The sequence below is a fragment of the Ananas comosus genome, linkage group 21, assembly GCF_001540865.1.
Source record: "Ananas comosus cultivar F153 linkage group 21, ASM154086v1, whole genome shotgun sequence".
NCBI classification, from domain to species: Eukaryota; Viridiplantae; Streptophyta; class Magnoliopsida; order Poales; family Bromeliaceae; genus Ananas; species Ananas comosus.
In genome coordinates, this window is record NC_033641.1 from 9,829,284 (window position 1) to 10,075,227 (window position 245,944).

A 245,944-nucleotide genomic window follows, 5' to 3' on the forward strand; every position below is an offset into this window, starting at 1 on the left:
AGAAATTGATTACTCCATTGAACCCATTTCGGTTTTGAAGTAACTTAGCCACAACATACGACTATACAAGCGAAAAGTGTAATTATTATTTATATAAATCTGCAACTTTTCAGATAATTTCAAAATAGTTTCTACCAATTTTTCTACTTATTCAAAGTAATAGATTGAAATGTGAATTAATTAGACTTCAAACATGAGATCTCAACTATCAATCATTAACAAACTGTGCTAGATATGGTTTGCTAGAAGAGAGATTTTTTTTTTTTTTTTGAAGTCAAAATTTAGGGGCATATAAACACTAAACTTTAGCGGACTTTTTGCTGAAATAATCTGAAACGTTAGGGGCTTGCATAAAAGTATCCTTTTACATTTGAGTCCGGTCCAAATTGATTAGACCGGGCCGAGTTAGGCCTTTTAGACCACAATTGGGTCGAAGGGGGCCCAAAGGCCCATTAATCGCCCTTTCACTCCTCGTCCCAAACCCGATGACTCACCTCTCTCTCTCTATACTCCTTTTACTCCCTTCTCCATCTCCTCCTCTCCCTCTTCTCCCCCACCGTCACCGGCGCCGGCGCTGACGATCTGGCGCCATTTCCGGCGAAGCTCCGGCGATAGCCATCATACTTCATCATCTATTCGCTCTTCTACCTCCTCCGATCGCAGAACCGTAAACCCTCGCTTCGCGTTGCATTAGATCGCGCCCATCTACGCCCAATCTGAGGAGAAGATCCGGTAAGCGAGATCCCTAATCTATCTTCTCTGATTGTACGTTATTGGGGGTCGTTTTGATGATGAAGCTCTAATTTTGTTATCTGTATTTAAAGGAAGCGTCGTAATCGATCTACCATATCGAAGCATGGATAAATTGGTGGAGTTTGGGAGAAAAGCTTGGTTCATTGTTAGGGTTCTATCCGGGTACGAAGAGAGGAGAATCAGATCTTACAGGTTGCTGCTTCAGAAGCGGATCGAACAGGTTGTTCTTATATCTACTTGATGCAAAATTGTTTCGTTTAGAGCTATTTCGGGGTGAGAAGAAATAGAAAATCCTAAGATGTCATATATCTTTACTCCCATATTCTGAAATTGCTGTGCTTAAGTAGCATTTTGAAATGTAGTGCTTATTTTCTGAGTACAATGTGTTGTGCTTTAAATGGTTTACTGATAATCATGTGTAAGTGTGCTTTCCCGCATGGTTCTGAATTCTGAAACAACTTCTCTACTTGAGAAGATTTTCAGATGGTGGGCTACAAAAAACTCTTGTAGTTCCGGTGGAAAGAAATTGAGAGGATTTAATGGAAAATCATTATGGTTTCTCAACCTACTGTATCTGAATAACACCTCTGCAAAAGTTCCGATCACACCAAATAAGATGCAAATAAGCCCATTGGTAAAAATGATTGTCACACTGGCATCAGTGTGAACCTCTTAAAAAGACATCGACATTGCATTATAACACTTCCCAACGACTTCCATTTTGGTGCGTACACCGCTTATGAACTCCATGTTCTATAAACATGGTTCTGGAATTGGCATATGCTGATTTCTTAACGCTTGCTTATGACAGTGACACAATTTCTGCCACTGGATAATTTAAACGTTCTACATAATGTATGATAGTACAAAATAAAACAATTTACAACGTATTACAATACAAATTCAACGAGTTCTTTGAGATGCTCTATTTTATTATTTATCTTTTTGATGCATTACCTTTTCTTTTGTGTCATATTCTTTCATATTTATAATGTTTGGATTGCATTTGACTCGCTTGCATATGTATCAGCATATGGACCTGTTAGATACTGCATAGTTTCTATATGATTTCCCAATGATTTGCATACTATGGCTGCTTTTAGGATGTTGGCATTTTTAACTTTTCTACCTTTAACATGTATACATTTATCCGAGCTTTACGTATGCTATGTATTGGTTTTATACCTTATTTTAGATTGTATAGCGCCATGTATGGAGCAGCATACCAGTTAGGCATTATAAGATGGCTTGACCATCTGTAATCTACTTGGCACCTCGTAAACTCATTGTGAAGGATGGCCAACCTTCATTATCTGGCCCACCAGGAACCTATGAGCTAAACTATTGCAAGAAAATCTAACAAATGCCTCTCTACTTGGTCATCTGAAAGATAGGAATATGCGAAATTCTATCCGAATGTCTTATAGAGGGGTATAGATTAGCAAATCCATGTAAAATTAATCCTCTAGGCTGAAAGTTTACAGGCTTCAGAAAGATGGTATTAGGGTGGATATGATATTTGAGATGGTCTCAAGACTGAAAAATAGGTGGTTGGTAGCAAGATGCTTTTCGGTAATGAATATGCTCCGAGAAGTACATAGATAACCTTCTTGATTCTGGGTTTAAAAGTTTCAAAAAGATGGGATAAGGGGGGGATATGATATTTTGAGTAGTCCTCAGGACCGGAAAATAGGAAATGGGTAGCAAGGTGCTTTCGGTAATAAATATGCTTCAAGAAGGATGACGAAAAATTAAGGAGATGCAGTAACCAAGAGAATGAACAGAGCAGGTACCCTGGGTTGAAAGTTCTTGAAGTTCTTCTAATCAGTAAACAGTAGCATGCATGATTATAAATGGAGTATGTCAGAATTGTTTGCATATATCATATGCAATGAGCTGGACCTAATAAAACTAACCCAGTCCGCACTTATTTGATACGTAAATTCGTCGATCGTTGTACACTAGGGTTCAAATGACTATTTTTCATTGTGTTTTTGTCCATCGTTTTTTCTTATGTCTTTTCAATCTGGAGTGTTCTATCAACTATTCTCTTGCTCGATTGTTTTGGAATGTAAAATAGGAAGAGATTATGTTGCCTGAGGAGAAACAGATGAATATGTACTAACAGCAAGTTTTATTGCACATTGTTCAAAATATTTGCAATCTTAATATATAGGTAAGTACCTAATGTTATAAACAATCTTATCGTTTTAGTTGTTCAGTTATAATCTGATGTCATTCCATGCTTTTCATTCCTTCATTGTGCTCATATTTCTGGTTTAAAATTAATTATTTGTATCATCTGTTCAGTCACAAACTAGGAAACAAGAATTGAGGAGGATACCGGAACAGGCTATTTTATCAGAGGTTCGTCGCATGGTCGAGGAGATGCAAGCATTAAACCGTCAGCTTGATGAAACAGTAAGTTATCCTTTCACAACATACATCATTTTATGTATTTGGTTCTTCTATTCTCTATTGCTTTTGTTTTCTTACTGAAATTGTAAAGAGAAGGATAATTTAGTAACTTTAGTATACCTATTTAAAACTTGGAAATTTGGCCTTATAATATTCTTTGCCGCTCTATTGCTCAATTTTCAAATGTGGAAGGCCAAATAGATTATTTGGGTTTTTTGTGAAAATAATCAATCTTTTTGTGATATTGCATCTCTATTCATTTCTTTTTTTCGTTTTGTAGCTTTGGGTTAAATGTTCTTTTGTAAACTGAAATGCCTTTACCGGTATGATAAATACTTGCACTTTGAGTTATAGCCAGGGAAATTTTGGTCCATTTGAAGCTACTTCGATCCAATATCATAGAAACGAAAAAAAGTGAGCGAAAATTAGGGGGAAAAAAACAAAAAATGGATTATTTTTCACTATTCTTATTTCACGAAATCATGAAAATGAAAAGGAAAAAAAAAAAAATCAGTGGTTGCTTCTGTCAGTTGAATGTCAGTGGCATTACTTTGTGGTAACATTTCCCTTCCACAGGAAGCTGCAATCGAAGAATACTTCAAACCGATCGATAAGCACGCGCAGGTAATAATGAATATGCAACTCGAGAAAGAGGAAAAGCAAATGAAGGAGATGGTAAAAGCCATGCAAGAGCAAATGATGGCACAACGAGAGATGGTGATCAAGCAAATGGAAGCTGCTAATCTTACTTCGAACCACCCCGATCGAAGTACACCCTCGACACATTCGAACCAAGAACAAGTCAAATAATCCTTCACCAAACTTTGTTGTATTTATCCTTTATGGAGGAATGTATGTGTATCCACTCTTTGCGCGCGATCTGGTTAGCAATAATAAGGTATAACAATTTGTATCAGAAATCTCGTCCTCTTTTATCGAGAAAGTGCGAGTTTCTTGACATTTTTGTCATACCCTTGCTCTTTGAAGGTGATTTTTGTTTTGATGGTAGTAGCATATTGTATTTGAGAGATCATATGTTCCGAGCTTTTTTGAAATAGCTTTACTTAAACAACATTTCCGTAGAAAGTCAGCAAGCTTTCTGAATTTGCTAATGCAGGGATTGGGTTTTGCTATGATGACTTTATTTTATCCCTCTGTTTAAAATAATCCGGTTAAAATGCTTAAAAATATAAAGTTGTTGCTCAATTATTGAATACACGTCACATCGGTAGTTGACCTTTCCTATTTTGTCAACGCACACAAAATTGAACGGTGACCGTTATCTCGTGGGATGCATGTGGGAACAAATAAAACATGTCATATCTAAAGTGCCTCGTGTTACTTATGGGCCCTTGGATCTTTTATGTACGATTTAGGGTGTGTTTGTTTCATCTAATCTCAGAGTGCCAAATTACGTATTCTAATACTTTACATGCATGACTTTTGGGTGATGATAGAAGAGGCTAGAGATCAACCCTAATGTTCTGACCATATACATTGTTTTTTTTTTTTTTGTTTTTTTTTAGAAATAGATAGCACGTTACTCGCTTCGTTTATTTCATTTAGAAATAAATTTAGCTGGAAATGTGAATCAACTAGAATTCGAACTTGGGTCTCGGATACCAACCACTAAGCCCAACTAGGATTCGAACTTGGATCTTTTATGTACGATTTAGGGTGTGTTTCTTTCACCTGATCTCAAAGTGCAAAATTATGTATTCTAATACTTTACACGCATGACTTTTGGGTGATAATAGAAGAGGCTAGAGATCAGCCCGTATGTTCTGACCATATACATTGTGTTCAGTGTGAAGTATCCACTATATTTTCTATTATAACAAAAATTGAATCAACATATATCAAAAGCTAGTGATTTTCACGGTTTATGCGACCTTAGCAAAATCAGCAGGCCACGGATAATCGAATGTTTGTTTCAATCTAAATTGGAGAAAACTTTTGTTGCATTTTAACAGGGGAAGCAAACAATTTGTCCAATCTAAGGCAAAAACGGACTACAAACTGTTCGGTCCATGGTCCACGTGGTACTCATGGTGCTCCCAATAAGCCATCGACCCAAAACCCACTCATGTCCCAAAGCTTTTGCAGCCCCATGAGTCAGTATCAATCGCAATTTTAGTATCCCCAATTGTTTCTCTCTCTCTCTCTCCTCTTAACTCCCTCCAAAACGTCTCTCTCTCTCTCTCTCTCTCTCTCTCTCTCTCTCCACCGCCATTATTCAAATCGTAGCCGTTGAAATCCCTGCCTCTGAATCTCTCTCTCTCTCTCTCTCTCGCACGCTCGCATACCCTTTCAATTTCAAATCTCCAATTATTTTACTGAGGGGGGTGGTGGGGATTTTAAAAGCTACGGCGGAAACCAAACGCAGGATAGAGAGAGGCGACGACGATTTCACATTTCTCACCTTAAAAAAAAAAAAAAAAAAAAAAAGAGAAAGAAAAATTCCTCTTCTCCTCTCTTTCGATTCCTAGGGTTTCCGCTCCGATTCCCTCCCCGCCACCTTCACCTTCACCCTAACCCTAAGCCCCGATTTCGGATACGAGAGGGATGAGCTCCCATGCGGTTCCCCACCAGAGAAGGATCAGCCACTCCGCACGCCGCGCTCCGGCGCCTGCGGCGGCTGCGCGGAAGCTCGAAGCTGGCGCCGATGGCGGCGGCGCCGGAGGCGGAGGCGTCGCCAACGGGAAGAGCTCCAAGCCCACGTCGCCTTCGAATCAACCCTCGTAAGATCCCTAGCTGCAGCTCCTTTGTTCTTGTGGGTTGTTCATAGTTTTGGGCGGTTGCTGTAGGGGGGAGAGAACGGTTAAGAAGCTGAGGCTTTCGAAGGCGCTTACCATCCCCGAGGGCACGACGGTCTCCGATGCGTGCCGGAGGATGGCGGCGAGGAGGGTGGATTCGGTGCTGCTCACTGATGCTAATGGGCTCCTCTCCGGGATCGTCACTGATAAGGTTTTGATTCACCGAATCCATTTTTGGCGTGTTTGGTGTGATGATAATTGTGAAATAGTTACTTAATTCGAGCTATTTAATAAAATTGATAGGATATATCCACAAGAGTGATAGCGGAGGGATTGAGACCCGAGCAGACGATCGTGTCCAAGATCATGACGAGGAATCCAGTGTTTGTCATGTCCGATGCGCTCGCGATGGAGGCGCTGCAGAAGATGCTTCAAGGTTTGCCTAGTTAGAAGATTGGTCCTTTTGATATATTTTTGTTAGTTGCTTCTTTGTTCTTCCGCTGCTGTGGTTTTGATGTTATTTGGAAGCAACACTTGATTATGTTGGGGTTCGTGAAGAGGAACAGTAAAGGTACTACTTTTGTTTAATGGAGAGTTATTGTTGAGGAGGAGCTCTATTGGTAATTATTTCATGCTGGAGAACTCTGTTTATGATTATGGTTAGCTTTCTCTTTGCCGATAAATTTTTGGGTTAGGTGGAGAAATTAAAGTAGGAAAAGAACAAGTTTTAGATGTAAAAGCCCGTCTGAATTGGGAAAGGAACATTTGCAGTTTCTTCGAGTGCTAGCCTGTCACAGTGTCACCAGCAAAACTGTCCTTCTGCTTAACTAAGAAGTGAAGATTTTTATTTGATTCTTCTTTTTGTGGCTACCCATAACCATTTTCTTATGGCTGGAGAGTATATAGAAAAGTGCTTTATGATAGGTAGTGATATTTGTTTGTATCACTGCAAGTTATTCATGTTGCTAACAAAACGTAGTTTTCCTTGGATGTCAAAGGCAAATTTAGGCACCTTCCTGTGGTAGAAAATGGTGAAGTTGTTGCCATGCTCGACATCACAAAGTGCCTTTATGATGCAATATCAAGAATGGAAAAGGCTGCAGAACAAGGCAGTGCGCTAGCAGCTGCTGTCGAAGAGGTTGAACGCCAGTACGGCAGCAATTTTTCAGGTGCGTTGTAATTTCACTTATGTTGCTTCACCCTCATTTTTTATATTAATTATGTAAATTTGTCTGTTTAACTGCTTTGCCTCCTGTTTAATGCATTGATTCTTTATTTTCCTGGCTGCAGCTCCTTATGCTTTCATAGAAACCCTGCGAGAAAGAATGTTTAAACCTTCTTTGTCAACCGTGATCACTGAGAACTCAAAGTACGTTTGGAACTTTATACAAACACTTTCGTCCTTAAGGATATCTCCAACAGTAATTTATCTTGAAGAAATCGGAAATAGTTGAAGTTTGATAAGTATTTCTATATGCAGGGTTGCAATAGTATTCCCTTCAGATCCTGTCTATGTTGCCACAAAAAAGATGCGCGATAATCGTATTAATTCTGTGATCGTCATGACTGGAAGCGCAGTTCAAGGAATTCTAACGTATGTTTTTTGCTTTGTTGAGTAATGCTTTGACAGTAGTTTGCTGAAGATTTACTGGCTTTGTTGTTTCCACTTATTTTATATTTTGAAGTACACATTTAAGGTGTTCATCAATACATGCTTTGTTGCAATTTTCTGCAGTTCTAAGGATGTGCTTATGCGAGTAGTAGCACAGCATCTTTCGCCTGAGTTGACTTTGGTAGAAAAGGTTTGTTATGTCAAGTTCCTTTTGCAAAACTCAACTAGATTTTCTAAATACGTATTCTCTCTTTTTTGTCGCACTTGCTACTATATGATTGTGAGTGTCTAATTAAAGCTCTCTTGGTGCTTTTTTTATCCTGCTTTTGCAAGAATGGTATACTTAATTATAGTCTTAGCTGTGATCTTTGTAATTGCATCTCTTAGTTGGATTTTTGGATTCTGTGACTTTTTATCCGGGAACTGGATATATTAAACTTTTTCAGAATATATCATACCAATGCTTGTCATTGGTTATTCAAATTTTCCCACTTCTTTGCTAACTTGTTTGGCTATTCGCAAATTTACCTAGTGGTGTGGTTGCTCCATTACAATTCGAACCTTATTAATTGTTTGAATTCATCTCTGTTCTTATAATATTTTAGTTGCTTCACTACCTTGGATTTATTATTATTATTATTATTTTCCTGTTGCTAAGTGTTTAGCACCAATTTTCTGTTAAGCTCTGAAGTATCTTACTTTAATACTTTCTATTATTACTACTGAAGGTAATGACTCCGAACCCTGAATGTGCTACTTTGGACACAACAATTCTTGAGGCGCTCCATATAATGCATGATGGAAAATTCTTGCATATTCCTGTGCTCGATAGAGGTAACAATTTATTATAGAAGACATCTTGTTTTTTTGTTAATTTATATCTGTAACTGGCAAACATCTTTTTGCTTCTACTTATGTAATGTAACTACTTGAACAGATGGCAATATCACTGCTTGTTTGGATGTTCTGCAAATCACTCATGCAGCCCTTTCGATGGTAAGGATAATGACTATTAATATGCCTTTTGCTTGAACCATAAATTGCCTCTCTTTTGATTAGCTACATCTATGTGTACTGAAGGATTTATAAACTGCAGTTTTACGAGTTTTTTGCACATACACCTGGCCATTATGTAAATTTGCATAAATAGTCCTGCAAAGTTGGTGCCTGCATGCATTCCTAAACACTATATATTTGTAAGGGATAAGGTGATTGCATGCATTCCCAAACGTAGTATTTACTTGTGAGGTATATTAGAGTAACAATTTTTGCTTTGATTCCTCCAGCAACGTCATATGTGCAAGTAACATATGCAAAAAAAGGAAAAAGGAAAAAGGAAAAATAAGAAAAATAGGAGACAAGTTCTATAGTCTATAACACTAGCCATATTGCTTCTGCTGCTGTTTATCTACTTCTTATATATATATATATATACACACACACGCACAGGTTGAGGGAGGATCAGAAGCTGTAAATGGCATGGCAAACACAATGATGCAGAAGTTTTGGGATTCTGCCCTTAATCTGGAGCCACCAGATGATGAGCTTGATAGCCGCAGGTTTTTCGCATTTCAAACCCCTTCTCCCAAAAGTTTTTTCTTTAAAGTAATTTTCTTTTTCTCGTTTGTCTGCAGTGATGTTTCAATGTTGATGGCATCAGAATGTGCAGAAGGGAAGTATACAAATCCTCCTTCTGTTGGTCACTCATTTGCCTTCAAGCTTGAAGACCGAAAAGGGCGTGTGCATAGATTCAACAGTGGTGAGTGTGCAATCGTTTTTCTGTCCTTCAATGCTGGCCTGCTTGGCCATGCTTCTGATGCGCGCTGAATCACTTTGTGCAAAGTGGAAGTGATTTAGCATCTTGGTTCTTGTGAATGCAGAAATATGCCCATCAGAATCACAAGCAATAATCTGAGGATTCTTGTGAAAGCGATCCTGCAATGAGGTCTTCCAGCAGGTGATTCCACGTGCATCTGGGCCAATACCTGTTAATTGTCATATTTAAGGTTCCGTATATGACACTTCATGTTTTTTTACTTCTCATTGCAGGTACAGAGAACTTAACTGAGCTTGTTACTGCTGTGAAGCAGAGAATAGGGATCAACGATGAGGAGAAAATTCAACTTCTGGTGGGTTTTTTAATTGTTATGTCAAAAAGTATAATCATGTCAATGGTTTGGTTTCAGAGTTCTACGAATTTGGTTTTTGAGCCAAAAAAATTTGCTCCCTTGGGCTCCCCACCGTTCTTAGAAACTATTGATCCTTTCTAATGCAGTATGAAGATGAGGAAGGTGACAAAGTTCTCCTAACTACTGATGGCGACCTTACCGCTGCAGTGTATGTCGCGAGATCAGCTGGATGGAAGGTTAGTGTTTCTCTTGAGGATTTAATTCATGTAGTTATAAAGATTGAAACCAATATACAATTTGCCGCCTTTTTCTTGGGGGGGATGCATTGGATATCATTATGCAAGGAAAAGTTGATTGAGATACCCATCTGTTACTTCTAGGTCATTCTAGATAGAATTTTTGATAGCGGAGTAGGTTTAATTTTATTTCTCCAAATCATCTATTCACGTATTCAATAAACCTATGTTGACTTTCCAATTGTTTTACTTATTTCAGGTTCTGAGGCTTCACGTTGATGATGTTAATGCTGAGAAGGAAACGGCAAAGCCATCGTCGAAACTAGCGACTGCCCAAAAAAGTCGGTGGACACCAATACAAGTCGGGTTTGTTACAGGTGCAGTGGCTCTTACAACTATTGGTGTTGTGGCTTACTTGAAACGCTCAAATGTGTGATATCCTCTGAAAAGCAGGACAGAGTAATCTTAGTGGGCAATTATGCAGCTAACTATTGAAGCTCTCCTGATCATATAGGAGATAAAATGCAGTTAAGTTATTTCAAAATCTCCATTAGAGAGAGAGAGAGAGAGAGAGAGAGAGAGAGTTAATAGTTTTATGGGGAGGGTGATTGAAAATTTGAGGCATTATGGGTATAAAAGTCATAAAGGGAATGGATGATACCAATACGTCACAAAAACCAATACATTGCTTTTACCAAAAGGGTGATACCAATACGTCACAAAAACCAATACATTGCTTTTACCGAATAGGAAAAAGCTTGTATTTTAATGCTATATGTCTCTGCTCTTTTCCTGCATCTGTTACATTAATTTCTCTTCATCTTGTTTGAAATTTTGCTCGTCATCGTATTTGCAAAAATAATTGTATGGATCTACACCTGAATAAGATGACAAGCATCATCCACAGAATGTGAAAGCTTTGGTGTGTTGTCCACAATGTAAAGTAATGCAATTATTGCGTGTTGTTATTAATCGAACTGATCTTGGTGTGAACAGATAGATTCGTTGAATTTCGGCGTTATGTACGTGATTGAACATTTGGCAAATTTGATTTGTGTATTTATGTAGATATTAAAAGCTTGTTGTGGGCCCTGTTTCTTCACCATCTAGGCTGGCTCAGAAATTGTAGAGACCCTCTTTTGGGCCAAAGCCACGTGAAATAACTTCTTTTACAAGAAAAAAATTGCGTGCCTGTTCTCTTGTATGATCTTGATGTGGCCTACAAAATTTCAATTCATCTTTGAACATCACTTACTTTTCAAAACTGATTATTACTTCACAATGTTGAAGATGCTTACATTTATTCTCTCTTTTTGGGCTCAGAGAACATGCACTAGAAATGAAGAAAACAGCCCCACAATTTCTTTTTTTTTTTTTCTTTTGGTTAAGTTTTTGTGAGTCTTCGATAAAGCCAATAATTGTATTGTTCCACATGCTCATCGGCTCATGTGAATTTGAAGCCATTTGATGTTGATGATGATGTTATATAACACCCGCCACAAACACCAAAATGCTTCATGCAGGCTAAGTAGCATACATATCCATTTGTTTTGAACATAAAAAGTGAAGTCCCTTTTTCTCCATTCCTCGTTGTCTTTTCCTATGAATTTGTGTAACCTTTTTTTTTTATATATCTTGTCCTATGAAATTATCACCTTGTGCTCCACCAAGCTATTCTCTTTCTCTCTCTCTCTCTCTCTATAAGTCACGGGCCTTCATATTTTTTTTGGTTATTTGGGCTCTATTTCTCATATAAATCTCACTTGATTTCTTGTATAAATGATCAGTATTATGATTTGTATCCAATACGAGGCTAATATTCTGAACAATTATTATTACAAACTATACATTATATTATCTTCCTAATGTGCTATTATTATCGATCATTCATCTGTTTGAGGTTTATCAAGGAAACATGTTACATGAGCTATATATTCGCCATTGACGAGTTTTAGCTATATTTAAACTGTTAAAGAGCTCAGATCCAACCCACAAGATTAAACTGATAGGTTCATCGCATTATATGAAAGTTTAGACCTTAAGCCTCCGTTTGGTTCGGGGTTAAGGAAAAAGTAGCTATTCCAGAGATAAGAGTTAAGTTCAGGGTTAAAGTGGGGTTAAAATTTTTTTGTGTTTGGTTGGGGGTTGGAGTTAGTCTAGAATAATAAAAAATAGTGTTTGGTTGGAGTAGATGGAATAAGAAGATAATGATTGATAAAGAAGGATAATGATTGGTTGGAGTAGATAGGATAAGAAAGATAGTGAGTTATTATGAATAGAAAATAATGTTTGGTTGGAGTTTGGTGGGGTTAGGTGGGGTTAGCTAATTCGGGATAATTTATTTGAGGTGTGGTTAGCTAACCCGGGGTTAAAGGATTATTCCACCCCTTAACCCCCAACCAAACAAGGGTTTAATATTCAATGTGAAACTAAAATTTGGAACCAAGTAAAAGAATTTTTTAGAATATCAAACGCTCGGTATGTGTCTTAGTGCCGGAGATATGCTCGCTTAGGCACACAAGGATTTATTTTTCTAGTTTTTTTTTTTTTTTTTTCTTTTCTGTTTTTGCTATGGAGGCCTTTTCAGTTCATCCTTCTAATAAATAAAGCGGTAGCATGCTACCTTATTCTAAACAAAAAAAAAAAAATCACGGATTTTAGTGTGTTTGGACAGCCGACGAAATTACTTTTCTACCCTTGTAATTTGGGAACAGAACACCACTACAAGCATTATTTCGACCTAAAAAGGCATGTGATTGTGAATCTCTAAAACTTATGGTTGGTTATCTTTTGTTAGTTAATTTCTCCTTTGGCTTCTCAAAAGAATGAAAAGGTTGTTTAAAAAGAATAGCAACATGAGCAATATGTTCTTTAAATTATTTATTCTATATATTGTGACAAACACCACTTTAGTGATAAATAACAACAAATTAGGGCTTACTTTTCCTTCTATTTTTAATGAAAAGTCAAAATAATGCACTTGGCAAATAACAAAAAACTTAAAAGATTTTATTGCAGGAAAAGCTGTTGAAAAAATTTTAATATAATATTATAGTACTATTTAGATAATACTTTGTCATACTGCACCTCAGAGCACATACATTATATTTAATCATATTTTGAACCTTTTTGCTATGACAATAATAAATATCGCTTTGATAATATTGATTTCCTATTGTAAGGCTGCGTAGAGGCTCAAAAATATGATTAACACAATTGTGTTAGCTTAAATGAACCTACATTCTACCTATGGGGGGAGGTCAGATTGGGCCTGAGTCATATTCAAAATGATGAGAGGTTGGGTTAAACCAAGTCATGTTTTTTTTTTTTTTTTTTGAGAGAGATAGGTAGCATGTTACCCGCTTCGTTTATAGCTAGAAATGTGAATCAATTAGGATTCGAATTTGGGTCTCGAGTACCAACCACCAAGCCTTTTGCCACTTGCTCTAGGGACAGTCGGTTTAAACCAAGTCATGTTGAAAATGGAATGAGGCTGATTGGACCGAATCAAAATCGAAATTCATGGACGTTGTGCCTGTACACAATGAATTAATTATATGTTTTTAATAATTTGAACTTTTGAGGTTAATAGTTAGCGCCAACGATCCAAAAGTTAGACACAACCAAATTGCTCCTAAAAATATCCTCATAACAATTATACAAAACAAGAGAGAGAGAGAGAGAGAGAGAGAGAGAGCCAAGTGGTGGGTCCATTGATGGAGCAAATTTTCCTGAGGCTTGGCTTAGGAGCTACCCCTTCTAAAGCGACTGGTAGTAATAGGCACAGGGATAAGGAAAAGCGATGCAACAACCACCACCACATACATAGTTGGATGGAGATACACACAACCTTTATTGGATGGAGAGAATGATTAAGTACTACTCTCCCTATTACTGCTTTCCATGCAATGCTCCGCAATCCTTTTTCTGTTAATGTAATGTGCCTGGCACATGATGAGTTTGGTGGTATCATGAGTGAGCTGGATATTATTTTTATCTTATTGGCCTGTTTGCTTTCGCTTTTGCTTCTGCATTTAATGGTGCCAATCTCATCAAAGTGTTTGATTTAAAGCTTATGTTGCATTTGATAATGAAAATAAGAATTTTGAGCCTCTAAAATGGAACTTCAAAATGATACTTCTGATTCTATTGCAGAAAAATCCTTAGGGCCATATTAATAAATCAAAACTTATGTTTAAGAAGCTCAAAATGTAGATTAATTTATCTTGCTATCAGAGTAATTCAGCTGTAAATTAACTTTCGGTACATAAAACATTTAGCATATCCTCTTTGAAGTGGAAAAGTCATTTCAAAACGAGCGAAAGTAAACGTAATTTTTCAACCCAATCATCTAAATGTAATTTTTCTTATCCCTCGCAATATCTTGATTTTGGTCTAATTTCTATTTATTTCAAAAGTTATATTTATTATAAGAATATAAGTAAGAATAATTTGTTCTCGAATCAAATGGTGCCAAAGAATATGCAGAGTCTTCGATACAAATGAGTTGCAAGGCAAAAGATAACTATCAAATTTAGGTGGCCTTTTTATGTCATCTTTAAGGTGAGGATAGATTTTGTGATAGATACTTAAGACATTAAATTTATGGTTAAAATGGCTGAGGATTTCAAATCTAATAGTCACATTTCTAAATTATCATCATTAAAAAAAAGGTACAATGGGCCCTCCCAGCTTTTCTCAAGGGATTAACTTTTCCAGGGGTTAATCATTCCTATTTCTTTTCATATTTATGAACCTTGTCTAGATCTTGAAACACACACACACACACAAAATTCATATTTTGCTAACCTTTCTCTTTAAAAAATATATATTTCTCTAATTTTACTAATTATTATATATTATTAATGTAATTACATTGATTAATGCAAACGAGGAATCCAAAACATTTTCCTTGTTGTTAATTAATGCTGAAAAAGTTCCTTTTTTTTATTTTTTGTTATTAATTATCTGATTGTTACTGGTGACAAAAATGATAAAATATATCCATTTTTTTCAAAAATTAACAAAATGAGGTTTTTGAGATTCTAAAATCTATACTACTTTGTGAAAAACTATTGGAAAAAAAAAATTGGTGGGTTTATGAGCCACAATTCACTGTGCATTTCTGAAAATTAAGATAATATTTTAAGAAAAATGAAAATCATTTTAGTCAACTCAATAAATAGGAGAGGCACATCAGAGTCAAAAATATGTTGCCCTAGTGGGCCCCAAAACCACAGTACCTTTTCCTTCTTTCCCAGTATCTGAAACCTTTCTCTTTTTTTTTTAATTATTATTATAAGCTACCTCTGTAATCCCCAATTTAAAAAATTACTAAAAAGGTGACCAATCTCTGTTATACCATGTACTTTTAATTACTAAACTTACTAAACTTAAGCTAATCTCTATTTATATATAAATCATTAAAGAAAAGGACAAACAAACAAAAATAGAGAGAGAGAGAGAGAGAGCCTTTCTCTGTGCAATCAGAGAATGAAATTAAAAAAATTGGAAACATTACTTGTTTTATATTAAAAATTACTAAAAAAAAGGTAACCAATCTTTGTTACCCCCTCTTTAATACTAAAAGCTAATCTCTATTAATCTAAACCATAAATAACAACACACACACACACACACACACACACACACACACACACACACAGCTTTTTTTTTTTTCCATCGTAATTTTTAGTTCTAAAAATTTGGAGGAGAAGAAGAGAGAGGAGAGGAGGAAAAAAGAAAAAAAAAAAAGAGTAAGAAACCCAATGGCGGGAATAAGGTCAACTCCGTTTTGAAATAAGCAAAGGAAAAAATAAAAGAATTTGAAATGAGAAATTTAAAGTTTTGAAGAGGCCAAAAAGGAAAAAAGCTACGAAGTGTTGGCCAAAGCAGTGCCTTTTTCTCCTTCGTATGACACTCCACATGCGTTCTCTTCTCCGGGGAGGTGAGATAAAAAAAAAAAAAAAAAGAGAGAGGGAAAAAAGGGGAAAAAAAAGCACTTCTTTGTTTATTTAGTGGTTGGTTTAAAAATTTGAATTTTGAAACAAAAATTTGAATTTAAAATTGGGGATCGCTCCACCGCCGATCTTTAAATCCGCGGACATTCCTCACGAGTATACTTTTTTGAGGTATTAATGCTCTCCTTTGACCGGGTTTTTCTTTTTTTTTTTATTTTAATTTGTATAGATAAATGTTTTAATTTTGGCTAGGGTTTTTTTTTTATTTTTTCTTTTTGTATTGTTCTTAGGAGTTCTCCTTCCTTGTGGATTCTACTGTTTTGTGTCGGCAAGGTGGGATTTTGGGAGCGGGATTAGGTGTTCTTTAGGGTTCTTCGAAATGGGTACTCGTCAAAATTTGATCTTTGTGATGCTTTTTTATGGGTTTGAAGTTTTTTTTTTTTTTATAATTTGGGGCGTTTTTGCTGTGAATTGATTTGATGTTTTGGGGCATTTGATAGTGGTGATCTGGGGGAGAAATGCAGGGGAAATTGGAAGGAAATGGGAACTAGTTTTGTGATCTATTGCATGATTGAGATTGTGTGGTGAAATGCAGGGGGGATTGGGAGGAAATGGGAATTAGGGTTGTGATCTATTAGAAGATTGGGATTGCGCCATGGATCGCCGGAGTTGGCTTTGGAGGCGCAAGTCGTCGGAGAAGAGTCCCGGAGAAAGCGAGAGCTCGGGATCGGTGTCGTCGCACTCGGAGAGATACTCTGATGATCAGGTTTGTGTACATTGCATTTTAGAGATTTTATTTTGTTACAATGCTTTTGAATCTAGCACTTGCATGCAAATTTAGTTAGCATTTTAAGTTGTTTTAGGCTCAATCTTAGATTGATATGAGGAGAATTTTGGTTTCTCTACATCCATTGCCTTACTTTTGAAACTATCTACTTATGCTGTTGACTAGAACTTCATGTTTACGCCTTTTTCGCTTCTTCGTCTCACCAATCCATTTTTGCTCGCTTTGGATCCCGCAAAAAATGAAGCCGAGGTGCAAAAATGTTATCTTTGATTGCGTCGGAGATTAAGGGAAATTTTCGAAGGAGCAGTGGAGAATTTTTTTTTTTTTTTTTGAATTTGTGGATCAGGATGTTTAATACTAGATGAGAATACTGAAACAACAAATAATAATAATAAAAAGATGATAAACCAGAAACTTAAAAGTTACAGATGAAGATCTCAAATTGTATCAAGGTTAAAAAACTAATATGTAGCTACTCCATCTTTTGTTTCTTGTCACTAGTAAACCACTTGGTTTAAGATAAAGGGTGGTGATGATTATTATTTGACAAATGAGATACTTTTTTTTTTTCCCCTCGGGTTAGTAATTCTAATCACTCTTCAGATGTTCTTGGTCTCCGAAGTAGTTAGAAAGGGCCTACAAACTTAAATATTTCTATTTTTGTGATGGTTTCCATTTTCTACAAGTCTATTGGTGAGCTACACTCCACAAGGACCAGCTTTTGTTGAACATTTCCTAATTTTTATCCTACCGTCATTAAGTAAATGGTATTTAAGCATATATTGGACAAATTTGAAAAAAATAAAAAATAAAAATTCCACTATATTTCATGCTGAGATGAGCATTTGCCCATTTACTCAAGTTTGTGATTCTGTAATAGACGCATCCATGTGCTTTTGAACAAAGTTTCTTTATATAATTTCTCTTTTGAATTTTATTTGTTCATTTCATCTGCTTCAATTGTTATTGGCATGTAAGTTTTCTCCTTCCCATCATATTCTTCAATTGGTATTTCTTCTTGCCAACAAAGTTAATAATTACTCGAAGCAGCTGAAAAATTACATGTGTGGTAACTTTTGTATTGTATACGATCTTTGACCATAATTTTGTGGATTCTAGTTACGCGACATACCATTAAATATCGAGAGGGAGAGATAGTGATAGATTCTTTTAGAGAGAGAGAGAGAGAGGGAGAGATCTTTCACTATCATTTTTTGGATTATAGTTACACAAGACACCATTAAAAATCGACAAGGAGAGGTAGTGATGGAGTCTTTTAGAGAAAGAACGAGCAAGAGAGAGATCTATGACCATAATTTTCTGGGTTCTAGTTAGACAATATAACATTACATATCGCGCGCGCGCGCGCGCGCGAGAGAGAGAGAGAGAGAGAGAGAGAGAGAGATAACTACAATGAAAATAAAAATGGGTAGACTAAAAAGACGTACTTAACATTTTTCTACGTAAAGATGCTCCCCCAAGCTTGAAAAGCAAATGCTTTGAGACAAAGCTAACTTCAGCTGTTGCTTTGCTAAGTGTGCTATTGGAAAACAGGAGGTGTTGAGGGTTCAGTCGGATACTGCTTCCCCAAGTCACGCCCAGTCACAAGAGGTTACTTCGAACAATGGAGATAATAATGATGTCCAAGAGACTGTGAAGACTTTGACCGAGAAGCTATCTGCTGCTCTTTTGAGCATCAGCGCAAAAGAGGAGCTGGTCAAGCAGCACGCAAAAGTCGCTGAAGAAGCTGTTTCAGGTATTGCTTTTCCCAATATTATTCTCAATATAAAACTAGAAGGTAAAACTAATTTCCTTATTCGTAGTTTTCCTTATCCTTTTTCATGTTGCATGTACACGGAAATTGATGTGTAATAATAGTTCATGCGAATATGTTTAGGAGAAGATATATATCAACCATCATACACTGATTGTTTTTCGTTTATGTGCATTGTTGAAAATGTAACACAATTTTTGTAATGATCATATGTAATTTAATCTCACTGTAGCAAAGCAATTTGCACTTGGATGTTTGTCATAGCTCCGCGTTGTGCTCAAGCAAGTAGCAACTACTTTTTTAGGTGGATTATAAATCTCTCTCTCTCTCTCTCTCTCTCTCTCTCTCTCTCGCTATGAAGAACCAGTTATCATTTTCTTATTTGTTGACGAGATTTAAGGAGCATATGTAGGGTGTCCATCATAATTTTTCAGATACAGTCGGTTACTTTTGATCTGGTACAGATTCAAGTTCATGCACGGAATAAATTCAACAAATGCTGCAACTTTTTTTTTTTTCCACCATTAACCAAACTTCCGTATCCTTGCAGGGTGGGAACAAGCTGAAACCGAACTAGCGTCTCTCAAGCAGCAGCTTGAAATCGCTTTCCAGAAGAACTCTGCTCTCGAGGATCGAATCAACCACCTTGATGGGGCCCTCAAGGAATGCGTGCGGCAGCTCCGTCAATCCCGAGAAGAGCAAGAAGAGAGAACCCATGATGCGATATCCAAAAGGGCTCGTGAGTGGGAATCGAGCAAGTCCGAGCTCGAGAATCAGATTCTTGATCTCAAGAAACAGCTGGAAACTGCTGCATCAGAAGCTGCTCCTTCCCCCCTTCAGCTTAATCTGCAAGAAAAGCTCGAAGTTATCGAGAGAGAGAACACGGACCTCAAAGCTGAGCTTCTCGCTCAAGCCGAGGATATTAGGGTTCTAGCACTTGAAAGAGAGCTTAGCAACCGAGTTGCAGAAACGGCTAGCAAACAGCACCTGGAGAGCGTGAAAAAAGCGGCCAAGTTAGAAGCTGAATGCAGGAGATTGCGGGCTTTCTCGCGTAAAAAAGCACCAATTATTGACCACAGACCAATTCCTCAATCAGTTTGTGTGGAATCTCTCACTGATAGCTTATCAGATATGGATAATGAACCGGAATGCTCGGATTCGTGGGCATCGGCTTTAATCGCAGAGCTTGATCAGTTCAAAAATGGAAAAGCTGGTTCTAGAAATCTAAAAACTGCTTCTGTGGAGATTGACCTAATGGATGATTTTCTTGAGATGGAGAGGCTTGTGGCTTTGCCCGAGGCTGATCGCAGAAGCTCTAGCTTCGAGCTAGAAACTGATTCTGAAAAAGCTCTTTTGAAGGACTGCTTTTCGAAGGTTGAAATTGAATCTCTGCGGGATGAATTAGTAGAGTTACAGGCAAAGGTCAAGAAGATCGAAAGTGAGAAGAAAGAACTGGAAATGGCTTTGGCTGATTCTAAAAGCCATTATGAGATCACACATGATAAGCTAAAACTAGCTGACGATGAATTGGTGCAGCTGCACAAGCAGTTAGAATTGGCTTATGAGCTGAAACTTGCATCGGAAAACGAAGTAATGAATGTGGAGGCAAAGAGAAAGGAGTTGCATTATCAACTAGAATCAGCAAATGTGGAAGTTGGAAAACAACGTGAGAAGGTGAGATTCTTAGAACAAGATCTTAAGGCTGAGAGGGACCTTTCTGTGAAATATGCGACTAAGGTCGAGGCTCTGGAGTCCACTAAGAATGCCTTAGAGATTCAGCTTGAAACGGTTAACTCGGAAGTCGGAAGACTAAGAGAGTTGGTGGGTGTGTTAGAAGGCAAAATCAAGGAAGAGAAGGGCTTATCTGCAAAATTCTCAATTAAAATAGAGGCTTCGGAGGCAGCGAGAAAGGCTTTAGAATCTGAGGTCGAGTCCGCGCGTAAAGAAGTTCGGAAATTAAAGGAAAAGGTGGCTTTTGTAGAAGCTGAAGCAGAGAAGGAGAGGGTTATATCTGCAAAATATGCAGCTGAGGTAGAAACAGCAAATCTTGTACTCGGGAACCTTCGTGAAGAAATCGGCTTGCTGGAAGAGCAGATTGAAAAGGAAAAAGCAATTTCTGAAGAATTCGCAGCTAAGTGCGAGAAGTTGGAGGCTCAGCTTTCGAGGCACCACCGAGAAGCCGAGCTTCGCCTAATTGCAAATGCAAATGGAGAACTGAAGATGAAGCAGGTAAAATGCTTATTTTCCGGTCGCAATAATCTTAATAGCTCAGGTCACCTTTTCCTTCTTTCTTTTTTTTTTTCATAATACTCTCTATTAGTATCATGACTAGTTCGTGGCCGCTTCCATTGCATGGCATAAGCTTCTGGACAATGCTCCGTTTCTTTATTGTGGACAATGCTCCGTTTCTTTATTGTGCTAAACGCCTGGCTTCTGCTTCTTAAATAGAGAAGCTGTTTGGAAGTTGTTTCTGGCAATTGCAGAAGCTTCGGACTTCATAATTTACCAATCACTTTTTTTAGAGGTGACTGCTGCTAGAAGCAGAAGCTAGGCTGAACATGCAACAAATCTCTCATTTTGATGCTCTATTTTTTTTTTTTTCTCTATGGTGCAGGAGAAAGAGCTCGCGGTGGCTGCTGAAAAGCTGGCAGATTGTCAGAAGACAATAGCTTCTCTCGGCCAACAGCTCAAATCCTTAACAGATTTAGATGATATCATGCTCGAGGCGGAAATACCTCAACTTATCCAAAGCTTTGGAGATCACGAAAATGGCGATGACGATACACTACACTGTTACGAAAGTTCACGTAATCTACATGGATTTACTCTCCCAAATGGCAAAGAGAAGGGCTCTTTCCCCTTCTCTTCTATCTCTTCGTCGGCCTCGGCCTCGGCCTCGACCGTTTCTGGGCTTTCGAGATTGTTATCGTATAGTAGGAGCAATAGTGCTATAGAAAAATAGTGAAGTAATTAATGAATTGGTGTTATATTGGAAATGTACATTTAAAGGAAGTGCTTTTATTGGAGATTTGGTGGTTGTTAATGGCTAACATCATGAGTCTTGTGTTAACTGTTGAAGCCCTGAACTTTTTTTATTTAATGAAGAAAAAGATCCAGAGAGCTGGATTTCAGTGTGCTTCTTGCAAAATCAGTTTGTCCATGGTGAAATTGTTGAATCATTCAAATAATTTTAGTTTTTTGGACTCTCTCATGATGGTATGATTTGTTGTTCATGGTGAAATTGATGTGATTTCCCCAATTTGTTTTTTGGACAAATTTCTTTTTAAAAGCATAACCTACTTGGAACCCGGAAGCTCTAAATTAGAGCTTCTATTTTGAAACCTTTAAAATCATATTTCTGCCGCTCGTTAGGGTAAAATTTTTATTTTTTTTTTAGAAAAAAGTAATATGCTATTCATTTCGTTCAATTTTTTTTAAAATGAACTTAGTTGAAAATGTGAAATAATTAGGCTTCGAATTTAGAACCTTGAATGCTAATCACTAAATCTTTTATCACTTGTGTTAGAATAAAAATTTTATTTTTATATCCCGTCATAAATAACTAACTATAGTTGAAAATTTAAGTGAAAGCAATTTTGGGCCCCCAGGAAATGGTGAAAATTTATTTTTCAGAAAAAAAAGATGTTTTCATAGGAAACATCATTTTTCATAATTTTTTATTTTTCGGGTAAAAATTTGGAAAATGAAAATGAGACCTTCCCATAAAATCCGAATTTTTTTAATAAAAAAACTACTAATCCTTTTATAAAAATCAAACCGACGGAAAATACTTTTCGGGTCATAACACTATTTTAAACCCCCCAAAAATTACGGAAAATTATTTTCAGGAAAAAAATTTGTCATAATTTTTTTTTTCATGACTTTTTTCCTGAATAAAAAACCCCAGAAAACTAAAAGAAGACTCTTTTTTTTTCAGAATTTGACAATAGATTCTTTTTTTAAAAAAAAAATTATTATTTCGGATTTAACTAAACGAACCGAATATACTTTTGCAGAAAAAATAAAAAACTATTTTCTGAGGAGAGAGAGAGAGAGAGAGAGAGAGAGAGAGAGTAAAGGTGTCCAAAATATCCGATATCCCATACCCGATCCGGACCCTACCCAGACCCGAACCGGACCCGAACCGGACCCGATAAAAAATAAATAGTATACGGATAAAAAAAATTACCCATTAAAATTTCGAGTATAGATCCGGATATTTTATACCCATACCCGATTTGGACCCGACCCGAACCTAACTTTTAAATGGGTAGGGTCCGGAATAGTTTTCAAATCCGGACCCGGACCCGGACCCGCTGAAATATTCGATAGTAAATAAAAAAAAATAAACTTTTGAAGTTGAAGGATCAATTTTAATATGACTTATAGATGATGAGTCACTATGTATTTTCATCCTAATGAAACCCTAGCCGTCTCTTTTACTCATTACTTTTTTCTAATTTTTTTACTCTTTGTTTTCTACTCTTTTTTTTCATTTCATTTCCGCCAACAATATTTCATTGTCAATAATATAGTTTGTTTATTGACTATTTAATAAAGTTTGTAAAAAAATATATTTATACGGATATCCGTACCCGATTTAGACCCGATCCATATCCGATTTTGAACGGGTAGTATACGGGTAGTCACTACCCAGACCCGCTCAAATAGACCCGATGGGTATATTAGAAACTTTAGTACTCAGACCCGGACCCGACCCGAAGTTAAATGGGTAGGGTATATATATTTTTTTGTAACCATTTCTTTTTAGGGTATGGGTACAGTATATTAATTACCCAGACCCGACCCGGTCCACGGACATCTTTAAGAGAGAGGAGTATAAAAGAAAAACAGGGGAGAGGATATCGGAGTGGTGGATTCGGTCCAAAATGGCTACAACGTTCTCCACCAACCACACCCTCTCCTTCGTCCGCTCTCGCCCCCTCCCCGTCCCGAAACCCCTCAAAACCCTAACCCTAACCCTAACCCTAACCCTCCCAATCCCTCCAAACCCTAGCGCGAGGCACGCGATTAAGCTCTTCTCCTCCGCCCAATTCCCTCGCAGATACTCCGCCGCCGTAAGAGTCGCCGAAACCGATCCAAAGGTGGTTTTTTTTTTTCCCTCTCGTTTCGATTCATGTTTTTTAATAAAATTTGCTTAAATTTTGCTTAGTTCACTAATTTGTGATTAGGAGCGTGTGTGGAGCAATGCGCTTGATTCATCCATTAAAATTTATTTGTCGAAGTACAAATTTTTATATTTTTTAAATTAAGCAGTGCCATAAAAAGGGAAATTTTGTTTGCTTCATTGGTAAAAATATGTGGAACACTAATTAGATTATACCCCATTTGGGAATAAATATTTGGAAGTTTTGATTTAGATATCTGACCTTTTTCTTTCTTTTTTTTTTTTTTTTTGAAATATTGCTAGCTCTGAATCAGAATCAACACTGTTGATAGCTTTCTCATGAAATATTTCGTGTTCTGTTGTTTGTCGCTATATTTTATAACTTACTTTTTGATTAAACCGATAAGTTTTGACCCAATATGATGATGCAGTGGTGTTGAAATGAAAAACAATTAAGTGTTAAAATCGAAACTCTCAATTAGGTACCATTTCAAAATGCGCCGCTGTTAACCTATAATTCAGGTATGTTCTGACATTTTTTTGGATGGATTATTTGAGGAATCATGTTTTGTCAAATGGAGTATCGTATGCGTCAAAGAGAGTGTAGCTTTTTGTACAAACTTATGAATCTATGTATCTAGTGGAACAATGATTGCTAAGCGTGTCCAGCTTTGTTCAGACGATCGATGGGGATGAAGAGAACAGGACCTTAGAGAACAAATCGGACGCCAAAGTAGATCGAAATGATATTCCTCCTATGAAAAACCTCATACAATCCTACAAAAGAGCCCTTCTAGATGGAGATGAAAAGATCCTTTATGAAACGGAGGCACTAATTTGTGCTGTGGAGAGTGAGACGAACGATTTGTCCGCGAAATTCACAAATATAACCTCCGAAATAACTTCTGGGAAGGACGAGTTCCTTCGACTAAAGGCTGATTTTGACAATTTTCGGAAGCAATTTGAGAAGTATCGTCTTTCTTTTACATCGGATATACAAGTAGAAGTAGTCGAGAGTTTGTTGCCTATCGTCGATAGTTTTGAGAAGGCCAAGCTGCAGATAACACCAGAAACGGAGAAAGAGAAAAAGCTCGACACAAGTTATCAAGGCATATACAAGCAACTTGTGGAAATATTGAGAAGCTTGGGTGTTGGTGTTGTGGAGACAGTTGGCAAGCCATTCGATCCTTTTGTAAGTTTATTGCTTTTTATATTCTCTGATCTTGTTAAAAAAGAAATTCTTTCATTTCAAGCTAAATATCTATTTACCTTTTGAATTTGTTGGTCACCTGTTCGAATTTTCATTTTGAAGCATGTGATTAGAATTGTTTGCATTGTTTAGAAATAAATTTAATGAGCATCCTTAAACATGATAAGCAATATCTATTTCAGTGGCAGATGTGAAACCATAAAGTAATATTACCTAATTGCTGTTGTTATTTTGCTAAATATGGTTTATGTTGAATCCTTTATTTTTCACCCGAGAATCAAGCTCTACTGATGTCAGTTTTGTTCTATTTAACAGTAAACCTTCCCTAGGCAACAAAATGTTATTTGTAGTTCTCATCGGTTTTCTCATAATTTACATGTTTTCTTATAATTTATAACATCTTTGGACGCATATACTGAGGAAAGCATGGATAAAGCAAATAAACCTTGTGTTATGTATTAATAGTTCTTACTGCTACCTTTCCTCAAAAAAAAAAAGTTCTTACTGCTACCTGGTGCTCAGCTCGCAAAAAGTATAAATACTGTGATAGCTAAGCCTCTAGCTATCATGTAGGAATAGCTAACTTTTTTTTACTAGGGATTTTCGCATTGAGAGGACAACTTAAACTGCGAATTATCAATACCATGAGCGAAGTATTAGATGAGTGAAGAGAAATGCAGGAACCGAGAGCAAATGACCCCCTTTTTTTGGCCTTTACATTGAACTACATTATATACCCACCACAATTCAGCTATCAAGGAAAGAAGAATTTTGAGATACTTGATATTGAAGTATATACTGATTAGAAGCTCAGGGTAATAGAATCTAAGCCAGTGGGTTGATGTTATGAACACCACTGCACTTATCTGTGTGCAGCTTCTCCGTTGTATTTATATTTTATTTTATTTTTTTGATTTCTCATTCTTGTTTTCTCCTCTGCATCATAAAGTTATTGTTTCAGTAGTTTATTTATTCACTCTTATAAATTTTTAACACTTTGTCATTTACTTTACTCTCCCTTTTATTTTTTTTTGGGTGATTGACGAAGATTCACGAGGCGGTAGCAAGAGAGGAGTCCCAGCAGTTCAAGGCAGGTATTGTTTCGCACGAGATCCGGCGAGGGTTTGTTCTCAAGGATCGGCTTCTCAGACCAGCCAAAGTGAAAGTTTCCACCGGCCTCGCGCAAGCAAAATCCGATTCGGTTTCTGAGAAATCTGCAGATCAGCCCGAAGCTGCATCAGATTCTGGCGGGAGTTCGTCCGCCGCACCCAACAGTTTCTAGTACTGCCTGCAATTCTACATTCTTCGGCATTCCGTTTAAAGATGAGTTTTTTCTTTTCTAGTCAAAAACCAATTCGAAAGATCTTACCAGGTTTTGTACAACCTAATTGAGCTTTATAAGATAAATTTCTCTCTTAAAAAATTACCTTTATTGAAATGTTGTTTTTGTTGTTTATGTACTGGACTTATGAGAAGCTACCACACCATACTAAGATTATTATTATTATTATTATTATTATTATTGTTTTGAGTTTGATAACACATAGGCCCAAAATTCGCTCCTGTGCGAGGAGTGTGGCCTCGGGATCAAAATAGCCTACAGCGTATTTGGAATGGAGAGAGCCCACGGGTGCATGAGGTGTACGGATACACCGGGTGCACGCTACGTAACTTTGTCCCCCCGTGCACCGCTATGCTATAAACCGATCCCAGTGTTCAAAAGTTAGCTCCGTTCCCTCCACCCTCCTTTTAAACCAACCACCTCAAGAAGAAAAGGAAAAAAAGAGAAAAAGAAAAACCCAAGAAACTAAACAAAAATCCCAAACAACCCTCACAAGCATGACCATCTTGATCCCAAGAACCACCACCACCACAACCATCCTCTTCTTCTTCTTCTTCTTATTCTTCTATGGTGGTGGCGGGGAAGGCACCGGCGAAGGCGGCGGGGAGTGGCGGTTGCTGCACGAGAGCATCGGCATCTCAGCGATGCACATGCAGCTCCTCCCGGGGGACAAAGTGGTGATGTTCGACCGCACCGACTTCGGCCCCTCCAACATCTCCCTCCCCGACGGCCGCGTCGTCATCCTCGGCGGCCGCCGCCAATTCAACTACGAGTTCTTCCCCCGCGCGTCCGACCGCGAGCTCTACGAATTCCCCTTCCTCGAGGAGACCCGCGACGCCGATGACGAGAACAACCTCTACCCGTTCCTCCACCTCCTCCCCGACGGCGGCCTCTTCGTCTTCGCCAACAACCGCTCCGTCGTCTTCGACCCCTTCCTCCGCCGCCCGCCGCGCCGGCTCCCGGACCTGCCGGGAGGCGCGCCGCGGAACTACCCGAGCTCGGGCTCGTCGGCGCTGCTGCCGCTGCGCCCGGAGTCGCCGGCGCGCGGGGAGGTGCTGGTCTGCGGCGGCGCGCCGCGCGGGGCGTACGCGTGGGCGCGGCGCGGGGCGGCGTTCCTGCCCGCGGAGCGGACGTGCGGGCGCATCGCGGCGACGGAGGCGGGGGCGGCGTGGAGCGTGGAGGCGATGCCGGGGCCGCGGGTGATGGGCGACATGGTGCTGCTCCCCACGGGGGACGTGCTCGTCGTGAACGGCGCCGCCGCGGGGACGGCCGGGTGGGAGAGCGCGCGCGACCCGGTGCTGAGACCGGCGCTGTACCGGCCCGAGCGGGAGCTCGGGGCGAGGTTCGAGGAGATGGCGCGGGCCGGGAGGGCGCGGCTCTACCACGCGGCGGCGACGCTCGACTCGTACGGGCGGGTGCTCGTGGGCGGGGGGAACCCGCACGCCGGGTACGTGTTCGACGGGGTCGAGTACCCCACGGAGCTCAGCCTCGAGGCGTTCCTGCCCCCCTACCTCCACCCGGGGCGCGACGGGGCGCGGCCGCGCGCGGCGGCGGTGGTAGCGCGCGGCGGCGGAGCGGCGGCGGCGGCGGCGGTGGGAGGGGTCGGGTACGGGGAGGTGGTGGGGGTGAGGTTTAGGGTTGGGGTTGGGGATGGGGACGGAGGGGCGGAGATGGAGGAGGGGGAGGAGGTGAGGGTGGTGGCGGTGGCGCCGGGGTTCGCGACGCACGCGGTGGGGATGAACCAGAGGGTGGTGGGGATGGGGGTGGGGAGGGTCGAGAGGATCTCCCCGCCGGCGCCGGCGCCGGCGGAGTACGAGGCGTCTTCGGCGGCGCCGCCGTCGCCGGAGGTGGCGCCGCCCGGGTACTACCTCTGGTTCGTCGTCCACGCCGGGGTCCCCAGCGACCGAGGCGTCTGGGTCCGCATCGGCTACCCCGGGGACCTCTCGTAACCCTAACCCTTCTCTCTCTCTCTCTCTCTCTCTCTCTCTCCTTGGTTCTTTTCTGGGGGGCGGCGAATGAGAATATAGGGAGGTAGAGGGACTGGAATGCAAATTTTATGTTACTTCTCGTTACTCTGGATATTATGTTTCTGAAGAGTTTTCTATCCGGGAGATTTTTGATCGACAAATGTTGTTGTTTAGATACTACTGTATGATTGGTTATTGGTAACGTTTTTTTTTTTTTTTTTTTTTTTTTTTTTTTTTGGTGTGGAGACCCTACACTCGAATGAGAAATGACAATTTTTCATTTTGTAATACTTGAACTTTTTTTGTCATTTTCGTTTCGTATTCGCGGGTGATGATATTCCTGATCTGGTCAAATCACTAGTTCGTGAATTACTAATCACATTCGAAAACACAAACATGAGCCATAAAGATACTCAGATCGCTCATTGCTCGAGCTTATTTTAGTTTTTTTTAAAAAAAAATGAAAAATGCCCAGCTTGCACTGGAATCATCAATGCTATAAATAAACAAAGTGCAAGCCAATCCCCACCCACCCAGCCATAAAAGAAAAAAAAATTAAAAAAAACCGTGGCTATTTACAAATAAAAGAGACTTAGGAATATGGCCATTTTGAATAAAAATAATCTTGAGACCATTAAAGCAACTGATGCACTACTACTTTGCGATGTCACAGTAGATGAGGAAGGAGATGGTACGTTCCCAGCTTGAGGAGGAGCCTCGCACGTGCCAAAAGTGCCATTTACCTGCTTCATGAAAAGCACTTAACATTGTCATAAATGGATGGAATTAACACAAATTGCCCGGATCACTCTCCTTCTCCCACTCTAATAATCACATGCTTATGTAAACCTTTAACTTTTTACAAAAGCAGAAGATCTAGATTAGATCCATTTACTTTCACGTCCCCGAAACTCATTAAATTTATAAAAATCTAGCTTTGGGTCATATTTTTTTTCCAAGCTAAATGAAGTATATAGCTAGGTAAAATGAGTATTATTACCTTACAATTTACTATGCTGTTGCATCCACAAACCAGGTGCCCATTAGCTATATCTGTAGCTTCTGGGGAACCACCTCCATCACTTCTCTGCAATCAACACCCAGAAAAGAATTTATACCAAACTAAAAAAAACAAAAACCAAAACAAAAGACTTAAAAGAAAACTATGTTTATTTACCATTCAATAGTTTACATACTGTTTTACCTTGTAGAAATCTACAGCTATGAAGTTGGGCCATCGGTTCGCCGACGCATTATGGCAGGTGTTCAGCATGTCCACGAGGGGCGCCGAGTTGTGCTTGCAAGCGGTCGCGAAATCCGGAGCGTCGGGGAAGTAGTTCATCAGAACGAGCGATCGAGACATCGTGTTCATAGCGGCCGACTCCGCTCGGTTAGGGCACTGCCCTGCTTGCATCCCTCCATTTCCATCTGCAGTTGCAGTTTGATCAGTATGTATGCACAATGATCAACAAAATATGGGCGAATTTACTAACCTAATCCCCCTTGGATTGTCGCAATTCGATCCATAACCTTTGCATTCGGTTTCAACTTTCAAACAAGATGCAAAGGTTTGAGGATGAAACTGGAAAATTGTAAATGGTTTGAACGAAATATTCTTCTTCGTACATTGATTTTCAACGACGTATCTCCACTCGTACGCGATGCCCTCGGAAGCCTCTTTGGCGGATTTTGAGGTGAACACGAGCAGGCGGTGGTTCTTGCTTATCATATCACGAAGCAAAGGCCAATCGCCTCCGTTCTTCGGCATTGAGGATACGGGGAACCAGTATTTCATGAGGCCCGAGGCAGTGAACACCTTGGTGAGACCCATCGGGGACGTAACGTAGTCTTCGATGAATATCGTGACGACTTCCGAAGGGTTTGCTTCGAGGAACGATTGGATCTCTTTGAGAACATTGATCGCGGGTTGCTGAAAATGATTAGATGATTCGTTCATTTCGTTATACTAGAGTGTTAAAAATTGGGTGAATTTTGCGAAATATGTTACATCAGAAGCTTACGAATGCCGTGATGTTGTAGCATTTGCCGCCAAAGGAGTGGCACAACCAGACATCGTTTTCAAAATCGTACATGTCGAGCATTAGTCCTCGCACTCCGTTCTGCGCTCATCAAATTAGTTATAATTAGAAAAAAAAAATTTATATATATATATATGCAGAAAGAAGAGGAAAAATAGAGAAAAGAGAACAATATACGGTGACCTATATAATTAACACACAATTGCTCAAACAGTGAAATTATATATGCAGCAGCGGTGGATTACATGATTCACACAAAGAGAAAGTCCAATTTTACATGCATCAGCAACTCCATGGTTCCNTATATATATATATATATATATATATATATATATATATATATATATATATATATATATATATATATAAATTACAGCCAATTTTAACAGTAAAAAGTTTCTCTTTTCATTTTGTGTGTGAAATCCACAACAAAGTGCACTGGAAAGTGAAGCAACATTAGCAACTAGACTTATTCCTCTTAATTTCATTTCCAAAAATCTCACAACCCTTTTAGCACGTGCTAGAATATCTTGAATAAGTACTATAATGAATCAAATTGGGAGTTCTTATGCCATCTCATGTTAACTACTACATCAAATTGCGAGTGATTTTCAAGTTGAAAATAACTTTTAATTCAACGGAAGTTCAAGTGAATTTTTTTTTTCCCCAGTTCTGTTCATTTGATAGAAACTTAACGGCTTTGGAATTGTAATTATTCTATTTTTTTATTTTACTAAACTTTGGAATTGTAATTATTCTATTTTTTATTTTACTAAAAATGTTTAACCTAGCACATATAAGAGGATTAAAAAAACATCAGTTAATATTTTATTATTATCATTTTTTATTTTTCTTTCATAATTAATTTCCATGAAACATGCAGCGCGAGAAATCAATTAAGATAATATAAAAAAGTAAAGTTACAAGTAAATTTAATTTAGAACGAACTAAATAATAAAAGTGAGTATTTTTAGGTGAAAATAACTTTACCCTCTCAACTTTCCACAAAGAGTGTGTTTATTTTTCCGAAAGCGGAGAGAGATGAAATAGTTTTCGACCATAAATGCCCACTCTTCAAAATATCATAATCGACTTCGACCTATTCTATACCGCATGAACTTTTACGTTATATATTTTCTATAAAATAAACAGCAAAATTGAAATAAAGGAACTCTCATTCCACGGCTATACATACAAATAGCCAAATAATAATAATAATAATAATAATAATGAATAAAAAAAGCAGTGGGATTACGTACGTACGTTGAGCTGATCGGTGATGGAGTCCTGTTGATTGGTGGGGGCGAGAATGATGGAGCCGGTTTGGGACCTCACCCCGAGCCTCGCGAACGAGTTGTGCGTCGTCAGCCACGCGTACCTGTTGAACGCCAACCCCGTCCCCTGCAACGCGAGGAATTCTACACTGTCACACTTGCACCACATCATCAATAACAAGTCAATTACATTTTTTTTTTTCAAACAAAAGTATAATAAAAATATTTTTTTATAACCATGATGGAACATATATTATTAAAAGAATTAATTTGATTTGCTTGTTACACCACGTCACTAATATACCCGTTGCATTTTAGAATTTTTCCTGCAACGCACCACGCAGATCATATCATCATCATATATCCATCCCCACATTAATTACTGCACCATAATAACATCCCAAACTTTGAAAAAAATTTAAAATGCACCAATCATGTTATTGACGCGACGTATTTAATTAATAAAATTATTCTTTTTTAATTTTCACTAGTCCCATCATGACTAATAAAAAAATATAACTGACTCATTACTGATGGGATGGTATGAATATGACACCGTAGACTTTCTTCCTAACCAATAATACCGCCACGACCCATCACCAAGTAATACTTTTATTTTTATTTAAAAATTATAATTTTTATTTTAAAATTTTAAATATTTTTAAAATTTTGGTATTATATTAAAAAATTTAACAAAATATTATATAAAAAATAAAATTAATACGTGACGACAGATGTTGAACCCCCCCCTCCCCCGCCAAAAAAAAAAAAAAAAAAAAAAAAAAAAAAATCCCCCTTCTAACTAGCAAGTTGAAAGTTGACGAAGAACACCCTCAACTCTCCACAGCTTTATCCATCTTTTTTTAACTTACATTTTATATTGAGATATTTTATTAATAACAAATAAATTGACTTTTTATTAAATTAAAAAATAAAAAAATAATTTAATTTATTTATTAGCGATTCCATCAAATTTAATAAACTTGAATAATCTAAATAAAAAAATAAAAATTGAGAAACTGTTCATTAAAAAATATAAAAATCAGGAGTTTATTTTTAAATTGGCTATAGCTAGAATGTCCTAGCATATTTTTTAGCTTCCCCCTTTCACAGGACACTTCCTCAACTTCTATTTTTTTAAAAAAATTCAAATTATCAAGTAACTTAATTCAATTTTTTTGTTTCAAATTATTTCTAAAAATAAATTAAGTTTACTAAATTCAATAAAACTATCAAATAAATCAATAAAATTTTCAATTAGACTGACTATAATTATCCAATAAAAAATTAAAAGCTGAAAAAAAATTATTTAAAAAATAATTAAAGTTGAGATGGCCTTTTCAAAACGGCTTATATATGTAGTTTGATTGGTCACCATACACTTTAAAAAAGACAAACTAAAATAAAATAAAGAATAAAATAAGATAAGACATAAAATCAATCTCTGACCGTTGATTTCGGATCGGACGGTTTGATCCGGGTGCATCTGGGCCGCACGTTCCCATCCGCTATACACGTCTCGCAGTGCAACCCCGCGTCGCAGTTCCGATCCGCCACGCACGTCGCCCCGAGCTACGCAGTTCAAACGTGAACAACAACGACGATTCCTCGAATAAGATCACAATTTATGCGAATAAGTAGCGGAATAAGGCGAATAACAACTCACCTGCGAAGCAAAAGCGATTGGAACAGCGATTCCGAAGAGGAATGAGATCAGTAGCAGCAGCAACAGAGGCTTCGATCGACGACTCTGCGTTGCGGAATGAGTGAGATGGGGATAAGAATTAGGGTTTATGGGAGAAGGGGAAGGGGTGGGGATTGGGGATGAGAATTAGTACCTGCATCGTCGCTAGGGTTTCGAATGGATTGGGGGTTTTTCGAGAGGGGATTGGGGGATAAGATTACGTGGAAATGGGGAATAAAGTGGGGATTGAGAGGTTTATTCCTGGGAATAGTGTGTGGGAGTGTTGTGTTTTGCAATAATGGAGGTGGTTGGGTGTACGGCAACGAAGGTATTGGTGCGATCAAAATGGCGTGATGGGTACGGCTGTGATCGATCGGCAATTGCCGTGGATAAGGCGTGACGAAAATGAACTAGTTTAATATTGGAAAAACTTTTCATTTTAGCATACCAAAGTGTATTAATTTAGTATTTTATATATATATATATATATATATATATATATTTTCTTATCATCTATTTTACTATTTTTTTTATTAAATTAATAATAAAGTAAAAACTAAAAAATATTAAAGTGAATATTCGATAAATCTAGACGGAATATGTGAAGTTTTTTTGTATATATTTTAACGAAATATTAACAAAGAAGCGGACGAAAAGAGAAAAATAAAATTATAGAGTACTAACTTGATATACTTTAAACCATAAAATAGTAAAGTGAAAAAGTGCGAAACCACATGGATGGTATTTAAAGTTTACTCTTTAATATTTTGTTTGGTTGTTCCTTAATAAGGGAAAAAAAAAGCTAAGTTAAATTTTTGGTCCTTTCAACTGCGACAGGTGATAATTTAGTACTAAAATTTTATTTTATTACAATACGATACTTTAGTTCTTATGTATTAATTTATTTTTTATTTCATTTACGGTTTAAATTATTATAATTAAGTTTAGTTCATAGATTGTTACTATAGGAGTAATATATGACCTCTCTTAATTATTATTATTACACTAATACTAGAACGCATTATCATTAATTTAAAAAGACTAATTAATTAGCTAGACTGTTAGATTTAATTATATATAATAGATATTAATGACAAGTACTCTCTAAATTGTGAATCATAGTTGCATGCAACAATAACATATGATAATGTAATTTGCTTTCAAATTTCACCAAATATTAATATAAAGTGTGATTATAATATGAGCATGGAAGATGGAAAAGAACAACTCATGTGCAAGTTAGTATATATATATATATATATATATTAATTGCATTAATTTTTTGATTAGTAAATGCACATTTATCCTTTTTTTTTTTTGGGTAATATATATTTCAGTATTATGATCATGCATGACATTAAAATTATCCCAATTTTATTTTCATGCACGTGAGCAATGCATATATAGTGGATGATGCATTCACATGATCGAGGCGTGGGAATTGTTTAACTTAACTTTAATTAATTAAATGATTTAAGACAAATGATAGTCCATGTGCAAGTAATTAAAAGTAATTAAAAACTACTTAGAAGCTGTTGGGAGACCGGGTCCAATGGAAGTTTTCACATTACTTTGTTTATTTTATTTTTTAAAAATTAATTTATTATTCGAAAGAATCTACTGTCGCTGTTGTTGTCATTATCAATATCTTGTGCTTAGCAGCATTATTATTTGTTATACTCTTACTACAGTACCGTTACAAATATCTTACAATATTATTTTTATATATAATTAAGTATTAATAAATTCATGTAATAAATCAGAATCTATGCATAAACTAATCACAATTCATCACAGTATTAGTGTCAATATATATCAACAACATATACAGGCAACATAGCGATGAACCCAAAGCATGCAACTTTAGCACTCGATATCATTTGTTTTCATCATCATCATCACCATTGACATTTATTATAATTACTAGAAACTCTACCATTCCATTTCATTTATACTCTTCATAACCAGTACCACAGTTGTTACCATTCAAAAATTATTATATCTTTTATAATACTATTACGTCATTTTTAATCTTATATTTTCTTTTTAAGTTGTATCCATGTACCACTTATCACCCCAAAAATTGCTAAGAACTTAATAGTAATTAACCTCCATCTTGCACAAGCAGTATTCATGATTTATTTTTTATTATCACTTGATACTAGTTTTTGTACTATAATTTGTATTAATACTTAAGTTGCAATGATGATGAAACATTAAAATTGGACAGTGAATGAAGTTGAATCTTTTGCACTAAACAAAATTTTTAGTCCTTAAAGGAAAAACTTCAAATACCACTCGTGTGGTTTCACACTTTCTTACTTTAGTATCCTGTGATTTAAAATAGAGAAAACTTCAAAAACCCCCTCTGTGGTTTTGTAGTTTCTCACTTTGCCCCCCTGTGGTTTGAAATGTATCAATTTGCCCACCCGTGGTATCTTTTTTCTCTTTTTCTTATCAATTTCATTATTTTTTTTTCTTAAATCAGTGAAAAAGGTAAAATTAAAGGGTGCTAAAGTGAATATTTGATAAATCTAGATGGGTATCTGAAGTTTTTTGTATATAATTTAATGAAATATTAACGAAAAAGCCACCGAAAAGATAAAAACGAAACCACAGAGGGGCAATTTGATACATTTTAAACCACAGGGGGGCAAAGTGAGAAACTACGAAACCACAGGGGTGGTTTTTGAAGTTTTTCCTTTAAAGTATATCAATTTAGTACCATGTAGTTTCATTTTTATCTTTTTATTATCAATTCCATTAATATTTTTTGTTAAATCAATGACAAAGTTAAAACTAAAAGGTACTAAAGTAAATATTCGATAAATCTAGGTGAAGTATTTGAATTTTTTTGTATATAATTTAATGAAATATTAACGGAGAAGCTGACGAAAAGATAAAAATAAAATCACTGGACACTAACTTGATTCACTTTAAACCATAGAGTACTAAAGTGAAAAAGTGCAAAACTACAGAGGTGGTATTTGAAGTTTACCATACTTTAAATCAAGCCTTGAACTTTCACTACAAATGTCTAAAACATGAAGGACCAAATTGCGAATATCTCATCTATATCTAATTAGGACAAATTTGTTAAGGTTGTCTTAAAAAGGTACGTACCATGGCTCTTCGTTCACAACCGGAGGAGTTCCCACATAACAGCTAACAACAACAACGCGACAAAGTGCTCTGACACAGACATGTGGGACCCACCGTAAATAAAAACAAAATATATTGTACCGTACTATGGACTGTTAATTGTGACCCTCTAAAATGAACTGCGACACGTCATTATGGTGCCACGTGGACAATTTGTAGGTAGAGCACGTGAGCTTATGCTACAATAATAGCTCTCCTCTCGATCACGATAAAGTTTAAAAAAGAAAAAAATTATATGAATATAATGTTCAAATTAGTATTTTTGAGGATGCTTTGGATAGGTGCCATGTGGCTCCCAGGAGTCCATTCCATCATCTCTTTTTTTTTCTCTATTTTTTTTCTTTTTCTAAAAAAAAATTATAATTTTTTTTTTTTAAAAATAATGAGATGAATGTCTGTGAGCCACGTGGCGTCCATCCGAAGCATCCTTAAAAAATATTAATTTGGACGCTACGTCCATACAATTTTTGCCAAAAAAATGGCACCAACTTTACAGTTGGGCCCCACCAACCCCACGTGTCCTGCTCACTCGAGAGCCAATAAGGTTCCATTTTTAAAGCACGTTGGCCCCACCATAATGTAGACTAATGGGCCCGGACTACGTGAGCCCAATTTAGGCCCAGTTACATTATTGCTCTCTCCCTTCACGGGCCCGACAAGTTGTAGACCACAGCTGTGATTCTGACATGTGGGTCCCACTGACGTATGCGTTACACTGAAAACCAGATCGGAGTCTCGGACTCTCGGACGCAGGAAAAAAACAAAAATCCTCTGGTGTAACGGTAATGTACGCTCTTGTGAGACTGACATGTGGAGCCCACATATCGGGTCCACGTGTCGTGCGGAGGAGTAGCAAAGTGGGAGGTAAGCTTACCGCTCACCCTAACTTCATCCGCTTCCTCCCGGTGAGCTTACCGCTACCTTCACGTTCACACTCTTCACCTCCTCACTCTACTCCTCTCCTCTCTCTCTCTCTCTCTCTCTCTCTCTTTCTCTCTCTCTCTCTCTCTCTCTCTATCTAATGCCGAGTCTCCTTGTCGGATTCTTTGCGGCGGCGGTGGCGGCGGCGTTGTTTCTGCAACCTTCGCTTCTTCGGGTGATCGCGGGAGGTAGTTGCTTGCTAGGGTTTTGGTTTTTCGAACCCTTTTCCAACTTTTCGAAGCTTTTTCCTCTACTTCGCTTGTCTCGTAACCATGGATTGATCCCATCGATCCCTCGTCTCCGTCATTTTGCTTTAATTTTAAGTAGATTTTGTATCGGCAAATGGTGATTTTCGATTTTAATTTGATCGGATACCTAATTCATGTTTGCTATTGCTTTGGATGATCTGTTGTTCCCTTAGTTGGTTAAAGTTGTGGAGTTAAACTGATCGTATTACATTGAATTGGTGATTTTGATGTAATAGTATTTGATTAGATGTTGTGTAATTTGACCCTTTAGGGTATGGATTTTAATGGTATCTGCCTCATTAGATTGCGATTATTGAGGAGATGATAACGATAGGTGGGGAAAGAGACATTTTTGGCTTCAATTGTACGAATATCTTACATTAGTAATTGCGTTTGTCTCGTTTTGGTTTTGGACATTGACCTATTAATATTGCTGTTTGTATGTAAGGTGTTTTAGTACTTGCTTACGTCTTAACTCGGTCAAAATGTAGCCATAAATGCTAATAGCTTTATTTCTATATGATGGGCTAGTGGTTGGTCCCTTCTCTTCTTTCACTGTTAGAGATCGTATTTTCAAGTCCTGGGAATTTAGTCTTGCAAATTGCAACTATTTTAATTAGCAAAAATCATACTTGAGATGGCATCAAGGAGCAAATTCAGAATTTAATCACAACCATCCATTTCGGCACTAATGTAGCGGCTACAGATCCAGGATGTGACTACAATTTGAATGCATGCTAATTTAATGCTTAAGGAAGTAAATTGTCATTTTTTGAGATCGTTCTTTATTATCTTGCAGACTGCCCGCTGGACTTGAACTGGTTGAATTATACTTTGATAGCTTCTTCGTGTTCGGACCAAAATGAGCGAACCAAGTGTTGCCGTTACATGAATGCCCTCGTGGCGGTCTCAGTTGCTCGTTATGCAAATACAACCGGCATGCTCGGTGTTCCACCTGCATTCTCTGATACCTGCGTTAGTACTATCTCGGACACCCTAATAGCAAATGGAGTTCCCCAAACCGCCACCTCATTCTGCGGATTGGGAGTGAAAATTCAGGTTTTTTATCAATGTGAAGGGAGAAATACTATACTGGAAATGCTCCAGTCTCCCAACTTTGATGATGTCACGAGAAGCTGTAATACACCACTTTCAGTGGATGGTAATTGCAAGATATGCTTAAACTCTGGACTTTCGTATCTTCGCCATCTGATAGGGGTTCAAGATAACGTCACGTTGAATACCTGCCGCAATGCTGCTTTTGTTGCACTTGCCAATCAAGGGAATAACTTATCAGCTGTTGAAGCTGCCGCCTGTTTCTTTAGTGTACAGGGGCTTAGCATTCTTCCAGGTTTGCATGTTTATTAGTTTAGAATTTTTATTTTATGCAGTTATAGTAAACTTGACTCATGGTTGCTTGTTGTTATGCATTTTAAGTACATAACATAAGCTACAATTTCTGAACTGGTTTTTTTTTTCCCCAGGTAGGACAAGCATCCCTCTTGTGTTGGTGTAGATGTGGTTGTTATATTATTAACCTGGAGATGTCAATATTAATTGGGGTAATATTTGCCAATCGCAGATAGAATCACGCATAGTTGCAAGGGTGCATATAGAATGTAACTAGAAAAGTTAGAAAGCACTATGTATTAGTTCATCTAGAGTCTTTTCTGTGCTTTTAAAGTAGATCTGTTAAGAATCGATTTCAAAATATGTTAACATTGTAACATGCAAAGAAGGCATTCAGGTAATTGCTTTCATTGTTGTGTGTGTATCAAAATAACGTTATTTTTTTCCTCTTGCCTCATTTGTAATGTTGTCATAAACTTTGATTATTAAAATTTTAAATTTCAGTTAATTCTTCGGAGCCATTTTCTCCCTCGTTCGCCCCAGCTACTTCTCCAAGTCCATTTACTGTGCAAGCTCCCGCACAGCATCTAATTGCGGTACCACTCAAGGATCAACATAGCCACCATTTTATGTTGATTGCTGGAATTGGAGTCACGATTGCTGGGCTTGCAGTTTTATTGCTGCTAATTCTAATTATACTTATCCGGAGAAAAGTTAGAGAATTGAAGGACACCGAGATCACTCATTCTGAGCCACGGAATGGTTTCTCGTCCTTGCATGTCCAGAAGTGTCAAGAAGGTAAGCTTATTTTACTTCTTTCTTTAATATATACCAGTGAAAGAAGTATATTGGGGTTACCTTGCAATGTTTTAATCAAGAAGATCTACGACATCAAACATAATTTTTTTTGGTGTATTTTAATCGTATCCCATCCCTCAAAATTTTTAAAATATCATATTTACACATCAAAAGTTTGAAATATCATGTATCCCCCCTGTAGAATACACATTCTTTTAGAAATTCCCTCTTTGGAAGGTCCTTTTGAATATCAGATGCACATTTCAAGGACATTTTTCATTTTAATAAGAAGTTTTTTGAGAATTTCCATAAAATATAGAGGGTCATTATGAATTTTCAACTTTTATCGGACATATATATTCATTGATCTTTTGAGGGGTATGTATGTAATTTTGATTTTCTGCTTTGTCTATTTGAACAATTCCATTTTATCAATGCGAAACTAAATGTCAAAAAGGAATTCTACGCATTCTAATATTCACTCTGACAAGTTGCTTGTGAAATCTTAGTGTGCAAGCATATAGCTCCTTAAATATTTAGTTAAGTAAATTTAGTTGTGACGACTCAATTGGTATTGAATAAATCTGCCTTCAAGTCCACTTATGAAGATCTATCAGACACTTCTTAGTCAATCTTGATTCTTACAGAGATATTTTGCAGGTTCAACTGCTATTTTTCAGATATTTACTTACAAGGAACTGAAGAAGGCAACTGGCAACTTCAGCACAATCTTGGGAAGAGATGAATGTGGCATCATGTACAGAGCTCAGTTTATTGATGGTTCAGTTGCTGCTGTGAAACAAATAGACAATGTAATGAAACAACGACTGGAGGAGTTTTGCCGCGAAGTAGAGCTACTTAGCAGGCTGCATCATCGTCATCTTGTTGCATTAAAAGGCTTTTGTTCCACAAAAAGTGAGAGGTAGATAACTTCTTAAATTTAAGATGTATATACATATATATTACTGCACTTTTACCTATTTACATGTATATACATGCAAACTTATCTCGTCAAAAATGACATTTAGAAACATAATTTCTTACATATATACCAAATGCCCAAGAGAATTATTCTCGTGAATTAAATTACTGCCCATTCCCCAACATAAGGGGATTTTTTGTATAATCTGTACTTAGAGATATTTATATGAATATTCAAATTTCACAGGGGCATATATTCAAATAGACAATTCTATATGGATGAACTTTTACTAAAGCACCTATATTTAAATTTTTAGATGGCTCTAGATGTTGCTAAAATGTTGTTATTCTCTATTTTGTCTTCAGGTTCTTGGTATATGAATACATGGAGAATGGAAGCCTAAAAGATCATCTTCATTGTAAGGCTTCGTTTTTCTCTCCTTTTCTCATTATTCCTTCCTATCTATTAGTTTCACTTCTTTAGTTGTTAGGCTGAGAAGAAACCTTTTCTTCCTTCACAGCATCAGAGAGACCACCATTGGCATGGCAAACCAGAATCAGAATCGCCATTGATGTGGCCAATGCTCTGGTAAGTTTCAGTGATGGTTCTCTCTTTATGATGGTATGTTCTTAATTTATGTATGTCTCCTCAAATTTCTCCCAAAAGTTATTTTAAACCCGGGCCCACTCCTTTTACTAGGAAAAAGTGTCTCTAAATCCCTTGTCTTTTTCTCAATCAGATTCTATTTCTCTGTGTATTTTTATCTTTTAGATTCAGATAATACATATATCTCCTTGGAAAAGCTGACTTTTTGTACATCCTTCAAAACGTAGTTGATGCCATTATACTTACAAAAAGCTCCACCGAAAAAAACTTTTTTGCCATGGATTTGACAGCTAGCTAACTCCTAACTTAAGATAGAATATATTGTACTTGAACTTTGAGGGGTATATATGAGAATTTTGACTTTCGAGAAGTAAAAAATGGAACTAGATGAGTTTGCCGGGATATGTATGTAAAAGCTCCTTTCGGTTTCTTTTTATCTGCATTCATTGAAGACCGATCAATTTTGACATGCAGGAGTACCTTCATTTCTATTGCGACCCCCCTCTTTTCCACGGTGATATAACTTCGAGTAATATCCTTTTGGACAGGAATTTCCTCGCGAAGGTACTCATTGTGAGAAATTGTATGCTAAGAACGATAATGCTCAGTCGGGCTAATTAAATTCCTTATTTATACAGGTTGCTGATTTTGGTCTTGTACATTATTCACGAAATGGCAATACCGGCTTTCTACCTGTGAACACAAAGATCCGAGGAGCTCCAGGTAAGATCCTTCATACTAACATCATTCCTTCTTTTGGGGTAAACTGCACCAGTGGTCCTCATTCTTTCGAGGTTAATTCTGTTTGCTCCGAACCTTTCAACTGTTACAATTGGGTCCCTGTACTATACTTTCTTTTCCAGTCTTAACATTTGACTCAACTCCACAAATTAAGCTGCTGAGTCCAAGTAAACACTTTGGAACTTCTATGTAAGCGACTTGAGAGCCATCGTTAGTTAGAAGGTAGTTTTATTACAATTGTCGTTAGGGGGAGTTATGTGACACTGATGGGACATTTCATCCAACTTATTAGAGGAATTTAGGAGTGAGATTGCAATAGAAAGTGAAGTCTATGTACAGCATTATAACGATTCAAAGGTTCGGGACCAAAATGATTTAGGATAATATAACCTATGACTGATCTTCCTAAGATAAATTTCTAGAAATATCTAGGTACTCAAACCTTTAACTCTTACAGGTGTTGTGGATTCCGAATATGCGGTGACTCAGGAAATGACTTCCAAAATCGATGTGTACAACTACGGTATAATGTTATTAGAACTTGTGACCGGGAAACCCGCTATGTATGATAAGGAAAATCCGGTTGACTGGTCTCAGAAATTCACATCAACTGAATACTATTCGCTACAGAAATTGGTCGACCCAACAATTTCCGATTCAATCGATTTGGACGAGCTCGAAATGGTGGTCGAGCTCATAGATCTGTGCACTCAAAAGGAATCTAGAGAACGGCCATCAATGAAGCAAGTACTGAGGATCCTCTACGAGAGGTTCGACCCTGCGCATAGGGAGTTTGTGAAGATCATCGAGGAAGAGGAAGATTATTGTAATGGAGAGAGGAAAGTTAGAGGAAAAGAACAACAGTTCGGAGAACTGATTCCTTTTAGCAGCGATGCGAGGGGCCTTCTTCAATCCTCTTCTAGCACGTCAAGATCATATTGTAGTCGGAGCGTGTTGCTCGAGAACAATTCGCCGGAATCTCCCCACGGTACTTTTTCTGCTTGAGCCCCTTGATCTTGGTCTTAGATAGATGGATTTATTTGCGTGTGATTTCTAGGATTTTTGTCTAACTTAGCCCTTAGTTGTTGGTTTTAGGATTTTTTAGGATTTGAATGTAAATGAAAAGCTCTTTATTTTTCTTCTCATTTGGTTCTCTTTCTCCTCTTTTAGAAGCCTTGAGAAGTTGCAGCTGCAACTGGTCTTATGAATCTCAACAGGAAATTTAGTCGATGCATTTATTCATTCAACATCTTATGTATGATTTTAGGCTCGCGAAAAATTGACAGGATAGATACATTGAATTTAATCAAGTATACTTTGTGAATAATGATCAAATAGAAATCGTAAGTGTGGTGGCGATGGTAACGATGATGACGGCGATGATGATGGCAAGGCTGATGACGGTGATGATGGCGATGCGTAATTAATTTTATTAAGTGCATTATAATAGTGATATAATAGTGACTATACTCATATCAACTATCCTGAGCAAGTGGTAAAGGGTTTGGTGGTTGGTACTCGAGACCCAAGTTCGAATCCTAGTTGATTCACATTTTTAGCTAATTTTACTTTTAAATGAAATAAACGAAGCGGGTATATCTTTCACAAAAAAAAAAAAAAAAAAAAAAAAAAAAAAAAAAAAAAAAAAAAAAAAAAAAAAAAAACTATCCTGAGAAGGAACGCTAGTTTTTTTTTTTTTGAGAAAAAGAAGGAACGTTAGTTAAGGGTTCAATTAATGGACCCTTCTAAACAACGATAGTACCGCATCTTTGCCTTCTAGTTGAGATTCCCCTATCTAAGACAACAAAATAATTCATTCTTAGGATTTGATTTAACAACAATTAGTAAAGCACTTCTTAAACTAAATATGGTGGTCCTGTTGATGATGAAGCCCTTTGCGTGTTCTTTTCGTTTTAGCCCGCACGGATCAAAAGATAGTGTTTATTATTTGAGGAGCAAAATTTCCCTCAAGGTCCCATTTAGGTGACCATCGTAAAGAAAATGGCCAATTTATGCAAATTCAAATTTTAAAATTCCAAGTTAAATTGTCGTTTTGAAACTTAAAGAAGTGTATTTGATATAAAGATGAAGACGTCTTGAATTTATTATAAGTCTCTGAATATAGGGGTCTGTTTGTCTTTGTGGGTTTCGAATATTGAATTTATATCTTCGAGAAAGTTGCAAGCATCGGTATTTATTTTGACAGCGAAATCGTGAGATCATCTGAACTCTTATTCATAATTATATGAAGATCAATTTTTTTACTTTGACGGGGTGGAGGGCGAAGTCGAGTTCGCGAAACTCAGGAGTGCCTCGCTCTCCGACTTTTTGCTTCTAATCGGCCTCTAAGTGGGAATGCTAAAGAAGTTTATTTTTCATATAGGTCCGCTGCAATAATAAAAGCTAAGGTCTTAAATACATCATCACTTGTTTCCCAAGTTGAATTCAACAACATTAAATGAGCAAAACTTTCATGTCACTCAACATGATCAAATTGATTAATCCCAAAAATTAAAATGTCTCTTATTTTCCCCTTGATGATGACACCCACAAAGTTATCTCCCCTTCATCTTATAAGAACATTCCACTTTATGCCCACACCCCCAGTGGAATCCAATATCCCATACCCTAACCCAATCATCTCCCATATATGTGTAACCCTATTGTAGCCACCCACACATCTATATATCCACAGTACTTAGTAACTCCATTCCTATATATACTCACCTCAAAACCTCATTTTCCCACAATTACTACTACACCCATTAACAATGAATCTTAGTTTCCCTCCAAGCCTGTGCTCTCTCATGATCATCCTTTTATCATTCGAGCTAGTGTTCTCGTCGGAAACCAACGATCGACGGCCGTACATCGTCCACATGGACGTGTCGGCGATGCCGGCACCCTTTGCGACCCACGAGAGCTGGTACTTGTCGATGCTCTCGTCCCTCCCGACTCCGTCGGGCGGGCGCGCTCCGACTCATCTCTACACTTACACTCACGTTATGCACGGCTTTAGCGCCGTGCTTACTCCTGCGCAGCTCCGACGGCTAGAACGGATGGAAGGCCACCTCGCGACGTACCCCGAATCGTACGCGCGTCTGCACACCACCGACTCCCCGCAATTTCTCGGCCTGAACCCCAGCATGGGCATTTGGCCTGCGTCGAACTACGGGGCCGACGTGATCGTCGGGATTATCGACACGGGCATTTGGCCCGAGAGCAAGAGCTTTCGCGACGAAGGCATGCCTCCGGTGCCTGCTCGGTGGAAGGGGAAATGCGAGACGGGGGACGCCTTCAATGCGTCGCTCTGCAATCGAAAGCTCGTCGGTGCTCGGTCCTTCAGCAAGGGGTTGAAGCACAGCGGTATAAGTATATCGAGCGACGACGACTACGACTCACCGAGGGACTTCTATGGACATGGCTCGCACACGTCGTCCACCGCAGCCGGGAGCCGGGTCCCCGGCGCAAGCTACTTCGGGTAGCGTGAAACAGCTGTTATCCTCTAAAAGTTTGAATTCGAAAACAAACGTGAGAAAAGAAAACTAAGTACTTGTGTTTTTATCGTTTATACTCAACAGGTACGCGCCGGGCACCGCGACCGGGATTGCGCCCCTGGCTAGGGTGGCCATGTACAAGGCCATATTCGCGGACGACGATTTGAACTCCGCAGCCACCGACGTTTTGGCCGCCATGGAGCAAGCGATCGTCGATGGCGTGGACGTAATGTCCTTATCGCTCGGCTTTCCCGAAAGCGCTTACTACTTGGACGTCATGGCAATCGGAGCCTTCGCGGCAATGGAGAAGGGAGTTTTCGTCGTGTGCTCGGCGGGGAACAGCGGTCCCGAAGCTTACAGCATCTTCAATGGCGCGCCTTGGATCACGACGGTCGGAGCGGGGACGATCGACAGGGACTACTATGCGAACATAACTCTAGGAAGCGGCGTAAAGAGCCTCCGCGGCCAATCCATCTACCCGAAGAGCACCCCACTGTCGAATCTCGCGATATACTACGGCAGCAGCAGCAAACAAAGGAAGTGCAACTCCGACAGCCTCGACAAGAAACGCGTGGCTGGTAAGATCGTCTTCTGCTCCGCCGGAGTCGACGGTGCAAGAGCTCAACTGAGTGAGGTGCAGAGCAGCGGAGCTCTCGGGGCGGTGATCACGACCGACGAAGGAGAGCAACTCGATACCAGTGACTTTTACATGCCGTTCGCGACCGTAGGGTTGTCGGACGGGGAAGTGATCAGGAAGTTCATCGCGGGAACGAAGGCGCCCAGAATGAGTGTTCGGTTCGGGGCGACGCAGTTGGGACCAACTATACCCGCTCCCCAGGTGGCCTACTTCTCCTCCCGAGGGCCGAGCCCGGCCAGCTCAAGTATCTTGAAACCTGACATACTAGCCCCAGGCGTGGACATCTTGGCGGCGTGGGTGCCAAATAGACCGTTTGTCGAAGTCGGAGACGACAACCTCTACACCGACTACGCGTTAGCTTCCGGAACCTCTATGTCCTCGCCGCACATCGCTGGCGTGGCAGCGATGCTGCGCTCAATTCACAAGGATTGGAGCCCCGCAGCCATCCGATCGGCCATGATGACTACCGCCGACCTAGTGGACAACACCGGGCGCCCGATCACCGACATGGTGGGGGGATCGGCGGCGAGTCCTCTAGATTTCGGTGCAGGGCACTTGAACCCGAACCGAGCCATGGACCCGGGCCTAGTTTATGACTCAGGCTCTGAGGACTACATCGAGTTCCTCTGCGGCCTCGGCTACACGAACCAGCAGATAAAAGTGATCACGAAAAGGCGCGATTTCGCGTGTTCGAAAGCGAATCTTGATCTGAACTATCCATCCTTCATGGTGATCCTCAACAAAACTACGAACTCCGCGACTAGAACATTTAAGAGGGTTCTGACAAGCGTCGGTGGCTCATCACCGTCGAGATATAAGGCGGTGGTGAATGCTCCGACCGGCATGAAGGTGGCGGTGGCGCCGGCGGTGCTGGTTTTCGGAAACAATGGCAGCAAACAGCAGTTCGCATTGACGGTCCAGATCAACTTAGAATACAAAGCAAATGAAAATCACTTGGGGAATTATGGGTTTTTAAGCTGGAATGAGGATGGAGGGAACCATGTGGTAACAAGCCCAATAGTTTCAGCTTATGCATCTGATTAGATTAGTAAATAATTCTATATATATATATATATATAAAATAAGAATCTCCAAATATAGGAGAAAATGTCAGTGTATATTTGAATCAGTAATGTAGCAATAAAGATCAGATGCCATGAAGATGACAAGAAGATGAAGCAGCTACAAGATCTTACACTCAGTATTTTGTCTTCTTTGAAAACTCTGTTATTCACTTAATCCTTAACACCAATTTGAACCACTTTTCTAGTATTATTAATCATGAACACTGATTAATATGAATATATTGTGCCAAAAAATTGATCAAAAATATTGAGAGAAACCATGTGTTAAATTGATAAGCGCCTTTTCACTGTTGTGGCTCATGAAACATCTCCTTCAATCAGAGAGTAGTAGTTGTTAGAAGTTTAGCAAATAAAAATTAAGAAGTTCTAACTGTAATGGAAATTAAGGTAAAATAAACTGATGGGTTTTAAAAGCAAAAGGCTGTAACAAAAAATATGAAGCTAAAAAGAAGCACTATTTTTGGTTATTAAATGAAGCACTTATATATATATTATATTATTCCAATTTGAATATATATATATTATATATATATTATATTATTCCAATTTGAAGAGTTGGGACAATTTTATAAACTCACTATCAATCCGATTTTTCCTATTCTCCGAATCCATATAACACCGATCTTATCAAGGTTTTATCTATTCGAGGACTCTTCGTACCACACTGTCANTATATATATATATATATGACAATTTCAAATTACAGGGTTGTTATATCCTTTCCTTCTTTAATAAGTTGAAGTAGATTTCGGTTAAAACTATGTCTCCCCTGCTAGTCATTTACATAGCTATGAAAGTGAAGTTTTTTCAACTCTATTGTTTGTTTGGCAGAAAGCAAATTATTTAAAACTATAATTTATATATAAATAATAAATAACTTAATAAAAAGTAAATTATATTATCATAAATAAAAATAATATGATTATATTCCTACATGATTAATAAAATTAATCTAAAATAACTGAATTATTTTTTATATATATAAATTATAATAATACAATAATAAAATTATAAAGTAAAAAAAAACTTAACTAATTAATTTTTATTATATTTTAAATGTACAAACTAAATGAAGAAAATATTAATACTTAACTAATCAATTTTTATCATACTTTAAATATGCAAATTAAATAAAGAGTAATTAGTGCCATAATTAAATATATTTATATATAACTAGCATTATTCATTGTATTATTTTATTATTTTTTTCTTCACCTCTTTTCACCGTAATTGACTTCGGCCCGGGGTGGGCCGAAGTCAATAACGCTATTTTCGGAAAACTCAAATTTCGACTATATCTTTATTACGACGAACCAAAAAGCAAAAGTGATCGTTTACAGTCGAAAACGACTTCACTTCTCTCTACTTCTCCAGACAAACAAGCCTTAAGCGATGTGAGACTAGTCTCACTAGTCTTATCATTCAGACCTTAACTTAGCTTGTTATGCAAACCATGAGGAAGTATTAATTAGCCCTAATACCAATTATGATGCTCTACTTCTTAAAGGGTTACCAATTCTAAAACTACTCTAGTCTAACACACTTGACCCTTTTAACCTTTTGAATCTGGCAACTACCTAAAATGTTATAGTCAGGTTAATAGTTTAACCCTATTATATCTCACATATAAAAATATTCTAAACAGTTAAGAGCATGAGTCTTTTGTTGACTCATAAAAAAAAAAAGGAAAATACCAAGTCTTCCATTGACTCAGAAAGTAAAAAAGGATAGATGTATTTGCTCTTGCCCTCTCCACCATTCATGTATCTTTTTATCCTAAACTCCAACTTTAACTCCACTCATCTTTGTTCCAAACACATGCATTTTAATTTTCTGCGGTTTTGGCAATGACCGTTCCATTCCAAGTGCACTCAATTGCCTCTGCACTACTTTCATGTAGTGGACTAAACCATAAAAAAGGATGTGGACACAATGGACTATATCATTTAATTGCATAACTTAATTGAGTAATAAGATGTTCGTGCACGCAAATAAAGTTTTAGAACCTTCTCAGCCACACTACGTCACAGTGCTTTTCGCGTGCTGAGTTAGCCTAAAAACCATAATCTACTAGGAATTAAGTGGTAGCACATGGCCTTAATTATTTGGTATTTGTTATTTTTTTATTTGTATGATGGATATATTCTTGTCACAATTAGCTTAATTTATCCTTTCCTAATAGAAAAAAAAAAATCTGAGTGGATGCATTTGAATCAAGTTTTAAAACTCGGTTTAAAACCAAAAAATTCAGCGAGAAAGTGTTTATAAATTAACCATACGGTTTTTTTTTTTTAAGAACTTGTCTCTTGAGAATGCGGTTGTTTCGCAATGGTATAGATATCCCGAGTTTGAAATTTAAATGGAAATCACAACCTAGTCAATTCAAACTCTTCAAATGGCCTAAAAAATTTGCCAAACCCAGTAACGCAAAGGTAGAGCACGCTTCTCTTTTTTTTAAAAAAAAAAATCAATACAACATTGTGATACCTACTTAATTTGCCATGCCCCGGATTACAGTGAAAGTCTTGGTTACGTCAACAGACCCGCCGCATGCATAAGAATACATACGAAGCGTCAATAAACCCGTCCAATCAAATTAAGTAAAATCTAACAACAATAGGTATCAGAGTAAAATAAAAACTATATACTATAATAACACTGTAAAGATATACAATCATCACCACATCAGTCCTCAAAATGATATAATATCTCTAACCACTCCAAACTTCAAAGCACTGTACAGACTACTATATACACTGATAAGTGATCCAACTATACATACAAAAAGGATAAAAAATGCTAACTACCCGCAATCTTCTACCCTCTTTATTAATATTTTATTTTAGAACCTTTAGCACCAGCGACTTACTATGCCATTGACTAAATTTTGGAAAATGCATCATTACTTTGCTATAAATACCTTCGTATAATTACGTGTAATATCTGTGCGACTTAAGAGGTGCTGTGAGATTTGCACAGATAAGATTAAATGACGTAGGTCACACATTATCATAGCAAATGAAAAACTTCTCAATTCGACGTAAGCGTACGATTCGGAAGGCATAGCATTTTTCTTTCATACAAATATACTATCTGAGCTTTCAATAACTGTTCTACACTTACAGGATCGAAACCGAAATGAATACATCAACAACTTGTCATTCATTTCGAATGTTTCAGAATCCAATTAGTAAAATACAAGGGGGGAAAATCATATACAAAAATAAATATCCAGTAAAGTTCAATTTTACCTTCAATATTTTCCAAGCCCGGCTAGGATAATGATTTCTCGATCGCTTTTACATACACAGATTTGGGAAGGGTGCCGGTTATGCTTCCGACCTTCTCCCCATCCTTGAACAGCAAAACCGTCGGGATACGCTCGACGCTGTAAGAAGTTGCGATTTGCGGATAATCGTCAGTGTCAAGCGTATAACACATCACTTTTCCCGAATATTCTTGAGAAATCTCATTGAAAACGCGGTGGGTCATTTTACAAGGCCCACACCATGAGGCCCAAAACTCCACGAGAACTGGGACGTCGCTGCAGAGAACGTATTTGTTCCAGTTGCATGCAGTAATTGCTTCAGCTGCATAAAAATAGGGACAGCATTGCTTTCATATAAATATGATTATGAGAAGTGACAAAGTTGGAGTACTCAAAAGTAAACAGATTATGATGAAATTATGATGGCATAGATTACATATTTATGCATTGTGAGAACTTGTCTATACAACTTAATCAATGGAAAAGTGCAAAAGAAAGGAAATAAAGGAACCAAGAAGAATCAACTAGAGCTTTCTAGATTAAATGAGTATATTATCCAGACATCACATTCTTCAGAAAATCTATTGTGGCTTTAATTTCTCAAATGCTACCAACAAGCAGAAGTGTACTTGGAATTCCTCCTAATTCTATCAGATCGAACTAATGTACATATAATACTCGCATTGATCATTTCTTAGAAAAATATACTTTTGGGGCTCCAAAATGGTTTTGTAATTTAAGGACAAAAAGTAAGGGAATCAAGATCAAGGAAAACAAAGATCATAGTTGAACCTAATAAAAGCCCAAAACTACCAGAAAAATCAAGGTATAAAAAATCCTGAGGATGCCACCGATTAAAAGAGATGTACAATTCTCGGATTGCACTAAACTTTTGATCAGAAAAAAGGGAAAGCGAAATGAAAAGAAACAAAAAGAACACGATAGGGGAATGCTGTACAAGCCCATGGAAATTGAAGGGGTCACCCAAAGTATAAAGCAAAGGGGCAACACCTGGAAACAATACAGCAACTTTGACAGTTCAAACAACCCTTATAAACCAAAAGAAATCATGTTAATGAACGATCATCATATTCCCAAAAAGGTTTTAAAAAGCAAACACAACTTTGCAAAATCTCGACAGGTGATGCTAATTTTTGTACTCTTCGCCAGAAAAGAGAAGGATCGCTATGATAGTTACGAGACTGAGAAGTGACATGAACAAAAGTCTAATCAATCAGATGGAGATAATTTTGAGCTTGAACTAGGCGCTGATAATTTTTAATATTTGTTAAAAGTTTAAACTAACAGGTTAAAGTTTAATACAATAATTATGAGTTTGAACTAGGTGTTGATTATTTAAAAGAAAAAAACCATACTTTCCTCATAAACTTGAGTACAAGAAAATGGCCAATCAGATAGTTAAATTAACCACTATTTAAAGAACATGCTTGAATTTTCCTTTTTTTCATTGTTAAGTACATGATTGTAGCTAATACGATCTATATACACAATATCTAGCAAAAAAAAATAAATGTAGGGGGAGTGCAAGAGTACGTTACTAAGTTACTATTGCTGAATATTGAAAATAGTGGAATTGTTAAGACATTGAGAACTAGGAACTGCTATCTCGTTTTCAGATCACAGGAATTTATGTAATTAACTAAGTGCAGCAAGAAAAGCACCCAACCATAACAGCAGATACATGAATAAACTACCATGAAGATACAGGGTCGCCTAATATCATTACACTCCCAAGCACATTGGTCCCTAGAAAGGAACCAAAGAACATTCCGTCATTAAATAGGAAGAGGCCCTTTAATATTTTGATTTCTGAAAGGATTGACCATCTGAAACATGAAATAAGGAGCAACATTTAAGTACATGTCTGTCCTGGCTTCTAAAAGTAAGCCACATCAGCAGCAGGTAGACACTTGGGGAGCAAAACGACTAGAGATTTTGTTTTGTGTTCCACCAGGGCTGAAAAACCTCGATTGTTCTACTACAGCCGTAAGCTGACGGGGTTAGTTTTCCTTCGTGCACCTCTACCCGAATAGCACTATGCCGGACCAAACACGACCTAAAACATGCCCTTCAAACTTTTAATTTCTTTGTAAGGAATTCATTCATCGCTCTCATTTTCACCTAATATGTTCAGTTTTTTCTCGAGATAGATCGATAAAATCACATCCTTCGGCTCTTTTATATGATCGTCTTAACATGATTGAACTTCTTCAAAACCTCCAAACTTAAAACCATCTTTGTATCAGCAGCAAGTTATTGGCATTTAACTTATTCTTTCATTACATATGAAAAGGGGCCAAATTTGGCTTCGCTTCTGATTTTGCTTTCAATTGCAGGAACTCCTAAGTTCTAACAGAGCATTTTGGCTGGCGGGAAATTCTGGAACTTTTGCCATGGTAGTTTCTGAGTCCAAAATTCAAGCTGTTAGGGATGATTCTTAAAAAGTGCTTCTCCTAATAGCACAACTCAACAGTACAATAATCTAAAGCAACACCACATAGGCCCTAAAAAGGAATCAGAAGCAAACAAAAGGCCATTACCAATCTCTCAAAGCAACTAATCAACAAATAATTAGATGAATCATGAATTAGAAGGTAGTTTATGAACGCGAAGATCATCGGAATCATCATTTAACAAATCAAATCATCATTATAAGACCGGAAAAAAGGACAAAAGCGATTCGTGTCCAAAAGCGCTTACGCCCATCGGAGAAGACGCAGAGGAACCTCCCATTCCCCGCGATTTGCCTCCGCCTCCGCCGCCTCCTCGCGAGGGAGAGCGAGGAGAGGGTCGAGCGCGATCGCGCGCACCACCGATCGGATCCACGGGAGCAGAAGAGGAAGGGGTTATGGAGATGGAGATGGAGGTGAGCTTCGACGCGGAGGCGAAGGGGAGGGGCGACGAGGTGCGTCGCCATGGGAGAGGCGCACGATAAGCAGAGCGGCGCACGATAAGCAGCGTCCATTTTGGGAACGACGACGATTCGGCGAACGCGCCCGTGCGCGTGCTTAAATAATAATCGGGTCCGAGTTTCGGCGCACCAAACATCGGAGAAACTATTGAGTAGACCGCGACTACCACATCATCGGTGGACAACATTTGGTGAAAGTTTGTGTGAACCTGGTGTACCACGTCATCCACGGACCTGCAACTCCACCTCCGACCCAATAACGAGCCCAAATTTTAAAAACGTGGGCCCATATCTCGGCCTAGTTTCATCTAACCTTTTTTTTTTATTATTATTATTATTTTTAAGCTTTATGCCCTTGCCCCCTTCTTCTTCTTCGTCTTCGTCTTCGTCCTCTCTCTCTCTCTCTCTCGCTCTCTCTCTCTCTCTCTCTCTCTCTCCTCTGCGATCGCCCCAACCCTAACTCTATGGCGAGTGGCGGTAATGGCGGAGGCGGCGCAAGTGGTGGGAAGGTCTCGTTTAAGATCACCCTCACCTCCGATCCGAAGCTCCCCTTCAAAGTGTAGGGCTCTCTCTCTCTCTCTCTCTCTCTCTCTCTCTCTCTCTCTCTCTGTGGGGTTTCTACGGTTTCTCATCGTCTAATACATGGTTCTGTGTCGCAGCTTTAGCGTTCCAGAAGGGGCGCCCTTCACCGCCGTGCTAAAGTTCGCCGCGGAGGAGTTCAAGGTCCCGCCGCAAACCAGCGCCATCATCACCAACGGTGTGTATCTCGTTCGATCTCCCTACTCGTTCTTCTCGATTCCGATCTATCCATTTAGGTTTTGGATCTCGGAATTTCTGGATCTCAGAATTTTGTTAGGTTGTTGCTAGATTGGCATTAGAACTGTTCGATTTAGGAACTTCTTAGAGGTTAATTAGGAAATGAGAAACGGAATTGGGAACGATTCAGTGAGTTGGTTGGTCAGATCTGCTTTATTTGATTTGGATCGTAACTGTTTTGATTGGATGGCAATCACAAGATGCGTATTTAGGGAAAGGATTCAATATTATTGTCTCTTTTTTCCCCCCTTTTTTTCTAGTGTGTGTCTATGTACTTGCATGTGTATAAGTATATTTTTTGTAATGCAAATCGCCCATTCAATTTGCCCATTCTGTAGTATACATATAGAGTTGATACCAGTTTTAGGGAATTTGTGGATATAGAGTTGATCCCAGATGATAGAACATAGATGCTTCTGTCTATAACTATGCTGAAACTGCAAAATTTTGCTTCGGTCAAGTTTAACTAGAGCTGTTTATATTAGCATGCCATGGCTGACACCAGTTGCTTGTTTTTTTCCCCCATGCAGATGGTGTGGGCATCAACCCACAGCAAAGTGCAGGTAACATTATAAAGAAGTACTCATGTTGTTAATATTCTCATATTTTTCTTAGATCATTGGTGTTGCGTTTTAATAAGGGTGCAAAATTTGTTGGGGCTTTGTGAACTTGCTTATCCATCATCTAGGTTCAAGTGATACTGGGTTTTCCTTGCATCTATTATATACATAGGTATTTAATTGGTAAATTACACCGTTTCTTACATGGAAAATTCTATACGTATTACCTAAGTTGTTACATTAGTAGTTGAAGTATGTGAAAGTGGCGGATGCTGAGTAGAGTCCCTTGGCGATCATCTAGTATGCAGCAATATCTAATCTTGTTCTTTGAAGGTAGCGTTTTATTCTAAACTTACATGTCTGAATTAGCAAAAAATTAAATCTTCTTCTGATCATACATCATTTATCTGAACCACTTCAGCTAGAATGATCTTCCTCAGATGATGACAATAGATAAATAGAGAAGTTTGTTATTTTGACTAGATATATACCAAGCTTTGGTTGTAAAGGTGAGGAAAGATTTTTCTTCATGCATATATGTGTAAGGTTAGTTCCATATCTTCTGATTAGATATCCTACATATACCTTTGTGTCAAAAGAGATATTTTAAAGCAACTGTATATCGCTTTGGACATGCATTATTTTAAAGCAACTGCAACTGTATGGTGAGTGATTGAAGATAGTTTATGTATCCGTGGATCGGAACGAAAAGAAATGTTTTTCTTTTTTATTTTTTCTGTGGAGAGGGAACGAAAAGTAAAAAATTCTTTATTTGTGGGTGCTTTGAGTTGATATCGTAGTACTACAAGCATTTTTATCCATTTGGATATTTTAGGCCCAGTTAAGATGGGTGTTTTGGAGCACCCAAAGCGAGCTTTTTATGAAGCAAGTTTATGATGTCCGATGCTTCTGTTGCAAGTTTTACTGAAATGCCAAATGCACAGCATAGTCGTCTACATGAAACGGCGAACACATTGGATTAAATTTGGCAATATTCTAACTGCAGTTCTACTTGCCTCTCAAATATTGCTTTTTTGAAGATGGCATTTGGAAGAATTGTTACATTTTTGTTCTCGACTGAAGAATTAGATCAGTTTTTTTACGATCTCATTCAGAGAGTATTCAATCATGTTCATTTGTTTAATCCTTTATGAGTTAGCCCTTCTTGTCCTAGCTAAGCATTTGCCCGTGCATCTGGTGGTTGCTGGGCAAAGATCTAGGCTGTTTAAGCGCCAAGACAAATTTGTGCTGCCTTATTAGTTGGCACCTAGACTATCTGCCTAGTTGCGAAGGCAATGCTTTTGACTCCTGGAACATTTCCTTTTTGATCAATTTGTGGGTTACATGGTATTAGCGCAAGTCTTTAACTTCCATGAGCTTGTCTGTTCAAATCCCCTACATTGTGGGTCTTTTCCTATCAGATTGATATTTTGGTTAATATTGACAACCTTGGATTTTACTTGTCATGGCTTTCAGATTATGTCGAGTCTATGTCGCTTCATGTTCATGTCGTTTTGATTTGGGTCATTGACTTTTTGAATCAACTTAGTTCCTCGACTTCGTCAATTTTTGACGACTCTAACTACAATTCTGATTTTTGTCTCTGATCTCTCTTTATCATAACAATGATTTCTTATATAAATCTATTTATTAGTTGATTGTGATTTAGTTTGTGTTTGTAACTGTCTTTGAGCTCCTTTACTTACACAGGTAATGTGTTCTTGAAACATGGATCGGAGCTGCGTCTTATACCTCGTGACCGAGTAGGATCTTCCGCTGCAACTTCTTAGATGTCATTGTTATAATCTCAAAGAATATAAAGTCACCTTCTCAACATCGGTGTCAATATATTGTGCTGAAATTATTGTTGGATGTGGATGGGATCTTCTCCCAATATTTAAGAGCAGGCAAGCAATAATCATATGATATTTATCATTTATTATATGCTGTGATCTTTTGATATACTAGTCGGTAACTTTATGCATATGGTTCATGCAATATTGGAACCCTATGATCTTCTCTGGTTATTGTGTAAGTATATTTTCAGATTCAATATATATAAATGCTGCACAGTAATTGAAACCCTCTCTCTCTCTCTCTCTCTCTCTCTTTTGGAGTGAATTTTCTACATTCCAGTGTACAGAATTTTGTTGCATGCTGACTAATCCGATTGTCCATCGAAAGATAGGAAGAAATCTCGACCGCTTGATCGTGACCACCTTGTCTGGTTCGTGTTTTGGATGGACGATAGAATTAGTGCGTGTGCTGTGCAGGAAAATTAACTGTGCATAAAGTTGTGGAGATTTTGCCTCTCACCACCCTTTGTCTTTAAAAGTTCCCTTCCTTTATTTTATGAATTCTAGAATTTCTAAATGCTTTAATTAATCATTATTTGATAAGACTCTTTTAACACATTTTTCTAGCATTTAAATGTATCTGTTATCAAATTTTTTCCTGAATGTAATTTAAGCTTAAATTGCTTGTACAAAGGAAGATGTTGTCGATGGTTTTTTCTCTTTTTTTTCTCTTTTTTTTGGATGCGATAGAGAGTCGAAAGCTTGTCTAAGTAATACTGGGGATTCTATGGATGAGAAAGGAAAAAAAAATCTAAGTCCACGACATTTTCTCCAAATGCTTACATATACTTTTCTTTTTTTAAAAAAAAAGGAGAGAAAAAGAAGAGCATATTTATCCAATTAATACACGTTGCCTTATTCCCTCCCAAATGAACTAAAAATATTCAAGTGGTTATGCTAAAGAGTGAAAAAAAAACATCCAAACTAACTCAAAAAAAAAGAAAAAAAAAAAGAAAAAGGAGAGAGTGTATGGGAAAGTACAGCTCTCTGAATTTTGTCATTTTGGACTTGAACCCTCCTCACCTCCCACCTCATTTGATTTTAAAACCTTTGGTCAAAATTTAGCACTCTTTGTATTATTTTTGACGAAATATTCTAAAATTTGACAAGATGGAGCATTCTACATTTTTTTTTTTTAGAAGATAACGTTAAAATCCCTCCGCACCTTATTTTAAATCGTATAATATATTAGTTGGAGACTCAAGTGGAAAATAAAAAAAAAAAAAGAAAAAAGTTTAGGACCATGTTTAAAAAATCACATATATTTGGAGGATTCTCCAAACGTTCTAGCCTCAAAAGAGAAAACATAAAAAATGATATACGTTTGCGCGTGCTTTGAAAAATAAGAAGTTAATTGGAGCGAATTTAGGGAGGTTTACTTTTTTGGAATTTAAATCCATCCACACTATTTAAAAAATTTCGGGGCTTGAAAAAGCCATAATAAGCTCACGAAATTTAGAAGCTTTATGGGGTTTCGCTTTAGATATTATCACGTGGAGCTGTGGAGGATAAAAGAGTGATTTACTAAATAATCATGAGATAATATCCTATCATTCACCCAATTGATTTAGCGGAATATTCATCAATTAAACTAAAATTTGAATTGTTCAACGCAGTTGCTTATTAACACTTTTTGATTTTAAAATCATCAACACAATATATCAATACGAATAATTTTAATCTTTATCGAGATAACAGAAGAGTATTAACTTAGTTTTTGTTAAAAATTGTAGAGCTTTACAAGCGAGAAAAGTAATTTTCATTGTAGCTATATATTTTTTTTCCACCACCATAGCCAATGCATATTAAAAAAAAACGATTTTAGCCGTTTAAGAGATGGCCACAATGATGGGAATTTGGTTTTCCTTTTTAGGCGTGATGATGATTCAGTGGAGGATAAAGCATTTGATTTGACTAAATTTTTGACCGCAACGTTACACGATAATAGTGGAATTTGAGGCCCACGTAATTACAAATTAGTGGTGGGTTTAATGATTTTCCTCCTTTTAAAGCCGTTAATAGCGGCAAAGCGGCGGGAAAAATGCATATAAAATCACCCAAAGCCACGCAGTGTTTAGTGTGGGGGAAAAAAAGAAAAAAATCTGGTCCGTTGGATCGCTCCTCGTGATTCAAAGTTCGTGAATCTCAAAGCGCACTGCGGAATGGGTACCGTTTTACTCTGTTTTTTTGTGTATATCAACAACACAATAATCTCACCGCATCGCACTAGCTCGATCATAATCTAATAATTAGTATTTCTTACAATACGAAATATTAGCACTTGAGTGTTTCTATTAATTAATTTGCATTATTTATGTATTACTACAGGGTAAAAGGAACAGATAGTTCATAAATTTTATGCAACTGGATTTTCTATAACTGTAAAATTAAAGTTTCTTTAGTTCTGCTGTTTATTTGAAAAAAAAATAAATATCATAAGAATTAAACGTGTGGGAGATGAATTAATATTTTATTTTTATTTTTTTATAAAAATAAAGTTGCGAACAATCTAACAAAGAAAGTGGATATTTACTTACTCTTTTCCCCCTCTCAAATCTCAACCTCACCAAATGTACTTTTTTTCCCCTCTCAATCTCACCAATTAAAAAAAAAAAAAAAAAAAAAAAAAACCTACAACCCCACAATCCATTATAGGGCATTTTTTGCAAATAGCCCCCTGACAAATTTTATTTACAAAAATAGCCCCGTCTAAAAATTATTTGTAAAAATGGCCGTCCCTGCCACGCCAGCACCACGTCAGCGCCACGCGGGCAGGGCGGGCCCAGGTGTTTAAGTTAAACACGACGAACCATTCACCGTGTTCAATACAAAATTTTTTTGTATTGGACACGGTGAATGGTTCACCGTGTCCAATACAAATACCCCAACAATGACTAAGTTGGAGGTATTTGTATTAGACACGGAGAACCATTCACCGTGTCCAATTATTTGTATTGGACACGGTGAATGGTTCACCGTGTCCAATACAAATATTTCGACCTTAACTATTTTGTATTGGATACGGTGAATCATTCACCGTGTCCAATACAAAAACTTTGTATTGAACACGGTGAATGATTCACCGTGTTCAACTTAACCATCTGGCCCAGCCCCGCCCGCGTGGCGCTGACGTGGCGCTTGCATGGCGGGACCGGGGCCATTTTTGCAAATAAATTTTTAACAGGGCCAATTTTAAAAAAAATTTTTATAAGGGGGCTATTTACAAAAAAAAAAGCCCTCCATTATATCTTCCTCTACAGTAAGCAAATCATTAGATTCCCCATCTAAAGTTTGAATCCCCTCTTCTTCAACACCCCTTCTCCAAAAAATGGGAGAAGCAACAAAGTCCTATAAACCCAACAACAATGGTGAGAAACAAACCCATGAGAGAACACACAAGGCCCCTTCATGGGTTGTTCTCAAGATACTCTCTCCATGTAGATATTGCCATGTTTCAGAAGGTAAGAAAGAGGAGGAGAAGAAGAAGGATATAGAGGAGAAAAAGGATAATTTGGGGGCTAAGATGATGGTTAAGGGGCCAGGAACAAATTGTTCCAATAGATATTTGAAGGGCCCTTGTGATGAGGCCATAAACAATGGAGGTGCTTCCACTTGCTCTTCATTTAACTCATCATCTGCTTCTGCTTCTGCTTCTGCTTCTGTGACAAGTGCTTCTTCTTCTTCTCTCTGTTCATCTTTCTCCTCACTTGGTGGGTCTTTTAGAGGAGTGCATATGAAGAAGTTATCTGGGTGTTATGAGTGCCATTTAGAGGCTGATACTTTCAATTGTGTCTCCAAAGATCATGCTAAGATTACCACTATTTGTTCCTGCAATGAGTGTGGAGAAGTTTTTATCAATCCTGAGGATTTGGAGATTCACCAGGCAAATAATCATGCAGGTTACTCTGCTCTCTCTCTCTCTCTCTCTCTCTCTCTCTCTCTCTCATAATTTTACACCTATTTTTAAGTTGATTTGTTTTTGGGCATTGGCCATATTAGGCCTTTTCCCTGCATTTTTCTGAGAAAGTTCTGAAACTTGTATGGAGATAACATATTTGTGACACCATTTTATGAGAATAAAATGATGATTTGGTTAGTTTACTATTCATGGCTTTTTCTTTTGTAATTTTGTCATGCTTATAATCTGTATCAATACTGAGTCCTGTAAACAATAGTAGAAGAACAGAAGATTCTTTTTTTCAATTGTATGAAAAAAAAAATGTTAATAATTTGAGTGTGCTATTGTTCATGAATAAATTTATCTAACCTTTGTTTTGTTTTTGTTTTTCTTTTTCTTTTAATGATCAGTATCAGAACTTGGTCCTGAGGACAGTAGCAGAAGCATAGTGGAAATCATTTTCCAATCAAGTTGGCTTAATACTCAGCATCCAATGTGCAAAATAGATAGGATACTAAAGGTGAACAACTCCCCAAAGACCACAGTAAAATTTGAGGAATATAGGAACAATATAAAAGGCCAAGCCATCAAACTATCTGAGAAGTATCCAAGATTTGCAGCTGATGGAAATGAGCTCCTAAGGTTCCACTGCACCACCTTAGCATGCTCACTCGGCCTCGACGGATCGACCAATCTATGTCATTCAATCGACCGCTGCGATGTTTGTGAAATTATTCGCTACGGGTTCAGATTCGATGAGCTTGGAAGGATCACTCTTAGTAGTAGGGCACGCGAAATAAGTCCGATCTCGTGCGGTGGTGAAGCGAAGAGGGCGATGTTCGTGTGCAGGGTGATTGCAGGGAGAGTTAAGAAGAGCAATTGTTCTACAGTGTGGGAATGTGAGTCTATTATTACTTCTCCTGAGGATTTTGATTCAATGGTTGGTTCAAATTCAGAAGAGCTCATTGTGTTCAATCCTAGAGCTATATTGCCTTGCTTTGTTGTGATATACAGTTTTTGTTAATGTAATCTTCTTTAACATCTCTAATTAAACTTATATTTCCTTTGCGAATTTGTGAGGTAACATTGAAATTGAGTTTTGGTTCTTGTATGTGTTTCATAACCTCAATTTTTTGGTTCCTCTTCTGTTATGCTATGAACCAATCCATCCAACAAGATAAAGAGAGAAATGCAAACTCTATGGGCATCGGATTCTTGTATATTCAACTGCATGATTGATAATGATGAGATAATTTTTTGTATTTTTGTGTAGATAGAATCAGGCAAAGAATGTGTGTGTGTGTGAAAGAGAGAAATTAACAGTATTACAAAGGGCTTTTTGGAATCCAAGAATGGTTCAATTAGATACTATCTAATCCAAAACTCTTCCACGGATTTCGCTCGGCAAATAGAAGATTTGCTTATTATTATTTGTCAGAAACTTTGCAATATTTGTATGATAGCCTCGCGGTTGAATTACACAAGGAATCATTTTCTATCTTATGGTATTTTGGTTGTTTATAATTACCTGTTTATTACTGCTCATGAGTTTAAAACTAATGTTTTTATCACTTGGTTTATGATTGTGCCTCAACAGCATTGCTACAAATCAAGAATATCTGGCATTAAAACCTGATAAAGGAAATTGATTATAGTAATTAGTAATAATCCCATTTCTCTCAAAAAGAATAATAATTCCCTTACACTAATTGTTTTTGTGGTTGTAATTAATACTTATCACTGCCACACATCTAGTGATAGAGGAACCATCCTGATCCAGTCTCCTGAAACCAACAAGCATTTTTTTCTGCTTCTTAGGAAAGGAAACTTGACAATGGTGGGGAGAGAGAGAGAGAGAGATGGGGCATCTGAAACACTACTATTTAGGCTGGTTGGTCAGGGGTCTCTTCTCAGAGATAGCTCAGCAACAGCAGGAGACAAGGTAACATGAGCATCAGCAAATTGGTTCCACTCATCAGGCTCATTGCTTTACTACTGTTGACACAAATTCAGGACCATTTTTGCAAAAAAAAAAAAAAAAAAAACAAAAACAAAAACAAAAAAGAAAAGTTGTGAAATAGTGATCAGACCATTCAGTAGTAGGGACCAAATTTTGGCCTGACAGCTGGTGATGTCCCATAGGGTTCAGAGATTAGTAAGGTACTGATGATACTGCTGACAGAATTTTAACACCAGTTTAAATTTTAAATTAATTTAAATTGGCCTAAGAACTTAGATTTGGCTTCTGCAGCAGCTTTTTCTATTGTAATGAGAAGTTGCAGAGGAGCCTAAAAAAAGCTGTTAGTGCTTAAATATTGATTAGCGAGAGATGATGAAGCAAGATTTTTCATATGTATAGTACAGGAGAACAATAATATGAATGAAAATGCTTTTCATCTTCAAGCAAAACTTTGTGTCACATTTTCAAGAAGTTACTCTGCCTTGTACTCGCATATCGGTCACCGGCAGAGTCAGTCAAGTACAATACAAACAAGCAACAAACAAATGCCATCATTTTGTGAATTCCTAAAAATGACTGTATTATTTTTGAGCCCACCTCAATTGTACTTGTATGGTGTTGGTTCATCCGAACAAGTCGTCTCGATGTACCGTGCAACAGCAATATTAATAACCATCTTCAGCTGTCTTTAACTGTACAACAGTGGCCAGTGTATAATTAGCGGAATCGCCAGAGTAGAAAATCCACCTCAATTACCATCAATATAGGAGTTTGGCGTTCATTTCAACTGCAGCTACATCGAATCAGAGGAGCCCAACATTAGGTTGAACATGTCATCCGGGGTTAGAAGAGTCGTGCCGCTGAGAATTAACTCAACATCCGGTCTACTGTTTTCGGAGATCGCCTCCATAGCTTCCCGAACCTTCCAAAACAAACATGTTGAATAAACATTTAACGATAAGCTCGTCTCACAAAGCATAAGGAACACGATATGAAAGAGAGATTAAACTACCAAGTGATAAATTCATCACTGTCCAAATATTGCTATTATCAATTGCTTTGATCTTCTATAATGACAACATATAGTGGCATTCATAATTGAGGTTTGCGTGATCAACTCAATAGTAGCAGTTAAATCATGTTGAGAAAAAAAAAAAAAAAAGCATGAAAATAAGGGGCATAGGGTATCAAACCTCAAGGCTGTTGATGCCTCCTACAACGAAAATGAAAAGGACACTTTGATCCCCAAAACTCGGCTTAGCCTGGAAAGTGTGAATACAAATTATCGGGACTAAACAGAAAAAACATAAAAGCATATAAAGACTGGAAGAAGCAAACCAACCTGCCCAAGGCCAAATCGACCAAACCCAGTTTTGAAAAACCGCCCAACTGCTGAAGAGTGATATTCTAATCCGGGTATGTCATACTTCGCCAGAAGAGCAGATAAAAGTTTGTAAAGTAAACCTTTTCTACTATAGGTATCACTTCCTAACTTGCTTAAGGCTGTGAGCCCTTCTTTTAGAACTGGATTCCTCCACTTCAAACTAGATAACTTACAAAAAAACTTAAAGAGCTGATCAACTCTATCTCTCAATTCCAATTTAAGTTGCATATCACCGTATGATTGTTCATTCTGATTATCCGTCTCATCATCATCCCAACTACCCCATTGATCATCAAAATCATCAGAAATCTTCTCAGCAGCATTTTCATTTTTTTCATCATCTTTTCTAGAATTAGCTTCGAGATCATTCTCCAAACCATGGAGGAAACGAAGTTTCGCAGACGATGGCCTTTCGAGAATTGCTTCCACCACGGCTTCCTTAAGAGCATGCTCCTCTTCCCATGAAAACGGCCCGGTAGAAACAGCTGTTGGAAAATTTTCACCAGCTAAGATGTATCCAATAGTTGATAGAAGCAATGCATCTTGAAAATTGAGGAGACCCTCTGAAGAGCCCACCATTTTATCTTGTTGACTTGATCTAACCAAAATGCTAGTGTTGATGAAATCACGTATCTGACTAGAAAGACTCTGACTTGTATCTGAAGAACTCACACTTAATATTTTCTGAGCACTCACAAATGCATCCCACCGAGAACTATGAGGCTCACTTAGCGCAATTTCAGTAGCTAAAACTAGCTGAATAATTCCTCTGTTTCGAATCAGAGAGTTCTGATCTCGCGCCAGCTTTTTAACCATAGCTCGAAGCTCTGAAGCAGAAGTGATTCCTAACCGAGCTTTTGAATTCATGGATAGTTTCTCGTTCTGAAGTGCTTCCAAGAGCCATTTCTTTATCAGCAAGGCACCATCTTTTGCACCTCGATCGAGTAATGCTTCTAAGTAGCTTGCCCCTCTATAATTGGAAAGAAAGGACCCATTCAAAGTACCTAATTCACTATTAAGTTTGTTACTATTTGCTAACTCGGGAACATCAGATTCCGGTTGACCAGAGTTCCAGCCAGATATAAAAGCTATTATGCTTTCATGTATCTGATCACTTCTCTTTTCAGTTCCCTCTTTGCTTAATATTGAGTCAAAAGGTATTTTTATATCAAGAGGTGGGCGTAGTACAGTAACAGGGGAGTGGTCTCTTGAACTTTGCACGCTTTTGACTTGTGCAGGGGAGTTTCTCTCTCTTCGCGGCAAAGAAGATAGCAAGCGATCAAGAAACGAGTCGCCATGGCAGCAAGGTGTGAGGAGATCAATCGTACGGTCAATAAGCAACAGTCCAGCTGACATCTTACTACGTCGACTTACATCATACAGACTCGACATGTCGGTTAACATCTTGCCAATGATTTTTGATGTGTCTCCCAATGAGAAAATTTCCATCTTCAGATCCATCTGCACATATTAGTTAGAGATATTTATATATAAAAGTATACCACTACAGAATTATTTATTTAGTATTTACACATATATCCCTGCAAGTTTTGAATTTTCATGTATAGGAAAAAGCTTTCTAAATACATAGTTGTACTTCGATAAACGCCCTTACTAAGAAATTTTTCCAGATACAAAACCAAATTCCCGAGAACATGATAACTCTCCGACTTAAAATAAAGGAATTTCCATACAAACTGAACCTTAACGAGTTTATATGAAGGCTTGAATTTTATAGGGTATGTAAGTATATAGGTGAACTTGCAGGATATAAAAGGAAAAACCTGCTAGTAAAGCTGACAACACTTACTTTATCCGCAAGATGGTAAAGGAAATGGGCAGTCAAGATAGCACCAGGAGGTACGTCCTCACCATCAAAAGGTAGGCCGGTAGAAATGGCGGGCAATCCAGGACTTAGAGATTCTTCATTATCATTTGACAAAAGAGACTCTGCAACCGTTCCTTCTGAAGGCAAGACAAATACTCTAGTTGAAATAGGGCAAATAATCATTGGAAAGTGATTTACCGATATGGACAACCTTGCCCTGCCATCCTCCTTGCTCACAGACTCATCGGCATAAAAATTTCTTTTAGAAGGACTAGCTTCAATATTAGGGTCATTAGCGTAACTAGTATCGAGTCCAGACCAAATGTTATCTTCAGAAGATAGTTTTGTGTTTTGGCTGTCTGGAGATTGAATATGTTCACTGTTTCGGTGTGTGAGAAGTCCTTCTTTCTCATGCCTTTTAACAATTTCTTCATAATCTTGGAGAAGCAACGAGTGGTACTCATGAAAGGCATCAGGTCCTAGTGGTGAATCAATTAACGCTGAGTGAGCAATCTGCAAATTACACAGGGTTATTTTTTTAACAAATGGGCTTGAAGAAATATGGTGAACTAGTTTTCGAAGAGCTTAGAAAATCTCGCTGTGATTTACTGTTCAAATTTTGGATGACCAATGTTTACCATCATTTTTCCTATCATATTTTACTTGATATAAGTATATAGTAAAACCTTATTTCAAAGCATATAACAAAAGTTCTATTATCTTAATGTCCAGCATCATCAAAACTAAAATTAAAAGAAAAATTGACAAAAATAATCAGGTCTGTAACTGAAGGAGCACCTCCGAAATAGACGTAAATACAGCACAATGAAGAACGGTTCTATGAGTGATCAGGCAACGCAAAATATACCGATGCGCATCACTCAGAAGACGCGATGTTATAATTACGATCTTCGTAGCAGGCTCTGCCAAACTATTGTTCCAATCCACAATCTGCGTAAGGAAAACGTAGCAAGGAATTAAATTCAACTCATCTCAATAGTAAGAGCATCGACTCTAATGGATGATTATCAATCATCATAAAAAGGAAAACTTAATCTAGAGTGCATAAGTTATCGTCAGAAAAACTGGTAACCTATTCTAAATTAAAAAGTAACACTTATATTCTCGATTTCATAAAATGTGCTCTGTGTTTGAGCTCGGCATTACGCAGACAAACATAATTGCTCCTACGAAAGACTTCAGTATAATTTAAAAACAACATTACGCTGAATGCGGATGCCGTTGCCAAGAAGCAACTTACAGCATCAAGAGGAGACAAATTCTCTAAGCTGGAAATGGCGCGCGCCCCGAGTTCTAGTAGCAGTGGAAATGCTCCAATCAATTGGAAAGCCTCTAAACAACCAGCATCTACATAGAGAATGGCACCTGCAATATGATCCGAAATCTAGGGAAAAAAATAGAAAAATAAATTAGATCAGGCGCCTCATTCCTAATTGCCACAACAAACTCTTGGCAACAGTAAATTATCCCTAAAGAGAATTTTGCAAACAAAATTAACAAATTTTAGCTAATTTCTCACTACTCCATCCAAATGTAAGGCAGAATTGGAAGGATCTGAAGATCATTCGATTCGAATTAGATTCATCTGCTGATAAATGCTTCATGCAGTTCCTTCGGTTAGTAGAACAGTAAAAGATCAACAAATATGGCGCTCTTTTTTGGTAAAAATTAAATAAATAACTAGAAATATGGAGATCAAATGATAGAAAAAGAAATGAAACTAGATTTGAAAATAATAGCAAAAAGAAACGCATGAACTGGGGCGGAAATGGAGAGGGAAAAAGTCGAATCGCTTCGAAACCTCGCGAATGGAGTTGTGAGAGGATGTGATGAGATCGACGGAGCCCATCTCTCCCCTCGCCTCCTCCTCCTCCTCCTCCTCCTCTTCCTCCTCCGCCTCCCACGGCTCTCGTAGAAGAAGCAAATGGAAGCACCGGAGAGGGAGCTTCGTAAACGAAGAGGAAGGAGAAGCGCGTTTTTGCAATAAAGCCCTTTTGGAGATTTTTATTTGCCAAAGAGTTCCCCTTTAAAAAAAGATTTTATTTCGCAAAAGGGCCTTTTAGAGCTCAACCAGCCCAATTGAGAAATATGAGCCTTTTGGGCCTTCATTTCTCATTACCCACAATTTGGCCCAGATGGGTAGAAATTGTATTGTGGAATCAGTCTGCCACGTCATCCGTGAACCATTGCTAAGATCATGGGCTGTCCACGAGTGATGTGGTGCACTGGGTCCAGGGAATAAAATTTGAGCCAGTTCATTGGGACGATGAATTAGTAATTTTATTTATAGGGAATTGTTATTTTTTGTTTAAAGAAAAATTGTTATTATACTTGTAGGAAAAATAACATTTTTTAATTGTTAGCACACGATTTTGTTCGCAGCAAAAACATTTCATCTTCGTTATTCATTCAATAGAATTCATGTTATCAGTAGCAACAACACATCGACCACATAGCACAAGACAAGCAGATCAATAGGGCCTTCAACAACATATTCGCAGCTACACTGATACTCAGATCTCCATTGAACATTTCACTTTTTCTTTTCTTTTTCTTTTTTTCTTTTTTTCTCCGAAGGAGACCAGTCTCGGATTTTCATGATAAACGTATCTTGCGGAACACCAAACTGGTAATCCCCGCTAGTTCGGGAAGTCAAATGCTCAAATTTATAAACCAAGTACACAATTCGCAAAGAGTTCGTCGGCACTCAGATCCAGAGAATTCAAAACATTGCCTAGATTATAGAAAACTGAAGCACCATGTTCACAGAGTAACTAGTTCCTCAAAGCAAAAGCAAAAATCTCATCACAATGAAGGAGAAAAACTACAAATGTTGATAAAGAGTTTCTTTTTTTCTCTTAAATAAGCCTGCGGGGCAGCAGTGGGAACACCAAAGTGTTTACTCCATGGAGGATGATGCAGGACCAGCACCAAAACTGCCTGAGCCGCGGCCAAACCCGGGCCTCGCACCAGAACCCTGCATATGTTTCAGGGATGGAAAAGATCGGTCAAGTTAAAGTTTAACACTATCAAGTTCAAAGAATACGAGTACAAGCTTGAATTTTCACGGAAAGCAGATAAAAATCATTCATAAAGTTATAAACTGGAATAATAGTGAATTATAGGAATATTTTCAAGTTAACCATGTTAATCAAATTAAAGGATAAAGTGCTATCAAGTTAACCATGTTAAATTGGAAAGAACTTCTAATAAGCTCGGAGGTTGCACAAGAGAGAAAAGCAGGTTTCACATCATCACAAAATTGCACATAATTTTAATCCTAAAACAATATAAATATAGGATGTTGTAGCCTGAATATTGGGGGTGAGGATTGCATAATCTTGTTTGGCAAATGAACCACAAAAAAGATTTTCACATTTGAATATTATCGATATATGAGCCACTTACAATACAAAGTGAAATCATATACATGATACATCATAGATCAAGCGCCCAAACACCTGCAGGGTGTAGTGCTATTTCACTATGTTAGTGTTCACTATGTACAATTCTTTGCAGAAGTACTATTTATTATACTTCCAGCAAAATTAGAAGCACAAAATTAGAGCTTTTGCAACCACTGAGACTTACAATCTCATTTCAGCTTAGTGCTGCAGAAACTTTCTCGTTGTTAAACACACACCACAGTTACTATGAAAACAGAAGCAGAAGCAAGACCAAATAGTTCCTAGGGACAACATAAGCATTTTCATATTAGCAACACAAACTACAAAATTCGTCTTCACCATTTGTAAGATGAATATTAATGACCGGACCTGATAAACTAACTAAAAATGGACAAAAGTAGCAAGAATCACAGAGTTATGACTGATGAAACCAAGAAATCAAACTGACATTTAAATTACAAGAAATAATGACAATGAAACTAAAAGAAAATAAGTTCTACACTTCTACTTAATACCAAGTTTCAGGTAAGAGTTAGAATGAGTTCTCACCCTAAATGATGGCTGGAACTCAGGAGGAGCGCCACTCTTGTCGCCGCCAAAATCACCAGGAGCCCCACGAGGACCTCCACGGTACCCGTCTCTCTCTCCAAACCTCGGCCTATCCCCTTCAAAACGGGGAGGACCCCTGACAAAAAAACATTCACCATAAAAACTCACCACCTAACAATCCAATGGTCAATCACAGGATTAATCCTCCAAATTTAACTTGTATTCAGTTTCATTCTCAGAGTTTCGTCCCTAAAATTTAACTTGTATTCAGTTTCATTCTCAGAGTTTCGTCCCTAAAATTTAATATCTAATTCAAAAAGTTTTGATTTTAACAAAGGAAAGTGTTAGGATGGCGCGGATTTGGCACTTTTTCACACAGTAAACTAGCTAAAGGAATTAATTGTCAAGCAAATCAAAACTCACTGACTAAATTGTTACAATTAAAACTACCGAATATGTAATTGGTGCTACTCCGAAACACTAAAAGCAATACACTAAATCTAAAACACATCCATAGCACGACAAGGGAAGCGAAAAAGGCGATACCTCGGGCGATCACCAGGGGGACCGGATCCGAAGGGGCGGGAGGGGGGCTTCGCCGATTTCTTAAGCGTCGCAGGGACGATCTCGGAGGGGAGATTGAGGTAAGTGCGCAGGTACTCGATACCATCGTTGGTGAGGTACCAGTAGTAGTGTTGCCACGCGAAGGTCTCCCTCACGTACTCCTTCGACTTGAAGCTCTGCATCAGCTTGATCACGTGCAGGTTCGGCACGTCGATCAGCGGGTGCTTCGCGAGGTTGTAGTCCTTCTTCGCGTACAACACCCCCTCTGCGAATCCGCCAAGGGGAATCGGATCAAGCTACGAAACCCTAACCCTAAGACTAGAGAGACTGAGCAAGGAGACGAACCTTGGAAGAGGTACTTGCAAATCTCATGGCGGTTCTTCTTCGGAATGATCTGATAGAGAGAGAGAGGGAGAGAGAGAGAGAGAGAGATGGATGAGATGCGAATTGAAGAAGAAGAGGATTTGGGAGAGGAATCGGAGAACGCTTACCATGGTGATGAGTTGGATTGGATTGGATTTGGATCGAGGAGAGGCGCCGCCGAGGATGACGACGAAAGAGGTGAAGCGCGGAAGGAGAAGTAGAAACCCTAGGCTTTAGATCGGTTACATATACGTACACGTGATCGGTTTATGTATTATTGGGCTCGGCCCCGTTGGTTTAATGCAGTGTATCGGTTAATACCAAAGAGAATTGGGCTAATTGGGCTCGGCCTAACAAATGCCTTGGATTCGAAACCAGGTTTCTTATCGGATCGAATCTTTTCAGCATTGAAACGGATCTTTTAAATTCCGTTCGAATCTACAGTATACATCTTCATGTAAAATCTGCGCGAATATTTGACAAATTAAATAATGGAGTTTTAATTCTTTCGAGTTACCACCAACTGCTAGATTGACAAATGAAATAATGGAGTTTTAATTCTTTCGAGTTACTACCAACTGGTAGATGGGAAGGTCCTGTTAAGAAGACAATGGGTGTCTATTAAAATGGGAAAAATAGATAGTAAAGAATTTCCCGAGTTCAAGAGCGTAATTACAGTAAAAAGGGCAGCAGGTAATAATTATGGTCGCTAGATTCAAATTTTGCTCCAGCTTGTAAGAAAAGGAATAAAAGAGCAAAAAAAAAAGAAAAGAAAATGCTTACATCTAAAGAAAATTTTGGTCCAGGATAAAAATATATCTGATCCTAACGCGGTATCGAGCTCGCTCGTACATCAATACAAGAAGTAAACCAATAAACCCAGCACCAATACAGGGCACTTGCATCAACAATTAATCAAAATGCTTAAAACACGAGAATAGCTTCTTTTTTTTTTTTAAGAGATAGATAGTATGCTACCCGCTTCGTTTATTTCATTTAAACTTAGCTGGAAATGTAAATCAACTAAGATTCGAACTTAAAATCTCGAGTACCAACCACCAAGTCCTTTGCCACTTGCGCTATGGACGGTCGGTTAAAACACGAAAATAGCTACCCAAATGGTCTCTGTGCAAATAATGGACAAAACGAAAAGCTATACAAACAAAGTTACAGGAATTTTATTTTCACCGTGACTAAATATTCAAAGCATAAAACTCTTCAAACACGCTCCCTTGTTTCTAAGATCATAGCACTTGGATATCCTGATTCGACCCAGTTCAGCATCTCACTGCAATTCACCCACCGGCGCCTCGTTGAGCCATAGGAAGTGGATGAAGTTGTACAACTTTCCACTCACACTCACCTGAGTGTTAATTCATCGCAGGATTTGTTAAAGAGAGAAAATTAGGATTTGTTAGAGAGAGAGAGAGAGAGAGAGAGAGAGAGAGAGAGAGGACCTTGTAAGGTGTAGGGTTTAAGCGCCTCATATGATCCGGTCGCATTTGTTCCAGCTGCTGCATGCATCGAGTTCTAATCTTTTTTATCGATGGTAGTTCTTCTCTTGGTTTACCTGCAAGAAATAAAAGGGAAATAATTTATAAGACTATACAAGATCATAGAACGCGGAGCTTTGCACTGAAGGACTTTTCAATGGTTGGGAATGCCCTTCCTCATTTAAAATAGAAACTTATGATCCAAGTGCTTGCTTGGCCTTAGCTTCAGGAATAGTGTCCCCACTCCGAAAAGCAGTTGCAGCGCATTGAGACACAGAAAATTCAGAGCTTCCATTGCGACGGGGAAGCCGAAAATAAGTTTTTGGGCCTCGCAAGGCAAAAGCTCCTGTTTGAATCTTTCGCTTCTTTTGCAATTAGTAGTAGTATGATTTTTACCATACAAGATAGTAAAGGGTGTTCTAGTAAAAACAACTACTAATTCTTTTTCAAAGGCTCTAATTTAAGTAGCACTTTTATAGAAGCACATAGGCCCTAAGACACATCATCATATAAATAAAGTGATCTTTCTTAAGAGCATTATTTGCTGCACTTTGCAACAACTGTTGATTAACCAGTTTACATAACACCATGGTGAAGATAAAAATAAAGGTGCCCAAAAAAAACAAAACAACAGGGAAAAATGAAAGGAAATGAAGGTTCTTACATGAATTTCCAGGCCAATAACACTTTAGAAGCTCCTCCACACGCTGAGGAACGACATATGCCCTCTTAGATTCATTAAAGGGGTGACGACAGAGAATGCGCTCACCTGCCTAAGATATTGAAATAATAAAAAGGGGGAGGGGTCGATGCAAAGTTTGTAAAGGAAACTTCATTTTGCAACTTCACTAGCTGAAAATAAAAAGTAAATACATGAAATCCCTCTCTTTGAAATGAATTTCCCCATTAACTCGTGCAGATACTAACCACCGAACAAGAGACCATAACTCACCTTAGGAGGCGGTTCACTTTCCCCAGATATTATATCTACCAATGGGTAGCCTTCTTTTCCGTACAAGCGGAAGCATCTTTTTTTACATGGTATGGACACCTAGAAAACAAACAATATTAATTATTCAACCAAAAAAATCAAAATCCCAACCATGTAGAATCTTCAGGAAATGTACCTTCGCTATGTCCTCCGATAGTTTGATGCGAGGCTGATTATTAATCTCGACTAACTTGAATACACAACCAAGAGCTGCTTGAGCATAACATGTTACAAGATAAGTCCCAATTCCATAGGCATCTACCTCATGTCCCTGGAGAGAGAGAGAGAGAGAGAGAGAGAGAGAGCTTGTGTTACCCAGTAGTAAATAACATAAACCAAGGTTTTCAAAACCCATTTCAAAATGTGCTACAGTTAACGTGGTGTTTATATGTTTCCAGCTTATTTTCTGAAGTTCTTACAAACAGCATTAAACATCTTGAGCAAGGCTTTATTATCTTACCTGCTTATTCAAGGCATCTATTGTTTCCTCATTCAGATCGTTGCTAGCGGTAATAGCCATTTCCCCAAAACCAGCGATGCCGAATTCCTTTTCTATCGCACGAAAGAACTTTCGAGCTTCATTTGACTGATAAGCTAGATCACCAGAATCCAATCTAATTCCAGATGGTTTATACCTGCATCAGTTATGTTTGGTTTTCAGCTTCGCAAAATTGAAAAAACTATACATGAACAGAAGAAATAGCACCCTTTGTTATGCGTACAGAAATATGTCAAATTATATCATATAGATATACACGGAAAGAGAAAATGATTTTGTCATACAGAAAATAGGGCAGTTTGTTGTAAAATGATTTTAATACAAAAGCTTACCCCAAACTGTTAAGTGCTAAAGCTACTGCGCAGAAGTTTGGAAGTCCACTTCGCATAACCTGGTGAATAAAAGCATTCACTAAATTACTGTCAAAACAATGAAAATGACGACAATCATCTATTGAATGAAAATCTTGCTCTATGGAACTATTAATGCACATATAGTTGGAAAAAAAAAATTGAACATGAAGCAGGGGGCACATGAATATTGGAGCCTTAACAACAATTTTTATAAATTACCGAAGTGCACTTGATATGAGAATAATGAACTTCCTCGGAAAAAAAAGAAAAAGATATTAGAATGATGAAACTTCAACTGAGGAAATATAACTAGCTTCACATTTTCCGCTGATCTATTGAATCATCCACAAAGCAGCTATGCATGTGTGAAAAGATTCATATCATGAAATCAAAGATGAAGCATAATAGATAAGAAATCCATTATGACAAGCACTTAAAAACTGAGCACAAGCATATGGATTGCATTAGAGAAAAAGTAGCAAATAGGGATATATCCAGAGTTGATCCCTCATCAAGGCAGATAGGAGAGTTGCCAAATGCTCTATCATGTTCTCTCTCTATACAAAATATAGTCAATGCTGCACATGTAGTTGTATACGAGTATATAGCAGCTAGGTGCAACATAAGTGGCGAAACATCCTTTTTTTCTAATGTTAATTCGATAAATACATCTGCTTATAAAGATAAAATAGCTCTTCCAAAGAGTAAAAACATTATCTTGCCACGAGTCAAAAGCATTGCATGCGAGCATTTTCCATCAGTTCGTAAAATTACAGAGTAAAATAAAAACAACAAAAAAGAATCAGACTACCAAAGCTGCAAAAACTCACATCGTAAGTGTCTACAAGCGCTAGAAAGTTGTGTGGAAATGCCAATGCATATGAAGTGAACGCAGCAAGCTCACTTTGATTTGTCTCACCAAACACACCATGCAAAGAACCTGCAAGCTAATTTGCAGAAGGGAATGTGACATTATTTCCATGCTATAGATGATAAATTGATAATTAATAGTGATCAAATAGCTGTAAACTCGAATGTTATAAATATATAAACCAGCAAATATATAAACTCCTGCAGATACATATAACCCTGCAAACATGCATAATTCTGGAAACAGAGTGGGCAAGTGTACATGTAACCCAGAAAGCCTTATTAATCTGCACACATTTTCCTGATGAGGACATGAATGGAAATAACTATGGATTTCAGAAGCGCACACAAAAACACTAAGCTTGCAGGGGTATTTACATAAATTTACACATTTTCACTAGTATATATGCGAGAAAAAAAAAAAGCATTATAAAAAGCCAACATTGAAGATAAAAGAAAAGTGGAGCCCAGCAATTAGCACCTGAATTCTGCTGAGCCAAGTCTGGACCAGACTAACAAAATCCTCACAAACTCTTGAGCCATCATGACTCTTAAGTGCTTTGTCCAGTATCTCATCGATGCTCTAGTAAAAAGTTTAGTATGTGAGAAAAAGTTAAATTACACTTCTAGCAGTGCCGAAAAGATAGATAATAGAGAGAAAAGAAAACATCTAGAATCTTAAATCATTTCTGTATAGAAGTGAATGTAACAAAATGCACTTTGCTTAAAGGTAAAAAAACAGACAAGACACTCTTATCCAACAATGTCCAAGATCACATAATTGATAAACAAAGTGCGCAAAAAGATGGAAAAAGTTAATGAAGATATTTTTGAAGTAAATCAGAGGGTGATTCACTAAGTTTATGAAGATAAAAGGAACTAAAATACAGTTCTGCAGCTATAATCTATTCAATTAGTGTTTCGCTACACAAGTTTAAAAAATAAAATAAAATATTATAGGGGCGTATTTGACCCAGCTAGAAATTCTAAGGTGTGAGTGAATTACAATGACAAAATATACATATGGTAAAAATAAGCCACACTATTTTATTGTCCGCACCAAATGAAGAATATCGCCATAAAGGGAAAAAAACACAAAAAGCAAAAGGGGAATGTACCAACCATATATGAGCTGACAAAAGCATGAGAATGTGTCCCACGAAGTGGAATGCCAAACAACTTTCCAGCAGCTACATTGCTGTACATAGGATAAGAAATATTATCCATAAGGCCAAGACAAATCTAATAGATAATTTCCCTATGCAAAAACTGATAAATTAAGATTTTTTACACGTAACACATTTTTAGAAAGCCAACAAACCTAATAATCCATATCTTGTTACAACAAATTGTATCAAAAAACTCATGTTACAGTCAAGCTTCAAGCATACACAAAGTTAATAGCATTAATATACACAAAAAAAACAAGGTTTAAAATGAAAAGAAGTATGAAAATAAACATATAAATGAAGAAACTAAGTTTCTATTAAGGTAGTTTCATAAATCGATGGAACCAACAGATGTACCTTTTCAAGAAGATTTATATTTATACAACTAGGTAGGTGATAATGCTTCAGCCTAGCAAAATTTACTTCACATCTTACAGATGTTTATTCCTAACACCATTTTTAAGTATAGTATGACTTCGTATAATATTAATAAAGAATGGAATGAAGGAAGATACTAGTTGCATTATGATGGTCCTCGTAATCAACTTGAGGATTCATTAGTTACGATTTTTTACATTATTTTGTAGGATAGGACATGACAAAAGATTTACTAACTTATTTTTCTGCAGAATCTAGAGAACCCAATTTGCATGCAGCATGCATGTGTTGAATCATCACAGAAGAAATGCAAAAACACCAGGAAACCTACCTATGACCAGAGCACGAGCTTTAATCTCATCAAGATGAAAAAAGAAATTTGAGAATTTGGTCAGTATAATTATACTAGATTAAGATAGCAGACCTTGTTGCATCAAATCCTCCAATATAGGTATATTTTGAAGCACTTATTCCACCATCAGGACCCTAGAACATCAACCGGAAAAGTTAAAGCTTTCACGAAGGACCAACAAATAAGATGTTTAAGTGTTAAATCCAGTGAGATAGGAGGAGATTGTCCACCTGTGCTCGTCGAAGTCCAAATTCAAGTAGAATTTTCGATTTTCCTGCTACAAAGCGGTGCCGTGCAGCATTTGTTGTCACCAAAGAGGCATAATTAACTAGATTGATAAATGGAGTCTCAAGCAGTTGAACCACCTAATTAGCACATAGAAATAAACACCTTTGACATGGATTCTCACTGTGCAAGGATAATACAGAAGTGCGTAACTATGGAAAGGAATTTTTTTTTCATGGCCATATACATAAGAAAATAGCAAGTTAATGGATTTCTGGTTTACTCACAGCAACTGGTCCTTCAACTCTCATCAAGGGGACCTTTGGAAAAACAACAGAACCCTCAGGAATGGCGTATACCTCCACATCAGAACAGTCGATTTCCTTTAGGTAGTCAAAGAATCCCTCCTAGATAAATAGGTGAAGAATCATAATGTAAGCATAGAAATCTCTGGCTATCTACATATGATTATGAGATCAACAGACCAATCAAATAACATCAGGAAAGTGGTTTACATATCTCATGACAAGGAATGGTCACGCACAGTGTTTCTTGGCAGCCATTAGAAATTCAAATGATATAAAGGAAATAAATTTACCACTGCTATTTGCAACTCAATCAATGGGAAGAACAATGATTTTCCAGGTAACAAGTTGACTCTCTTTTTACCTTCTGCAATTAGCTTGCTTTATATTTAATATTTGTCTAATTGGATTTATATTGCCACCCACAACCTCAAAATAGAGGAAAAGGAGTTAATGGCTCTGCCACTAATTTAGCTTGTTCTCTTACCAGAAAAAACAAAATGCAACAAATCCACCAGACAGTTTAGAATTTCTCCAACACAAAAAATCATTGACAATAACTCTCCTAGTGTGGGTGATAAGTTATGGTTCTCTCTTTTGTGATTCATATCTAGGCATGTTTTACACTTGTATTGAACGGTGGAACAAAATGAAAAGTTACATTGGCTACAAATGAAGCCATATAATGTCCATAAGGATAAAATTGAAAAAGTTCTGCAACAGAAAGGCCAGAAGAACTTATGCTAATTTACAAAGAAACTCCTGCCAAAAGTGATGCAGCAGAGATAACTTAAAAAGGACAATAGTGGCTCCCCAAGTTAAAAGTAATAAATTCATGGCAAACACAGAGAGAAGGAAACTATCAGAGTTTCCAGAGCACATGACACTCATTTTTTTATAAATTACAAAACATGCTTATCCTCGGAGCAGGAAAAAATAATAGTCACAATATAGGCTGCATGTCATTCACCTCATGTATTGTCGGCATGACTGACTTCAGAAAAGTTATATCCTCGTCTTTGAGCTTAAAATTGGCTATAAAGTGGATGCATTCTTCAAGACCAGCAAAGACAGTGTATTCACCACCAAAGGGGTTCTTTCTGAAGTACAGATCAAACCTGTAACAAACTAAAAGCGACTAGTAAATACAAAGCGACCTACGTGAAATCTTTAACAGACGACTCCAAATAATCAGACTGACCAAAACAAGGAAGCGGGACATAGAATATAATCTCATATAAAGCTAGTTTCAAGCAGCTTGCAAACATAAAATGAACAAAGTCACAAACAGATGCCTTGACAAATGAAGAATTGCAATAATCGTCGTAGTTTTATGGTTGGATCTGTTTTGAGAATTGAGCAGTCAGGACAACTCAATTTCACCTAGGTAACAAATTAAGACGAACCTAAGGGTAAAAGGAAATAGCTTTAAACTGATCACAGGAATACCAAATACACTACCCATCAGACAAAGACGAATATCTCCTTCCAGCAGTATCAGGCCATTTCCACTACCTTACACCATATTTCATCAAGTGGCCATGAAAGAGATGAAAATGGTCGCAAATAATTGGAGGACGATCCATATGTATTGCAATTGATTCTACCGAATAGTTTTTTTTTTTTTTAAGGTCCTTATTCTATACAGCTGAGAAGGACAGTGATGTTTAAATACACATCAGATATTTCACCAATGTGCTTTGTTAAAAATAAAGAAAAAGAAAAAACTTTATGAGATAAATACCTATTCTGAGCAGCTGGCATAATGCAATTATCAGACAGCATCAAAATCAAAATAATGTAAATGACATTTGAAGACATCACGCATTCCACCTCTCATCCCCTCAAAACAAAATGTAAAAAAGACATAAAACTACAAACATTAGGCGCACAAACGTTAGTTTAGAGCTTGCTCCAATGCTAAAACTAACAACTCTTGTCCAATCATTTGGTCTGCATAACATAATGATTACAATAAATATGACATGCAGCATCCAAATCTCAGAAGCAATCAAATAAATGGCTAACTTTCATCAACAAAAGAAAACTAGGGAAATCATCAAATAACACTTAGTCATTTGGCACATTTGCTCTATACTGCACTACGATTTCATTTCTCACACTTAATTAACCAATAGTTGTTGTTTTATTATGCCATAAGGACCTGATACCGACGATAGGTTAGAAATTGTACGTGCAATCAAAACCAACTCAAAATACAAATGGCCATAAAACAGAGCTATCATTCCCATATTCCATTTCTAGCATACCACATGCCTTTGTTAACATGTTGTTAATGGGAGGTCCTTATGGCGTAATGAAATAGCAGTCACGTAATATCGAAGTGCAAATTTGCTAATCCACAACGTGTTATTCGATATTTTTTCCCATATATCTAACACGAACATTAACGAAACCTAAGCATTTCATGAAGAAAATGATCCCAACAACATATTTAAGCTAGGAAAAAACGTCAAACATCTTCTGATCAACACAAACAGCACCAAATCAACGCGAAATCGAGGGCAAATTCACGTAACAGAGGGATCGAGAGCACTCACACGGCTCGATCGAGGTGCTTCCCCGCCTTCCAATAGGCGTATGCCATGGTGAACTGGTACAAGTCCGTGAGCATCGGCGTCACCATTGGATTCGTCGGCCTCCCTATCTCCGCCGCCGCCGACCCGTTCTCCGTCGCCTTCGCCACCGCCGCCGCCATGGCTGAGCTCCTTCTCTTCTTCTTCTTCTTCTTCCCCTCCTCCCACTCGATCTCTTGGCTTTGTTAGGTTTACGATCGCAAGCAGAGGAGGAGAAGAAGAGGAGGGAGAGGGAGAGGAGGGAAGAGGCGAAGGAGAAATAGGCGGTGGTATTTATAGTGTGTTTCCCCTTTTGGTTCAGCATCGTTTTGGTTGTCGCTTTTTTTTAATTTAATTAAAATAAAATATTAGAGGCCACCATGCAAAACGATGATGATATTATTATTAAAGGCCTTTTTTGCATTTTGGCCCCTGACAAAAATTATTTTAAAAATAGTCCCAATAAATTTATATTTACAAATATGGTCATATTCCTGTCACGCAGGTGCCACTTCAGTACCACGTAAACAGGGTTGTGCCAGTTTGTTAAGTTAAATACAGTGAACCATTCACCATGTCTAAATACGGTGAATGGTTCACCATGTTTAGAAAAAATATAAGAAAAATATAAATACGGAACACGTTGAACCATTTATCGTATTTGAACACGGTGAATAAGGAATATAAGTATGGAACACGGTAAATTATTTACCGTATTTGAACACGGTGAATGATTCACGATTAACTGTGTTCAATTTAACACCCCCCAGCTTGCGTGGCGCTAATGTGACGTTTGCGTGACAGGGATAGGGCAAAATTTGTAATTATAAATTTGATGGGACTATTTGTAAAAAAAAATTTGAGGAGGCTAAATACAAAAAAAAAACCCTTATATTAATTAATGAAATTTATATATTAATCAAAATATAATCACTGTATTCAATATACATAAATTCTAATACGGAAGCAATTAATATCACTAAACCATCTGAAAATTTGAAAGTAGTATAGTACAATGAAACATTACAAGTTTACGCAGAATTTCTAATCGACCAAATTAATTTGATATAATTTATTTTTTTTTCAGATTTAAATGTTAAATAAATTAGAGTAAATTGTACATTTAATTGATGCTTTGCTACAACATATCTAATCACACCAATCTATTTTTCCTATGGATATATAGTACTATTAATACTTTAGAAATTACTAATAATATATGCATTGATTAAATATTAGCCATAATGCATTGAATGAGAATGAGCCCATTGATTCTATGTAATTTGTACATAGTTAAGATAAATTTGTTAACATCATCATAAGCCCTAAATATGCTAAATAAATATGGTGACCTAATGTTATAGAGTGTTGTAACAAGCACTATAATTTAATGAAAAATGTGAGGAGTGACCAAAATCAACAAATGAGCCGGGTCAATGAGGCTAATTGCTTTGCTGATGCAATGGATGTGGAATCTGGAACATAGTGGATTGTCGCTTTCCAATGAATGTGGAAGCTACGAGTCATTAGTCACGTCATATGATGACTTAAAAAAAGCTTACTTTGTGGGAGTCATAAAGTTGATAGTGAAATGCCATTTATTTATCACAAAATTTCTGATTCAATTATCTAAAATTATTTTTTAAAATAACTTAAAATATATTTTCACCTAAAAAACTATAGGCCAATTTGCATAAAAAAATTCACAAGTTTTGAGCTTTTGCAAAACTGGGCCACCTTTTTCAATTTTGTATATTCGGGCCGAATTTTTCACCATCGGACGAAAATACTCTTATTCCTTTTCTTTTTCTCTCTTCTTTTTGCTCTCTCTTTTTTCTTTCCTTCATTATTTTTTTTTCTTCCGCCGCCGACTCCTCTGTAGCGCCCTCCCCATCGCCTTCTCCTCCTCCAATGAACCCACCTCCTCCTTCCACTGCCTCTCCCTCTCCCACTACAACGCCTCCATCTCCTCCTCCAGATCCGACCCCACCCCTACGGTGCCAATCTCGAGGACTCCCGCGGCGGCGGCGGCGGCGGAGGAGGAGTTGGCCGGGGATCCCTCTCCACCGACCACTTCTTCTCCGACCTCCTCCGCGCCTACCTCATTGCCGACCTCGCAGAGATCGCCGGCCACATGATTCGCACCAGGTGCGGCCAGGAGCTGAGCCAGATGTACATCGCCGTTCGCCGTGACGCCATCGTGGAGACCCTCGCCGCCCTTGGCGTCGACAAGATGAGCATCGAGAAGGTCTAGAGGATCAAGTAGGGCACCCTCTACTCCAAGATGAAGAAGTGGATCCATGCCCTCAAGATCATCGTCCAAGTCCTACTCTCCAGCGGGGGAGATAAGAGCGTCCAAAGAATGCAAATTTTTTAAGTGTAAAAATGGTGTAATGGTGTAAAAAAGAAGAAGGAAGAGGAAAAGGAAGGGGAGGAGAAGAAAAAATTATGCAATTTTGGGAGAAATGATGCAAAATTGTGCGATTCTCACCAAAATTGGCCCTATTTTTTTACCAATTTTGCACCATTTTTTCCAATTTTGCACTATTTAGGTAAAATTTACACTATTTTTTTTTTCCTTCTTCCTCCAATTTATACTATATTTTTTTCTTCCTCTTCTTCCTCCTTTCTCCTCCTTCTCCTCCCTGTGGCATCGTGTAGCACCGCCTCGGCAGCCCACCTTCTCGGCGTAGGTAGGGCTCGAGATAGGAAAGGTGGGGGTGGCGACAGCGGAGCGCGGTCGGGCCAGCTGCGGAGCCCCGCAAGGACCAGGCACCCGCGCGTGGCGGCGAGGAAGGCCAAGAACGGAGACGCTCCGGGCGCACAGGGGCGGAGGGGGCGGGTCTAGGCTCGGCCCCCGCGCCCTCTACTTTGGCCCCGCGCCTTCCGCCTCGCCCCGCGCCCTCCACCCCTGTGCCCCCGGAGTGCCGCCACTCCTCGCCTTTCTAGGCGGCAGAAGAAAAAAAATAACAAAGGAAAAAAAAAAAAGAGAGAAAAAAGAAGAGAGAGAAAGAAAACGAATAAGGATATTTTCGTCCGATGGTGAAAAATCCAGCCCAAATATGCAAAATTGAAAAAGGTGGCCCAGTTTTGCAAAAACTCAAAACTTGTGAATTTTTTATGCAAATTGGCCAATACTATAAGGGAAAAAAAAAAAAAAAAAAAAAAGGAGACAAGATCAAGCTGTATAAGTCTCCTATTTTGTTAATGAGTTTCACAACATTATTCTATATATTATTAATATGTTGGTAAATTTCTATGATATTTTAAAATACGCATATTAGCAAATCAAAAGCTTTCACATCAAGATTTGAAAGCACCTAAAACATAAAGTTAAGGGTCCGTTTGGTTAAATTTAGTTATAAAAACATTGTAGTTGAAAATATAAGCAGTTGCAAATACTGTAGTCATAACTATATCTAGTCTGTTTGATTTTATCCAGTTGCAACTGTTGCAATTACATTTCTTCTGTTTGGTAGACTGCAGTTGTGATTTGTATTTATAAATTCTGTCAATTTTTAAATGAAAATGTGAGATTAGCATTGTAGCAGTCAAATCGCCAACCTTGTTTATCTCACTTGAGAAGTGAAAACTACTTTCTATTTAAAAATGAAAAAAGAAAAGAGTCTTAAAGCCCACATAAAATTTGGCCCAGTGAATAATAAGCCCAAGAATTTTTTGTAGTTATCAAGTATCGATTGGGCTGGAGCCTTATTACGGCCATTGGATCTCAAAACGGCCCAGGAGTGATAAGTTGGGCTTTTGTTTGAGATGAAATGCTGATTAATTTTGAAAAGTTTTTAAAATATTTAGTTCTCCCAATTTTTGAATAGGTCACTACTATTATACATTTAAAAGTTTAACAATAATTTAAAATCTACATAATATGTATTATTCTACATAAAAATTTTCTACTAATAAAAATAATTCGATCGTTCATCAGCGGTGGAAAATATCATAGCCATCCATATCAAACGACTAATATGCATTTTGCTGCTAAAAAGCTCAATGCGCAAAATTTTTTAATGCACGAGATTACACCCATCGTATTTCCCTGCATAATTACTCTATATCAATCAACTAGGAACGTTCTCCTCTCATAATTTATTAGCACGAAGCTTATCATAGGTGTAAAACTTTTATTTTGCGTGTAATTAGAAATAAACTCAGCTAAAAATATAAGACTTAAAACTTTGAGTATCAATAAACTGCATTACATACGGTCGGTAAAAACTTCTTTTCTTACATTCGATTAATAAAAACTTTATTGTGTATGCAGAAATTTTTTGTATATAAAATATAAGCAATGTATTCCTCAATTTTACAACTTTATTTTACCTATTAGGAACGTTCCCCACTCTAGTAACAGCTACCAACTAACAACACCACACTTCACCCCCACACGTGCGCCATTGAATGGAGATTCGATCTGTCACGGTGGGCCCCACGATGCGCCCCAGCCTAGTCCGTCGGATCATCATCGAACGGCCGGTATGAATTCTGGCTCTGCGGGGGTTTTCGTAGTCCTGGGCCCGATGCGGTCAAAGTAGTAGAAGGCGAAGGTCGGGCTAGGGCGCGACAGCTGTATGCACGTGCGGGCCAGAGGTGGCACGTGCGCACGGGGAAGAGAGAGGAGGGGAGAGAACCGGGCCGGACCGGGCATTTCCCCGGTCGGGTTGACCGGTAACAGGGCCGGGCCCGTCGAACCGGGTGGGCCCCACCTGAAACATCCAATGCCTCGCACGCGTGCGTCGCCGTATCGCTACGCGACACGTCGCGGCGTACGTGGCTCCCGAGGGAATCGCCATTATCCGAGTAATATACCTTTTATAAATTTATTAAAATTATTTTTCTAATAATTAAAATATTTACTTATTATTATTACTATAATGCCACTCTATTATACGGCGCACGAGTTTTTTTTTTTTTTTTTNAAAAAAAAAAAAAAAAAAAAAAAAAAAAAAAAAAAAAAAAAAAAAAAAAAAAAAAAAAAAAAAAAAAAAAAAAAAAAAAAAAAAAAAAAAAAAAAAAAAAAAAAAAAAAAAAAAAAAAAAAAAAAAAAAAAAAAAAAAAAAAAAAAAAAAAAAAAAAAAAAAAAAAAAAAAAAAAAAAAAAAAAAAAAAAAAAAAAAAAAAAAAAAAAAAAAAAAAAAAAAAAAAAAAAAAAAAAAAAAAAAAAAAAAAAAAAAAAAAAAAAAAAAAAAAAAAAAAAAAAAAAAAAAAAAAAAAAAAAAAAAAAAAAAAAAAAAAAAAAAAAAAAAAAAAAAAAAAAAAAAAAAAAAAAAAAAAAAAAAAAAAAAAAAAAAAAAAAAAAAAAAAAAAAAAAAAAAAAAAAAAAAAAAAAAAAAAAAAAAAAAAAAAAAAAAAAAAAAAAAAAAAAAAAAAAAAAAAAAAAAAAAAAAAAAAAAAAAAAAAAAAAAAAAAAAAAAAAAAAAAAAAAAAAAAAAAAAAAAAAAAAAAAAAAAAAAAAAAAAAAAAAAAAAAAAAAAAAAAAAAAAAAAAAAAAAAAAAAAAAAAAAAAAAAAAAAAAAAAAAAAAAAAAAAAAAAAAAAAAAAAAAAAAAAAAAAAAAAAAAAAAAAAAAAAAAAAAAAAAAAAAAAAAAAAAAAAAAAAAAAAAAAAAAAAAAAAAAAAAAAAAAAAAAAAAAAAAAAAAAAAAAAAAAAAAAAAAAAAAAAAAAAAAAAAAAAAAAAAAAAAAAAAAAAAAAAAAAAAAAAAAAAAAAAAAAAAAAAAAAAAAAAAAAAACCAAAGCCGCATGTGATTTTTTGTGAGTCTGTGACAACCCCGTTACTCGTTTACTCCCTCGATCGCCCCCTTCTTCGTTACTCTCGAATGCGTTACTACTTAGTAGTACTTACCTCCTCTCCACGTCCCCGCACGTGCGCCCGCTCTCTTCTTATTCCCCCAACCCCCATTCATTTGATGATCCATTCATTCATTCATGCACTGTCTCTTATTAGCTTATTAGCTAATTAGCAGCAGGCAAGCCCGGCCAACATTCATTCATTAAGAAAAATAAATGCCAGGAAGGGAGGAGAGGAAGAAGGAGAGGGGAAGGGTACCGGGGGTGTCGGTGTCGGTGGAGGTGGGGGTGGGGGTGCAGGTGCCGTGGCATTTTCGGTGCCCGATATCGCTGGAGCTGATGAGGGACCCGGTGACGGTGAGCACGGGGCAGACGTACGACCGCGCCAGCATCGAGGCGTGGGTGGGGACGGGCCACACCACCTGCCCGGTCACGCGGGCGCCGCTCCCCGACCCGACGCTGATCATCCCCAACCACACCCTCCGCCGCCTCATCCAGGACTGGTGCGTCGCCCACCGCTCCCTCGGCGTCGAGCGCATCCCCACCCCCAAGCAACCCGCCGACCCCGCCCTCCTCCGCCTCCTCCTCTCCCAGGCCTCGTCGTCCTCGTCGTCGGCGGCGAGGGTCGCGGCGGTGCGAAGGCTCCGGGCGCTGGCGCGGGAGTCGGAGAAGAACCGCGCGGCGATGGCGACGCGGGAGATGAGGTCGGCGATGGTGGAGATCGCGTTCGATGGGGAGGAGGAGGAGGAGGAGGAGGAGGAGGAGGAGGAAGGGGGGGGTTTGATGGATCTGGAGGCGGAGGCGATGGGGGTGCTGGCGATGGTGGGGGTGGGGGAGGAGGAGGCGGCGGCGGTGGCGNAAAATCAGTGCAGCACATCACAAGACATGATCTATAATTGTTTTTTTTTTTTTTCAATATTATTTTGTGGTGATCAAATTATCTCGAAATCCAAGTGAGGACAATTTCCCCTGCGCCATAGTTGTTGGCTAGCAATATCTCTAAATTAACATTTGTTTTTCAAACATTAGAGGAAATTAAACATTTATCAGACAACATAAGTAAAACTTTTATTACACTTATATTAGGGATAATTTGGTTTACAATTTATAATATTTTACAAATATCATATATTTTATATTTAAAATGTCTATATCTATATCTACATCTATATCTATACATTATTTCTCCTAAAGTTGCCACTATGACAACTTTTTCTTCATAGTTGAATATAGGCTCCATCCCGAACTCTTTCTTTGACTGTTACTTTCGTTCAACAGCAAGATATATCTCACCCCTCATGTATTAGTGTCTATTTTTTTAGAGAGAAAGGTGACATGTCATTTGTTTCCTTTATTTTTTTTATAAATAAATTTAGCTGAAACTTCGAATGCCAACCACTAAACCCTTTGCCACTTACGATAGAAACAGTCAATCCTTATGCTTATAAATTGCAAACCTTTGCAATGTGATGTACATAAATATCCTTACTAGTAATGGAAGAGAAAAAAATAATATGCTATTTGTTTTATTTATTTTTTTAATAATAATTTAAATATGAAAATATGAAATAATTAGATTTTAAATATGAAGCTATTTGCCACTTACAGTCGAAACGGTGAGTGCTTATGTATATAAATTGAAAACCTTTGCAATGTGATATACTAGTACTAGTAATAGAAGGATAGGATAACCGACCGTCCTTAGAGCAAGTGGCAAAGGATTTGGTGGTTGGTATTCGAAACCCAAGTTCAAATCCTAGTTGATTCATATTTCTAGCTAAATTTATTTCTAAATAAAATAAACGAAGCGTGTAGCGTGCTACTCTTCCAAAAAAAAAAAAAAAAAAAAAAAAAAAAGAAAAAGAAAAAAAAAGAGGATAGGATACGGCCACGGACGACAGTAACGTGAGCGAGATATATTTAATAATAACAAAATACCCCGAGCGCGCATAGAAAATTAAAAAAAAAAAGAAACAAAAAAAAAAAAAAAAAACAAAGCCGCATGTGATTTTTTGTGAGTCTGTGACAACCCCGTTACTCGTTTACTCCCTCGATGCGCCCTTCTTCGTTACTCTCGAATGCGTTACTACTTAGTAGTACTTACCTCCTCTCCACGTCCCCGCACGTGCGCCCGCTCTCTTCTTATTCCCCCAACCCCCATTCATTTGATGATCCATTCATTCATTCATGCACTGTCTCTTATTAGCTTATTAGCTAATTTAGCAGCAGGCAAGCCCGGCCAACATTCATTCATTAAGAAAAATAAATGCCAGGAAGGGAGGAGAGGAAGAAGGAGAGGGGAAGGGTACCGGGGGTGTCGTGTCGGTGAGGTGGGGTGGGGGTGCAGGTGCCGCTGGCATTTTCGGTGCCCGATATCGCTGGAGCTGATGAGGGACCGGTGACGGTGGAGCACGGGGCAGACGTACGACCGCGCCAGCATCGAGGCGTGGGTGGGACGGGCACACCACTGCCCGGTCACGCGGCGCCGCTCCCGACCGACGCTGATCATCCCAACCACACCCTCCGCCGCCTCATCCAGGACTGGTCGTCGCCCACCGCTCCCTCGCGTCGAGCGCATCCCCACCCCAAGCAACCGCCGACCCCGCTCCTCCGCCTCCTCTCTCCAGGCCTCGTCGTCCTCGTCGTCGGCGGCGAGGGTCGCGGCGGTGCGAAGCTCGGGCGCTGGCGCGGGAGTCGGAGAAGAACCGCGCGGCGATGGCGACGCGGGGAGAGAGGTCGGCGATGGTGGAGATCGCGTTCGATGGGGAGGAGAGAGGAGGAGGAGGAGGAGGAGGAGGAAGGGGGGGTTTGATGGATCTGGAGGCGGGAGGCGATGGGGGTGCTGGCGATGGTGGGGTGGGAGGAGGGAGGCGGCGGCGGTGGCGGGCGGCCGGAGCGGCTGCGGCGGCTGGGGAGGGCGGTGGCACGCGCGCGACGCGGAGGCCCGGCCAGCCGCGGCGGTGGTGGAGGCGCCGCGGCGGCGGGGCGCGCGGGCGGCGCTGGGTCGGCGAGGGCGTCATCGAGGGGCTCGTGGCGCTCGTCGACGAGCGCGGCGGCCTCCGCGGCGGCGGCGCGCGCGGGGGTGGCGGGCCTCTTCGCGCTGTGCCTCGCGAAGGAGAACCGCGCGCGCCGCGATCGCGGGGGGCGGCGGCGGCGCTGATGCGGCGCATCGCGCGGGCGGGGGCGGGGGCGGGGGAGGGAGCGGGCGCTGGCGACGGTGGAGCTGCTGTGCAGGCGGAGGGGGGGAGGGAGCGGTGCGGCGAGGGGGCGGGGGAGCGGCGGCGGCGGTGGCGCGCTGGCGCGGGCGATGGGGGCGGGAGGGCGGAGGGGCGCGCGAGCACGCGGCGGGGGCGCTGGCGGCGGTGGTGGGGGAGGGGGAGGAGGAGCTGCAGAAGGAGGCGGTGAGGGGCGGGGCGGTGACCACCCTCCTGCTGATGGTGCAGGGCGGGTGCTGCTCCGAGCGCGGCAAGCGCAAGGCGCAGCTCCTCCTCAAGCTGCTCCGCTCCGCGTGGCCGCACCACGACGCCATCGCCAACTCCGACGACTTCCTCCAACACTTCTGATGATATGATATTTCATCATCACTACTATTATACAGTTTTCAGCCCCCCACAACAATTAGATTACTACTACTACTACTACTACTGCTACTACTACTACTATAATACAAAATTCGAATTCGAATCTAAACCTTGTGAATCTGATTTTTGATCAGCGAAATCAGTTTTTGATCTCCATTTTGTTGTTTCTCAAAATTTTCGAGTTTTATGAGTATATATATAAAATATATATATATATGTCTTTATTAGGGGGTGTTTTTGGGATCAGGGGAGGGTGTTCTTGTTTTGGGGTTCTTGATTTTGGTGAGTGTGTATGTATGTTATGTTGGATTTTGATGGAAAAAGGAACGGGGAGAAAACATGAATGACTTAAACTGTATTCATTTTCCTTTGATTTTTTTTTTTTTTTTTTTACAAAAAAAAATCTTTGGATTGCATGATAGGTAAAATTAGAATTCAAATTAGAGTTTTGCAGTTAGCATCCGATGTCCTATTTTAGGTTTGTGTTGCAGCAGAACTGTTGATCTACATCACTTGCCAAACGCTTTGAACAGAATAAGTATTACTGAAAGTAGGAGAATTAAGAAAGTGTAACCATTGCTTGCCAAGGGCTCTACAGAAGATGCCTAGAGTTTCTGCTGTAATTTATTTTCTCTTTATTTTTAATTTTTTTGGCTATTCTCTACGTATATATATATATTTTTTTTTTCTTTGATCTTTGTTTTGGATTTTGTGTGTAAGTGTTTGAAGTACGCATCTGGAGGCACTTGGGCAGGTAAAAACAGCATGCATGAGAACAAAAGCTGAACTACTTTACCCAGCTTTTGTCTACAGCACAGTGGAATGTTACCCTACAGCTTCTCCCCTTGAGAATTGAATGAGAGATCAGAGTGTCTTTTATTTCAGAGTCCTTTTTTGACTCTGACTATGAAAGGGAGTGTTTGGTGAGGGTGATAAGTGCCTTTTAAACTCACCACACACAAGGTTGGACTCTTCTGCTGCTTTTTATTAGATATTAGGGTTCCAAAGAGATTGTGTTTTGATTGAGCAAAAAACTTGTAACCGGTTAAAACAAAACCTGAAGCATTTAATAGTATGACACATTTGCATGCATATTTAATAGGACTGAACCAAATTTACAGTTAGGATAGACTCAAATAGTTTAATGGTGGAATCTATGCCACCATTTCAACTATTCATGATCCCCTTTACTTTGACATATATATCAAAGATTGAAATGGTAAAGCAGTCACATTGTTTTTTGCAAAAAAAAAATATTATTTTCCAGCAACTCTTGCTAGGGCTAGAAGCAGAAGCATTTTAGGGTGGGAAGCTTATCTACCTCTTCCCACTATGGCTCTAAACTTTTTATTTGTCAAATATGTGTGGCTTTTGCTTTTCAAAAGGGGGTCAAACAGACACTCAGCTATCAATGAAATCATTGCAACCCATGGTCCTAAATTGCCTCTAGAACTTGAAACTTATACACTGAAGACTAATTTCTTTTTTTTTAAAAAAAAAAAAAGAGGAGAGCATAAATAAGATATCTTGCTAAAAAGAGGAAGATCCAACACCATGAGCCCCATAAGAAAAGGATAGGAGGCATTAGGTTTTCTTTAGTTGAGAAGGAAAAAAAGAGGATGCTCCCCCTTTCACCTTTCCCTTTTTGAGCAAAGGTGTCAAGTGGGTGAGGTTTCTACTCTTCCTAGGCTATTTCTGGTAATGTGGATGGAGGGTTGGATGTAGGGCTAGCAAATAAGCGAGCCGGCTCGCGTTCCAGCTCACTGGAACTCGACTTGTAATTAAATGAGCGAAGCTTAAATAAAAAATATATATATATTTGAAATTAATTTCAAAGTCGAGATTAAATATTACTAAGCTCGCACAAATTAGGTTTGAAAAACTCAAACATATATATTAAAAATATTTATAAAATATATAAAATTATTTGTAATATATATTTTAATTATATATATTTATTTATATATAACATGTATTTTAATTATTTTTTTTGAGAGGAAGGTAGCACGCTACCCGCTTCATTCATTGATTTGGTGAATTAAGCTACAGGTGTGGGGCAACCGGGCCCGCGAAACGGTCAAGGCAAAGGGCAAAAAAAAAAAAAAAAAAAAAAAAAAAAAAAAAAAAAAAAAAAAAAAAAAAAAAAAAAAAAAAAAAAAAAAAAACAACAACAACAACAACAAGAATGACGGTACTAAATTGATCCGAGCAGCGATTCCCACTCCTTCAGCAGTTTCTTGAGACTGCTTACCGCCATCCCTGAACATGTATTTTAATTGTATGTATATGTATTTTAGGCCATTGGGTCATTGTCCTTACATAATTAGGCCAGCTCACAAATAGAAATGGACATTTATTATACGGTTAGATATATCAATCAACACATAAATCATTCATACGTTTATTATGTATGTTGAACTATCAGACATTTTTCTATCAAGTTTTAGATAATACTTTATGAAAAGTAAACCATATGTTGCACGATGGTAGGAAGTTCAAGCAACTCGTTTAGTGCTCGAGCTCATCCAACTTAAAATAAGGCTCGCTCTCGCTCTCGCTCTCGCTCGAGCTCGGCTTGAATTAATTTGAAATGGAGCTTGATTCTAAATTTAGGTTCGAAATTAGTTTCAAGCCAAGCTTGAGAACTCGTTCGCGCTCAGGCCCGTTTCCACCCCTAGTGGATGGTTCTATCGTTGTCTTTGAATGCAACATTGTCCAGGGGATGCATCTAAAAGACTATACAGGAATAATATATTGCTACCAAATGAGGTGGCAAACAAGGGGATAGATAATAAGGACATATCCACCTCACTTCTTCTTCTAAGCTATCCGCTTTGTTTATTTTTTTTTAGAGATAAACTTAGCTGAAAATGTGAAGTAACTAGGCTTCAAACTTGAAACTTCGGGTATTAACAAGCAAACCCTTTGCCACTTGGGACTAAAAGCAAAAGCTTCAAATTTATACTTCTAATTTTGGTACATACGACTACTTCAAGAATACTACATCAAATGATACTACACTCTATAACAAGACCAGGAATACTCTAAGAGATAAAAAGAGGTTGAAAAAGAGAGGAGTGGTTAGTTGTTGTTCATGACTCAAATAACTATAGTGGTGGTAATGGTGGCCATCACATGTAAATTGGGTTTGAGCCATGGGATCACATGGTTGGGTCAATTAAGTTCTTACTTAAAGTGGGTACATCACATGAAATGAGGGACACCTTTGTCCCTTTCCATCTTTTTATTTCTTGTGGGTCTCATGGACAGGGAAAAAGTTTGGAGGAGGTCAAACCTATGGCATCAAAGATGGTACCATGCCCCCACCAATGGAAGGTACCCAGTCCAATGGAACAATCTAGGGCCCCCAAAAGTGTCTTCAAGTTCTGAAACTTGTTGGTGCAGAGTATTCACTCTGAAAAACAAAAGCCTATTATTGATTTCCATCTGACAATATTCTATCTACATAGTTATTGAAATAAACTCATTCAATTTTTTGTAGGAGGGAACTCTTCGAAACACGCCGACTATCCCTACTTTATCAAGAAATTAGGGCATGTTTATTTTGGGAGAAGTAGGGCGCTCGAACTATTAGAAGTCAGGCAGAACTCAGACACTTCACGGAACTCGCGAGATCATCCCGAATCACCCACACTTTTTAAGTTTTTGACTTTCTCTGCTAGCAAGCCAAAGTTGCAAGATCAAGTGACATAACTCCTATCCCAAAACAGCCAAACACACCCTCAATTGTCTAGACCTAATCTACCACGTAGGCACGGACTGTTTACTTGATCTGTCCTCCATTCTATCTTGATTCTTTCTTTGAGGGAGATCATCTCGATGAAAAACATTATATAAAGAACTTTCGTATGAAGAGACGGCGTAATCAATCATCCATCACAAAACTATACAAATTCGAAAGTGGCCAATGGTTGATTAGACCGTCTCTTCATAGGGAGGCTGTCCACCTAATTTTGGTTCTATTGCGACCTCAAATGCCTACCACCTAGTGAGTTACAATCCTATGCAAAACTTAAAAAACTATTTTTTTCATCAAATAGGCCATGAAAAGGAAGTGATTTAGTTTGACACAGGTGGAGTAAGACCAGAGAATAATTCCTCCTACTTAATAGTCCAAGCCAACTAAGGTTTGCAACTAATGTATTGGGAAGAAGTAGAGGGACTAAATTGAAAGAAATGGGCTTTGATGGACAAAATACAAAAGTTCCAAAACCCCAACTTAATATTGTGGTCCTCAATGAAGAATACCTTATTCTACCATCCATAACATAGCTACATAAGTGCCCTCAAGGAAAGGGTCAAAAAAATAAAAAATAAAAAACAAAACAAAAATGCCAACATAATTTTGGGATGTTTCATGTCTAGTGGGAACAATAGTACAACATATCTATCACCTCCATGGATGTGGTATGTTATAAGCAAAACGTCAAAAATTATCTACATGATAAAATTAGAATAAAACAGAAATAGACATTTGATATCCAAACTTTTGAAAGTGTTGTAATCCTTATCCTCTTCTACTGCAAAAGAAACCTAGCGCATCCATGAAATTGTCGATCCCACACCACGTATTGAGTTATAGTCTTTTTTGTACTTGGATAAAAAATATGAAATGGACAAAGAGCTGGTGAATTTGTGGTGTATGAATGCATTAGGTCTAGGCAATAGTTCTTTCTACGAACAATAGGTGTGAATCAGCTTAAAAATGAAGCACTTTCAAAAGTTCAGGGTGTCAAATGCCTATCTCAAAAGTTCGATGACCAAAATTTTTACCAAAAAAGGGACCAAATGAAGTGAACAATCCAGCACTCTTCCCTAGATATTTTGAAAAGAACATACTGTGTGTTTCCTGCTAGTAACAAAGTTAAATACTTTAGCCTAAGGATCTAACAATAGGATCCGGCGATCAGCTGCATAGTTCAGACTCTTTGATTGTATAACAATTTCGCTACATAAAAATCTCTTATTTCCAAGATTGATATACTAAAAAAGAGAAACAACGGACTGTAGGAACCTTAGAGTTTTCCTATGTAGCTTCATGCAGGGTTCATTTTTGATGTCAATATATATATATATATATATATATGATTGCTCTCCTATATCTTTTATCCTATTCTCAATACTGAAGAAAACACCACGAAAAGATCAGATAATTGGAGAAACGATGCGACAAATAGAGAGATAAACTTCTATAATCAACCTAAAAGAAAAACAGGATAGAGAAAATTTCTGTAAAAGGGTATATTTCAATTATCTCTAAAGTGACACCATACCGGAGACAAGACTATATTCTTTCATAGAAAAGGAGGGTGGCTTCTGCAGCAAGAACAGTTTCCTCGGACACTTGTGATACTTCACGATCCGATGTATAAAACCAAAGACAATTCCCTTCTATTGGTTCCGCCAAAGAGTCGCTCATTGCTCTCCTATAAGCCGCATAATGGCCACCACCATACCTCCCATAGTGCTCGACCACAGAAGATAGGCGGTACATGGAACTCTTTGAAGTGACTGCATCACCAGTTTCAATGGCATTTTCCTGTAAAAAAATAAAGATCGAAGCATAAACTATATTCGAGGAAAATTATAAGTTCTTTTAGGACTTTGGCGGAAGCACCAATCTGACTTCAGCTTTTGCTATAATTGGAAGTCATCGGTGGGTTTCAATGAAAATGTTGGTGAGGCTTTTTCAACATCAACTTAAACAATAAAATTATGCAGAAACTCACATCGGGCTAAATAGGCCCTTAATACTTCTTATAGAGTAAGCATCAGTCATATGGAAAAAATGGAAAGCAAGAAAATTAAGACTTAGGTCACTGCTGAAAATATTCAATCCATACATACTAGTTAAAAAGTTAACTTTCATATAAATCTATAACAGAACTTTGTATATTTAGAATCAACTCCACTTACCTTTTCACAAGATCCCGCTTCTTCCACAGAGCAAACAAAGGGAAGGTCAAGACCGGAAGAAACCACCTTGCTTCCATGAACTGCATCTTCCTTGCTGATCCCCAGATTATACTTAACATCAGAATCGCCATCTGAATGGTTAGTTGACTTTTCTGAATTATTTCTTAACAAGGCTTCAACTGAAGCAGTTTGTTCTATAATTCTGAATATAGGAGGAAGCATTTGCATAGTCAGTTGCTTATTTATTTGACTTTGTTGAAGGGCAAATTCTTGCTGTCGCCCCGTCCACTGGTTCTTCATATTCTCCATTGAAGTTTCTTGCACCAGAGTTGATGCAACTGCCATAAATGGTAAGAGGTCGAGGAACAAAGGGAAAGAAATATGTCCCTACAGCCAAAGTATTGCTCACTTATTTAACTTGAAATACATATACGTGTATAAAGAAATACATCAATATATACCCTGTATAATAATAAGAAACATTTCTGTGCATAAAAAGTAATTTGATATAAACTAATATACCCATTTACTTACTAGTAATCCTCTTTAAAAATCTGTTTCAAACACAAAAACAATTTCCCCTTAACGAGTAGCTTATGATGAGGGTTTTTCTTTCATAAGAATCTGTTTTTTCAAGAGTATATTGCTTACCTGTTTATGAAAATTCAGATTTTACAGTGTGTTGCTTACAAAAAAGTTAGGGCATATGCGATTCAGTAGGTCAAAGAAGTAATGTTGCTTACCTGCCGCTTTACAAATTCACCACTTATATTCATTGAAGCGCGTTGAATATAGATGCACAGAATCTGTGACAGAACATTAAAAAGTGCATAAAATTCAAACAATTTGTATATGTTGATTCACTTGATCTAAAGGAATTGTAACTTGAATAGAATATCTAAATTGTAAAGGGTAAAACTACAAGTTTTCATACCTGAGGATAACATGTAATAATTAACTGCTTTGAAGCATGTGAAAACCCAGACCATGTTATTTCTTCCTTATGGAAAAGATCCCTGCAACTGCAAGAATCATGGTTCACACAGCTGCTAAGCTTATTTATTTTTTCCTGGAAGATAATCAGGGCTATAAAATGTCAGACATGATTTCAAAACTATTTAAGCCACACTGCAGCAAATACCCTGTAAAAATTAAGGTTTTCAATTTGTCCCCACTCTTGCTATAGATTTACTCTCTTTAAACTACAAAATTTCTTCAGTTAGTATCCATTAGTATCCTGTTAGGCGAGATTGACTGATTTGACTGCTCACAAATTAACAGGGTAAAATGTCAGTTTTGAAAATTTCAGGGGACAATGCAGAAAACAAGACATATAGGAGGTTCGCTGCATTTTAGCAAATTATTTATGATCAACCTTCGATCCTCTGTATGTTGATGAAAGAAGCCTCAGAATCATCAAAAATTACCTCGTCTTTTTCTGATTTAAGGGATAAGTGCTTTATGACAGCGATATGCCAGCATCGACTGCAATGGTAGCTTTCTAGATGCTCTACAGCAGTAAAATGCTTCAGACAATCCGTCAAAGTACATCCATCAATCTACAAATTGTAAAGAAAATTAACTAAAAGCATTAAAAGTGTATATTCAATAGAGCAGAGCAAGCAGGTGAGAAAAGGACCTAAAAACATATGAAAAAAGAAAAATCAGAGGGCCCTTGATGAACATACAATATTTTCACTTCTATCCAGCACAGGTGAGAGTGGCAAGCAGTGGAAACTCTCAAAGTAAACTGAAAGCTGTAAAAATGGCAAATATAAGGAAAATAAATAACATAAGGCTGCAAAAGGATCCACAAGCAAATCAATCGCTTCTTTTTTATCTGAAAAGTCTACTATCAATCACAAAAGATATATCATATACCCTTGCAGAATTTTCATGTATGCCCTTCAAAAACTTGCTTTTTACATATATACCCTTGAAATTAAACAATATTAATGTTGCGACAAAGAAAAAGAAAGCACATGAAGTGAGAGAGGCTTGAATTTTAGAGAATAACACGTTGAGCTTACAATTGCTTATTTACATTTATATATTATTAAGTGAATGCAAAAATATCAAACAGGAACAGGTAACTACCAGAGATGAACAACTTCTGCAAGTTAATATGCTTCCAATGGTGCCATCAAATGGACCAAAAAGAATTTGTCTCCATCTCTGAAATTCATGCTGGTCTCCTGCCTTTCGGTTATATATCCTGGAGGAAGAAGAGGTAATGTTGGCTAGAGAACTACTGTGTGGCACGTAATTATGGGAGCTCTCATTCTTCAGTGACGACAAGAGATGAATAAAAGCTTCTGAAGCATCCTATAAGGCCAAAAGTGGAAAAGAAAAAAATTAGCTCGGTTGAATAGTCTTAAACCAGGAAAAAAAAAAAAAAAAACTACGGCAGAATATTTGCTAGTCCAAACCTGCTGTCTTGTTAAATTGAAGTTGTTCGTGTATAAGCTTAAAGCGCACATCACTCTTCGTGGATTTAGAACAGTTCTTTCATCATGAATAATACATAGCTCTGCAGAGTATACAGTAAGAGTTTTAGTAGGATGTGAATCAGCTTCAAATCCAACGAGAAGACGTCATATAAAACCTGAAACAGCAGCATGTGAAAATTGTAGTAGTGGGAATTGGATTCAATAAAAGCATGGATAAATGACGTAAAGAAAGCTTAAGCCCATTTGGCCTAGCATCTAGAGCAGCTTTTCTAATCTGAAGCAAAAGCTTTGAGAAACCAAATGTTTGTCAAAGAAATGCCCCAAAGCTCGTATAAGGTTTTCGGGGCCAAAAGCAGAATTTCCATTTGACACCTCTATTTCTGCTACAGAGAAAGTTGTTGGGAAGATTTTAATGAAAAAGCTAGTAGTGCTTCTAGTTAAGACAACACTTCTAAAGAAACTCCAGCTAGATCAAATAGGCCCAAATTAAGTAGAATTAGAATAAAGCATCTCAGAGCTTCATTTGCCCTACAAAATAGGGGGGGAGAAAAACATTCTACAAAGTGAAACCAATAATGAACAAAACTTTGTAAATCCAAGAAATGCTTCTGGCTAATAACAATTACCTTCTAGCAATGAACACAAAGCAACTATAAGGGGCATTCTTTCAACCTCTTCTTCATTTAATTCGTCAGTTTCAAGCACATTCTGGAGAAAGGGAAGGAAACTGCTACAGCTAGCAAGTGCCTGATGAAATCGATCTGAATCAGCAAAACTACTGAAACAAATATCTATAAAGCAGTTTATCTTCACGTAGTACCTTCACAATAATAGCTAGCAAAGCCGCTATTTCATTGTAAATTGCGAAAGATTTATTTTTATTAGAGCTTGCCAGGGATGCAAATTTCTGGGAATGTGTTACTTCTATAAATCGAAAAGAAAAGAAAATTTCAGAAAGCTTCTACACTCACAGATTTCTCAAAAGTCGGATTAAACAAGCCAACTGCATTAACACATTGATACCAACCAAAATCATGCCAAATAAAGCGATCAACCTCTATAAAGTATATGGAAAGTCACATTCCCATAAATATGCCGCCAAAAGGAAAATGCGGATTATAATGTACAGAAAGTAATGTATGACATCCATTACAATAGAACAAGCTGCAAAAACAAATGTAGAAGGTTGCGTTCAGAAAATGACAAAGATAGGTTTACCTGTAAGATTACATTCAGGAAACAATTATTTCCAAGATTTTGGAGACCTCCAACATAAAATATTCTCTCTGAAGAATCCTTCCGCTGAGATACCCATGGTATACCAAAATGACTATTTTTACAATTCTGCAGTGCCATGAACAACCCAGCCACTCCCACTCCCACCCCGAGAATAGTAGCCACAAAATTATATCGAGATGGAGGAAGTCGTTGAATCTGAGATAAAAACTCATAGCCACTCTTTAGTTTGCCAATGAGTTGATTGACGGTAGGAATCTTCCTATGCTTCATATCAGTCGACTATATCCACGAGTATACAAAATTTGGTTCTAGAGTGTCTTCTTTGTTTCAATGACCTACACCATTGCATGTATTAAGAAAGAATTAAGGCATTGTAAGTAGTACATCTCCACCCTAAAAGCTTTGTGCCATGAATAATATATAAGACATGTAGCTTCCTATGTATAGCAATAACCAGTTTAATGCTTTACGTCGCTTTACTGACATATAGTAAAAGATGACCATCTCTTCGTAAAATTAATAAAACACTAATGTTGACCTACAACTACAAGTTACTCAAAATTTAGGTGGAAAATATAGAACATTCTTTGAATACGAAGTATTACCTTATCTATTTCTCATTTACTGAAAAATACCTATTACCATTAATACCTTCAAGTAGAGTATAACTTAGATGTGAAAGAACCATGCAAAAACCTAGCCTTTTGAACCAACAATAATGTTCTTATCAAACCACCCAAAAAAAAAAAAAAAAAAAAAAAATCAAACAATAGCATAATTTACTGTGCGACATGTCCGCTCTCAACTGATAAGCTAAAGATTCTCAACAGCGTGCATAATTCTCTTAAAAACAAACCATAGTACAAACTCCCTAAGCAGATCAAAATAATTCTACATAAATTTTCAAAAACTAGCTACACAAATCAAAGAGAAAGGAATCGAAAATTGCAACTGGAGCTATATCAACAATGATCGACGATGATGAAGAATCGAAGAGGAGAGCGAATGGAATCAATCGAGTGGAATCAAACGAAGAAGCAAATCGAAAAGGATCGTACCGAGATCAACGAAGTAAACTTGTGACCTAGAGAAGCATTCGATTAGCAATAAGAGAGAGAGAGGGTGGGAGAGAGAGAGAGAGAGAGACCTCTTTCTTCTTCGTTCTCTCGAAGGGGTTCTAACTTATTTATCGATTTGAGCCGATTACCGGTTCGAACCTCTAAGATTTGGGCCGGTTACAGGGAACCCGGTTTTTCGTTTTAAATAGTGTTTGTTTGTGCCCTTTTTATAATTAAAAAAAAAATTTGAGTAAGGTAAAAATGCATCTAACACCCTCAACATTAGGAGATTCTGAAACAAATCCCTGGAAAGTTTCTTATATTTGAAACGTTTGCTTTGATTTGAGCAATTTTCATTAATTGAATTGACTAAACCGTTAGCTATGCGCAACAAAATGTTAATGGAACCCACAGCTTTATCGGTTGAAAAGTGAGCAAAGCTATTGAATTTCAAACGCAACACAAGCTTTTTTTTTATATATAAATATACTGACTGTCCCTAGCGCAAGTGACAAATTACTTAATAATTGATATTCAAGATTTGCAATTCGAATCCTAGGTTTACATTTTCAACTAAATTTATTTCTAAAAATAATAAACATAACGAATAGCATACTATCTTTCTCTAAAAAATAAAAAAAATAAAAAATAAACACAAGCTCTTTTTATTCAATCAAGTTCAATTCCAACCCCTCGATGAGGCTCTTGAGTGACTCAACAATCCCATTCCAATGAAACGGATTTGATGATAATCTCCACCTCTTTAGCATCCTACAGCAAACTAGTCCTCTCTCCCCTAATATTGCTCTCTCGCCAAACAAAACATAAAGCTCAAACTCTGATCACCTTCACTGAAGCTTTCACCATCTTATATCACTCTTACACTATCGAGGAACACCGAGTTACAAACATAGACATTTTATCTCGAGAAATCGACCAATCCCTTTTTCTGAAGCGCGTTACTTTACTTGTTTGTTACTCTCCAAAACTCACTGGCCATTTTCCAAGTACTTCAACTCGCCGTCACCTTGGAAGGCCGCCGAGTCTCCTCGGGGCCTGCGAGGAGCGAAAGCGACGTTCTTGATTACGGAAGAATAGAGGTCGAAATCCGCCTTGTATTTGAAGCAGCAAGCTTCGATCCACCTCTCCGCGACGCTTGTGGGCACGCTATCTTGGCTGTCCCTCTCGTGCTCTTCGATGGCCGGCCTTATCTCGCTGTACACAGAATCCAGTTGCGAGGCGGCCTCGTTCTTTGTTTCCTGTGCACGGTCATTCGCATAGTTAGAGAATATTCATGAAGTGACAATAAGGAGAAATGAATTTCGAAGAAAATGCAATATTAGGAGGTTCATCAAAAATTGCAGTTTTTGATATGCCGGTCCGAAATTTTCAGACATTATCAAGGAAGTTCCTAACCTTTTATATTATCATTTAAATCCCTTAGCTTTTTCTTTTCTTTTCTTTTTTGCACAAAGAGTTCGTACCAAGCATCTTGCAATGAACTCTAAGAATATTCCAAAAGAGGTTTGAACTATCTTTCTTTTTTCTTTTTTTTTTAAATACTCCTTGTACAGTTGATGAAAATATCGACCAAAAGTTATAATTATTAATGAAATATTCGCAGAGTTTCATAAATGATGCTCGGAAGGGATTTCTATGAAAGAAAGACTTGAACCTGAAATAATTCTATAAAAAAGAAGAAAAAGATAGAAACTATATAAATTGTCTGAAAAGTCAGGAGGCTGCATATGAATTTCCCCAAACATGGAAGATATTCTTGACTCCGGAACTTGAAACATTTAATACAAAAGAGCAAATTGATAAGTCATCTTTACCTCACAAGCGAGAATTTCTTCACGAGCTTCTGCGAGTGCGAGGCGCTCAGCAATAAGAGCCACATTTAGCTGCTTCTTCACTTGGGTTTTGGCTTTTCTCCCTGGGAAATGTGGTGACCTTTTGGATGGGCTAGGCTCAGTATGGAAATTTCGTGGTATCAATGCATTTTCCTCTCTGAAGTTCTGTTGAGTATCATTCACATACATGCTGTTGACTGCTGTTGCGTCGTTCTTCGCAAAATCAATTTCCATCGGAATCGCACACAATGGCTCAATCGAAATTGGTATAGGTTGAGAAAATTCCATAGAATCAAGAACTTCATCAGTACTCAGGAAATTTTCTTGTTCTTTCCCCGTAATTGTCGAGTCTGTTGAGGGGACAATGGCCTTAAGATACTTTGTTGGTTCATCATCCTCGGAATCATAAAGGGGGATATTCTCAACGGAGTACCTGCCATTGATAGATATAAGGATGGCTATTCACTTGCTTGTATAGTCAAATTAATACAGAAGGAAACTAATATCACCTGTCATCATCATCTTCCCAAAGATAGTTAGCTTCCTACAAGTTGAGGAGGAAAAAGAGTTACTACGTTCGTCCGAATCAATATCCAATAACTATAGTGTATTTCAAATGAGCTAAGTATAAAGTAATTCCCACAGGTATGCACAAGCAAGAACATATCAGATATTTGGATCTAGCCTAAGGAAGAAAATAATAAAATTAATGGGAACGAATAAAGGGAAAAAAAAATAACAAAAAAAAAAGGGAAAAGAAGTTAGCAAATAATAGGGAGGTCAAATCCACCACAAAAATCTTCTCTTTGTTAAACAGAATAGGGAGTAATTTGAATACGTAAGAAATTCTGAGAAAACCTCTAGATTGAAAAACCAAAAGGTCCATCTGTTTTTATATAACTCACCTGGAAACCACGTGATTTTGCCCCAAGGAACCCGGAACAGCTGGTGGCACGGCACAGGCACCGGACCTTAGCACCACCATACCATTCAAAATTGTAGTCATAGGCTAACTCAGTTCCTGCAGGTATGTCTTGTTTTGCGAATATCCCAACCCTCACTTCCCCAAGTACAGTCCATTTTCTGGTCTCGCAGTTTGGTTGGCTGTACTATTTAAAAGAAAGCCATCAAATGTCGGGGAAAGAATGTCTAATCACCCGGAGGGGTCTGTCTAATCAAGACCCTCATAAATGGCACAAAAAGAGGCTATTAAAAATAATGAAGAGAAATTTACAAATATAGCCGGCAAAACTGTCTATTTTCATACATATCCCTGCAAAATTTGTGGATACCTTCAAAAAGTCAATTTCTTGCATACGTATTTTTTATTTACCCCTATTTTGGAACTTCTTTCCATACTAAACTAACTTAACCTAATAAAAGACCACTCCAAATGTATGATAATGGCATTTTTGTAAAATTGCACTTTAGATGAGAATATATGAATGTTCAGATTTTGTGGGGTAATAGGTGGAAATTAGATGATTTTGTAGAGATGCATATGTAAAAGCCGCTAAAAAAAAAAAATACTTACCACGAATGGTTAATGAACCTAGCTAAGCTTCCTTTCTTAGTGGCATCAATCGATTCATATGCATTGAGGTAAATTATATATGCATCTTTTAAACCTGAGAAATGACAAGAATAATTAATTTCAGAAGATATTATATTAATACAATAGAATAGTATGAACCTGCTACATACCTTCAGATTCATAAGCTTGAGACCTCCGTTTTGCTTCCTTCCATGATATTACTTCTCCACAATATTCTATAACAAACTGGCCAGCCTGAAACAATTGACAAATATGGTTATTATATTGGACGAACAAATATAATTCGAGTTGAAAAGAGTGGAAGTTAAATTAAACTCTAACCATATTGATTTGTAAAATCCTGAATGCTTCAATTACCTTGATATTCTCATCAGCCAAAAGACCCCATCCACGACCTTCAGTTTTGAACAATCTTGACTTAGCATATTGACATCTTTGAAATCTCTGCCAACAATACATTCACAATGTCTAAGAGAACCAAGAGAACCAATGGAAAATATTCATGCAAATCTAGTAAAACTTTAACAGAACCTACAATCAATCATTAAAACACAGATGGTAAGAATGTGAATGGGGACAAATGGTCTTCAATCCTTCTTATATTACGTGCAACACATGGACTTTTTTGGGGTTCGGCAGGGTGGTGGGAAGAAGCAAACCTGATTTTTACAGTATTCACCGCATTGGCAATACCCTGGCGTGCATTCTGTGCTGGTTAATACATTTAAGCATCGCTCACCACATGCACTCTCAGGATAATCAGCTGTGTATTGGCACACACAAATAGCTATATCCTCATCCTTCTGTTTTTTGTGCCTGAAAAGAAAAGAACAAGTTTTAGAAAATGTCAAGAGCATTACAAAATGAAAGACCCACTCATGTGACTAAACCATAAATTGTGACTTTTTTCCACATAGCTGAAAACATTGCATGAAATACATAATTAAGCCGTCTCAACTTTGTCATATGTAAGAATGTAACTCTGATCATTTTGATGGAATACGTAATTAATTCCTAAGCCTTCTAAACGTTGAACTCTTGAAGATTGTAGAAGATATTAAACAGCAGAATACAAATTATCAAATGCCTCTGATGATACAAAATGATACATTGGGCATAGTAGCAATCTAAAAAACTAATCAGACGAAAGATGTAGAAACGTAAAATGCAATATACGAGTATTGTTTGTAATTTTCTTTTTCAAGTTAGGATAGATACTTGCCCGTATAGTGCAATCAAAATATCAACAAATCACAGGGAAAATTAGATGTGACGGAACTAATAAAATGAAAGAACTTAAGCAGCATGATGACATACTTCCTGTAGCAAAATTCATTCCTGTCGATATGTTTATAAGGCGGCAGTGCTTCACATTCTTGTTCCTATTTGGAATTAAAAAAAAAAAAGAACACCATCATTATAAAATTTTCATATGGGTTAAGGTAAGAGATAGGTCCACAATGGAACTTCGACAATTTTGCAATTGCATCTTACAACTTGAAACAGAAACATGTCAATGCTATCTCACATTTCAAATACATGAAGACCAAAAACCAGAAACTGAGATAGGGTGATGTAGAGGATAATGAAGTTTGCAGTTGATACTTGAATGACGAGTAAATTATATGTCATATAGTGATCGATGCTTAAAAATAATTAAAAAAAACACCATAACAATAAAGACAGGCAGTGTGCAAAAGTGTAAGAGCGATACCATTAGGAGATTATCTAAGAATTGAAGTCATGCAACTAATTCTTTCCACAACTGAGTGCCACCTGCAGTGCACATGTAGAAACTGCAAGGAATAATCTTGTCAACTTCGATAGCTCATTTTGTTTTTCTTAAAACCAATAAGAACAATCAGAGCTAGAACAATTGGAGCTAGCATGATTGAGAAAGTAGAAACAAATAGCGACTAGAGGAACAAAATATATGCTAATAGTAAGAATATCTTAATAAGTGTATAGTTGTGTTATCTATAGTATATTCAGCGGCATAATTATGAACCTATTGACATTCTAAAAATACATCTTCTTTTGGGGGTTTTGCAAAGTAATAAGTGCGCATTTCGGAAGATCATGTTCCATGAATACATCTAAAGTGAAACTTCAAGGAAAAAGAGACAGCCTAGGGCTCGAAACCACAACCAATGCGACGAATTGCCACAAAACATAATCCATTTACAGCGTTCCAAACAATTTACAACAGAATCAAATAAGTTCCAAATCCAATTAAACATAAATAAATTGCCACTGATTACCGGAATAAACGTCAAAATGCAATTTAGATCGCTTGCTAAATCTAGACACGAAATACTGTTATCTATTAACTCTTTTTAGAATGCGGAGGGAGCAGGTACGCGAGCTAATACGGTTTTGATCGAGGTTTCGTATCATGTAGAGGGGATTCGACGAGAGCGTCGACCGAATCGATCGTTTGATTCGTTCCTAGAAATGGAACTAGGGTTTTTGTAGTGTGCGAAATAGGGGGGGGGGGGGGGGGGTGGGGGGGGGGGGGGGGGGGGGGGGGGGGGGGGGGGGGGGGGGGGGGGGGGGGGGGGGGGTGGGGGGGGGGGGGGGGGGGGGGGGGGGGGGGGGGGGGGGGGGGGGGGGGGGGGGGGGGGGGTGGGGGCGGGGGGGGGAGAAGAGCGCGTACCTTTTCTCGAGTGGAGATCGGGGGGCGAATAAGCTTCGGCGGAGAGGACGACGAGACCTCGCACGCTGTTTTCTGAGCGGAACCAGCGCGAGACGACGCGAGGGGGGGGTTCGGGATGTTTAGTAATAACAAGTGCATCCTTCAAATAAAAATTTGAAAAACTGCAAATACCGACCCCTATTTAGTTTCAACACTGGACCTATTTTTTCACTATTTGTAGTATCCTAATAATTTAAAACCATGGGATAATTTCATCACTACCCCTTTGAAAAATCATAATTTCATGAATAACCCTCTAAACTAGAAAATATCATCAATACCCCTCTTAAAATAAAAAATGTTCACAGATACCCTTTAGGTTCACTTTCCGTCGAGTGGTCATCCAATATTTTATAAATACCAATTTTACCCCTAGCAACATTTTAAATATGTAATATTTAAGATTAATTATCTGATCAATTTTTAACATTTGAATCACATAATAATTTAACATTATTTTTAAAATACTTCAATTAAAGATCTATAGTCTATTAAGTNGCAACATTTTAAATATGTAATATTTAAGATTAATTATCTGATCAATTTTTAACATTTGAATCACATAATAATTTAACATTATTTTTAAAATATTTTAATTAAAGATCTATAGTCTATTAAGTTTAATAGCTAAATCTCATTATGATTTTTCGCTTTTAAATTATACATAGTTATAATGCAATTTGTCCATAATAGAATTCAACATTAACTATTTAAAGATTTATTTTTAAAAATATTATTAAAATAACTCACATATCTCATGCTAAAAATATTTTGATATCAAAATTTTCGATATTAGAGTATTACTTATATGATTTGCTCAAACAAAAAATTTTATGAAATTGCCCCTTAATTATTTGCTATCAAAATAATACCTAACCTTTTTAGGGCTAAATTAGTCATTTTGTAACTCAACCCTTGTTTAACCAAACTTTAACCATGGTTATAGTAACAGCCGTTAGAAGGAAGGGTAATTGTGAAAATTTTTTGTATTTGAAGGGGTATATATGATATTTTCAACTTTACAGGGGTATCTACGATATTTACATATTTGAGAGGGGTAGTGATGAAATTGCTTAAAATATATCAATTTAGTGTCTTGTGGTTTTATTTTTATCTTTTTATTATTAATTTTACTAATTTTTCTCATTAAATCGGTGACAAAGTTAAAAGTAAAAAATACTAAAGTGAATATTCGATAAAGCTAGGTAGGGTGTCTGAAGTTTTTGTATTATTATAATAAAATATTAACGAAAAAACTGACGAAAAAATAAAAACAAAACCACAAGACACTAACTAGATACATTTTTAAACCACGGGACACTAAAGTGAGAAAATACAAAACCACAGAGGTGGTATTTGAAGTTTATCCAAAATATATATATATATATATAATTTTGGAAGCATGGTTTCCAGAGTAAACCATAAACCGCCATGTGGCGCATTTTCATGAGAAGTTCTAATATAACTTGATAATAGTATTACTTATTGTGTTCCAATATTATATATATAAAGCAGTTATGAGAAGTTCTAATATAACTTAATAATAGTATAGCTTATTGTGTTCCAATATTATATATATAAAGCAGTTTCATAAAAAGTTTAAATAGGTAATAAATTACTTAAAAATTATAACTAAAAGTTTGTAACAACACTACCATGCATCGCATGGGTCAATTACTAGTATATATAAAAACGGTGAATAATTCATTGCATTCGTGATTATAACTATAGTACAATTGCAACTACAAGTACCTAGACAATTCCTTAATCTAAATTTAGTTTGAGATTACAGTCTAAATACGCATATTTTCATGCCTCGAAGGTTCAAAAAATTTAGAAGTACTATTGATCTGCTCCTACAAAATGATATTGAAAATAGACAAGGAAATAGATTTCTTTAACCCTTCAAAGCAGAAAAAATATATATTCGAACAGCGCAACTTCAAATAAAAAAAAATATATTTGGAACTGAGCACATAAAATCCAAAAAGCAAAAAAAAAATTGAGAGCACTATGTCCTAATATGGGCTAAGTTAAGGGGGTATCAGTACATTTGCACCAAAGCAATATTCTTAGCATATACCCTGGGCCAATCCAAAATAGTTCGAAAGCTTCAACTGGTCTGGGAGATAATGGGCCGGCCCAATTAATGGAGCTCTTCTAACGAGAGATGCTACTACGCGGTGTGAGCGATCTCTTTGTGAGCTCTTCTTCCTCCGATTCGAAACCCTCGAGGGCTCTTCTCGATCGAACGACCTAGGGTTTAGAGAGATCTCCGCGAGCTCGATCGATACCCTCGGAGATGGACCTCGACGAGTACGATTACCTGGATGAATCAGTGGAGGACGCTCCCAGGAGCAAAAGGACGAAGGAGGAGGAGGCGCATCGCGATGGGTCGCGGCGCCGCCGCGAACACGATAAGGAGCTCGGCGGAGAGGATGAGAAGGAGAAGAAGAGGTCGAGGGCGGAGTGGGACGATCGGGAGCGCTCGTCGCGGCGCGAGAAGGAGCGGCACCGCAGCGGCGAGAAGGAGCGCGAGAGGGACGAGGGGCGCCGGAGCGGAGAGAGGGAGCACAGGGAGAGGGATAGAGATGAGGAGAGGGAGAGGGAGAGGAGAAGGGAGAGGGAGCGAGAGAAGGAGAGAGGAGGAGAACGAGAGAGCGAGAGGGAGAGGAGAAGCAGTAGCAGGTCGAGGATGCACGATCGAGAAATTGAGAGAGTATTTGAGAGGTCCAGGAGTAGAGATAGTGCACGTAGAGAAAGAGAACTAGAGAGAGAAATCATAGAAAGCAGGTATTGATTCAACTCTCTCTTTCATTTCCATAATCTTTCACCATTATGATCTATTGAAATTTCCATATCATGAACTTTATTTGCTATTTATGATTGAACTCCTACTCATTAGAGCTAACAGTCGTTTAGTTTAAATTGCATTTTATTATTGTAATCACGTCACAAAATTACAAGTTAGAGCATTGAGGAAGCACTTGGAACTTTGTTTTACGCCGCAGACCAATAACATATATGACTTAAGCAATCGTCTAGGAAGGAAAAAAGGTGGGAGTTGAAAGCGTAAAGTAGGCTTCGGATGTTAGAGAAATAATCTGAACCATGATATGCCACTGATGATTTTCCTTAGGACTTGTGTTCTGTGCAGTTCCAAGTACTTTGCAAATATGCCTAAACAAGAAATAGTGCTTGTTATTAGAGAAGTGTGTAAGTTTTAATACCCCCGATTCAGGAGGTCGAGGGAGAAAAAGGAGGTGGTGGAACCTGAAGCTGATCCAGAAAGAGACCGGAGAACTGTTTTCGCTTACCAGGTATCTCGTATCTGTATGGACTTTGCATTTTGCGAATATTTGTTCCAGCATATACTTAATATATTTTGTTCTTTTACTTTGTTTCACATGACAGATGCCTTTGAAAGCTACAGAGAAAGATGTTTATGAATTTTTCTCTAAAGCAGGAAAGGTTAGTTTTTATCCTTTAAATGCCTTTTTTTTTTCTTTTTTTTTTTTAAAGCAATGTGGTCTTTGTGATTCTTTTTTGTTGCACTTATCTGCCTGCTGAGTTGGTAGAAGGTGCATTCTATCATTAATGCTTCCTTCCCTGTAGCAGGGGATAATTTGAATCACTATTTGCAAGTTACTTCTCTTTGTAATAGTATCATATCAGTTTTGATATGATACTGGCGTGTTACTGGGTCCTTTATGTTGTAAGTTCTGCACATTACTGCTGACAATTGAAGTTGAAGCTCTAAATACTTCAAAATTTGCAGGTCAGGGATGTTCGCTTGATTATGGATCGAAATTCTAGGCGGTCAAAAGGAGTTGGGTATGTTATATCAATATATTGCGCATTTATGTTTGCATTAAAAGCCTTGTTGCCCATACATTTAATGCCTGTATCAGCAAAATACAATTACCTCATCTACTGAGTCTATGCTTTGGTAGCCATCAGATTTATTTTGGCTTGTTTCTTGTTTGGTTGCCACCATCTACTTTTTGCTCGTTTCCTTTCTATTTGAGGAGGAGATTGTTTGATATCATAAGAAAATGCCTCATTTATTTCTATTTTGGCCTATTTGCAGTTACATCGAGTTTTATGATGCAATGTCAGTCCCCATGGCAATAGCTCTTTCTGGACAACTGCTTCTTGGTCAACCAGTGATGGTTAAACCTTCTGAAGCTGAAAAGAATCTTGTTCAGACAAATACTAGTGGCTCTACAGGTGCGGTGGGTGGAGTTGCTGCGAGGAAAATTTATGTAGGCAATCTACCTGTCAATATGACAGAAGATCAACTTCGTCAGGTAAGCGCAACGACATGCATCTGCTGAGATGTCACTAATTGTCACATATTAGTGGACAATGTTGTGCAATTTTTTTTTTTTCTCGTGTGCATTTATTTTTCTTGTATATAGTTAGAACAGAGAATATACTCTTTCTTAATTTTGTTTGGTTGGGTAGTTTTGTATTTGTTAGTGGAATAAGGCTAACTTGCATAAGCTATTCTGAAATTCTTATGCTGAAATTTAAGCTCCAATGGAAATCTCATTCTTTGTATAGCATGTATAAGTTGCAATTACCACTTAATGCTTTATTAGTAATAATGTTCTCTATTTACATCAGTCTGGGCTTCGGAACATAGATTTGCAAGAATCATCACAATGGGATGCTGGTTGTGTTAAATTGCAGAATTGGTAATTCTCATTTACTTTCCCCAACTGGCATCGATTTGAATGGTGTTGTATGTTGCAAAATCTTGTAATAACTAGAGTTGTATTTTGTCTTTTAAGATATTGTTTCTTTCCTTTCTTTTCTTCACACATGAGTTGATAACTTAGTCTATTTTGTCCTTCTGATTAGGTCATATGCACCCCGACTCAATCATATACATGTGGCTTAGTCGTGATTGCTGAAGATATATTCTGCTCTGTCACTTTTGGGTGGTTAAATCACTTTGATCCTTTTGATAGGGAGACAAGGTTTCAATGAAGTTTTCTAGTTCTGTTGAAAGTGGAGTTCCACTCTTCTTGATTAATAGATGCTTAGCTTAGATTTCTTTCTCGATTTCACGTGATTTTGTTTTGAGGAAATGTCACTGATTGATACTTTCTCTGCCATGTTAATTTTTCCTATAGGGTGTAATTGCATTTGCTGGATTGCTGCTTACTTCTTGGCCACTGCGTTGCGGCTACTGACCTTAAATAATTTTCACATAAATAAATTTAAATTCCGTAGTGTGTATCACATTCTGCTATGTTCGTTCTTTCAGGTTTTTGAGCCTTTTGGTCAAGTTGAACTTGTGCAACTGCCACTTGACCTGGAGAGTGGCCACTGCAGAGGCTATGGGTTCGTTCAGGTTTGTGTGTGCGTGTGCACTGCTTCTTCTGTTTTTTCTTTTCATTTTCACGGAATTTAAGTTTATACTTGCTGGCATACTGTTTAACCTTGGCAGTTTGCTCAAGTGGAATTCGCAAAGGCAGCTCAAACTTTGAATGGAAAGCTGGAAATTGGTGGCCGTACTATTAAAGTAAGTACTCATTTCTTTATAGCTTTAGTAACTCGACTTTCTTCTGTGTCCTTTTTAACATATGTAAATGTCTCAAAACAAAGAAAACCCTCGTGGATCCCCTGGATTATTTATTAGGCAAATAAATGATGACATTAATTTTCTTTGAATAGGTATCTTCTGTCACAGATCATGTCAGTGGTGGTGATGCTGCAACAAATGCTGCTGCTGACTTAGATGACGATGAAGGTGGTGGTTTGGTGAGTAAGACAATTGCCCTTTCATTTTTTGTGTTCTTTTTGAACATTTGAATATGATGCTGATATGCTTGTAATAAGATGTTCTGTTTTATAGGTCGATATTTTAGGTGTCATGTGGAGCTTGACTGTCATCTCTGCTTGATTTGATTATGCAACCCAAATTTTGAGATTATTTTTCTGTACAAGGCAGTAGCTTAGTCTTCTATAGTTGTCTTATACTGACAGATATGTTTTGGCTCAAGCTTGCATATTAACTCGTTATTGTATTTTGGACTGTACAGTCCTTAAATGCTCGAGCTCGGGCTTCACTAATGCAGAAATTGGATCGAACTGGAACTGCTACAAGGTATATATCAATTTCAGAGACTCTTCTTTGATATTTGGGCCTTTCTCATGTAGTTTTCTGCATAGCCATCGATTTACGAATGTAACCCTATAACTTGAATTTAATAAATGTTCTTCAAATTGCAGTTTTGTACAGAATTACTCTTATCTCAGCCGGAAAGTCATCAAATTTATGGGAAAAGTTGATTTTGCAGCAGAACGTAACTTAAAGACATGAATTTTTGCATGTTCAGGGGTGTATACAGCATATATGAAAATTCAGATTTTCTTGGGGATTTGTGTAAAATTGATGAATTTGCAGGAATATGTATGAATGTAAATATATCTTTCTTTCTTTTAGCTGATTTACAGCCATGTAATGCAGTATTGCAGAGTCGCTTGGCATCCCCATTGCTATAAATGGACGAGCTGTTGCACCCACATATATATTAATAAAATATAATAACCATACTCACTTGTCAACAAAAATATGTTTCCTATTTACAGACTGATCCAGATTTTGATTTGGACATCAAAGACGAGGTTGAAGAAGAATGTTTGAAGTTTGGCCCAGTGAAACATATTTTTGTTGACAAGTGAGTATGGTTATTATATTTTATTAATATATATATATATATATATATATATATATATATATATATATATATATATATATATATATATTTCTGGTCAGTTGTTGGTGGTTGAGTACATGCAGTCTAACTGTAGATTTGTCAAGGCTGATGTTTAGGTTTTTTCTAGGGCCTGTTTGGGTGCGTGAATATCTTGTTTAGCATATTCCTTTCATTCAAAGAAAAGGCATATTATAATTGATTGATGCCTAGATAGATTTCAAAGAATATATGGCCTCTGAAATATTTTTCTCAGAATATGATAAATCGCCTCTTAGTACTACCTTGCAAAGTCGGAGTTGTTGCATTTCATAATAGAGAAAACTGAATTCCTATGTTACGATGACAAAAGAAAACCTTCATTCTGAACAAGTTGGCACCTGGGTAATTTGGCCAAATAGGGTTAATGGGAACAGGGATATATATCCTCTACCAGAACTGTACTACTAGGTGGATATAACTGTGTTTGCTTGGGGAATGGTGGGATCGTCTGTAACAGTTGGATCCTGATGGAGATATTGCAGCTCCATCTTTCTCCATTGAAATGCTATTCCTGGGAATAGAGCTTCCCATGGTTGTTTGGTTTAAAATACGAGCCACAAAGGCTCTGTCTATCAACTAGCTTGTTCTAGTTCTGAGGATTTTCTAAACGTGATATTCCTTGTCATCCTGGTTTTATTTTCTTTACCATGTACTTCGCATTAATGACAGGAACAGCAAAGGCCATGTTTACTTGCGATTCGACTCTGTGGCATCGGCAGCTAATTGCCAGCGTGCAATGCACGGAAGATGGTATGCACGGAGGTGTATATCCGCTATATATATGGTACGATTATTTTGCTTCTTACGCATTGTTATTAACTTTCTGTAGTTTTTGTTTTGAAGTTACTCTGCGTGTTGGAAAAATAAACTTAAAAAAAAAAAAAACTCATCAAAAAGACCTGATCCCCAACCTGTATTTTTACGCCAGTTTGGAGCTTTTGTTGTTGCAGGAAGCTGAAATAAGCTTCCGAGTCCCGAAGCAAAAGTTTCCATCTGGATCTACTTCTACTGCAGCGGGAAGCTAAACCGATAGTTTTAACAAGTACTTTCAAATACCTCGGTTTAAAAAGCACTTCTGCAGATGTTCCAGCTGAGTCAAAACAGGTCCTTGGGAAGAAAAAGGAATTTAAACACATGTTTGACCGTCAATAAGAACACAGAGACAACCAATATCTCCTCCAATAGCTGATTTGTTTTCCTTTTTCGATTTTGTTCATTTTCCGCAGCGACCTCAGGAGTACGAAGCCAAGTTCGGGAGCTCTTAGGAATCGCTTTTGCATATTGAGCAGTACAAGTATCTTCTACTTTTCCGTTCGGCCATTGAAGCACTCATTCATCGAAGCATATCGGGCAACTGTTTTGGTTTAGCGGATTAGATTTTGTTACTAAGGGCAACACATGGATCGCATACCGAGTTGAATATTTTGTCATGGCCCATTGGCATCACATTTACTTTGTTTTGTAATTGAGAGCTCAGATGAAACTGTCTTTCTGTGATCTAATTTCTATGTAGTTTGAGCAAGAATACTTGATTTTCGGAAATACTAATAATTTTCTTTACTATATGTAGATTTGTTTTTTATTGATGGTGTTTTTCTACTGGGATACTGTTTGAGCTCTATTGTATACAGCACATATTTTGCTTTACGAGACGGAAATATGGGTGTAGTTATAATTGTTGTATTTTTAATCATATGCATCTCTAATTATATTGGTTTTATAATTTATATTTATATCCAATTCGTCGGGGTTAAAATTGCAGAGACCTCTCGTCGAGCTATTACTTTGTATATTTGTGATCTAATTCCAACTATTTAACAAAGTGTATTCCTACAGAATTTAAATTGTACAAAATGGTGCTTGTTCATTTAAAATATAAAATATATAATCACGCAATTAAATACATTCTAGTTCAAATATAATTCTCCGTTGTTGTAATCTCATCAATTTTAATCTGATTTTAATAATGATTTTAAGTTGATCTAATTTAATTAATTTATTCCCTGCAGTTAAATCCCAATAAAACAGAATTATCTAATCCCTATTTATTAAGCCTTAAAATCCATGATGATGCTCTATAAAGTTATAGGTGGCTTATAACTCCACCTGTGCCTCTGTAATAAGATTCCAGCCACGTGTCGGTTCCGAATTCGGTTTCCTGTTCTCCCCTCGCGTGAGGTGACCGGGAATAGCCGGTTTTGACTTCGCCCTAAACGAAAAACCCTATCCGCTTAACTCCCTCTCCACTATAAATACTCTTCGCTCCATCAAACCCCTCTCCCTCGGCGCGGAATCGAGCGAAAAAAAAGAGAGAGAACGTATACCGAGTCTTTCCCTCTCTCTCTATCTTCTCTCTCTACCCCCCTCTCTCTCCCATCCTCCGTGGAGCAAGGGATCCGAGATTTGTACAAGAGGTAACGAAAACCCTATCTATTTGATCGATTCGTCCCTTCTCCTTTGGCCTTTTCCGTAGAAATTTGGGCTTTTCGGGAGTGATTTAGGGCTTTGGTGTTGGATTTGTAGATGGATCGGTACCAGAGGGTGGAGAAGCCGCGATCGGAGACGCCGATAAAGGAGAACGAAATCAGGATTACGGCGCAAGGGAGGATGAGGAACTACATTAGCTACGCCACGAGCTTGCTCCAGGTGATCCCTCTCTTCCTTGTGGATTTCCTAGTTTAATGATGGATAAATAGTTTTTCTTTTACGAATTAAATCCTGTTCAGTAGGTTAAGACAAAGTCTTTGTTTTAGTTTTTAACAATAGGTAATATAAGTTAATGTTTGATGCATATGATAACCTATGTAGTTTGTTATTAATTGCTGTGCACTCTGATTAATTTTGTTTTTGTAAAGGGCAATTTTTTGTTTGTGTTATATATCACTGGTTTGCTGCTCCTGTGTGGTGGTTGTGTGTTCCCATTGTATTTAAGGATGCATTAATATCTCTTATGTTGCTCTGCTTAAAGTATGGTAAGAGAATTAATTATTTGGTGAACATGTATTTAAGTCTATCCCTCATAGTACTACTTAGCTAGGCCCAGCAATTATGTGTGCTTCTGATGTTGATACTTGTATCTTATAAGGATGACCTCATGGGGACAAGTTGTCAGAGTCCAGATCTGCTTCTTAAAAAGGAATTATAAAAAGGAATCATTGTTACCTATAATTCAAGGTTGTTTTTTTCTGTTGGAAAGCATTGGTCTCCAAGTATTCTAAAATTCTTTTGATGATAGTATATGGAACGTGACACAAATTAGATGTATTAAAATTTAACACTATACCAATCCGAACCCTTCTCTATTTGCCTGCTTTTGTTATTTTTTTACAAATTTGGCGAGTCATTGGCGTAAGCATTGATGTAGAAGTGGATGGCTGCGATTGATTATAAGACCATTCTGACTGAAATTACTCGGTTTTTCCTTTTAAACTATTATTCTAACAAATCTGAGCAGAATAAAGACATTAGGGATTATGATATGACGGGTAAGCCTGCTACAGGAGACAGCTGTTACAGTGGCATTGTCGCAACGGTTGATGGCCAACAATGTACCAGCCGTAATGAGAATTTGGATGCAATATGTGAATAAGTTGTTCTAAGTACCTGGGAGGAATTAGTAGCTAGCTACATTTTGTGATGAATAGAAATATTTTTCTGTTGAGGCTTAGGCACTCTGCTTCTCAGTTATAGTACATAAAAAATGAAATTTCTCTAGCTCATCATACCTATGGCATATGTGATTTCCGAAAATACATTTCACAGTCCTGCTCTTGTGTTGCTGGATGAAGGTTTTGGACAGTGCGAGGAGTAATCATTCTCTCTATTCATCATGCCCCTATTATGTATATTCGTGAAACATTAACTCCCTTAAGAAAGATTCTTGTGCTCTTTTGTATATCTGGATTGAGACTTCATTGCTGTTGCTAACGTTTCTTCCCATGTTCTATTAGGAGAAAGGTTCGAATGAAATCATTATCAAAGCCATGGGGAGAGCTATCAATAAAACGATTGTAATTGTGGAGTTGATCAAGGTCAAAGCCTTTCCTAATTTCCCTTCTTAGCATGCATAAAATAATTCCCCTTCAGGCCTTGTACCTCTTTATCCTTTTATGAGATAAGATATGTTGTTACTTAATTTGAAAGTTCTGCTTCACTTGGCAGAGAAGGATTGCAGGGCTGCACCAGAACACGACAACTGAATCTATTGATATAACTGACACATGGGAACCATTGGAAGAAGGCCTTCTGCCGTAAGAAGCTATTTATTTGGTTATTTTTTGTTTTAATTTGTTTCGGTTCATGAGCTGATTCATTAACTTGTCACAGACTTGAGACTACCCGCCATGTATCAGTTATAACTATAATGTTGTCGAAAAAGGAGCTGGATGCATCTTCTCCAGGGTAAGTAGATTATTTGTATTCTAGTAAAATTGTCTCCTCACATGAGGGACCAGGGTCATTGCTTAATAAGGAACACAATTTATTTACTGCTGAACTTCATCATAGCACCTTATTAATTGGATGCACTTGTGTACTGCCCTGTCTTTGCCCTTTAGTACTCTTTAATACATTAAGTACTTTAGATTGTTTTTGCTTCTTCTTTTTTTTTTAAAGAAAAACTTGGGCCATATAGTATTTTCTGAAGTACTCAAATTTCCTCATCCACTAAATATGACTTGCTAATGCATGTGACCTTGTGTTTACCCAGCTACCAGCCACCTATACCCGCTGATCAGGTGAGGCCATTGGCAGAGTTTGACTATGAAGGAGGTAAAATTCTTAAATTAGTTGGCTACTACTGTTTAATGTGTTTTTATTTATATTATATTACATTTAAGTGTTCATATTGCTTGTGTTGATATAGGGCACTTCCCACCGAGTGGCCGTGGAAGAGGACGCGGTGGCCGAGGAAGGGGCAGGGGTAGAGGTATGTTCTTTTTAAGTTAGAAAACGCATCCTAAAATTTGAATAATCATATATTCTCATTTCTCAGTAGTGGATATTAGGAAATCATGTTGCATTGTCACCCAAGAAAGAAGAGAAAAGGAATCAATTGCCATTTGGCATTTTAGTGGCATTTTTGTCGCAGTAATACTTCACTTTGTTGAGTGGTTCATTTCCTTTGGCATGTTAGAAGAAGCCACGGGCAGGACGTGCTCTTTTTTCTTTGTCATCCAATTTGAATGGACAAAAATCTAAAGTATCTTTAAGTTCATTAGACATCTGCCATGATATTCATTCATACACTATAATCAAGACTGCTTGTGGCTTTTCTTTGAGCTCCATATTGTTCCAGAGCAAATTAGCGTGTACGAGAGCACACTGCTTAATAATTTAATTACGATACAGGAATGAGCAATGGGGTGGCGAGTTATGAATATGATGGAGAGTGGGATGGTGGACGAGGATATGGTGGGAGAGGGAGAGGGCGTGGTAGAGGTCGTGGTTCCTTCGGACGCGGAAGAGGTTATTATGGTGGCTATGGTGGCAGAGATATGTATCAGGAATCAGGTGGTTATGATGACGGTGAGCTCGACGCGCCGCCTCCACAAGGAAGTGGTGAGCTCCGCGCACCCACTACCCTCTGAGGGGGATTATCTTGCGAAAGCAGTTTATATTTGGTTTCAATATACGGTCACTCACATTCTTATCACATCTAAGTTTACTATTCTTGGTATATCTTCATGTAGGGCGTGGCCGCGGAGGAAGAGGCCGAGGACGCGGGCGTGGGCGTGGTCGAGGTAGATCAGATGCACCGCAGTAGACGAAGATCTTAGCCTCTCCTCCGCTTTGCAAGATTGATATCCGTGTCCCGTACTTTCCTCCCGATGTTTCAATATTTAATTTAGACTTTCCTCGGTCGTGTAACTTAAAATGCGCATGTATTCTACTGGAGACGTTATTTGCTGCTTGCTACCTCGGCGATGAGGGGCTAGTTGTGGTTTTGTAGTCTAGGTTTTAATTTAACCCCCGATTTTAATGTTTTCCTGAATCATGTTTTATGGTATTCAATTGTGAAGATTATTAGAGCTGGGGCCATTCTTTAATTTTTTTTTCTTCTTTAGACGCGTGGGCCTTCTTTTGCTGCTTCTGGTATTTGTGCGAACTTTTTGCAACCTGCTTTTGCACAAAGTGCTTGTTGAGTCTCTCTTCTGAAACAACTTAATTTCTATAGATTGAACCCAAATAAATAGCTTCTCGTGAACCCAAAATCAAAAGCTTTTACATGATTACCGAAAGGACTCTTCTCTGTTGGGTGTCATCTTGCATCAATGATCCGTGCATGTTTTGTAACTAAGCTCAATGACACTATTATAAACATAATAATGTCAAAAATATTATAATTTTGGTGTGAAGTTATTTGTGGTACGAGCCACATGGTGTTAGAGTTACTATGCTTCCGATAGTGTATAGCTATATGTTGAGATCAAAATGGGTTCTCTTTTTCTTTCCTTTTTTTCTTTTTTTTTTTTCTTCTTTTTAAAGTCATCTGTAGATTTCTTATCTCAAAACCTTCTGTAGAGCTGATACAATATATTAATATATATTGAAGAAGCTGGAGCCTCGATATTTTTTTTTAAAAAAAATTGTAACGCACTACCAGTGCTCAAATCCGAAACCTCACAAGTGTACTCTCCATAGAAAACAATCACTATTGGAGAAAGGAATAACAACATCTAAAAAATACAAGAACAAATTTTAAAGTATTATTTTAATATAAAGTTTACCAAATTGCTGATAATTAGATTCTACCATTTCATACATTACCACATAATTACTGTGAGGGATACTCTTTCTAATTGGCTTTCTTAACCCGACCCGTTATCAGCCTACCTTTCTTTTAATTGGCTCGGTCCATTAATGACGTGGCACACCACGCCCACCAAAACTAACTCTTCTCCTCCAACATAAGGTTATCCCGCAACAGCGAGGAGGGGAAAAAGAGAGAGAGAGAGGAAGAAGAGAGAGAGAGAGAGAGAGCGTAGAGTAGTAGCAAAGCAAAAGGTGTGTTCGACGATGGATCTCTCCCAACTCCACGACGCCCTCGCCTCCAAATCCTACGACAAGGTCGCCGATCTCTGCGACGAGCTCCTCCTCCACGTAATCCCCGATCCCTCCAATCCCTAGAATTTTTTTTTTTTTTTTTGGAAATTTTCTAGGGTTTTTTCTAAGGTTTTTCTAGGGTTTTTCACCATACGAATCCGATCCCCTAGCAGGTTGCTTCGACGGGCGTCTCATACCACGAGGAATGGCCCTACGCTATCCACCTCCTCGGCCACCTCTACGTGAACGATCTGTGAGTTTAATGCTTTTTTTTTTCCGGTAATTTCCACATAATTTTTGGGGTAATGTTTGATCGGGAGATGTGGTGATTTATTGTTTGGTTTTAGAGATAGTGCGAGGTTTCTGTGGAAATCTATACCGCAGGGGGTCAAAGAGAGCCGTCCCGAGCTCGTCGCAGTGTGGAAGATCGGGCAATGCTTGTGGACTCGGGATTATGCTGGGGTTTATGGCGCTCTTCGTGGATTTGAGTGGAGTCCTCTAGTCGTAGGCATCATTAATGCCTTTTCCGGTGAGTTTAATCCGTCCGTGTTGCTCTCGCTGCAGGTTGTGAGTGTAAATTGTATAAATTGCTAACAGTTAGGGGCTTTTCCAGTTTAATTCCTTTGTTTAGTTGCTTATAGCTTGTTTAACGTCTATACTTCGATATGTGCAAATAGTTTGTTGCATTGATATGATTGAGTATTCATTTATTTTTGGTAGGAATGGAAACATCAGAGCACAATTTGGTATTGTCAAATTCTTTGAGATTCAATGCATTTAGGATAGGATTTAATTATTTATGCTGTTTTTTGGGCCAACTTTTTCGTCATGTTTTTGTTTGCAAACAGAAAATGGAATCATAGTAATAACATTTTTTTTTTTTTAGTTTTGAAGCAAGCTGACGATAGTACGGAGAGTCCATTCTGAAAGTTCTCTTAACTGCAAAGAATCTGAGGGAAACAAGCAGGAAAAAATAATCATTTGCAGTTTCATGCTAATATTATAGAATCAAACTGTTTACTGTAAGTAGTTTGAATTAGTTATTATGATTGCTGATGATGATTAATTGGTATTATATAGGTCTATAAGTCTATTATGGGCGAGGATGAACTTTTATGTCGCTAGCCAAATATTCTGGTTTTTCACAGATGACTAGCTAGCTCATAACAGTTTTCTTTTCCAGTTTATGCCATCGACAGCTTTTATGTTTCATGTTAATCATATGGACTTTCACATTTGTTAATGTTCTTGTTACAGGGTTTGGGTTCACAATTGGCATAGTAACAATTTAAGCTGACCAAAGTTACTAAAGTGAATTACTTGCTTATGTTGTGATAGCAATGTTATTCAGTATATACTCTGGATGTGTGATGATGCAGAAAACTACACGAAGAGGATGTTTCAGCTGCTAACAAATGCATATTCGACAATTAGTGTTGCCGATGTGGCTCATTTCATGGGAATGAGCGAGGAAGATGCTACTAAGTGTATGCTTCTGAATCTTTTTCATTTGAAGTAGCAAGTATGTTAGTTAACATGTGAAATGATCTGATGACCATTTTCTGAAATAGTTAACTGCTTAGTTAGAGTTGGTCTATGGGTGTATAGTTCTTATTACAATCATTCATGTGCTTTGGTGGAAAAAAAAAATTACACAGTTAATGATGGTACGGTACGAAGCACCCTATAAAAACTCTTTTTTACAATTTTAGTTGGACTTCTTTTGCAATTAATATATATTCACTGCAGAAGAATAATGATGGTACGGCACAAAGTACCCAATAATAACACTTTTTACAATTCTACTTGGACTTCTTTTGCAATCAATATGTATTCACTGCATAAGAATCTATTATCATTGCCATTTCTAAAAGTTCATTTACTTCCTGCTGCTGTATTCTGAATATTATGGCTGCTTTTTCATCAGAAATATCATAATCACCAAAGAGTGAAACCGTTTGTACAGTTGATTTGTTTCTCATCAGTAATGTCAAGGTCCTCTCAATGTGCTAACTCAAAAAAAAAAGCAGGAAAATCAAAATAATTTGAAAGCAGATATTACGTTGCCCTCTAATCGAGCAGAAAATTAACAGCTGATATGTTATCCTGTTAGTACTGTTGCGAATGCCGAAATGAAAAAGATGGATCGATAAATTTCAAACAAGCAGAAAAATGCTTGATAGGTTGAAGGTAGAGTAAATCAAGGAGGCTAGATGTTTGAATTAGCATGTTAACAAAATTAGAAATATCTTTTACTTGATAAATAAATGCACTTTGTATGTTATACGTTTTCGCCTTTTTGCGCTACTCAATAGATTTGGAAATTTCTGCTTCTGTTCGCACCTCCGGTAAATTATCTGTTAGTTGTAAATATCTATTTAATCAATCTGCTGTTAACTGCAGATGTACTGCAACACGGCTGGAGCTTGGATTTATCGTCTCAAATGTTTACAGTGAAAAAGCCCAAGATCATCACCGACCAGAAATTAGATCCAAGCAAACTACAGCGACTAACCGAATATGTTTTCCACCTGGAGCACTGATATCCCTCTCTCTCTCTCTCTCTCTCTCTCTCTCTCTCTCGCGCGCGCGCGCGCGTTGAGTTGATTGGTTGTATTAGTTGAGTTCTAGAGGGAATTCCCCTACTACTTTGGTTACATTTGTTGAGCGAAATGTAAGCAAGCTTGTTTTGTTTTATGCATTGGTGACCACCCTTTTTCAAAGGATTTACTGTTTATACCTCGTGGAGTAAGTGAACCTTGCGGTTCTAATTAATGTGCTAATTTTTGATTTTATGGTCCAATTATGTAGTTTCAGGTATGATATTCGTAGAAATAGTTTCTGTTTAATAACTGTTGGTAAATTCACCTGCTTTACTGTTGAAGTTGTACCTTCCTGGTAGTTTGAGGAGGGAGGGCATTTTGATGACTCTGCAGCATATGATCTATGCGTCTGGATAGTCACGTGTTGACGTTGAAAAGTAATTATATAAAAAGATCTCTTCAGAACTTTCATCAAAATTAGATTTCAGAATTGTCATCAAAATTAGATTTGATAAGAAAAACATGATAGGCAATGTCAAAAGTGATTTTTTTTTTTTTTTTTTCTGCCAAATTGTCTCGCCGAATCAGCCCCCTCGTTGGATGAGGGGCCTACACATAAAAAATGTGGCTTGTTTTAATCAGCTTGCAATGTAGGGGGTTTTTTATCAATGGCATGTGCTAAACTGCTAATTCAATGAGCTTATTCACAATGTAGGGGTTTTTTTTTTTATACGGGGGTAGTATATTATATAATATTTACATTACATCATTTATTTTCAATCAATCATATTTTTTTTAAAAAAGATATAATAAAATATTTTTCTAAAAAAATAATAATGAGAGGTACATTTCAAGAGAATTTTTTAATTGATTGACAGCACCGCATTAATAATATAAATGTTGCCTTTTAGACTCTTTTTCATATTTGAAAAAGAGAAGAGACTAACAAAAGTGGAGCGGGGAGAATGGCAAGCATATAAAAATAAACTTTCCGATTCAATCTGGTTCAATGCAAACCTCTTTAGAAAAGCAAAATCAATTAAATAATATTATCTCGCCAAAAACAAAAAAAAAAATTTGGCCCTTCCCTTCCAATTTTTCCGGCCAGCGACCCTTTTTTTTTTTTTTTTTTTTTTTTTTGAGAGAGAGAGATAGATAGTACGCTATCCGAATTTAGGTCTCGAATACCAACAATTAAGCCCGTTGCCACTTGCTCTACGAATGGACGGTCGGTGGCCAAGGTCCCTTAATCACGGTTGAAATAATGCATCACAAGTATGATTACGTCTGATTAAGATGCAATCGACCTGTCCCATCAGTCACGTGCACCGTCACGTGCATCATCTTATCCGTCGGATCCATCACGTGCATCCCACAGCATCCCCCATCTTAAAAACATAGGCACCAACGGTAAAGCAGAATCCATCCAATCCCATCGCTCCACGTGGCAGCTCCCTCGCCCTTTTCATTGGGCGGGAAACCCAAGCGCACGCAAATTTCCCCCAAATTCAAAAGTTTTCGAACTCATCGTCCCCTCCCACTCCCTCCCCCAAATCAAACGCTCGCTCCCACGCGAATTCTCGAAGAATCCGATCAATGGATGATCCAGAGGTCGAGTTCGATCTAATTAATTGCTGGTTTTCTCCAATTTGCTCTTAATTCCTTCTTCTTCTTCTTCTTCTTCGATCTGAATCCATGGATTTCAAATCCATGAGTAGGAAAGAGCTCCAAGCGCTATGCAAGGAGCATCGCCTCCCCGCGAACACCACCAATTCGATCATGGCCGAGAGCCTCGCCTCGCTTCTCCAGGTTCGTGGTGTTTCGATCTCTCCCTCCCTCTTTTTCCCAACTTTTTGTGAATTTTCTAACCCTTAATTGAAGTTTGTGTTTAGTGATGTAGTTATGATGCTAATTATTGTTACAGGGTAGTGATAAGATTAAGCGGAAGGGTTGCTTGAAGGGCTCCGGCGGAAGCAGCGGCGATGATGGCGGAGGAGGGAGGCGGCCTGCGAAGAAGGTCACCTTCACTTTACAAGAGGAGGTGCTTCGATTTGGGGAATCTAAAGCAATACGATCTCCCGAGAAGAGGAGATCTAGTCGTAGAAGATCTGTAATTGGTTCTGAACTAATCGATTTAAGTAATGGAGCGGAGGAGATGAGGAGTACAAGGTCGCGTTCCGCAACAGGTTCAGTTTCATCCTCTGCTGTGGCCGAGGTTGAGCGCGATCGTGTTTCGGTTGGAGATTCACATTTAGGAAGAACCCAAGTGAGGAGAAGGGGTAATTCAAAGGATGAAGGTGAGAAATTGGAGAAAAATGAGAAAACTAGGAGAGGTGAAACCCGTAAACGGAGCAGAGGTGTGGATTACAGTGGAGAAATGTGTGGTCATGTAGGAAATTCTAATCTTCGTGGAGAAGAGCCTCCTCTCCGGCGATCGAGGCGTAACCTTTTAAAATCTGAGAATTCTTTAGTAGCAAATGGGAGCATAAGATCTGGCGAAGGGATTGAATCTACGGACAAACTGGGGCAAAATGCTTCAGAAATTAGCAATGGCGAAGACAAGAACTACTCATCTGTGCACCAGGAAGATGAGAGTTTAGCAGTTGGAAGGAGAAAGTTGCAAAGAAAACAGAAGAAAACTGATACTGAAGCTGAAAGGGACACTGAAACTTGGCCCTCAAAACATGAAGCTCCTATGAGAAGATCAACACGGAAAGTTATAGTGTCTAATGTGCTTGAGAAGGGTAATACTTCATTAGCAGGCGGGAAAAGAGAATCAAAGAGATCAGGAGCTAGATGTGCCTCGAAAAGAATTGCTACTACAAGTTCTGAAGATGAAATTCCATTGTCTGATGTAGAAACTGAAGAGGAGACAAAAACAGTCGTGGAGACAAATGAAGGTCCGAGACGTTCAAGGCGCAATGCTTCAAAGCATACTGTAACTGGAGTTGAGATTACTCTTCCTGTCACCGAGAAAGGAATAAATGGTGGTATTATTAATGGTCGCAAAAACTTAAAGAAGCGTCATCCATCTGAAGTAGATGTCTCTACAGTTGTAACTGAGAATTTGATAGCTAAAACGGCGAATAAAGTGAACACATTGCAGAAGCAGCAGAGCGATGAAGTTGTAGAGGAGCCATTTGTAGAAGCTCGTGTTGCTAGTTGTGAAACTTTTGGAGAAGCTGAAGCTTTAGAAGGTCATAGACTAAATGAGGAGCCGAAAAGGCGTTCAAGGCGCAATATTTCAAAATATAAGTTATGTGCCCCTGCTGATGAGATTACTGAGAAGAAGAGAGAGGTAAAAAGAACAAAAGCAGCTCTTTTGGTACAAGCCATTCCTGTCCTGGAGAGTGAAGCTGATGAGGTAGTTGACAAGGCAACACCGCAAGATGATCTTAGTCTCAATCAAGATAATGACAATTCCTGCCAAGAGAGCATCAGGAATGCTGTTACTAATGATGCATCAGATCATAAATTATTGGAAGAGACTCCTAAAATGTTGGACATGAATGATGAGGAGGGCTTGGTCATAGTAATTAGTGGTAAGAAACAATCAAGTCAGAATCCAAATAAAGAAGCTGAAAATTGTAAATACGGGGATACTGTTTTCTTAGAAGAGAGCAATACAGCTGAAAAGTTGGATGGATCAATTAATAAGCAGGATAACTCTGAGGAAATGGAATACGATGATGGAGAAATTTCTATCCCCAGGTGTCTTGATACATCTTATGAAATAATTGAGACTACTGTAGATGACAATGTATGTTTAAATCCTGAGTCTGTTCTGGATCATGATGGTGTAACAGAAGTTGATTCAGAAACTCTTTCTCATGTTGATATGAAGGATTCTGCTTCATCAGCTGATAGAAAGAAACTTGAAGAGCAGATCAATAATCAATCAGCTGTGCAGTTTGTTGATGCAGAATCTGGTGGATCGATCTTTATAGTGGGCGGTAGCTGTAACTCTGAAGTTGCCATTAATTCCCAATGTACTGTTATAGGGCATTCTGAAGGATTCTCATCACAAACTGCCCCTGAGACATGTCCATTGGTTGATTGGAAAACAACTGCTACAAGTTTAAGTCATGATGCTGTTGAAGCGGCTAACGGTTGCTCACCAACTGATACTGCTAATGATCAAGGTAAACATTTAATCAGCATCAGCTTATAATTTCTCATTTGACTATATTTGATGGTTTTTATTGTTGGTTAGAACTACTTATTTATGCTACTGATTATTTACAGATGAATGTCTTCAACCTTCAAATGTCGCCATTATCAGTGAATTGGGTGACTATTCAGAAAAGCTTAAGCGAGTCAGGCCTCAAACAGGGCCTTGTAATGTTACTCCAAAGACCATTCTATCTGTTGAAAGGACACGTAAAATATGTAATCGTATGAAGGACTCCGGTCAAACTCAAATTATTGGAGAGGTTGGTGGCTCTAATGCAAGAGCTGCAAAAGATGATGTCAGTACTTATAATGGAGATGACATGTTTGTTACATCTAAAACTAAGGTGGATTCAATAAATCTTGAAGAGGCTGAAGTCCGCATGAATGAAGATCACACAAAGCTGGTGGGAAATGAGATAGCTTGCAAGCCCCACATACAAGATGACGATGATGGTAATTACCAAATTGGCTCCTTTTGATTACCAATAAGCATGTTTAAATATTCTTCTATTAAGGAATGCACTTTCATTTTTTTTGTCCTCAAGAAGTATGTTCCAAAATTCTTTTTTGTCATGCCAAACTTTGCAGGGAAATATGTCAACATTGATGAGATTTCTTTGGATTCGAGGTCACCAGAATTCGTTAATAAAGATAATTGGGTTGCACCAGGTGCACAATTACAGGCATTGGAGACCATATATAAGATGGAAACTGAAGTCTCTTTGGTCATGGCCAAGTGTTCTCCTACCGCAAGTCAAGAGAACTGTGATGAGATTGAAAGTTCCGAGTTTCAAGGTGCAATCAATCATGACAAAAGAAATGACAGAAATGTGGTTTCAATGTTGGAAGAAAAGATGAAGCCTGTGCCATTTTCATCAGAAATGAATGTTCAAAATGAATTCGAAGAGAAGAAGGCTATGGTGAAAATTACCAATGAGATTGTTGGGAAGACAGATTGTCATGAATCAGACAAACTTCCTGAAGTGAGCGATTTATTGGAAATTTCTACTTCCAAAGTTGATGAATTAGAGTGTCGTGGTGAGATGCTTGTTTCTTTGTTAACTTCTATCCAAATCCAAAAGTTTAAACTTAAGTGCCTATTTGGCCCAGTTTCTGAAATGGCTTCTTACAGCAAGTAGTGGTAGCCAAATGTTTAGCAAATAACCATTGGAGCTTTTGTTGTGGCAGCAGAAAGCTAAAATGAGCTTTTGAGTCCCAAAAGCAAAAGCTAAGTATGGAGTTTTTTTCTTTAGCTATTGTGAAAAGTATAGGGATTTTAATGGAAAAGGCTTCTATTTCTTCTTCGAACTAATCTATCTAAACAGCTCTTCTGCATAAAGATCTAGTTAGACCTAGTAGGCCTTAAGAATATATTGTGGATGGAAATACTCCAAGAGGAGATGGAAGTCATGTTGAGTGTCACTTCTTTGCTTCTCTGTATACACATTAGTAGCTTCTAACTCAACAATTTCTATGCAGCTGCAGATGATCTTTTTTCTGTCAAAAATAGGGTAACTGCATCTAGTAATAAGCGTAAGAGACAGGAGGTAGGAGCGGACTTGGGTTATACAACTTCAGTGGATCTTAGAACTTCAGATAATATGCCGGAATGTGATTTAACTTCTATTGCATTAGAAGCTAATGGAGGAGTTTCTATAGAAAAGTCTAAGGAGGCTGTACATAAAACTGCTCCCAGTTCTGCTAATACTGAGATGACAACAGCTGATGAAGTCACAGTTACATTGGAACTCAGTAGCAAAAAATTCCTTCCTGAAAATGGAGAAGCATTAGGTTTTTTAAATGAACGGCCCAACTTGAGCTCTATGGGTGCTGAATTTGCTGGTGAAAGAGATGCATCAGTGGAAGAGAGAAGCATTGTCAACAGCATGGAAGCTGAATTATTACCTGAAAATATTGAAGCTAGCGAACAATCTTCTTTTGAAATTTCTTTGATCGAAACTAAAAGCTTTAGTGGTTTTATCCAGCAAAGTTGCAGCCTAGCTTCTTGTGAATTGACAGAACATTCAGCAGGAATCTCAGCTGATAACCTTCGAGCAAAGTTTGAGGGTTGGTGTTTCTGAAAGTGCTTCATTTATTTTATTCTCTTTGTTTATAATATCCTGAATTTTTGTGAGGGTTTGTTCAATGACCAAGACTTTTCCTGTTAACCATATCTATTTAGCTGCAGAGACGCAGAAGAAACTGGATAAAACAATAGAGAAACTGTTTCTGGTGTTGTCTACCCTAAAAGATGGTAATTCAGTAGCTGGAGAAACTATTTGCACTAACGGATTTCCACTTGCTAGAGACACTGAAGAAGCTGAACGAATCCAAAGCAGCCAACTTCCGGGGTCACCGGACTGTCTTAAAATTCAGGACATGTTTGATGAACCTGATAGTCGATCCTACTTGTTTGAGAGAGGTTGTGGAAATGTTTAAAATATATTTTCCACCCTCTATCAGTTTCGAATATCTTAGAGATAGCTTTAGATAATTGTTTCCAATTGAACTTCTAACTGTTTCTTTCGCTTGTTTAAATGCGAAGTAGCTACTTTGTTTTTCTTTTATTTTTGTTTACTCAAGTTAATGAAAATTGACTACATGTTTTAAACTGACACTTGTCTTCTTACTGATTCTGCGATAGGCAACATAGAAGAAACATCTGGCACTGAGCAAGCAAGGAACACACCAAATGATATAATGCAAACATTTGAGCAGGACTTTGTAGATTATGAAGAGAATGCTGAAAGTTGCAGCATCTCTAAGAATGTTACAGAGCAAAATGGTACAGGGACAATTTCAGAAGAACAATATGAGAATGATATAGTAGATAATCATGTTACACCTGGAGCACTATTACACACTGAAGAGGGCAAACAATCTCCCTTATCTGGTTCTACTAATCTCATGTCTCTAAGTTCAAGTCACTTCCAAGGTATACAATAGCATCCTAGGCAAATTTTGAATTTTCTTTTGCATTGTAATTTTCGGTCTTGCTGAAATTTGACTTGTCCTTTCTGAATGCAGTTATTGATAAACCTGAATCACCTGGAAATAATAATGGTGGAACAGCCGTTGAATATTCATCTACTGCAAGGCATTCATTAATTGGGTTCAAGGACTTTTCCGCTGAAATTCCAGAAAATTCTTTGGTAGATCATGGCTTTGCCCTCGAAAGTATTAACTGGGAGAGTGGGAAGAAAGACTATCATGTAAACAGTGGATGTGAAAAGTCTATTGCATCCCAACCAACAGCAGATTTGAGGCATACTGATGAGCCAGATGTTGGCAATAATGAGGTGAGCGAAGATCGCATGAAGCTAGTGGAAAAGAATGCAGGTTGCAAGAACCACGACCAGTGTAGTGACAATGATGGTATGATTGTGATATGAAGTTTGTTGATCTTGATTAGTTTAGCAATTCTTCTGATAAAAGATTATCTTTTTCTCGAACAAGAATCTTTTTTCATTTTCTTTTGTTAAAGTATTTTTGATTTATTTTTCTATAAGCTGTTCTGGTCGTGTCAATTTACTCTTGCCAAGAAGCATGTGGATATAAGCTTATTTTATCATGCCAAATTTTGCAGGGAAACATGGCGAGATCGATGAGGTTTCATTTGATTCAATGTCACAAGAATTCATAAGCGAAACAAATTGGGTTGCTCCAGGTGCTCATTTACCTTCTTTGGAGGCCCTATTTTGTGTCGAAAGGGAAGTTCCTGCTATCATGACTGACTGTTCTCAGACAACAACTCAAGAGCACAGCGTTGACAATGATAGTTGTGAGTTTACAGGTGAAACTGCTAACAAGAGTGAAAGAAGTCACAAAACTGTAGCACCAATGGAGTCTGAAAAGATGACCACTGTTCCATTCTTATTAGACACCACTGTTGAAAATGAAGTCGAAGTACAAAAGAATCTTGCGGATCTCGCCAGCGATTGCCTTGAGATGATATATGGTAATGAATCTGATAAACCTCCTGAAGTGGAAAATTTTCCAGGAATTCCTACTTCCATTGTCGATGAATTTTAGGTTCAAGGTGTGATGAAGCTTGTTCGAAGGTTTTATTTCACTCCTTTTCCCTTTTTTAAGATGCTAACATACAATTTGTTTTTTGTTCAGTTGCAGATGATCCGCCTGCCAGAATAGGGCTAGATCTATCTGCTAATGGGGACAAGAGTCAGGAAGAAGGAACAAATCTGGGTTATGGAAATTCAGTGGATCTTAAGACTTCAGATGAAATGGAGGTATCAGTTACAAAGAAATTGTGTACCGAAGTAGTAGAGCCATTTGACGCAGTGAGTTGTTATAAGGAAAATACTAATCAAGATTTCGTAGAAAAACCTGAGGAGGCTATAGATAAACCCACTCCCCAGTCAGCTAAAACTGAGATGATTATAACCGAAGAAATAACAGTTGGTAAGGAACTTGACAGCGAAGAACAGTTGCAACCGCAAAGTTCTGATATTGTTGATCAAAGTGTTGGAACAGTTGGAGATCAATGCATTTTAAACAACAGCGAAGCTGAAAATGTTGAGGCTACTGAATCATCTCATGGGACTTCTTTTGTTGAAAATAGAAGCATCAGCAATTTGATTCAGCAGGATTGTGGTTCAGATTCTCGTCAAGTGATGGAAGTTTCAAATAGTATATCAGTTGATAACCATGCATCAAACCTTGAGGGTTAGTATCTCAAATTTACTTGTTTAGATCCTTTCTATTTCATCTGTATATTTTACTTAACTTTGTAGTTTTTTATTTGTATTTAATAGAAACAGATTCATCACAATGTCAAGATAGAGTGGAGGAAATATGCCACCAGTTGCCGAGTGTAAGCATACTTAATGCAAAGAAATTCGGTAATACAAGTTGCAATAGTGCAATTACCGCAGACAAAAACAAGGAGAATACCCCAGCTATCAAAATAAATCATTCAAACAAGCGCAACGTGGATAAATCAACAACAAAGAGTTTGTTGAGACGGCCACTACAGATTATTCATAGCAGTAAGGCAGAACTGTTATGATATGCTTTATTTGTTGTGATTTCAGTTTGTGTAGGATTCTTTCAACTTTTAGTTGAAGGGTTAAGATTAGGGATGTATTTGTCTGAGGTACATTTGTGAGTGATGTTGTGTTCTAGTTGGTTATCAGCTTTTTAAATAACCACTAATTCTTGTGTGTCCAGTTGCTGCTTGAGTGTGAAATGAAGAGAGCTATTGATACTTTGTATAAGTATGATGCTGCTGTGATGGTTTGGCTTGTAGAGATTATACAGTTACAGAATATTATTCTTCTTTTTCTTTTCTTTTCTTTTCTTTTCTTTTTTTGACATTAACATTCTATCTCCTTGCCTTCATTTATAGAGAGCTTTTCTATAATTGGTTTGCCATAATCTAACAAAGAGAGGCAAAGTATACTAATATGATTATTAACACAGATTCTCCTCCCTCTCTATAATTTGTCTACAAAGGAGTTAATTCTTACATTAATTGCACTAGATTACTAGTGTTGCCGACAATGTAAGAAGTATTCTGCTGCTGTATAAACAACAGGAAACAAACAAAGTTTAACTCACAAACTAATGATTCAAAGAGGGAAAACTCACATTTGCAGAGGATATAAAAGCAAAGAGAGAACCACAATTGCGAAATGAATGGCAAAGATTTGACAAAAATTATGAACCAGAAAATTCCAAGAGCCACGCCCCATTAGGTTCTGAGCAAAATCATAAAACTAATCCAAGAAAAGATCGAAGAGAAACATTCATTGGGAATAAAAATGCGCATGCCGATCATATGTTCAGAACATATTCAGAACTTCAGTACAATCACAATTACTATACAATAGAGCCTCAAACTCGCCTTGCCGCTGGCGTCGAATGAAAGGATTAGAAAGCTACGAGGATTAATCTTTTACATTGTCATTTGTCATTGCTTCCAAACACGAACAGTGCCATCCACTGAGGAAGTTAACATGCAAGCATCTTTTGGGTGGTAACTCACACTAGTCACCTATCAGGAACAAAAAATTGATGTTAAACCTTGATGCCGGAGTTAAACTTGCAACGCTGAGGTCTGTTGCAACTCAAGTTATTCATATTAGCAGGGTTAATTGTGCGCGGCAGACGTAGTCGGGGATATGTTGGCAAATCACCAATAAATTTACAGTAATCAAATGTCGTTTTTCTTTTCTGAATACAAATTTTTTAAGCAAGATATAAACATACTAATTAGTAAGGCATTTACCACAGAGCTATGTGCTCGAAAACTCGAAACGACTGACGCATCCACCAAATCCCAGAAGAAAATGAAGCCATCCTCAGATCCACTAACAACATGTGCATCGGTGTTGGTCAAGCAACAATCCATCTTGAAAGACTGAGGTGCAAATAAAATCACAATCAGTAGCAGCTTAGAAGGTGATAAGATCACTTTCAAAATCCTACTTATCCAGTAGACAGTTTTGGCTCATTTTAAGATATATATATATATATATATATATATATATATATATATATATATATGAGTCCGGCTATGATACTTGTAAAAGTACTAAGTATTTGGTGCTTGTAAATTTTTTACCGTTAGATCTACGCCTTTGATCATTTTCACCTGTTAGATTATACTATTCAACCAACCACCCACTCAACCCTAGGGGGCCCACATCATCCTAACCGCACATCCCTTAATCCAAGGGCTAAAAACTTACAAACACCAATGACTAGATACTTTTAAAAGCATAGGAGCTCAATTCTATATATATATATATATATATATATATATATATATATATGCCTCCAGTAAAACCCAAAAAAAGAAGAAGTTAGTTTAAGAGATCAAGAGACGAAGCAACAGCACATGAAGAATAGAACATTCTGAAAGCATACTTTGCACGTATGGCCCTTGTACTCTTGCAAAAGTTCACCTGTGGACCTACAAACAGAATGTTCAAATGTTTAATCGGCTAATACATAATCTGAAATTGTCGAATTACAGAACCTATCTCTAGGGATTAGCAATGGTATTACCGGTCAAGAAGCCTTAGTGTAGAATCCAAGCAACTAGCTAAAATGCAGTTGCCATCGTTCGACAGAGAGATACAGTTGACGGGGTGCCCCAAGTTGTCCACAACTTCTCTAACATATTACAATTTACAAAGAGAGAGAGAGATGAAATTTGAACAGCATAGGAATCCAATAAAGAACATGATGATTGAAAAGAAGCTAATATTCTACAGAGCCGAGAGCTCGCGGAGAACTGTTTAAGAACAGTTACCTCCCCATGCGTATGTCGAAAGTCCGAACAGTGCCGTCAACACTTCCAGCAATTATTTCAGTTTTCGTCAGAATCACGGACATTACGCTGTCTTGAAACGAATCGACGATCTGGCACAATTCAACACTCGATCGGAGAATAAGAACAAAAGCAAGCGATCGAAGCAGAGACGAACAAACTAGATCAAACCGAGACCGCTTTCTATACCTGAATCGGCTCGGCGCTCTGAGACCGACAATCGAACGCGCGCACCGACCGGTCGTAGCCGGCCGAGACCACGACCGAGTTGTACTCATTAAACTTCACAGAGTTAACCTAAAAAGCACAAAAGGACGTATCATATACGGAGACGGAATCTTAATTTATTTAGCTCAAGTAATTAAGCGACCAATCGAAGCCCCTCTTGTTCGCAGTAGCTTTCTCAGGAGCAACCATGTTTACACGAACTTTAATTGAGTGAAATGGAACGAAAATTAGGATGCATCCACCAACTGAAGCATCAAGTAAATTAACACTTCTTCTTCAACCAACCAACCAACCAACCAACCTCATCGAAAAATTAAGGGAGGGGAGAGAGAGAGAGAGAGAGAGAGAGAGAGAGATGAATTAGAGAAGGAGGAGGAGAAGGAGACCTCGCTGTCGTGGCCGCGGAATTTGCGGATGACGCGGCCGGAGGAGACGTCCCAGTAGAAGAGCTGGCGGTCGCCGCCGCAGGAGACCAGCTTGGCGTTGTCCCTGCGGGAAGGGATTGACAGACATGATGCCGCCTTCGAGCGAGATCTAGAGAAACTCGGTAGTAGAAGGTTGGAGAAGGATGTAGAGAGAGGGTGGGGGGGGGTACGTGGTGACGTGGACGTCGCGGACCTCGCGGGCGTGGGAGGAGTAGGTCTTGATGTGGGCGGGGCGGTGGGGGTTCCAGAGGCGGAGGGTGCGGTCGCGGCCGCAGCTCAGGCAGTAGTTCCCGTCCCCGTTGAACCGCACCGCCAGCACCGCCCCCTCGTGCCCCCGCAGCACCGCCGCTTCACCACCACCCCCCTCTCTCCGCCCCGGCAGCCCCTCCGCCCCCGACGCCGCCATCTCTCTCGCCCGAGTCCGAACCCGCCGGCTAACAAAGTCCACAGCACTTGCATACACTTATTATAGCGGGTGTACGTATTGCTATGTAAGCTTGATCCAATACCAAGGGTTGATAAATTTTGGTAAAGGAAAAACTTCAAATACTCCTTTGATTTCATATTTTTTGAATTCTATAGTTTAAAACGCATCAATTTAATATCTTGTAATTTTATTTTTATTTTTTTATTACTGATTTCACTAATTTTTTTTTTTTGTTAAATCAGTAATAAAAGTTAAAAGTTAAAACTAAAGAGTACTAAAGTGAATATTCTAGGTGAGGTATCTGAAGTTTTTTGTATATAATTTAACGAAATATTAACGAAAAATTTGACAAAAAGATAAAAATAAAACCACGTGACACTAACTTGATACACTTTAAACCACATGGCACTAAAGTGAAAAAGTGCAAAACCAGAGATGGCATTTGAAGTTTACTTTTTAGTAAAAAAAAAAAAAAGGTTAAATTACAGAAAAACTCCCCTAAATAGCTAATTTTTTTGTTTTTCTCCACTATCATAAAAAAATCTATACTTTATCCGCTTAAAAAATAAAAAATATTCACTTTTAGCCTCCGCCGTCAGTGTTTCGTTAGAGTTTTATTTATATTTTATTTTTATATCCAAACTATTCCTAAAACGCTCCTCCTTTCTCATCCTAGGCCGCGCCGCCTCGCCCTCCGCCGCCTTGCTCTCGCCCACCTCTTTGTCTATACCCATACATAAGCTCTCGCCCTTGTCCACCTCTCCATCCACGCCCATTCCGAAGAAGGTGAGGGACAATTTGATTATTTTGTCACATTTTACCCTTCCTGTAAATATTTTTTTATTTTTTAAAAAGATAAAGTGTAGATTTTTAAATGACAGAAGAAAAAAGTAAAAAAAAAGGGTATTAACAGAGATGTTTTTTGTAATTTAGCCAAAATAAAATATTTTTAATAAGACAAGTGAATTAATTAATACGAGCTACAAAAATTTAAGATATAAATTTTAAATATAAAAGTGACGTGCATAAATAGTATTGCTCATTAATAAAAGTTAAAAAAAAAAACAAATCTTCAACCACGCGATTAGTCTAGTCGAATAGGAAGTGTTTTTGCTGTTTTATAAATTGATTCTTATCTTTCACATATATTATACTTTAGTGCGCTGTTTAATGCATAGCATATATCAACTTATCAATAATTTAAATTAGTATTATTATGTACATTATTTATCTATAAACGAACAATTAAATGTGTGTGATAGCAGAGTTTCTAAAGCTATTTTTATATCTAAAAATACTCGTTATTATTTACTTATATTTTTTAAGCGGACAATCATATATGCATACTAAAATACGATAGCATTTAATTTATATATTCTTTGAGTGCGTGAAAAGCCCGTGAATACTGTTCTCAAATTGTCATTTTAAGAGCTAATGGTTAGTGGATTAGAATTAGAACGAAGGTAAAGTTACAGCGAAACGCGCGAATCATCCTCACACAGTCACATGATCATCCGTAAGAAGATCCCGATAAAACTTTTCCCCTCCAAGCGTAGTATTCGTATTTTTATTTCCTCACCCCCCCCCTTTTTTTTTTTTTCAAAAAGGGCATAGCACTGCTATATCAATCGAAAAGTTTCTTAAGAAAAGAATATGTTCATGCTATATATTTCCAATTCCCAAAGTTTGAAGAGTATTATGTGAGAGTTCAAAAGTGTTTGATGTTGATTTTTCTTTACCAAATGCTTTTTAAAATTGAAATACCCACATTGAATATTTGCTTGGTCTCGCATCTCTTTTTTTTTTTTTTTTTTTGACCTCACAAATGTGATATGCACAGAGCTATATACTGAGGAGGATGAATGGAAAACAAAAGCATGATGTGCGTAGCCAATTTGATGATCCGTAGAGACTGAGGAGAGAAAAAGGAAATGGAGTTGAGAGAAAGAGACCTACTGGGATCGGCACGTCAGAAGCCGTAGTAGTCGATCTCAGCCGTCCAACGCGGGCGTGGACGGCCACGAAACGCCGCCACAACACCGCCGCACCCCCCCCCCTCCTCCCTCCTCGGCGTTCGCCGAGCACCACTCCGACCCTTCGCTCGCCGGGGCTCCGATGCCGCCGCTCCACGAAACCCTCGTCTCCGCCGCGGGGCTCGCGGCAGGGGAAGCACTCGGCGGGAACCCCTCCGGCGGAAACCCTAGCTCCGGCGATGAGATCGGCGCCGTAGAAGGCGTCGAAATGGGGGCGCTCGCCCCCGCTGCGATCGTGGGGGCCATCGATGGGAAAAGGGCGCTGAGATCGAACGGCGCCGGCACCGGAGACCGTGAATCGGGCGGATCGGACGGCGGGAGGCTCAGATCCGGCGAAGCCGAGGGCGGATCCGGAGATCGAGGAGGGATAGGGGAATGGTGGTGCACAGGGGAGAGGATCCCGTCGAGGCCGTGGACGGCGATGGCCCCCCCGTCGAAGATGCCGGGGGCGACGACGTCGACGCCGTTGGCTGCGAGGACGTCGGCGCCGGTGCCGGGGTCGCGGCGGCGGGAGATGGAGATGCGGCGGCCGGGGAGGAGGGTGTGGACGAGGGAGGGGTTGGGGAGGGCGAGGAGGGCGGGGAGGGGGAGGCGGCCGATGGCGACGTGGTAGCGGAGGTAGCGGAGGTAGGAGGCGGCGGGGGACGCCATGTCGAGGGCGAAGAGGGCGGGGTCGGTGGGGGCGAAGAAGGTGAAGGATGCAGCGGCGGCGGCGGAGGTCGAGGAGGAGGAGGAGTTGGGGAGGAGGAGGAGGTCGAGGCGGAGGTCGGAGGCGGAGATGGCGTTGCCGAAGAGGGAGTAGCCGCGGGATCGGAGAGCGGAGACCGCGGCGTCGAGCTCCGTCTCAGCAACCGAGATCGCCGGAGAAGAGAGAGAGAGGAGTAGGAGGGAAAAGAGGAGGAGGAGGAGGAGAGGGTTTGGATTCGCCATGAGAGAGCACGGGGAAAGGAGAGAGAGTGGAGTATTCGAATTCTTGGAGGGAAAGGAAAAGTAGGGGAGCGGCAGGGTTTATATAGTAGTACGGGTAAAATATACGTATAGATCCCTGTACTATCCTAATATTGCACCTTACACGAAAGTCTATTTTGGTGTAGATGATCATTTTTTTATTTTTATTATTATTATTTTTACCTGTAAAGTGGGCTGTTTATTTTAATTTATTTGAAACAATATCAAACAACTATTTCGTAATTTTACATGTTTTATTCTTATTAGTGGTTCACATTTATTAATTGTCGTGTAAATGTTCGTAACAAAAATTCGCTTTGTTTAAAAGCAATTACATAATAGATAAACTGAGGAAAAGCAACTGCTCCAACAGTGAGATCCAACCCAAACACAGCGTATAGTAGTTAACAAATAGCGAAAGAAAAATGTGTTAGCTATTAAGTAATTCGCGTGAATTTGTTACTTCTCAATGTTCTCATGATATAAGTGAATCATCTACCAAACAAGAAGTTCTAAAACAGATCAAAAAATGTCCTAGAGAAACTAAGAGCAAAATTTCGATTCTGCGGTACATTCAGTTCATGGAATAATGACTTCCTAGTTTTGAACATTGATGTGGGGTGTTCACATCATTATCTCGCCGCTATCATGAAGGAACTATCAAAGAAAACGCAGAGAAACACCACATTCCACTTTAATGTATTCATAGTGACATCACATCCCCGCCCTTTGTCTATCCGCCGTATTGTCATTGCCCTCAACCTGTCACCACAAATAGGTGCTATTAATATGTTGATCGATAGATGAAGCATACCCTCATTTTGATTAGGTTCTAGAACTAATACATTGATCTACAAATGAAACATATGCATTTCGATTATTTCGGAGCTGCATAAATGCATACTTCAAGGGTTTTGTATTTCTTTTTTCCCCCATCTTCAGGGAGATTTCAGTGAGAGAGAGCTAAGTACTTTAAAGATGGGGAAAAGCTCTCTTTACCTCAATGATAACTTTCCCCTTTCTTTTGAGCTTTGCACTATAATCACTATCATCAAGCTTCTCCACATCGGATCCAGCTCTCTTCCGCCTTTTATTCTGTTCATCGTCTTCGTCCATGTCACCTGCACCAACAATTAGGCGTCATCAGCCCACAAATGCACGTAAAAACAAAAGTCAAGGATCAATTAGTTAAAAGATAACATGGACTATCTTTACCATATTCATCATCCTCCAACAGTTCATCCGTCGGAAAACCTCCAAAGTCTTCCATGTCCTCTTCCTCTTCAAGTTCGTCATAACCCTCGACATATTCTACCTCAGGATCCTGGATTATGTTGAAGCATATAAACAAGGTAATATAACATGGCAGATGGGCCAAATTTCGGAATGAGAATAAAACAACATAAGCTTGTTAAAGCATTACTTCCTCTTCTTCTTCTTCTTCTTCTTCTTCTTCAGGACTTGGCTTTAGCCCTTCCATTTCGACTACTTCATTATACAACTTCTCAGGGATGTTGACAATTTCACCAGGATAAACACCTTTCTTAAGGCGCTCCACCAATTCTTGTTGGATGTTCTGCAGAATATATTAATAAGTAAATTAAGCATTAAAAAATATAGAAAGAGCAATTAAATATAAGTTTTGGAAGAAACCGATGTAGCACATTATCAATACGTGCAGCTCTTTCGGCTTTTTCTTCCCTCCTAGCCTCTCGTTTTTTCTCTTTTCTAGGCACTGTCATTATCTTCTCCCTGGAACAAAAATAAATTTCTAAAATCATGACAGCAGAGGAAATTATCACCTTCGCAGTATACATATACAGAGATAAACTTGAGAGAAATATGAACTTCAAATAATTGCATGTCAAAGTAAAACTTAAGATATCCCTAGATATAAGGCTAAAATGCAGTTTAACCCACAGATATATCAAATTTACACATTAACCCTAAAATTAAAAAAATATATGCATTTACCCTGTGAATAATACAGTAAATACACCCAGGGAGGGTTGGTGCTGACAGAACATCGCCAAATCATGTGATAAATCCAGAGGGTAAACTGTACTTCAGCCTAAAAATAAATACTTTTTACGTCCTAAGCAAGATATAATAAGCAGTTAAAATTTCTTCAATGATAAGATCTATGCAATCGGGTGGGTAAACAATAGTATTATGATTAATATGTTCAACTCCCAGCACAGGAAGTAGGTCTTGATAAATAAAGTTCATATCAAGCTTCAAAGAGTAGTTCTATAACTACATCAATAAGGTTGAGGCAATAGCACATGTTTACTTCTTCAAAATACAACATATAGTTGAACAAATTAATAGAGGAAGGAAAACGAACAGACTCCGTGAAAGTAGCAATTCACCCAACTACCAAGTATTAGCTCAATGCTATTAGAGGACTTTGTAATATCCCGATAAATCAAAATGCAAGTAATATCAATTATCACAAATAGTTCAGATCTATACAATTTTCACATGAACTCCACGCCCAGAGAACGACCAAGAGGGGTAGAACTTAAGGTGATCTTAAAGATTAGGGCCTGTTCGGATTCCCTGATCTCACATGGTGAACTCGCCCCAGCTAAATGGAGTGCAAGCGCCACTTGGGGTGAGTGCTAAAGCTGGAGATCAAGCATTCGGAACCTTCACGCCCTTATCTCGGGCTTTTATCAAATCATTACGAGCCGCAGTCAAGCAAATCCAGAAGCTACAAGGAGACAATAGAAACAAAAATTCCTACCTCACTTTCAACTGAAGCTTCCTCATACGTATCCTGTATTGGGTCATTTTAGTAAGGCGTTGCTTGATTTTGTGCACAAGTAACTTAGGCCAGTATTCCTGCAAACAAAATGGATAAGGTTGCCTGGCCCTCCCCAAGTCTGATACTCATATGTCTGTTTAGTTTTGGCTAGAGATTCAGAACATCATACCAGATGCTTGTCAATAACTTCTAGTGCTTTCTCATAATTTCTGGGCAGCTTTACTCTTTCCCACAGTTTATTTGGCATGTGAGCCCTTTCAATTGTTTTCATATACACGTAAAAGACCCCTGCATTGCACCATTAAGAACATCACAAATCTGTGAATAATAAACAGCTAAATAACAATAAACCACGCTTATCTTAGGAAGCAAACATGAGTAGAATCGAGGTAGAGCAGGCAATATAACAGCATAGAATAAGTGAAAGCTAGAGAAGTTCAAGAGGCGAAGTTTCATTCTTGACCTTATTATTAGATCTTCTATACAAACCATATTAGACATATAAACTAAATGTTACAGATAAAAGTTCACAATCCATGTTGCTTTTTCGTTTGAAAAATAGTTGATTAATGCAGCGGACGAAAGCAAACATAATGATACATAATATATCATAAATCATGACACATATTTCACCACTAAATTAGTGTTAAAAAGAATTAATTCGCAACAAGTTTACATCATGAACTGTTATAGTCATAAAGCAGAGAAACCAACCAAATCCAACTGAATAGTAACTTAGAAGACACTATAATTCGCAAAATGGAGTTGTTCCAAAACCTTCGTGATCACGGATCGTCGCGTAGCGGCTATTGGCGAGAGGGCACGAGCTCCGATTACAAATTCCAGTAACATTATACGGATTTCTACAGAAAATCCCCGTAGCGATCCTGCACGAAATCGACTATTACATGAATCGAAATTGAAGCTAATTATAAACTCGAATTGAATCTAAGAATCAAAACCTAAAGTATTGCATTCTGTGGAGAGATTAAAGAGATTTACTTGGCCATGTAGCTGCAGTGGTTGTGCCTGATCACTTGCCATATTACGTCGTCGTGTTGCATCTTCTCCGCGGATTAAGGATTCGAGGTGGATTTGTAACGGAGAATTAGGATTAGGGTTTTCGAAAGAGAATTTTAAGCTTTTTTCCCCTCTTTTTTCTCGATTTTTTTGATCGAGGTGAGTAATAATGGAGTTAGGGTTTTCATGGAGAGAGGGGTTTTGGGGCACTTGAACGGCGAAGCGGTTGCGGGAGTGGGTGTTTAAGGAGGCTATTTAGGCTTGGTTCACCACGTCATCGATGGATATCCAATTATTTCTGAGAAAAGCAATATCTTATTGGAGGGTCTACAAATGACGTGGTGCACAGTGTACTGTTTCTCTATCTCACAAAATGAAGGCCCACAGGGGAAGGCCTGTTTGGCCCATAGGCCATGACAATTGAGTTTTTATATTTAATAAATGAAAATTTATCTAATTTAATTAATCTATTAAATATTAATTATTAATTGACAAAGTTATATTTGCTAAAAATAATTAAATATATTTAATTTGATAAAATTTAGAAATAAATTTGGCAATGTTTTTCAAAACAAAAGTAACTTATCTTAACTATAAATCATTTTAATTTAACTCTTCTAGCGTTCAAAATTTTGATTTACTATTTAATTTTTTTAATTTATTTGATTTAAGTCAGCCAACTATAATTTGACTTTAAAATTTGGTTGTGTTGTTTATATTTAATTAGTATATTTTATGTAATTTTTGAAACTATAAATTTATTAAATTAAGTAAATAGTTAAATTTAGAGTCAAAATATTATTAACTTGTTTAAATTAAATAACTTAAAAAGTTATTAAAGTTCTAAACGTTTAAGCACTTCTTACAAAAATGGCGCAGAGTGTGGACAAATTAGCTATTTTTTACCAAAAATTAAAGTTGAGGGCCCTATTTCATAATTGTCAATAGGTGAGGGGTCTAGTAACATTTTTCCCGATACTTCGTCTTCGTCTCAGGGCTTGGAATTTTATTATTTTTATTTCGAGATCGAAGTCGATCAACGCCATTTTCGCACTCCCTTCTCCACTCTGTTCACATTTATTAAAAAAAAAAAAAAGCTTCATCTTCGAAGAGGGAGGAGGAGGCGACGCTCTTCTTCGTCCTCTTCGTCTTCAAACCCTAATCGAGATGAGGTAGCTCTAACAAATCCAACAAATCCAAACCCTTAGCCCTCCATTTCGAATCCCATGGCGAAGTCGAAGGGCTTGAAGCTCCCGAAGCCCCCCAAGCTCTTCGCCAATGTGGGGGGCTTGGGGCTCGCGGCGATCGCGTACGTGTGCGTCGACTACCTCCGCTACGCGTCCCCGTCGTGGCACGCGCGGCTCCAACCCGCGCTCTGGGCCGCGCTCGCCCTAGCCGCGGCGGCGCGCGCGCCCTTCTACCGCCACTGGGCCCTGGAGCTCCGCGCCGCCGCGCCCTTCCTCGCTGCCATGGTCTTCATGCTCCTCGCCTTCCTCTGCGAGGCCCTCTCCGTCCGATTCGTCACCGCCGTGCTCGGCCTCGATTGGCACAAGTTAGTGCTCCGAATTGATCACTTCCCGCTCTTTAAATTTTCATTTTGAGGCGTAATTCGGTGTTGCATTGCCCATTTTGAGCTTGATTTGCGAGTTTTTATGTGTTCGTTTGTTGTGTTTGTATCTTTCTCAAGTGTCCCAATGAGTATGTTGATGGTGTTCTCCTCCTCCGGTTTGGTTAGTATATTGGAGATTAATCATTTCCCACTCTTAAAAATTGCATTTTGAGCGTGCTTGGGTTGGATCAAGGGTTGTAGTGACAATTTAGAGCTTGATTTGAGAGCATTTAATGTTCTAATTTCTTAAGCTTCTATTTATTTATGTTGGTGTTTCTTCAGTTTAACTGATAAGTTAAAAGCTCTCTACTTCCATTTCGGTTTTAATGTTCAAAATTCATCACTACACACTTCTAAAAATCCGTGGCTTGATTCAGTTGGGTCTAGGATTATATGCTTTTAATTCTTATAATAAATTGGTGGTGATTACTGACCAGAATGTAGTAATTCTCGAATTACTTGTGAAATGATTCGGTATCTTTTTCTCCATTAATGTCCAAAAAAAATTTGTTACTTTAGATTTTCACTAGCCAAATTCAGTGTAAAGTTTGGTTGAGTGCTATATCTTGTTGATTTATTTGAATGGCATTTTTATTTGTGTCTTATTTATAGAATGTACTAAAATATATCTGTTTTTGGCAGCTCGACTGATCCCCTTCCGGACACCGGCCAGTGGCTGCTTTTAGCACTGAACGAGAAGCTTCCTCCGATCATCATAGAGATCCTCAGAGCTCACATAATCACGCTTCATCACTACTTAATGTTATTTATTATGTTGGGATTTTCTGTGCTTTTCGGCTCTGTTAAAGCCCCTGGTCTTGGGCTAGCCGCGAGATACATGTTCACGATGGCTGTAGGCCGTCTCCTTCGCGCTATTACATTCGTCTCTACAATCCTTCCTTCACTGCGGCCTTGGTGCGCTACCGCTCGGTTTCGAGTTCCTCAGCATCCTCATCCTTGGGCGCAGAAGTATTACATGCCTTATGCTTCGGATTCTAATGCAATTCACAAGCTAATACAAACAGATACACATTATGGTTAGTGCATTTTGGGTCAAAATATTTGCATATATTCCCTGCAAAATTATCTATTACATATATATATATATCCTTGTGAAATCTGATTTTTTTTTCGGAACCTCCAGAACCTTGCTTTTTCACATATGTATGGTTGTAGTTACAGAAATATTTGGATAATTTCCCAAATTTTAAGTATATTTTAGTACGGATCTACACTTTCGAAGGGTATAAATGAAAATTCAGACTTTATAAGGGCATAGAATAAAATGGATGATTTTGCTGGGATAAATGTGTAAAAGCCTCTTTATATAAACAGTTGATTTGAGCTCAATTTCTATTTTATGAGGTAATAAATTTGGATGCTTCATTGAAATTCGAGTAATTAAGCTTCCCTTTTTTTTTCATTGTTTTACTTTTTTTTGCTTTTGGACTTTGTGACGACAGCATCTGTTCAAGAATATCCAGATGAGTATAGACCAGATTGGGGAAAGATGAGCTTCCTAGTCGATGTTTTGAGACCAACTGTCGGCGAGGGATCTTCGTGGCTCCGCTTGTTGAAAAAAGCTAGTGGTGGTTGTAACGACCTAATGTACAGTGGCCACATGCTTGTTGCGGTGCTAACTGCTATGGCATGGACGGTGCGTCTTAGCTTCATTCCTAATGAAACAATCAGAGAGTGAATTCCTTTTTTATTGCTTCGATTATTATGATATACTGTACACTTTATATTGAGATTCATAAAATGCCTTATTTTTTTCATCCTGAATAAAAACATATGCTTATCGCGGGATAACTTATTTCTTTCCTCAATGTGAATGAAGGAGATGATTGTTTATCTTCGTAGTAGTTTTACGATTCTCCGAACATTTTCATTCGTTTTGCAAAATCTAACGTATACTGCCTATCATGTCCCCCAGGAAGCATACGGAGGCTGGACTTCGGCTTTGATATGGGTTCTCGTCCTCCACAGCGCACAAAGAGAGGTTCGCGAGCGCCACCATTACAGCGTCGACTGTGTAGTGGCGATCTACGTCGGCATATTATTATGGAGGATGACCGGCTTTATTTGGTCGGCCAGGGACTCTTCCAAAGCCAAAAGGCTAGCCAAGCTCGACGAGGTTCGGACCCGATTAGCTCGAGCTGCAAAGGATTCGGATGTCGAAGAGATACGACGCCTCTTAGAAGAGGTCGAATCGACCGGCCAAGAAAGGGAGAGCTTCTCGCAAAGGGCGATCTTGGCGTTCGCGGCAATAGTGATTGTTTTTACGCTAACTTGTGTCGTCCTCGCGTTTACGCTGACGAGCGACGGGTGATTTCTTGCAAGAACTAAAAAAAATGTTTCTGTTGTATTTGAAATGTAATTCGCACTCGGGAATATTCTTGGCGATGTTGCGGAGATCTTTAGTTTCACACAATCAGGGTGATTATGTTTTATGTTCTAGCAGGCAAATTTATGTTTCATCAAATGTCTTATTTTTATTTTGCCATACACTTTTTAGAACCCCCTAGTTGCATCTTCAATTTGGAGTTATATTATATGTAGGGGACTACATTTTTTTTCCCCTACATTAACATAAGTTTAAGTTTAAACCGGACAAAATTGGTTCTTTAAAACCTTTTCTCTTCAAAATATTTATAATTAAAATTATTATGATCTTGGGGTTTTGGGGGCTTACAACCCAAAGAGAAAAAAAAGAAAAGAAAAAAATTGAGCTCTTTGTATTGGTTTGCAGAGAAGTAATATCAGCGGATTACTGCAACATAACATTCTCCAACGCCGACTCCTTCATATGCTAGTGTTCAGTGGTATCAAGTCGTTGCCGACTTCTTCCTTAGCCAGTTTTCAAGGTGAAATCGGCGATTGACTAAACTAAGCAACGTAATCTCGTGTTGTTACTAAACCCTAGCTTATGAACGAGCTTCTTCGAAAGCGCTTTTCCGCTTCCTCCCGACGTGGGCTTTACCCCAGCGCGCGCGTTCCGCCTCTTCCTGGTATCTAATAAACCCTTTTTATCGATTCCCTGCTATTATTTTCTATTTTTTTTCTTTATTTTTTCGTGTCTGCTGAGGCATTTTGGTGGATTATTTAGCTTCTAAGCTATTTTTTCCCTTTTTTTAAAACTTTTTTGGCCCGTAAATCACATATACTTCGAAATATGCTACGAATTTGAGTAACTTTATTATTTAGTATAATTTTTTTTTCTTGTTGATGATTCTGTGTTATGTAGATTAATTAGGTAGTAATTTTGGTAAAAATTTGCGGGGATCCCTTCAATTTGCTGATCAATGGCTCTCTCTTCAGGTGATTTACGAGATGTATTTGTTATTAAATACTAAATTAACTAAGGAGTTGGAAATTTTTAATGCGCAAGAAATTGTGTTATAACAACATATTTTCAAAGTATATTTCAAAGGATTCAATAATTCAATTATGATGTTCTATGTTACCTCTATAAGTTTAAGCACTTTTTTTTTTTTTTTTTTTTTTGATTGAGTAATTGATGAGAATAATCGACATTATGATGTTGTCCTTGATTCAGAATCTCAGTAAGAAAATGTTCTTTAGTCCGCAGAGTGAATAAGCCAAAAAGAATTAAGTTGTATCACCGACAGCGTTGAGGCATTGAAGTAGAAGTTGAAGCTACTGGTCCAAGTAATGGCCTCATTAACTTTCAAATGCAGTGTTTAGCTAAATCCATGTGTCTACAATAATTTGCATTCATATTTGTTTTCTCTTTGTTTTAATGATAGACGAGTCATCGGAATTGGCAAAATGCCCGCATCCTTAAAGAACCATATATTCTTCTCGATGCCTATAACATAGAACAAACTGAGAGTGCATTGTCATACAGGGATGGAGATGCGAGCACGCGAGGATACGTGCATGTCGCACGACCTCACCCCGCCCATTCCACCTTATGCCGTTTCCCTCCACGATCGCTTCCTTTGTTCTCATTGCTCCTCGTGCTTCCGCGCTCTCCCCTCTCATGCCCCTCAACAATGCTTTGATCTCAAATCACGGTCCAACTCCGCCCCTCCCTTCTCCTGTCCTACTTGCTTTGCCTCCGTCCGCTACTGCTCCTCTGCCTGCTTTGCTTCTGACCGTCCCCTCCACGTATCCTCACATGAATGCTTCTTGCTCCACCAGTCGCATTCTGGCACATGTCCCGCTGATGATGATACTGCTGACCTCCGCGTCGCTCTCCGCCTACTTTACTCCCTAGAGATGCGGGGGCTCCTCCCTTCTGAATCAACCGATCTGCCAAACCGGATTGGTGGGTTGCTAGTGAGTGATCTTCAGAAGGTTCTAGAAGAAGGCGGAGAAGTTGCTGAGAAGATAAGGGAGGGGGGTATGCGGATGTCGTGTGCAAGAAATAGTGGGGGTTTACATGGGGCAGTGATGGTGGAGGAAGTGGTGTTATGGGCGGTGATAACAAATGCAGTGGAGGTGCAGGTCAGCAAGGGGCCGGCACTTGGGGTCGCGGTGTATGGGCCCTGGTTTTCTTGGTTCAATCATAGCTGCTCGCCCAATGCTTGTTACCGGTTTGAGCTGGACAATTGGTGCGAAGAATCCACTTCTTGTGAATCCAGCTCTTTTCGGGTTTCCCCTGCTAGTACAGATGAAGCATCAATTGCGGTAAGATTTATTCTGGCAGTAGGTGTGATTATTTATTACTCTGGAATCTATTTTTAGTTCTGCTTTTACATCTTAACAATATTGAAGAAATTAGGAATTTTATTTTTTTTGTTATCTTTTAGATTGTTTAGTGCATTTTGGGAATTGATGTTGGTGGCAGTGGCAGGGATGGTATCATGAAGAAGGCGGTCTGGCTCGTGGTAATATATTTTCCTTTCCTTTTCTTTTCTTTTTTTTTCTTCTTTTCGTTGTTGCTGTCTTTCTTTCTTTTTCCATTGACTCATGTATGTATTAATAGTGGTTTTTTTTAGCCTTAGAATTTTGTAAATATGGTCCGAGAATTGTTGTTCGCAGTATCAAGCCAATCAATAAAGGCGAGGAGGTGTGCGTTACATATACAGACCTGCTACAACCTATGGTATTCAAGCATTTTTCCTTTCCTTATCATTTGGTACAAAGAAATGGATGTTTCATGCAGTAAGAGTTACTTAAAAAACCTATAATCACTGAATGAAGTTGTCCTGAAAGCCAGTTTGAATGGTGTAGCAAAGTTAATGAAGCTAAACCTTTCTGGTTTCAAGCATAGCAATCCTGATAGTGTTTTTCTCTTTGATCTTTACATTCAAGTTTGTTTATAAATACTGCCCTGCTAAAGTATGTTGAATTCTTTACTTACTGCGAACTTAACTTCCTTCTAACCTATGCATATTTCGGTTAAATCTCCTAAGTCTAGATTCTATTGGTTGAATGCCCCACCTATTTTTCCTTTGTTTGTTTAGTTTCTATAAGTCTCATACTTTGATTCTTTCAGGCAATAAGACGTGTTGATTTGTGGCCAAAGTATAGATTTAGCTGCTGCTGTGAGCGTTGTAGTGCATCACCACAATTGTACGTGGATTATATTCTGAGTGTAAGAACCTTAATTCGTGTTTATGCTCTCACTTTCTATTTCCTGAATTCTTGAGCTTTTGTTCTCTTATCCTTTTGATTTGATGAGACACCTGAAATATTTCATGATTTCGTATTACATGTGTTCAGATTAGATCTTTTGAGATGTCTTAGATTGTGACTTGTAAACCCAAACTTATTGTTTCAGTGTGATGCCAGAAACTTGAACACAAAAAACAATAATAGTGCGACTGCAGAATATGATGAACTCGCCGATCTTTTACACGAAGCTATAGCTGAATACTCATCAGAAGACAATCCCAAATCGTGCTGTTATAAGCTCGAAAGCTTGCTTCTTTCTCAAAGCTCTCGTGGCAATAATTCAATGGAAAATACACTTTCAGGAAGAAAGTTTTTATTGCACCCACTTCATCATCTTTCTCTAAGTGCATACGTGGCGCTTGCTTCTGCATATAGAAGTTTATATATTATTGGATTATACGAAGAACAAAATGGCGAAGCCCTCAAGATGGGCAGGGCAGCCGCAGCATATTCTCTGCTTCTAGCCGCTGCTACACACTATCTAAGCTTGTTCGAATCTTCCTTAATTGCACCCACCTCGCATTTTTGGTTAAGTGCTGGAGAGACTATACTGAATCTTGTTCAAAGCTCAATTTCGGGGAAAGCCAAAGAGAAATATGAATCAAAGTTTAGATCGGTCTCACATTTTCAGTGCGCCAAGATAGAACGTTTGTCACGTGATGAGTTCATGTCAAACTCCATGCAGTTTATCGAGTGTATATCGACTATATTATCAAGATGCTGGCCATTTTTAGTTCGAAGCTTCTCATACTTAGAAAAGATAGAGGATCCAATAAATTTCACTTGGCTTGGTGGAGCAATTCTTCGACCTCTCTGTTCTCTTGGTAGTAAAGGGACTACTGCTTTTGGCAAAAGCAAGTGTTTTGCCTGGGAATACCAATCAGGGAGACGCATCGAAGAAGAGATGAATTGCCTCTATCAGTTAGCCATTTATAGCCTTAGGTATGGAAGATATTTAGCGACTATATGCTATGGTCCACAGAGCTATCTGATTGATAAATTGACAATTTGATGAAAGAAGAAACTTCAACTCAAGCAATGTGAGAAGGACTTCTGACGGCAAAAGGTGGTGCTTTTCTGTCAGTAGTGCTTTGCCTTAACTTGCACTACAATTATGAAGAACTTTTGAAAAAGATGGGAGCTCTGATTTCGGTGATGTGGTTAGCAGTAAATTCATTCTTGATGATGGTAAATTGCAAGGTATCCAAAAGCGCTTTCGTGGTGAGGATATTGCAAGGAGAAATGCTTTCCTTTGAAGAAAAAGAGGTGCAGGTCAAATCATTCCTTATCATTACTTTTATGAGCTGATATGTCTTTACTTTTATAAGTTGATTTATTGAGTTTTCACATTCTACAGTTGCTTTCAAACTGTGCTACATATTCCTGAGTTTCACAATTAGGCTTAGCTAATTTATCTTTATGCTAGGGTGTTAGAATTTGAGTGGCTAAACATAGTGCAACAAGTCATGATGTTATCACTCTTAGCATAACTCGTAATAGTTGAAATTTCGAATAAATCCTTGAATTATCGCACTGGAAATTTCCTTAATGATTCTAATTCCGAAGGCAAACATAGTGTAACAAATTTGGTTTTAGTTTTTTCCTTCAATTCCTCCAAGACGAAATGAGAGTTTTTCGTCAAGTGCCTGAATTTTGCATTTCAGAGTAGAGAAACTGTCACAGAGTAAGCTTGAACAAGGGGATAGTTCAATGTATTTTGCCTCCTCCCATCACATCGAGCTTTATAGATATTAACCCCAATTGAAAAAGAGGCCACTGCATTTAGTAAAGGAAGCTGATTTATTTTTTCGGGAAAACTTCAAATACCCCCCTTGTGGTTTTACTTTTTTTCACTTTAGTACCCTGTGGTTTAAAGTGTATCAAGTTAGTACCATATGGTTTTGCATTTTTTCACTTTAGTACCCTATGGTTTAAAGTGTATCAAGTTAGTACCATGTGGTTTTGCATTTTTTCACTTTAGTACCCTATGGTTTAAAGTGTATCAAGTTAGTACCATGTGGTTTTGCATTTTTTCACTTTAGTACCCTATGGTTTAAAGTGTATCAAGTTAGTACCCTGTAGTTTCACACTTTATCACTTTAGTACCCTGTGGTTTCGCACTTTATCACTTTAGTACCCTGTGGTTTAAAAACCATAAGGTACTAACTTGATACAAAAATAAAACCACAGGGTACTAACTTGATACAAAAATAAAACCACAGAGTACTAACTTGATACACTTTAAACCACAGGGTACTAAAGTGATAAAGTGAGAAACCACAGGGTACTAACTTGATACACTTTAAACCACATGGTACTAAAACGAAAAAGTGCGAAACCACGGGGGATTTTTGAAGTTTTCCCTATTTTTTCCCTCAAAAAGAAGTCTGCTTTCTTTTCCCTGTCCTAGTCTGAATCTTTTCTTTTCTTTTCTTCTTCTTTTTTATGCCAACTTTATAGTGTATTTACTAGTAGTCAAATACTAGATTGTTGAATACATTACTGAAATGATAATTTACCAAACAAATTGAAACTGTATTATTATGTTAACAAATTGAAGAATTATTATGATGTCGACACAGTGAATACTGAACAAGAAACTTTACGGGTGTTCTATTTTGCTTCTTTAAGGACATGTTTGGGTTAGCTTGAGTTTCTGCAGAAGCGCAATTTGGCTAAAGTTATCCGAAGATAGAGTAAAATCTTTATAATTCCCTGATAGGTTCATGCTATAGTAGAATTGAAAGTTTCAAGTCAAAGCTTTTGCTTTTAGCCCGAAAACTTCGTTTCGAGTTCTAACAAAAACAAAATCTCTACACAATTTTTACTTCTTTTCAGAGTAAGAAGCAGTTATAAAAGCCTGAGAAAAAGATCTTATGGGGTGGCCCACACTATTATCAAATAAGCTCCAAAGAGATGGCACCCTATGTTCAAAAGTCCATGATGTCCCATTGTGGTCCATACAAGCTGTTACCTTGCTGAGGTGGCTATTGATTTGAAAGTTTGTGTGTCACAATTGTGACTCTGGCTTGTTTGGACTCTTCTGCTTCTACTCGCAGAATCAGTAAACCTTCGGTAGTATCGCATTTGATAAAGTAGAAAATTTTCGCGTTTTCTACTGCTGCAGCAGGGTGTAGAAGAGATTCGAAGTCTCAATAGTAAAAACACTTGTTTGTTAGATTGGATTTGTCGAAGATGGTAACTGTGTCGGTCAATATCTGAAACAGCTCTGCTAATAACATTACCATTAAAAGAAACTCTTACATATTGAAGATCTTTTTTTGCAGAGATATATCCTTTTCTGCTACGATAACGACGGACGAGCGGCACCCGGGTTCACATTAACTGCTGCTGCTGCTGGTGGATAAAGTGGGGAACCCACAACTAAAAGTATATTCCTGAGCATCTATATATATGAAGTCGGCAACGTCTCCCTTTCCTTGCCGACACTTGCCATCATGGGGCCCACTCCCCATGTTCCAATAAGTCCAAGTAAGTAATAAATGGGCCCTTGCCGACACTTCTTTAATACCTGTAATCTACGTGTAAAAATACTTTAATGAGATTAATTATTAACCCCAAATACACTTTTGATACACAAATCAAATGTAGAGCGTCTACGTGGTTTACGACTACGCTGACCAAATTATGTGAAACAAAAATTTGATGGACACAGTTCCCAACGTGAAACTATTTTATCAGCCATTTATCACGTGAATAATATCAGATTCTTTTTCTCTTTTTTTATCTAAAGAATAAAAATTCGGTGATGACTCTTTTTAGCACGGATCTAAGAACTATGTAAACTGCAAATGAGAGTGTCTCATGCTAGGAATGGTTCCAATCCTTTTTCTTTTTTTTTTAACCGAATGAATTTTAAAGTGACGTGAAATGATAAATGAAGTGATATGATAGAAACGAAATTTGGTGGCGACAATCTCTAGCGTGAGACTATTTCATCTATCGTTTATAATTAAACAGGTAGATATACGAATTTTAAAGCAGCATGATTGCTTGATGAAGTGGCTGATGAAGTTGTTTCACATTGATGGGCCCGTTTCTGATTTTTCCTTGTTGTTAATCATAAATACTTTAAAATTTTATTCAATTTAATATTTTATTAGATGTATTTTAGGATAATAACAATAACGTTGTATTCCTAAATTTCAAATACAAATATGTTAAAATTAAAATATTTTTTTTTCGCAGATGTATCATATTTTCCCTAAAAGTTACTTTTGAAACAACTTGATAATAAAATTAATAAACTTTGAAAAAAAAAATTTATTTAAATTATTCTTTAGATATTTTAATTTAAATTTTAAATTTGGTAATGGACTAGTCAACAATTCTCGTTCGAATATAAGCTTTGCTTTAGATGGCCGACACTTCGAAGCTTCCAAAATCTAGAAGGGCATCAGAAACCGTTAAAAGGTAAAACCTTATCCAAATAATTCTAAGCAATCAACGGCTCTGATCGATTCCTTTCTCACAGGCCCAAAAATAGAAAATATCTTGTGGGCCTTAATAAACCATGGATCGATGTGTACGTGTGGATATTATTTAGCCACTCAAATATGTTACACTAAGTCCATTATTGAGACGAATCTGATCCGTAATCAGATCCGTGATCGAGGCGAATCACGGCCGTCCATTCGCACCCCTTTCTTTCTATATATAGCCCACTACCCATAGTTGCAGTATAACACTAAAACACACACTCAATAGTTAGTTCATTCGCAAAGGACTTAGCTTATTTTGTGATAAATTTTGTTGTTGTTGTTGAAATGTCTCGCTTTTTCCACCACCGCAAGGAGGAGAAGCCGGCGACGGACGTCGACGACGTCGCCACCAGAGGTGATGAGGTGAGCGGGGGCGGGTACGATGATGACTATAAGAAAACGTCCGACTATTCTGGCGGCGGAACTGATCAGTACGGAGACGCTGGATACGGTGGCGATGATTATAAGAAAAAGTCTGATTATTCGAGCGCCGGAACCGATGACTACGGCGGCGGCGGTGGTGGTGATGATTACGGTGATGATTACAAGAAAAAGTCTGATTACTCTAACGTCGATACCGACCAGTATGGCGGTAGCGGTGGTGGTGGTGGTTACGGTGACGATGATTATAAGAAAAAGTCTGATTACACTACCACCGATACCACCGATAACTACGGAGGTGGATACGGCGATGACGATTACAAGAAAAAGTCTGACTATTCTAGCGGCGGAGGTTATGACCAGACCGCCGAGGATGACTCGGAAAAGTACGAGAAGGAGGAGAAGCAGCACAAACACAAGGAGCACCTCGGCGAGCTTGGCGCGGTCGCCTCCGGCGCCTATGCTTTGGTAACTCCTTTTTTTTCTTTAAAAAGATACACTTGTATAAATATATTTCTCCGTAACAATATTGTTATAGCTTCAAAAATTTTTAAAATTATGTCACATATATTCTAGTTACTCCAGCTCAAAATTTTGTTAAATTTAATTGCTGTAACTGAAGCGAATTATTATTTACGCACGTACAGTATGAAAAGCATCAGGCAAAGAAAGACCCCGAGCATGCCCACAAGCACAAGATCGAGGAGGAGGTCGCCGCGGCGGTTGGAGTTGCGAGCGGCGGGTTCGCCTTCCACGAGCACCACGAAAAGAAGGAGTCAAGAAAGGAAGCCGAGGACGCCGAGTACTAGGAGGGGGGAATATTGAAACTAGTATCTGTGTTGATATTATGTGTTTTTAAGCTTATACTCAAAAATGATTAAAAAAAAAAGAAGTAATATTGTAAGTACTACAGTACGTATTTCAAATTACGGTTGATGATGAGTTACGTGATTTGCCGTGATATCTGACCCATCAACTGCACTTGAGATACAATCTGGGGTACATGTGGGATTACTGTGTGTTGTTTAATGATTAAGATGTGTTATATTTGTGATTACATATAGATATAAGTGCGGATTTGGCTTGGCTCCGCAGTGGTGTAATAATAAATGGGTTTAAATGTAATGTTGTTGTGAAGATATTTTATATATATATATATATATATATATATAACTTTGTGAACTAGTTTTACTTTTTGTTATTAATTTCTGTGGGTGTTATTAGATTTGGCATGTAATATTTTTCCAAAATTAATGGCACACAAGAGAAGATACAAAATTATTTTACAATAAAATCCTCAATATAATTCCACCAAATTAAGTAGAGCCAAAGGAACACATACTTCTTTAAAAGATTGGGTAATTAAATGACAAATATAATATAGTGGGCAGTAATACACATATATTAAATTGATAAAAACGTATAGAATTTATCCCACCTCTCAAAATTACCGTCCAGTGAGCCTTCTAATTCATTTGATTTGAGTCATTTAATGAAACTTTAATTTAAAATTTTAAATATATTCTTTATCCTTACAAATTTAATCAGTATAATTCATGCTGTGAATAAAAGTATCATTGTGCGACTCAAATTAAACAAATTAAAAGATTGAATAGAAAATTTTAATATTTTTTTTTAAAATTGAATAATAGATTCAAAATGGTTCGTTGTTTAGATAAGTTTTATATATTTTTAGCAATTAAATTTAACCACCGTTCATCTACAACTACTAAACTTAGATGGCCAATTTGCATAAAAAATCCACTTATTTTTGGTTTTTGTAAAATCGGGCCACCTTTTTCTTTTTTGCAGATTCGGTCCACTTTTTCAGCAAACTGACCAAAATACCCTTTTTATTTTTTCTCTTTCCTCTTTCTCTCTCCTCTTCGTTTCTCTCGTTCTTTTTTTTTCTCGCCTGCAGAGCGGAGGCGGAAACGGTCCGTCTCGCCTCTCATCCTCATTCTCTAGCCCTTGCCCTCGCCCTCACCCTTGCCCTCGTCCACGCACTCCCCACCTTCCTCGCCTCCAACCCCGCCGAGGCCGCGCCACGACTTTTTTTTTTTTTTTTTTTTTTTTTTTTTTTCTTCTCCGACTCTGTCTCCACCGTCTCCGACGCGATGCCTCTCTCGTCCTTCTTATCCTTCCCCGCCCTTCTCATCTCTCCTCTCCCTCTTCTCTGCCGTCCGACGACAATGGCATCTTCGTCGGCGCCGACGTCGACACCGTGAGGTCACTCGGCGTTACAGGCTCGGAACGGGTCCTTAAGCGGTGTCGTCGCCGGCACCAGTGGCTGTTGGCAGAGAAGGTGACAAAAAAAAATTAAGAAAAAACAGAAAAAAAAAATAAAGATAAAAATTATATAAAAAGAATGCATGAACATCAACTTGTATCGCTAACTGATAAAAAAAAATTTAAGTTTGCACTATTTAAGATGTAAACTGCAGCTTTAAGATGAAAACTACACTCTTTAAACGAATTACACTCTTTGAAAATTTGTACTGTTTCTTTTCTTATTACACTCTTTCAGATATAAACTGTATCCATTAAGATAAAAGTTACACTCTTAAACAAAGTTGCACTGTGTTCTCTCTTTGTTGCACCATTTTTCCTTTTTACATTATTTTTATCTTAAACGCACTCTTTTTAAGAAATATTTACTGGTTTTTTTCTCATTATTGCACCATTTTTATGTAAATAAAGAGGAGAAATAGTGCAATAAGAGGAGAAACAGTGCAAGAAGAGAAGAAACTGCCATGTTTTAAGAAGATATATATACTGGTTTCTCCTCTTGTTGCACCATTTCGGTGTAAATAAGAGGAGAAATAGTGCAACAAGAGGAAGAAACTGCACTGTTTTAAGAGATATATTACTGTTTCTTCTCTGTTGCACTGTTTCTCCTCTTGTTTGCACATTTTGCTTGTAAACAATAGGAGAAATAGTGCAACAAGAGGAGAAACAATGCAATAAGAGGAGAAACTGCACCCTTTTAAGAGATATTGTATAGTTTCTCTCTGTGTGCACTGTTTCTCCTCTTGTTGCACCATTTCTGTTAGATAAAGAAGAGAGAAATAAGTGCAAACAACAGAGAGAGAAACAGTGCAACAAGAGGAGAAAAGTATAAATATCCTTAAAAGGATGCAGTTTAAGATAAAAATAGTATAATTTTCGTTCAAAGAGTATAATTTTTATCTTAAAGCACAGGAGTTTCATCTTAAATAGTGCAACTTATAATTTTTTTTGTAATTAACGATGTAATATTCATCTTCATCCTTCTTTTATATAATTTTTTATCTTTATTTTTTTTTCTATTTTTTCTATAATTTTTTTGTCACCTTCTCTGCGCAACACTACGGCGCCGGTGACGGCGCGGTGGGTGACGACCGCTAAGGACCCCCGCCTCCGAGGCTGTAGCGCCGCAGTGACCTCTACACGGTGTCGGTCGGTGCCGGCGAAGATAAATCGTCGTCGGAGCGGCAGAAAATGAGGGAGAGGGAGAGATGAGAAGGCGGGGAGGGCGAAGAGCGTCGTCGTCGGAGATGGTGGAGAAGATCGGAGAAGAAAAGAAAAGAAAAAAGCAAAAAAAAAAAAAAGTCGCGGCGCCGCCGTTACAGGGGTCGGAGGCGAGGAAGGTGGGGGGTGCATGGACGAGGGCAAGGCGAGGGCGAGATCATGACGGTGAGAGGCGAGACGGACCGTTTTTGCCTCCGCTCTACCGGCGAGAAAAAAAAAGAAGACGAGAAACGAAGAAAGAGAGAGAAAGAGGAAAGAGAAAAAGTTGAATAAGGGTATTTTGGTCAGTTTGCTGAAAAAGCGGACCGAATCTGCAAAATAAAAAGGTGACCCGATTTTTGCAAAAGCTCAAAATAAGTAAATTTTTTATGCAAATGGCCAACTTAGATCAACTAGTTAATGTCACGGGTACACCTTCCAATGAGAAAAAAAAAAAAAAAAAAAGGAAAAAAAAGTTTGTGCGCCGCAGAACCACATTCCAATGCTGACCTGGTGGACCGGGTCTAGGGACCTACTACAGGGGAGGGGTCAAATCACCACAGTTATACCACGCGGCGTCCAAAATCCTGGGGAAGATGAAGCGGTAGAAGACCCAGTCCCTGAACCACTTGACGAGCCACGCCCACACCCCGGCGCGGGCCCCACCGCCGCCGCCCTGCTGGACCCACCCCGCCACGTAGGCTCCCGCCACGAGCCCCGCCGCGCGCCACCGCCGCTCCGCCACGTACCTCCCCACCGCGGCCGCGCCGCCGCCCCCCGCGTCCGCGCCGACGCAGCGCGCCAGCGCCACCGCGTCCTCCAGCGCCGCGCTCCCGCCCTGCGCCGTGTCCGGGGTCATCGCGTGGAACGCGTCCCCCGCCACCGTGGCCGCCGCGGCCGCGTTCGCGTTCGCGCCAATGCGGGTGGGGAGGGTGAGGTGGGCCCGGCGCAGGAGGACGGCCCACGGGGCGCGCAGCGAGAGCGGGGCCCACGTCAGCGTGGCGGGGTCGGAGCGGCGCACCACGTCGGCGTAGTCCGAGGGGAAGCCCCTCGCCAGATTCTCCGTCACTTCCCGGAGAATGAGCTCCGGCCTCCCCGCGATCTCCCTCTCTGCACGAATCCCCATGCACCACCCGAATTTTACGTATAATAATTACAATGCGGTGAACGAATGACGGAATGGCGGATGAGACAGTCTCACGTAAAAACTGTCCCCGCCAAATTTTTGCTTGTATTGAACGAACGGCAGATGAGATGATCTCACATGCTATTAATTTTTTAGATTTATATATTGTTGTTGCGTCTTCTGCTAATGCATTTAAGGTGATACTGTTGAATGTGACCCATGTAATATATTCAAAGTGATTTATGAGAATGTTCAATCACGTCTGATGAGATGTGTCCAGATACATCCCAATTGTTGAACCAATTGTATCTTTAGGAATCATCTTTGAATATACGTTTGATAGATGCCTCTTCTTATTTTTATTATTATTTGTTAACATGTGATGTGTCTCGATTAGAAGCCAAATGAATTATTGGTCTTAAAATTTTTTTAAAAAAGTTGAATACTCTCTTTACTTTGCTCCATTTGCTATTTACTCCATACTTCGTAAATTTGAGAAATTTTATTTATTATTGTACTTTTTTTTCAATTAACTTATGATGCATCTCATGGAAATAACACTTGTCTTATATCATCCTAATTTGAAATTCCACTTTTCCCAAACTAAATTCGTTAAGATGTAGACATATACCGTCCGTCCCTAGAGCAAGTGGCAAAGGGTTTGGTGGTTGGTATCTGAGACCCAAGTTCGAATCCTAGTTGATTCACAGTTCTAGCCAAATTTATTTTTAAATGAAATAAACAAAGCGGGTAGCGTGCTACCTATCTCTCTCAAAAAACTAAAAATAAAAATGTAGGCATATTTACCTGATGAAGTTGAATAGTTTATCAGAAACCAATAGACCTCCTTTGAATTGAGTGGAACATATCCAGCCCTAATGCCCTCTCCCAAGTATTGCCGGAACACTGTTTCCAACCCATGACCTTCAGGAAACACTGCAAGCCCTCTAACAGCTGACCGGCCTGAGCTAATCGGTGCAGAGAGTCCCAACCATTGTGCGACGACCGAATGGACACCGTCGCATCCTATCAACAACTAGAAAGGAGCAGAATATGTATATAAGAGTGTCTCTATGACCTAACTTCTATTAGAAATTCACAAATAAGATTAACTTTTCTGAGAATATTAACAAAGGAGTAAAGGATATTGATATGCGCGACTATTGGAGGTTTTGAACTGTTGTGGAGCTCGAAAAATTTCGAATGAATCTACTTAAACAAAAATTTTTAGAGTTCGACGGATTGTTTCGAGTGAGCTTTTTTCATTAAGACAAATTTTACCTTAGCTCTGATAATGGATCCATCCTCCAAATGCAAGGATGTGAAATTTGAGGAACCTCCACTCTTAATGGAAACTACTTTTGAACAGAATCTTATAGTTCCAGGTGGTAGCTCCTCAGCAAGTGCTTCCAACAAAGCTTTCCCGTGCATAGCCCTCACCCCTGCTTCTCCCCTTAGCATTCAAAATTTCAAACATACAATTAAAACTACTTTTAACACACCACCACCATCTCTGTTAATATATTGATATACTGGAGTACGTCTCCTGTACTTTCGAAAGTTCGGAGGCCTCCTTACTTGTAAATTATTTTCGATGATATGACATCTGATTCGATGATCGGCTCCGTTAGTCATGATTTATGCTATTGGAACTATTTAGAAACCAAATTTCATAATTTTTCGACATCATTTACTACGTAATCAAAAAGTCTCAAAAATGACTAGCACGTTTTTAAGTTCAACAGTGTAAAACAATTCAAATTATATGAAACTTTAATAGAAAATTCTACTTAACATCAATAGTAAAATCAATACTTCTGATTTGAAATTTGAGTCTTTTATCACTGTTTTTTATGATATTTTTTATTTTCAGTCGTTTATTTTTAGGGTACTCGTTTACTAGGCAAATGAAATAAAAATATTATGAAATTTAGTTTCTAGATAGTTCCAATAGTGTAGATTATGTTTAACAGAACCGATCGCCGAATTGAATGTTTCATCATCGAAAATAACTTACAAGTACGGAGTTCACCGCATTTGAAAAAGCATAGGAGCCTAGCTCGATATACTGGTATGTCATACGCAGATTAGTTTATTTTGGGCGTAAAAACCAACATAGTAGTAGGCCATAAATCAAATTGAGACATGTTTTTGCCCAAATTGAGTACCTATGGGCCGATCCAGCGAAGTACAACTCCTGCGTATCTCCGGTCGCGAGATCCGTAATGCGGGATCTAAAACCATGCACACAAATCGAAACTGATTTTACGCATATTCATATATACATCGTATAAGAGATGAAACAACAGATAGATAGATAGATAGATAGATACATACATACATTTGGAAGGGAAGGTAGTAGGGCTCAAGCTTGTGCGCGACACCGAGAGCCGAGAGGGCGTACCATCCGTTGGGGAAGATAGAGATGGCGGCCCCAGTGGCGCGGAGCTCCGAGTGGCCCTCCAGCACTACGATGTCACGCCGGCCGACTCGCTGCAGAGCCACCGCCGTCGCCAGCCCCGCGATCCCGCCACCAACAATCACCACCTCCTCTACCTTCGCCATCTGCAGGGTGGGGTGGTGGAGTTTGTGTGAATTAGGCCATGATATAAATAAATGTATTCTTTTTTTCATTTTTTTTATAATCTTTTTATTTTTTACTAGTAAAAATAGAAGTGAAATGTGTGCTTAGAGGCCTGACAATCTCTGACTCATGCGCATGAGTTTACATGCGGTTTACCAACAACAAATTTCAGGATGCCGGTACTAATTTTTCTGACTCAAAAAATTACGGATAAAACGAATAAATACTCATTAAGTTGTGGATATTTTAAATAATTTGTCAGTACCTACGGATACCTGTTTATATTTTTTTAATTAAAAAATATGCTATTAGTGTCTTTTGTACTATGAATTTTTTTTTACTTTAAGGCTTTAAATATTTTTATTATATGCTATGATATTTTAAATAATAAATTATATTATATTTTTAAAACTTTTATATATATATATATATATAGAGTCCGACTGCTATGCTATCGATAGCACCAAACACTTGTGCTATCAATGTCATTAGATTAATCTCTTTGATTATTTTTACTCATTAAATTTTACTATGCAACTAACCACCCACTGAACCCTAGAGGGCCCATATCATTCTAACCGCATATTTTTCAATCCAATGGCTAAAAAACTAATAGTACCAACAACTTTGTGCTATTAATTGTATACCAGCCTAGTTCTCTCTCTCTCTCTATATATGTATATATATGTAAGAGTAACAAAAAAAAAAAAACGTAAGTAAATCACCTGTTTACTTGTGGGCGGGTACGGATAAAAATATTAGCTAATAAAAAATTTACAAATAAATTTTATCCATGCCTAAATAATTCGTAAGTGCAATGATCCCTCTGCGGGATTAAAAAATTTTGATTAGCTTGTGCACGCTCTTTATAGAACCCAAAATATTTTTCTGACACCCATAACTGCAAAATGTAACCCCCTCCAGTGGGCCCTCTCCAATAATGGAAGCCAGTGGAGTAGCGGTTACATTAAAACTAACATATTTTTTTTAATAAATTCCTTCATGCGTTACAAATGGTTGCGCAAAGATGCAAAGATTCCTAATCGTTGAATATGAATATTAAAAATATTATTATTTACTAATTTAAATTTTTAAAAATTATTATTATTATTTATTATTATGGTATGATAATAGGTGGTTTCAGATTGGAGCTTAGATGGGAGTACTATAGTTTATTAAAAATATTCAATATAAACATCTTAAATGATTTTTTTAGTTGTAGAAATAGAAACTTTAAATTAGTAAATAATAATATTTTATTTACAATATACTTTTGATTATGTGCGTTAGCATAATCTCATTCCTTTTTAAAGTTTCTATTTCTACAACTAAAAAAATCATTTAAGATGTTTANTAGTTGTAGAAATAGAAACTTTAAATTTGCGCATTTGCTTTTGTAATTTACAATATACTTTTGATTATGTGCGTTAGCATAATCTCATTCCTTTTTAAAGTTTGAACATTTTATTTGTATCTTCATCATTACATTGCACTAAATTATGCTTCTTTTAACCCTTTTTGATCTACAATATGATGATCCAATTATGACCCACATGAGTTATATTGCCCATCCCACAAACTAATTTTGGTGAAATCATGCACTCAATCATTGATTCACCATGTATAATACTCCATAAATATAATATATATATATACATATATTAAAAAAAGAAACAAAAAAAGAACATCATCATGTTCATATATAAATAACACTTGCATAGTTGACCACAATCTCTAAGTGGAACATCACGTGAGCCCCCTCCGCCTCGGGAAACCGTAACCACGTTGAAATCGGCAACGAGTTTCTCGAAACCCTTCAACAGCATAGAAGTCGACGCCGACTTTGGCTAGCGACGAAAGTGTACAAACAAAACCCTACCATCACGCGCCGTTGTACGATGTCGCCTTCGCTTTTTTAGTGTCCCGAAAAAGGGAATATTGTACCAAAGCCCTCACAACTATAGATAATTATGAAATCGGCCCCTCAATTTGTTAAATAAAAACTTTTAAATTGAATTGTTACAGTTTTGTTTGCTAAAAGAAATTTGAGCTGTGAAATTTGATCGAATTACTATTGACTTTAGCGAAATTAAACAAATTAAAAAAAAATATAACTGAGACCCAGTTTGTTAATTTTGATAGCTAATTAGTAATTGTGCCGTTAATTATTATTATTATTATTATATTTGCTAAAAGAGCCATTAAAAGATATTAAATCATTATGATTATATTGTCATAAAAAAATTTAATTTAGCTAAGCTAATATTACTTCAAAACTTTACAAAATTCAATAAACATCAATCCAAAGCAATAAACTTCAGGGGCCTTTTTCAAAATGGCCTATAGTTAAGGGGTTCCTATGAAATTTAAACAGCCCAAAAAGCCCGTTCCACAAAATTTATGGGATAGAGAGATAATCTCCTCAGGATTTACCATAATCTCCTATAAAACTTAAAAGTTAGCGTAATCTCCCCAAAAAATTAAACCTAATCATAATCCAACTATTGAATCAAAAAGCTAATTAAGCACTTCTAAAAAAAAAAGCACTGCTTTTTAATAAAGTGCTTCTTCGCTTTTCAGATTCTCTCCCTGAAACCACTGTGCCTACATTGTCTCCCACTCGGAGGGGAGATTGGTGCATGGACCTAGTGTATAGACCAGTGAAAAAGATGGTACTTTTTAAGTGGCCAATGTTAGCTTTGAAAGGATTCAGCCAGCTAACTTTTGCGAGTTTTTTAGTTCAATTCTTTACGCGGTAACGTATTAAAATTTTAATTTGTATCTTTTTTATCATTACATGCGAGTCAGATTGCTGCTATAAAATTATACTTATAAAAAATAAAATTTAAAAATATTATTACTTACTATTGAGTCAAAATCTATTGATTTAAACTTTTGAATTAAAAAGATTTTAATAACTTTGTCGCATGTTTGAAAATTGCTTTTCGAGAGTTTATTTGGGCCTAAATTATTTGCAATTTTTTTTACTAATCAAATTTTTTTTTTATGGAGATATTGCTAACCTTTTTTTTTTTTGCTTCTACTTTTGTAGGAATTAAAAAAAACTCGTAAAATAAGAAATAATTTGTTTAATAATAAGGCACGAAAATAAAATTAAAGGGGACTAATATGATACTTAAAAAGATAAGTTTAAAAAAAAAAAATCTCCTTGACAGAGTTGATAAGCTAAATTGGAATTTAAGATTATTTTTGAGTTGTTTTTTTTCTATTAGTGGGCTTGGTTCAGTGAAAAGAGAGAGTGATGTGGTAGACCTGGTCTACGGTAAATATCCTCCTCGAACTCCGTGCATGGCGAGGGTCGTAGAAATTAACCCTTCTCACCATTCCCGTTCAAAACCCCTCACACACACACACACACACACACACACACACACTCTCCTCCACTCCCATTACACCACAACACATAACAAATGGGAGAAACCCTAACCCTAACCCTAACCCTCCTCCTCGTCGTCCTCCTCCTCCCCCATTCTCGAGCTGTTCCCATGGCGATCATCGTCCCCGACCCCTCCTCCTCCTCATCCTCCTCGCCGCCGCCGCTCGCCGCTCCGCCGCCCACCGCCGGCGGCGACCTCCCCGCCCTCCCTTCCGACCACCCCGCCTCCGCCGCCGCCGCGCCGAACTCCGTCGCCGTCGCCGGCGCAGCCGCGCCGGAGGGCGGCGGAGGGGTCCCGTTCATCGGCAGCAACCCGGCAGTGCCGATCCCGACGGGGGTCACGGATTCGGCCACTATCTTGCCGTTGCCGTCGCCGAGAGCCGGAGGAAATCAGGTGTGTTTTAGTACCCGTTTGGTTTTACTTTTGCTTCTGCTTTTATGTTTCGTCGCAAGCGGAGAGCCATAAATTGGTTTTCGGCCGTAAATATATGTTTTCGTTATCTTGTTCATCGTAACTTCATCTTCGATCGAAACTTGAATTTTTCAAACTACTGTAATCGTCTTAGACCGAACTGGAATGAGGAAAAAAAAAAAAGAGTAAACTTCAAATACCGCGCCCGTGGTTTCGCGGTTTCTCATTTTAGTATCATGCGGTTTAAAATATATCAATTTAGTACTGTGTGAATTTATTTTGTCTCTCCGTTAATTTTTGGTTAAATCATATGCAAAAAACTTTAGATACTTTTACTATAGTTTATCGAATATTCACTTTAGTATCTTTTAGTTTTAAAGTGAATATATAAAAAAAACTTTAGATATTTTTACTATAGTTTATCGAATATTCACTTTAATATCTTTTAGTTTTAATTTTGTCACTGATTTAAAAAAAAAATTAGTGAAGAGAAATAAAAAGAGAAAAATAAAACTACAGAGTAGGAAAGTAAAATATTTTAAACCATATGGTACTGGAATGAAAAAATACGAAATCATATGAATGATATTTAAAGTTTTTTTAAAAAATTAAAATATTAATAGTGAAAACATTATTCTTTTCCTTTTAAACAAATAATAGAAGCAGAAGAACTTCAGTCGTTTAAATAATATTTTATTAAATAATACTGTATTCGACAATGAGAACGAGATCAAACAAATCATAACAATAGAAAAAAAAAAAAAAAAATTCTACACAAGCAAAAATAAGTATTTTTGGCCTAAAAGGATAAGCTCTAATTTGCGACTTAATGAACCCATTTGGTCAAGCTGTAGAGAGTAATAAATACTAAAAAATACTGTAAAATATTTTCTAAACAATTAGTTAACATAATAAAATGTTTTCTTTTTTCTCTAAACAATTTTTTTTAATCTCCATCGCTCTTGGTTACACAGGTGGCAGGATCATCGGGGCCGTCGATCAAAGAAGGAACGGCCACGATGGTGTTGGGGGTGATGCTATTCTCTATTGGTTTGGTGCTTGAGTGCTTCTTGTATTAGGGGGCCTACATTGTGAGTTTTTGATGATGGGTTTGGGCTCAGGGGCATTTTTGTAAAAACGGAGTACTAGCTAGTGTAGTCTCTCGCTATTGCCGAGTTTCACTTCTCACTCTCTATTAAACTCGGCAATTTGTCACATAACCATGCATATAGAATTTCTAAGGCCTAATTTTGAAATGAACAAGTATGTTCATCAAACGCAACAATTTTGATGCTTTAAAATGAAAAAAAAATTTGAAAGCATTATAAAATTACAAAACTCCTGCTAAGTATTTGACAAGGATTCTACGGCACTTTGGCTTAGTTTGATATTGAGATTTATCTAACGGTATTAGATACAATGGAGTTGAAAAAAAGCATATGTAGGGATATGCTTCTGCGTTCTCCGATAGGACCGCAGAAAATATATCGTAACCGACTAACCACAATATGTGGAACGTAATATTACGTACGGAAACAAATATGGTATTTTTCTATCGTTATTTCTCACCGCACGTAACGCAATCCCCTGCAATTTCAGACGAAGCCTTTCAGATAAAGCATCAAAACAGTTGTGTTTGCAGCAGCTTCTTAAGTAGGTTTGGTTATGAGTGATGTTTCCCCACTTTTTTTTAAATGTTAATGTTACTAATCGCCGACTTTCTCAAAATTTTACCTACGGAATTTTCCTTACATTAATAAAATAAAAAAAAACTTATTAGTTTCTTCAAGGATTTGGTATACTTATCAACTATTATAAGTTTGGCTTAATCCAAATGCATCATTATTATGCTTTGGAATTGTGTGCATGTTGAACTAGTACATGACAATTACTCGAGTCCGAGAAGGGCAATTAAGAAACATTGGGTTTATGAAAAAAAGTTTTAGGTTAAAAAAATAAAAATTAAAGCTTTTTAAAACTCATCATAAATAGAAGTAATTCATTGTAAGCTTCGAAGTACGAAATTTAGGCATAGTTACCGCGATCAATTTTAATACTCAGAAGAAACATAAAATTAGGTATTTGACAAAGATAAAAACACTAGCTTTATCGAATGCCGATTATCAAAATTAGAATAATTTTGGTGTGCAATGTTTGTTGCTCAGGCGAAAGATCAAACTAACTTCTGAAGGCTCAATCTGAACTGTGCATCAGGCTTTACGAAAACTGAATAAAAACTTAGATTGCGATCTTAGTTTTACATGCTAAATTTGTTAGTCCGTCGTTCATCTGAGTTGAAACTCATTTTAATATGTGTGTCAAATTTGTTCAAACTATGAATGGCTCAAACAGGGTGAGGATGATGGATCTTATTAAGATTAATTTTGAATTATTTCTTACTATATCGATATCTTAGATAATATGATATCAGAGTAAGTTTTCTACGCTAAAGATTTTGAGCATTACTCTTTTGAAAAAGGATATGCCAACTCTCAAATTTCAAAGCAGCACAGATAAAAGCACTTTTGCACGCAGTTTTAGGGCATCATCTTGTCTCTTTGTCCGTGTATTCAAAAGCCTTGATTCTCCCAGCATTCATGGGTTGTTTTACTTAGACTACATTAATTTCATCTTAAACCAAGGTAAAGTCACTGTGTTAGAAGCAAAAAGCTAAGAACTTTATAAAAAGCACTACTCTTTTAATTAAGATTCGAGATCGGTAGTATTCCAGCAGTATTGGATATTTTATATTTAAAATGATAAATTTGTTACTAATTTATTAAGCAATTTAGATTGGGATGTTGCTATAAATTAAAATTAACGGTTAGCGGCCACATTCGAAGGCCTAGTCTGATGTTTCATTGGGCCGGACTTTAATTCTCTGGGCTTTGTGCTAGGTTTCATAACAGTTGAAAAATGAGTAGCATGAGTAAAAATAAAGAACAAAAGGCATATTGAATTACCCAATGAAATTGACTTTAATTACTACTTCCAAAGAGTTTTACAAGAAACATCAAAATAGAACAAAAAAACCAAAATAAAAGGCTGATGATAAGCAGAGGTTGGATAATTTGCTGTAGAAACAAGTTGCAGAGAAACAGCTAGTAAGACAACAAACAACCAAGAATTAATTAGAGGATTCCGAAGATTTCCAACATCTTAATCCCTACATTAGTCTTCTGAACTTTTTTTTTTCTTTTTTCCTTTTTTTTTTTTTTTTTTCTATTCACAAGCCAATTTCGTGTCGAAGCTACTCAAGCAGATCGCGAAGGCCTGAAAAGCCGACAGCGGGTATCGGTAATCCATCGTGAACATGTCTTTCGCCACCTTCCCGAACTGCAGTATGATCTTGTCGTGCTCCGGCGGCGGCGCAGGCTGCGAGGGCGTCGGGGCTCCCGCGGACGGCTGCGTGGCGGCGATGAGCTGGAAGTTCTTGACCGATGCGACGGTAACGCGCCCTCGGAAGTTGAGGCACCAGCACTGCAACTGCTCGTGCCACCGCGGCGCCTTGTTACGCAGCACCAGAGGCCGAGCCTTGCCCTCCTCGTCCCCGTCGTCTGCCCCCGCTCCGGCCCCTGCCGCCGTAATGTCGGAGAAGCGGGCGCTGCCGAAGTCCACGGACGATTTCGAGAAGGAGACGCTGTTGAAGGATTCGTCGAGAATGGAGCGGGAGAACAGGCCGTCGCTGTCCGGCTGGCAGGAAGGGACGGTGCCGCCAGCGTCGAGGGCGGAGGCGGGGATCGAGTGCATGATGCAGTGCATGCGCCGCGGGCCTCGCGTGCCCAGCACGTTCAGCTCGTACGCCACCTGGGAGACGACGTAGCTGCTGGACGGGCACCGGGGGGACACTTTCTTGGAGTGGAACCGCCGGCTCGTCTTGCCGGGGTGGGACAGCCCAGCTGCGTTGTAGGGCGGCTGGGTGTCGTAGATCACAAACTTTGTGCCGAGGAAGTTAGACCTAGGGTGGCGACAACTTTATAAATTATGATCTTGAAGATAATAGAAAGAGAGGTATTAAGATAAAAAATATACAAATAGTCTCTGTACTATCCCCTTCACTGAGGCTGTCCCTGAATGTTTTTAACTTTAGGCCCTGAACTTTCTCATATATTCTCAAAAAGGGAAGTTCTTTTGCAGGATAAGGGGTTTAACGGAGATTAGGGATGGAATTGCTATATACGAGAAAGATCGGATACTAAGTTCAGGAACCATCTCAGCATAGAAATAGTGTAGGAACTATCCATACATTTTACCTAGAGGTATATTGAAGATGAATTATCAATACCTCAATTTTCCGATATATGTGCTACTAGACCGTGATATATTGTCTGCGTCCATGGTTATAATATACTCCGTACAAGTTGTGCGGCGATTTCTTTTGGCCGATAAGAGGAACTTCCCATTTTCGACAAGCACAGCTGTAGCACATTTAAGTTGCAAGTTAGGACAGCAACAACTGAAAATGCCATAACAATCTAGAGAAAATGATTTCAGCGAAGGGGAGAAAAAATGTGTCATCAGCTGAAATTCTACAGAGAGCAAACGAAATACTCGACTAAGATGATAGAGAGAGGTTTTAGTGAAGAAGAAGCTTACCCGGGCTGAGACACAGGTAGAGATGATAAGTAAGAGTTGATTTATCCCTCTTAATAAAGCACTGGATGGGAGCATCTCGAGGTCCAGGCTGTTTAAAGCAAAACAACAATACGATGAATTCATCAGTCGAGCAAGTCAAAGAAAATCTCCACAAGTTCGTCTTTTTCCGTAATCATGTCTTTCATTATGAATTTTCTCTAATAATGAAAGTAGAGCGGAGACAAAACAACACATAACATCTAAAGGTAAAACTGCACAGATCTTACATGAACTACAAAGCATTTCGAGATGAATACTCGACCTCCAAAATTTTTAATATTACTACCAAACCTTTAACTGCTGCTTCCACGTCTCAAATAACTAACAATAACAGTAAGTTACGGAATATTCCTTCGAAAGTGTTATCGTTAAGTTTGGAGAAGAGGTATTTGAATCAAACATACTGTAAGTTTAGGTAGTATCATCAAAATTTTGAAGGTTTCGGTACTCATTCCAAAATGCGGTATAGGGTAGGCAAAGTCTAATATGTTTTTCGCAAAACATTAAACAGGAAACTACCTGCTTCAGGGATACAGGAAAGGTAATCTTTCCAGATAACTCGGGATTTTTCACGAGTTCTTTACACGTCTCTCGCCAAGAGCGGCAGACGGCGGCGCAGGCAACCACATTCTTGCGGGAAGGCCACGTGCTCTCGCTCGCCTCTAGCCTTCTGATCACATCGCGGAGCAGTTCGGGAGGAAGACTAGCCCAACAGCTATTCTGAATTACAGAAGACTGGTCGCGGATCTCGTGCACGTGGCCCTGAGATTTCCCCCTGCGGTGGGCCGCAACCCTCACCTCAAAGCCGCGTCGAGATAAGCTCCCAATGCCATCCCTTACATCTCGTACTATACTACGGAATGACATCTAAACCTGCGATTCGAAGCCAGCAAGCAGAATGCTATCTCCAACTCAACAGAAGACTCGGCCAAAACGCGTAAAATGGCAGGCTGCAACTAGATAGAGAAATTTCAACAAAGCCTTTGGGTTTGACCAACACAACCTGGAAAAAATGGCAGGTATTTGATTAAAAAATCAACAAAACAAAGCAAAAGAAGCTGCAAATTCCCCTCCCCCCCAAAAAAACTCATTTAACCAATTAGATTTCGCACGAAGTACTACAGGGATATGAATGTGGATATTCTCCAAAGTTTTTTTTTTTTTTTCTCTCTAAGAAGTTAGGATTGGTCCAAAAATACAATTTTTAACAAGCAGTTAGATCACAAAAAGGAAAAAAAAAACAATTAGTCAAACAAACATTAGCTTCATATCATGGAACACAAACTAGAATCCAATCCCACATGTATTATACAATACAACTATTAATCCGAAGCCTATCATGAAACACATTACAAGTATATTTGCATGATCTGAGATTCAATTTTAAAGTTTCCTTTCTCACACAGACCCAAAAACTTAAAATGCTTCAATTTTATGCACAAAAAACAGTTTACGTATCTCCCCATGACGTATCATATCATAAATAAAAAAAAAAGTATTAAAACTGAAAAAAAAAAAAATTATGAACTTACTAAAAAATGTAACATTTCTTAACCAATAGCGGGGATTCCACTAAGTAACAACTAAAGAGGCTTCATTAACAATACTTAGTAACCATTCCAACGAGATGGAGAAAAGTGTTTTTTTTTTTGACGAATTACACGGGAAAAGAGCGATTTTTACCGAAGATGCACATCACAAACATTAAGAAACATCAAATTAGAACCAAAAACATATCAAATACACAGATCTACTACTCCCAGACCTAAAATACGCCCCCAAATCGCAAAAACCCACGAAACCCTAAAAAAAGGGCTCAAAATGGCGATGCGATGAGATCGAATCGAACCCTAGCAACAACTGTCGAATCGAAGGCGCCCTAAGGAACGAATCGCCCCTGTAGATCCGATCCCTTCCTTCGCTCTCTCTCTCTCTCTCTCTCTCTCTAATGCGACGGATCTGAGAGGGATTATTAAATTGGATTAAGGGAAAAGGAGGAGAAAGTGGAGAAAAAGAGAAAAAAGGTGAAAAAGAAAAGGGATTGGGAACATAGTATAGTACATAGAACGGTAGTGGACGAAGAAGAACAAATTATTCCCTGCACCTGGTGTGTAAGTATGTTTCATACACCACATTTATTAAAAATAAAATACTTTTGTGGATATTTCCAAAGTAACATAATATAGAATTTATCTGAATTATGAATAATTTTGAATTAATTATTTAATATTTTAAAATTTTTACTTTATTATTCAACTTTCTAATTTTTTTGATTTCAGTCGGTCAAAAATATTTTAACTTTAAAATTTTTAGTAATGAATTTAAATTTTAAAGTCAAAATATCGTTGATTGATTCAAATAAAATAAATTAAAAATTGAATAGTATAATTAAAATATTGAAAGGTTGGATAGCTAATTCAAAATAATTTATAATTTAGATAAGTTTTATACATTTTTACTTATTTTAAAATTATAAAATAATTTATTAGATATTTAGCAATGATATTTAAAAGCTTCTGTATTTAATAATTAATAATTATAAAATAGGTAATAGATTTTTAAAACATATTTTTTAATCATATATTGAGTAAAATTTTGATTTAAAATATTATTTGTAGAAAGTCAGGTATTATATACAATATATTTGAATATATTAAGTTTGGTAAAATAAAATCTGATTCATTTAATTTGTTATATTACATGAAATTTAGAAAATTTATATACTAAAAGTAATAAATATTTTACACTAATTTTATACAAATTAAATAACATTTTTTAGACCGGTTGATATCTAAAAAAAAAAACTTTTAAAACCTTATAATTTTCCCTTTCTTTGTAGGCTTTTCAAATGTTTTATTAGGTCACATCAATTATTAGATTATATTTTTGATTTTTTAAAAAAAGGTTTTAAGACATCAACCACCACCACCAAACTACAGGTGTTGGTGTACGTCGCGGTACGACTACACCTGGTGCACGGAATAATTTCTTTTATAGTAATGATTATTTTACGGCTCTTTAACGGCCGGCGGAGTTGTTTTGACTCTCCGTTCCGTTACGTCGCAACGGGGAGTGGAGGGGCGTCTTCTGAAACGGCGTTTTCGTCCGGATTTGTACTGACTCGCATGTGGAGATCACACGGGTGTCGCATATGAAACTGTGGGTGGGGTGTTGTTGTTTTTGTTGCTGTTGTTGTTGGTTTTTTTTTTCTTTTTTTTCTTTTTTTTCTTTTTTTTTTTTTTTGGGTGCAAGCATGCATGTCCACGCAATATATGCAAAATTGTATTTATTTATTTATTATTAAGGTATGTGTTTGGCCCTTGAAAACAAGTAAATGTAATATGCAAAATAGCTAGATACAAATGCAAAGGGTTAGAAAAAAAAAAAAAGAGTTGGGGTTTATTGGGGCAATCAAGTTTTAGTCTAAATCAAAATAAGTTACAAAAATAATTTACTCGGTATAAAGTTTGTTTACGATATTTTAATAATATGATGACATTTATGATATAATGAAAAAAATATATTTTATGGGTAAAATAAGTTATATTTGACGGCATTCTTCATCTGCTGAATAGTATAAAATTTTTAAATAAATCAAAAAATAGATAAAATTAAAACATTTTTACATCCAAATAGAGCCTGTACATTGAAAAAGCAAACTTGGTCATAAGTGCATTTATGCACTTATGATAAAGACCTTTTATTCATGGCTTGTGTACCTCTAAATGGCAAAAATCTAAGCAGCAATATGATGCACACAACAATTCGTAGGGATAGAACAAAAACAGAAAAGATAAGTTTTGTATTATCAAATGATTAGAATTTTGAGTGAATGGTTCTCCCAATTGCGACGATGATAAGTACTTCACTAAAGAGCGATTTAGAGAATCTAAATCCTAGTAAGCATCATTTAGTAGGATCCATTAAACTATGTTAACCACAAACACGGAGACAACAAACACATGCATGTATGGTACACAATCCATTCCAATCCCCAGATCAAAGCTAAGGGACTCTTTTTTCTTTGAGGAGTCATTCAATCAATAGTTATTAAGATAAAGAATCATCTCCCTCAAACCCCCAATTTCTGAGATCCACCAACTGGGAGAGGGGGGGAACCTGCAATAAGAAAAGTAATGCACGCGATAGTATTACAGATCGGAACGACATTAACCTGCGGTCGTGTTAAAGTCATACTTTTCTTCCTTTTCCAGGAATCGAGAGGGAGAGATTCACGACGAGTAACAATATACAACTTCTTTTCACAACATTTATCCAAATAGTATTCACTCGTGCCCCGCAAATGAATGAGGTTATATTTGAATTCTAAGTCGGGGGGTTCGGTCTTCCGTCTTGGACATGGTTAGAATTCGCACTTCGAGTAGAAGTTAAAACCGTCGGAGAAGAGCGCAAGAGAGTTACTTGCCTAAAAATTTCTCCCTCTGTACGGCGTCTCCTGAAAAATGAAACGGAAAGAGCAACGAAGCATCAGCAGACGCAACGGGAAGAAGTATTTTCCGTATGGAATTTGCAGGTTATTTGACAGAAGAGCTCGTATTAATTGAAACATTCAAAAGAGATAATATTTATAAAAAAAAAAAATCAAGGGAAAAAACTGAGTGCTGTTCCTCTCAGAAATAACTCATCTTCTAATCCTTCACGCTACAAGAGACACAGTTATGCCTGGCTAACTGCACTTGGCGTTTATAAAGCCGACTTACTCCACCAATTAACCGAGTACGAATCGTAAGTAACGATACATGTCGAATGGTAATAAATCCCCAAATTTGTTGGAGTTAACAAAGTTGAAGAGTATTTATCATCTTCCTTTGTACCCTCTGTATCCAAGAGTTGATGACCCCCCATTGCTTGACTAACTAATTTTCATTTACTGCTACTCAGTGCTGAGATCACTATGCATCGTAAAGCCTTCTTGACTTTCAACTCTTGTTTTTTAAGAGAATAAATGGATAACGAGCTACAAATAAGAAGAAATATTACTTACAGGCATATAGTTTGGCACATAATAAACTGGCCGAGGCTGCCCGAGAATCATCTGCTGCCCGTACTGCAAATGTTGCGACAATATAAGTAATTAAGCATCACATTACAAGATATTCTGATAGAACGAAGAGAAGATTATCAGTATCATTTAAAAAAATTTGATATCCAGATATTTTAGAACATGCACCAAAAATTTGGATGGAAGGGAGAATTCACCATGGGCCCACTAGGCTGGATATACGCCTGGGGAGATTGCAATTGCGCAGCTTGTGGATTATAAACAACCGGCTGTTGCCCACCAAAGGGCGGTCCAATCTGCAGTGATATTTTCAGTTCAAAAATCCTTAATGGAAATAGAAAAAACCGCAGAAAAAGAATAATGATATAGAAGAAAATTGCTTTCGAAATTCTAAAGAAGCGCATACAAATGCATACGGATGTTGATGATTTTCTCCTGGAAGCTAGTTCATGGAAGTGATAGAAGATAAGAAAATATCAATTAGTATCATCCTAGTTAAGAGTCTATACAAGGTCAGTTATCATAAGACACTGTAATCATCTGACTAACAGAGAATGGCCCTAAAAATCATGTTGAGCACAAAAATAGACACGATGGATATACCATTGATGATTTTTCCTATTTAGGAAATATAAAAAAACCATTTCCAACAACAATAATCTGTTGCCTACCATTGTATTCTGGATTCAAGCCAGATATACATTTATTCACCTATTTCTGGCGAGAACAGATTGGAGGCCAACACTTTGACCAATTTTTATTTTTACTGAATAAAGCAGATGCTAAGAACATATCAAATAGGTAGTCCAAACAAAACAGCAGCAAGGGATACCCCCTAGCAATTATAATAGCGTAGCACTACTCAATATTTTAGACTAACAAGAATTTAACAGCAAATTATCTTCTCAGTCTAAATACATTGCAAAGCATGTCTGCTGCTGAATAGAGAGCAAAAATAATGGAAACAAGAAACACAAACAAAAACGTGAAACATGTTAGAAAGCATGTTTCATGAAAAAAAACAAACAAGTGTATTTAAAAAACAACGCAAGGAAAGGCAAATTCTAAATTCTCACCCCCATGCCGACAGGTAGGCTAGGCATAGGTTGAACAGCCGAAAAGTTACTAGCATAATAGAAAGATCCATCAGGTACAGGTGCATGAGGCCTCAAAGAAGGCGACGGAGTGAAACTCTTAGCATTGGGATTCAGCTTGAACTCCTGTTTCATAACATTTAAGGGTCAAAAAAATACAGGAAAAAGATAAATAAGCAGCAAATTTTAGAAGTGTCAAAAACATGAAGATATTTTAAATGTACAACAAACAGACCTTACCTGAACTAGATAACATTTTAAAATGTGCAGTCCGATTTTAGTAATTGTGATTCTACTACCTAATGAGTCGGAGCATTTGATTTCAGAACATTCATATTCTCTTAAGTATCAGAATTGTATTACAAAATATTCTGTCCAAAAAACTTAAGAAGAACTATAAATTTCGATAGAAATGTACTTTTTAAGTCCAACACACTAAAAGTTTAGGTAGTATAATCAAAATATTTTAAGAAAATATTTTAAGTGTAGGAACCCATCTCAAAATGGACTATAGTTCAGGTAAGGCCTACGCATTTTTAACTAATCTTAAAATAGAATAATCAAACCATAATAAGACCTTAGCATTGGGGTTCAATGTTGATCTTTCTGAAGATAGAGATCCCATTGAAGAGCTCGGCGACAGACCAGTAGTACCAACTGAACCGCCACGTTCAGAAGTAGATGATGTAGAACTACTGGGTCGTATAGTGTTCACTGGTTCAGCTGCAGGAGGCAATTTGCCAGATACAGCAGGATTTGAATTTTCAGAAGCCACAGTACTATTTCCATGACTAGACGATGAAGGAAAATGCGCAGCTGCACTAGAAGGCAAACCCTTGGAATCTGATCCGAGAACCACTGCAATTTACAGCATTAAAATATTAGAACTTAGAAGCGGTGGCTCCTGCGCACACAAACCACAGAACCTCAATTTGGAAAAGACAAGAAGAATTTTTATACGCACAATTCAATGATAGAAAACATGCAAATCGAATTACACTCGAGAAAAGCTAACAGAGTTCACAATAAAAATCTTTTGTCAGCTCACTTAACTTGTTTGATACATTTTATCAAGTAACTATGCTATATGAACATAAACTTGAGCATTCATAATTAGTTATATTGTTAAAAGGAAACAGCATTTGAAAAGAATGAACATAAACTTGAGCATTCATAATTAGTTATATTGTTAAAAGGAAACAGCATTTGAAAAGAATGATCAGAAGCCGGCCACATAATGGTTCTTCAGAAAATTTTCGAAATTGGAGAACCATTTATACAAAGCCTCCAGGAGCTCTTCCTAGCTATTACTGACTATATGCCAGTTTAACATCTCTGCTGTATAGACTGCTTGATTTAGATGATAAAATTTAATAACTAGGAAGATACAGGTAAAGCTAACCTTCAGAAACTGATGGATCACGACCTTCCGAAAACTGCATATGCACATTAGCGACATGCTTTTCACCGCCATCATCTTTGACCTGCTTTTCGAGCAGCCTAAAAATTCATTCAGCATGTCAGACCCAAGAATTGCCCTATACATGCTAAAAAATCGAGCAACTCACAAAAATGCTCAAGCTTAGCTCTTGGTCTAAGTTAAGAAAAACTTGAAAATAAACTAGCTGAGCTTAATCTTAAAGACTTAAAAGATGAGCTCAAAACAAGTTTTCAGAAATATTGAGCAAACAATTGATCTCTGAGGTCCTGTTCAGTAAGACTAGAATTTTACTTATCTACAAACAATGTATGAATATTTAACTATATTTTATTTTAATGCATACAGTAATATTTTTGAGTTCCAAATTACATACTAATCCTCCAACTACATTTAGCAAAGTCCAACTTGGTCTTTTGAGATCCTGAGATTAGATGACATTTAACCTGGACTCAACCATTTTTCTAGCATGGGCTCATCTTAGCTATTCAATTATCTTGCAGACAATCAAGCATCCCAAATTTAGCTTCCTTTTGGTAGATCTATAATTAGACTTCTAAGAAAAAGACTAAATAAGCTAACTTTGGTCACGACCAAATCCATTTGATTTAATCTATGATACAAGCATCCAATTTCCAAACTGTTTAGATTCAGAAGGAAAAGAAATACGGACCTGCTCTCCTCATCCACAGATAGGGACTTCATTGCTATGCATTCAGTTGGTAGCTGATTGCTCTGAACAGGTGTATCAATGTGAGATGTATCCTTATCAGAAGGTAACTGAGAAGATGGTTCCTCATCCTGCCAACACAACATACAACAGCATCTACAAAAGTTCTTTTACACGGCATGCCAAATGAAACAAGATCCGCAAAATTTGTTTGCAATTCTTTATATTCATTTAAAAATATTAATACTTTCCATGCAAAGCTCCAAATTGGACCTTTTGGTTTTTAAGGGAGCTAGACTAATTTTCAATTTCATCAAACAGACTCTAGAACTTTTGTTTGTCAAACTACTCAAATCAACAGGTGGGCACTTATAGGCACTAACATGGTACGGAAGTATAGTTAATGCACAACTTCAAAATTCTTAAAGGAAAAGAACAAACAAGAATAGAAGTGATAGGATCGATACCACTGAAGTACAGGTAGATGATTCCTGGCCTTCATTATTAACCTTCGCACTAAATGAGTCCAAATAAGACCCAGTAACTGCAGAACCAAGACTGCTATCACTCATATGTGACTCCTCATTTTCTTGAAATCTGTCATTATTTATATCTCTGCGCACTGCCGAATATTTTATCTCTTCATCAAGGTCAAAATCTCCGTCAAAATAAACCCCTCTTTCCTGTAGCAATAGTAGTAAAATGTCCCTAACATGTTAGGCAGCATAAGTAAAAAAAACCAAAAAGAGTGTTGTAGTGTTACTCAATTTACCTCTGCTAGATGAAGGTCTTCTGTTTCTTCACCCTCTATTTCTCTAGCTAATCTAGAAGCTTCCATTTCAAGCTGTCTTGTTTGAGGACCTTTCTCCAGCTTGGTCGTATAAAGTTCCTCATCAAAAGTACTCTTTACTCCAAATAAGGCTGCATTTGTTTCAAACTGATCCCAGTTTCTACATCAAAAAGAAGAGAGTTAGCAGAGAAATTGGCTCATTCTAGATAACATGATTAAGAATTAAGCGAATATGAAACCATGTGTTAGTTAAGAAACCAACAAAAGCTCCCTGACTTCAATTAATTGTATAAAAATGAGCTATTCCTGAGTTTAAAAGAATAATGAAAGACTACTCAGAAAGTAGAAATGATGAGCATCATTTGCCAGGAGCAACCAGCAAGTAATCATACAGGCAATATATAAGGTTGGTGAAACTGATAACAGAAAAAGAGAAAAAAAAGAAAATACACCATGGCATGGTTTGAAATAAATGAATTACTGAATTACCGATTCCACGTCCCATCAAATATGTTCTCCAGTTCGGGACGCTCTGGAGCATCCTCATCTGGGGTCCACCGTTCAAGTTCCCTCTCTTGCATGTGATGAGAATGAGAAATGACAGAGTCTATCATGAAGTCTTTGCGCTTGTCACGACCATGCTGATTTGTGAATTCATCAGTACTAAAAACTACGTCCTGAAAATTGTTATAAAGTTAGATGCATGGTCACCAAAGTTAAAAAGAAAGCATATTGAAAAGGTAACATGCGTAGATAGTCCCCTGATCTCCAACAAATCGAAACTTGGACCCTGATCTCTTATCTAACAGATTAGTCCCTAAACTTACCTAATTACTTGAAATGGTATTCCCAGAGCTTTTAAATCATATTCTCCTAAGAGTTAAGCATATAAACTAACAAATATCAGAGGTTATGCTAGCAATCCTACAGCTGGCATTGCAACAATGAGATGAGTATAATGTTGTCTGTTTGAGCAAAAGACTAGGAATAAATTGGCCACTGTATGAAAGTTTAGGGACTATTCTTGCCTTCTTCTAATATAAGTTTCAAAACAACTACTTGCTAATAGTAGTAGAACTAAATATCATGTAATTAAGTTAGAAACGAAGAACAATCAAGCAACATCTGGACAAAGCAATATGAGTACATAAGCTGAAGAAGGAACCTTAGCAACAACTTGGACGAATTCTCTAGCTGGTATGATCAAGGTCTCTGGCTTTTTAACAAAATCGGGACTAGGCTTCTGCCCTCTGACAGAACCATCCTTGATTAAGTGAGCCATTTTCAGGACAACACCTGGTGACCAAATAGTTGACAAAGGTAAAGTAAAGTATGAGAACAAAGAGAAATAATAATCAATCAACTTTTTTCGCCAACTCAGTATAATAATAAGAAGAAGAATAATCAATCAACTTTTTTGCCAACTCAGTATAATAATAATAATAATAATAATGAACAGTGATGTGATATTAAAAAAAAATTGAATCAACTAACAAAAAAAAAAAATAAAGGTAAAAAAATGTATGGAGGCTGCCGTAAATCTTGCTTCTTTGAATTGAGCTATTTCCATCAATTAAATTGAATATTCCATCAAAATTCACGACTTCATTATCTATCAGCCATTAATTATTAATGTAGTGTAGTTCCATTAGCTGAAAAACTGATAGAGCTACTAAATTAATGGACTCTCTGTTAAATTTAACACAATCCATAAATTAACTAATCGAAAAAACTCAAATCAGCACAACTTGTTTAGGGGATGTCAATCAAAAAAAAAAACTTTGAGTTCCATTCCAAAAAGCCTATAGTTGGGGAGGTCTCTGTACATGTTTACATAAAATAAAAGCATTGTCCATATCATCAGAAGCATACCAAAATCTTTGTCGGCATTTGTTGCATAAAAGATTCCAGAGATCACAGATCCATTTTTCACATGCACTTCCACACGCTGGCCGATGAGATGTGTCGTCACAAATATAAGTCGGTCGCGTAAAGGACTTGTATGTCCTCCGGCTTTGCCACCATTCCCTAAACCTATGTCACAACACAACCAGAACTAGTGCTTACTTCACGCACTTCTGCCTCTAATTACAGCTATTAAGTGTTTGTGGGGGAAAAAATAAAAACGAGCTACTGCTGCTGCAGCAAAAAGCTGAAATGAGATTCCAAGACCCAAAATCACAAGCTATGATTTGGAGCTTCCACTTCTGTTATATAGTGATTCCTCTAAAGAACAACTCAAACAGTACCTCATTGAATAGAACCACACCCTACAGCATGGCCAAATAAGCCAGAAAACTCATGTACTAAAATAGGTAAAAGATCAATTGTTCACCTGCATTGCCAAAGCTGCTGGATGCAGCTTTCGTTGGATGAGTCTTGCTCTCAACTCTACCTCCAGTTTCAACTGTTCTGCGACCAAAACCATTTACAGAAGTTCTAGGAGGTCCAGCTTGCTGTAGATTCATTCTCCACTTCAGTGTCTGATAACTATCCATCAATCAGAAAAAATATCATTATCCATCCCTTAAAAATTTATAAGCTCAAGAAGAGGAAAAAACATTCTTCTATAATTGTATATGCATTACAATCATTATCCATCCCTTAAAAATTTATAAGCTCAAGAAGAGGAAAAAACATTTTTCTATAATTGTATATGCATTACACAAAACAGGGAGAAACAAACATTTATGAAAAACCTTGATGCTTAGGAAACACCGCTAGTAATACTTTTCTCACCCAATCTGGTCCTATTTCAACATACTCTGGAGACCTAAAATATAAAAACATGCCAAGAGGACAAAATGCAGGAAAGGTGTGGAACAGCTGTAGGAAAGATAAGCTGAACTTTAGGTATGATTAGGCCTGGAACCTAGTAGACAAGCCAGCCAGAGCTCAAGACCCAGCGGGAAGATAAATTTCATGCTCTAATTCAAGCTTTCTTTCTAAGTTGTGTTTGAGAAACGACCAGCTCAGAAGGCCAGCTCTATATGGGGCATATTTTGCTCTGCTTCTGGCTTCCGCTGCAGTAAGTCAGTAACCGATAATATAGTGTTTGTTAATTTTTAAGAAAAGGTCTGAAACCTCTGCCGTAGCAGGAACGGGACGCCCAAAAACAGAAGCCCCAATGTTGAGAGTCTGGTTCTTCTGCACAGAGAGTTGTTGCGGGAAATTTTGATACAGCATTTCACCTCAAAATACTTCTCAAACAACACTTCATCAAACAACACTGCACTCTACAGCAGGGCAAACAGGTTCCTACCCCCACACACAACACTTTAACAGCACAATAAAAGAGTTAGGCTTAGTTTGGTATTGAGGTCCATCTGACGCTATTAGATAAAATGGAGTTAGGGTAAAAGCATATAGGGATATACTTCTACGTTCTCCGTGGGACCACAGAAAATATATTGTGTGATATGCGGAACGCAATATTACGTAGAGAAATAAACAGGGCATTTCCCATCGTACTTTCTCACTGCAAGTAATGCAATCTTCCCACAATCCCAAACGAAGCCTTAGTAGACAAAACCCCACTTCCCCAAACACCCATATCCTTAGATGATTTTTGCACCAACTCAGCCGATCAAGCAATCAGATCAGAACCCCCATTAATATTCAAGTCTCCACAGAAGATACACGAACATGCCCATTCAAATTCCATCACAATAACTGAACTTTTACAAGTGAATCATCTCTGAACCATCAGAGATGCCGACACAACCTCTTTGATCCCCTTAAACACGATCACGCAACAACAAATCACGCAAGAGATCAAAACATGAAATAAACAGCACAGTAGATAAATCTAAAAAGAACGTATCTAAGATTACACCCACGCGAGCAACATAAACCGATCTAGATACGAAGAAAACAAGCTACAAATCACAACAAAATTGGGGATTACCTGATCGTTGGCTCCTCCACGAACAAGCAGAGACTGATCTAACACAAACACTCGGATTGAGCTCAACTTCCACCAAAAAAAATCACAAAAAAAGGGAAAAAAAGGGAAGAGAAGGGAGAGGCGGCGGAGCCGAGGGAGGGGCGAGATCGATCGCGAGGAGGCGTAGGAGAATAGTGGCGTGTAGGAGGAGGAGGAGGAGGAGGAGGAGTTCGACGAGATCGATCGCGCAGGAGAATGATCGGAGGAGGACGAGACCTAACCCTAATCTGCGTTTCGAGGAGAGGGATAGATAATAGGAACGAAAGGTAAAATTGCATTATTAGTCCCTAAACTTTAACTAAACTGTAATGTTAGTCCTCAATCTTAAACTCGCGACTAAAAAGTATAATAGTTTTTTTAAAAAATTCATTTGAGTCCCTAAACTTTTAATTGCGTAATTTTCCTATTGGTTCTTATCTTGTGAAAAAAAAAATAATAATAAATTGTAGTAGTAGCTTCTGAAATTAAATTCAAAATTTTATTTTCGTCTTCAAAATTCTAAATTTGACACTCTGAAGCTAAAATTTTTATCAATATTTTATAATTTTACCTAGTAGTATAAAAAAAAGATAAATTGCTCTTCTAGTTCCCAAACTTAAAGTCCAGTTTTATTTTAGTCCTCGAGCTTCTAAATTCGGTACTATGAATGTTCAACATATTTCTAATTAAAAATTGTTACTTACACTTAGTTTATCGGTATATCCATACATTATAAATTTTTGGAAAAACTTCAAATACCCCCATGTGGTTTCGCATTTTCTCACTTTAGTACCATATAGTTTAAAGTGTATCAAGTTAGTATCCTGCGATTTCACACTTTCTTACTTTAATACCCTATGGTTTTATTTTTGTATCAAATTAGTACCTTGTGGTTTTAATCTTATTTTTTTATTATCCGTTTCAGGGTATATAATTTAACAAAATATTAAACCACGGGGTACTAAAGTGAGAAAGTGCGAAACCACGGGATACTAACTTGATATACTTGAAACCACAAGGTACTAAAGTAAGAAAGTGCAAAACCACAGGGTACTAACTTGATACACTTAAAACCATAAAATACTAAAGTGAGAAAGTGCGAAACCACAAGGGGGTATTTGTAGTTTCCCCTAAACTTTTTAAAATATTTATGCATTACCATATATCTACTGCGCTTTAATGTCACCTCGTATTTTAATAAATTCAATTTAAATTATCCATTAAGCTAAAATATTGCTTATATTAGAAATCAATCTATTCAAATTAAGTAGCAAATTATTTAGTTTTTTAATCTAAATCATATAGTCTAGTGATCTAGATAGCAATCAACTATTCGAAACAGTGAATATAACAACGACCCATTTACTACTTACAAAATATAAAATTATCCATGATTTAAAAGAGGGATTTCCATTTTAATAGTAGTAAATTGTTTAATTAATCTCCTAATTGGAACAAATCCCACTTTAAATCTCATTTTGATGTAACAGCATCTCTGCTAAGAGCATCTTTTACATATCTAAATAAGAAGAGATAAAAGGTACTTAAAAAAAATAAAAATACAATATCTCTGTCAATTACTTCCATAGCTTAAGAAATGATAAAAACAAAAAAATGGCTAAATTACAAAAAAAAATCTGTAAATGACCTTTTTTTTTTACTTTTTTTTTTTCATGACTTTTAAAAATTTACATTTCAGCCCTTTAAAATTTCAAAAATATTTGGCTAAATTACAGAAAACTTTCATGTCAATATTCATTTTTTTACTTTTTCTCATGTCATTCAAAAAATCTATACTTTATTTAAAAAATAAATAAAAAATATTCGAGGTACTATATTACTTATATAGTATCTCAAACTTGAACATGATATTTGATATTTATCTCTTATGAATTTCTTACATAAGATTGTACTAATATTTCAATTAAGACCATCAAATCAATTAGTTATTTTTCAATCTTTAAATTTACTATTTTAAAATCATCCATGCACTTTTTTTTTTTTACTTATTTATTTCTTTTTAAAGTAAGTGATTTGATGGTCTAGATAGGGGGAAAAAGAAATTAGAAAAAGCGTACTGAGAATTTCAGATAAAAATATCAAACTCAAAAGTTAGAAAGATAAAGTAAAAAAATCTTCAAGTACAATTCATTTTTTTTAGTAGATATTTTATGAACTAAAAAAAATTAAAACTTTTGCAATTCCAAATTAAAACTTTTAAAAAGAGGGAAATAAAAAAGGGTTTAGATATATAGAGCTTTTTCTCACGGCGCTTTTTTTTTCTTAAAAAAAAAAAAACTACTGCGAACTCTGTCGAGGTGCCACGTGGCTTAAAAGCAATGCCACTTGGAGATTCCACGGAGCGGCATCTGTAGCTCTACACGTGGCGGATTTTTGCAGTGGGGCCCGCGCTTTATCCAGCTGGACGTGGAGTCAACAAAAAAAAAAAAAAAAAAAAAAAAAAAAAAAAAAATATATATATATATATATATATATATATATATATTAGAGTGTTTTGATAAAGAGAAAACTTCAAAAACCCTTCCTGTGGTTTCGTAGTTTCTCACTTTGCCGCCCTGTGGTTTAAAATGTATCAAATTGTCCTCCTGTGGTTTCGTTTTTATCTTTTCGATAGCTTTTTTATTAATATATCATTAAATTATATACAAAAAACTTCAGATACCCATCTAGATTTATCAAATATTCACTTTAGTATCCTTTAATTTTAACTTTATCACTGATTTTAAAAAAAAATAATGAAATTGATAAGAAAAAGAGAAAAAAAAATCCCAGGAGGGCAAATTGATACATTTTTAACCACATAGGGGTAAAATGAGAAACTACAAAACCACAGGGGGAATTTTTGAAGTTTTCCCTTTGATAAATAGAAAAATCTATACTACAAGCTTAATCTCAGTTTTTCTTTTTTTTTTGATTTTTTTTTTGAATTTTATGATTTGAATACTTTATGAGTATTTAAATAATTTTAGTCAACTAAATAGAATCGTGGTGTACGAAAATATAAATGAAACAGCGCACACGAAGATGTTTTTCTCCTAGATATAAATTTTGACATTTTAAAAAATTTGAGATCTCAAACGTTAAACTTGAGAGCTCGAGGACCAAAATAAAATACAAGTAAAAGTTCGGAGACCATTAGCGAAATTTACCATTTTAGTTCAAAAGAATCAACTCAAAATTTCTATCTTAATTGAGCTCCCAAAAAAAAAATAAAAAAATCACTCATATGCACGAATAGATTTTTGGAGAATAAATAAGCCATAATTTCACATTCATCAAACTGAATAAGTTAAAATACAACACATAATACACTAAAAAATATGTAAAAAAAAAAATACAACGAATAACGTACAAATACGGCAATATCATTGTTCACAATTACGTCCACTCAAAACTTAGCAAGAAGAGAATAGTAAGTTCACTTCGATTCATTCGCCGTATCATTTTCGCGGGAATTGATATTGCCAGAACTCTCTTAGTATTCACAGAACAGATACATATTATCGAGAAAAACTTTTGATCTTCTTGTTCCGCGAATGCCAAAAAAGTATTCTGACAATATCAACTCCGATATTTCAATCCCAAACCCCTAATAAATTTCTCAACCAGTGGGATTCTGAACAAAAGGAGGACTATTAAGCATCAGCCTCCTTTTCTGGGGCAGCAGCTTCTGCTTCTTCCTTAACAGTGTGAGCAGCTGCTGCTGCTGATTGATCAGAACCCAGAAGCTGCTGCTCTTCTTTTACCGCGGCTTCGGATACTTCTTGCACGGATTTCGCTGCGTCAGCCGCCTCGGCTTCTGGTTTGGGTTCTTCTACGGCTTGTTCTTCGGTTTTAGGTTCCACCGCTTCTTTTGTTTCAACTTGCGGGGGTGTTACGGATTCCTCTATAACGTTCTTTTCGGTTTCCACGGGTGCAGTGCTCTCTTCTTCATTCTACAAAAAGCGTAAAAGCTTCAATGTATGTAACATTGTTCGAGTTTGTGAATGGCGACGACAATGAAGAAATATGCATACTATCAATCAGAGCAGCGGATAAACTTGGATTTAAATCTAAACCAAAGTTTGACGTAAGACGATGAGTAAGTGAAAGCTCGGGACGCAGTCGCAGTAACGGAATAGTACAGAGACTATACAGACATTTCACCCAAGAGAAACAAGTTAAACCATAGTTTGACATGAATGCTAAGTGTGTTGCGTACAGCGAAAAAGTAACAAAAATTGATTGTTTTTAATCAAGTGGAGCAGAAGGCGAAGTAGCCCTTAAAGGAAGCACATATTAAAAAGCAGGTGGGCAAAGATGGTTGGGCTTTTAGCACACAATTAGGCCGATAAAAGGCAATGAAGAGCTGGATACAAGGCATTATTAAACCCACAAAAGCATGCGACAAAAAAGGAACTCCTCAAGTACTACTGCATCTAAAAGAAAAATAAAAAAATATATATATATAGAACTCTCTCTCTCTCTCTCTCTATATATGTATATATATATGCTATCTTAATACCCAAGCTAAAGCAGGCAAATTCTTTATAACTCCAAATGGTCACTTCTAATAAGTAGGGCCTGTGTATACTAATTAATCTGCCCCACAGGTATAGAAATATTGAATTACACTAGTAACTAATGTTGAGCTAATTAACAAAACACTGTAAGAACTGTTGCGCCGTTGCATCGTAGTAAATGAGCAATTATCTTCTGAGGAAAGTAGTGTTCAGATGGGTTGATAAATACAACACCTGAAGCTTTTGAAACAAATACAAACTTCACAATTTTCAATAGTCATGTTAGCATAAATAATATGGAGGTCTTCAATTGATTCAAGCATGCAGTTCAGGGGACCGCATAAATTTGCCAGCACACAAACAACTCATAGAAGACGCTTCATGGAGAGCCCAAAGCAATTCCCTCGAAACTGATGGTCTCTAATTATTCGAAATTAAAGTATGGACTAAAAGAAGTAAATTTATTCCTCATTCAAGTGGCAAGCAAACAATATTATTATTGATAGGGTTGGAATAGGACGGCCAAAAGCAACAAAGCTAAGTTAGCTGGCTACTACTAAGGGTAATGAACAAAACCTTGACGGGGACCGTCCCTAATATAAGACCGTGTAATACATCGTCATCGTATTATTGGCAAAGATCTCAAAACAGTATGAATGATGGATCATTTAGACTCACATTAAGATGGTCCCAACCAAATATTTGTTCATGTCTAGCCAGGGGATCCTATGGAAATGTATAATGGGTGTTGATATTGGGTTTCAAATGCACCTCTCTAATGTATAAGTATTCAAAAGAAATATAATGTGTCTAACTCATCGTAAATACAAGTGGGTCCAGAACGACCTGCCGTTTTGTGTGACAACAAACCATGTTTCTGGCTGCGTTCGCAATTGAGACTCTAACAACCCATGTTAGCTATACTTGACATATGTGGCTCATCTTCTCCTATACATTGTCAATAAACTACGCACTACTGCTACCATTACTGTTAGATCGTTGGCGCTAACCATTAATTCTAAAAGCTCGAATTGTTAGAAATACACAACCAATTCACTTAAAGCGTACAAACACAATACCCACGGGTCTCGATTGTGACTCGACCCAATCAACCTCATGCTACTTCGATCAAGATCGATCCCACCCAGCCTTACACTATTTCGAACGTGACTTAGTCCAACTTGGCCCTTGCCACATGGCAGAATGCTAGTCCATTTAAACCAACAATTACAACTACACTCTCTCCCTCCCCCCTTCTCACTCTCTCTCTTCACCATTCTCTTTCTCTTGCTCCTAGGGATAGTTCATAACCCAATTATAATTTCCACCAAACCCAGATCCCATAAAAGAAGTATTTTTTACTATACATTCTTCTTCGTAATTAAAATATTCTTAATTTTGTGATTGGCCAGCTACCTCTTACATATGCCAAAGCATTAAATTATACGATTGATTTCGGCATATGGAGACAAGTTTTTACTTTAGTTTTTGACCCTTAAATTTCTTTTTCCAACTGAGTATACTACGCATTTTCTTATTTTAAGTCTCTTCAATCAAATAGCTCATTAAATCAGATGAAAATGACCACAATGGGAATAACTCCAGAGACATTAAGAATCTGATGAAAATTTTAGAATACAAGTTATTTTTTTTAGAAGAAAAAAGATTGGAAATCAAATAATAAATTGTCTCTGTTTTAAAAAAAAAAAAAAATCCTCCATTAACAAAGCGGATCGCCATTTGTTCTTCGCTCACTCATGCCGTAAAATTAAGAGCCTATATTTTGCAAACAAATTTGTCGAACAGTTCATGTAATTAAACGCAACACTATCGAAGTACAAATCCAAAATATGAAGCAAGCTCAATGGCGAATATAAATATAATTGTTTCACACTATTTAACACTCCATGCAAACAAATTTGACAAATTTGAGACTAAGTACACGATCTCGCTTCGCCGTCACCATCTAAAATCATCACCAGCTTTGCATATACCATAACACCATTTACAGCAAAATTAACGGGGAGGAGATCAACTAGGAACCAGAGCTCACCTCCTTGAACAAGATCCCGAGCGATCTACGGCGATTCTCCTCCGTCGCCTCGGCTCCAGTCGACTCCTCCTCCTCCTCCTTCCCCGTTTTCTTCTCCCCCTCCTCCTCCGGCCCCGGCCCCGGCGCCGGCGAGGGCTTCTCCTCCGGCCGCGGCGCCTCCCCCTCCGCCCCCGCGAGGTCCCTCGGCTTCGTCGCGCACCCTCCCATTGCTCCTCTCCCTCCCTCTCTCTCTCTCTCTCTCTCTCTCTTAGGGTTGGGGATCGAGGGTTCGGGGAATTTGGGGAGGTGGATTTTATAGAGGAGGCGCTGCTTCGCTTTTGCTCCGTTTCGAACGTTCCGTTTCTGTGGCAGCGCATATTACGGTGTTCTCTCTCTCTCTCTCTCTCTCTCATTTTTGTTTTTTTTTTTTTTAAATTGTATAATTTTATTATTATATTTTGATATGTGGAATATGAGTGTTAAATAATTTTATTTTTGAATGTTATCTTTTAATATGTGTATTAATTAATTTAATCTACCCAGCTCTGAATTCTCCATCACAAACAAATGACAAATATTGCTAATATTTTTCGCAACATATTATGTATTTGGCGAAATATTTATTTTTAAAAATGACTATAAAAAAACTACATTTTTATCGGTTCTTGAACATAAGATAAGATACACAAAAAAAAAATTAACAAATTTGTAGAAATTAGACGTGAAGAGAATTAACCCATGCATTAATCACGTAACCAGAAGTAGGAAAATAATTACAGGGGGGGCCCAGCTTATTATAATATGTGTTTATTTATTTATATTTACCCCACAAAAAGGTTAAGATTGGATGTAATAATAAAAGTTTTGGAGATTCTTTTTTTTTTTTTTTTGGGGGGGGACATGGAGGGACGTTTAAACTGTTGGGGGAGGAACGAGTTGTGAGTGGTTTGGTGATCCAGTAACAACTTGGAAATTTCCCAAGATGGGTTGTCCTTTTCGTTACTAGTTTAGAATCACCTATTATAATAATAATAATAATAATAATAATAAGAAAAATTTTCAAAAAACTTTTCTGTAGTTTCGTAGTTTTTTACTTTACTCCTATGTGGTTTAAAATATATCAAATTGCCCTCCTATAATTTTTTTTTTCTCTTTTCTTATCAATTTTATTTTATTTTTTTTTTAAATCAGTGATAAAGTTAATTTAAAGGGTACTAAAGTGAATATTTGATGAATCTAGATGGATATCTCAAGTTTTTTGTATATTATTTAATGAAATATTAACAAAAAAGCTACCGAGAAGATAAAAACGAAACCACAAGGGGACAATTTGATACATTTTAAACCACAAGAGAGTAAAGTGAGAAACTACGAAACCACGAAGGGATTTTTAAAGTTTTCCATAATAATAATAATAATAATAATAATAATAATAATAATTAAGGAGCTGGGGTGATTTTCGAACCAAAATTTGCTGGGCATCGTCCCCAAGCTATTTAGTTTGGGGATAATGTAGATGGACGCCACGCGGCCCATCCGACGGCGGCCCATGGAAGGAATAAAAAAAAAATAGAACGATACTCTATGTTTTTAGAGAGAGAGAGAGAGAGAGAGAGTAGCTAAAGAGAGAGGAGGGTGACTGTTGGGTTGGATGGGCCATGTGATGCCTATTCGTATCGTTCCCAAACTAATTGTTTAGGTACGGTGCCCAGCAAATTTTTGTTCGTATCTTTGGGGACCCTCGCTTGGATTCTTTGGGAAAGGGGTGTTTGGGTTTTCCAAAATATCATGAATAACAACTCTATATTTTAAGATGGAAATTATAAAAAATAAATTTGTTGTAGTTTTTTTATTTTAAAAAAACAGTTTGTAAAATATAGATGAGACTTTTCTATAAGATGTAGAAAAAAATATTCTTAAAAGAACTACCACTTGGAAAATTAGATAGACAGCCAAAAGATTATTTTATTTTCTTATTTTTTTTCGGAGCACCAAACAATCCCTAAAAATTTCTGATTTTTTCTTTTTTGTTATTTTCAGTTTCGAAGTTGGCTCTCTAAACATTACTTTCTTAGGTTTCGTTTGGGATTGCGGGAAAATTACGATACGTGCGGTAAGAAACGACGATAGAAAATTACCTTATTTATTTCCGTACATAATATTGTTCAGTATATTGCGGTTAGTTGGTTACGATATATTTTCTGCGTTCCCATCGGAGAACGCAGAAGTATATTCTAAGCCTCAATACCAAACTAAGACTTCGTTTGGGATTGCGGAGAGATTACATTACGTACGGTGCGAAAGTACGTTGGAAAAATATTCTGTTTGTTTTCGTAAGTAATATTGCGTTCCACATATCGCGATGAGTTGGTTACCATATATTTTCTGCGGTCCCACCGAAAAATGCAGAAGCATATCCCTATATGCTTTTTTCTCAACTCCATTTTATCTATCAGCGTTAGATAGGTCTCAATACCAAACTAAACCTAAGCCTTAGGCTTAGCCTTAGGCTGCGTTTGGGATTGCGGGGAGATTGCGCTACGTGCAGTGAGAAACGACGATGAAAAAATACCTGGTTTGTTTCCGTATTAGTCGGTTACGCTATATTTTCTGCGGTGCTATCGGAGAACGCAGAAGCATATCTTTTCTCAACTCCATTCTATCTAATAGCGTTAGATAGACCTCAATACCAAACTAAGCCTTAGTATTAAGATTTATCTAACGCTATTAGATAGAATAGAATTGAGAAAAAGTATATAAGAATATGCTTCTGCGGTCCCATCGGAAAACACAGAAAATATATCATAACCGCAATATACGAAACACAATATTACGTACGAAAATAGAAACAAACAGGATATTTTTCCATCGTTGTTTCTCACTGCACATAACACAATCTTCCCGCAATCCGAAAAGAAGCCTTAATCCACCCTTCCCACTGTTTTCTTATTTTAATTTAGTTACTTTTGAATCCAATGAAGCAACAAATAATAAATAGTTTCTATGCTGCCGATCAGTTTTTTACATGAGGCCCACGAATAAATATAATTATATTTTTCCACAGAAAAGCTAAAAACGATTGCTGTGTACATCACGATTCACGTGTAACAAAAAACCACCTTAAGAATTTTGGATACACGTTTCCACATGCAGGTGGAAGAAGAACAATTGAAGGACAAATATTTAATTTAAAAAAAAAGGAAAAAATGAACAATAAATGATAGGTTCAGTTCCGATTAAAAACTTTTTTTTTTTTACATATGCAAAAAAATGTCACCACAAAAGGATCTGTGTAGACGAAGTTAAAAAAAAATAAAAGAAAAGAAAGGAAAACCATATCACTTTCACCTATTTATTTGTCCTAAAACCACTACATAATAGTTAAGATAACCAACTCGGAAGATGCATTGAAAACTATAGCATACAAGCAATGCCTTTCCAAATAACAGATGAGTTTTCCGGCGCAGAAAATAAAGTATTAGACAATAAATCATTACAAATTTTCCAGCACAGAGCCTGAGCTCGGTGTGTGCGAAAACTATATCACCAAAAGTTTCTTAACACGAAAATATACAAGTAGACGGCCTCTGCGGCTTTTCGACTCATATGAACATCTTATAACAACACACAAAGAATGGCCCAAAATTCATAGCGAAATATACAGGAAAGAAGGAACTAGCAATCACAATAACAGGACAACATACAACTAGATGCGCAAAACTAATCAAAAGGGGGCATATTTCTGAGTCCGGTTTATGAACTTACCTTCTTCTTCGGGATACTACGGGAGAACTTATACCGGTCTGCTGCTTCCTGAAGCTCGGGGAGGAAACCGTTCCTTGGAACGAAGAGTAAACCGCTGGTTTTGGGGCAGGGGGTGGCGGTGCTGGCGCTACAGCTGTTGGCTGAAGTGACGACTCCATGAAGCATGCTATGTTCAGACGCGTCCTCTCTAACTCCCCTTCGAGTAGATCATTGCTGTATTGCTGGGCAAGTGCCTGGAAAGAGAAAATGAGCATGAGTATTTAAATAATTAGGGAAAATGTATGGATAGGCCTTGCACTTTTGCAACATTGCAGCTTTAGTTCGTGAACTGGTCACTTAAACATTGTAGCACTTGAACTCGCACTATTCACACTTCTCACCTCTGACTCCCTCAAGTAATCAACAGTCGACGAGTCATGAGCTCTACACACTACACATCCCATATAATGAAAATTTTGCCTCTTTTCATGAGAACTTGGTACAGACGTAAAATGGTCATCTTACAGGATGGGTCAAGGGGTTAAATGTAAAACACATGACTTAACAGATGTTGGATGACGTAGAGAGGAATGGATGCAACTGCAATATGTAGGATAGTTCAGGTATTGAATTGATTAAGTTGAAAGTTCGGGAATTAGGTTGCAACAGCGCCTAAGTAGTACTTATTGCACATTTTACCCATCTAGAAACAGCATAGTTCTCCTTACACCGAAGCCAACTATAGAGCATTTTGAAATGGCTATCAGAACTTTGAACTTCTTGACTGTGCTACCAAACATTTCATTAATTTTGATTTCAGAAAAATGTGTCAAGTCCTGTCAGAACTTAAAATTGTTCTGTCAGAAACCTACATAATATTCTGTTAGTCACAATCTGTTAAAATGTTACAGACCTTTTAAGCTCTGACAGAGAGGCAGTTAAATCAAATACACCAAAAGGTTGGCAGTATAATTAGAACTTTTTAAGTTGAGAGACCCATTTCAAAATTCGTTGGAGTTCGGGTAAGGTGCATACATTTCTAGCAAATATTAAGTTGCAAGTTAATCCATTGCATGAAATAAGATCTTACAAGCAAATCATCAGGGGATACGGTCGGCTTATCATCTATTATGGCATCTTCGCTGCCACGAGTCGGACGGCGGTGGTGTCCCGGGTTCTCAGAAGACTCAGAAGCACTCTCACAAGCTTTCTCTAACAGAAGTCCTTGCAAGGACTTTAAAGCTCCGTGCGCGTCAGGTGAGAAGTATGTGTGCAGTACAGTTTCAAAATATTCAAGCTGCAGATTGGAAAGCAACAAATTCAGAAATATAACCGAGTCTGTTGAATTTCTTGATATATGGCAAGAATATGGCGTAATTTCAAGAAAATGAACAATGAATAAGTGAAAGAAAAGTATGGCTACAATAGAGCTAGCCGCCTTCAGTAATCCAAACCCATAGAAAGTCCCCAGATTTGTTAGAAAATCTGCATTTTATCCTACAGGGATGAAGTGCTAATAATTCATAAATCTAGGGGTTGTTCATAGATTTTGATCACCACAAAACTCATACAGATAAGAGAGCAATATGCATTATAACAAAAATCTACACAACATTGAGATTACCTCAAGCATGAGCTGACAGAAGCCATTGGCATCAAGCGACTTGAGATCTTTATTCTTGTTTTCGTGGAAAAGGCTGAGGAAAGTATCAATTAAGCCCTCAACTAAAATTCCTAGTGTCTTCTCCAGCAAAGGCTTGGCACCAGAATAGACCTGGATTATGAAGAGAAAAAATTTTGACATGCTTTCTAGATTGAGGATTTATTTAACAAAACAAAACACTTGGCCAGCATTAACTTGGTCAAAAATCCCACATCAGCATTGTTTCTTTGCATATTCCAACTACGCACAAAAAATAGGTATTACACATCACCCCTGAATACCTTGGTTATTTGTGTGCATGACGGAGTATCTATGCAAAAGAATTTTCAGATATATACCCATCGCAGGGCATGAATTTAGACAAATACCAACTTTGCAGTTTCACATACTTTGTAGGGTTATATGAGCAAAAAACTAACTGCACTCTTTTGTTACTAAAGATCCATACACGCCTGTTGTAGGGTTATATGAGCAAAAAACTCACGCGCCCTTTTATTACTAAAGATCCATACATGTCCATGGGTTTTGTTTATCTTTTTCAACATGAATTACTTAGCAATATTAAGAATCACAAAAGTGAGAACAAAGTTTAATGACAAAGATTTGCAACCACAAGGATAAAGATGTAAGCAAACACCTCTGCGTGCGCGGCTACAAGAATGTGCAATAAGTCAATAGTTGCATCTCGAATACCCTGCAACAGGAAGCATGATTAGCATTATTTGAATAAGCATATGTCAATATAACCAATACGATATTCTCTAACTCCAATTTTTACCTTCACTGCAGGTGCACTTCCCCACTGAATTCCAGAATCCAACAGATAGTTCAAAGCAGCATTTCTAATCAAGTTTGACTAAAAGACAAAATAATGTCAGCTACTAAGACGAAAAAAAGGAAAAAAAAAATCAATATCGTAGGAGTCAAGTGATAATGTCTAGACAATAGTTTAAGTTAGAACTGTCATTTTTCTTTCAAGTTTCTCCAAGCCCTTTTCATGCATTTTCTAGTTGATTACAGAAACATTTTACAATCATATAAAAGCTAAGAGTGGAAAACTTTTCTAGGGGTGTGGAAGTAGAGAACTGAGTGCAACTCAGAATTTCTGTATTGAAAAGAAAAACCACTATTTTTAGCTTTTCAACATCATATACTGAATCTATAATGCACCATACCTTTGCAAATGTGTAGTGTTCAAGAATTTTTTCTTCTAATGCTGAAAAAGATGAGACTAAGTCTCGCATATCAGCATTCTGTTCATCTTTATCCCTGTAAAAAGGAAAACTATACCATCAAGAGAATAGACATTGAACCGGTATTAATCTTGTGAAATGCTTTCACAAAGCTAAAACGCGAATAAGAAAGAATAACCTTTGCACCGCACACAGTTAATTGCTATATATCTTTGATGAAACTGCAAATTTTAAATAAGTTTCGAGTGCAAAAATTTACTGCCTTCTTTTCATATTTGTGACTCAGAAATGAAGACTTGGATGAACAGAGACATTTTTTCCATTTAGGTAAGTTATGAAGGGGAGGAAAGATAAAAAGAATGAACTAACAATAAAGACATCATCAGAGCAGGACAACTTAGATACAGCAATGACCAACCTATACTGCAGCCATATGTGCTTGTACTCGTTATACAAGCCATGAGAAAGTTCATCTTTGCAAAAACCAATGTTACTCAAAACAATTAATAGCTTTTTATGGGCAGCAGCAGCACCACCACCACCAACTTGGAAAGCAGAAGATTCCCTATCCAGATGTAGATACCCATTTTGCAAGTGATTATTTTCCTTAATTGATCTACTTTGAGATAGTTCACCTCCAAAACGTTCGAGATAACCTACGAGGAAAAGAATTGCTTAGAAAAGAGGTAATGCAATAACTGTGAAAGACCTAGTTACTACTGTGTCAGTAAGTAATTACCTGCAAAATCAAGGAAAGAGTTGAGAAATGCAAGTCTAACTGATTCTTGAATTTCATGTAGTTGTTCCGGAGCATCATATGACTTTGATGCTTCACTCCTCAAATTCTGAATCAAACTAGATAAAGAAATAATTTGCACATCAAGATCTTTTAAGTCAGAGTATTTGCCATAGAGTGAAAGAATTAATTGGTAGCCTGCTAGTTTACTAAGAGATAATACTATTTTGGATTTTTATCTAACTTTTGAACAGAGCCAAATATATTGCTTGTAAATAGCAGAATTACAAGACAAGATTACCCGTTGAAAGATAGACATCTGTACTACACGCATCACAAATACTCAAATTTTTAACTAGATCATAAAATGAATATAAGCATGACACATAAGAACATTGTAATTTAAAGATCCAATGTATTGTTCCCGGAAATAAGGAAAGCTCAGAAAAGATTATGAATCAACATTTATGCACGGGTAAGACTTTCACCATGTGAAGCAACAAGGACACTATGACTTCATGGACGTAAAGAGAACAAGAGACTGTAAAATAACACAGGCATACACAGTAAAAGAGAAGAAAATAATGTACAGAAGAGAAAAATGGATAAAATACAGTTAAAATGCATAAAAAGAAGAGCCAACTTACAGATCAATCCGGTCCATAGCAGAAATTGTCATGTCCCGAAATGCCAAGGGCAAGTAAGAAATTGCATATGGAGACTTGTTTCTCTCTATCGTTGACAAAGTAATCCACATCTCATCTTTGGATATCTCCTTAGTAGTGGCTCTCATCCATGAGCAAAGTCGTAATATGTAAATCTTTGTTATTTCAAATTGGAGCGCCCGCAACGTTTTCACTGGGAAAAAAAAATCATAAAATAACACGATTGTAAGAAAAGATGTTTATGTATCAGTAAATATATGCTTTTGTGAATTGGCCAAAGTACCAGCAATTGAAGGAGAGGAATCTTTCCCTTCAAGGGCATGACATGCTTTGACTATTTCTTTTATAGCATCGCCCATGTATGAATGAAGAATGTTTAATTCTTCAAAATCACGAAATGTAATCTGGACCTGCCATTAGACAGAAAGAAATTATCTGCTTAGGAATAAGAAAAACTAAAATCAACAATGGAGTAGAAAAGGATAACTTGTAGTTTTCAAAGTAATGCATATTGAGAACATCAAGTTATACCTTCGCCTCAAATGCTGATATGGTGCCATGAACCATATTTGCAACTTCTTCGAGGGTATGATTCGAATACTTTGCCTCACCAACTTTATCGTCATTCTTATTTCCAGTCGATTTTGAGCTCGTCTCAGAATCAAGAAGCACATTTCCGGAAGTTGCCTACAGAAAAAAGGCAGTGTGAGAACATCTATATGAGCAAATTTGCTTTGACTTTTCTCATTCCAAAAGAGTCAATTTTTATATTATATATTCTTTGAGCATCTCAGACACTCCATACGCCATTACATCAACTTATCTATACCATACAAATGTTACAAACTCAGACTCAACAAACTTTTGGTCTGTCAAAAGCTTTCTGGAAGCAAACCGTTTGCCACTTGCTTCTTGAGCAGATAAATTGTTCTAGAAGCCAAGAGAAAACAGGCATTATCATATTGATAAAATAAAAAATTTTGCGAGAAGGCCATACAACGATGATGAAGATGAATCAATGCCAGAAGCTATTACTTACAGATCAGATGCATATGATCTGATTCAATTTCAAAGACGTCTTCATAGATCAATGAAAAAGTAGTAAATCCAAATAAAGATAGGTATAAATTCACACCTTTGCAAACTTTCCACTGAACACAGATAAAGCTAATCTCCAGAAGGCCGGAATATGCTGGATAACTACCGCAGTTAACCTGCGAATATAGCTACCCCTTAAAAAATCTGCTTCCTCGCCCATGAAGTTTGCAGGCTGTGGCTCCATTTGAACAGAATCACCAATAGATGAATCCATTTCCAGCTGAACAAAACAGATTCACAATTTACTAAATGTCCGAGTGAAAAAAGGGAATGGTAAAAGAAGTAGAGATAGTGTATACGTAACCTCACAAAATTATGTATTTACACAAAAATCCATTAAAATTAGGAATTTCACATATGCCCTTCAAAAACTTAATTTCCTACATGAATACGTTTATACTTGAAAAATGTCCCACTTCAAAAAAAGTCTTTTCCCTGTTAATTGGATGACTCTCAACTTAAAATAAGGGTGCATTTAGAGGGGTATATACAAAAAATCAGAATGTATACGTGAAAGTAGAAGAATTTTCAGGGACATATATGTAAAAGCCCTAAAAACTTACTGGCAGCAGGGCTACGGTGTGACATGACGTCCAAATAAGCAAAGGTAGAAGCAATTATCAAGCACAATATGCAACACCTTGCTATTTTCTATACTCTTTTTCTCACAGTCAGCCTTATTTATCTTTAAATAGAAAATAAGAAAATAAAGAAATTACAATAAATCCGAGCCCAAGAAATAAAGCACTTACTGATCTATTAGAATCTTGCTGGAGTTGCCTCCACCTTGCATCAGATTGAAGTTTTTCTCGGATCTGATTTTGCAGATGCTCCGTCCTTGCCTCATGATCTAACGTGCACTTTTCCAACAATAGTCTGATCCTATGATTCTGATGAAAGAAGATGATGCCAATAATACTTGGTTAAAAACCACTCAATATTAACTTATGCACAACAGACTTAAAAGATGATGAATAAATTAGCTGTATACCTGTATATTAAGAAAATGCCACACAGGATCTGAGTCAGGTTCCAACTCCAACAACAGCCTAACAATGTTCTCCAGCTGAAGATGACCACATTATAGTTAACTAAGTGCGAAATCCTCAAATATAACACAGAGTAAAGTTATGTCTTAGCCTTAACATTAAAAATAACACAAAGAACTACTTCTCAAGTTGGCACATCTCGAATTCTTATTATTTTTTTATAGAACGTCAACACTGAATTATGTCTTCTCAACAAAAATGAAAAAAAAATATATTTTACTTACAAAAGCTAGGTCAAGTTGTGGATCTTCCATTGATTTATAAAGCATACCCCGGAACTCCTGCATTACTTTTTCCACCTCTTCAAGGACACGTTTCAGTATGCCAACCTGCAAGTTTTTTAAAGCAACATAAACAGACTGACTAGAACAGAACAAGAATATGTACAACAGTGATAATCAATCCAGAATCACAAGACTGTTCGAGTCCTCAAAAGAGCATAAACTAACAAGGGGGACTAGCGGGCATGCATAAATTTAGAGTGCAAATAGAAAACAGACTAGTGAAATTGACGTACATGAGAAGGAAGAACAATGGACTTTGCTTTCCGGTATTCTCTAACAGCTAAATCATATTCTCCTTTTCTGATGCTCCCACGAATTAAACTGGGTAGATTAAATAGTGTTCGGAACCTCTGAAGCATTCCTTGAACAGATCTAATTTTCTCAGCTTGAACCTGAATTATCAAGTTTAGCACACTTAGCCAGCTATTATTTAACTGCACTATTTACAAGTTAGAAACTTAGCTTTTCCTAGACAAGTAATAAATCCTCTACCTGCCTCTCAAACAAAGGCTGAAATGCACGATTAGCCACAGCACTGATTTTTTGTGTGACTTCATACAAGTGAGCGGTGCCTGCACCCTCCGGGTCTTCCTCTATCAGCCTCAATTTTGATTCAATATCTACAAGATCACATAGAGAGCTTCTTACAGAATACGAAAGGAAATGCTATGTAATATGAACCCAGGGAAACACAGTTATCAACCAGCAATGGAAATTTATCGTAAATTACAAATATTGAAAGCATCAGGCAGGCCCAGAAAAATAATTGCAAGAAAGCTTAGTAAAACATACCATCAATTGTCGTTTTGCAAGAAACAAAGCAATCGAAATTCTCTTTCACTAGTTGTTTTTTCTGCTGTGTCCTTCCTTTTAGATCAGTCTTCAGAGTAAGAGCACCGGATTCTAAATCAGCAGCGGTCGTCTCTTGGTGGACCCGTGAAAGGAAAACCTTGGGATCAAAATTTGGAGAAGAGTATATTACTTTCTCTGCAAAAGTAAATTGAACTCCAATGAAAAATCATGAAGACCAATTTGAAATCATAGAACGAATGACTTAGTGACCAGTTAGATAAGAGCATAACACCTGACAAAGTCAAATAAACATGTCATGTTCATTTGCAGTAGAAAAAATAATGGTTAGATATCACGGGGACTAGAACCATTTTGAAACTGATCGATTCCAGAGGGCCTCAAAAAAGGCCAAAAGAAACAATAAAACAACATGTAAATTGCCAAGTCTAATAAACTGAGCACACCCTCAAATTCTTTTCAAAATTTTCTGTGGTCACAACTGACAGAGTATCACTTTGCCATCCTTCATGGGGACACAAAAAATGTCAACTGCTGTAGATTAGACAGCAGAATTTAATAGCAAAAGACTTGTAAAATGGCAAACAGAGGTCAACCAAAACAATATAAGCCTGATGAGTCCAAGAAGAATATGTAATATGCAAAATCACTACAGTACCGCAGAGAACAACTGATTATTTTATTACTGGTGAGAAACAAAGTAACAAGGGTAAGAAAGAAGAAGTGGAGAACATTATTGTTGTTAAAACTGTTGAAACGACATTAAAGCATCTCAAAAAGAAAAATAGCAGACTAATGCAAACAATAGACATAGAAGAATCCTTTCTCCAAAAAAAAAAAAAAAAGAGGAAAAAAAGGACATAAAAGAATCATTCACTCTCATATATACAACTACATGACTTGCAACTTCAAATCATTAGCAGTAACATTTAATTTGAATGAATTCTCTGGAAACAAGTCCAAGGTGTGATATTTACTCAATACTTGGCGACGTTGAGAAAAAACCAAAAAATGTGCCACAATGACCATGTGAACATGATAAATAAGGAGCCTTAAAGCAAAAAAAAAAAAGACTGAAGAGAGCTGATTAGAATCAAATCCAGCATACCTCTTGTAGCGGGATCCAAAGCATCTGACTTCTCTCGTGATATTGGAGAGCTCACTGAAGCATCAGTGATTAGTCTCAAGGACTTGTTATCTATCACCCTGTAAGCATAATAAGGATGTTTTAACAAAGAAGAAGAATGAGAACAACCTAAAAATAGTTGCAGATAATATAGAGTTGAATTACTTCAATAAATTTTTTAAAAAATTCACAATCGAAATTCATATGATAAAGGTCAAAGACGATGAAACGATAGATATGGAAAATAAACAACACATCGATGAAATTCTTATTAGCATGAATTAGAACCAAATATCAAAAGTCAGGAGAAAGGGCATGAAAGGAAAAGACAAATGAGCTTTTGTTGAATATATGAATGAACATACAAAAGTAATGTAGAAAATAAAGTAAATTTGACAATGAAATATAATAGCTGAAAGTTTAATAAATAGGGGAAGCCAAAGCAAGAGGCTAGCAGCCATAGATCATATTACCCTAGTCCAAGTGGATCTAAGACTTCCACCCCTCTAGGCAAAGACTGTATATTAGTGAGACCCTTGCGACCCAGGGCTGCTGTTTTCGGCTCGAGGACTTGAGCAACATGTGCTGCCCTTGTATCACGCATTTCTCGAACTCTGCGAGCGAGCTGAAGATAGGAATAATGAAAGAAAATAAAATTTGTTCATTTCTAAGTAGGGAAAAAACCAGGTACAAGAATTAAGAGTTATGAATTTATAAGAAAAGTTGAGCAGGGGAAATGGAAAGAGGCTCCAAACAATATTATATGTAGGATAAAACATTAAATAGCTACTTGAGAACATTAATATGTTAAGATGGCACATAGAAGAGAATGAATAACACATTCCATTTTTCTAGATATAAGACTCACATGGGAAATTATAATTGGTCTTGCATAGGTCGCCCAAAGTTTCTACGAGAAACACATAAAGTAAAGCCCAGTTATGGTTGTTACTGCTGCAGACTCTGTTCCAGTATCTACCTAAGTAGGCATCTCACCAATAACACTACACTAGCTTCAACAGACTCATTGTGAGTTTTAGCTGCTGAGACAAAGGATCTTAAATCCTTACAAATGATAGAAAATCAAATCAACTAGACCAGTTTTACTATACGATAAATGCTTAATATTATCACAAGTTCTAAACACGAAAATTGAATATGCTTCAATATGGCACTAGATATATTTTCCTTCCACCATTCATCAACAATTTCTTACATCAACAAAATTTTAAGCCATAGGGTTCATAAGTCCTTATTGTTTCCTTCCCATCCTTCTGCATTACTGAACTACGTGCTAGTGCTCTTATTGCTGAAGCCATCTTCTAAATAGCACTGCAAGCTCCAGAAAGGCATTCAAAACTCTGGCACCTGACACTCGAGTGTCTTTAAGCTTGTTCACGCAATTAGCTTTATCAGGTGGATTTCGGTTAAAATATCGAATAGCGCCAACTCGTTGTTAGCACTATATTTTTAACAATAGGTTGCCAAAATGAGTGTTCACACTGTTAAACGCGATATAAAGCATAAGTATATAGGCACTAAACTTCAAGATTTTGCTACATCATCTACCGGATGATCGACTTGTCTCAAAATTTATTTTCATAACGGTCCAGGCATTTATTCATTCTACTATCCTGGAGAATCCAAATTAGCTGAAATTTGATTGGAAAACATCTAGAACTATCAAGATCAAGATAGACATTTGACCTTAAATTGAAGACCCCAATCTTCTATTTACAACATTGTTCGATCTTCACCATACACTTGAAGCACTTGAATATAATTTTCCAAAATCATGAAATTTGCAGCATTGACTGCCAATTTGATTGGCCTATCATCGAACATCTTGAGGCTGGCTATCAACAGTACTGTAACCACAGTTGCATTTTTTGTAGATCACTTTTAACTACATCTACTTCACCTTTTCCATCATTTTGTTTTTTCCCCGTAAAATGATCGTTTCCATTTTATATGCAGCTTAAAAGGCTTACGATCTAGCTAAATAAAAACGTTGACAGGCAAAAGACAAATAGAGCAACCTAATAAATGAAAACGTTGAAATCAGAGGAATTGTACTGGATATATCTGCGTTTAAACAAATTAGGGGCTAAAATCAGCAGAAACCGTAAGAGAAAAGTAACTTCGGAGCGAAATTGAAACAGAAATGTTCCAACCTCGGCCTCATCGACCTTCTTCCAGCTCCTCGGCTCGTCATCATCCCACCCGAGATCCCCGTCGTCCGTGGACCCCCTCCGATCCCCTCCCGCGGCCCGATTCCGCGGCGGCGGCGGCGCCCGATCCTTAGACGCATCCTCGTCCCCGGACGAGATGCTCAGCAATTCGACCTCGGAATCGTCGTCGTCGTCGGCGCCGCCGCGGCTCGGGTTCCTCGCCTTCGCCGGGGCCGGATTGGGCCTGGCGGCGGCCCTAGGGTTAGCGCTCGGACCGCGGCGGTCCCTCCCGGAGGCTGGACGAGGTTGACGACGGGCCTCGCCGACGCCCTGGGGGGCTTCTGGTAGCTGAGATCGCGCTCCGCTTGCTCCCTAAGCGCGATCTGGAGAAGCTCGTCCTCGTCAATGTCGCTACCGCTCGACATCGCTCGCTACTTCTTCTCCCTCTTCTCTCTCTCTCTCTCTCCCTCTCTCTCTCTATATTTTTGTTTTTGTTTTTGTTTTTTTATGCGAGCTCAGATCTGATGGGGGAGGAAGAAGACGATTAGAAATGGAAAAGAAGAAGAAGGGTCGGGTCGGTTTTATACGGTGGCTCGGCGTGGTTCGACCCGGTACGCGGAGCGGACAGGGTGGAGCCGGGGCGGTTTGAGTTGGGTTCTAGCTTAACGGGTTACGGGTCTATACTTGGCTGATTAAAATGTGGACCCTACCTAAGGACGTGTTTGGTTCGGTGTGCAACGTGAAGTTATGACTTCGCCCGCTATTAAGGACTCGTTTGTTTAACCGAAGCTTAACTTTAGATTGAAGTAAAGTGTAGATAAAAATTATTTTCTTTTTACTGTTTGTTTTATATAGTTATGTAAAAGTGAAGTTTTTTTTAGCTCTAATATTTATTTAGTAGAAAGTGAATAATGAAAAAGTATAATTTATATATATATGAATAATAAATAATAAATTATAATATAATAAATAAAAATAATATAATTATATTTCTATATAATTTAAAAAAATTAATATAAAATAACTAAATTATTTTTTTACACACAAATTATAGAAAAAATTTCAAATACCACTATGTGATTTTGTACTTTTTTATTTTAGTATCATGTAGTTTAAAATGTATAAATTTAATACTCCGTCGTTTTATTTTTCTTTTTCTATTATTCCATCCACTATTTTTTTCGTTAAATTAATGACAAAGTTAAAATAAAAAGATACAGTGAGAAAAATATAAAAAAAAATAAAATAATAAAATGGATAACACTAGTTATATTTAAGTATATTTAATTAATTTAAAATATAATAAAAATTTGTTAATTAAGTTTTAATATGTTCTTTCTTTTAGTTATTTAAAATATGATAAAAATTGATTAGTTGTATTATTTTCTTATTTTATGATTTTATTGTTGCATTATTATAATTTAGAGTAAATTTCAAATACTACTCTTGTGATTTCGAATATTCTCACTTTAGCACTCTGCATTTTAAAGTGTATCAATTTAATACCACGTGTTTTTTTTTTTTTTGTCAGCTACTTTGTTAACATTTCGTTAAATTATTATATATAGAAAACTTCAGATATCCTAGCTATTTCAAATAACTCAAATTTCAAAATCAAACAGTATACATGATCGTTTACAGCCGGAAACAATTTAATCCTCTCCATTTTCAGCCAAACAAACAAACCCATTGCTTCCACACTATTCGCCTAATTCATTTTTGCGTAATGAACGAAGCAGGTAACTCGCTATCTTTTCTTAAAAAAAAAAGAAAAAAAAATGAAATTTAAATTAAAATAAATTTACAGGTAAATTAAATTTTGAGTAAAAAATTATTTCTTTTATATTGTTAGTATGTATAATTTTAGAACTAAAATTTTTCACTTCTGATGCTTGTTTGGCAAAAAAAAACTGAACGAATCAAAGTTAGAGATATGAAAAACAAATTAATATTGCTTTTTTTTTTATTGAGCTTGGCCTAGAGTGAGTGGAAGTCAATTATATTATTTCAAAAAAAATTAAATTTCAACCAAAGGCAAACAATAAAAATAAATGCTTACAATTAAACATCACTTCATTCCTCTCCACATTTGTAAAACTAACACAAACCGTGTGGCCTAAGCTCACAACACCATATTTCTGCAACAATTTTGTAATTCATCTAATTTTATCCCAACCAACCACACTTATTCATAATCAAACACAAAAAAAATAAAAAATAAAAAACAAAAGTTTTATTACAAAATAATTGAAAATATTTTCAATTATTCAAAAATTGAATTTTCAAAACTAAACAGTACCATAGTTTCTGATGGGAACAGCATTTCATTATAATAATAATAATAATAATTAGAAAGAGTAGTTTCAATTTTAACACTATTTTATCTCATCCCCCAATAAAAAAAAAACTATCTTAATTTAAAACTCTCGTATCTAAACTCAAAACTTTTTTTTACAAAGCTCATAATGTAAATTTAAATTAAATAAAAAAATTAATAATATTAAAAGCCTGGTATAACACAAACTATATTTTTATATTTAACAATCTCTAACCTTAAAACAAAGTCCAACAAAAACCTCAATTATCAAGGCTTAAAACTGTATCAGTTTCTTAGATTTTGAAAATTTTCATTCTTCGTTGACTCAGTCCAGGTAATAATTTTCTCCCTTTTAAACCAATCTTATCATGTTCAACATGAACAGGCAATTATTTAATTAAGCCCCAATTAAATCCAACAAAATATCAACATTAGTGAAATAGAACATCACAACGTACAATCTCCATTCTATAAACCATTCATAATGCTAAATTATAAATTATTTCCTTTGCCTCTTCCCATTTCCCTTTATAGATTCCAATAAAATTAAACCACAAAATCGGAATAAATGAATTTGCACACACACCACTGCAAATAAATGAAATTGTGCAGAGACTAGTATAAAACTTGCATTTGCATACATAATCAAATAAATGCAAGCACAAAGTTTGCAAAAACACCCATTCTGTATTTTTCCAGGGACATTCGTGCAAAAAACACACATGAAATCTCGACTAAGAGAGTAATAAGAGAGAATCCATTTTAATCCAATAATAATTCCACCGTTTTTCCATTAAGAAAACAACTCCAAACACCCGAAACCATTTCCCTCCTACATTAACACCACGAAACGAAAGAAAACAAAACCCTAACCCTAGAATCGAAGCCACCTACCGCCATTACCGACGACGATCTCAAGCTCGCTCGCCGCGGATCCTGCGGGCGAGCTGGATGTCCTTGGGCATGATGGTGACGCGCTTGGCGTGGATGGCGCAGAGGTTGGTGTCCTCGAAGAGGCCGACGAGGTAGGCCTCCGCGGCCTCCTGGAGCGCGGCGACGGCCGAGCTCTGGAAGCGGAGATCGGTCTTGAAGTCCTGCGCGATCTCGCGGACGAGGCGCTGGAACGGGAGCTTGCGGATGAGGAGCTCCGTGCTCTTCTGGTACTTGCGGATCTCGCGGAGCGCCACCGTCCCCGGCCGGAACCGGTGCGGCTTCTTCACCCCGCCCGTCGCCGGCGCCGACTTCCGCGCCGCCTTCGTCGCCAGCTGCTTCCGCGGCGCCTTCCCCCCCGTCGACTTCCTCGCCGTTTGCTTCGTTCTCGCCATTAGAGCAGGTCAGGAGAAGTAGACGATGATGCGATTAGGGTTAGGGTTAGGGTTTTGGAGGGGAAAGTGGTGTGGGTGGGAATTGGGGGAGAAGAAGGGTGGGTATTTGTAAGGAGGGGGAATGGGGAATGGCGGGGGATGAATTTTGAAAATTAGAGAAATTTGTGATATTTTGGCGCTGCGTCGAAAATTGGGAGGGAAATTTTGAGCGTTGGATTGGAATAAATCGGACGGTTGAGACGTCGTTTGAAGAGCGCACACGGATCGCTATCTCGGGCTGGTTTTGCTCTTCTATTACTTTTCTTTGGTGTTACTAGCTTCGAGAAATTGTCTTCTGAACCTGGTTCACGATGAACCCGCTAGTGTTAAGGGCAATCTTAAGGACTGAGATGGAATGGACGGCTAAGATAATGCGGTTCATAGAATGACGTGGTGCACTTGGGGTTAGAATGAAATTTCCTTTAGGTTTAGCCCAACCCAATCCAATATATGGGCCGGCCCATTTAAGCATCAAATTTGTTGGGCCGATCCAAATGTAGACCCAAAAGCCCATGATCAAAACAACAGATTCAACGGTTGAGATCGAAAGCAACCACCCCCCGAAATTTCGCCGAGCGCCTCCACGATCGGAACCATCTAGCTCCTTCTAGGGTTCTCTCTCTCTCTCTCTCTCTCTCTCTCTCTTTCTCTCTCCCACGATAATCCCCATCTTCTATTGAGAATCCTCGCTACCCGATCCTCGTTCCCAAAGGTGAGATCTCTCGATCTGTAATCGGTGCGTTTGATTTCGATTGCTCTTCGTTTCGATCGAGTTTGACTACGAGTAGTCTATGCGAGCAATTTGATTCATTTTGAGTTGTTTTTTATAATAATTTTTTGCAGGAGGAATCAGCAAGCGTGATCTACCGCATTTGATCTTCATGTCGGTATTTTGTGTTCATCTCATGATTTGACCCTCTTACTTCGATTACAATTTACCATAATTTTTTGTTAAAGTATATGTCTTAGTATTTATTTGCAAAGAACATTTGCGGTTTTTATGCGTTTATTTGTTTATTGTCCTATGCTGTGATTGAGAGATTTGGTGAATTCAATGGAGTGTAATGGATAGTGGAATTCATTTAGTTAGATTGTGTAATGTTTTGCTAGGAAATGTTTTGAATGAAGAGTAGAGAAGGTACATTATGAACAACTGAAGGATATTGGAAATAAACCACTTATTAGATTAGATTAAGTAGATTTTGTGTTGGCCACTCATGCTCTACCTGCAGGAACTTGTCTTATTACATTATATTTCCCTGTTCCGTGTTCCTCGTTGGTTTGAGCTTGATAATTTGAATTGGGATTTTAACTTTCAAATCCTTGGTGATTTCTCAAGAATAAAAGTTTTGGAATGTTACTATTTGGCGTTACCTATAATATCAATGATCATGTTAGAGACTGCAGGCTCGATACAAAAAGGAAGTGAATTTTACACTTAGGATGGACCCTCATAAGGACATCTGAAACAGGCTGAATTAATTGAAGGGCCATTTAAAATCTGCATCTTTTTCTTTTCTTTTCTTTTTATTTTTGGCTAAAAGTGTAATGAAAGATGGAAATTGTACTGCCAGCAATTGACTTGACAGTCTCATCTCTCTTGAATCGAAAGATAATCTCTACTTTTAGATGATTTTGGACTTGTTTTGGTGGGCATACTAGGTCCAAAAGGGACAGTGTTTTTGAGCCAAGTGTGAACTAAAGCTGTTAGTGGCCTTTGATCGAGATTCGAGAATTCGGGATTTAATGTTTCACTTTGTTTAGTTTCTCACTTTGGGGATTTAAGTTCAGATGGGTCTTAAGTAGTGACCCTTGGTTTGGCGAGCCACGAGTGCCAGGTAACATAAGGTTGTGTGACACATTGAGGTGACTTCATCCCATGTCTAATTTGATTAATGGAAATGATGGTTGTGACTGCCATCTAAGATCCCTATTAATCTCCCTTTGCTATTTATCTACCATCAAAATGTATTGGCAATTTTATGTGATTTTCTTGTCTTGGCAACCCTTTATCTACTTGCCAAGTGATTATTGAAATTAGAATTTGATTTGAACATGTTGCCTTCCATCTTTCGGTGATTGGCCACGCTACCCAGGGATTCAATTTCTGTCTTTGATTTGGAGCATCCCTATATACTTTTAAGCTTATAGTTTATGCTCTTATCTTGCTGTGCTATGCTATATTGCACATCAGGGCGGATGAGGAAGTAGTTGATCCAAAGTTGTATCTGGAGGAGCGGTGCAAGCCAAAATGTGTAAAACCATTGTATGAGTACCGGGTAATGTGCCGAATCTTCTTTCCAATCAATTATCAGCCTAACTGCTTTAATATATATTGATTTAATTACATGTCCTCGCATACTTCTTGGTTATATGTATAGCACTAATCAATAACCATGATTATCCAATTCTTGTCTGATTTTTTTAAAAAAAAAGTTTTTAAAATTACTGGGCTCAGCAGCAGTTCCATCTCTTAAAACTTCATATGTTCCTTGGGCTGTGAATTAACTTATTGTAAAATGTATGGATAGTCCTTGCACTATCTTGATATAACAGCTTAGCCTCTCATCTGACAGCTCCAAATTCCATCATGCCGGTGAACATTCATAAACACACTCCTCCAACTTAGGTTACTAATTTGTTTTCTTGAAATCCTTTGCATATTTTGGCTTAAATATTTGACATTCAAAAGGAAGTTAGTTCTACTTCCTGTTTAGTTATTGACCTTTTAGTTTTTTATCTTATTGTCATCTTTATGTTGAATTATTCGGTTTTGGTTTTTCATGATACACAGGAATGTGTTAAGAGAGTCGAAAACGATGACACTGGGCACAAGCATTGTACCGGCCAGTACTTCGATTACTGGAGATGCATAGATAAATGTGTGAGTACTCTCTCTCTCTCTCTCTCTCTCTCTCTTTTGCACGCATGCGTGGTCACAACGTTTCTTGCCTGATATTTTCCACTGGGAGTTTGGACAGAAAACTATTTGTCATTCCTGGTGCTTCTGAAATTGATCTAAAATTTTCTCATTTGAATGTAGGTTGCTGTGAAGCTATTTGAAAAACTAAAATGAAGATGAGTTGCTATTTTTGGTGAGTGGTATTCTGTTTTGTTCGCACTCTTTTATCTGTCAACTCAATAAAATCCTTCTGATGACTTGCCACATGAGCAAATTCATGTTCAAAGTGTTGAATATGTAACAAAAGATTTTTCCTGCCTGATAACTCTCCATATTAATGCTGTTAAGTTTTGATTTTTCCTCCCGACGGCAACACTGATGGACGACCATTAAGGTCTCTCTTTCCCTATCTCCATGTGGAAACATAGCCACTAGAACTGTGGATTGTGGATTAGTGGAATGATTCTCATTTTATGATCGCACTTTACTAAAATTGATTGTTTAATTTTACTGTCTGCTGATGTGGAACGGCATCTTTTGCTCAATATGATTATGCCGGGCTCAATGCCCTGCATGAATAACTCCCACAACTTGCAAAATAATAAAAGACATGAACTGATGGATGTGGTGATAATGTAGAAAAAATTTCTTATTACCATTAGTTCACTTTATAGTGCTATCGTGGGACTTGTTACTTTTGTATTCATGTTTTTTTTAACCCTTGTGTTTCTTAGCCACGCGAAGCTGCTACAATTCACTTATCAAATGGTTTGGTGGGTCACTCCAATGCACTCTTTTATATAGTTGAACCTTGAAAATTCCACTTTTTGTATCTGTGTGCTGCATTCTTTTTGTTGTCTGTGTTTATGTGCCCGAAAACTTATTTACTTCTTTGAATGGTACTTAGTTGTGAAAATTTGAAAAAAGATCCTTGTGATACATCAAATTTTTTCATCACTAATTTGTGCTTTTTTTTTTTGCTCTAATTGGGTGTTCTGTGGTTGCTGCTTCGAGTTTTCCGAAGGACTTTTATGCTAAATCTGGTATATCAGATTTTGATTGCGTATGGGTCTGGTTGATCAAAATTCAATCTGTAATTTCAGTTCAAATTCCAAATTTAGGTCCAGTTTAAATTAAAATCCGACCCCGGTTGCGTATTTGCTCCTTTAAGGCCACATTGTGATGCAATTTATATTCAACATAGTCAAATTTTAACTGCAGGAAAAAGCATGTATCGTTATGAATGTCAGCTTCTTTTATATTGGCTTTGTAGCCATCTAAAGCAAAAGGCTAATACAGGCTAATACAATAATGCAATAAAGTACTCCCAAACTGGGAAAAAATGAAGTTGGAATTTGATTTGCTTGAGGAGGATTGAGGAGAGACGTAACTGCGGTGATGCTGCGTCATTTTCCATCGTACTCGGCATGTTTTTGTTGGCCATTTATTTCTCCTATTATCATTACTCTTGTAGAAATTAAATGTTTTCTTTTAGATAAACGAAGTGGCGCCCGCCAAACAATATAGCCATTGAGGCGGCAAAAGGGCGAAAACTACGGTAACTTTCGCGTTCAGTATTGAACTGCAGTGCACTTTAAGTTATCTGAATCTTAAATTTTTTTAATTTGTTACTTAGTTTCCTAATGTTTCCGAGATAGATAGTGAACTGTGGTTGTGTAGTAAAATAGAAATTGAAGTTCAGGTACATATCTTAGCAATAAAGTTTGTGCATGTTTTTACCTACTTTTGATGTTGCTAAGGAGTGAACTGTGATTGTTTCTGTACCAGCTTTGTAGTGGGCTTCTACTTCACATTCCATTCATTTTTCTTTTTCTTTTCTTTGTCTCATCTCCACTAGCAACTCTTCACTAGCTTTTTCTCGAAGTGCTTCTAGAGCTAATTATTATAATTCGTGTTGGAATTGGAAAGTTGACGTTTCTGCTGTTCCCCATTTCTTCAACAATGTTTTTAATATGGTTCTCAGCCTTTTCGAAACTTCAAAGTAGGTCCTTAGTCCATTTAATCGCAATTTAAACTTCGGTTTTACGAACATTATAAGAGATTTGATTAAATTTTGTTTCTCCTCATATGAGGTGAATAATTATTAGCTGTAAGTTGAAAGGAGGAAAAATGAAAATTAAAAAAAAAAAAGGTTTACTATATGCAGATCCAAATTATATGAACTAAAATGTGTACACGCAAACCACAACAAAGCATACATACATACATATTTATATGTGTGTGTTTGTGTGTTTTTTGCCCCCCCCTTTTTGAAGGGATTAGCTCTATCTTGATGAAACACTATAACTGGTATCCAGTCACCAAACCTTCTGGTTCTAATGGTACCAAAGCTGATTGCACCGGATCCGGGCCGGTCCGGCTCGCCTCGCCGCAACCCGAACTCTTCTGGCGCCCGCCAAACAAGCATTGGCGGCATGTCGGGCATGACGATCGCGCCATAAGCCACCGGTCGATGCAAACAACGTGGAATCCGTGGTTGCATTTGGGCAGGACCCGAACCTGCTCGCCGAGCTGAAAGTCCGACAGACAGATCGCGCATTCCGGATCGTTCGCCTGGAGTTTCAGCCCCGGAGAGTAGACCAAGATCGGCATCGACCGCAGGGCCTTTCTCCGTGACCCCGACTGCGCCAACCGTCTTACCGGATTCGACTCCAAATCGATCACCGGCATCTGATTCGAACATCTGAGCGCGCAGCGCACGATGGAATTGAGCCCCAGCGCGCAGATCAAGGCGCACAGGAGGACGGCGAGGATCATGACGACGTTGGCATCGAAGCTGTTGCCGGTCGAGCTGCTCGAGTCCGGGAGGTACTGGACGTATCTCGAGTTAGAAACCGATGTTCCGATCGCAGATTGGCTCGGGCCGGGGAGTTGCTTGTGGAGTGGAGTGTGGAGGAGTGCTCTTCTACTGGAGAAGATCAGTGCTTCTCCACTGAAGGAGTTGGAGAGAGCAGTAGTAGTCTGGAGAGTGGGAGAGAGAGAATAAGGCATAGTTGCTGCAAACTGCTAAGGGGGGGGTTTTAGTGTAGTGAGTTTGTTTCTTTAAGTGGAATTCAATTGGGGGTGTTAGGTAGGGGGTGTATATATAGAGAGGGAACGGATAAAGCTAAAGACCCAATAAAGCTTTATGTGGTTATTATTAGTTTAAGGCGCAATTACAAATATATCACTGAAAAGTTTTCGACTTTCTGATTTACCCATCTTAGAAAACTAATATTAAAAATATTCTTTATACGTTACAATCTATTTCAAATATACTCCTAAAGTTAAAATATGTTAATGAACACTGTTATCTCTGTGAAATTATTATTTTGTCATTTCAAATATACCCTTCTACCATCACCGATTTTTCTTATTTGTTCTTAAATTAGAAGCACAAAAAGTATTTTGCTTTTTGGTCTTTTCAAATATACCCTTCTGCCATCATCGGCATTTCTTATTTGCCCTTAAGTTAAGGACAAAAGTGGTATTTTAATTTTTTTAACTGTAATAAATAATTAACTCATTTTTAACCCAAGTTAACTTAACGGGTAGTAATTGCAGGAGTATTTTGAAATAATGGAGGAACATATGAGGGGTAAATTGAAAAGAAAAAAAAAATAGGAATAAATAAAATATTTTCGAAGTTTTTAGGGAAGTTTTGAGGGGTATACGGACAATTATCCCTTAGTTTAATCTGCTAGGATAAGTTGTTCCCTCAACCTAACCTATACATTTTTCTTCTTTTTCACAAAAAAGTAATAGGGATCAAAAAGAATATTATCCATTATTATTATTATGATTATTATTATGAGTAATTTAGCATGTGCTTTGGATCAATGTAGAAAAAAAAAAGAAAAAAAAAAGAAAAAGAAAAAGGAAGGCAAGATTTGTTTGTTTGAGGGCACTCTCCCTCAAAAAAATATATATATATGTGGGGAGGCATTTATCGCTGCTTTAAAATTCGTGCATTGCGTAATATGAATAGCCGATTATTAGACTATTTTTTTATGGAGTAGCTCTACATTTAACTTTGGTTCCCTCTTTTCTGCCAAAAAATCTCAGTAAAATATTCTCCTGAGTAAGTATTTAAACGATACGAGACATAAAACAGATTCTAAACTCTCAAAAACACATAATTTAGTTTTTACGAGCTTTACTAATAAGAGTTGGTTTTAAATTACCTATTTTCTAAACTTTCGATATTAATCAAAAGTTTTTTAAAAAATTGTCTAAAAACATTTTTAGTGTGTATTTCCTTTGGCAATAATAATATCATTTATTTTAGGAGAAACTTCAAATACCCCCATGTGGTTTCATACTTTCTCACTTTAGTATCATGTGGTTTAAAATGTATCAAGTTAGTATCCTGTAGTTTTGCACTTTCTCACTTTAGTACCCTGTGGTTTCAAGTGTACCCTGTGGTTTCATTTTTGCATCAAGTTAGTACCCTGTGGTTTCAATTTTCTCGTTTTATTATCCATTTCGGGGTATATAATTTAACGAAATATTAAACCACAGAGCAATAAAGTGAGAAAGTGCGAAACCACAGGGTACAAAATTGATACACTTGAAACCACATGGTACTAAAGTGAGAAAGTGTGAAACCACAGGATACAAAATTGATACACTTAAAACCACAGGGAACTAAAGTGAGAACGTGCGAAACCACATGGTACTAACTTGATACACTTTAAACCACAGCGTACTAAAGTGAGAAAGTGCGAAACCACATGGTATTAACTTGATACACTTTAAATCACAGGGTACTAAAGTGAGAAAATGCGAAACCAGAGGGGGATATTTGAAGTTTGGCCTTTATTTTACCTAACATATTTCTCATATTTAATTCTTAATTATTTGATGGGCCTATTATTTAGCAATATAATGTAACTAAGGAGCATTATACCTAAGAATAAACAAGTAATTAAAGGACCACGAAGAAGCGCTGCGTAATTAAGCAAAAGCTAATTATTCTTAGCGCACTAAAAAGCGCTTCTATTATTAAAGTTTCGTATGCGCCTCCTCCTCCCACTTTTAACGCGTGAGCCCGTGCCACGTGTCGTGCCACGTGGATGCCGACGTGTCGTGATTCTATTGCGTGGGCGGTGGGGCCCGCGTTGGCTCCACCAATGGGCGCACGTGTTTTTTTTGCCGACATCGAAAGAAGTGGCCGTATCATTTTCACATTAGCTTTTACACTCCTTTTTGCAACATGGCCCTTCCCACTTATTAAAATTGCACACTTTTATATCCATATTTCAAAATTTTATTTTATTTTATTTTAACTTGTTTTTTTCCATACAATTCTTTAGATTTTTTACGCGTCTCGAATTCCTAAAATAGTCACTTGAATTATTTGAATTTACCTACTCAACTTTTCAAAATTTTAATTTCACTAACAACCCTTTTAATTTATTTGATTTGAGTTAGTCAATTAAACTTTGACTCTAAAATTTAAACTAATTACTTATTTAATAAACTTGTAGTTATAAAAATTGCATAAAATATATTAATTAAATTTGTAAGAATAAACAACACATTTAAATTTTAAAGTTAATCTGTGGCTAACTAACTCAAATCAAACAAATTAAAAGATTAGATAGTAAAATCAAAATTTTGAAAGATGGATAGTCAAATCTAAATAGTTCATAGTTCAGATAAGTTTTATACATTTTTATCAACCAAAAAAAAGTTTTAAAAAAAACCCAAGAGATTCAACTCACTTGTTTCATTTTTATCCTTATGAGGCACTAAATTTCTCAAGTGACATAATTGTAGACATCTACGTGTTGGGCATTATACTAATCCCATGAATCTCTTACCCCCATTCACTCATCAAATGTTTTATAGGCCCCAATATTTTTTTAAATTTTTTATAGGCCACAATGTACTACATATTCACACTAATGTAATTTTTTATATAAATTTGTCGCAAGAGTCGGTCCTATATAAAATCTCATACATGCATGCGTATTGAATATAAATATTAAAAATATTATTATTCCGATTTCTTAAACTTTTAGAAATAACATGTCTCGTTTAATTTTTCTCTTATTTAGTTCAAATTTGTCTAAGCTTATTAAAAGATTTCGAGTCCATACGTGAAAAATATTGCATGTAAATGTTTAAATATCGTTCTCCAGTAGTTTAAGCTTCTAAGAAACATCAAAGTCGCTTAAGATCTATCAAACACGTGATTAAAATAAAGTGGATAAAAGCAACATAAAGTACTTGAGAAGTTACTAGAGAAGTTGAATACGTATTGCGTATACAACTAAAGTACTATTCTGGATGAATACATGACGAAAAATATTGAATATAAATATTGAACGCGCTATTCCACATGTTTCAAATTACTTAACGCTTACGATGTATCATATGCACGAGTTCAAAAAGTGGATAAAAAGGCGGCTTAAGATGCTTTATAACCTCAATCTTAGCCAAACCCAAAAGGATTAAAAGGTAATGGAAAAAGTAATTACTAGAGAAGTTGAATACGTAGTGTGTGGATAATTAAACAGGGTTAAATAGAAAGAGAGAGATTTAGTAGGATAATTAATCTTAAGACATTTGGGCCACATCCTCATTTCAAAAAGAGATTGTTTATTTGATTCAAAAGCCATGATGATACATAATTAATCTCTCTTATAGAAGATTCCTGTTTCCATGCATGGATGTTTCTCTTTATCCAAATCCTGCTTTTAGGTTTGTGATTTGGAGGCTTGAGTAACTGCTTAGTGTAATTCGGGACACATCGACGACATGCTACGTAGAAAAGCATCTCCCAAAGAGAAATTTATTTGGTTTCTGTATGTTTTTTAGTACATGTGTTGTAAACGTGTAGTTTGGCACAGCTTTTAAAACAGCTCATCTTTCACAGAAACGCAGTTGTCCGAGAAAACTGCCGATGATATCATGAACATCTGCGGTGAGCGAAGCATCAAATCGGCACTTAGTCGAGCGCAAAATCGTCCTTTCTGAAAGTTGCTTTTTCTTTTTTGTGGTGGTTTATACTGTATGAGTCAATGCAGAGCAGATACTTCGGATATAATAACTTATTGGGCCTTAGTTTAACTCTTTTTACACCAATATGACAATAGAATTGGATCAAACTTGTTAGTTGTAGGATATAAGGCATTTGATGTGTTTAGAGAGGGAACACTAGAGTAATTGTAGGCTTTTGGGCCAAGCCTTAAATTTAAACCAGCCCATGTTACACCTTGCAAGCAAAATACATAAAACAACAGTTAACTATTGACATTCTTAGCCCTGTTTGGTTGGGAAATAAGGAGTTACCCAACACACAAAAAAAAAAAGGAGAAAATTTTAAAATTTAAATTTATAAATTTAATATTTAATTTTTTAAAAATTTAAAAATTATATATTTAAATTTAAAATATAATATTTAAAAATTTAAATTCAGATATAATATAAGAGGTAATATCATTATTTTCTATTTATAATTACTTATTATTCTTTTTATTCCATCTTATCTATCCAAACGTTATTTTTTTTACTTTCGAAAATAACTTAATTTTCATCCAAACACAATATTGGTCTAATTCTTGCTTATATTTATTACTGAAATAGACAGTTCTTGCTGAACCAAACGAAGTCTTAGGGTTTGTTAGTTTTCACCGAAACTGAAGTTCAGTTCGGAGTAGACTTTTGGATGGATTAAAGTTTACACAGTTAAAAACTATTTCTCTCCTACTGTTTACGTTTATAGTTATAAAACTAAAATTTTTTCAGTTCTGCTATTTATTTAATAAAATATAAATAACATAAAATTTGAAATTATGGGTCCTCAATTTTTCTCCAGTGCCAAAATATTAAAAATACACATGAAAAAAATGAATCCAAAAATATTTTCCAACCAAGAAGTCAAACTGACAAGATGGCAGAGCAGATAAAATAGTTCATTGTCAGATCCTGCCAAATTTTCTTTATCAATGTTTTTTTCCTCTCTTTTGTGGAAAATGGAGATGTGGAAAAAGAATGGAGACAAAGAGAGGCCAAGAGGGGGAACTTAACATATCCTGCACAAGCAATCATTGACTACTAAATTAGAAAACTATTGCATGCGCTTCGCGCACCGCACATCTTCTATTCTGATACCATATAAACTTATTTAGGCGGCTTTCAAAAAATTTAGATTAAAGCTAAATTATAACTACGTTGATTCGTCCTAAGCCGACTTGGTGCATCTGGTACACGCAATAATTTGCAGCATAAGTGAAAAAAAATAGAAAAAACTTTTAAAAAAACTCTGTGGTTTCGCATTTTATCACTTTAGTACTCTGTGGTTTAAAGTGTATCAATTTGGTGTCATATGGTTTCATTTTTATCTTTTCGACAGCTTTTTTATTAATATTTCGTTAAATTATATACAAAAAAAATTTCAGGTACCCACCTATTTTAGTATTCTTTAATTTTAACTTTGTCGCTGATTAAAAAAAAAAGAGTAAAATTGATAATAAAAAGAGGAAAATGAAACCACAGGGCACTAAATTGATACACTTTAAATCATATGGTACTAAAGTGAGAAAGTGTGAAACGACAAGGAGGATTTTTGTAGCTTTTTCAAAAAAATAATAAAAAGAGTTGTGTTATTATAATAAGTGTACATGTAGCATTGCTTTACGGAAAATGGATATTTCCATATGCTTTTCTAATTTAATGGGTACTTTTAAATGGGACCATCCAATTGTATGATGGTGTTTTATCCACTTATTATTACAAGGCACATCACAAAGTTTAAAAATGACAATTACACGCATTCCATGAAAATGATGTGCTTTTCAATGAAAATGGTCACATATAATAATTTGAGTTTGAAAATGATAATCTTAAATATGCTTTACTATAATAGTTTACAAGTTAAAATTGAGAGAAAAAAAAAATTATGCTTTATTTATGTTCTAGTTGACCGTTTGGTTCCAAATTGCATGCGTAAATGATAATATCTATTATGCTATTCAAAACTTTGAATATCTAATATATTCTCGATGGATCAAAATACTTTTGTTGATTTCCAAAAATTATTCTTCAAATATACTTCTAAGTTTAGGATGTATTAATGGAATTTAAAATTTAGAAAGGTAATTTGGAAATAAACCGTTTGGTTCGGGGTTAAGAAAAAATTAGTTATTTCAGGGATAGAGTTAAGTTCATGATTAAGGTGGGGTTAGAGTATTTTTGTGTTTGGTTGGGTGTTGGAGTTAGTCCAGAATAGTGAAAAATAGTTTTTGGTTGGAGAAGATAGGATAAGAAAGATAGTGGGTTATTATGAATAAAAAATAGTGTTTGGTTAAGGTTTGGTGGGGTTAAATAGGATTAGCTAACCCGAGATAGTCCATTTGAGGTGGGATTAGTTAACCCCATCCATTTTTGGAGATGTTTGGAGATAATATTGGGGTTAAGGGGTTATTCCACCTCTTAAGCCCCAACCAAACAAAGGTTAATTAAGAGAATAAACTCAAAAATTTTAAATTATAGTTACGGATATATGAAACAAAAGCCCTATGTGAAAAATTATAGCAGAACACTTTTGTCGCAAAGAAGATTAAAACAGATAGAAACTAATAGCTAATATAATTATTAATTTCAACAAAAATTTAGAAATATTATAAGTTAAGTGAGTGGCAATTAAAACAAAAAATGTGTAGATATCTATATTTTGCAAGGGGGAAAAAAAGTTTTCTATAATTCTTAGAAGTATTTTTTTGCACCAAATGTGTAGTTTTCATTTTTGTGTCATAAAAGAATAGGAATAAGCAAGTTAATCCAACATTAGTCCCTAGAAAATAATAATAATGTAAGCATTGGAGTGAGAATAAAAAGAAAAAGAAAAAGAAAAAAGATGGAAGTTATCATGAAGTGGTTGAATAAAATGAAAGGTGATAAAAATAGAATCCTAAGGAATGTTATGGGATTCACACCTTGCTTAATTAGGTAGATCATCAAGTTTTTTTTTTTTTTTTTTTTTTTTTTTTTTCTTACCCTTTTTTCATGTACATCTTATATAAAAATATATTTATGTTTAGAATATAGGTTGCAATCTAGTTATGCTTATGTATATTTTGAAAAAAAAAATAATATGAAAGGCACAAAAAAAATTTAAGTGAATTGTTGAAATGCGAAAAAATTTCTTTGCCGCAATATCAGAATTATCTTGAAAAGTCCATACATATTACCTATTTTTTGGATTATAAAAGAAAAATACTATCTGTATACTCTATTATAAAATATATATTTTACACCTTTTCATGGAAGGATTAAATTTTTTAAAAAAATTTTAATATTAAAAAATAGTAAAATAAATAAATAAATAAATATAGGCAGTACATAATTAAGGCGTATAATTCATACATATAATATAAGTGTATAAATAATTTAATTTCTACCAATAACTTTTTAGAAATAATATCTAATATACCCTTCAAAAAAAATTTAATACTATTCAATACATCTTTGGTTAACCAAATTACCCTTATTAATTTTTCTTAACCCCGAACCAAACGGTAGCTCAAGGATTTAGTAATGAGATTTAGATTGAGAAGGACATGTTTGGATAATAATAATCAGGAGTGATAAGTAAAAGTATTTTTTTTTAATATATACTTGTTCTTATTATATATCAATTATTAAATTTTTAATTCTTAGAAAATTTTTTTGGGTTAATTTCATACAGGTCGATACAAATACAATAAATGACAAACATATCCCTACAAACTTCAACTTTCATATATTGTCCCTACAAAAAGTCCTGATGTTTTTAAATATATTCCTGCCGTTAGAATCCGTTAGAAAAATTTAGTTAAAAATAAATTAAATACTTAATCTTGATTAATTTTTGACATTTGTATCCTTCTTATATTATACTGTTCTGACTTTTGGAGGGACATATTTGTGATGATAAAATTGAAAATACAAATGATTCTTTAATGGTAACAAATCAGAGGGATATATTTGAAAATATAAAAACTTTTGCTGTAAGTACGTAACAATATATAAAAATTGAATTTTATAGGAATATATTTATCATTCATAATGTTTGTAAAAAACTGTGTAAAATTATTATTTTTAATTAAATACTTTACCCTTTTTCCTTTTTTAATTAATTCCCAAAAGAACGCGCTTTCTCACATTGACACGAATTTCATTTGCTTTCCTTTTCCACTCAAGTCCTTTTCCTCTCCTCTCTCTCTCTCTCTCTCTTTCTCTCTCTACATTGTGAGCTCCATTTCCCCATTCCCTTAATCCCCCACACCTACTACGCTTTCCCACTACACTTCCCCAACACTTTCCCGACCGTTTCGAACCGGACCGGTCGAACCGGGCCCATGGACCGGACCGGGCCCCGGTTCACATCCCCCCTCCTCCCTCCCCTCCCGAACCTTAACCCTAACCCTAGCCCCTCCGCCGCCGCCGCGGCGGCCGCGGCGGCGGCCGCACCGAGGCACCGGCGCGCGCACTCCGACACATTCCTCCGACTCCCCGATGACCTGTTCCTCGACTCCGACCCCGACTTCGCGTTCTCCGACCTCGACTTCCCCTCCCTCTCCGACGACAGCGGCGGGGCCGCCCCCGCCGGAGGAGCTCCGGACAATCCCGGGCCGGAGGCGGAGGCGGGGAGGGGCCACGCGCGGAGCCTCTCCGTCGACGCCGCGTTCTTCGAGGGATTAGGGTTCCATGGCGCGGGGACGAGCGGCGGAGGCGGAGGAGGAGGAGGAGGAGGAGGAGGGAGGCCGCAGCATCGGAGAGGGGGATCGGTGGATGGGTTGTCCGAGGGGGAATCGGCGCCTCCGCCGATGTCGGATTATGCGAAGAAGGCGATGGCGCCGGGTAAGCTTGCGGAGTTGGCGCTGATCGATCCGAAGAGGGCGAAGAGGTCTCTTCTCTCCTCCTCATCACCTTAGGGTTTCTATCTTGAATTTGACTTGGCTTCCTTCATCTTACATGTAAATGGATTAGTTTCATTTTTAGCTAATTTTGGTGTGTTTTTTAGGTATTAATTCCAATTTTTTGATCTCCTGAATCCTTGTTATTATGTTAATGTAAGTAATTTGGGCATATTTCTTATTCCAGAGAGCTTTTTTTACTTATCCATCCATGGTTTTGTGCTGCAGGATTCTCGCGAACAGGCAATCCGCGGCTCGATCGAAGGAGAGGAAGATTCGCTACACACGGAGGCGACCACTCTCTCTGCGCAAGTTACGCTTCTACAGGTAGAGATTTTGATATTGTAGCAGAAACTTTTGCTCCCAATTAGATTGTTGTTGTGCTTTATTTACAATTTTGTGTCAGATAAGCATTTGTCTCAGAAATCATTACAAGAGCCCTTTAGTTATAATGTTATATATATATATATATATATATATATATATATATATATATATATTTGTATTTATCATCAGTTGCTCATCGTACTCGTCAACTGATGTAGCATCCTTGATCTTCGAGCGTGTTGGGGGAAGTACTAGCAACTATTAAGCTGCATCCCAAGAGATGCAGTGTTTACTTCAATGTAGAAGTTTCGCCTCTCAAACATGAATTCGCTGTGTTTTTGTTGATGTTGTTATTCACATGGTTGTTTGCATTACCATGTTATGTTTGTTAGCTTGGCTAGATACAAATTAATAATATATTTCATGCTTGGTTTATGGTTTGTAATATGTCCTAGTAAATCAGAAGCATTGCTTAAGGGGCAAATGCTTGGCCGTGGGAAACACCATCCTTGTACGATTATCTAAGAGGAGCTCCTTATAAATTCATGTGAAATGGTGGCTAATTAAGAGAAACCTTATGAAGTAGTCATATGAAAGATATTTTTCAACCAAACCGCTTTCATGGCTTGTTCCATTTCTTTAGTCCAAATCACGGCTCCTTCAAACTTCGGCAACATAATTGTTACTTGTGATGTTGTACCAAAAAAAGTGTCTGTGCTTTTAACTTTTCTGTATGTTTCGGCTCACATGAATTGATAAGATGGCATATTCTTGTAAATCTTTATAATTATGGGAGCATATCTATGATGGTGAGTGCAAAGTTATGTAATGTTGAAGGTTTCATTACAATGAAAGGAACCTTTAGAGATGTCCAATTATTCTCTATTACAAAGAATCAGTAGAAGTTTGCTTTTGTAATGTAATAAAAAATAAGCAAGTCGGGACCAAATGATTTGAGGCAACAAGAGAGTAGGGGAAGCTGGTAATGCACTGTGGGAGGTATTATTATGGGCTACAGTGAAAACCATTGAAAAATTAGGAAATAGTTGTAACTGGTTCTTCTTCGTAATTTTCAGTTGTTCTTCTATAGAATAATTTGAGTACATTATGCAACATACCTCTGATTTTTTGTGCATTATGCATTAAATTTGGAGGAGATGCTAAAATATACTTGCGTATCGCTTGTTATTGTTTGCATTGTTGCTTCATTATAACTCGTCTTCTTTCTGTTCTCATGCCAATATATTCAGATTCACATTACATTCACATGAAAATAAAAGATGTCATTGGTCACAGGTTCTTCTTAGAAAAAGCAGTTGCTCTATTCAGCTTGCTCTCAAGCATTTCAAGTAATAGGTTTTTTAGGTTTTACTCTTTGATACTGTGTCTTATCTGATTTTTTTTTTCCCCCAACTATACTTTAGTATTTAAATAGTTCCTGATATAGTGATATGTGATTTTCCTTGAAAATTCAGAGAGACACAACAGGTTTAACTGCTGAGAACAGAGAACTCAAGCTACGGTTGCAGGCTATGGAAGAGCAGGCTCAACTTCGTGATGGTATTTTCTATCCACGCAACTAGAAATTTCATCTTTCTGATTTCTATGATTCGTCAGCATCAGTGCTTCCGTTTTACACTTGTATCATATTTGACCAGCTAAAATTTCTATAGAAGTGTTATTAAGTAGAGCGTTCATCTAGATCGTCAACTTCTATAACCATAGCGAATGGAAAAGCTTTAAATAGCAGCTTTTGTTTGTCAAACAACTAACTGTTGATTCTGCCCAGTAGAGAACCTGTTTCATAAGCCCCCACGCCGAATTGAATTTGTATCGCCGTATAACCTCCATCAGCTTATTAAGGAAGCTCTTTATGATCTTTGTACAGCTTTGAATGATGCTCTGAGAGAGGAAGTCCAACGGCTCAAGTGCGCGGCCGGACAACCACCCAACATGAATGGGATCTCCTTCAATGGAAGGCCCCAGCAACCCATGCAAACCTACTTCTCTCATCCACAACATATGCCGCATTTAAGTCGGCCCCACCCACAACATATCCCTTCGACGCAATCGGAGGCTTCTCCAAATGGCCACTCAATTCGGAACCTCTCTCTAAATGATTCAATGGATTTCATGTGAGGTCCATTTGGAGTTTGGTGCAAAACAAGTAGGGTTATGGTTATAGGTGATTGTTGTTCTTTGTATCATTAATTATTACAATAAACAGTTGCTATAATGTAAGGTGGTTGAACTGCTTTTGGGTGTTGTTTTTCTTTGTTGTAATTATTATACGCATAGAGATTGATGTAGCTACCTAATCTTCTTGGGTGTGGTGAATATTATCACAATTCAATTATTCTTTTTGACCTGTTATGTTGTGTTCTCATGATCAACATTTGGAGTGGGTTGGTGTACAAATTGGTCTACCTAATGTATTTAATCTCTCTCTCTCTCTCTCTCTCTCTCTCTCTCTAAAATATTGCTTAAACAATGTGTGAAAAATCTTAGCTTTCAAAAGTAATTGCCTTGGCAATAAATCAAAATATTGAAATATTATTTGATTTTATTGCAAATCCGTTCATCAAATTTATGATCGATAATATGTAGTTATCAAGGAATGTACGAAATGAATTGAATTCGGATTTGGAGGTAGTAATTCCTTTTTAAAGTTTTTCTTTTGTCTGAATTGAGTAATTGTAGTCAAATAAGTTAGAGATTTTTTTTTATCAAATTTAACAAGCTGAATCACTTTTTTAGTAAATAAAATTAGACTAATTAATGATCAAATTCACTAAAAAAAAAAACCTTTGTAATAACCCAATTCCAAAAAGAAAAAAATTATAAGTTAGAACTTAGAAGTCGAAAGGATTCTACTTATTATAAAATAATAATAAAAAAATGACCATTTTCAGAACACCAAATAGTAGAGGGGTTGTCCGTAGGATTTTTACCTGCATACCACAGTGAAAGGTGAAAACTTTCCATTTTGGGTAAAAAAACGAGACATACCAAAAATAGACTTATCAATAAAAGGGCCGGGCTCGCACAAAGCCCACTTAATCTAGCCCGGCCCAATAAGTTATTGGATGGAATCAGCCCAATAACAAACAACCCAAGTTTAAGAGTTCGTGGGCTAAATCTACGTAATAGGCCCAACAAGTGAACAGATCCGGCCCAATAAGCCGTTAGATTCGTCTCAAATGTAAATGAGCTCCTGGGCCCAATCTACGTAACAACTTGGTTTGAACAAACCCGCTTAGATCTAGCCCGGCCCAATAAAACCCTTGTTTGGGCCACCTCGATATTTGCATACAATATATACGTTTGAACAAAACAGGGTTAATTGCGCAATCGATCTCCAACCTTTATACAATTTTTTTTTTAAAAAATTTGTCCCCAATCTTAATACAAATAGTAGGTCTCTAATATTTATTATTTATTTAAATTAAATTCCTGCGATCAATTTGTGGTATTTTCAAACTAGTTTGCCATGCAAGTCAAAAGCCACTCAGAAGCACAGGGCAAAAATGAAACCGAAATAAACAGTCACAATTGAACAAGAAGTTCAAGTCTCAACAATCATAGATATATCCGTGAATCTAAATGCATAGTATACGTAAAATATCATCGAAATTTTGCTTTCAACAGTAGCTTATATTGTAATTCTCGCTACTCGAAAGAAAAACAAAAAGAAACAATCAGATAAATCCGACGTATTAACAGCATTTGAGCTTCGAAGACGGGCAAAACTTGTTAATGGATGCCGCATTTCCTTTTCGACTGTAAGCTACACAGATTGATTCTTTTGTACAATTCATTGATAGCATTACGCGACATGAACTCTCACCCTAACACCACTACATAGCAACTGTTCTCAACAAATCTACAATAGGACGCGACGGTCCAGCAGTACTTGAGGAACGCAATTTCATACTGAGGATCTTCATTTGTCAAATTTTTTTCTCGACTAAGTTTACTTCGAGTCGTGGAGAGGCCACCTTCCAAATATCACTCCACATCTTCAGCACTATCAATAAATGTTTCCTTGAATAAAAGATAGTGATCTTCTTCAAGCCTTTTGCAACCTTAACCATATTTGCAATCACAAACCCAGTCTGATAAAATTTTCCTTTCAGCTCTACTACTATAGCACTCAGGTGATCGCCAAGAAGGTTCAGATTTCCTTCATGCCGTTTGTAAAACTGGGACGCCATCAAGCCCAATAGCTGAAAATGCAAGTAAAGGCGAGTTGAAAGGAAAATGAAACCATAGCCGGAATTGAGATCAATATGTTTGAGAGATGGAGAGATCCTTTTAGTTCATCAATTTGTACCATTTCATAGTGCGGTCGATATGGCTTCCCACTATATTTGAGGGATAGGGTTTCTAACTTAGGCGAAACCATCAGGACGGAAGCAAAAACTGGGAAATGGTACTCCATCAAACCATCAACTGTAATGGCCAAGTGATGGAGATTATTCAACGCAATCTGCAGCTGATCACCTAGCAAAAGCATCTGCAGACTGGCATTGTGAAGATAAGTTCAAATTATATATGCTTAAACATGCATGAACGCACCGAAAAGTTTTGATAAAATAATGGATAAACAGACTGTTCTATTCACATATCGCAACTTTGTACTTGAACTTTCCGCTTAAAAAACTGTCAGCCGTGAACTTTCTCATGTATTGCACTTTCATCCCTGACTCTTGAAAGAAAGAAATTAAAAATCCATTTAATTTTGATGTAAAATGATGTTATAACCCTGTTCTGATTAAACTAGAATAAGGAAATCAGTATATGAGAGAAGGATTAAGATGGTCATTTTGTATGCAGAATCAGTTTTTTTTTTTTCCTTTTTTGGACGAGCAAGATAGAATTGCAAATTAAAAGATGGTTTAAGGACCAAAGTGTCTGAGTACAGGGAAAAGCTCCTAATCTGGATAGTTGACAGGTCATTGGCACAGATTATATAGTGAAACAGCATCTTTACCTCAAAAGTGTCACTGTTAATCTGTAGCACTCTAACATGATGTATACTCTGAAGAAGCTTAGCCAAGCGGATGCAAATAGTTTTCTCTTCATGATAGGTCTTGTTTATATCAAGACAGAGAGAGGCTTTCTTCAGAAATTTCCATTCACTCAGATAAATGTCATTTACCGCCCCCGTCCACTTCAAATCTTGCAGATTAGGGGCTTTAACTTTCAAGATGCAATTGAATGGATTACGCAACGAATTCAAGTTTAAAGATAACTTCTGCAGCCTCTCAGTTGTGATGTCAATATTGTAGACATCAGTGGGAAGATTGAAGATATCTAATTCTTCAAGAGACTCACTGGTAATTCTCACATTACGAATCCCTTTGACAAGGTGTGAAATTGTCAACCTCTTAAGTGACGGGCATGCAGTAGAAATCCACTCTTCAAGGCAATCAGCACGCAGTGCCATACTACATAGAGATAGATCCTCAAGAGAAGCAAGGACTCCAATTGGTTCCAGGAGAATGTTATAAGTCAAATGTAACTTGAGCACACGCAAGAATCTGGAACTGAAGATACAGTTTGGCATCTTGAACAATTCCTCTTCATGCCTAAACCCAACCGCAAGATCAAGCTCCTGAACTCCACAGCTTACAGCAATATTTGTCCACTTATCAACAAAATATTGTTTTGCATCGCAGTTGCCATTAAAACAAATCCATTGAAGGCGAAAGCTTACTATCGCCAACCCATTTCGCTGGCTCAGTATTCTATCCACAAAATTAGTGAACTCCTCACATAAGCATGATGGATCATCGGGCAAACAATAGCATTCGAACTTCATATATGGGCTAGAGAGTAAGAATTGTCTACACCTTTTTGATAGTAGGGCAAATTTTGCCTGGTCATTCGCCCCGAGAAGGGACAAGATTTTGTAAATAATGTCGTCTGCTAGATTGGCGAATATATCATATCCCTGAGCATCATTAACATGCTGGTTTGTGACCAACTGATCCATGATACACCAGCGCTCTGCAATAGTGAAGACATTACTTTCTAAATAAGCATTCAACGAAACATCTATCACAAAAGTTGATATAAAATTAGCCACAAAGAAAACAAGAAAATGATGAGTTAGAAACTATCAAATATCTCCTTCATTAGCTGAAGGCATGCACTCCCACACGCGTAAGATTACATCCGTACTTAACAACTAAATCGTCTAATTCATTTGGCAAGCTGCCTAAAATAGTGACCGGCACCTGAACTTGCCTCATGGGAAGAAACCTATAAGAGTTAACCAACCAGATATCCAGATATCCCAGGATATTAGCCTGTTGATAAGATTATGAGAGAGAATTCAAGAATGGCAAAGAAGCTATGGGATTTTAACTCGTAGGACATGAGAAGGCATAGTTCGCTCATTTTATGAGAAAGGTTAAGAATGTTGGGGAGCTTCTTGTTTCTTGTACATATATGTTTCGTTCCCATAAGACTAATCTCGTTATATGGTCCATTTATTCTGTACAACCATCACCCGGTATTCCAATAAGGAGAAAAATCCTGTGTTCTCAGATGAATCAGCCTCCGGTACAACAGAAGAGTTTGATCAATATCTTGCACATTATTACAATATTTAGTCAAGATTCTGAGGAAAAATATGCGAGCGGTCTCATGAAATTCAACATTAAATGTTCAGATCACAATCCGCCAAGTTAGCGAAAACATCGTAAGGATTCATGGGATTACAAAGTCATAAGATCTGAATTAGTAACATATGTAGTCCCGGAAGATCGAGCCATTCAATGGAAAAATGCATCAAGGAAGAAATTTTCTGCCACATATCAATCTCTTCATACACATCTTAGGATTCTACATTTCCAGATAAAAGGCCGAGTTTATATAATTATCCCCCCTCTTAGAAATGTTCTAGCAACTCACGGAGAAAGTATAAACAATAATAGAATATAGTAGATAGAAACATCAGAAATCGAATCAAGAATCACATCAAATTTACAGCCAAGTATCGCTTATATAACCACGAATCTAGTGTTTAACGAGTAGTTGATCACGTTTTCACAATATACATCAAGAATCACATATCTAGTTCCATATACAACTTTTATGACCCATAATCAAGTGCTTAGTGAATAATTGTCACAATTTCAGACATTAAATGAAAGATCGCAAAGTTAATTCCACATAAAACTTACATTTAACCGAAAAATCAGGTGTTCAATGAATCCTGCGGTGTCTAATTCTACTATTTTGTCCCCAAAATGGAAACTCCAACCAATCTACTCTCACACAAAGAATTCGACGAGGAATATGTAGAAATCAAAAGGATTTACCGAAAAGAAGAAAGGGGGAGGTAAAATTGTTAGGGTTTGAGAGAATCGTGATGCTCACGGAGATGGTGCGATCGAGGGGGAGGTGATCGGCGATGGCTTCGGGAGAAAGCGACGGAGTGTGGGGGACGAGAACGAGAGCGTTTTAATGGCGGAAACGATGAATTAAACGAGATGAAAATTTATGGGAAACCCCTCGGCTTTGGGCTATTTTGAAATACACTCTTCTACTTTTTTTTAAAAAAAATTATACGCTAAAACTTTTAATTGTTTTAATGTAAATAGTAAATTTTATTAAACTCAGTATAGATTATGTTAATTTTAATTACTATTTCTCACACTTGTGATGTGAATTTTATCAAGGTTTAGCAGTTGCTAATAAAGCAGTTAATTTAACAAACGTTCGATTTAATTAAGAAAATTATCTCACAAGTGTGAGAAATAGTAATTAAAATTAACATAATCTATACTGAGTTTAATAAAATTTACTAACACTTGTGATGTGAATTTTATCAAGGTTTAGCAGTTGCTAATAAAGCAGTTAATTTAACAAACGTTCGATTTAATTAAGAAAATTATCTCACACTAAAATATTTCACAATATTTTTTGTTTTTTAGGTGCCTAATGAAAATTAAAATTGGAGGAATGTGTACATTATATTGTTTGATCGACACTTTCTCAATTTTTAGTTTCTCCACTTACAGTTTACATTATTAAACTGAACTTTTTTAAAATTAATAATAAATTTCATTAAATTTAAAAAAGTCAGTTACTTTTTCACAAATGTATAATAAAACATCAAGTTTAATAAAGTTCTTAATTTAATTATTATCTAAAACAATTCAAACAAAAATAAATTAAAGATGTAAGGCGCGCTGAAACTCCAGTCTCCAGCCAGGATAATTAGTTTCAGTTTTAGAAAGATAAAATTTGAGTTAAAATATCCACGTACCAAAAAAAAAAAAAAAAAAAAAAATCATCAACAAAAAATTTCAAAAATCTTTCTTTTGGATTTGGTGGAATTTCTCGAGTTTAACCAACGAGTAAACTAGGTTTGCAGCTACACCAAAGTCGCAACGAAGCAAAAACAGTGCCATGAAACCTACTATTATATTATATTATATTATTTATCTTACAAGCAGTAAACATGATGCATCTCATCTCAATGAGGTAAAAAAAAAAAAAGAAAAGGAAAACGAAAGAGTCACAAATTTCCGTATCAACATCTAGTAATGCGCGCAAACGTGCACACACAAAAGAAACAAAAATTGAACAAGAAGCTCAAGTTTCAACAATCATAGATATATCCGTGAATCTAAATGCATAGTTTACGTAAAATATCATTGAAATTTTGCTTTCAAGAGTAGCTTATAGTGTAATTCTCGCTACTCGAAAGAAAAAAAAGAAACAATCAGATAAATCCTACATATTAACAGCATTTGAGCTTCGAAGACGGGCAAAACTTGTTAATGGATGCCGCATTTCATTTTGGACTGTAAGCTATACAGATTGATTCTTTTGTACAATTCATTGATAGCATTATGCGACATGAACTCTCACCCTAACACCACTAGATAGCAACTGTTCTCAACAAATTTACAATAGGACGCGACGGTCCAGCATTACTTGAGGAACACAATTTCATACTGAGGATCTTCATTTGTCAAATTTTTTCTCGACTAAGTTTACTTCGAGATGTGGAGAGGCCGCCTTCCAAATATCTCTCCAGATCTTCAGCACTATCAATAGATGTTCCCTTGAAAAAAAGATAGTGATCTTCTTCAAGCCTTTTGCAACCTTAACCATATTTGCAATCACAAACCCAGTCTGATAAAATTTTCCTTTCAGCTCTACTACTATAGCACTCAGGTGATCACCAATAAGGTTCTGATTTCCTTCGTGCCGTTTGTAAAACTGGGACGCGATCAAGTCCAACAGCTGAAAATGCAAGCAAAGGCGAGTTGAAAGGAAAATGAAACCATAGCCGGAATTGAGATCAATATGTTTGAGAGATGGAGAGATCCTTTTAGTTTATCAATTCGTACCATTTCATAGCGCGGTCGATATGGCTTCCCACTATATTTGAGGGATAAGGTTTGTAACTTAGGCGAAACCATCAGGACGGAAGCAAAAATGGGGAAATGGTACTCCATCAAACCATCAACTGTAATGACCAAGTGATGGAGATTATTCATCGGAATCCGCAGCCGATCACCTAGGAAAAGCGTCTGCAGCATGGCATTGTGAAGATAAGTTCAAATTATATACTTAAATATGCATGAACGCAACCAAAAATTTTCATAAAATAATGTATAATCGGAATGTGTCCTATTCACGTATCACAACTTTGTACTTGAACTTTTCACATAAGACACTTTAAGCCGTGAACTTTCTCATATATTGCACTTTCATTCCTGGCTCTTGAAAAAAATAAGTTAAAAATCCATTTAATTTGATGTAAAATGATCTTATAACCATGTTTAGATTAAATGAGAACAAGGAAATCAGTTCATAAGAAAAGGAATAAAATGGTCATATATGCAGAATCAGTTTTTTTTTTCTTTTTCTTTTTCTTTTTCTTTTTTTTTTTTGGACGAGCAAGATTAGAATTGCAAATTAAAAGACGGTTTAAGGACCAAAGTGTCTGAGTACAGGGAAAAGCTCCTAATCTGGATAGTTGACAGGCCATTGGCACATTAGTCCTAAAATGATTATATAGGTAAGCCTGCACGTGAAACAGCATCCTGACCTCAAAAATATCACTGTTAATCTGTAGCACTCTAACATGATGTATGCTCTGAAGAAGCTCAGCCAAACGGATGCAAATAGTTCTCTCTTCACGATTGGTCTTGTTTATATCAAGACAGATAGAGGCTTTCTTTAGAAATTTCAATTCACTCAGATAAATGTCATTTACCGCCCCCGTCCACTTCAAATCTTGCAGATTAGGTGCTTTAACTTTCAAGATGCAATCGAATGGATTATACAACGGATTCAAGTCTAAAGTTAACTTCCGCAGCCTCTCAGTTGAGATGTCAATATTGTCGATATCAGGGGGAAGATTGAAGATATCTAATTCTTCAAGAGACTCGCTGCTAATTCTCACAGTAGGAATCCCATCGGAAAGGTTTGAAATTGTCAACCTCTTAAGTGATGGGCACGCGATAGAAATCCACTCTTCAAGGCAATCATCAAACAAAAACATTTTACTTAGAGATAGATCCTCAAGAGAAGCAAGGACTCCGAATGGTTCAAGGAGAATGTTATAAGTCAAATGTAACTTGAGCACACGCAAGAATCTGGAACTGAAGATACAGTTTGGCATCTCGAACAATTCCTCTTCATGCCTTAACCCAACCGCAAGATCAAGCTCCTGAACTCCACAGCCTACGGCAATATTTGTCCACTTATCAACAAAATATCGTTTGGGATCGCAGTTGCCGTTAAAACAAACCCATTGAAGGCGAAAGCTTACTATCGCCAACCCATTTCGCTGGCTCAGTATTCTATCCACATAATCGATGAACTCCTCACATAGGCATGATGGATCATCGGGCACACAATAGCATTCGAACTTCATATATGGGCTAGAGATTAACAATTGTCTACACCTTTTTGATAGTAGGGCGAATTTTGCCTGGTCATTCGCCCCGAGAAGGGACAAGATTTTGTAAATAATGTCGTCTGCTAGATTGGTGAATATATCATATCCCTGAGCATCATAAACATGCTGGTTTGTGACCAACTGATCCATAATACACCAGTGTTCTGCAATAGTGAAGACATAACTTTCGAAATAAGCATTCAACGAAACATCTATCACAAAAGTTGATATAAAATTAGCCACAAAGAAAACAAGAAAATGATTTGTTAGGAACTATCAAATATTTCCTTCATTTGCTGAAGGCATGCACTCCCGCACGCGTAAGATTACATCCGTACTTAACAACTAAATTGTCTAATTCATTTGGCGAGCTGCCTAAAAAAGTGACTGGCACCTGAACTTGCCTCATGGGAGGAAACCTATAAGAGTTAACCAACCAGATATCCAGATATCCCAGGATATGAGCCTGTTGATAAGATTATGAGAGTGAATTCAAGAATGGCAAAGAAGCTATGGGATTTTAACTCGTAGGACATGAGAAGGCATAGTTCGCTCGTTTTATGAGAAAGGTTAAGAATGTTGGGGAACTTCTTGTTTCTTGTACATATATGTTTCGTTCCCATAGACTAATCTCGTTATCTGGTCCATTTACTCTGTACAACCATCACCCGGTATTCCAATAAGGAGAAAAATCCTGTGTTCTCAGATGAATCAGCCTCCGGCACAACAGAAGAGTTTGACCAATATCTTGCACATTATTACAATATTTAGTCAAGATTCTGAGGAAAAATATGCGAGTGGTCTCATGAAATTCAACATTAAATGTTCAGATCACAATCCGCAGAGTTAGCTAAAACATCGTAAAGATTCATGGGATTACAGAGTCATAAGATCTTAATTAGTAACATATGTAGTCCCGGAAGATCGAGCCATTCAGTGGAAAAATGCACCAAGGAAGAAATTTTCTGCCACATATCAATCTCTTCATACGCATTTTAGGATTCTACATCAAGATCACTCACAAAGGTAGCTAACTGTAAAGATAATTGAATGACTAAATTTAATTACGACTAGAATTTCAGATAAAAGGCCGAGTTTATATAATTATCCCCCCTCTTAGAAATGTTCTAGCAACTTACGGAGAAATTATAAACAATAATAGAATATAGTTGATAGAAACATCAGAAATCGAATCAAGAATCACATCAAATTTACAGCCAAGTACCGCTTATATAACCACGAATCTAGTGTTTAACGAGTAGTTGATCACGTTTTCACAATATACATCAAGAATCATATATCTAGTTCCATATACAACTTTTATGACCCATAATCAAGTGCTTAGTGAATAATTGTCACAATTTCAGACATTAAATGAAAGATCGCATAGTTAATTCCACATGTAACTTACATTTAACCGAGAATCAAGTGTTCAATGCATCCTGCGGTGTCTAATTCTACTATTTTGTCCCCAAAATGGAAACTCCAACAAATCTACTCTCACATAGAGAATTCGATGAGGAATATGTAGAAATCAAAGGATTTACCAAACAGAAGAAAGGGGGAGGAGAAATTGTTAGGGTTTGAGAGAATCGTGATGCTTACGGAGATGGGGCGATCGAGTGGGAGGTGATCGGCGATGGCTTCGGGAGAAAGCGACGGAGTGTGTGGGAGGAGAACCAGAGCGTTTTAATGGCGGAAAGATGAATTTAAACGAGGTGAAAATTTATAGCGAACCCCTCGGCTTTGGGTTATTTTGAAATGGACTCTTCTATTTTTTTTTATTTATGCGCTAAAACTTTTAATTGTTTTAATGTAAATAGTAAATTTTTATTAAACTTAGTATAGATTATGTTAATTTTAATTACTATTTCTCACACTTGTGGTGTGAATTTTATCAAGGTTTAGCAGTTGCTAATAAAGCAGTTAATTTAACAAATGTTTGATATTTTTTGTTTTTTAGGTGCCTAATGAAAATTAAAATTGGAGGAGTGTGTACATTATATTGTTTGATCGACACTTTCTCAATTTTTAGTTTCTCCACTTACAGTTTACATTATTAAACCGAACTTTTTTAAAATTAATAATAAATTTCATTAAATTTAAAAAAGTCAGTTACTTTTTCACAAATGAATGTACAATAAAACATCAAGTTTAATAAAGTTCTTAATTTACTTATTATCTAAAACAATTCAAACAAAAATAAATTAAAGATGTAGGGCGCGCTGAAACTCCAGGCATGATAATCAGTTTCAGTTTTAGAACGATAAAATGTGGGTTAAAATATCGACGTACCAAAAAAAAAAAAAAAAAAATCATCAACAAAAATTTCAAAAATCTTTCTTTTGGATTCGGTGGAATTTCTCGAGTTTAACCAACGAGTAAACTAGGTTTGCAGCTACACCGAAGTCACAACGAAGCAAAAACAATATCATAAACCTACTATTATATTATATTAAACATGATGCATCTCAATGAGGTAAAAAAAAGAAAAAAAAGGAAAACAAAACAATCACAAATTTCCGTATCAACATCTAGTAATGTGCGCACGCGTGCACACACAAAAGAAACACAAATTAACATGAATCTCCTAACCTCGTAATATGAATGGTAAAAGCAATTCTGAGTTAAAAGTAAGATCATAACAAACTGAGTAAACCATGGTCGCGAAAAACTAAGAGTTACAGTAAAACAAGCAAAAACAACAACAACAAGGACCACCACGACAACATACTAAGCTCAGCTTATCAAAATCGATAAAACAAGCAGATCCCTCGACTAATGATAGGTCAGTTCTTGTGGAATCCACATAAGCAGTTCTCGTCTCCTATATCCGACGCAATGCACTGAGGTCGCCCTTTCCCGTCCCCGTACCAAGTCGCCCTCTTCTCCACCAATTCATTCAAGAAACTATCGAGCTTCTCAATTGAAACACTCGGCATCACCACGACGTGTGCGATACTCCCCTGGCACGCGAGCTGCCACCTCCTTACAAACTCCTCGTCCCTCGGCCTCTCGAACACCACTGTGCTACTTAGCTCATTGAGCATCGCGCCGATTCCGGCTTCTTTTAGTCGGTCTTTTAGGTAGTGGGCGTTTCGTAAGCACTTTTGGACTTCTTTCTGGAACCCCCTATAGCCCTTTCGGTTTAGGGTGTACCATAGGAAGATGGGGGCGTGGCCGTTTCGGCTTCCCATGATGGTGGCGTCGCGAGAGGCGAGGTACTCGACGTTCCTTGAGAGCGCGTTAACGTGATTCAACCTCAATATTTGGACTCCACAGGGCATGGGGCAACCCACAAATTTGTGGCCCGACACACTCACACTTCCAATCGGCTTTTTGAATGTCACTTTAGGAGCCTAATTAATGATACCAAATATAGCAACCAAATTAGTGATTCGGTAGCTAAAAAAGCAGGCAAAAATTCAGTAAACCTGATGTCACGATTCGCATTCTATCCCCGTCAATAATCGAACCTATGGCTATCTATAGGTTTTGATTATCAAGGGGGTAAAACACAAATCAAATCATGACCTATCCAGGAGGTTATCGGCATTTTTAGCCTAAAAAGTAATCATAAGCTGGTATTACACGGAGAAGAAAGTTAAATAGAGAAACCTTTCGTGATGCAAGATTGATATGTTTAGGTATGACTAAAAGAAAAATGTTAACTTACTCGCTTAACAAATGGCATCATCAGCCCGAAAAGAGCACCATCGCAGTGAATATAGAAGCGATCACGAAAGCCACTGTCTTCCAGAGTTTTGATGACCAAGTCGAGATCATCGACAGCTCCCTTTACAGTTGTTCCTGCAAGATACTAGAGCCTATTACGACTCGCCTCTGGAACAGGTTTACTAATCCAAACAATTATCAAATGACGCACGGCAGACAAAATGTAACACTTTTCCTGGGCATGAAAATGAAATAAGCTTTTAAACCTCAAAACAAAAGCTTTCATTTGAAGCTCTGCTATTGCTTCACAGTGGAACTGCTGGGGAGGGCATCAATGAAAAAGCCGTTAATGGTTTTTCGAAACATTTTGCTTAACAACATTTGTCCAAAAGCACAAGCCCGGAGAAACAAGCCCTAACGAATAAGACCAGTAAATATCACAAATGGGGTCACAAAGTGGAAAATATGGAGAACAGCTCACCAATATTAACATTAATAATAGCCGGCTTGTCCTTGTTCTGTAGAAGCTTGGCCCCAAAATCAGCGCAATCAATCTCACCAGAGACCAGAGTGCCAACCTTAATACATTCCATTCTGTACATTCTTGCCGCTTTGAAAACTGAATAGTGAGACTCACGCGAGGCATATAGGATTCCATCAGGAAAAACCTCTCTCCTGCGAAACCAACCACCAAGGAGGAAGCTATGTTGAGTCGTTAAGACTATATAACATTGTCAATTAGACCATATTGGTAAAGGTTTTAGTCTCATTTCAATATAAATTTATTTCTAAGGAAGAGCACTGACCCAACAAGAATACCATGCAAATTCCCTTCTGTGCCGCAATTAGTGATGTAACCCCAATATTCATTTTTCTCCAGTTCCCAAAGGCGAGCAAACCAATCTAAGACCCCAACTTCAAACTGCCTGGAATGGACACCGTAGTTGCTCTCAATGAATGGATCGCCAAGGTTGTTGATGGAAAAATGTTGAAGTTGGGCGAGAGCACCATAATCAAAGTCCAAATTATAAGGGTATCCTACAATAAAAAGATTGTAAGTAAGAAGAACAGAATTTCTGTCCGTTCAAATGTCATTTCACACATCTCTCAATGCAAGCTCTACAAGGCAGAATCAGAAGCATTCTCTGCCCAGCGGTACACTGGATGAGGCAGCTATGTTTGGAACTTTGCTATTAGCGCTAAAATCTTAAAGTCATATACTCATATAGATGTTAGATCATAATCACTACTTGAACATTGGCAAGTTCTATATCAGGAATTACAATGAGCTGAAACCTTTGTTGGAAAAATTGTCATGAATATATTATGAAATATGAGAATATTAATTGCAAAATCAGGCATCCTCATTGGGTATAAAATGATAAGTTTCCACAACTAACATAGAATTGCACACCATACTCGAGAGGGACCCCATTTTTTTTAGAATTATAGCTCTTCTGAGCATTAAGATATCTAACTTTTAACTATTCCTCAAATCACCTTCTACTGCAATATCAATTTATTTTACATTTAGCGATCAAAACATTCTGTAAATCATCTTCTACTACTACAATTTAATTAACGTTTCTCTACCAACTTATTACATGAAATGTATACAATGCATGACCGATAGGTAATGCCTCCTTAAAGTATAAGGAGAATCATTCTCGCTGATTCTTCGATACCTTACAGTTACTGTCTAATTCTAACAGTAGCACACAGCCTTGAACAAGATATTTAGGATCCCTACTACAATTTCCACTGGACACGGCCAATAAATGTGACAAAAATTACAATAACAGCACAAATAACAGCATTACGAACAACATCAATTAGGAGTCTGTTTGGCCTTGCTTCTGCTTCTGCATTTAGCTGCAGATACCAGAAACCAAGTGTTTGGCAACCACAAATCCAGAGCTTCTGCTGGAAAGTCCAAATGCAATTCTAAGACTCAAAAACAAATGCTCCAATTTAGAGCTTACGATTCTGCTTCAGAGAGAAGCTGATTTATTGTAAGAATTCTATGGAGAGCGATTTGCCACTTCAAAGAACAGCATTACACAGTATAACAGAGCCAAAGCAAGTGTAAAATGAGGAGAACCATTATACCTAAATGATGCTTCGTCCTTTCGATGAGCGACTTCCTATATCGCGCGAGCACGCTCGCCATATAGGCCTCCCTCTCCCCGGTCTCTTCGTCGTCGGCATCGGGCTCCTTGATCGTGAAGCACATGGTGTGCACGTTCCTCCCGAGCACGATCTCACGCCTCTTCCCACTCCCTTCCTCTCCACCGACCCCATTCGACTCCGTGGGCAAGGGTTCCACGATCTCCTTGGGATCGAACTCCTCCGGCAACGGCTCCACCTTCTCCCCCAGATCCATTAGCCCATTCCCCACGCTCCCCACCATGATCGCAACCCGAATTCTTCACGCGGAACTCGTCGATCCTCTAGATCGGAGCCCAGTGTACCGAAATCGGAGCAAATCAGCGCAAATTCGACGGAAAATCGCAAAAAAACCAGAGAAAATTTGAACCAGATGCGAGATCCGGATGTTTAAGGGATTAAAAATAGCAGGGAAACCAAAAAAAGCACGGAAAAAAAAAGGGGAAAATCGGAGAAAAACCTCACCGTGAGCTACGGAATCGGAGGGGGAAGAGGAGATCAACGCACGAGTGGATTCGCCCGAGAAATGCGTTGAACGTCTCCTCCGGATCGAGCGGAGAGATGAGAGGGAGAGAAATGAGGCGGCGCGAGGAGAGAGAGCGAGAGCGAGAGAGAGAGAGAGAGAGAGAGAGAGGAGTAAGGAGGGTTTTTATAGTGTCCCTATTTATTTATATAAAAAGACGCGTCCAAAATATCGCGAGTTTAAGAATAAGTATAATTAAAAATGTATGGAGACACCCTCAACTATAGATTCTTTTGAAATTAGCCCCCCTCAACATTAGTTTTTGCGTTATCTAATTTTATTTTTTAAAATTAAATTATTTTAGTTAATTAAGTTAAGGAAAGGTAAAATATACGGAGATCCCCTCAACTTCTAATATTTAGAATCAAAAGATTCTAGTCAAAAAATTCAAAAGTCTTATCAAACCTATTTATAATATTTAATTTGATAAAATTTGTAACATAATTAAGTAGTAAAGGTTGAGGTGATCGCAATTAAAAATATAAAGTTGAAGAGCCTATTTCAAAACAGTGTTAATTTTGATTACTTGAGTTTAACTTATTAAAATTTGTAGAAATCATAAAGTTTACAATTAATTACTTAATTTATTAAGAAATAAGCCAGTTGAAGGGTGTTTTCGAAATAATGTATAGTTGAGGGGCTTCCATACATTTTAGAACAAAAAAATTGAAAAAAATGGGACAACGGAAATATCCCGACAGTCGCAACGTGGTTTGCATTGGGGGGACACGTGTAAAGTTATCTAATTTTTTTTTAAAAAAATTATGTATAACTTTTCAATATTATTTTATTTCTTAATTTTTAATATACTCTGAGAAGGTAAGGGTCAATTCAATAAATCGGATTAGATTATTTACAATTTTTTTTTTTTTTGGTCAACATTTAACTCTTTAGATATTTTACAATAATAAATAAATAAATTTAGTTATCTAACGTAAGCAATGAAAAATTTAATGATTGATATTCGAAATTTTAAATTTTAAATTTAGTTATTTCATATTTTTATTTAAATTTATTCTTTAAAAAATAAAGTAGTGTTTCGAGCTTCGTATTTCTAGTTAACTCACTTCACATTTTTGAGTTTTTTTTTATTTTTACAACAAATTTACAGTGTTTTTGAGCATTACTTTTTTTATACTCCCAAAAAGCATCCAAACACCCATTTGTAAATATAGATACTATTTTTTTGATACTGCAAAAAATTGTATCATTTATAAATTTTTTTTTTTTTGAGAGAAAGATAGTACGCTACCTGCTTCATTTAATAGGATAAATGAACTAAGCATACAAAGTGGAAGCAACTTGGGCTTCCAAGGCAAAAACCAAATCGGAAAGTGGGAAAACAAAAGTGGAGCAAGAAAGAAAGGAAAGAAGAAGAGATTAGAGGAAGGTAGCCAGTTGACGGGTTAAGGGAGCGAGGTCCACGAGCTAAACAGGATTAAAGCTCTGTCCAAGGCTCTGATGACGTTGGGAAGATTCGAACGAAAAACAAAGTTGTTACGCTCGGTCCAGAGAACCCGCCAAGTTGCTGCTAGCTTGGTTAAACCTTTAGTTCTGGTAGAGGCATCGGGCGTTTGAGAAAATAGGTTCCAAAGTCGTAGGGCGTCTCCACCCGAAGCTTCGGTGGGTGCCTCAGCCAATCGCCGGAGAAGAAATCGGGCGAAGACACAAGTGCAGAAGAGGTGGTCGGAACTTTCCAAGAAAAATGCATAGAAGACGCAACCTGGTTCTACTTGGGTCCCTCGCCCGATCAATATGTCCGCCGTGCCGCCGTGAGCAACCTCTTGCGAAGGAGCAGCCAGACGAAGATTTTGATTTTAACAGGGATCTTAAGATTCCAAAGTTGTAGATTGAGCGGGTTACTTTGTCCAGCGTACGTGATAAATTTGTACAGGAAGTTAACAGTGAACTTTTGGTGAGAGGTCCACATCCATTTTAGCAAATCTGGTCTGGTGCTTGGGGTGTAATGGAGCAGCCGATCCTTAAGAAACGCCAGTTGTCTTCTATTTTCCGAAGATGCATAGGTTATGTATCATTTATAAATATAAATACTACTTTTGTGCTTTGTTTACTTTTACAATGAATTTGCAGTGTTTTTGAGCATTATTTTTTTCATACACCAAAAAAAAAAATCCAAATATCCATTTATAAATATATATAAATAATTTTTTCATAATAAACACAAATACTTTTAATACTACAAAATTACAGAATTCTCAAACAAGTCTTACATTTGCGATTGAATTAGAGCAAAATCATTAACAAATCAATCGAAAATATCAATTGGTCAATATATTAATGATTTATTGACGGATTATATTTTTATTTTGATTAAAATTCACTAGGATATATGTAAGATGTTAAATATTAGAAAAGCATTAGTATATAAAAAATAATATCTCAAAGCGTAACCCAAGTAACAACTACTATAGTAAAACTATTAACTATATACAAAAAATAAAAACCACAATTCAAACGACGCTACGTGGTATTACCTCGTCCTCACTTAAAAAAAAAAAAAAAAAAAAAATCTCCAACGCAAAATGCACCGCCAATCGTATTTTGCCACGTGTTCACCATGCCGGGCGTTGTCGCCGACATAAAACCGGGTTCGCGCCATTAAAACCGAGCCCGCGAAATTGGCGCGAGATTTCAAAAAAATCCAACGGTCGCTTCATTTTCCCGCGACACGATAAATTGCGGATTCCGTGGGCCCCACGGGCGGCGCCAAAAACATCGGGATTCCGCATCTCGCGACCACTGGAATCTCCACGTGGGCGTCTCGATTACGTGATCAGATCCGGCGTAGCCAATGAGAGTTGTCCACGTGCACCGGACCCCGCCACTCTTCAAACTCGGTAGGCGCTTTTGTGTGTGTCGTTGATTGGAATGGGCTTGGGCCTTAAATTTGGGCCTGAGCCCAATTAGGCCCACGTGCTTACGTCAGCATATCTCATATTGGCCAATGGGAATAGTCCACGTAGGAACAGTCAGATTCTTTTAAAATGCTCCTCAAACTGCAAATGGGCTTGGCCTGTTAGGATCCGTACCCAAACACGTCACTGAGGAACGCAAAAAAGTAACCGTAAACTACTCTTCGAGTCCGATTTCGAGCTCGGTTTGGAGCCCGTGAAGAGCCCGATTTCGAGCTCGGTTTCAGCAATTTTGAGCGCGATTTGGTTTCTCAGTCTTTGAATGCAACTAGTTTTTCGTAATAATCGTTTGACTCTGATGTGTTGGCTTAAATGGGCCAGTATTCTGCCATGTGGCGGAATGTTATGTTGAATCGAATCATGTTCGAAATAACGTGAGGCTGGGTGGGCCGAGTTATGTTCGAAATGGTGTGAGATTGGTTGGGCCGAGCCACAATCGTCTGTATGTTTTAAATGAATTAGTTGCGTATTTCTAACAGCTCGTAATTTTGAAATTAATGATTAGCGTCAACGATCCGACATGATGCGCATGAGATAATAGGTGATAAAGATTTTGGATGAGTTATAAAGCTAAGAATGACACTTCAATAATAAAAAAAGTTGAAAGATGAATCTTTGCTTTGCTATTCCAAGTTGAGATTGGAATAACAAACATGCATCTGTTGTGAACCACAACCACAACCACAACCACAACCACAACCACAAAACTTAAGCTTTAAGCTTATATGAATCAAATGCAAGTGCTCCTGTTTGTTGGATTGTCCTTCTCATATCTCAACTCCCAAAGCCTTTCAAAAATAAAGAAAAAAAGAAAAAGAAAGTCAAAGAGAACTATTAAAATCAAGAGAGAGAGAGAGAGAGAGAGAGAGAGAGAGAGAGAGAGATTCTTGCTATTTAGGGTATCTTTGGTTTTGCTTCTGCTGTTACTTTTAGTATCAACGATCTCTGTTAAAGCGTGTGGCAAACAGAAAAATCAAGTGCGTTTAGTACCATACGTAGTTGGATGAGATTCTGAAATTTCAAAAGCAGAAGCTACAACTTGGTGCATCTTATTTTGCTCTAGGGAACAAAAAACTGCTGGAGATAGTTTAATATGTTTGCTTTTTTTCAAATAAGTCGATTCAAATAACATTGTATCATCCAATAAGGCAATATGATAACTTAATTAAAATACAACCTTATCACTCTCTTTTTCTTTGAAATGAAACAATTGAGTCAACAGTCAATGATTATGAGAACTCAGGTTCAGTTATGATTTACTTATTTGGTTACTAAACTTTTAAGAACCTTGATATATATATATATATATATAGAGAGAGAGAGAGAGAGAGAGAGTCCGGCTGCTATATTTTTATGAGTATAAGCCCTTTTGTATTCATAAATTTTCGATCGTTAGATCTATCTATTTGACCAATTTCATCAATTAGATCATACTATTTAAAATCCTAGAAAACCGCTATCATTTTAACTGTACATTCCTTCATCCAACGACCGAAGGCTCTTCATTGCGACAGCTCTCCTTGCTGCTGCTTTTTGCTATTTCAAAAGGCACTTTTAAAAATGTATAAATTACAAAAAATCGAGCAATGTGCCTACGTAATCACGCACGCAATCGTTCTGTGTAAGGACCTCTTACAATTGGATACTAAACCAATTTAATAATCAAAAGATCGTGGATTAATTAAGCAACCACTTGTGGGTTTATTAATATAATGATAAGATACAAACTTAACCATATATACGAGAGCGATTACTTAGACTAAAATGATGTTATTAGTTGCTTAATCTCCGTCGAAATGTCAGGTCAAATGCAGGTTATTATCAGAAAGAGAAGTTGTTATTGAAATTGCAATATACTTTGACTCCCCATACCTCAAAATTTGACCTTTTTTTTATTAAGAAATGAATAGTAACAAATTTTGAAACGCTTCGATTGGTTGTGACATTAAGTATTCAACATGTTGACAAATTTGGCTACATTGATTTTCGGGATAAATTCAATATGGTCAAAAAATTTAGTGTTCAGCAAATAATTGAAAATAGAGTCATAAAGTACACAACATAAAAATATTTAAAATTAACTAACATATATTTATCTTATTTTCCCTTGCAATAATATCTAAAATGCTTCTTTTTTTAAAAAAATGGATACTTGCTAAATTCTTCATATTTTTTTACTATTCATAGCTATTTTTCCCACTTTGACTAATGAAATTAAAACACAAGAATTATTCATATAAAATCTCCAAAATATTAGACAATATTGTGACTAGGGTCAATAAGACAATTATTATTAATTAAACTAATTTATATAGTGGAGAAAAAACTGTTGCCCCTCCACTTTGATGAAAGGGAAACAAACTCCAAACTTTAATAACAAGTTGGTCCAAAAAATGCAAGTGTGATAGCTACTTCCAACCTTATACTGTGGAGGGTGTTGGTGTTCAAATTTGGAAAATGAAAAAAAAGGGGGAAAGATTCGTACACGGTCGCAAGTTCTTTTTAAAGATCATAAATGGCTCTTAGGCGATTCAAAATTCCATGGTACACCTCACTCGCTAATCTATTATATATCACGTATGTACGTAGTTTATAAAAGCATGCTCACCTTTTGTCATCAGTGTTGTAAACTTATGATATAACCTAATATACGTAATTTACAACGCTTAAAAGGCCGATGTATGGAAAATGCATGAGTTTTAGAGATTTATCATCTCAACTATATATAGTGGGACATCGTTCGATTTATAAATGTAAACATCAAAAGTTCGTAATTTTTTGACTCGCAGACTCTTTTAGTGTCATGGAACACATTTAACAGATTAAAATTTGAGTTTAAATATTCTACCACAAGTTTTAGATGTTCAAGGTACAATCCAATGAGTGCATTCAATAATTACTCTATTGATGTTCAAAAAGATGGAGGGGATAATGTACCATGATCCCTAACTAAACACTCCCTTAGTCAAACTCTTTATTAATACAACCTTTTTCTTTTTCTTTTTTTCCTTTTTGTTTGGTAACACGCGCGCGCGCAGAGAGAGAGAGAGAGCTGAGATTCATTTGAGTCAGCAATGAGACCTAATCTCTTGTCTACATGTGGAAATGAAAAGGATAAGCTATCCTCTAAACTCAACAAAAGTAAAAGGAATTTAGGGGGTGGCCAAAGCTTTCCACCTCCAAGTGACATATAATACAATCTTTTAGGACAAATATATATTGTTATGTTTTGGTGGACACTAGTGCCTCCATTTTCTAATCTATATATCATAACCTATGCATCATCCTAATTAGGTTCTTAAATAGGGAAAGGCTTTCAATTCTTGATAATAGTGTCTTTATAAATTATTGATCCATACATTAGCAAATATGTCCATATAACATCTTTGGAATAGAGGAATGAGCAAATAAAAATAGTTTTTATTATATGTACCACCACGATAGTTGCTCTAAGGTTGTGTTCTTATTTTTCTACTATAGCAGAAGTTCACTTTTTAAATAATAATTATCTACGCACACATGAGCATAGAAAAAAGAGTCGTGCAAACTATCCAAAGCTTTATGTATATATATATATACTCTTTT

The 245,944-nt window shown here is 37.3% G+C and overlaps 40 protein-coding genes and 1 pseudogene across 70 annotated transcripts; 21 read left to right on the forward strand and 20 right to left on the reverse strand.

Moving 5' to 3' along the window:
• On the forward strand, positions 491 to 4,253 carry LOC109726868. Of its 3 annotated transcripts, none has more exons than XM_020256697.1 (4): positions 491 to 750; positions 813 to 973; positions 3,064 to 3,174; positions 3,748 to 4,253. In XM_020256697.1, the coding sequence occupies exons 2-4, from the start codon at positions 857 to 859 to the stop codon at positions 3,979 to 3,981; spliced, it is 462 nt and encodes a 153-aa protein (XP_020112286.1). In that variant the 5' UTR covers positions 491 to 750; positions 813 to 856; the 3' UTR covers positions 3,982 to 4,253. The 3 variants fall into 3 exon arrangements, with proteins under 3 accessions (XP_020112286.1, XP_020112284.1, XP_020112285.1); XM_020256695.1 differs by having other exon boundaries at positions 492 to 732; positions 825 to 973; XM_020256696.1 differs by having other exon boundaries at positions 492 to 732; positions 829 to 973.
• On the forward strand, positions 5,380 to 10,914 carry LOC109726503 (CBS domain-containing protein CBSCBSPB3). Of its 2 annotated transcripts, none has more exons than XR_002220540.1 (14): positions 5,380 to 5,912; positions 5,979 to 6,138; positions 6,231 to 6,363; positions 6,926 to 7,096; positions 7,218 to 7,296; positions 7,408 to 7,521; positions 7,663 to 7,729; positions 8,268 to 8,373; positions 8,477 to 8,535; positions 8,989 to 9,098; positions 9,174 to 9,298; positions 9,420 to 9,496; positions 9,589 to 9,668; positions 9,815 to 9,833. XR_002220540.1 is itself a non-coding variant. In XM_020256116.1 (14 exons), exons 1-14 carry the CDS (start codon positions 5,737 to 5,739, stop codon positions 10,338 to 10,340), a joined length of 1,647 nt encoding a protein of 548 aa, XP_020111705.1. In that variant the 5' UTR covers positions 5,389 to 5,736; the 3' UTR covers positions 10,341 to 10,914. The 2 variants fall into 2 exon arrangements, 1 of the variants encoding a protein (XP_020111705.1); XM_020256116.1 differs by lacking the exon at positions 9,420 to 9,496 and adding an exon at positions 10,164 to 10,914 and having other exon boundaries at positions 5,389 to 5,912; positions 9,815 to 9,904.
• LOC109726543 (filament-like plant protein 3) lies at positions 15,555 to 21,573 on the forward strand. 3 transcript variants are annotated; one of them, XM_020256180.1, is made up of 6 exons: positions 15,555 to 16,035; positions 16,155 to 16,247; positions 16,460 to 16,630; positions 18,188 to 18,407; positions 18,976 to 20,654; positions 21,040 to 21,573. In XM_020256180.1, exons 3-6 carry the CDS (start codon positions 16,520 to 16,522, stop codon positions 21,385 to 21,387), a joined length of 2,358 nt encoding a protein of 785 aa, XP_020111769.1. In that variant the 5' UTR covers positions 15,555 to 16,035; positions 16,155 to 16,247; positions 16,460 to 16,519; the 3' UTR covers positions 21,388 to 21,573. The 3 variants fall into 3 exon arrangements, with proteins under 3 accessions (XP_020111769.1, XP_020111767.1, XP_020111770.1); XM_020256178.1 differs by lacking the exon at positions 16,155 to 16,247; XM_020256181.1 differs by lacking the exon at positions 16,155 to 16,247 and having other exon boundaries at positions 15,556 to 16,035; positions 18,206 to 18,407.
• On the forward strand, positions 23,279 to 26,201 carry LOC109726291 (protein GrpE-like). Its single transcript, XM_020255804.1, has 3 exons — positions 23,279 to 23,530; positions 24,233 to 24,745; positions 25,812 to 26,201. The coding sequence occupies exons 1-3, from the start codon at positions 23,315 to 23,317 to the stop codon at positions 26,043 to 26,045; spliced, it is 963 nt and encodes a 320-aa protein (XP_020111393.1). The 5' UTR covers positions 23,279 to 23,314; the 3' UTR covers positions 26,046 to 26,201.
• On the forward strand, positions 26,401 to 28,233 carry LOC109726289 (aldehyde oxidase GLOX1-like). The gene has a single exon (XM_020255802.1). It carries the CDS (start codon positions 26,603 to 26,605, stop codon positions 28,052 to 28,054), a length of 1,452 nt encoding a protein of 483 aa, XP_020111391.1. The 5' UTR covers positions 26,401 to 26,602; the 3' UTR covers positions 28,055 to 28,233.
• LOC109726290 (PI-PLC X domain-containing protein At5g67130-like) lies at positions 28,470 to 33,370 on the reverse strand. The gene is made up of 9 exons (XM_020255803.1): positions 33,224 to 33,370; positions 33,052 to 33,135; positions 32,835 to 32,957; positions 31,375 to 31,512; positions 30,094 to 30,192; positions 29,699 to 30,002; positions 29,277 to 29,500; positions 29,073 to 29,159; positions 28,470 to 28,815 (listed from the first exon to the last, which is right to left on the reverse strand). The coding sequence occupies exons 1-9, from the start codon at positions 33,227 to 33,229 to the stop codon at positions 28,648 to 28,650; spliced, it is 1,233 nt and encodes a 410-aa protein (XP_020111392.1). The 5' UTR covers positions 33,230 to 33,370; the 3' UTR covers positions 28,470 to 28,647.
• LOC109726157 (probable receptor-like protein kinase At1g49730) lies at positions 37,175 to 43,144 on the forward strand. Its single transcript, XM_020255606.1, has 9 exons — positions 37,175 to 37,340; positions 38,200 to 38,751; positions 39,255 to 39,548; positions 40,209 to 40,470; positions 40,836 to 40,888; positions 40,991 to 41,058; positions 41,551 to 41,640; positions 41,715 to 41,799; positions 42,275 to 43,144. The coding sequence occupies exons 1-9, from the start codon at positions 37,253 to 37,255 to the stop codon at positions 42,820 to 42,822; spliced, it is 2,040 nt and encodes a 679-aa protein (XP_020111195.1). The 5' UTR covers positions 37,175 to 37,252; the 3' UTR covers positions 42,823 to 43,144.
• Positions 44,302 to 47,209, forward strand: LOC109726664 (subtilisin-like protease SBT1.7). The gene is made up of 2 exons (XM_020256414.1): positions 44,302 to 45,298; positions 45,399 to 47,209. The coding sequence occupies exons 1-2, from the start codon at positions 44,589 to 44,591 to the stop codon at positions 46,993 to 46,995; spliced, it is 2,307 nt and encodes a 768-aa protein (XP_020112003.1). The 5' UTR covers positions 44,302 to 44,588; the 3' UTR covers positions 46,996 to 47,209.
• On the reverse strand, positions 50,084 to 53,310 carry LOC109726148 (thioredoxin M3, chloroplastic-like). Its single transcript, XM_020255592.1, has 2 exons — positions 53,026 to 53,310; positions 50,084 to 50,626 (listed from the first exon to the last, which is right to left on the reverse strand). Exons 1-2 carry the CDS (start codon positions 53,288 to 53,290, stop codon positions 50,310 to 50,312), a joined length of 582 nt encoding a protein of 193 aa, XP_020111181.1. The 5' UTR covers positions 53,291 to 53,310; the 3' UTR covers positions 50,084 to 50,309.
• Positions 53,596 to 56,696, forward strand: LOC109726826 (ubiquitin-fold modifier 1). Its single transcript, XM_020256630.1, has 4 exons — positions 53,596 to 53,795; positions 53,896 to 53,993; positions 54,583 to 54,615; positions 56,323 to 56,696. The coding sequence occupies exons 1-4, from the start codon at positions 53,701 to 53,703 to the stop codon at positions 56,400 to 56,402; spliced, it is 306 nt and encodes a 101-aa protein (XP_020112219.1). The 5' UTR covers positions 53,596 to 53,700; the 3' UTR covers positions 56,403 to 56,696.
• LOC109726128 lies at positions 59,717 to 61,628 on the forward strand. Its single transcript, XM_020255563.1, has 2 exons — positions 59,717 to 60,367; positions 60,777 to 61,628. Exons 1-2 carry the CDS (start codon positions 59,797 to 59,799, stop codon positions 61,388 to 61,390), a joined length of 1,185 nt encoding a protein of 394 aa, XP_020111152.1. The 5' UTR covers positions 59,717 to 59,796; the 3' UTR covers positions 61,391 to 61,628.
• Positions 62,656 to 67,515, reverse strand: LOC109726561 (sec1 family domain-containing protein MIP3). The gene is made up of 7 exons (XM_020256202.1): positions 67,361 to 67,515; positions 66,800 to 66,943; positions 66,337 to 66,489; positions 65,521 to 66,051; positions 63,669 to 65,171; positions 63,520 to 63,588; positions 62,656 to 63,248 (listed from the first exon to the last, which is right to left on the reverse strand). Exons 1-7 carry the CDS (start codon positions 67,406 to 67,408, stop codon positions 63,120 to 63,122), a joined length of 2,577 nt encoding a protein of 858 aa, XP_020111791.1. The 5' UTR covers positions 67,409 to 67,515; the 3' UTR covers positions 62,656 to 63,119.
• On the reverse strand, positions 68,203 to 70,728 carry LOC109726842 (40S ribosomal protein S10-1-like). Its single transcript, XM_020256651.1, has 5 exons — positions 70,571 to 70,728; positions 70,425 to 70,473; positions 70,062 to 70,344; positions 69,516 to 69,651; positions 68,203 to 68,536 (listed from the first exon to the last, which is right to left on the reverse strand). Exons 1-5 carry the CDS (start codon positions 70,571 to 70,573, stop codon positions 68,459 to 68,461), a joined length of 549 nt encoding a protein of 182 aa, XP_020112240.1. The 5' UTR covers positions 70,574 to 70,728; the 3' UTR covers positions 68,203 to 68,458.
• Positions 71,433 to 79,932, reverse strand: LOC109726684 (nicotinate phosphoribosyltransferase 2-like). Of its 3 annotated transcripts, none has more exons than XM_020256441.1 (15): positions 79,639 to 79,931; positions 78,048 to 78,195; positions 77,060 to 77,179; positions 76,778 to 76,912; positions 76,620 to 76,681; positions 75,771 to 75,846; positions 75,130 to 75,231; positions 74,609 to 74,725; positions 73,758 to 73,816; positions 73,387 to 73,561; positions 73,063 to 73,197; positions 72,888 to 72,986; positions 72,600 to 72,708; positions 71,900 to 72,012; positions 71,433 to 71,805 (listed from the first exon to the last, which is right to left on the reverse strand). In XM_020256441.1, exons 1-15 carry the CDS (start codon positions 79,794 to 79,796, stop codon positions 71,728 to 71,730), a joined length of 1,686 nt encoding a protein of 561 aa, XP_020112030.1. In that variant the 5' UTR covers positions 79,797 to 79,931; the 3' UTR covers positions 71,433 to 71,727. The 3 variants fall into 3 exon arrangements, with proteins under 3 accessions (XP_020112030.1, XP_020112032.1, XP_020112031.1); XM_020256443.1 differs by having other exon boundaries at positions 78,048 to 78,205; positions 79,639 to 79,752; XM_020256442.1 differs by lacking the exons at positions 71,433 to 71,805; positions 71,900 to 72,012 and having other exon boundaries at positions 72,600 to 72,787; positions 79,639 to 79,932.
• On the forward strand, positions 85,376 to 89,422 carry LOC109726357 (U-box domain-containing protein 26-like). The gene is given in 8 exon segments (XM_020255894.1): positions 85,376 to 86,353; positions 87,064 to 87,071; positions 87,803 to 88,261; positions 88,408 to 88,506; positions 88,508 to 88,586; positions 88,589 to 88,652; positions 88,654 to 88,689; positions 88,691 to 89,422. Coding segments are annotated over 8 exon segments (1,755 nt in total). The 5' UTR covers positions 85,376 to 85,671; the 3' UTR covers positions 89,019 to 89,422.
• On the reverse strand, positions 94,181 to 99,828 carry LOC109726125 (ubiquitin carboxyl-terminal hydrolase 27-like). The gene is made up of 11 exons (XM_020255561.1): positions 99,721 to 99,828; positions 98,642 to 98,997; positions 98,050 to 98,170; positions 97,403 to 97,503; positions 97,071 to 97,298; positions 96,662 to 96,730; positions 96,401 to 96,532; positions 95,908 to 96,042; positions 95,717 to 95,779; positions 94,974 to 95,360; positions 94,181 to 94,596 (listed from the first exon to the last, which is right to left on the reverse strand). The coding sequence occupies exons 2-11, from the start codon at positions 98,930 to 98,932 to the stop codon at positions 94,342 to 94,344; spliced, it is 1,782 nt and encodes a 593-aa protein (XP_020111150.1). The 5' UTR covers positions 98,933 to 98,997; positions 99,721 to 99,828; the 3' UTR covers positions 94,181 to 94,341.
• On the reverse strand, positions 100,362 to 104,952 carry LOC109726709 (histone-lysine N-methyltransferase ASHH1). Of its 2 annotated transcripts, XM_020256476.1 has the most exons (10): positions 104,843 to 104,952; positions 104,446 to 104,510; positions 103,788 to 103,944; positions 103,486 to 103,572; positions 103,278 to 103,362; positions 103,108 to 103,201; positions 102,479 to 102,677; positions 102,083 to 102,117; positions 101,556 to 102,006; positions 100,362 to 100,979 (listed from the first exon to the last, which is right to left on the reverse strand). In XM_020256476.1, the coding sequence occupies exons 1-10, from the start codon at positions 104,843 to 104,845 to the stop codon at positions 100,710 to 100,712; spliced, it is 1,446 nt and encodes a 481-aa protein (XP_020112065.1). In that variant the 5' UTR covers positions 104,846 to 104,952; the 3' UTR covers positions 100,362 to 100,709. The 2 variants fall into 2 exon arrangements, with proteins under 2 accessions (XP_020112065.1, XP_020112066.1); XM_020256477.1 differs by lacking the exon at positions 103,486 to 103,572.
• LOC109726450 (RNA-binding protein 39-like) lies at positions 107,951 to 112,365 on the forward strand. Of its 6 annotated transcripts, none has more exons than XR_002220520.1 (10): positions 107,951 to 108,616; positions 109,065 to 109,143; positions 109,238 to 109,294; positions 109,602 to 109,657; positions 109,914 to 110,133; positions 110,690 to 110,808; positions 111,099 to 111,185; positions 111,282 to 111,356; positions 111,509 to 111,595; positions 111,877 to 111,932. XR_002220520.1 is itself a non-coding variant. In XM_020256033.1 (10 exons), exons 1-10 carry the CDS (start codon positions 108,126 to 108,128, stop codon positions 112,155 to 112,157), a joined length of 1,308 nt encoding a protein of 435 aa, XP_020111622.1. In that variant the 5' UTR covers positions 107,952 to 108,125; the 3' UTR covers positions 112,158 to 112,298. The 6 variants fall into 6 exon arrangements, 2 of the variants coding, with proteins under 2 accessions (XP_020111622.1, XP_020111623.1); XR_002220518.1 differs by lacking the exon at positions 110,690 to 110,808 and adding an exon at positions 112,305 to 112,365 and having other exon boundaries at positions 107,952 to 108,616; positions 111,690 to 111,941; XR_002220519.1 differs by lacking the exon at positions 110,690 to 110,808 and adding an exon at positions 112,067 to 112,151 and having other exon boundaries at positions 107,952 to 108,616; positions 111,690 to 111,941.
• On the forward strand, positions 112,427 to 114,265 carry LOC109726451 (RNA-binding protein 39-like; the record flags this gene model as incomplete). The annotated part of the gene is given in 3 exon segments (XM_020256035.1): positions 112,427 to 112,515; positions 113,263 to 113,377; positions 113,820 to 114,265. Coding segments are annotated over 3 exon segments (243 nt in total), but the record flags the coding sequence as incomplete, so codon positions are not given.
• LOC109726527 (glycine-rich cell wall structural protein-like) lies at positions 114,857 to 118,641 on the forward strand. The gene is made up of 9 exons (XM_020256153.1): positions 114,857 to 115,007; positions 115,117 to 115,239; positions 116,544 to 116,624; positions 116,755 to 116,843; positions 116,920 to 116,994; positions 117,302 to 117,363; positions 117,458 to 117,520; positions 117,943 to 118,152; positions 118,284 to 118,641. Exons 2-9 carry the CDS (start codon positions 115,117 to 115,119, stop codon positions 118,355 to 118,357), a joined length of 777 nt encoding a protein of 258 aa, XP_020111742.1. The 5' UTR covers positions 114,857 to 115,007; the 3' UTR covers positions 118,358 to 118,641.
• Positions 119,522 to 122,440, forward strand: LOC109726528 (COP9 signalosome complex subunit 8). The gene is made up of 5 exons (XM_020256154.1): positions 119,522 to 119,694; positions 119,811 to 119,890; positions 119,985 to 120,166; positions 121,017 to 121,124; positions 122,041 to 122,440. The coding sequence occupies exons 1-5, from the start codon at positions 119,611 to 119,613 to the stop codon at positions 122,178 to 122,180; spliced, it is 594 nt and encodes a 197-aa protein (XP_020111743.1). The 5' UTR covers positions 119,522 to 119,610; the 3' UTR covers positions 122,181 to 122,440.
• Positions 123,701 to 131,654, forward strand: LOC109726221. 4 transcript variants are annotated; one of them, XM_020255707.1, is made up of 11 exons: positions 123,701 to 123,989; positions 124,105 to 126,322; positions 126,426 to 126,806; positions 126,942 to 127,391; positions 127,833 to 128,420; positions 128,536 to 128,775; positions 128,998 to 129,288; positions 129,381 to 129,728; positions 129,940 to 130,311; positions 130,476 to 131,036; positions 131,126 to 131,654. In XM_020255707.1, exons 1-11 carry the CDS (start codon positions 123,876 to 123,878, stop codon positions 131,377 to 131,379), a joined length of 5,817 nt encoding a protein of 1,938 aa, XP_020111296.1. In that variant the 5' UTR covers positions 123,701 to 123,875; the 3' UTR covers positions 131,380 to 131,654. The 4 variants fall into 4 exon arrangements, with proteins under 4 accessions (XP_020111296.1, XP_020111298.1, XP_020111297.1 ...); XM_020255709.1 differs by having other exon boundaries at positions 128,536 to 128,607; XM_020255708.1 differs by having other exon boundaries at positions 127,839 to 128,420.
• LOC109726131 (WD repeat domain-containing protein 83) lies at positions 131,989 to 134,815 on the reverse strand. Its single transcript, XM_020255567.1, has 8 exons — positions 134,471 to 134,815; positions 134,262 to 134,364; positions 133,837 to 133,944; positions 133,630 to 133,739; positions 133,383 to 133,490; positions 133,242 to 133,287; positions 132,601 to 132,732; positions 131,989 to 132,366 (listed from the first exon to the last, which is right to left on the reverse strand). Exons 1-8 carry the CDS (start codon positions 134,704 to 134,706, stop codon positions 132,283 to 132,285), a joined length of 927 nt encoding a protein of 308 aa, XP_020111156.1. The 5' UTR covers positions 134,707 to 134,815; the 3' UTR covers positions 131,989 to 132,282.
• LOC109726130 (fasciclin-like arabinogalactan protein 19) lies at positions 134,682 to 137,932 on the reverse strand. 2 transcript variants are annotated; one of them, XM_020255566.1, is made up of 2 exons: positions 136,684 to 137,932; positions 134,682 to 134,734 (listed from the first exon to the last, which is right to left on the reverse strand). In XM_020255566.1, exon 1 carries the CDS (start codon positions 137,688 to 137,690, stop codon positions 136,719 to 136,721), a length of 972 nt encoding a protein of 323 aa, XP_020111155.1. In that variant the 5' UTR covers positions 137,691 to 137,932; the 3' UTR covers positions 134,682 to 134,734; positions 136,684 to 136,718. The 2 variants fall into 2 exon arrangements, with proteins under 2 accessions (XP_020111155.1, XP_020111154.1); XM_020255565.1 differs by having other exon boundaries at positions 134,685 to 134,734; positions 136,680 to 137,932.
• Positions 138,110 to 141,709, reverse strand: LOC109726173 (protein MAK16 homolog). The gene is made up of 9 exons (XM_020255620.1): positions 141,481 to 141,709; positions 141,256 to 141,365; positions 140,648 to 140,766; positions 140,458 to 140,555; positions 139,373 to 139,460; positions 139,132 to 139,284; positions 138,924 to 139,032; positions 138,708 to 138,829; positions 138,110 to 138,470 (listed from the first exon to the last, which is right to left on the reverse strand). Exons 1-9 carry the CDS (start codon positions 141,540 to 141,542, stop codon positions 138,423 to 138,425), a joined length of 909 nt encoding a protein of 302 aa, XP_020111209.1. The 5' UTR covers positions 141,543 to 141,709; the 3' UTR covers positions 138,110 to 138,422.
• On the forward strand, positions 142,506 to 145,613 carry LOC109726836. Its single transcript, XM_020256639.1, has 4 exons — positions 142,506 to 143,050; positions 143,750 to 144,144; positions 144,571 to 144,764; positions 145,044 to 145,613. Exons 1-4 carry the CDS (start codon positions 142,725 to 142,727, stop codon positions 145,437 to 145,439), a joined length of 1,311 nt encoding a protein of 436 aa, XP_020112228.1. The 5' UTR covers positions 142,506 to 142,724; the 3' UTR covers positions 145,440 to 145,613.
• LOC109726302 (protein SET DOMAIN GROUP 41) lies at positions 145,969 to 150,121 on the forward strand. Of its 13 annotated transcripts, none has more exons than XM_020255826.1 (8): positions 146,059 to 146,118; positions 146,355 to 146,428; positions 146,667 to 146,779; positions 146,878 to 147,763; positions 147,924 to 147,963; positions 148,075 to 148,181; positions 148,575 to 148,673; positions 148,860 to 149,886. In XM_020255826.1, the coding sequence occupies exons 4-8, from the start codon at positions 146,981 to 146,983 to the stop codon at positions 149,763 to 149,765; spliced, it is 1,935 nt and encodes a 644-aa protein (XP_020111415.1). In that variant the 5' UTR covers positions 146,059 to 146,118; positions 146,355 to 146,428; positions 146,667 to 146,779; positions 146,878 to 146,980; the 3' UTR covers positions 149,766 to 149,886. The 13 variants fall into 13 exon arrangements, with proteins under 13 accessions (XP_020111412.1, XP_020111414.1, XP_020111411.1 ...); XM_020255828.1 differs by having other exon boundaries at positions 146,979 to 147,763; XM_020255827.1 differs by having other exon boundaries at positions 146,693 to 146,779.
• LOC109726303 (stress protein DDR48-like) lies at positions 153,443 to 154,788 on the forward strand. Its single transcript, XM_020255835.1, has 2 exons — positions 153,443 to 154,104; positions 154,284 to 154,788. Exons 1-2 carry the CDS (start codon positions 153,541 to 153,543, stop codon positions 154,443 to 154,445), a joined length of 726 nt encoding a protein of 241 aa, XP_020111424.1. The 5' UTR covers positions 153,443 to 153,540; the 3' UTR covers positions 154,446 to 154,788.
• On the reverse strand, positions 157,589 to 160,816 carry LOC109726358 (FAD-dependent urate hydroxylase-like). The gene is made up of 5 exons (XM_020255895.1): positions 160,593 to 160,816; positions 160,420 to 160,485; positions 159,533 to 159,704; positions 159,059 to 159,287; positions 157,589 to 158,235 (listed from the first exon to the last, which is right to left on the reverse strand). Exons 1-5 carry the CDS (start codon positions 160,814 to 160,816, stop codon positions 157,661 to 157,663), a joined length of 1,266 nt encoding a protein of 421 aa, XP_020111484.1. The 3' UTR covers positions 157,589 to 157,660.
• LOC109726722 (mycosin-2-like) lies at positions 164,230 to 165,900 on the forward strand. Its single transcript, XM_020256506.1, has 2 exons — positions 164,230 to 164,626; positions 165,619 to 165,900. Exons 1-2 carry the CDS (start codon positions 164,267 to 164,269, stop codon positions 165,721 to 165,723), a joined length of 465 nt encoding a protein of 154 aa, XP_020112095.1. The 5' UTR covers positions 164,230 to 164,266; the 3' UTR covers positions 165,724 to 165,900.
• LOC109726600 (tubby-like F-box protein 14) lies at positions 167,604 to 171,303 on the reverse strand. Of its 2 annotated transcripts, none has more exons than XM_020256302.1 (5): positions 171,129 to 171,303; positions 169,799 to 170,282; positions 169,241 to 169,328; positions 168,930 to 169,062; positions 167,604 to 168,602 (listed from the first exon to the last, which is right to left on the reverse strand). In XM_020256302.1, the coding sequence occupies exons 2-5, from the start codon at positions 170,144 to 170,146 to the stop codon at positions 167,867 to 167,869; spliced, it is 1,305 nt and encodes a 434-aa protein (XP_020111891.1). In that variant the 5' UTR covers positions 170,147 to 170,282; positions 171,129 to 171,303; the 3' UTR covers positions 167,604 to 167,866. The 2 variants fall into 2 exon arrangements, with proteins under 2 accessions (XP_020111891.1, XP_020111892.1); XM_020256303.1 differs by having other exon boundaries at positions 171,045 to 171,303.
• On the reverse strand, positions 173,249 to 182,479 carry LOC109726535 (polyadenylate-binding protein-interacting protein 4-like). Its single transcript, XM_020256165.1, has 14 exons — positions 182,202 to 182,479; positions 180,630 to 180,784; positions 180,167 to 180,328; positions 179,460 to 179,590; positions 178,784 to 178,971; positions 178,277 to 178,454; positions 177,972 to 178,187; positions 177,508 to 177,635; positions 176,799 to 176,896; positions 175,974 to 176,254; positions 175,379 to 175,522; positions 174,500 to 174,598; positions 174,285 to 174,347; positions 173,249 to 173,735 (listed from the first exon to the last, which is right to left on the reverse strand). Exons 2-14 carry the CDS (start codon positions 180,760 to 180,762, stop codon positions 173,706 to 173,708), a joined length of 1,851 nt encoding a protein of 616 aa, XP_020111754.1. The 5' UTR covers positions 180,763 to 180,784; positions 182,202 to 182,479; the 3' UTR covers positions 173,249 to 173,705.
• LOC109726850 (myristoylated alanine-rich C-kinase substrate-like) lies at positions 185,468 to 189,170 on the reverse strand. The gene is made up of 2 exons (XM_020256667.1): positions 188,796 to 189,170; positions 185,468 to 186,175 (listed from the first exon to the last, which is right to left on the reverse strand). The coding sequence occupies exons 1-2, from the start codon at positions 189,000 to 189,002 to the stop codon at positions 185,876 to 185,878; spliced, it is 507 nt and encodes a 168-aa protein (XP_020112256.1). The 5' UTR covers positions 189,003 to 189,170; the 3' UTR covers positions 185,468 to 185,875.
• On the reverse strand, positions 192,536 to 203,738 carry LOC109726488 (exocyst complex component SEC5A-like). The gene is given in 22 exon segments (XM_020256088.1): positions 192,536 to 192,772; positions 193,609 to 193,815; positions 194,143 to 194,292; positions 194,819 to 194,875; positions 194,960 to 195,037; positions 195,357 to 195,450; positions 195,793 to 196,030; positions 196,114 to 196,229; positions 196,758 to 196,968; positions 197,059 to 197,185; positions 197,307 to 197,462; positions 197,911 to 198,093; positions 198,626 to 198,763; positions 198,865 to 198,939; positions 199,147 to 199,251; positions 199,440 to 199,598; positions 199,699 to 199,826; positions 199,999 to 200,193; positions 201,125 to 201,222; positions 201,616 to 201,767; positions 203,317 to 203,568; positions 203,571 to 203,738. Coding segments are annotated over 22 exon segments (3,324 nt in total).
• LOC109726545 (histone H3.2) lies at positions 206,226 to 207,044 on the reverse strand. Its single transcript, XM_020256187.1, has one exon. It carries the CDS (start codon positions 206,953 to 206,955, stop codon positions 206,545 to 206,547), a length of 411 nt encoding a protein of 136 aa, XP_020111776.1. The 5' UTR covers positions 206,956 to 207,044; the 3' UTR covers positions 206,226 to 206,544.
• Positions 207,546 to 210,401, forward strand: LOC109726546 (cytochrome b-c1 complex subunit 6-like). The gene is made up of 5 exons (XM_020256188.1): positions 207,546 to 207,706; positions 207,838 to 207,877; positions 209,189 to 209,273; positions 209,789 to 209,878; positions 210,038 to 210,401. Coding segments are annotated over exons 2-5 (210 nt in total). The 5' UTR covers positions 207,546 to 207,706; positions 207,838 to 207,875; the 3' UTR covers positions 210,071 to 210,401.
• LOC109726360 (RING-H2 finger protein ATL73-like) lies at positions 212,030 to 212,908 on the reverse strand. Its single transcript, XM_020255896.1, has one exon. The coding sequence runs from the start codon at positions 212,906 to 212,908 to the stop codon at positions 212,198 to 212,200; it is 711 nt and encodes a 236-aa protein (XP_020111485.1). The 3' UTR covers positions 212,030 to 212,197.
• On the forward strand, positions 221,075 to 224,502 carry LOC109726700 (annotated as a pseudogene).
• On the reverse strand, positions 225,694 to 229,578 carry LOC109726701 (putative FBD-associated F-box protein At3g50710). Its single transcript, XM_020256463.1, has 4 exons — positions 229,461 to 229,578; positions 227,123 to 228,141; positions 226,463 to 226,645; positions 225,694 to 226,355 (listed from the first exon to the last, which is right to left on the reverse strand). The coding sequence occupies exons 2-4, from the start codon at positions 228,125 to 228,127 to the stop codon at positions 226,080 to 226,082; spliced, it is 1,464 nt and encodes a 487-aa protein (XP_020112052.1). The 5' UTR covers positions 228,128 to 228,141; positions 229,461 to 229,578; the 3' UTR covers positions 225,694 to 226,079.
• Positions 230,922 to 234,746, reverse strand: LOC109726262 (putative FBD-associated F-box protein At3g50710). The gene is made up of 4 exons (XM_020255772.1): positions 234,668 to 234,746; positions 232,208 to 233,226; positions 231,504 to 231,686; positions 230,922 to 231,396 (listed from the first exon to the last, which is right to left on the reverse strand). The coding sequence occupies exons 2-4, from the start codon at positions 233,210 to 233,212 to the stop codon at positions 231,115 to 231,117; spliced, it is 1,470 nt and encodes a 489-aa protein (XP_020111361.1). The 5' UTR covers positions 233,213 to 233,226; positions 234,668 to 234,746; the 3' UTR covers positions 230,922 to 231,114.
• LOC109726587 (serine decarboxylase 1) lies at positions 235,558 to 239,533 on the reverse strand. Its single transcript, XM_020256259.1, has 6 exons — positions 239,369 to 239,533; positions 238,847 to 239,187; positions 237,544 to 237,775; positions 237,219 to 237,412; positions 236,739 to 236,872; positions 235,558 to 236,421 (listed from the first exon to the last, which is right to left on the reverse strand). The coding sequence occupies exons 2-6, from the start codon at positions 239,145 to 239,147 to the stop codon at positions 235,852 to 235,854; spliced, it is 1,431 nt and encodes a 476-aa protein (XP_020111848.1). The 5' UTR covers positions 239,148 to 239,187; positions 239,369 to 239,533; the 3' UTR covers positions 235,558 to 235,851.

Coding starts and splice junctions, on each gene's coding strand:
- LOC109726868 (XM_020256697.1), top strand. CDS start 857: ATGGATAAATTGGTGGAGTTTGGGAGAAAAGCTTGGTTCATTGTTAGG. Junction 974..3,063: donor TTCAGAAGCGGATCGAACAG/GTTGTTCTTATA, acceptor TCATCTGTTCAG/TCACAAACTAGGAAACAAGA. Junction 3,175..3,747: donor ACCGTCAGCTTGATGAAACA/GTAAGTTATCCT, acceptor TCCCTTCCACAG/GAAGCTGCAATCGAAGAATA.
- LOC109726503 (XM_020256116.1), top strand. CDS start 5,737: ATGAGCTCCCATGCGGTTCCCCACCAGAGAAGGATCAGCCACTCCGCA. Junction 8,374..8,476: donor TATTCCTGTGCTCGATAGAG/GTAACAATTTAT, acceptor CTACTTGAACAG/ATGGCAATATCACTGCTTGT. Junction 9,669..9,814: donor AGGAGAAAATTCAACTTCTG/GTGGGTTTTTTA, acceptor TTTCTAATGCAG/TATGAAGATGAGGAAGGTGA.
- LOC109726543 (XM_020256180.1), top strand. CDS start 16,520: ATGGATCGCCGGAGTTGGCTTTGGAGGCGCAAGTCGTCGGAGAAGAGT. Junction 18,408..18,975: donor CGCTGAAGAAGCTGTTTCAG/GTATTGCTTTTC, acceptor GTATCCTTGCAG/GGTGGGAACAAGCTGAAACC. Junction 20,655..21,039: donor GAGAACTGAAGATGAAGCAG/GTAAAATGCTTA, acceptor TCTATGGTGCAG/GAGAAAGAGCTCGCGGTGGC.
- LOC109726291 (XM_020255804.1), top strand. CDS start 23,315: ATGGCTACAACGTTCTCCACCAACCACACCCTCTCCTTCGTCCGCTCT. Junction 23,531..24,232: donor TCGCCGAAACCGATCCAAAG/GTGGTTTTTTTT, acceptor AGCTTTGTTCAG/ACGATCGATGGGGATGAAGA. Junction 24,746..25,811: donor GCAAGCCATTCGATCCTTTT/GTAAGTTTATTG, acceptor TGATTGACGAAG/ATTCACGAGGCGGTAGCAAG.
- LOC109726289 (XM_020255802.1), top strand. CDS start 26,603: ATGACCATCTTGATCCCAAGAACCACCACCACCACAACCATCCTCTTC.
- LOC109726290 (XM_020255803.1), bottom strand. Junction 32,958..33,051: donor CAATCGCTTTTGCTTCGCAG/GTGAGTTGTTAT, acceptor TGAACTGCGTAG/CTCGGGGCGACGTGCGTGGC. Junction 30,003..30,093: donor GCTACAACATCACGGCATTC/GTAAGCTTCTGA, acceptor AATCATTTTCAG/CAACCCGCGATCAATGTTCT.
- LOC109726157 (XM_020255606.1), top strand. CDS start 37,253: ATGCCGAGTCTCCTTGTCGGATTCTTTGCGGCGGCGGTGGCGGCGGCG. Junction 38,752..39,254: donor GGGGCTTAGCATTCTTCCAG/GTTTGCATGTTT, acceptor TTTAAATTTCAG/TTAATTCTTCGGAGCCATTT. Junction 39,549..40,208: donor TGTCCAGAAGTGTCAAGAAG/GTAAGCTTATTT, acceptor GATATTTTGCAG/GTTCAACTGCTATTTTTCAG.
- LOC109726664 (XM_020256414.1), top strand. CDS start 44,589: ATGAATCTTAGTTTCCCTCCAAGCCTGTGCTCTCTCATGATCATCCTT. Junction 45,299..45,398: donor CCCGGCGCAAGCTACTTCGG/GTAGCGTGAAAC, acceptor TATACTCAACAG/GTACGCGCCGGGCACCGCGA.
- LOC109726148 (XM_020255592.1), bottom strand. CDS start 53,290: ATGGACGCTGCTTATCGTGCGCCGCTCTGCTTATCGTGCGCCTCTCCC. Junction 50,627..53,025: donor CTGCGTCTTCTCCGATGGGC/GTAAGCGCTTTT, acceptor ATTTTTATGCAG/CTGAAGCAATTACTGCATGC.
- LOC109726826 (XM_020256630.1), top strand. CDS start 53,701: ATGGCGAGTGGCGGTAATGGCGGAGGCGGCGCAAGTGGTGGGAAGGTC. Junction 53,994..54,582: donor CAGCGCCATCATCACCAACG/GTGTGTATCTCG, acceptor TCCCCCATGCAG/ATGGTGTGGGCATCAACCCA. Junction 54,616..56,322: donor CAACCCACAGCAAAGTGCAG/GTAACATTATAA, acceptor TTACTTACACAG/GTAATGTGTTCTTGAAACAT.
- LOC109726128 (XM_020255563.1), top strand. CDS start 59,797: ATGGGAGAAGCAACAAAGTCCTATAAACCCAACAACAATGGTGAGAAA. Junction 60,368..60,776: donor CCAGGCAAATAATCATGCAG/GTTACTCTGCTC, acceptor TTTAATGATCAG/TATCAGAACTTGGTCCTGAG.
- LOC109726561 (XM_020256202.1), bottom strand. CDS start 67,408: ATGGGCTCCGTCGATCTCATCACATCCTCTCACAACTCCATTCGCGAG. Junction 63,589..63,668: donor GTCGATTTGGCCTTGGGCAG/GTTGGTTTGCTT, acceptor CACACTTTCCAG/GCTAAGCCGAGTTTTGGGGA. Junction 63,249..63,519: donor GAGGCATCAACAGCCTTGAG/GTTTGATACCCT, acceptor TTGTTTTGGAAG/GTTCGGGAAGCTATGGAGGC.
- LOC109726842 (XM_020256651.1), bottom strand. Junction 70,345..70,424: donor TTGCAAGTACCTCTTCCAAG/GTTCGTCTCCTT, acceptor GCGGATTCGCAG/AGGGGGTGTTGTACGCGAAG. Junction 69,652..70,061: donor CCCCCTGGTGATCGCCCGAG/GTATCGCCTTTT, acceptor TTTTTTTGTCAG/GGGTCCTCCCCGTTTTGAAG.
- LOC109726684 (XM_020256441.1), bottom strand. CDS start 79,796: ATGGCGGCGGCGGTGGCGAAGGCGACGGAGAACGGGTCGGCGGCGGCG. Junction 77,180..78,047: donor TCATGCCGACAATACATGAG/GTGAATGACATG, acceptor CTATTTATCTAG/GAGGGATTCTTTGACTACCT. Junction 73,817..74,608: donor CGCTTGTAGACACTTACGAT/GTGAGTTTTTGC, acceptor TTTATTCACCAG/GTTATGCGAAGTGGACTTCC.
- LOC109726125 (XM_020255561.1), bottom strand. CDS start 98,932: ATGAAGCATAGGAAGATTCCTACCGTCAATCAACTCATTGGCAAACTA. Junction 96,731..97,070: donor GCAGAAGTTGTTCATCTCTG/GTAGTTACCTGT, acceptor CCATTTTTACAG/CTTTCAGTTTACTTTGAGAG. Junction 96,043..96,400: donor TTAAATCAGAAAAAGACGAG/GTAATTTTTGAT, acceptor ATTATCTTCCAG/GAAAAAATAAATAAGCTTAG.
- LOC109726709 (XM_020256476.1), bottom strand. Junction 103,573..103,787: donor GTGAATACTGTAAAAATCAG/GTTTGCTTCTTC, acceptor TATTGTTGGCAG/AGATTTCAAAGATGTCAATA. Junction 100,980..101,555: donor AAGAAATTCTCGCTTGTGAG/GTAAAGATGACT, acceptor GACCGTGCACAG/GAAACAAAGAACGAGGCCGC.
- LOC109726450 (XM_020256033.1), top strand. CDS start 108,126: ATGGACCTCGACGAGTACGATTACCTGGATGAATCAGTGGAGGACGCT. Junction 109,144..109,237: donor GAACTGTTTTCGCTTACCAG/GTATCTCGTATC, acceptor TTCACATGACAG/ATGCCTTTGAAAGCTACAGA. Junction 111,186..111,281: donor GAGGCTATGGGTTCGTTCAG/GTTTGTGTGTGC, acceptor TAACCTTGGCAG/TTTGCTCAAGTGGAATTCGC.
- LOC109726527 (XM_020256153.1), top strand. CDS start 115,117: ATGGATCGGTACCAGAGGGTGGAGAAGCCGCGATCGGAGACGCCGATA. Junction 116,844..116,919: donor TTGGAAGAAGGCCTTCTGCC/GTAAGAAGCTAT, acceptor AACTTGTCACAG/ACTTGAGACTACCCGCCATG. Junction 116,995..117,301: donor CTGGATGCATCTTCTCCAGG/GTAAGTAGATTA, acceptor GTGTTTACCCAG/CTACCAGCCACCTATACCCG.
- LOC109726528 (XM_020256154.1), top strand. CDS start 119,611: ATGGATCTCTCCCAACTCCACGACGCCCTCGCCTCCAAATCCTACGAC. Junction 119,695..119,810: donor GCGACGAGCTCCTCCTCCAC/GTAATCCCCGAT, acceptor ATCCCCTAGCAG/GTTGCTTCGACGGGCGTCTC. Junction 119,891..119,984: donor CACCTCTACGTGAACGATCT/GTGAGTTTAATG, acceptor GTTTGGTTTTAG/AGATAGTGCGAGGTTTCTGT.
- LOC109726221 (XM_020255707.1), top strand. CDS start 123,876: ATGGATTTCAAATCCATGAGTAGGAAAGAGCTCCAAGCGCTATGCAAG. Junction 128,421..128,535: donor CCTTCGAGCAAAGTTTGAGG/GTTGGTGTTTCT, acceptor ATATCTATTTAG/CTGCAGAGACGCAGAAGAAA. Junction 130,312..130,475: donor TTGCCTTGAGATGATATATG/GTAATGAATCTG, acceptor TTTTTTGTTCAG/TTGCAGATGATCCGCCTGCC.
- LOC109726131 (XM_020255567.1), bottom strand. CDS start 134,706: ATGGCGGCGTCGGGGGCGGAGGGGCTGCCGGGGCGGAGAGAGGGGGGT. Junction 134,365..134,470: donor CGCGACGTCCACGTCACCAC/GTACCCCCCCCC, acceptor CCCTTCCCGCAG/GGACAACGCCAAGCTGGTCT. Junction 133,945..134,261: donor TCCGCGGCCACGACAGCGAG/GTCTCCTTCTCC, acceptor TGTGCTTTTTAG/GTTAACTCTGTGAAGTTTAA.
- LOC109726130 (XM_020255566.1), bottom strand. CDS start 137,690: ATGGCGAATCCAAACCCTCTCCTCCTCCTCCTCCTCTTTTCCCTCCTA.
- LOC109726173 (XM_020255620.1), bottom strand. CDS start 141,542: ATGCAACACGACGACGTAATATGGCAAGTGATCAGGCACAACCACTGC. Junction 140,556..140,647: donor AAGTTATTGACAAGCATCTG/GTATGATGTTCT, acceptor TTTTGTTTGCAG/GAATACTGGCCTAAGTTACT. Junction 138,471..138,707: donor AGGGGAAAGTTATCATTGAG/GTAAAGAGAGCT, acceptor TTGTGGTGACAG/GTTGAGGGCAATGACAATAC.
- LOC109726836 (XM_020256639.1), top strand. CDS start 142,725: ATGGCGAAGTCGAAGGGCTTGAAGCTCCCGAAGCCCCCCAAGCTCTTC. Junction 143,051..143,749: donor CTCGGCCTCGATTGGCACAA/GTTAGTGCTCCG, acceptor TGTTTTTGGCAG/CTCGACTGATCCCCTTCCGG. Junction 144,145..144,570: donor ACAAACAGATACACATTATG/GTTAGTGCATTT, acceptor TTGTGACGACAG/CATCTGTTCAAGAATATCCA.
- LOC109726302 (XM_020255822.1), top strand. CDS start 146,037: ATGAACGAGCTTCTTCGAAAGCGCTTTTCCGCTTCCTCCCGACGTGGG. Junction 146,119..146,978: donor GCGCGTTCCGCCTCTTCCTG/GTATCTAATAAA, acceptor ATTGTCATACAG/GGATGGAGATGCGAGCACGC. Junction 148,182..148,574: donor CAGACCTGCTACAACCTATG/GTATTCAAGCAT, acceptor TGATTCTTTCAG/GCAATAAGACGTGTTGATTT.
- LOC109726303 (XM_020255835.1), top strand. CDS start 153,541: ATGTCTCGCTTTTTCCACCACCGCAAGGAGGAGAAGCCGGCGACGGAC. Junction 154,105..154,283: donor CCTCCGGCGCCTATGCTTTG/GTAACTCCTTTT, acceptor ACGCACGTACAG/TATGAAAAGCATCAGGCAAA.
- LOC109726358 (XM_020255895.1), bottom strand. CDS start 160,816: ATGGCGAAGGTAGAGGAGGTGGTGATTGTTGGTGGCGGGATCGCGGGG. Junction 159,705..160,419: donor TTCGCTGGATCGGCCCATAG/GTACTCAATTTG, acceptor TTGAATGCTAAG/GGGAGAAGCAGGGGTGAGGG. Junction 158,236..159,058: donor AAACTATTCAACTTCATCAG/GTAAATATGCCT, acceptor GGATTCGTGCAG/AGAGGGAGATCGCGGGGAGG.
- LOC109726722 (XM_020256506.1), top strand. CDS start 164,267: ATGGGAGAAACCCTAACCCTAACCCTAACCCTCCTCCTCGTCGTCCTC. Junction 164,627..165,618: donor CGAGAGCCGGAGGAAATCAG/GTGTGTTTTAGT, acceptor TTGGTTACACAG/GTGGCAGGATCATCGGGGCC.
- LOC109726600 (XM_020256302.1), bottom strand. CDS start 170,146: ATGTCATTCCGTAGTATAGTACGAGATGTAAGGGATGGCATTGGGAGC. Junction 169,063..169,240: donor CTACCTGTGTCTCAGCCCGG/GTAAGCTTCTTC, acceptor AATGTGCTACAG/CTGTGCTTGTCGAAAATGGG. Junction 168,603..168,929: donor ACATATATCGGAAAATTGAG/GTATTGATAATT, acceptor TCGCCACCCTAG/GTCTAACTTCCTCGGCACAA.
- LOC109726535 (XM_020256165.1), bottom strand. CDS start 180,762: ATGAATCTACAGCAAGCTGGACCTCCTAGAACTTCTGTAAATGGTTTT. Junction 179,591..180,166: donor AAATGCCGACAAAGATTTTG/GTATGCTTCTGA, acceptor TTTGGTCACCAG/GTGTTGTCCTGAAAATGGCT. Junction 174,599..175,378: donor GCCTACCTGTCGGCATGGGG/GTGAGAATTTAG, acceptor ATATCACTGCAG/ATTGGACCGCCCTTTGGTGG.
- LOC109726850 (XM_020256667.1), bottom strand. CDS start 189,002: ATGGGAGGGTGCGCGACGAAGCCGAGGGACCTCGCGGGGGCGGAGGGG. Junction 186,176..188,795: donor TCGGGATCTTGTTCAAGGAG/GTGAGCTCTGGT, acceptor CGCTTTTTGTAG/AATGAAGAAGAGAGCACTGC.
- LOC109726545 (XM_020256187.1), bottom strand. CDS start 206,955: ATGGCGAGAACGAAGCAAACGGCGAGGAAGTCGACGGGGGGGAAGGCG.
- LOC109726546 (XM_020256188.1), top strand. Junction 209,274..209,788: donor AACCATTGTATGAGTACCGG/GTAATGTGCCGA, acceptor CATGATACACAG/GAATGTGTTAAGAGAGTCGA. Junction 209,879..210,037: donor GGAGATGCATAGATAAATGT/GTGAGTACTCTC, acceptor ATTTGAATGTAG/GTTGCTGTGAAGCTATTTGA.
- LOC109726360 (XM_020255896.1), bottom strand. CDS start 212,908: ATGCCTTATTCTCTCTCTCCCACTCTCCAGACTACTACTGCTCTCTCC.
- LOC109726701 (XM_020256463.1), bottom strand. CDS start 228,127: ATGGATCAGTTGGTCACAAACCAGCATGTTAATGATGCTCAGGGATAT. Junction 226,646..227,122: donor TTAACAGTGACACTTTTGAG/GTAAAGATGCTG, acceptor GCCAGTCTGCAG/ATGCTTTTGCTAGGTGATCA. Junction 226,356..226,462: donor ATCGACCGCACTATGAAATG/GTACAAATTGAT, acceptor TTGCATTTTCAG/CTATTGGGCTTGATGGCGTC.
- LOC109726262 (XM_020255772.1), bottom strand. CDS start 233,212: ATGGATCAGTTGGTCACAAACCAGCATGTTTATGATGCTCAGGGATAT. Junction 231,687..232,207: donor TTAACAGTGATATTTTTGAG/GTCAGGATGCTG, acceptor GCCATGCTGCAG/ACGCTTTTCCTAGGTGATCG. Junction 231,397..231,503: donor ATCGACCGCGCTATGAAATG/GTACGAATTGAT, acceptor TTGCATTTTCAG/CTGTTGGACTTGATCGCGTC.
- LOC109726587 (XM_020256259.1), bottom strand. CDS start 239,147: ATGGTGGGGAGCGTGGGGAATGGGCTAATGGATCTGGGGGAGAAGGTG. Junction 237,413..237,543: donor TTGCATGGTATTCTTGTTGG/GTCAGTGCTCTT, acceptor TTGGTTTCGCAG/GAGAGAGGTTTTTCCTGATG. Junction 236,873..237,218: donor TATTATTAATGTTAATATTG/GTGAGCTGTTCT, acceptor AGTATCTTGCAG/GAACAACTGTAAAGGGAGCT.